At 42.1% G+C, this 288358-nt stretch overlaps 2 protein-coding genes, 1 long non-coding RNA gene and 2 pseudogenes across 11 annotated transcripts; 2 read left to right on the plus strand and 3 right to left on the minus strand.

The window, feature by feature from the left end:
- The first annotated feature begins 108509 nt into the window (after window positions 1–108509).
- LOC100432104 (large ribosomal subunit protein eL24-like) lies at window positions 108510–109002 on the plus strand (annotated as a pseudogene).
- Window positions 109003–120952: 11950 nt separating this feature from the next.
- KIZ (kizuna centrosomal protein) lies at window positions 120953–241199 on the plus strand. 7 transcript variants are annotated; one of them, XM_002830009.4, is made up of 13 exons: window positions 120953–121435; window positions 127364–127426; window positions 131650–131812; window positions 140835–140924; window positions 157260–157902; window positions 158251–158563; window positions 200140–200233; window positions 209185–209350; window positions 210224–210289; window positions 223666–223770; window positions 227432–227528; window positions 238835–238878; window positions 241056–241199. In XM_002830009.4, exons 1-13 carry the CDS (start codon window positions 121347–121349, stop codon window positions 241151–241153), a joined length of 2031 nt encoding a protein of 676 aa, XP_002830055.3. In that variant the 5' UTR covers window positions 120953–121346; the 3' UTR covers window positions 241154–241199. The 7 variants fall into 7 exon arrangements, with proteins under 7 accessions (XP_002830055.3, XP_009231637.3, XP_024094735.2 ...); XM_009233362.3 differs by having other exon boundaries at window positions 121052–121435; window positions 200140–200179; XM_054541636.1 differs by lacking the exon at window positions 120953–121435 and adding an exon at window positions 121526–121759.
- LOC112130378 (5S ribosomal RNA) lies at window positions 134224–134342 on the minus strand (annotated as a pseudogene).
- Window positions 197289–212929, minus strand: LOC103888755 (putative uncharacterized protein CCDC28A-AS1). 3 transcript variants are annotated; one of them, XM_054541641.1, is made up of 6 exons: window positions 212800–212929; window positions 208565–208781; window positions 204865–204986; window positions 203803–203925; window positions 202168–202235; window positions 197289–197498 (listed from the first exon to the last, which is right to left on the minus strand). In XM_054541641.1, the coding sequence occupies exons 2-6, from the start codon at window positions 208700–208702 to the stop codon at window positions 197488–197490; spliced, it is 462 nt and encodes a 153-aa protein (XP_054397616.1). In that variant the 5' UTR covers window positions 208703–208781; window positions 212800–212929; the 3' UTR covers window positions 197289–197487. The 3 variants fall into 3 exon arrangements, 2 of the variants coding, with proteins under 2 accessions (XP_054397616.1, XP_063576749.1); XM_063720679.1 differs by lacking the exon at window positions 212800–212929 and having other exon boundaries at window positions 208565–208790; XR_008516828.1 differs by lacking the exons at window positions 203803–203925; window positions 204865–204986.
- Window positions 241200–264782: 23583 nt separating the features above from the next.
- On the minus strand, window positions 264783–278531 carry LOC129052084 (uncharacterized). The gene is made up of 3 exons (XR_008516831.2): window positions 278365–278531; window positions 269868–270069; window positions 264783–264985 (listed from the first exon to the last, which is right to left on the minus strand). It is a non-coding gene; the product is annotated as an uncharacterized LOC129052084 (long non-coding RNA).
- Between the last annotated feature and the right edge of the window lie 9827 nt (window positions 278532–288358).

Here is a 288358-nt window from a genome sequence, read left to right on the forward strand (position 1 = left end):
AAAGGTGAAGGAGTAGCTAATGCCCCCAGGTTGATAGAAGACAGCTCTTCTTTCCTCCCCCACCCAGAAGCTTCCCTCTTGCTGTGAAGTCAGAGGCAGAAGCTATTCCAGGGACAAGCTGCACATCCAAAGCATTCCGAGTTTTCTTCCTTACGCACCCAGATTCCAATTCCTGCCCCTGCATGTTGTCTGCTTCCCATCACCTTTTCTTCAATGCATAAAACCTTAGTAAAGTATTACCAGTTATTATCCATGGGCAATTCACTTGTCTATATTGCCTGTAGAATGTCACATCAACCTTGATCTTTGATTTCATTATCAAGTTCTGACAGATTGGTTTTAAAGAACCAATTCCATGGGCTGGAGTCAGGGCACTGCCAATTTCTGAATGGCTAAATTTCCTGTGACCCGTCAGTTCAAACATCACCTGGGGATGCCCTTTTACAACAGAGGAGTTTGAGGTAGCCACAATTCAATGAATTAACAATGCTAGAGTTTGCACGCTTTCTGTGGTTTGTATTAGCTTTAAATATCTGGCAATGTCCAGTTCAATGGACATTGACCACATGACAGTGATGTCCTTTATGCACACACTTGGAGCATCCTTTCTTCAAACTGTACTCATGTGAACAAATTACAAAGAATCTTGGTGGGAGTCCAAGACAGCGTGAATTATGCTATCTTGAGGCCCTTGCTTAAGCAAGGATATTGCTTTGTTTGCCTAATGTGATCTTAAAACATGCCTGCAAATTTTTTGACACTCATCCGTTCAAAAAATGTGGAGTTTAATTCTCCCCCTGTAAAATATGACCTGGCCTTTTGGACTCACTTCTAATGAATAAAATGCAGCAGAAGTGTCTCTGAGTGACTTCTGAGCTAGGTCACAATAGGTTCAGCTTCCACCTGACAGGCCCCACCCTCAGAACTCAGCCACCATGTTTTAAGGAAGCCCAGGCAAGTGGAGGGGTCACAGGCAGGTGTTCCAGCCAACAGCCCCAGCTGAGGTCCAGCCCACAGCCAGCATTAACCATCAGAGGCATGAGTAAGCAGTCTTTTCATGAATTTAGCCCCCAGCCTCTGAGCTGCTGCAGTTAACACCGCGTACAGCAAGGATGAGCTACCTCTGCAGTACTAGTCAGCTAGGGATGCCATAACAAAGAACCACAGATTGGGTAGCTTAAACAACAGAAATTTATTTTCTCACAGTTCGGGAGGCCAGAAATTGAAGATCAAAGTATCTGCTGGAATTGGTCCTCTCTGGGACCAGAAGGGAAGGATTGGCTCCAGGTGTCTCTCCTTGGCTTGAGATGGCTGTCTTCTCTCAGTGTGTCTTTACGTCACCCTCCGTCATTGCCTATGTCTGAATTTTCTCTTCTTATAAGGATGCCAGTAATATTGGACTAGGGCTCACCCTAATTAATGACCTTGTTTTCACTAACTCACCTCTGTCTCTAAACACAGATTCTGACACACTGCAGGTTAAGACTTCAGCATGAATTTATTCAAGGGACACAAGTCAGCCTGTAACACCTGCCAAGCCTCCACCCACATTGCAGACTCATGTGCAAAATAAATGTGCTGGTGTTTTGAGCCACTAAAATTTGAAGTGGTTTATTTACGCAGCAAAAAAAAACAACAATATGCCTAAGGTACTTGACTTAGAGACTCAGATTCTGGTGACTACTTCAGAATTTATTCAGCAAACACCCTTTGACATCAGGACTACACCATTTGGGGTGGTTCCCAAAGAACCCAGGCCAGGCCACATGCAAAACACTTGGGAAGGAGCTGCAGGGACTGCATATTCAATGCTATCTGTGTTCTGTTTTAATATTGTTCCTTGATTGCAAGAAATGGGACCCACTGAGGCTGTCTCCAGGAACTTTCTTCTAGGAAAAGTTATTCCTTAAAATAACTTTTTAAGGAAAAAGTTACCATAGGGATATTCTGGAACAGAAGAGGGATGCAGTCAAGAGCAAATCTAAGGCCAGAAATGGAAATATGTCTATAGGAAATAGAGTTGCACCTCTTGGCAGTTGACTTTGGGACCTGTTCTGGATGCAGGGAGTTCTGTGGCTTTTAATATAGGGGAAACATAGTATTAAGAGCACCCTTTTGGAGCCAGACAGCCTGTCAAAGCCTGGCTCCACCAGGTACTAACAGTGTTGTTCTGGAAAAGTTATTTAATGTCTCAATGCTTCTGCTTCCTTATCTGTTAAAATGGACAATCCAGTACCTATTACATGACGTTGTAATCTAGGATCATTTATATGATGGGTTAACTATTTATATATTTATTATATAACTTACCATGAATGAGTTTCACTGCTGACTCTTCTCTCTCCACCTGGCTTCCTTTAGTGACCCAGAGTTACTGCTCCCCCATTACTTTGGCTTGTACAGCAAATTCATTCATTGATTCAACAAGTGTTTACTTGGCACCTAATGTGTGTTAGGTGCTATTTTAAGCCCTGGGGTTGCAGCATTGGGTCAATGAGATAAATCAATCAATTGGGCATTGTGTCAATCATTCAAATATCCTTGACCTCATCAACCTTGATTCTATCATGCTCTTTTCAGCTAAAGTTCTACTTTACTTTTTGAATTTCTAGCAGATGCTCCCGCCATTCGGGGGCACGTTTTCCCTGCTTCTTAGCTCAGATCCTTGGAAGAGGCCCTCTGGCCCAGCTTATCTTTTCAAATCAAGTCACAAAATATTTCTGACCCACTTTCTGATTGGTTTCCTAGGATCAGGTGGTCACTCATCCAACCAACTGTATTCTAGGATGGGAGATGGGTCCAGGACCCAACCCACATGGACAGCAGGGCTCTGGGGCAATCACATGATGGGCAGCCTTGCTGGGAGTCCTTAGCACAGTACTTTAAGGATGTGGGAGCCCACCATGGACTCCTGTGGGAACTTGGAGCACTCCAAAGAATCCTTTAGTCAGTTTCATACCACACAGGCCCAAGGAGGGTACATGGCTTCTGGAAGCCACACACAGCCTGTTAGTGACACGCTGGGTATGGAGCCAGGTGTGAGCACCTTGTATGTGTGAGTTCAGCCTGTCTGGTATGGCCAAGGCAGTTGGTGCCCTTTCCGTTTCCTCTGGACATTCACTGTTCTTGTGTGAGCCAGCAACTTCAGAGAGAGCTTTCTCTGGCTGAAGAGGTATACGTGGCCTCTCAACTAAAGACAAACAAAATCTAGGGGTACATACCCCAGCTTACCCCAGCTTCCACACCCCTTGGGTAGGACAAGTCTGAGACGTGTCCCACATTACCTCCCAGAGGTCCCCAGCAGGACTGAGCCTCAGTTGCCCACACCTGTAAACTGCTCCTTATGCAAACATGTTGATTCCTTCCCTTCCCTATCTCACTTTCACTCTCCTCCACCTGTACTTTCTGCAGTCACCTCTCAAATAAACCACTCAACACCTTGCACTCAACCCCTTTCTGAGGGTCTGCTTCTGGAGAAACACAGACAGAGATGCCTTCCAAGAAAAGCAAGGGTGAGGCCATATTAATAAGAGAGAAAAAACGAGGCATGGGGGAAATGCCTGGATAGAGAGACACACAGATGCAGATACCTGCAACGTTGGTGTTACGGAAACCATCAGATGCAACGGGAGGCTACTTGCCATAGTCTGGAGCTACAGAGAAAAGCAGGCTGCAGATGGCAAGGTGGAGCCATCGTGGGAGGAGTTGCTTGTAGACAGGACGCCTAACCAGCCATTCTTAAAATGTTGCATTCTTCCATTTTAATCTCACTCATTATTGAATCATTAATAATGATTTATATGACATTGACTTTTTTCAGAAATCTTGACTAACTCTTTGACAAGAGATTAATAAAGAGTGGGACTTCAGATGTCAAGTTTTTATGAGCAAAAGTGTCCAAGGCCGTCTCTAGATGGGTATTCTTGGCTGTATTCACCACGCTCTCCAGAGACTGAAAAGCAATTGTTTAGCTGGGTAGAGGAGCTGAGCTGAATTAAATTGACCTGCATGATACAGAAAGTAGCACTGAGCACATTTAACTAAGGAGTCTTTGAAAGAAATCTATTTTATTGTAGCTGACTGCTGAAATTATTTTAAGGAAGTGATTATCAATCTAATAATTTAAAATGCATGAATGATGTCAGCATCCAAAATTAAGGCAGACTGGGAGAACAACGTGCCTGCTCTTGAGTAAAAAGCTAAATGCATCTTTATTTCTTTCTGCTTTTTTTTCTCTTTTCAGAAACATGAATTTGACTGCTTTCAAAAGCCAATTGTTATGCCTACATCCTGAAAAGGGAGACGAAATTTCCATTTATAGTAGAATACCAGCAGCCTCACTTAATCCAGATACACATATACCTAAAAGCACTTTTGTTCCAAATATAATTATTACTCTGCGGGAAAATCTGGTATGAATCTCTTGGTTTGGTGGAGTTTTAAGCCTGTCTTTAATTTAAAATAACTTTATTAGAACCCCTAGAGATGAGAGTGGACACAGTGGGGAAAGGTAGTTATCATGATGAGAAAAACCAGGGATGCTGGAATTCCTTCATTGCAGGCTTCTGGCTGGAGTTATTAACTCAGCTATGGAGTCTGAGCGCTCTCACCACTTGGGCAATGAATGAATAAATGAGTGTTTAAAAGCTCTCTGAGCCTGCTAGGCCTGCCCCAGTGTGCATATATGACTCTCAGAGCATTGTGGCCATGGTCCGAGCAAAGCTAAATCCTTTCGTGAAAAGGTTCCCTCTCATGGGCTTCTGCCAAAGCCGTGTTCGCTAGGAAAGGCAGCAATTTTTTTTCTCCTCTTCAAAGGGACCTTTATGTACTAACTCACTCCCACCTACTGTGCATGTAAATTATTCTTCAGTGATATGGCCTCTATTTATGACTTTGATCCTTTCCTTCCCCCGGATGCCCAAGGAGCATGATAAGACGGGTGAGTTATCGGAGTGGCTTTGATCTCCTGCTCGCAAATGGTATTTTGTGGTGGAACATCTGAGCCCCCTCTGTAGCTGCAGGTGGGTTGAAGCTGAGCAGAGTTTGGGGTTTGTAAGATGTCCATCTCCTAGCATTAAACCATCTTCAGGACAAAATGGGATGGGACAGAAACGAGCCTATTTCTCCCCCAAAGGAGCAACTATTCACACACAATGATTCACAGGCACCCACAACTGCTCTCGCAGCAGGCAGGACAGTGCCATGATAACTCAAAGGTGCAATTCTCATCCAGAACGCCTTTCAAAAGAATCACACCACCGAGGCCTCATGCAATGGTGTTCCAGGATAAATAAGTCACTTGGGGAGAAAACAATAGAATCATGAGGGATGGGACCCTCAAAATTGTTTGCTCCGTCTCACATAGTAAAAATAAGCTTTTCCTTGTAAAAGGGGGTAAAAATGTAGGGCATAGAGAATGCTGGAAGGAGGAGGGAACCTCCACACTTCTCAGAGCCCTGAGATGATCGTTCCCCGCAGTTTGTCATCAAACTATTAGTGACTGCCGATTGTGTCTGGCATTGAATCTTCGGCGCACTCACAGTATAGAGACCAAGGACGGTGGACTCTCTTTCATAATGGCAGTGTAAACCACTTTGCATTAAGTAGGAATAATAACCTTTTTTTAAAGGATGTGTCAAAATAATTACATTTCTTGTTGCTTTCCTTTCTTCCACATCACATGAGCAAGCACATCAGCCTCACTTGAACAGATGAAAGAAGGACGTTTTTTCAGTGAGGGCTGTTCTAAGAGGAACACAGGACCAACAGTGAGAGAGCCTCCGTTCCGTCACAGCTGGCTGGGATTTTAGGCACTGCATGAGCTAATTCTAGCCAACATTGCGGATTTGGTTATACCTCTTCTTTCTCAGGTGACTAAGAAGCCATACTGTCACGAATATTTGCCCTGCGAATGTCTCGTATGATGTCTGCAATGTTGTAGATACTCCTGCCACTAGCAAATTCCCTCTACTGTGTTATTTTTCCTTTACTAAAGGTGATATCCTCCGAAACATTCATTCTTTAACTCAGAAGCCAAACTTTAAAAGGGGACTTAGTAGTAGCTCAGATGTAGGTTTCATTATTTTGTGAAGAATTTTGTTCAAATGCATTTGCAAATCATTTTTAGAATTTCAGAATAAGGTCCATTCATGTTTTTCAACGGTGCATTCACAATACAGCAGATTTGAGCTTGGTGTGGCCTGTTTTGATGCAGGTTACCTGGTTGGCTTAGTTTAAAATTGATATCGCAAGTGCCTTGAAGTGCATTTCATCAAATGTTTATATCTAATGAGATATTTAGGGGACAGATCATTTTTTATATCTTGAATGGCCTGGTGTACAAAAATCACCTCATCTTCATAAGGCAGGAGAATCATTCTAATTTGCTAAAGGGGGAACAAATTATTGATATCTTCTCATGTTTTCTAATAGTATGTTAGCAATAAATAGCCTTGATGTTCCAGAAAGCAAAAATCTCTGAGCTGAGGGAAAACGATTCTACCCTGCCACGCACACACACACACTCATACTCACACACTCACACTCACACACACTCACACACACTCACACACACTCACACACACTCACACACTCACACTCACACACGCTCACACACACTCACACACTCACGCTCACTCACACACACTCACACTCACACACACTCACACTCACACACTCACACACACACTCACACTCACACACACACTCTCTCTCTCACACACACTCTCTCTCTCACACACATGCACCTGCAGTTTTTCCCTTGCTGTCCCCCCATGTGTGAGGAAGAGAAGATGTCTCCAGAAGTGTGAGCAGAGTAAACACGGAAAGTTTGTGATGCTTTGGTGACAATTATCTCTCCTTTCTGCTTCTGGCTGCTGTGGTTCCAGATGGAGGAAACGTTCCGTCCGATTCTTCCCTCATATTGTGAGTGCTCAAGCCACAATACCTAGAATCCTGAGCATTGTAAGTGTTTAGTAAACACCTGCTTCCAAACAGTGGGTAGATGTCTCCAACATGTGCCCACAGCCCCTGTCCAACCCCCTTTCTCTGCCCTCCTGGGGAGCCTGATTCTATGGGCAGCGCCTGGCGTTTAAGTTTGCTTGAAAGCCCTGACTGATGGGGTTAGACAATTATGACCTTGGTTCCTAAAGAGCAAAGTGCTTGCTTGGAATGTTGAATTCCGTGCTGGGGCAGGGGGCCTTAGATAATGAGTGAAATACCTCGGTCCCTTCATCCCCACCACCACTACCCACCTCTTCCCAATCTCAGAAAAATGCCTCCCACAGCCAGCTTCCACAGGGCGACTGCATCAAGTTTTCATCCTGTCCGCCTTGTTAGACTACACTCGCGGTGGGGGCATCGGATGATGCAGCGTGGCTGCAGCGTGGCTGCTGTCTTTTTGGCAAGGCTGTTGCGGGGGGGGGGGGGGCAGGCCCCTGGCCCCCCGCTTGGATTCGCAGACCCCACGGGGCCGCCTTGGATGTGCAGACACACCAGCGCGTGCGCGCTCAGCGGGCAAAGCTTTGTGCCCCGGGCCTCCTGGGACGAGGCTGCAAACCTTCAGATCCCAGCACAGACCCCCCGGCTTCCCTCTGCCCGCAAACTTCTCCTAATTAAGCCAGTCCATCTAATTACGGGGTGTTCCATCAAATATTTCTCCAGATGCTTCCGATGCAGCCTGCGGGCGCTGGTCAAAGCTGGCGAGGCTTGTGATCAGGGCTGCCGGCCCTGCGAGGGCCGCGCGGGTTCCCCTCTCTCCTGGACGTGCCTGTCTCTAATACTGCACAATCCGCCCTTACTCATTTGCTCCGTTGCCTGTCGAAAGCGCAGAGCGTAATTACTAACGTTAAGAAAACATCCCTGTAATTAGCCAGGCAACTCTAAGCACAAGAAATGGAAATTAGTCACAGTACCATAAATTAGTTTGTGCATACATTACGTTCAAGGATCGCCCTTGGGGCCCTGTGTTTGCAGTCTTTGGCGAGCAACCCCCTGTATCTCAATAAAGCATTCCTTCCCGGGTGAGTATGTCGCAGGAAGGGGAGTTTCGCTTGGATTACAAATTTTTTAATTCTTTCGTAGACTGCAGCCAGAATAAAGTCTAATATTCCGGCTGGGGAAACAGACACAAGAAAACAGTGATTTTTTTTCCTGTTGATTTTATTTTCCTTTGCAGGCATCTGTTAACCTAGGGCTATCAAGGTGTCTCCAAACAGTGGGCTCATCAATTGTATTGTTTCACTCATTAGGAGCAGTAGTTATAAACTCTTTAAATAACCCTGATTTTCAACTATTTTCACAGTCACTCCTCTTGCTAGCAAAAGCCAGGAAATTGGACTCAGCCACACACAACATAGCATTTGCATCAAAATAATACAGCAGGCAACAGCAAGCCACAATCACATCACTCAGAAGGAAGGAATAGAATACAAATTAAAGGAAGAATGTAAATTTTTTGCCATTAAGCTTCAATGACCATTTGAAATGGTGGAAGGCACAAAGGTTCTTGATGAGCGTCATCTAGTTTGATTATTCATACTTGTGTTTCTGCTTGAATTAAAGCAGGAGTGCTAGAGCCCGTTAAGGGAAAATATTTGAATTGATAGTGAACTCTCACCTTGCCGTGCATCCATTTACTTTTCAAATGAATACCAGATAAGTTAGTGCATTTTCTAATCGGCCTGTTTTCCAGTGAGTGCTGTCATTACATACCAATTTCTTTTAGAAGTGCTTGCTAAGAAACATTAACTACTCACAAATAAGGAGCTGTCTGTCAAAGACTGAGGTCTTGAGCTCACTGGTTCATTTCTGCCAGGATAGTTGAGGGCTGTAGAGTCCACAGTTGCCTGGCCTGTCTAAGCTTCAGTCTTGTCCCTACTTCCCAAGCCAGTCCTTAAAGGTAGGCAGGGATTTTGCTACCTGCCGTGTTTCCAGAACCAGGTGGCATTTGCTCTAGTAATAGCCCAAACCAGCTTACCACTGAGTAACTATGTCATTGTGTGCAGGTGACCTGGGTCTACCCCCTGCTCTGATCCTAACTGCTGACCCAGACTTCAGATTCAAAGCTGACTGAGGACAGTCAGTGTATCATTCATTCCTGAACACCAGCTCCACAACTGGTAGGTACATTGACTCAACGTAGAGAAAATGGGAAATGTAAAGTCTGAGGGTTGTGTGTTTGGGAGAGGTGGGGTGGGGGTGTCTCTTTTTAAAATACATGCTCAAGTTTTGGACAAGGGCATATAAGCAGAAACTGCTCCTCCTGAGTGGGGAAAGCACCAGAACATTGCTACTCCTCAAGAAGAGACTTAAAAAAAAAAAAATATATATATATATATATATATATTTGTGCTTAATCAGGGAGAAAGAAAAAGAAGGCCCTTACTACCTGGGTCTACTTTTGGCATCATAAAGAGTTTCTTTGGGTTACCCCTCCTGTTGAATGTTACTGGTTACACATTTGTTAAAATGTGTCCATTTTTTTTATCAAAAAATTTACTTTCAGGAGTAATCATGGGTAAAATATAGGGCATACCTAAGGGAGTGAAGCATCACTCACCAACCCTGAGTGATCTTGCTTCCACATGATTTTGTTTTGCAAATTCTGGTCTGTTCATTGACAGAACAACAACCACATTGATGTGAGCTCCTCACACATCTTCAGCCAAGGCACACAGAAAAAGGAAATGCCTGACAAACAACCCTTCTGAGTGAAGAATGATGGGATCTAATGCCAGGTGAGAAAAGAGTCCTTATCTGGTTGGGATCCAAAGGCTACTCTTATTTTTTTTATTTTTTTAATTAAAAAAATACATTTTGGTAGGCCAAGGCAGGAGGATCACTTGAGCCCAGGAGTTCAAGACCAGCCTGGGCAATATAGCGAGACCCTCTCTCTACAAAAAATTTAAAAAATTAGTTGGGCATTGGTGGTGCACACCTGTAGTCCCAGTCACTTGTGGGGCTTAAGTGGGAGGATCACTTGAGTCCAGGAGGTTGAAGCTACAGTGAGCTCTGATTGCAACACTACACTCCAGCCTGGGTACCAGAACGAGGTTTTTATCTCAAAAAAATTAATGAATAAAATATTATAATCTCAAAATTGGTTAATCCCATAACTAAATTAAAAGTCAAATGAAAATATAGGGAAAGCTGACCATTAAAGGAACTGTTGAATATGTGCCTGGCCACCTATGATAAGGAAGTAACCCAAGTCCACCCCCGGCAGTGCCCTCTAGACCTGACTCTGAGATTGTCCATGAGACTTTGTTGATTGGCCAGTGGATATCAACACATATGACACAAGCAGAGACTTGAAAAGCATTTAGCGTTGCCCTCTTGCTGCACTTGGAGATCACCATGTGAACAAGTCTGAGCTATCCTGCTGGAAGATGAGAGACACATGGATAAGAACTAACAACCTGCCCAACCATCAGACTTGCGAATGAGGCCATCTTTGGTCATCCAGTCACAAGACACCCCACAGATGTACGTTGGCAAGAGTCCAACAGGAGTCTGCCAGGCTAACCCAGCCCAGAAGAGCTGCCCAGACAATCTACAGAATCATGAGCTAAATATAACACTCAAGGTGTAGGCAAATATGCACAGAGTCTAAGACTTAGGCCCATTTTCCTAAAAATTCCCTTTTATTATTGAACCACTGAAATAATTTTTAATATTCTTAAACAACCAAAACTGTGGTAAGCATGTTATAGGTGCAATGGAGTCTGGATGGTGTATTTAGGACTCTCCTGGTGTGCCTCATTACCTACCAATTACACCAGACCATCTGACAAAGCCTGCTCTTAACCATACAGGTAACTGTATTTGAAATGACACTTTTGAATATTTTGAGGACTAAATGAGTGTGTGTGTGTGTGTGTATGTGTATGTTTGTGTATAGTAAATACTGTCTGTGCTCTGTCCCCATTCCCTACACATCCTTGTCATGTTTATGTGTGTGCATTCACTCCAGCAGCCAGGACCTCCTTTCTTTGGGAGAAACTATTCCTCACCCAACCCAACCACAAGGCTCTCATGGACTGACAGTCTTAGCTCACCCCTAACCCAGCCACAGGTGACTGACCCATCAACAGGCAAGTGACCCAAATCACACCAACCAGAATCCTGGCCTGGAATTTTCAAACTAAAGCCTAGGAGAGACAGACGGTTAGACTTATCAACAAGGACCTCTCAGCAGCTGTGTTCCCTTCCAGTCTGATATTCAGAGAGACAGAGAAAAAAAGAGACCAATAGAGTATATGTCATGGGCCTTCCCCATGAGATGAGATACCAATGTGCCTTTTTGTCCCAAGTCAGTTGGAGGTATGTTTCTGTCACTTGGCAACCAACAGATCTCGGGTTGACTGACACCTCTGGATTCCTGGTTTCCTAGCACTCTTGGTCTTATTTGAAATCCACTTGCTGAAGTCACCTATTAGACCTAGACTGACTGCTCCTTCTCGGTCATATCTTGGATATGGTGTTTCCCCTCAGGGTTCCTGAAGTCTGTTCTTTGTCCACTCACGCAGTGTGCTCCCTAGAAGAATAAAAACATGAAGTTCACTGCACTGCGGAGAACAGCATCAGCCTTTTCCTAACTAAAGCTCTTTACTTTGTTAGACATTAGCTCCCTCTTCTTTGCTTACCCTCCTCAGCCACTAGTGACCAGCATTAACCTTGAGGTTGTCTAAAGATGAAAGAAGAGACCTAGATAATTCATGACCAAAACAAAATCGTAGCGACTCTGTTTGACATAGAGAGGAATTGGACAACATTGGATCATTCATATGAATATGTGCATGTTTAATTAAGTTGGCAGAGACAACACTCTTGCCATGTGACACAGCGGCTCTCAAACTTTACTTGTTTCAGAAACATCTGTGATGCTTTTTCTATCTACAGATACCAGAGTCCCTCCCCAGACCTCTTGGATACCGGCTTTGAAAGTGGGTTAAAAATGAGAGCAAAGGATAAAAATCACCAGATAAAAAATGGGCAAAGGACTTGAATAGTCATTTCTCCAAAGATGATGAACAAATGGCCAAAAAGCACATGGAAGATGCTCATCATCATTAATCATTAGGGAAATGCAAATCAAAACACAAAGAAATACCACCTCTGGTTGAATCCACAGATATGGAACCTGCAGATATGGAGGGCCAACTGTACTTGTCCTTTTGCAATTGGCTTATTTCACTATTTTTATTTGTATTATTTTTTATTGTTTTTTCCTGAATATTTTCAATAATACCAATAAAAACAGTTTAACAACTATTTACATAGCATTTACATTGTATTCGGTATTATAAGTTATCTAGAGATGATTTAAAGTATTAAGGAGGATGTATGTAGGGTATGTGCAAATACAACACCATTTTATACAAGAGACTTTAGAATATCCATGGATTTTGGTATCTGTATTGTACAATTCCACTTATATGAGATACTTACAGTCAAAATCATAGAGACAGAAGGTAGAATGGTGGTTGCCAGGGGCTGGGGGGCGGAGGGAATAGGAGTCATTGTTTAATGGGTATACGGTTTCAGTCTTACAAGAGGAAAAGGGTTCTGGAGGTGGATAGTGCTGATGGTTGCACAACAATAGGAAAGCACTTAATACCACTGAACTGCACACTTAAAAACAGGGAAGATGGTAAATTTTATATCATGTGTATTTTACCACAATAAAATAAAAATGAAAAAAAGGTTAGTTGCCTGGCATTCGCTATGTGCTGTGAGTTGGCTTTAGCGGTGTAATGGAAAGAGTTCAGGCTTTGAAATAAGGGAGGCCTGGGCTCAATGCTCCGGCACCTGCACTGAACCTGCCACGTGGTGTTGAGTGAGTTACTTCATCTTTTGGTATTTAATTTGTACATCAATAAAATGGCAGCAATAATATCTACCTTGTACTTTTTACTCTTCTACCCTACCTTGTAGATATTATTTAGGATAAAATGACATAAGGTATGTAAAGATACTGGGTACATTGTAGTTCTGCCCCACATGCCCCCAGCTGTTAATTCTCACTGTAGTTAATTATCTCTTCCTTTTCTATCTTTATCTTCAAATATTCACCCATAGGAAGCCTTATTCACCCTTTCCCCAAATATACTCTCAACACCGCCATCTGGGGAACCTTCCACTTACCTTTTCTTCCATGTAGATATTATCTTGAATAATACTTGTTTTAGTTACAGAAACTCATCTTTTGATATGATGAGATCACTGGTAATGTCAGTCTGAATGTGGATAGGACATGTCGGACAGCAAGGCTGCCTGGCCTCACTCCCTAGCGCTAGGACAGTGACCTCAGAAACAGAGCGCCAGCGCCTGGCTGAGCGTTCACTCACGCAAGTGTCTACCATCAGTTGTCTTGCTTTGCCAGACCCTGGTCCCCACTTGATGAAATCCGTCTTACCTTTCCCAGCCCCCACTAAACTGCCACCTCCTCCCTGAAGCCTGCCCTTTCCTTACCCAAATGTGACTGACCTCCCACTTCTCAACCACCCTGATTTCTACCTCTCCAGCAGCTCCTACCACATCTTGCCTAGTGATCTGTGGACTTGTGTCTGCAGATCCAGGCTCTGCAGTTGCTAACGCTGTACTTCTCTCAGCCTCATTTTCCACATTTCTAAAATAAAATGGGAATATGAAGAGTGCCTACTTCAGGGGCTTTCTGTGGCAATCAATTGAGTTGAAATACGTAAAGCCTCATATGTGAATGCTTGCTAATTTTTATGAAGGAGGAGGATGATGAGGATGAATTTTTCTGTCCTTACTATGAGTCCCAACAATCAGGGGCTATGTGGGCCTTTTTAAAATTTGTTTAAATTGGGCCAGGCACAGTGGCTCATGCCTGTAATCCCAGCACTTTGGGAGGCCGAGGCGGGCAGATCACGAGGTCAGGAGATCGAGACCATCCTGGCTAACATGGTGAAACCCCGTCTCTACTAAAAATACAAAAAATTAGCCAGGCGTGGTAGCGGGCACCTGTAGTCCCAGCTACTCGGGAGGCTGAGGCAGGAGAATGGCGTGAACCTGGGAGGCGGAGCTTGCAGTGAGCAGAGATCGCGCCACTGCTCTCCAACCTGCGCAACAGAGCGAGTCTCCGTCTCAAAAAAAAAAATTTGTTTAAATTAAAAAAAAAAATGACAGGGTCTTGTTGTCACCCAGGCTGGAGTGTAGTGGCCTGATCATGATTCACAGTAGCCTCAAACTCCTGGGCTCAAGCGATCCTCCCTTTTCAGCCTCCCAAAGCACTGGAATTACAAGCATGAGCCACTGCACCTGGTGAGAGGCCATGTTTTTGATTTTGGAATTTCACTGTACCTAAGGCCACATAGTACACCCTCAGGAAAGCAAACAAGTTAATGACAAATTAAAAGTAACCTGTATTTATTGCTGTCGCCTTTCCAATCATGGTGACGTGTCATAGGGTGGGTACGTTCTTCCTCAGAGACAGACCCCGAGCTGTACCCCAACCTAGTCTTCTCCCAATTAAATCTCCCTCCCTGGTCACCTCATTCTAGTTCATGAAGTGATTGGCACGTTTGCTTAGCTCTACGGCTGCTTCATCACGATTCTTTTAGTCAGTATTTTCACACTAGTATATGAGCTTTCTTATGGCTCACAACTATTTAATAAGGATCCCAAGCCACTAATCTGACATTCTGGACACAGAAGAACTCACATTCATCATGTACTCGGAGGAGATGTTTTTGAAGCGCCACGGCTATCCCTCTTCCCCCTTTCATTGGGCAAGTTTTAGTTTTGGCCAAGACGTCTTTTCTCAATGTCACTCGCTTCTCTGGAATTCAGTGTTGCAGTGTCAGCCTTTGAATACTTTTCCCTTTACCAGTTACAGGCAGAGCTCGGGAAAGTGCTGTACCAGCGTGTGCCAGCAGGGACCTGGGAGCCTGAAGGCTGCACTCGCTTCTGCCACAGCATTTGCTTCCTGGGGTTGCTCCACCCTGGCCCAGGAAAAAAGGGCTTGGGAAGAAACTATTTTGAAACAGTTGGGAAATTTATAGCAATGTAGTCCATACTATGCAATGTATTCTAATGCGCTTGGTGGACAGTCAAGCAGAAAATCGAACAGCCTTTTCAAAAGTGACTGAGATCCTGGCCAGGAGTGGTGGCTCATGCCCGTAATCCCAACACTTTGGGAGGCTGAGGCAGGTGGATCACTTGAGGTCAGGAGTTTGAGACCAGCATGGCCAACATGACGAAACCCCGTCTCTACTAAAAAAAATATACAAAATAAGCCAGGCGTGGTGGCGGGTGTCTGTAATCCCAGCTACTTGGGAGGCTGAGGCAGGAGAATCGCTTGAACAAGAGAGGCAGAGGTTGCAGTGAGCCGAGATCTTGCCACTGCACTCCAGCATGGGCAACAGAATGAGACTCTATCTCAAAAAGAAAGTGACTGAGATGCTGCCACTCCAGAGCCATCTCTCGTGATGGTGGAGCCTTGGGTGGCAGAGTCATCAGTCCCTGTTCATTCCCTCGCTGGCTACTCTGCAAATCAAGTCTCTAATTTAGCAAAGGCGAATCTTTCCCAAAATGGAAGGATGTTGGTTATAATTAAGTAGAAATCCTAGGTTTTCTACCTGCTTAACAAGTAGCTCAAACCTTGTCTTCTTGTGTCTTCAGGAAAGGCACAGCAAACCGTGCATCTGTTTACACTCAGATGCCTCTGGCCGGGGCCCTGGGCCACCCACACATCCCGAAGCCCCCACCCTCCCACCACTGCCATTTGCTAGCACGTGCATGGCACCAGTCGGGACATTTCACAGAGCTCAGTCTTTATGGGGGTGGCAGTGGGGGGGACAGCAACTGGTTTTTGGCCAGTTCACCTTTGTCTGTTAAATCAAGCAGGGAGGAAAGTGCTTTTTTTTTTGTTTGGAATGTAGAACTTCCACTCTGTGGAGAATGAACTTGAAAATGTATCAGTGAACTTTAGGAGAGTGATTTCATAATTAAAATAACAAGATCTGAAAACCCCCACTCAATTATTTATTCTCTTCATGTCCTGATTATATTTTCAATTTGCAAAGGCAGATTTTGTTTATTTATTTTTTGGCCAGCCAAGTGTGCCAGCTAGCTGCTCCGGGGCTGCGTTGTGAACACTAGGAACGGTGTTCAATTATGTTAAGTTGGATTCAAATTTCACTTTTGAAACAACAACCAAAAAAATGCAACTGGGAGTGGGGTGTGGGTCTAACCTGGGTTCAGAAAGGTTAATGAGAAAACCACAAAATCCCACATCACAGTCTAAAGTTCCATAAAGAAACTGTCCTCTCTCACTCCACCCCCTCTTTCTTGTTTAATCTTGGGGCAAGGGAGGGTGATGTTAAAATTAACCCATTATGCTCTCAAGAACACTACATGCAAATTAAATGTGTTTGTTTTCCAAAATCTGCTTTGTTTTCTGCCTTCCCCGCTACCATCTCTTAATAACTAAATATCCCCTGCCACTGAGAATTATAATTTGGGAGGGGAGTTAAGCCATGGCATTAGCCAGGCTCTATACGCTTCTTCACCCTGTGACCCAAATGTTGGATTAACGAGGACATATGGCCTTATCCTGCTGATAAAGCCTTGGGGTCAGCCTTGGAGGCCACGCTGGCGCCCCTCCCTGGTGGTCCCCATTGTTCAGCCTCAGAGCCCAGGAGATTACCAAACCCGGCCTCTCAGACAGTTGTATACCTGACCTTCTGCAGCAGCTTCTGGGGTAGGGTGGGTGGATGGGAGAGAAGTCAGAACCTCACAGAAAGAAGGGCTTGCCTCTCCTGCAGGTCCCCAAAGCCACCCAGCCTGAGCCCTGGGGACCAGCAGCCCCGGCATCCAGACACAGGCCAAGCAGACCTCGGAAAGCCTCTCAAGGCAATCGCAGGCCTCAGGGCTGCCTGCTTATTTCCTGAGCCAATAACCACCACTACACACACACCCAAGGGGACACATGTGATTTCACTATGGCCTGAGGGACAAACGGACCAATGAGGCCCGAAGGGGGCTGATGGGAGAGGAAATTTCTCCCTTATTCTCTCTCCCGGTTGCTTCTTTCCACAATCTGAGATTTCTCCAAAGGGATCCTGGGGCCCTGGGCAAATCACACCCTACATACTGAACCTGGATTCTTGAGAGAAAAAACTCTTCATGTTTATGAGGCTTCCTGGTTTACAAGATGCATTCACACCCATGAGCTCACTGATGTTGTATGGTACTATGACCATTTCTCTTACTTCACAGATGAGAAAATGAAAGTCAAGACAGTCTAAATGGCTGGTCCAGTATCCCACGGCGTATAACTGATGGGACTGGGTATGGTCCTCAGATCTCCTGGTCTGGACCTTCTACTCCTCCTAGCTCTTTCCTACTCTCCTATTTTAAAAAAGGAAAATAAAAAGGCTGCCTGCATCCTGCCAAGTGTAGGGGCTTGAGCAAGAAACTCCGGCCAACGGGGCATAACCCCTTGATATATACACTCATTGCCCCTCTGAAGTCCTGATCCCATCCACAGCATAGAGGGCATCTCCCTCAAGACCCCCATTGAAGTACCCTCCAGCCTGCTTGCAAACGGATATTGAGTAGGTATGAAGAGGGTAGAAGAGGCAATTGACTCTTTCCAAATCCAAGAACATCAGATCGATGGGAAGATAATTTCTGCTTCCTGCCATGACAGCATGCCAAGTTCCAGACTAGCTCTTCCACTGTAGGCCACTAGCAAAACTATTTTTAGACATTGGAAGGGAACACAAGACTGTGGCCCTGAGGGAAGAGAAACACACAAGGTGAGACCCATGATGGCCCAGCTGTCTACCTGGAGACACTGTCCAGACCACAGTACAGAGAGATGGAGACCAAACAGACCACGGTGACTGCATTCAGAGGTGGAGTCAAACATCAGAGTTTGGATCTGCTGACATGGCTGGAGTATGAGGTCAGGAGACTGAAAAGGATGGAGTTTTGCACAAAAAGAGCTCCAGAATCTGCATAAGGATCCTCTTAAACCTTTGGCTCAAGACCAAATTGCACCTGTGCAAAGAAAAGATTCATGAGAACAATCCCTGGGGAGCTATGTGCTGGATGGGGATTCTGGAGTTTACAGAGGATGGAGACACGCTGGAGTTCTAACAGCCAGAGTGGAGAGACATCAATGAATATCCCAGGCATTGAGTCAAGACTCCCAAAAAGCCACACCTTGGGAGTAGGACTCAACTAGAGGTCTAAAGTGAAGACTATTCTAGACCCATCCTAACAAAGTTTAAAAAACAAGCTTCCAAGGGATCAAACTCATTGGCAAGGAAATTAACTGCCTGCCAGAACTACACTCAATGCTCAACAAAATCTAGAACTCAAGGGCATACAATCCAAAAATTGTAGACAAGCAAAGTAGGGAAATGTGACCCATAACCAGAAGAAAAATGAATCAATAGAAACAGACCCAGAGATGACAGCATTGTTAGAATTAGCAGGTGAGGGCTTAAAGCAGCTATTACAAATATGTTCAAAGGATTTTTTTAATACCATAATCAAAAACAAACAGGGAATCTCAATAAAGAATGGAAATCATTTAGCAAAAAAAAAAAGAGATATCCCAGCCTCATGGTCCACCAAGTGTCACACTGAACTGCAGCTCACCCCAGCATGTACCTTCTTTTCAGCTTTCTTGACCACGATTCACCTCAGTCCCCTTTGTGCACCCCACTTCCCTTTCCAAATTCCCAGTGCCATCCTCTCCCTTTCCTGCATCTGCTCATGTGTACAATTGACCATCTTTTTAAAGACCAAAATAATGGGATGAGGCCATTTCTTACAAGTGCCAAGAATGGGAATAAGAAGATTTAAGAAAGACATCTACTTCCTTTTTTGTATTGTCACTGTCTATGTGTAGTATGCCATGGTAGTTCAGCTCACAGACTGCCTGTGTGAATCCTGGTTCCACTGTTTGCAAACTACGCAAATAGGTAGGGTGTATAATACCAGCTGCTATTACAAACAAAGCTTCACATCTCAGTGGCCTAGTACAATCGAAGTTTATTTCTTAACCCTTCTGGACATTGTCCTAGGCAAAGAATTCATGACTAAGCCCCCAAAAGCAAATGCAACAAAAACAAAAAGAAATAAATGGGACCTAATTAAACTTAATAGCTTCTGCTCAGTAAAAGTAATAATCAGCAGAGTAAACAGACAACCAACAGACAGGGAGAAAATATTTGCAAAGTATGCATCTGACAAAGGGCTAGTATTCGGAATCTACAAGGAACTCAAACAAATCAGAAAAAAAAAAATAATAATTCCATCAAAAAGTGGGCAAAGGTCATGAATAGACAATTCTCAGAAGAAGATGTCCAAACAGCCAACAAACATATGAAAAAATGCTGAACGTCACTAATCATCAGGGAAATGCAGATTAAAACCACAGTGAGCCTCTCCCTCTCCCTCTCCCTCTCCCTCTCCCTCTCCCTCCCCCTCCCCCTCCCCCTCCCCCTCTCCCTCTCCCTCTCCCTCTCCCTCCCCTTTCTTCGGTCTCCCTCTCCTTCTTTTTTCGGTCTCCCGCTGTTATCGAAGCTGGACTGTACTGCCATGATCTCGGCTCGCTGCAACCTCCCTGCCTCGGGCTCCTGTGACTCTCCTGCCTCGGCCTGCCGAGTGCCTCGGATTGCAGGCGCGCGCCGCCACGCCTGAATGGTTTTTGTATTTTTGGTGGAGACGGGGTTTCACCGTGTTCACCGGGCTGGTCTCCAGCTCCTGGCCTTCAGTGATCTGCCTGCCTCGGCCTCCCGAGGTGCTGGGATTGCAGACGGAGTCTCGCTAACTCAGTGCTCAATAGTGCTCAGGCTGGAGCGCAGTGCTGTGATCTCGGCTCGCTGCAACCTCCACCTACCAGCCTCCTGCCTTGGCCTCTTAAAGTGCTAAGATTACAGCCTCTGCCCCGCCGCCACCCCGTCTAGGAAGTGAGGAGCATCTCTGCCTGGCCGCCCATCATCTGGGATGTGAGGAGCCCCTCTGCCCGGCCGCCCTATCTGGGAAGTGAGGAGCGCCTCTGCCCGGCCGCCCATCGTCTGGGATGTGAGGAGCGCCTCTGCCCGGCTGCCACCCCGTCTGGGAGGAAGTGAGGAGCGCCTCTGCCCGGTTGCCCCATCTGGGAAGTGAGGAGCACCTCTGCCTGGCCGCCACCCCGTCTGGGAAGTGAGGAGCGCCTCTGCCTGGCTGCCACCCCATATGGGAAGTGAGGAGCGCCTCTGCCCAGCCGCCCTTTCTGGGGGGTGAGGAGCGCCTCTGCCCAGCCGCCCCGTCTGGGAGGTGAGGAGTGCCTCTGCCCGGCCGCCCCGTCTGGGAGGTGAGGAGCGCCTCTGCCTGGCCGCCACCCCGTCTGGGAGGAAGTGAGGAGCACCTCTGCCCAGCTGCCCCATCTGGGAAGTGAGGAGCGCCTCTACCCGGCTGCCACCCCCTATGGGAAGTGAGGAGCGCCTCTGCCTGGCCGCCCACTCTGGGAGGTGAGGAGCGCCTCTGCCTGGCCACTCCGTCTGGGAAGGGAGGAGCGCCTCTGCCCGGCCGCCACCCCGTCTGGGAGGAAGTGAGGAGCACCTCTGCCCGGCCGCCCCGTCTGGGAAGTGAGGAGCGCCTCTGCCCGGCCGCCACCCAGTCTGGGAGGAAGTGAGGAGCGCCTGTGCCCGGCCGCCACCCCGTCTGGGAGGAAGTGAGGAGCACCTCTGCCCGGCCGCCCCATCTGGGAAGTGAGGAGCGCCTCTGCCCGGCTGCCACCCCATATGGGAAGTGAGGAGCGCCTCTGCCCGGCCGCCCCGTCTGGGAGGTGAGGAGTGCCTCTGCCTGGCCACCCCGTCTGGGAAGTGAGGAGCGCCTCTGCCCGGCCACCCCGTCTGGGAAGTGAGGAGCGCCTCTGCCTGGCCGCCACCCCGTCTGGGAGGAAGTGAGGAGCGCCTCTGCCCGGCTGCCCCGTCTGGGAAGTGAGGAGTGCCTCTGCCCGGCCGCCCGGTCTGGGAGGTGAGGAGTGCCTCTGCCCAGCTGCCACCCCGTCTGGGAGGAAGTGAGGAGCACCTATGCCCGGCTGCCCCGTATGGCAGATGAGGAGCACCTCTGCCCGGCCGCCCCGTCTGGGAGATGAGGAGCGCCTCTGCCCGGCCGCCCCGTCTGGGAGATGAGGAGCACCTCTGCCTGGCCGCCACCCCGTCTGGGAGGAAGTGAGGAGCGCCTCTGCCCGGCTGCCCCATCTGGGAAGTGAGGAGAGCCTCTGCCCGGCCGCCACCCCATATGGGAAGTGAGGAGCGCCTCTGCCTGGCCGCCCCGTCTGGGAGGTGAGGAGTGCCTCTGCCCGGCCGTCACCCCGTCTGGGAGGAAGTGAGGAGCACCTCTGCCCGGCTGCCCCGTCTGGGAGATGAGGAGCACCTCTGCCCGGCCGCCCCGTCTGGGAAGTGAGGAGCGCCTCTGCCTGGCCGCCCCGTCTGGGAGGTGAGGAGTGCCTCTGCCCGGCCGCCACCCCGTCTGGGAGGAACTGAGGAGCACCTCTGCCCGGCCGCCCCCTCTGGGAAGTGAGGAGCGCCTCTGCCTTGCCGCCACCCCGTCTGGGAGGAAGTGAGGAGCGCCTCTGCCTGGCTGCCCCATCTGGGAAGGGAGGAGCGCCTCTGCCCAGCCGCCACACCGTCTGGGAAGTGAGGAGCGCCTCTGCCTGGCCACCCCGTCTAGGAGGTGAGGAGCGCCTCTGCCCAGCCGCCCAGTCTGGGAAGTGAGGAGCGCCTCTGCTCGGCCGCCCAGTCTGGGAAGTGAGGAGCGCCTCTGCCCGGCCGCCCTGTCTGGGAGGTGAGGAGCGCCTCTGCCTGGCCGCCACCCCGTCTGGGAGGAAGTGAGGAGCGTCTCTGCCCGGCCGCCCCGTCTGGGAAGTGAGGAGTGCCTCTGCCCGGCCGCCCGGTCTGGGAAGTGAGGAGCGCCTCTGCCCGGCCGCCCCGTCTGGGAAGTGAGGAGCGCCTCCGCTCGGCCGCCCCGTCTGGGAAGTGAGGAGCGCCTCTGCCCGGCCGCCCCATCTGGGAGGTGAGGAGCGCCTCTGCCCGGCTGCCACCCGGTCTGGGAGGAAGTGAGGAGCGCCTCTGCCCTGGCGGCCCCGTCTGGGAAGCGAGGAGCGCCTCTGCCCGGGCGGCCCTGTCTGGGAAGTGAGGAGCGCCTCTGCCCGGGCGGCCCCGTCTGGGAAGCGAGGAGCGCCTCTGCCCGGCCGCCCTGTCTGGGAGGTTTTGGTATCAGGATGATGCTGGCCTCATAGAATGGGTTCATCACAGCACTATTCACAATAGCAAAGACATGAAATCAACCTAAATGTCCATCAATAGTGGACTGGATAAAGAAACTGTGGTACATATACACCATGGAATACTATGCAGCCGTAAAAAAGAATGAGATAATGTCCTTGGCAGCAACATGGATGAAGCTGGATGCCATTATCCTAAGTTAACTAATACAGGAACAGAAAACCAAACACTGCATGTTCTCACTTATAAATGGGAGCTAAACATTGAGTACCCATGGACACAAGAAGGAAACAATAGACACAGGGGCCTGCTTGAGGGTAGAGAGTGGGAGGAGGAGGAGGATCAAAAAACTATCTATTGAGTACTATGCTTATTACCTGGGGGACAAAATAACATGTATACCAAACCCCACGACATGCAATTTATCTATGGAACCAACCTTTATATGTATCCCTGAAAGTAAAATAAATGTTAAATAAAAAAAAATAAAAATAAAAATAAAACCACAATGAGATACCACCTTCCTCATACAAGAATGTCTATAATTAAGAAGTCAAAAACCAATAGATGTTGGTGTGGATGTGGTGAAAAGGGAACACTTTTACACTGCTGATGGGAATGTAAATTGGTACAAACTCTATGGAAAACAGTATGGAGATTTCTTAAATAACTAAAAGTAGATCTACCATATGATCCAGCAATCCCACTACTGGGTGTCTACCCAGAGGAAAAGAAGTCATATGAAAAAGACACACGCACATGCATGTTTAAAGCAGCACAAGTCACGTTTGGAAAGATGTGGAACCAACCTAAGTCCCCATCGACCAACAAGTGCATAAAGAAAATGTGGTGTGTATATATACTATGAAATACTACTCAGCCATAAAAAGGAACAAAATAGTGTCCTTTGCAGCAACTTGGATGGAGCTGGAAGCTGTTATTCTAAGTGAAGTAACCCAGGAATGGAAAACCAAATACGTATGTTTTCACTTATAAGTGGGAGCTAAGCTATGAGGACACAAAGACACACAGAGTGACATAGTGGACTTTGGAGACTCAGAGGTGGGGAGGCTGGAGCAGGGGAGGAATAAAAGGTTGCATATTAGGAACAGTGTACACTGCTCAGGTGCACAAAAATCTCAGAAATCACCACTATAGAATTATTCATGTATCCATAAGCCATTTGTACCCCAAAAGCTAATGAAATAAAAATGAATTAATTAATTAATTAAATTTTTAAAACAGTTTATTTCTTGCTCACACAAAATCCAAAGTGGATGTTTCTGGTTGGGAGGTGCTTTCCATGTGATCATTCGGGACTCCAGTTTCCCGGTTGGGAGGTGCTTTCCATGTGATCATTCAGGACTCCAGTTTCCTGGTTGGGAGGTGCTTTCCATGTGATCATTCAGGACTCCAGTTTCCTTGCATCTTATGGCTGCACCATTCCCTGGGCCTCAGACTCCTTGCTGAGCCCTCTGCACTCAGCTGCCAGATCAGGGCAGAGCGTGGGAAGGATCGTGGAGGAGGCTTCCACAGCCACTTCTGCACATAGTGCATTGGTCAGAATTGTCACGTGGCCACATCTAACTGCAAAGACAATGAGGAAATATATTCTAGCTAGATACTTAAGAGGAAGAAAAAAATGGGCCTTAGCCATCACGTAGCTGTCTCTGCCTCACTGTGAAAACCTGGGGAAGTTACTTATCTTTGAGCCTCAATTTCCTTGTCTGTAAATAGGCATAGAAATGCCTATTTCTTTTCTGCTTCAGGCATTATTCAGGGGGCTATTGTGATGGTTAAATGAGACAGTCCATATGAAGCAATTAGCAGGAGACTGGAACATAGTAAACATTTAAGAAACGTTGCCTATTACAATCATTACAACATTTGCATTTAATTAATTTCTCCCCACCCATAAAGTGTTTCTAACTTGTGGGCCTAAACCAGGGGTGCTTTAACTTTTGGACATTATGTTGTTTCTTAGTCAAGAAGTAGTAAAACATGAATTATTATATATGCATTGGCCCTCTATATAATAGGATTTTCATACCCAACAAGATCGTTTTACTTAAAAAGGTTTGAGAACTACATCCCTACAGGACCTGGAATGCTCTTTTGCACACAGTGGGTGATTAATATGCTGAATAAATGGGGTTTCTTGCCACCTCTCTTTTTTTTCTTCCATTACTTCTGCTTCCTGGTCTCACTTTTGCCTATTCATCCCGTATTCCATACCTCCACCACCATCAGCACCGCCACACACACACACAACACACACGCACGCACACACACACATGTTGACAAGCGCTCAATCTCCTGATCTTCGCTTAGGGTGTAGACAGCCCTCCACCCACCCAGCCCAGTCCTGCTGTGTCCTGCAGCCTCAACACACAATCTCCAGGCCCTGCAGCCACTTCAGGGTCTAACAAAACCCCAGCCCCCTTGCTAGGTTCCTGAGAAGCTCTAGGAAAACAAGCCAGCTACGCTCACTCATACTTGATAGAGAACGGCCTTGCTGAAGCCTTTATCTGTTCTCAGATGGATATCTGTTCACTAAAATCAATTTTTAATTAGTTGTATTTTAAGCCATGCAAGGAAGAAATGTGTGAACACTGGTGAAAGTCTCTCCATAAGCCACAATACCAGGCTTTCTTTGAAATTTAAAATTGGTGTGAATAGGAAGGGACCATCACACACATCCCCATGACCTCCTTGACAAACTCTTTCTCCCTTCAAGTGGACAAGTTGGTCCCTCATTAGCTTTCGGTCTCAACTGCCCTGTCTGCTCCTCATTCCTCGGTGAGCAGGGTCATCTTTCAGCACAAATGGTTGTCACTGACCATCCAGTCTGAAGCTCGATATCCACTCTATGGATTCAGCATTCTCCATACCTAGAGGTGGTGAACTTTTGAGCCTGAGCTCCAGAAACACCTGGTCACTGGTGCTCCTGGAAGAACGAATGAAGCTGAGGCCCCCTCAGATTATGATCCAAGCACCCTGAGACACAAGAGGCTGATGCATCACTCACTTCTCTCTACTCCTTTTTTTGATCCATACATAACCACCTCTAAAGTCACTCAGAAAGAAAACAGAATGTCACTTCCCTGACTTATCCAGGGGTTTAATTTACCCCCAGCCCCAAGATGATGATCCCTTTCATCAAATGTGTCGGGTTAACTTTCCTGTGCATTACACTTGATCAAGACATGAGCATTCCAATCTTCGGGCTGCTCTTCATTTTTCCAGGGCAAGATCAGCTGCCATTGATGCTGCTAAAATCTGGGGCCAGTGCAGGTGATTTCTGCCATCTTGGCTCCATGAGGATGTTTGAGGACAAAATGGAGCTGTGCATAAGAAAGTCCACAGTGTCGTTAATTAGACACAAGACTTGAGCTCCCATTTTCTTAAACAGAATTTACACCAGCTTCTAAGACCAAGAGGTAATCACCACACCTTATGTTAGCTGTGAAGTCTCCTCTTCTTCCTTAACCATTTCTTCAGCAGTGCTTACATAGGAAAATTATCTGATTCATGTTTCCCTCTGCTTTTTCTTTCTTTTTTGAGACAGGGTCTTGCTCTGTCACCCAGGCTGGTGTGCAGCGGCATGATCACAGCTCACTGCAGCCCCAATCTCCCAGGCTTAAGCGATCCTCCCACTTCAGCCTCCTGAGTAGCTGAGACTATAGGCACACGCCACTACCTCTGGCTAAATTTTTACTTTTTTTTTTTTTTTTTTTTTTTTTTGTAGAAATGGGGTTTTGCCATGTTGCCCAGGCTGGTCTCAAACTCCTGAGCTCAAGGAATCCTCCTGCCTTGACCTCCCAAAGTGCTGGGATTACAGGCCTGAGCCACCGCACCCAGCTTCCCGCTGCTTTTCTTCTCTGGCCCCTTTCAGTAGCACAGTGATGCTGGGCACTATCTAGCACTATGTGCCAAGCCCTGTGCTGTGATCTTCATTGACCCTCGTGGGATAAGGATTGCCACATCCAGGCTGCAGACAAAGCTCAGATGCCCACAGCTCATACAAGGTTTCAAACCAACATCTGTTTCTCCAAAGGCTTTGGGCTTAAACACTACTCAGTGCTATTGAGGAGCAAAAAGAGGAAGGACCATGACTAAGACAAAAAAACTGGAGTTTGGGCTGTCTGGGTATGCCCTAATTCCTGCCTCACTGCACCTCTGTTCCTGTCTACACAGCCCTGGCTGGAAGAATATACAAGATGTCAGCTTGCTAAGGTTGCAGCCTCTCTGCATTATTTCTCTGGTGAAGCTGTGCTCTTATCAATGTATTACCAAGAGCAACAGCTGGGTCCTCATGAAATTACGGATAAAGGGCCAGGCACTGTGGCTCACGCCTGTAATCCCAGCACTTTGGGAGGCCAAGGCAGGTAGATCACCTGAGGTCAGGAGTTCAAGGCCAGCCTGGCCAACATGGTGAAACCCCATCTCTACTAAAAATACAAAAATTAGCCGGGCATGGTGGCAGGCACCTATAATCCAAGCTACTCAGGAGGCTGAGGCAGGAGAATCACTTGAACCTGGGGAGCAGAAGTGGCGGTGCACCGAGATCACACCACTTCACTCCAACCTGGGCGAAAGAGCAAATCTCCATCTCAAAAAAAAAAGAAAAGAAAAGAAAAAAATTATGGATATTAGTTAGAAATACTCTCAAGTTTCCTTCGAAAATGTTCTTTATAATGACGTGGAATGGGAGAGAGAATATTTTAGGAATCACTGGAAAACCAAACAATAGAAGGAGCAGCTTATGCCGGAGATGACCAAGGTTTGCCTGAAAAGGACAGAAATCACATTGCTATCTCAACTAGCGCATGGCCCTGCATAACTCAAAACAGGAGAGGAACTTTTGGGCCCTGTCCATGAAGACAGAATCATTTCCTCCTACATTTGCATTTTTTCCTTCGAAAATGCAGACAGTTTCCTGCATTGGCACACCGGCACGACCACAAAATAAAATAGGGAGACATTTGATTTAGGCAGAAAGTTCAAGTTTACTCACACCATCCCAAGGCAGTTTTGAAGTAGGAAGGAAAATGGCCTGTGCCAGGCACTGCACCAGGAGCTTCCTCTGGGAGCTATAATTACATTCTCACAACGACTCTGTAAGGCAAGTGTAATTCTCCCCATCTTCTACATGATGAAACTGAGCCTTGGAAAACTTAGATGATAGTTTACCCAGAACTGAATTAGAACCCACAACTCTGTGAGTCCAAGACCAGTATTTCTCCTACTACAGCGCCCTATGTTTAAACAGCCACATTATCCAGCCAGAGGATATCATCACGCACCATCAACAACTATCTCAGGAAATCTGGTGTATCCACCGTTTGCTAATGCACACAAGTGAGCTCATGGCTGTGAGTCACTATCAGGCAGATAACTTTTTGTAAAAGCCTATTAAAAACATTTTTAAATAACCTAAACTTTTGCAGCTCAAGATGGTAAATTGAGCACACACTTTGTGCGGTCCAGTTAAAATTTTGAGGTCCAGTTAAAATTGTGATAATGGGTTTTTAAAAATAAAACCCAGTAACAGCAAAGCAAATGGAGTGGAGGAAGCCTTAGCAGTTAGTGAGAGTTCAACACATTTTGGGAAGACAGTAAAAGGTAGAAGGGGGGTTAGGGGAACTGCAGGCAAAAACCTTGCAGGTGGTGCTGAGGTGGAGGAGGCCCACTTGCCTGGCAGAACCCTGCAGGCCCAGGAGGGGCAGGGACCAAGAAGTAAGCTGAGCACTGGAGGAATAAAGCTGTAGTTCTCAACCCTGATTGTACAGGGGAACGTGTGGAGAGCTTTGAATGGCAACAGTGCCTGCATGCTACCTTACAGATTCTGATTTAATTGGTCTCAGGTGCAATCTGGGTGTTGGGAGTTTTAAAAGCTCCGCAGGTGATTCTAGTGTGCAGCCAGGGTGAGAACCACTGGCTTAAGGTCTGTATGGAAACCAGTGTTTCCCCCACCCCCACCAGCTCACAGCTTTACCTTGAAGCAAAGAAAAGTCTACTTTGAGAAGCACTGGCAATGTAGAAAAAGAAATAGACTATCCTATATTTAACACTTTGGTGAATGCTGAATACTCACATAATCACAATAGTATAAATGTCAGTTATTGGTTTCTAACTTTCAGCCTTCCCAAATAGATGCGTAAAAATAGTTTTAGGCCGGGCGCAGTGGTTCACGCCTATAATCCCAGGACTTTCGGAGGCTGAGGCGGGCAGATCATGAGGTCAGGAGATCGAGACCATCCTGGCTAACACGGTGAAACCCCGTCTCTACTAAAAATACAAAAAATTAGCTGGGCATGGTGGTGGGCGCCTGTAGTCCCAGCTACTCAGGAGGCTGAGGCAGGAGAATGGTGTGAACCCAGGAGGTGAAACTTGCAGTGAGCCGAGATCGTGCCACTGCACTCCAGCCTGGGTGACAGGGCGAGACTCCATCTCAAAAAAAAAAAAAAATGGTTTTAGAGACTTGGAACCAACCCAAATATCCATCAATAATAGACTGGATAAAGAAAATGTGGCACATATACACCATGGAATACTATGCAGCCATAAAAAAGGATGAGTTCATGTTCTTTGCAGGGACATGGATGAAGCTGGAAACCATCATTCTCAGCAAACTATCACAGGACAGAAAACCAAACACTGCATGTTCTCACTCATAAGTGGGAGCTGAACAATGAGAACACATGGACACAGGGAGGGGAACATCACACACCGGGGCCTGTTGAGGGGTGGGGGGCTGGGGAAGGTATAGTGTTAGGAGAAATACCTAATGTAAGTGATGAGTTGATGGGTGCAGCCAACCAATATGGTACATGTATACCTATGTAACAAACCTGCACATTGTGCACATGTACCCTAGAACTTAAAGTATAATCTAAAAAATGGTTTTAGAACATAGTACAGTCGTAGCTTGCTTAATGATGGGCATATACTCTGAGAAACGTGTCACTGTGCAATTTTGCCATTGTGCAAACATCATAGAGTGTACTTACACAAACCTGGATGGCATAGCCTACTACTCACCTGGGATATGTGGTATAACCTATTGCTCTGAGGGTACATACCTATACAACATGTTATTGTACTGAATACTGTAGGCGACTATAACACAATGATAAGTATTTATGTATCTAATATATATCTAAACATAGAAAAGGTACAGTAAAAAAGTATGGTATAAAAGATGAAAAGATGGTACACCTGTATAGGGCAGCTCCATTATAATTTTATGAGACCACTGTTGTATATTCAATCTGTCATTCACCTAAACATTGCTATGAAGTGCATGACTACATATAAATAATTGTAACCTGACTATGTAAAATTAAAGAACTCTCCCTGCACTGCTGAATCAGAAGCCTTATAGGCAGGACACAGCCAGGTATACATATATTTTAACAATCTGATACACAGCCATGGTGGAAAGAAACTGACTTATTGTTATCATTTTCCTTCTCCATAAACTATTTTCCAAACTAGGTTTTATGGGGTGTCCCTCTCAATCTGCCCCCCTCACTCAGGCACACACCCCAAGCACAGGCATGTGTGCACACACACATATACAATGACATCTCAAATTTCCCATGTCATTAGGTGAGTTCAGCCTTTCCCCTGACTTGATGTTCATCCATTCTTCCATCCACCACCACCATGTCCTGCCAGGCTCCCTCCTGACCCCCCGAGACCACTATCACCAGCAGGCCCATGGCTTTGACACCAACTATCTCCACCTCCCAAACCAGCCACTTGCTGATGCTCCACCTCTTCTGGTAGAAGCTTCAGCCTGAGCCTTGAAGGCCCTCTGAGAAATAACACCAGTAGCACAGGTGTGAAAGGCTCCACAGATGGCCCTGACTCTTCATCTTTCCCTTTGCCACGTGACTTTGCAGCTCCTCCCACTAGAGCAGCACAGGACATTTCCCACCCTGTTCACATCAGGTTTGGTCATGTGACTGGTTTGGCAAATGGACTGTGAGCAGGGGCAACATGACTGACAGCCTGAAAAGTCTTGATGATTGGGCATGAAACTTGGCCATCGTAGGAGCACTCCACCAGGTGGCTGCTTCCCCTTCAGTCTGAGTTCCAGATGGACACAGGGAAAGCAGATCCAAGATGAAGAGGAGCCAAGCCCAACTAGATCCAGATCAGGAAGTAGAGCTATGCTATTGACTGAGTTGCGCACTGCCAGAATTTATACATCGAAGTCCTAACCCCCAGTGTGATGGTATTTGGAGATGGAGCCTTTGGAGGTAATTAGGTTTAAATGATGTCATGATGGCAGGGACCCCACGATGATATTCATGTCCTTATAAAAAGAGAATGAGAGCAGAGCTTTCTCTTTCTCTCCTCTGTGTGAGGACACAGCAAGAAGGGGGCCATCTCCAAGCCAGGAATAGAAAGCCTTCATGGGGAACTAAATCAGCTGACACCTTGATCTTGAACTTCCAGCCTCCAGAACTGTGAGAAATAAATTCCTGTTGTTTAAGCCACCCAGTCTATGGTATTTTGTTATGGTTGCTCAAGCTAACTAATACAAGTTGCCAGCCAAGACAGTTTAAACCAACTCCCAGATAAGTATGTGATCCAACCCAGCCAAGACCAGCAGAGCCACTCAGCCAAGATCAGCTTACCCCCAGCCAACACACAAACAGATGAGCTGAATGAATACTTATTGTTGTGCACCCCAGAAGTTTTGTAGTTGGGAGCTATGTAGCATACATGGCAATTTTTAATTGGTATAGATAAACTCCAAATTCTGTGAAGGCAAAGACTCTGTCTTGTTAACTGTTATATATTCAGCACCAAGCACAGTGTCTGCCAAATAATAATACTAAAGAATAATTGTTGAGTGAATTGATAAATGAACAAATAAATGAATGCATGACAACCAAAGGAAAACACTGGAAGAGCTCAATGCTTATTTTGTGTGCTGGTTTTATTAGTCAGGGTCCTCCACAGAAACAGAACCAATAGGATTTACATTTGTGCATGTGTGTAATGAATATATATGTGTACACACACACACAAGATTTATTACCTGATTTACAAACACAGATGATTATGGATATTGGCAAGTCCCAAGATCTGCAGAGTGGAGATTTGGGTGGAGATTTGGTCTCCAAGCTGGAGACCTAGGAGAGCCCAATGTTTACTTACTATCCAAGTCCACAGGCCTGGGACTGATAGCTGATGGTACAGTTCCAATCCTAAGGCTGGTAGGCTCAAGACCAAGGAAGAACTGATATTTCAGTTTGAGTCCAAAGTCTGGAAAAAAAGCCAACGTTCCCGTTTGAAGGCCATCATACAGGAAACATTCTGTCTTACTGAGGGAAGGACAGCTTTTTATTCTATTCAGGCCTTCAACTGATTGGATGAGGCTCACCCACATTAGGGAAGGGGATCTGTTAAACTCTGTCTCTCATCTTAAATATTAATTGCATCCCAGGCAGATCATTTGAGGTCAGGAGTTCAAGACCAGCCTGGCCATCTCTACTAAAAATATAAAAATTAGCCAGGCATGGTAGTGGGCACCTGTAATCCCAATTACCTGTGAGGCTGAGGCTGGAGAATCACTTGAACCTGGGAGGCAGAGGTTGTAGTGAGCCGACATCACACCACTGCACTCCAGCCTGGGCAATGGAGTGAGACTCTATCTCAAAATAATAATAATAATAATAATAATTACATTCAAAAACACCCTCATAGAAACACTCAGAATAATATTTGACCACATATTTGGGCACCCAGTAGCCCAGTCATGTTGACGCGGCCAACATGCTTAATGCACTCTATGTGGTGAGTCCCCAGAGCAGAGGTGGCTCACCCACCACCTGTCATTTTCTAGAACACCTGTAGCAATGGATGAATTAAAAAGGGTGTGACTCTTTCTGGAGTGTGACATCTTTGCTACGCTACCAATGGTCAGTATGTGTTGTCCTCAGGAAATGAAGAGAGAGGGGAAGGAGGTGGGGGGGGAGGAGAAAGAACAATATCAGCCCTGCACAATATCAGCCCTAAATTCCAGAAGTGCCATGTGGAGGGTTTTGTTCAAGCCTGGCTTCTCCATAATATGTTTTGATGGGTTTGAAATCGGCCTGATGCAGGCCAACAATAAGAGGAGAGTTGAGCTTACATAGCAGAAAATCTATACTCTCTAGACACCTGCTTACTGCAGGAGAATCCAAGGTATTGACCTTCAATTCAGCTCCCACATGAGCTGATGCTGAGATAAGGGGAGCTCATCTGTTCACCCTCCCAGGCACTTCCAGGCTCACAGCCTTAGCCACAGCTTTGTAAGTCACTAAATGGGCCTTTATTGACTATTGGGCCTTTATTGACACCTCCAGGACAGAGAAAGCTTATATCATTGGGTCCTGCTTCCTCCTCCCTATGTCAGTGATGCCTGAAATTCCTTTGAAAGAAGCTTAAAACGCAAGTGATGCTAGGAGAGAGAAATACTGCATTTAAATTCACAATTTACACCTCTAGAGATGTGGTCTCTCATCACACTATCTCTGCACTCTACACCTTCCTCCCTCCCACACTGCACCCCCAGGAAAAGAGGGCACCCATTGTATTATTCCTGGTTCTCCAGAGAAACAGTACCTACAGGAGACTATAGACAGATTAAATAGATAGATGGATGGATAGATAGATGGATAGATAGATAGATAGATAGATAGGCAGGCAGGCAGAAACAGATAGGTAGGCAGAGATAGATAGATGATAGATAGATAGATAGATAGATAGGCAGGCAGAAACAGAAGATAGAGAGAGATGTGAAATTTATTATAAGATATTGGTTCATGCAGTTATGGAGGCTGAGAAGTCCTACAGTCTGCCACTTGCAAGCTGGAGACCCAGAAAGCCAGTGGTGCAGTTCCAAGGCCTGAGAGCTGGAGAGCCAATGGTATAGATTCCAGTCTGAGTCTGAAGGCCTGAGACCCAGGAGCACTGAGGGCAAGAGAAGATTGATATTTCAGCTCAAGCAGTCAGGCAGACTGCTTCTGCTGAACTGTGAACACAATTAGAAATATTCCAGAAGATGCAGTTGCAAATATGGAGAAAAGGTCCAGAGAGTTTGTCAGATAAAACTTTCTTCAAGGAACTAAATGACTTGTCACTACACAGTTTAAGATCTGCAAATGCCAAGCTTTAGAATTTAGACATTTGGTGCCATAGGAATATTCTGAACCAAAATTTCATTCATTGTGATATGGTTTGACTCTGTCCCCACCCAAATCTCATCTTGAATTGTAATCCCTATGTGTTGAGGGAGGGGTCTGGTGGGAGGTGATTGGATCATGGGGGCGAATTTCCCCCTTGCTGTTGTGATAGAGAGTTCTCACAAGATCTGGTTGTTTGATAAGTGTCTGGTGCTTCTTCTTTCTCTCTCTCTCTCTCTCTCCTGCACCTGCTGCCTTGTGAAGACGTGCCCTGCTTCCCCTTCACCTTCCACCATGATTGTAAGTTTCCTGAGGCCTCCCCAGCCATGGGTAACTGTGAGTCAATTAAACCTCTTTTTTTTTTTTTGGACAGAGTCTCACTCTGTCACCCAGGCTGGAGTCCAACGGCACGATCTCAGGTCACTGCAGCCTCCGTCTCCAGGGTTCCAGCTCCACTTTTTAGCACTTAAAAGGGAAAATGAGCTTTATACCACATTATAACTGACTGTGTAGTGTCGAGGGGTGTGTGTGTGTGTGTGTGTGTGTGTGTGTTTGTGTCTTATGCATAATCAAGAAAGACTCAAGAGTTTATAAAGACCAAGAGGGCAGGCATGAAATATGTCATAGACAGATAGAAAGTGTGCTACTACCAAATATATTGCAAGCCAAATTTGTATTGGAACCAAACCTGAATTCTGATTTTTGTTCCTTTTAACTAAAATAGAAAACTTTTCATCATTGAAAGCTTTGATGGAATTCCCACAGAAGGAATTTAGATGAAACCAAAAATAATTTTTACTTTTCATTTTAAAATTTAAATTGGGTGCTGTATTACAAAGATATATTCCACAAAATACAATTTCAATGCCAAATCATCCAAGTATATGGGAAAGGTGATCTTCTAAAGGTTTGAGTTTTTTTTATTTTCTCCTGGAGCACTTTGTCTAGATAAGGTTGATTCCTGCCTTCTGTAACTATGATTTCAAATATGACTTCTCTGAACTTTATAACCTTATTTTGAAGGAAAGCATTTTAAGAGCAAGGGATAAAATTCAATTAATTGAGATGACAGAAAATAATCTACTAAGTGAATATATCAGGCAATTGGAAGCTTTCATACCTTTCAAAAAGGAAATAACCTATTTCTTGCCTTGTTATCTAATGACACAGGAGTTTATTTCTCTTGAAGCTGTTACAAATCTACCTAATGAGGCCTAAACACTGTTGCCAAGCAATTAGAGTTTTTATTGTGTCACTGATTTCCTTCATTTCCGCAGTTGCTGATAATCATTAGCCAATACTGTCTCCATCTAAGAATGCACAGCGTGCATATGTGTGTGTGTGTGCATATGCGCGCGCACACACACACATTCAGCCTGCTGAGAATGCCCGTCGGGGAGACAGCCTCAGACAGTTACAAAATTTGTAAATTTCTGCACATCTTATTTGTCAAGGCTTTTGTGCTGATCCACATTCATTTGCTATTCTGTGGCTGTTATTTATTTCATAGGTATTGAAAGATGGCAGCATTTACGAACACAGACACATGCACAAGTGCACACACACATAGGTGATCGTATTTTCCAAAGGTGACTTCACTAGTATCTTCTAGAACTTCCCTGTCAACAAGTGGAGTCTAATTCCCTTGCCCTTGAATCTGGACTATCTTGTGATTCACCCATAAACAGCAGAGTCCAGCAGAAGTGACTTCCAAGGCCAGGTCATAAAAAGTAATGCAGTTTCCATCTTAGGAGCTGGAACACCTGCTCTTACAAAGTTCAGCTGCCACTGCAGCCCAAGGGCCCAGAGGCCGCCACGTTGTGAGGAAGCCCAAACAAGCCCATGCAGATGACCACATGGAGACAGAAAGAAATTCCTGGCCCTCTCCATCTGCTGTGCCAGCTCCAGCCACCTACTGATGTCAACCACATGACAGAAGACCACAGCAGAGAATTCCCAAATTCCTGACCCACAGAAACCATAAATAGGAATAAAATGGTAGTCGGAGATTAAGCCAGTAAGTTTTGGCATGCTGTTGCACAGCAATGCATAACCAGAACACTACATCGTAGAGCCTGGGTATGATTAGACTATTTCTCTATACACATTCCTTCTCTTAACCTATGCAGCAGATGTTATCAGTGCTGTCTACAGCCCCCTGACATTCATCATTTCCATACCAGCTGTCAACTTTGTACTGAAAGCTACTGTCACTCTTTGCCTGGGGGCTTTCCTGGCTCAGCCCATGTGGCCAGTGAGGGGCAGGCATGAAGTACCAGAGAGTTATTGCCTCCAGAGAAGCCCTTAATTAATGGAAATGGAAATTTTTAGATAAGTAGCCCAACTCTTACCACTCAGATGGAAAACTCCGATGCATGTTCACACCATCTACAGAGGTTCCACACCTTCTCCCCAGCTGCTCACAGCAGCCTGACTTGCTAACACCTATCATGGGCTGCTCTGCCTGCTCTCCTCCCTACTGGTGCTTCCCGGCAATGTTTGTCTGCAAATTCTCACCTCAGGGGCAGCTCCAGAGGGAATGAAGACTAAGACAATGGGGAACCAGGCTGAAGGGCGGTTGGATCACCCAGCTCCTCAACTGCTGCTTCAGATCCCATGAAGAGTGGAAGGGATGCTCAGAGTGGAGCCTGCACTGTGCCCCATCTGAAACTAGATGCAGAAGGGGAATAAACACCCTCACTCATTCAGATTTATTAGCACCAGGAAGATGTACAAGCGAACATCAACACAATTGACAGATCATGCACATGTCCTGAGTGGGTAATTTTGCCACATACAGCCATTCCCCTTTCTTGCTCCAAATTTTGAAAAATGTTGGAGTTGGTAAGGATGTATTACATATTGACTGTATGCCTAGAGCTCTGTGAGACAAGAGTAACAATCGTGAGAGAAAAGGCACACCCCAATGTCACAGCACTAAGAATGCAGTCAGGGAAGCAGCGAGCTGTATTCACAGCAAAGCCACAGAAATGGCTCACAGCGACTCGGGTGAGAGGGTTGCAGAGAAGCAATCTCCACGCTGAGTGGTAATATCAGGGTAGGGATATCAATCATCTTCCCATTCCTAGGGAGCCGCTATGCTTGGTGGAAGAGGACTTAACCAGCCAAGCTTGTGGGAACCCAAGCTATTTGCTTGGTACCTGACTGCAGAGGACACCTCCATGGTAATTGCCATTCGTGGAGTGCCTCCTCTGTGGCAGGCAGTGTTCAAGGGCCTTTATATGCAAGGTGGTGGCACTTTATGCAAAGGATATTGTTCCTGAAGAAATCACATGATACAAAGCTGCATGATTCAACATAAATCCCAAGGAAGGAGGTATTTCTGATCACCAGCCATGTGGCAACATCAAAAACCAGTATATAGTTCACTCGACCTATCAGCTTTGAAATGACCCAATTCTAGATTAGTTTTTATTTCATGGAGACTTGCATTATTTCAAATTTGCAGCAAAAATATAAAATAACTAATATTGTATATAATACTAAATTCTCATAAAATATATAGTTATGACATAATCGTCATCTTCATGATTCTCCTAATAATTAAAAGCTAATATGTATTAGTTAATGTTGCCATTCACTTATCACATAATAATTCATAAAGAGCATCATGTTTTTAAATACCATGAGCCAAACAGAGATGTTAACTCAATCTGCTATAAAGTAAATGTTGCCATTATTTCATTTCGTAATTGGGGAAAACTGAGGCACAGCGAGGTTAAGTAACTTGCCTACAGTTACACAACTGATAGGTGGTGGAAAACTGGGACTCCAGGCCAGGCGGTCCGGCTCTGGAACCTATTACGCTCTCCACCACCAGGCTCTATTTCCTCATTCAAACCTTACAATGGCCCTAGATGGACATATTGCATGAAATAACTGAGACTCGAGTGGTTTAGCCAGAATTCCAACCTGGTTCTATCCAGCTCTAAAACCCACATGCCTGCATTCAGCTTGGCTGCATCCTGCCTGCATCTTATTTCCTGGCTGTATCAGGACCAAGATAGACTTATTCCAGCACACATCAAAGCTGACCTTGTCAACTCAGATACTTTTAATTCAATATAAAATCGGAAAATGCAGGGAAAATCCGTTTTTACCATGAAACTTGATAAGAAGCAGGAAGACATAGTGGTTGGTGACCTTATACCAATAATAGCACACATTTATTAAGTCCCTACTACAGACCAGGCACTGCCCTGGGAACCTTCTGGATGTTAGCTCCATGAAGCCATATCACACCCTAACGAGGTCAGCCCTGCTGTTCCTCCGGCCGTGCAGTTATCTCAGAGAGGCAAAGAGGAATGGAACTGGGAGGGTCTGCAGTTGTTTCTCTTAATAGACTGCTCTCATCGGGTCTCTCCTCAACTCATAAAGGTGCAAACCAGCTCGGATCATGATGGGGAGGAGAAACAGGCAGGAGAGGTAGATTGCTCAGAGGACAGCAACAGCAGTCCTTAGAATGCCCAGAGGTGAAAGCAGAGAAAATGTTTCCTTCACTAGTCCCCAGAGGCCCCAGAAGAGCTCAGAGTTCCAGGTTAGGGATACCCTGTAAGCTTCCCGGAGGGCCGGCCCATCTGAGCCCATCAGAGCGCCCACTAGAGGGCAGAAGTGAGCAGAGGGGAATGAGGCGGGCACAAAAGGCACTGGGAGGGTGAAGGGAGAATGGATGCTGGTGCAGTGGCCAGAGAGGACTGGGAAATGAGGCAAATTGCCATGGTCCAGGTGAGATACGAGAGTCCTCAGGGACCTTTCTGGAACTTTGAGAGACTGTGGCTCATTAAGGACTATTAGTTACTCTGCTATGCCTAATGGTGCATGCCATCTTCAGGGCTGATTTTGCTGTCACTTAATTGAAATTTATCCTAATACATCTTCATCAGAACATTTGGAAATGGAACGGGCAAGGCAGCCCCACTGAGTATATAGCAAAAGTGTGGGCTGAAAACTGGTAATCCACACATAGTGCAAAGAGAACGTGTTATGTAATTCTCACTAAGGTACTGCCCTGCGCGGCAGCTGTAGAGCCCCGCCCAGAGCCCCTTACCAGCTGCTGGGAGTGTTGGCTGCTAGGGATCTCAGCTGCCTCCCGCACTGCAGAATTCTCCTCAGGCCAAAAGGGAAGCTACTCACCCAGGAGGTTATGAGCCCATCCCATGCACTGCCAGAGCCCAAAGACCACACCTTACAGGGCTCATAGATGCCTCAAGGGACATGAACTCCACAGTGCAAGTCACACTCCAGAGCTCCCCAGGGGGCTGGAGCTAAATCCCAGGCACAGATCACAGCTTTGCATAGCATTAACTGATGAAGTAGAAATGACGTTTCCAGTTACCTAGCAGGGAGGGGTTTTTGAGGCCTACTCTCCATAGGCCGGTTAGTTTCAACTAGACAATACTTTAGAAATTAGCCAACCCATTTTCATCAAGGGTGGAATCCTATGTGAGACACTAAAAACCTAGAAACCACCCAATAAGTTAGGTAAAGCATGGCACATACAACAATAAAGTACTACACAGATGGTGGAAATCTGGATATAGATGTAGATATCTCCTGGCATAGAAAGTGCAAATTCAGGCTGTAGAGACATGTGAATAGCATGGCCCCTTTATTTTACATTGATTGATTTATACACACACACACACACACACACACACACACATACACAATGTCTTAGTGATTGCGGTTCCTCCCAGATCAGGCTGAGACAAGGGCTTACATGAACATGGTCAGTGTATTTTGGAAAGAGACCACAGAAATGGGAGAGGGAGGCTAGAGAAGAAAGAGACAGAGAAAGAGGGATCATCACTACTGCGAACATCTGGGCCTAGGCCTGTTTGGGACTCTCTGGAGCACTATGTAGACAGCCTTAGAATCCTTCGCTTGAGGAACAGGACAGGAGCATTTTTATCCACTAGATATAGGCCCCATTGGTCGAGAGTTGCCCTATGAGGTGTTCATTCCTTTTCCCTTCCAGTGATCACCTGCACTGGAATGGTGGTCAGTGCTCCATCCTGCAGTGGCAGGGGTGCCCTGAGGCATACAGCAAGAGATAGGCAGGGGAGCTGGAGTTATACCTGCACAGCTGGTGGCCATGGCAACAACTGGAGTTAAAAGGTGGGTCAAGGGGCTATGAAGAGGGCACAGGCGGTATACAATCCACATAGAGAAGTGTCAGGAAGGATACTTACCAAACTGTTGATGACAGTCATCCCTGAGAAGCAGGATTCTTTATTCTCTTCATTATGCTTTCCTGAACAGTTTAACTTTTTTCATAAAAATATACAACTTCTTGCAAAAAAAAAAAAAAGCCATATCAAAAGAAGAAATCATCGCATTTGACTCCCTCATTTTACAGATGAGTGATTCACATTTGGAGAAGGGCTCATGGACTCGTGGCTGGGAGCTGTCTGCAGTGTGAGAATAGTACTGTGGCCCCACCAGCCCTGGGAATGTAAAGGCTGTTGCCTACACAGCTGCAGCTCAGAGTGGACCATGAACAGACCAGGTGGTGCAGCCCCATGAGGAGCAAAGATGATGGGGCAGGATGTCCAGATCCAGACAATAGCCACACACCCCTGCCCCCAACCCTGAGGAAATTGCTATTCTGAATACCATCGCCAAGTAGTTTTGCTTGAGCTTGAACTTCATTATTACAGGTCAATTTCCCCAGGAGGCAGAAGCTGAGTTTTTTTAGGCAGTGCTCTTGGTATCAACACCTGTGAGGTGTGAATGAAGTGGATTGAGGCTGGACTCTGGACTGGAATGAGGTCTCAAGGTATCAGGTGATCCCATCAGGACCTCCAAGCTGTTGGAACAAGGGAGCTGACTTTACGCCCTGCACTGATGAATCATTGCGGTGTTTGTGCTTTTGGTGTTATATCTAAAAATATATTGCAAAATCTGAGGTCACAAAAATTTACCTTTACATTTTCTTCTGATAGTTTTATCATTTTAGCTCTTACATTTGGGTTTTTGGTCTATTTTGAGTTATATTTTTGTATACGGTATGAGGTAAGGTCCAACTTCAGTCTTATTGGTATGGCTATCCAGTTGTCCCTGCACCATTTGCTGAAAAGACTATTCTCCACTGAATGGTCTTGGCGCCCTTGTTGAAAATCAGTTGGCCATAGGCACGTGATTTTATATCTGGACTCTCAATTCTATTCCATTGTTTACATGTCTATCCTTTTGCCAATACTGCACTGTTTTGATTACTGTTGCTTTCTAGTAAGTTTTGGAATGTTGAAATGAGTGTTAACATGTTTTAACATGTCTTTTTGTAGACACATTCAATCATTTCTCTTGAATCTATGCCTGGGAGTGAAATTGCTGGTATGCATATATTTAGTTTCAGTAGAAATTGGGTAATAGTTTATACACATGATTTATTTTTAGTAACATGTGGATATAAGTTTATACAAATCAGTTTAATCAAAACCAATTACACACCTGAATGTCATCAGTTGTCCTGAATTGCAACTGTTCTTATGTTTTCATGGTGAGTGGTGGTGGCCTTGCTCTCACAAAGTTTTTCTATGACTTTCTGGTCAACAAGTTCCGTGGAGGTGGTGATCTCTGGGAGGCAGAGTCCTCTGGGAAAAGGGCCTCGGGTTGACTTGGGAGGTCACCCAGGGCAGGATCTAACACCTTCCTCAAGAAGACAGAAAGCAGAGAAGAGGTCACAAGCAGCAACTCAATTGGAGAGCCTCCATTGGCCAAGGCCACTGCATTGAAAGCACCTGTGGTCAAATCACAAAAGTCACCACTCTGGGGAGATGACCGGTGCCCCCTGTGATGGACCAATTCACAAAGAGCTCCCCTCTGCTGACTGAGCCCCATGCCTGGCTCAGGGTGTGGTAGACAGGCCTGGCAAGGCCGGGCATCAGCCTCCGCTGGTCACTCTCATGAGTGGGCTCTGCATGTGTGTTCTCAGGAGCCTGCCAGAGCTTGTCCTGCTGTGACTGTGCTGACGGCCAACAAGAGACAAGAACCACATCAAAATTAGGAGGAAAGCTATAGCCCACCCCAGCATTGGGCTGGGTGCTTCAGGCAGGCCTAACTGGCCTGCCCAGTTGCATCTCCCAGGGGTGCCTGACTTAGCATGGGTTCCCCCAAAGCAGGGCCTGAGATGAAGATTTGCATTCTGGTGGTTTGTTTGGGGGCTGACCCCCAGGAAGCCATGTGAGGAAGTGGGGAGAGTCAGGCAGGAGGGAACCCGGTGTGGGTAAGTGAGTGGGTGACTGCAGTGGGTGCCCAGGACGAAATCCCTGGGATGCTGTAGGCTTTAGGGATGCCTCTGGGAGGCTGTAGGGAATTGTCCCTCTGAGAAGTGAGGATGCTGCATGTTTTTCCATTAATTCCCACCCGTCACTGATGGAGGGTCACTCCCGGGGTGTTAACTCCCTGGTGCTTCTGGTTTGCCCCATGGATGAACACAGTCCACAGACAACACCCTCAGACAGAGAGACGCAGGAAACTGACCTGGGAGGGAGTGTCAGCAGGACACCTCCTCAGTGGGTTAAGTGAGTGGTGGCAGGCTACCAACAGCACCTGCTACATTCCCTAGGCCCAAAGTTAAGCAACCTACTCATCTGACAAAGGGCTAATATCCAGAATCTACAATGAACTCAAACAAATTTACAAGAAAAAAACAAACAACCCCATCAAAAAGTGGGTGAAGGATATGAACAGACACTTCTCAAAAGAAGATTTTTATGCAGCCAAAAGACACATGAAAAAATGCTCATCATCACTGGCCATCAGAGAAATGCAAATCAAAACCACAATGAGATACCATCTCACACCAGTTAGAATGGCAATCATTAAAAAGTCAGGAAACAACAGGTGCTAGAGAGGATGTGGAGAAATAGGAACACTTTTACACTGTTGGTGGGACTGTAAACTAGTTCAACCATTGTGGAAGTCAGTGTGGCGATTCCTCAGGGATCTAGAACTAGAAATTCCATTTGACCCAGCCATCCCACTACTGGGTATATACCCAAAGGACTATAAATCATGCTGCTATAAAGACACATGCACACGTATGTTTATTGCGGCACTATCCACAATAGCAAAGACTTGGAACCAACCCAAATGTCCAACAATGATAGACTGGATTAAGAAAATGTGGCACATATACACCATGGAATACTATGCAGCCATAAAAAATGATGGGTTCATGTCCTTTGTAGGGACATGGATGAAATTGGAAATCATCATTCTCAGTAAACTATCGCAAGGACAAAAAACCAAACACCGCATGTTCTCACTCATAGGTGGGAATTGAACAATGAGATCACATGGACACAGGAAGGGGAACATCACACTCTGGGGACTGTTGTGGGGTGGGGGGAGGGGGGAGGGATAGCATTAGGAGATATACCTAATGCTAAATGGCGAGTTAATGGGTGCAGCACACCAGCATGGCACATGTATACATATGTAACTAACCTGCACATTGTGCACATGTACCCTAAAACTTAAAGTATAATAATAATTTTTTAAAAAAAAAAGAGTTTCCCCTGCCCCCAGTAGGCCCACTGACTAAACCATACAGATTAGAATAGAGCAGCCAGTGAGACCCTGACCATTATTTATGTTCCCTCCTCTGTCACCCCAGATGTTGGGGGAGGGGTAGAGAGAGTGGGAAAATGTTGATGCAAAAATGCAAAAACCCACGGCCTGGAGCAGATAAACTGTGCTTGAATGAATGGCTTGTTCTCTAGCAGAGAAGGAACTTTATTTGAATAGTTAATCCTCGCGTGTTGCAACAGCCCAAGATCACCCCTCAAAGGCTATTATTGCCCAGAGCGTTACAGGCTGGGGAAATCTTCCTTTTAAACACCAGATCCTATAGCCAGGCTGAGATATTGGAAAGCAAATTGTGAGCCCTGTCTGCCAGCTGGGGGCATGCTGAGACAAAGGAAAGATTCTTGCTGGCAGAGCTCCCTGGCCAGGGGACCCTCATCTAGTAGGAAGGATTTTAACACATTCATTCCCATGTTACATGGCATTCCTCCATTCTTGAAGATGCTACGCCAAAAGTATATCTTTCTGCTTGTTATCAGTTTATTCATAGTTTTAGATTCAGCTATAGCTCATATGTCGTAAAAACCTAGGCCAGCTGAGGGGAAAACACTCTCCCCAGGGATCCATCTGATTTATAAATAAACAAGAGCTACAGCTGTGGGGGTCATGAAATGGAGCCCTCTGTGATTCTACAGGGAGGCTTCACACAGGATCTCTTCCGAAGACAAGGAGAACTTAAGGAACAAGAGTGTGTGTATGCCACAAAGTGATACTTCTAGTCTCAGCTCACTTTGAAAGGAACCCCTTAAGAACTTTACCCATAAAACTTCTTGAGTGAATTTGAGTCAGTTAAGCTAACTCAATTTGGTAGAAAATCATGCAACATTGCTGAAATTAACAGCCTCTCCAGCTAACAGGTAGAGAAACTCTAGAAACGACCCAATGGCATTGCATTTATAGTGAAGAAAGAAAAATAAGCTGAGCCTCAGTTCAGAAAAGATTGGGGGCATTTTTGCAAAGCCTCTCATAAACACAAGCGACAAGTCCATTTAAAATCCTAAATGAATGCTCAGAAAAATATCCAGGTTTCCCAATGTTAACCAACTGTTTGCTCACATCTATATGATTAATACATATCCTAAAGCTGAGATTTAATTTTTCCAGGATGCAAAGCCTGGTGCTTCAGCTGGTATTGTAATCCCCTATTTGGAAATTGCGAAGTTATGAAGAGAAGCCTCCCTCAAGACAACATCAAATAAAATTAGTCAAATACAGAGAAGGATACTATCATTTTCAAGATCACATGAAGGTATTTTTTAATTGAGAAGACATTTTAAAGGATGCTTATAAAAGAGATATAGTGAAAAACAAAAGTTATCCCATATTTTAGATAGGCTTTTATGTTTACTGTCTTTCAGAAGTAAAACTTTCAAGTCACATATTTGTTCAGTAAAGATTTGCATGATTAGTTTGCTAGACACTCTTCTAGACACTAATGATATAACTGTGCTAAAGACAGCTAGCTGGGCTCCTGCCTCTTTGAGGTTACCAATCTTGGCCACAGGGGGTAGGGGAGAGACTTCATATTGTGCATGGATGACTACTATTTTTTAAAAGGTATTAGTTGACTGACACAATCGTTCATGCCTGTAATCCCAACACTTTGAGAGGCCAAGGCAGGAGGATCACTTGAAACCAGGAGTTTGAGACTGACCTACAAAGCTAGACCCTGTCTCTACAAAAAACAAACAACAACAAAAAAATTTTAGTTAAAAACTGAAAGGATTTTAATAGTTAAAAATCAGAAGGATCAAAAGCGAAGATGTTGAAGGATTCTGAGGAGTGAGCAAGGTTGTGTGTTTCCAGGTATTGAAAGACATCCCTTCCCCATACCAGGTCTCCAAATGAACCAAGGAAATACCTGGCCTCTCTCACCTGAACAATAGCTAAGTAATGATACCTAACTCATAGGGTTGCCACAGAGTATGTGTGCAAAGGCTGGTGGCACCCATGATAATCTGGTGTGACCTGCTGTTATATTATTAAGGAACTCACATAATACAGTACTTGGCACTAGAAGATAGTCTGTAAATATTAATTAACTTTTCTTACTAGACAGCTACACACACAGACAAACACATACCACCTTAAGCCAGGTTCTCCACATGGGCGGTGCATGACAATCCATTGGGTAAAAAAGAAAATATCAGGACATCTATTTGTAAGTTTTACTTAAAAATGGCAAAGTGATTAAGTTTTACTGAAATACATTATACTGATTGACAATAGTGCCCTTCCTGGGTCTGTGTGTCACAGTCTTGCAGAATTGGTACCAGAGGTTCCCCTAAGGGAATATGGGAATTCCTCCACTCCAGCTGAGAGTGGCACGCCCACTTGGTGGCTTCTGTGAGCCTCATTCAATGAATGCACAGATTATATGAATCCAGCTTTAGCTAAATAACTTTCTCAACTTGGGGAAGTGGCTTAAAAATATTCTAGACAAGAAACATGGATTGAAGATAATCCTAATATCACAAGCAGAAAGGATGAAAATAAATGGTAGAACTGACCCTTCTATTCCCACTACTTCCCATTAGCCTCATTACAAGGTAAAAATTATAATAATCTAATTAGTATGAGAAGAATTCAGCCCAAAATATTGAACTTATATTGAAGACTACTGATAATGAGCATATCCAACCACTGTTATAGAGAATGAATTCCATGTATGTGTGGTGGTTTGAAGATTTGAGGTGAAGGTGATGGAAAGTCACGCTGATAACCAAGACCTACATATAGTAAGCATCTGGTGTGCAGAAGCAAATATCTATGAGACTTCTAAGCAATGTTTACAATTGTGAGATACTCAGTTCAGTATTTTATCAAAGTTTCACACAGATTACTGAAAAATATTGAAGTTTTTAAATAAAGAAAGACAAAAAAGCTACCTACCATTGAGTAAACCCTTCTCTTTATGCCCCAGTAAAAATAGCTGCAATAATACAGAAACGACAACACGGCGGCAAGTTAAAATGCCTGCCTTTATTAGCAACACGGTTGGAAATGCATAGCGAACAATGCTGAAGATTTAAAGATACACACATTAGAACAAATTATGCTTTACCAAGGTTTGCCAGAGAATTGAATGAAAGTACAGCTATTTCCAACATGTCTCGCTTTGTGGTGTTTGCTAGATTCCATTTCAATAGTGAAATACACCAAAGGCCATTTTTTTTATGAGCCACTAAACCATTACAGTCTCAATAGTAAATGACCGAAAAAGTGTTTAGGGTGGAAATCTGTTAAGTGTAATCACTAGTGGTGGAATGGCTGAATTATTGTTTGTTTTTGAAGAAAAAAATTACAGTAAAGTTAACAAAGAAAGCACAACCATCAAATCCATTTACTGTGTCGTTCTTAGCAAATAGTGAAGCAAGATGAAGAAAACAACAGATGTCACCTATGAGGTTAAATTTATAAAAACGAGACTTGCCAAATATGATTGAATCTTTAACACATTTTATAATGAGAGTAGAAATGACCCCAAGAAATCTTCGGACCACACAGACTGTCCTTTGGACAATGTACCTAAAAGAACAGGGAAACTAAAAGAGTTCCAGATTTCTGGACTTCTCTGTGATGACAAGTAGCTGTCAATACTATGTGACCTCACACACATTTTTCAAGTAAGCAAGCACACAATCTATTACTATAGTGTAAAAGAGAAAGGAAGTTCTCTTTGTTTACCAAGGAGTGAAAAGTAGCTGCTTTTAAAAGAAAATATATCCCATAATGAGGCATTTTGAACAGTGTGTGTTTGGAAACATTTCCACTGTCACACAAATATACTTATTACCCAAAACTCCCATATTTGCACCCTCACAAACAGAATTTTTAACTTGTTATAAGGTCTTCTAAACAAAGAATTTTTCTTCATTCTGAGCAGATTTTTGAAAATATAAAAATGCAATACTTTTCAATCATTTTGTAAGACTGATATCAAGAAAGCTATAGTTTACTTAGCCAAATTCGAATAAAAATTTTTGAAAATTGAAAGATGTGATTACAAATGTGTTTTGTCACTTAGCCCAGCCATTGATGCACTTCTTCCATTTGGATATATAAAACTTTGTGAGGTTTATTTTTTTGAGACATTAAAAGCAAGAACTGAAATAAATTGAACTTAGAATCTGACCTTCAAATTTACTGTCTTACTCACAGAGATCAATTATCCCTTAATATCATCAAATAACCATTGATGTTCAAGTTTCCAATTGTTTCATAAATGTCATAATTTTTTAGTTTGTTTCTTTAAAGTATGTTTATTTAAATAAAGCCATGCGATGCATTTGATTGTTCTGTCAGATCTATTTTATTTTGTAGGACTTCCACTCACATCTCTCCTTTCTTTGTAATCTATTTGTTGAGGAAAGTAGGTTGATTGGCCCATATTACTTCATATAAGCTGAATTTTGCTGGATTCATCTCCATTGTATAGTCTATAAAATTCCTCAGTCCTCTGTATTTCCTGGGGAAAAAAATTATGGTTGCATATACAAGCTGCTCTTTTTTTTTTCTTGGTAAAACTACTTTATAGTAGAGTGGGTATTTCCACCAGTAGGCACATAATGTCTGGTTCTCATCCTTTTGGTCATAACAGGCATTGACAGATCTCTTTTTAAAATAATACTTTATTATAAAATGTGTGATATAAACAGAAAGTGTAAAACATACAGTTCAAAGAAAAATAAACATCCACATACCTACTACCCAGATTAAGAAATTGAATAAACTGTGTACAGTTCATATCTTCTTAGCTTCCCTTTCTCATCTCTCCCCAGAGACAAACAACAGAACTTCTGTATTAGTTATTTTTTGATTTTTCACTTCAATACATCTAACACCTGAGTCTGTATTCCTAAACAATATATTGCCACATTTTTTAACTAGGTAGGAAGTACACGTTTCTCTGTGTGAAGGAAGGACACTATTATCACTGTGAAATGAAGGCTTCTAGAGGAAATAAACTCAAGAGATCTTCTGGGATATAGTTTGTCATCAGCTATCCATGCAGTTTATAAGAGTCCCTTTTGAAAAAAATCAGAGGGCAAGACTTTGAATAAAAACCTAGAAAACTTGAAGCTTTGTACAATGAGGGTGTCTGGAAGGAATTCAATGGGACCAGTATTGAATGCCTTCCCAGAATATGGTCAATGAGCATGGGTCACTTTATATTTTCTATTTCTAAATTCACCATGCCCTTCCTTGGTCTTTCAGGCATAGGTCCAGGCAGAAGACTCTGTGAGCTGAAATGAGTGCTCTCAGTCCAGGCTGCAAGGCTGCAGGGCAGGAACTTCTTCAGTAGATGATCAGCGTGAACCAAAGGCTTATCAAAATTTGGGCTAGGCTAGCCTAGATGTTCTGTCTTCACATTAAAATACAAATTATACAATGGCAGTGACTATCTGGACGTTCTGTTACAAGTTGACTCTTGAGTCATTCTGAGCTATCTGTACTAGTTACTCTCTGTGTTTGGCACACAGCCATCACCCTGGGATCCTTGTTCTCCATCCTTCTGGAGACTTCCTCTTATGATGGTCCTCTTATAATATAGTGGGATGCAGCAATAAAAGTATTTATGAAATTAAAAATAAAATTCAATAAGATACAGCAATAAAATGAAGAAACTATTTCTACATGCAAAAACATAGGTAAATCTCACCAACTAATGTTGAAAGAAGCCAGCATGCATGTTTTGGGCATCCATGTCTTCTTTCTTTGTTTACTCCCTAATTTTGGTGGAGCACACCCTCTAGTAGCTTTTCTGAGAAAAGTTATTTGGAATGTAAATTTCCTTTCTTAATATGTCTTTATTCTACCTTCATGCTTATTTGATAGTTTCACTGTTAAAGAGTTTTAGGTTGAAAAGCTCTTCGTTTTAATGTCAAAAGCATTACTCCATTGACATTTTTATTCCCGTTCATTTGTATAACACCTAGTTTTTATTTTCTAGTAGCTTCTCATCATCCCTGGTATTTCACAATGATGAAATTCCACTGCACTAATAATTGTTGGGAACATTCAATCTGGTAACTTCTTCCCTTTGTTATTTTTTTTCTTAAATTGTTTCAATTTTTCTCCTTCCCTTGATTTCTAGAATAGTATTATTTGGATGTTGAATCTCTGAACTGGTCCTCTAATTTTCTTTTTCTACTGTTCTCCATTTCCTTGCTCTGGGATCAAGGATATTTCCTCAACTTTATTTTCCAAGCCTTCTATTTTTATTTCTGCTATCATATATTTAATGTTTGAAATTTTCCAAAGATTCTTTTCTAAGAAAGCTTTTTATTGAAAAAGAACATCATATAAAAATTTGCAGAAACTGTATATATAGTTTAAATTTTTTTTTTTTTTTTTTTTGAGACAAGGTCTGGCTTTATCACCCAGGCGGGAGTACAGTGGCACCATCTCTGCTCACAGCAACCTCCACCTCCTGGGCTCAAGCCATCTTCCCACCTCAGCCTCCCAAGTAGCTGGGACTGCAGGCATGTGCCACCATGCCTGAGCTAATTTTTGTATTTTTTGTAGAGATGGGATTTCGTCATGTTGCCCAACCTGGTCTCCAACTAATGAGCTCAAGCAGTCTCCCCATTCAGCCTCCCAAAGTGCTGGGATTACAGGCATGAGCCACCATACCTGGCCAATAAATTTTTAAAAATTAAATACACTTGCCTAACTACCACACAAGTGAGGAAATAGTAACGTATCAAAACCAAGAAATTTTCCTCCTCCCCATATTTGACCCTCAACAAAGATAATCACTATTGTACCCTTTATCACCATTGATAAGTTTTGCCTGTTTATGAACTTTATAGAAATAGAAACATACAATATACAATACATCCCTTTAGGTCTGGCTTCTTTTGTTCAACATTAGTTGGTGAGATTTATCTATGTTTTTGCATATAGAAATAGTTTCTTCATTTTATTGCTGTATCTTATTGAATTTTATTTTTAATTTGATAACTATTTTTATTGCTGCATCCCAATATATTATTATGCCAAAATTTACTTACTCCTTCTATTCTTAATAGACTGTTGAGTTATTTCTAGTTTGAAGTATTTGAATAATGCAGCTATCAGCAATCTTGTACAAGCCTTTTGAGCACATGGGCACATATTTTTGTTGTCTATATAGGAGTGGAACTCTTAGGTCATGATGGCAGGGCAGGCAAGACCCAAACTGGGGCTTAGCCCAGGAAGGTTCTTGTCTTTGCTCAGGAAAGAATTCAAGAGCGAGCCAGTGGTAGAAGAAAACAGCTGTATTGAGATGGCAATGTTCAGCTCCGTGACTCTTCCTGTGGAGCAGGGCCACCCCATAGGCATTGTGTGCTAAGAGTAGCAGCTCAAAGGCAGTTTTGCAGTCATATTTATACCCATTTTGAAAATGGGTATAAATTTATCCTACTTATTTATCTGTAGATTGCTGTAACTTGTTTATGTACATGTGGATTATGCAGAAAATTTCCAGAAAAGGGTGGTAACTTCCAGGTCATCAGTTCATTGCCATGGAAAGGGGCAGTAACTTTCTGGTGTCGCCATGGCAATGGTAAACCAGCATGGCACACTGGTAGGCATGTTTTATAGTGCTCCAGCCACACTGTTTTAGCTAGTCCTCAATTTGGTCCAGCGTCCAAGCCTTGCCTCTGGAGTTGAGTACCACCTCCTAACTCAATAAGGTGTGTGTATATTCCTCTATAGTAGATGTTCACATGGATTTCAAAACTGGTGGTAAAAATTTACACTCCCATAATCAGTATATAAGAGTTCCAATTGTAGGCCGAGCACAGTGGCTGATGCTTATAATCCCAGCACTTTGGGAGGCCGAGGCAGGCGGCTCACCTGAGGTCAGGAGTTCGAGACCAGCCTGGCCAACATAGTGAAACCCCATCTCCAGTAAAAATACAAAATTAGCTGGGTGTGGTGGTGCATGCCTGTAATCCCAGCTACTCAGGAGGCTGAGGCAGGAGAATCACTTGAACCTGGGAGGTGGAGGTTGCAGTGAGCCAAGATCACGCCATTGCACTCCAGCCTGGGCAAAAAAGAGTAAAACTCCACTCAAAAAAAAAAAAAGAAAAGAAAAGAAGAGAAAGAGTTCCAATTGCTCTACATCCTCAACAACCCTTGGTATTGTCCTTTTTCTTTTTTAACTTGTGGGCATCTGGTAGGTATGTAATGGTAATTCACTGAGATTTTAATTTGCATTTCCCTGGTGTTTAGTGAAGTCGAGAAGCTCTTCACGTGTTTAAAAGCCTTTTATCCATTTTTTCAAATTGTGTGGTCTTTTCTAACTGACTTGTAGAATATTTTTCATATTCAATGTATCATTATCCGGTAATACATATTACTACAAATATCTTCTGCCACTCTGTGGCTTGACTTTTCACTTTATTCTTTTATGGTTAGTGATTATTGCATCCATTTAAGAAATATTAGGCCGGGTGTGGTGACTTCACACCTGTAATCCCAGCACTTTGGGAGGCCGAGGTGGGCAGATCACTTTGAGCTCAAGAGTTCGAGACCAGCCTGGGCAACATGGTGAAACTCTGTCACCACTAAAAATACAAAAATTAGCCAGGCGTGGTGGCGCATGCTTGTAATCCCAGCTACTCGGGAGGCTGAGGTGGGAGAATTGCTTGAACCCAGGAAGTGGAGGTTGCAGTGAGCTGAGATTGTGCCACTGCACTCCAGCCTGGGTGGCTGAGCGACACTTCATTTCAAAAAAAAAAAAAAAAAGAAAAAAGAAACATTAGCTTTCCAAAGGCCATGAAGATATTTTTTGCTGTTACCTTCTAAATGTGTTTACCTTTAATATCTAGATGCACAACCCCCTTGGAAATCGTTTTTGTATATGATGTAAGCAGAATCATTTATTGAAAAAACCACCCTTCCCCTACTGTGCTCTCGTGGCACTTTTGCAATACAATTAAGAGACTGAATGTTTAGGAATCTGCTTCTAGACCCTTGATTTCACTGGCCTATTTGTCTCTCTTGCATCTGTTCCATACCGTCTTCTTATAAAGCACCAGTAATTAAATGAATCCATCATCTTGGTTCTTCTTCACAAGTGCCTTGGCTATTTCTGGTCCTTTGCATTTTCATATGCATTTTAGAATCAACTTAAAGATTTGCACACACACAAGAAAACCCTGCTGGTTTTTATTATGATTGCGTTGACTCTATTGATTAATTTTTAAAAAATTAGCAGCTGCATAGTGTTAAGCCTTTCAATTCATTAATGTATTTCGGTAACATTGTGTAGCTCTCTGTGTCAATCTCTTGCACATCCATATTCCTAAATATTTCATTTTTAATGCTATCAGAAATCATTGTTTTATAAAATTTGATATTCTAATTATTGCTAATATATAGAAATTAGACTGATTTTGCTATTTTGTTATTATATTCTGCAGCCTTGCTAAGTCCATTTATTTATCCTACTTATTTATCTGTAGATAACTTTAACTTTTTTATGTACATGTCATGTGTTTTTATTTCTTCCTTTTTTTCTTCCTCTCTTCCTTCTCAGCATTCATAAGTTTTCTTTCTTTTTCTTCCCAATTTTCACTGACCAGAACCACCAGTATTATGTTGCATAAATGGGATGCTAGCAGCATCCTTTTTTTCCCTCAATCACCAGGGGAAAGCTTTTAATAATTCACCATTAACTGTGATGTTTTCTGTGGGGCTTATACAAATACATAATATTAGATTAGAAGTTCTCTGTAAAGGTTCTCTACCAATTTCATGAATCCAGACAAAACACTCACAGGACAAGCCAGGCAGAACAGTGTTATTACTCAGATAGACAGCAAGAGCAAACAGATTTTTAGGCTCCATGGCCAGCCAGTTCTCTAAGGCTCAGGAAAGCTGCCCAGGATGGATGGAGTCTCGTCCGCACATAACCCACATTGCACTGCAACTGAAGGAAATCGAAAGCGCTCCGCCCTGAGTTTCCACACCCTGCGCACCACTTGGCTCACTGAGCACAAGCATTGCAGGACATCCTATTCTAGGAGGAATCATGACATAGCCTGGACTGTTGTGGACACCTCCTTATCTCAAGATGTTGCATTTTCAGTTCATTCTGCCTAAGAATTGCAGGCAAGAGGGGGATAAGCTCAGTTGGCGAAGGTCGTCCAGGGACCTGTCCTTCTGCATTCTCATATATTCCTAGTATGGTGTGAGTTATTTAATGATGAATTTAAATTAATGCTTTTTTTTGCTTTTATTGAGATAATCTTTTGATATTTTTCTCATTTATCTCTGTTAACATAGTAAATGACATCAGTTGATTTTCAAATATTCAACCAACCTTGAATTTCTCACATCAACCCAATGTAATCATGATTATCTTTTTTTATATATATATACGTATATATATACGTATATATATATGGCTGAATTTGAATTGCTAATAATTTGGGATCTTTCATCAATATTTATGATAGATATTGCCCTATTTTCCCTTCCTCTTTTTATATTTTTATATCAAGGTTATTCTGGCTTTATAAAACAAGTTAGGAAGTGTCTCACCTTTTTCTCTTCTCTGAGAGAGTTTATATAAGTTTAGTGTTATATCATCCTTACACATTTGAAATATTTCAACAGTGAAGCCATCCGTCTTGGCATTTTATTGGAAAGTTTTCAAATAACAAATTCAATTTCTTTAATAAATCTAAGAGAAGTATTCAGATTTCTATTTCATCATGTGTACTTCATGTTTGGTAATTTGTATTTTTCAAGGAAATTGAAAAATTAGATGAATTGTATAATTCATCTGAATTCCGAACTTATTGGCATGAGTTGTTCAAAATGCTCTTTTATGATCTTTCTAATATATGAAAGATCTGTAGTGATGGTCTCTTTCTCATTGTTTAAAAGTAGTAATTTGTGGCTTTTCTCTTCTTATTAAATCTTACTATAAATTTAATTATTTTCTTAAGTTTTTTCATTGAGCTTTTTCCTGGGTTGATTTTCTCTGTTATGCCTGTTTTCTATTTAATTAATTCTGATGTTATCTTTCTTCTTTCTTTCCATCCATTTTCTTTAGGTGTAATTCAATGTTTTTCTTAACTTCAGGAGAGAGAGAATTAGAACATAAATTGTCTTTTATAAATTATGCATTAGGAGCTACAAATTTCCCTCCAAGAACAGCTTTAGCCACCTTTCACGAGTTTCATGTGCCACATTTCACTGTTATTTGGTTCATAGTATTTTCCAATGCCCATTGTGATTTCTTCTTTAAACTATGGGTTATTTAGAAGAACAAGAAGAACACTGCTTAATTTCCAATAGAGATTTTCCTAATTATCTTTTGTTATTGATTTTTAGCTTAGTTCCACTGAAGTCAGAGAATATGCTCCCTATGTTTTTAATATTGTGAAATAAAGCTTGATTTATGACCCTAATTTATCATCATTGTTGTTAAATGTTACATATAATATACCTGAAAAGTATGTCTATCTCCAATTTTTGCTTGAAATATTCTACATATGTTATTAAGTCCATGTTGGTTGTCCAAATCTAGAATTTTACTGATTTTTCTTTCTCTTTGTTCTATCATTACTGAGAGAGTTTTAAAAATTTTGTAGCTATGACTATGATGTCTTTTTTTTGTTCTATCACTTCACACAGTTTGTAACTGGATTATTAACTGCATACAAACTTAGGATTGTTAGGTCTTCCTGTTGGATTAAACATTTTATCATTGTGGAAGTTTCCCCTTTATCTCGAATAATTCCTCCTCCTTGAAGTCTTGTGACTTTGTTTTTTGTCTAGTATTAACACAGCTGGATCAAATGGTATTTCCAGTTCTAACTCTTTGAGGAATCATCACACTGTCTTCCACAAGGGTTGAACTAATTTACCCTCCCACCAACAGAGTGTAAAAGCATTCCCTTTTCTCTGCAACCTCACCAGCATCTGTTGTTTCTTGACTTTTTAATAATCACCATTCTGATTGGCATAAGATGCCATCGCATCCTGTACATGTACCCTGGAACTTAAAATAAATAAAATTTAAGTTAATTTAAGTTAATTTAAAAATATAGCTATACCAGCTCTCTTTTTGTTAGTGTTTGCATGATATATTTTTCAGACTTCTATTTTCAGACTTTCTGTGTCCTAATATTACAGCTATGTCTTATTTAAGCAGCACAGCACTGAATTTTTGATGCACTATGACAATATTGATTTTTAATTAAAACATTTAGTCTGTTTGTATTTGATGTATACACTAATATATTTGGGTTTAAGGCCAGCATATTACAATTTGTTTTCTATCCGTCCTACCTATTGTTTATTTCTTTTGTCTTTTTTGTTGTCTTCTTTTGGATTAACCAAGTTAATGGAAAATTATTCCATTAAATGGAATTCCCAAAAATTAAAATTATTCCATTTTTACCCTCTATTAATAAGTTATACCTTCTTTCATTATTTGTTGTTTGACCTACAGATTACAACATGCACCTTGATAGATCCTGATAAATCTACAGGATCAAAATGCTATAAATTAGTATCGTACAGTTTTCAGAGAATTAACACTCATGAAGGCAGGAGGAAAATTACTTCAGAGAAAAGCACAGAAATGAAGAAAGAAATGAAAGGTAGAAGAAACAAAGGATAAGAAATGGTAAATATGTGTGGAAAGTCTAAAGTAGTGGTTCTCATCTGAAGTCAGTTTTGCTTACTGGGGGACACTGGCACTGACTGGAGGCACTTTTGAGGCCCATAACCTAGGGTGGGGAGGATGCTACTGGTATATAGGGGGTGGAGACTGGGGATGCTGATAAACATCTTACAATGCCTAAGGCAGCTCCTACACAAAGAAGTATCTAACCTAAAATGTCAACAGTGCCAGGTTTGAGAAACCCTGATCTAAATGAATATTGAATGTACAAAATACCAAAAATAATATTGTCTTGTGAGGTTAAAATACTTAACTAAAAGCCAACAATAGCACAAGAGGTCAGAGAGAGTAAATGGAGTTAGTGATCTAAAATTCTTTAATTGTCTGAAAATTGTACGATACTAATTTATAGCATTTTGATCCTGTAGATTTATCAGGATGACGAGTTGGTGGGTGCAGCGCACCAGCATGGCACATGTATACATATGTAACTTACCTGCACATTGCGCACATGTACCATAAAACCTAAAGTATAATAATAATAATAATAATAATAAAAGAAAAAAATATAAAAAATTAAAAAATAAAAATAAATAAAGTCAGTTCAATCTTAGGAGAAATACAAGCAACCTTTATGCTAATATTGAGTAGCATATGAGAGTAAGGAATTTGTTTAATCTAACCCGCCCATCCTTAAAGCTGAAAAGTTTGTCTGCCTTGTCGTGTTATGTGTTTCAGCCGTGTGGGTAATTATTCTGTGCCAGCAAGTGTAGTGCCTGGAAATGAACAAAAGCTTCACCCGAAAGGATTTTTCTATCTTCCACTGGTAGAATTTGTACCAAAGCCTTAGTGTCACGAATATCCCATTGTACATTTTCTATTTTTTTTACCTAATAGACTTAATACTGAAAAATAGGAGGAAAGGAAAAATGTTTCTATAACTCCCATATTTACACATATGCATCACACCATTTCTGACACATTCTGTAGACTTACAGACATTTTAAATGTAGCTTTTTTAATAACATTGAATGCTTTCAAATATTGATTATTCAGCAGTATTTCTTCCTTCCCTCTGTGGTTTTAGCCTATCCTGTGGTGTGTGTTGACGAAAAGTCTTGTAATAGATTGAGCCTTCACTGAAATTTATTGTCCTTTTTAGATGATATATATAAATATCCTAAATGAAATGTTGGCACCACAACCGAAGTACTAAAATATGTCATCATTTCTCTCCAGCAACTTCATATTTTACCTGTGTTTGATGTTAATGTGAATGTTACATTTGGGCTTAATAAATATATACGTTAAGAAGAAAAGTAAAAAAAAAAAAAAAAAAAGAATATTTCAAGCAAAAATTGGAGATAGCCATACTTTTCAGGTATATTATATGTAACATTTAACAACAATGATGATAAATTAGGGTCATAAATCAAGCTTTATTTCACAATATTAAAAACATAGGGAGCATATTCTCTGACTTCAGTGGAACTAAGCTAAAAATCAATAACAAAAGATAATTAGGAAAATCTCTATTGGAAATTAAGCAGTGTTCTTCTTGTTCTTCTAAATAACCCATAGTTTAAAGAAGAAATCACAATGGGCATTGGAAAATACTATGAACCGAATAACAGTGAAATGTGCCTTAAAACATTGTCTTTTCATGTTCATTCTTAAGGATATTTTCATTAGGTATAGAATTCTGATTTGCAGTTATTTCCTTTCAGTGCTTTACCTTCAAAAAAGCAACAATTAGACTTATAGTTAATTTTTCAACAGAAATTTTGAAACTGTTAATCCACCACCACCAGCATCCTCCTCAGCTATTTTTAAGATTTTCTCTTGGTCTTCAGTTTTCATCAGTTTCAGCATGCTATCCTTAGGTACGGTTTCTTTGTATTCATCCTGTCTGAGGTTTATAGTGCTTTTTAAATCTGTGGCTCAATATCATTGATCAGCTTTGGACTATTCTTAGTCACAATCTCTTCAAATATTGGCTCTGCTCCATTCTTTTCTCCTCCTCTCTCTGGGACTCCAAATTCATATGCTCAGAATTGTTCACTGTGTCCTGTATATCCTTGGTGTTTTGATATGGAGCTTGCTGACTTTCAGCCTCACTCCTAAGTGATCGGAGTAGGTTCTCTGTTGACAAACCCATATATGCATCTTTGGGTTTTTCTTTTTGTGCTGCTCAGATTTCCAGGAAAGGCTTCTTCCAGTCTTCTACCTGGAGGGTGAAGATTTGACTTCTAGCTTTCTGAGAGCCTTCAAAAGAATGAGAATCTCAGCATGTAGCATTCATCTAAGCATTTGATAGCTTAATCCTGGTGTGTTCATTATGGTATTATTGTATTAATTGTAGCTGGCATCTTCCTGTCTAATAACCCCCTGTTTTACTTATTCCACAATATCTTTATATTAAAGGTACTGAGTTTAAAATATCTCTGCTAAATATAATGATTGCTGCAACTTTGGGTATAAAACTTGTATCAGCCAATAGATGTTCTCTTCTGTTCTTAACTTCCTAAAGTGATCATAAATGGGTATTGAGACTTAACAAGTGCTTTTTCTGCATCAACAAATCACATGATTTTCTCTATTTTATTATTATGGCAAATCTACCATCCTTACTTTCCTGGAATAAACCCTACTTGATTCTGAAATATTTTATATACTGTTGGATTCAGTTGACTGGTTTTGTTTTTGTTTTTGTTTTTGGATTTCTGCACCTACGTTCATAAGTGAAACGGGCCTGTGATCTTTCTTTGTATTGTCCTCAGTCAAGTCGTGTAGCCAAAATGATGATATAAAATGGATCAGGCAGCTTTTTTTCTTTCCACTATTTTCTGGAACACATTATATAAAAGAGGAATTAGCTGCTCCTTGGAATTTTATTTTTAGAATTCACGTTAACCATCTAGGCATGTGAGGTTATTAGTCCGTTCTCACACTGCTAATAAAGACATATACAAGACTGAGTAATTTACAAAGGAAAAAGAGGCTTAATTGGCCGAGTGCTGTGGCTCACGCCTGTAATCCTAGCACTTTGGGAGGCCGAGGTGGGCGGATCACGAGGTCAGGAGTTCGAGACCGGCCTGGCCAACATGGTGAAACCCCCTCTCTACTAAAAAGTACAACAATTAGCCTGGCGTGGTGTAAAGACTTGATAAAGACTCAAGACCCATCAGTGTGCTGTATTCAGGAAACCCATCTCACGTGCAGAGACACACATAGGCTCAAAATAAAAGGATGGAGGAAGATCTACCAAGCAAATGGAAAACAAAAAAAGGCAGGGGTTGCAATTCTAGTCTCTGATAAAACAGACTTTAAACCAACAAAGATCAAAAGAGACAAAGAAGGCCATTACATAATGGTAAAGGGATTAATTCAATGAGAAGAGCTAACTATCCTAAATATATATGCACCCAATACAGGAGCACCCAGATTCATAAAGCAAGTCCTGAGTGACCTACAAAGAGACTTAGACTCCCACACATTAATAATGGGAGACTTTAACACCCCACTGTCAACATTAGACAGATCAACGAGACAGAAAGTCAACAAGGATACCCAGGAATTGAACTCAGCTCTGCACCAAGCGGACCTAATAGACATCTACAGAACTCTCCACCCCAAATCAACAGAATATACGTTTTTTTCAGCACCACACCACACCTATTCCAAAATTGACCACATACTTGGAAGTAAAGCTCTCCTCAATAAATGTAAAAGAACAGAAATTATAGCAAACTATCTCTCAGATCACAGTGCAATCAAGCTAGAACTCAGGATTAAGAATCTCACTCAAAACCGCTCAACTACGTGGAAACTGAACAACCTGCTCCTGAATGACTACTGGGTACATAACGAAATGAAGGCAGAAATAAAGATGTTCTTTGAAACCAACGAGAACCAAGACACAACATACCAGAATCTCTGGGATGCATTCAAAGCAGTGTGTAGAGGGAAATTTATAGCACTAAATGCCCACAAGAGAAAGCAGGAAAGATCCAAAATTGACACCCTAACATCACAATTAAAAGAACTAGAAAAGCAAGAGCAAACACATTCAAAAGCTAGCAGAAGGCAAGAAATAACTAAAATCAGAGCAGAACTGAAGGAAATAGAGACACAAAAAACCCTTCAAAAAATAAATGAATCCAGGAGCTGGTTTTTTGAAACGATCAACAAAATTGATAAACCGCTAGCAAGATTAATAAAGAAAAAAAGAGAGAAGAATCAAATAGATGCAATAAAAAATGATAAAGGGGATATCACCACCGATCCCGCAGAAATACAAACTACCATCAAAGAATATTACAAACACCTCTACGCAAATAAACTAGAAAATCTAGAAGAAATGGATAAATTCCTGGACACATACACCCTCCCAAGACGAAACCAGGAAGAAGTTGAATCTCTGAATAGACCAATAACAGGAGCTGAAATTGTGGCAATAATCAATAGCTTACCAACCAAAAAAAGTCCAGGACCAGATGGGTTCACAGCCGAATTCTACCAGAGGTACAAGGAGGAGCTGGTACCATTCCTTCTGAAACTATTCCAATCAATAGAAAAAGAGGGAATCCTCCCTAACTCATTTTATGAGGCCAGCATCATCCTGATACCAAAGCCTGGCAGAGACACAACCAAAAAAGAGAATTTTAGACCAATATCCTTGATGAACATTGATGCAAAAATCCACAATAAAATACTGGCAAACAGAATCCAGCAGCACATCAAAAAGCTTATCCACCATGATCAAGTGGGCTTCATCCATGGGATGCAAGGCTGGTTCAATATATGCAAATCAATAAATGTAATCCAGCATATAAACAGAACCAAAGACAAAAACCACATGATTATCTCAATAGATGCAAAAAAGGCCTTTGACAAAATTCAACAACCCTTCATGCTAAAAACTCTCAATAAATTAGGTATTGATGGGACATATCTCAAAATAATAAGAGCTATCTATGACAAACCCACAGCCAATATCATACTGAATGGGCAAAAACTGGAAGCATTCCCTTTGAAAACAGGCACAAGACAGGGATGCCCTCTCTCACCACTTCTATTCAACATAGTGTTGGAAGTTCTGGCCAGGGCAATTAGGCAGGAGAAGGAAATAAAGGGTATTCAATTAGGAAAAGAGGAAGTCAAATTGTCCCTGTTTGCAGATGACATGATTGTATACCTAGAAAACCCCATTGTCTCAGCCCAAAATCTCCTTAAGCTGATAAGCAACTTCAGCAAAGTCTCAGGATACAAAATCAATGTACAAAAATCACAAGCATTCTTATACATCAATAACAGACAAACAGAGAGCCAAATCATGAGTGAACTCCCATTCACAATTGCTTCAAAGAGAATAAAATACCTAGGAATCCAACTTACAAGGGATGTGAAGGACCTCTTCAAGGAGAACTACAAACCACTGCTCAACGAAATAAAAGAGGATACAAGCAAATGGAAGAACATTCCATGCTCATGGGTAGGAAGAATCAATATCGTGAAAATGGCCATCCTTCCCAAGGTAATTTATAGATTCAATGCCATCCCCATCAAGCTACCAATGACTTTCTTCACAGAATTGGAAAAAACTACTTTAAAGTTCATATGGAGCCAAAAAAGAGCCCGCATCGCCAAGTCAATCGTAAGCCAAAAGAACAAAGCTGGAGGCATCACACTACCTGACTTCAAACTATACTACAAGGCTACAGTAACCAAAACAGCATGGTACTGGTACCAAAACAGAGATATAGATCAATGGAACAGAACAGAGCTGTCAGAAATAATGCCACATATCTACAACTATCTGATCTTTGACAAACCTGACAAAAACAAGAAATGGGGAAAGGATTCCCTATTTAATAAATGGTGCTGGGAAAACTGGCTAGCCATATGTAGAAAGCTGAAACTGGATCCCTTCCTTACACCTTATACAAAAATCAATTCAAGATGGATTAAAGACTTAAACGTTAGACCTAAAACCATAAAAACCCTAGAAGAAAACCTAGGCATTACCATTCAGGACATAGGCATGGGCAAGGACTTCATGTCTAAAACACCAAAAGCAATGGCAAGAAAAGCCAAAATTGACAAATGGGATCTAATTAAACTAAAGAGCTTCTGCACAGCAAAGGAAACTACCATCAGAGTGAACAGGCAACCTACAAAATGGGAGAAAATTTTCGCAACCTACTCATCTGACAAAGGGCTAATATCCAGAATCTACAATGAACTCCAACAAATTTACAAGAAAAAAACAAACAACCCCATCAAAAAGTGGGCAAAGGATATGAACAGACACTTCTCAAAAGAAGACATTTATGTAGCCAAAAAACACATGAAAAAATGCTCACCATCACTGGCCATCAGAGAAATGCAAATCAAAACCACAATGAGATACCATCTCACACCAGTTAGAATGGCAATCATTAAAAAGTCAGGAAACAACAGGTGCTGGAGAGGATGTGGAGAAATAGGAACACTTTTACACTGTTGGTGGGACTGTAAACTAGTTCAACCCTTGTGGAAGTCAGTGTGGCAATTCCTCAGGGATCTAGAACTAGAAATTCCATTCGACCCAGCCATCCCATTACTGGGTATATACCCAAAGGACTATAAATCATGCTGCTATAAAGACACATGCACACGTATGTTTATGCAGCATTATTCACAATAGCAAAGACTTGGAACCAACCCAAATGTCCAACAATGATAGACTGGATTAAGAAAATGTGGCCCATATACATCATGGAATATTATGCAGCCATAAAAAATGATGAGTTCATGTCCTTTGTAGGGACATGGATGAAATTGGAAATCATCATTCTCAGTAAACTATCGCAAGAACAAAAAACCAAACACCACATATTCTCACTCATAGGTGGGAATTGAACAATGAGAACACATGGACACAGGAAGGGGAACATCACACTTCAGGGACTGTTGTGGGGTGGGGGGAGGGGGGAGGGATAGCATTGGGAGATATACCTAATGCTAGATGACGAGTTAGTGGGTGCAGCGCACCAGCATAGCACATGTATACGTATGTAACTTACCTGCACATTGCGCACATGTACCATAAAACGTAAAGTATAATAATAATAATAATAATAATAATAAACAATTAGCCTGGCGTGGTGGCACGTGCCTGTAATCCCAGCTACTCGGGGGAGCTGAGGCAGGAGAATCCCTTGAACCCGGGAGGCGGAGGTTGCGGTGAGCCGAGATCGCGCCACTCACTCCATCCTGGGCAACAGAGTGAGACTCTGTTTCAAAAAAAAAAAAAAATGGTTTAATTGACTCACAGTTCAGCATGGCTCGGGAGGCCTCAGAAAACTCACAATCATGGCGGAAGGGGAAGCAAACGTATCCTTCCTCAGATGGCAGCAGCAAGGAGAATTGGAACCCAGAGAAGGGGGAAGCCCCTTATAAAGCCACCAGCTCTCATGAGAACTTAGCCGCTATCACCAGAATAGCATGGGGGAAACTGCCCCCATGATTCAATTCCTCCCACCGGGTCCCTCCTATGACACGTGGGGATTATGGGAACTACAATTCAAGATGAGATTTGGGTGGGGACAAAACCAAACCACATCATGAGGTTTGGGAAAAAATAAGTCTTTGGCCAGTTTTAATTTATTTGATATCTATTGGTCTTTCGAGTTATCTCTTTGTCCTTACACTAATTTGGGGATATTATATATTTTTCTAGGAACTTAATTACTTCTGTAAGAGTTTTCATCCACTGGCATACATATATATTATTATTTTACTTTATTTAGATTCCTAGAGTGTCTGTGGTTATTTGCTCTTTCTCATTCTTCATTTGCAGAGATCAGATGTCAGCCTATCTTACTAATTTTTTTCAAAGAACTAGTTTTTTGTTTGAAAACTCATATTTAATTTTTTCTCTATATCATGAACGTCTGCCCTTTATTCATTTTTTTTGGACTTGCCCTATTGTGCCTTTTCAAAAGTTGTGAGTTGAACATTCACTATATTTATTATTAACCTTTCTGGTTTCCTTATTATTGTATTTAAAAGCTACAGAAAATCCTTGTAAGTGCTATGTTTAGTAATGAATCACTACTTTCAACTTTTGAAAAGTAGGATTTCATTATCATTCAGTCCTAAATATTCTTTCACTTATTGATTGATTTCTTTTTGAACTTGGTTCAACTAGTAATATATTTTTAATTTACAAATACATTGACTCTTTTGCTTTCATTTGTTATTAATTTCTACTGATTGCATTACGGCAGAGAAAGTAGCCATATAGAGAAAATACAGCTATTGGTTATTTGGAATGTATTGACACTGCCTTTATGGCTAATATATTGTTGATTTTCTTTTATTTTCCTTTATTTTTTTGAGACAAGATGTCACTCTGTTCCCCAGGCTGGAGTGCAGTGGGGCAATCGCAGCTCACTTCAGCCTCAATCTCCCAGGCTCAGGTGATCCTCCCACCTCAGCCTCCCAGGTAGCTGGGGCTACAGGAACACACCACCACACCCAGCTAATTTTTTGTACTTTTTTTTTTGTTGTTGTTTTTATATTGACAGAGTTTTGCCATGTTGCCCAGGCTGGTCTCAAATGGCTGGCCTCAAGCAATCCTCCCGCCTCAGCCCTGCAAAGTGCTGGGATTACAGGCATGAGCTACCACACCTGGCCTATTGTTGATTTTCATAAATGTTGTGTATGTGTGATTAAGAAGACTGTCTCTGTCTCTGTCTCTTTCTCTGTTTCTCTCTCTCTCTTTCTCTCTTTCAGTTCTATGACCTCGAGCAGGTATTATACTGTTCAAATTTTTGTATCTCTGCTTATTTTTAATCTACTTGATCTAATAGTTTCTGAAAGGGCTGTGTTAAAATCCTCAAAAACAACTGAAGGTTTATGTAATTCTCTTGCAGTGCTATCCGTTGTTGCTTGATATATAAAGGCCATATATAGTTATGGTGGATATATATCTTTGTTCTATTGTTCTTTTTGCAGTTATGTAGCATTTTGTTTTGTTGTAAATGAACTTTTTGCCTGTTATTTTTTTTTGAAAATTAAGATTAAAAAAAAAAGAAAATTAAGATTGCTACACCAACTTTCTTTGGGTTCATATTTGCCCATTACAGCTTTTTTCATCTTATTTCCAAACTTCCTTTACCTTTCCATTTTACGAGTGTCTCTTGTGTACAATATATTATAGAATTTTTAAATCCAATACATTTACTATAATTACTAATATATTAGAAATTAGTCTACCTTCTTATGTTTCCTTTTTTTGTCTTCCAATCAAATAGATTGAGTTTACTTCTGCTGACTTAGAATACAGTTTCCCCACTCCTTTTTATGACTGTATATTATTCCATTGTGTGAATTTTCCATAATTTATTTAATGAATCCACTACTGATGGACATTCAAGTTGTTTCCAACTGTATTCCAATCATACAATCATATTCTAGTTCAAACAGTGAAGAACATTGTTCATAGTTTCTTTTTTTTTTTTTTTGAGATGGAGTTTCACTCTGTTGCCCAGGCTGGAGCGTAGTGGCGTGATCTTGGCTCACTGCAACCGCCACCTCCCGGGTTCAAGCGATTCTCTTGTCTCAGCCTCCCTAGTAGCTGGGACTACAGGCACCTGCCACCATGCCCGGCTAATTTTTGTATTTTTAGTAGAGACGGGGTTTCACCATGTTAGCCAGGATGGTCTCGATCTCCTGACCTTGTGATCCGCCCACCTTGGCCTCCCAAAGTGCTGGGATTACAAGCGTGAGCCACTGTGCCCGGCCCCTTGTTCATAGTTTCTAATCCCAGCTCATCTTGCAGGTTTGTCTTTCTGGATGCCTCTGACCCCAAGCACTGGTGGCCCTCTCACAGGCTTTGTCTTAGGTTGAGTTCTCCAGAAGCAGGCCCTGAGATAAGGTTCATGCGAATGTGACTTACTAGAACCCAACCCCAGGAAAACCTGGTGGGAGAGTGGGGAGCAGAACCAGGAAGGAGGCCAAGTCAGGTGCAGTTTCAAGCTCATCATCAGGGAAAGTGACTTTTCTTCAGTCCACCCAACATGGGTCTTTCCTCACTGTGCCCAGACCAGGGCAAGCACACTACAGTGTTTATAGCCCTGCTCCATCTGGCATTGTTAAGGGGGACCCCTAAGGAGACATAAATTCCAGGCACTTCTGGTGAGCATCAATGGTGAAGAACCTTAAAGGCAGCCTGTGGACAGAGAGATGCAGGCAATGGCTTTGGGGAGCTAATATGCATGGGAATGCCCTGGCTGACATAACCTTGTCTGTTGCAGTGTCCTGGCTCCTAACTCAGTCTGAGCCAGTGAAGGAGAGTCAGGAATTTGAAGGAAGCTCTCTGATGTCTTCCATTTTCAGCCTTAGAACAATGATGGGCTTTAAAGCAAGGCACCTCTATGCAGACGCTTGTCTACCATGTATAGATCATGACATCATAGGCAGGACATCACTTACCTGTTTTGTTTTGTCTTGTTTTGTTTTTTCAGACTGAGTCTCGCTTCGTCGCCCAGGCTGGAGTGCAGTGGCACAATCTTGGCTCACTGCAACCTCTGCCTCCCGGGTTCAAGCAATTCTCCTGCCTCAGCCTCCCAAGTAGCTGGGATTACAAGCGCCCACCACCACGCCCGGCTAATTTTTGTATTTTTAGCAGAGGCGGGATTTCACCATGTTGGCCATGCTGGTCTCGAACTCCTCACCTCAAGTGATCCGCCTGCCATTTTAAGCCACATTTTCTTCATCTATAACTGGAGATGACACTAGTTCTTATAGCAGAAAGCTTGGCTTAGTGCCTGGCATAGAGTAAGTGGCCACACAAGTTCCTGTCGTTATTACTATTGTGGTGTTGTTGTTGTTATTGTTGTTGTTGTTGTTTAGAGACAGGGTCTCACTCTGTCGCCAGGCTGGAGTGAAGTAGTGAAATCACAGCTCACTGCATTCTCAAATTCCTGGGCTCAAGCCATCCTCATGCCTCAGCCTCCCAAAATAGCTAGGACTACAGGCGCACACCACCATACCCAGCTAATTTTTATTTTTACTTTTTGTAGAAACAGGGTCTCACTACGTTGCCCAGGCTGCTCTTGAACTGCTTGCCTCAAGCAATTCTCCTACCTCTGCCTCCCAAAGTGCTGGGATTACCAATGTGAGCCACCTCGGTTGGCCCCTATTATTTAGCAGAACCTTCCTCAGTGTCTGGCAAACAAGACCTAAAGGACTTTGAGCTGCTTAAGCAACCACTAGAAAGCACCTTACGAAACAAAGATGCCAATGTATTTACTATTTATATAAAATACATAAACAGGAGGAAATCACATAAATCACAAGCTGCTATTTTCCTTAGAATCTGCAACAACCATATTATTTTATGGAAAACTGGACCATATTAAATTACTCAGGCCTCGGAAATCTGTAAACCTGTACAATTCCGCATTGGAAACAGCCATTTATATGTACTGTCACTTAAAACACAAATTATGGTTGGTGTAAAAGATTTTAATTCACATAAATTTACGGGTAAAAACTACATATCTAGAAGAGAACTACTCAGGGCTTGCCACACATATAAAGAGGCTGCCGGAAGTCCTGGCAGCTGGTTACCTTCTCTTAGGATGACAGGGGCTGGGTAGGGTGGAGGATAAGAAGGGAAGGTGCCAGGTGCAGCGGATCACACCTGTAATCCCAGCACTTCGAGAGGCCAAGGCAGGAAGATCACTTGAACCCAGGAGTTCAAGACCTACTGGGCAACATAGTGGGACCCCATTTCTACAAAACAAACAAACAAATAATTAGCTGAGGTGGTGGCATGCACCTGTCGTCACTGTAGTCCCGGCTACTCGGGAGGCTGAGATGGGAGAACTACTTGAGCCCAGGAGGGCAAGGCTGCAGTGAGGCATGATTGCACCACTGTACTCCAACCTAGGCGACAGAGCCAGACCTTGTCGCAAAGATATATATATATTTGTAGTATCTGCTACAAATGTTTTTAAAATGTACTGTGACTCAGAACATGGTGAAATGTACAATTATGTGAATCCATTTTAGAACCCAACTTTTATTACAGGAAGCAGAATACCTTGTAATGTTATTACTTCTAAAACTTTTTTCCATGAAATGAACCTTGAAAACTGTGCTCCATCTAATAGGTCTCTGGACAATTATATATAATCATCTTTCCCCTTAGAAAGAACTACTTTTTAATCCAGTTCTCCTTATCCACATGGCAAGTCCGTCATAACTTTGACACATCATATACCCTGAGCCAGTAGTCTAATGTATCATAAATTAATGCCAGCACCAATACAACATTTTGATCACCATATCTGTTACAGAAAAATCTAAATGTGTTAAAACCATCTGATAACTCTGCCCTCAAGTTTTCCAGGCCATTTAATTATTAAATTTCCCTTGTGAAAGGGATCTGTATTGTATGCAATTCAGACTTTGGTGGATGTCAGGGGTTTTTTTCCTGAGATCACCAGTGCTTTTAACCACTGCCTAAAGAGCATCCTGTGCTGATTAACATGCCTCGGATTAACTAGATTTTGCATGTGGCAATCATACTCCATTCAGCAGGGCCCATCTCTGGTGAATCGTGGACATTAATGACAGTTGCAAGAGCTCAAATATTATATAATCACTAATTACATTCTGTGCAATTAGTGGAGGCTCATCAGTGTGAATCACTAATGGCTGATCACCCTGTTCTCTCTGGGAAGAAATAGACGGTCTGCATAATTTTCTGATTGTATTAGCATAGACACAAACGTTATTAACGAACTTTGGCGACCATGAAGAGGCTCGATGCCTGTGATGGACAAAGGCAAGAGGCTCTGCTTGATGGGCACAGACACTTCATTTTGAACATGAGCACTGTGTTTGTGGTTTTCTGGTATGACTCACTCACTCCTCACCTTCTGAATGGAAACTGCCTGCAACATCTTGGCCACCCAGCCAATAAATAACTTGCACACAAGGCCAGTTTAAAAAAAAAAAACTGCGGATTTGTATTTTCCTTAATTGGTTTTCAGAGAGCCAAGCTTTAAGAATCTGTGGGACATTTAAATACATAGATGGTGACTAAATAGGAGAAACACCTCTGAAATGGTAGAGAGATTATCTGAATTTTATTTAACCCTCTGTATGTTGGGCCGCTGTATTAGTTTGCCAGTGCTGCCGTAATAAAATATCACAGGTTGGATGGCCTAAACAATAGAAGTTTATTTCTCACAATCCACAGGCTGAAAGTCAGAGGCAAGTTTGGCTTCTCCTGAGGCCTCCCCTCTCCTTGGCTTGCAGGTGGCCATCTTCTTGCTGTGTCTCCACATGGCTTTTTCTCTGTGTGAAGGCATCCCTGATGTCTCTCTGTGTGTCCGGGTTTCCTTTTCTTATAAGGATATAGTCAGATTGAATTAGGGCTCACCCATATGACTCACTGTATCTTAATTACCTATTTATTTATTTATTTATTTATTTATTTCTGAAACAGGATTTCACTCTGTCACCCAGGCTGGAGTGCAATGGTGCAATCTCGGCTCACTGCAACCTCTGCCTCCCAGGTTCAAGCTGTTCTCCTGCCTCAGCCTCCCGAGTAGCTGGGATTACAGGCACACGCCACCACACCCAGCTGATTTTTATATTTTTAGTAGAGACAGGGTTTTGCCTTGTTGGCCTGGCAGGTCTCGAACTCCTGGCTTCAAGCGATCTGCCCTCCTTGGTCTCACAAAGTGCTGGGACTACAGGTCTGAGCCACTGCACCTGGCCTTAATTACCTCTTTAAAGGGCCTATTTCCAAATACAGTCACACTCCGAGGTACTGGGACTTGGGCTTTGACCTATGAATTTTGGGAGAACACAAATCAGCCTACAACAGCAGAATGTTTACAAACTACAAATATTCTAACCCAAGATGTTCTTGCTGGAAGACTGACAACGGGCTTGACTACATGAACATCTTAAGGGTGTCCTTTGGTGGGGAGCTACACTGTCCAAAATGGTAGCCAACAGCTACGTGTGGCTACCATGTTCAATAGCCAATGTGACTGTTGAACACTGACATGTGGTGAGAAACCAAATTTTTTAATTTTTTATTTTAACTAATTTAAATTTAAAAACTAAAGAAGGGTAAAACTATTTTTCTGCTGAAGACAGCTTTATTGGGTTGGTAGAAATACATTTAATTTCAATCATTTCAAATTTAGTGTCTGGATAGAGATGTGATAAAAATGTAAAATACACACTGGAATTCAAAGACTTAGAATGAAAAAAGTGAAATATTTCTTTAATAATTTGTATATTGATTATATGTTGAAATAAAAATATTTTTAATATCTTGAGCTAAATTAAATATATTAATAAACTCAATTTCACCAGTTTATTTTCTTTTTTTAATAATGTGGCTACTAGATAATTTTAAATGACAGGTCTGGTTTGTACTATATTCCTATTGAACAACATTGGGTTAGAGCTTTAGCTCATTGCTCACCAAAAGTGAATCAGTAAATACCCTAAAATATGAATTCCTTTTGCCAAAAAGATTAAAGTTCCAGGTTCTTTTGTGTCCTCTGTACAAAGATTAAGATAACTGAAACCAATCGTTTATTCTTGGATACTAATATATTATTAAATCTCCCATTACTTGCCATATTTGTAAGTTTTCTCAATAATATTTTCAACATTAAAATCTTGTTAAACATACCTACATTTAAGAATCAGAAATAATTTTCCACGTAATGAAATGATTCTTTCTTATAAATTAATCCTTCTATGCTGGTGCCCTGGTTTCTTTTTTTTTTTTTTTTTCCCAAAATGCCCCGGCTTAATTTGTCTTCCCATCCTACTTGCCATTTTTTTTCTGTCCTCCTGCCTCAGTTGCTAGAAAATTCCTAAGCAAAGCATCTGACATCTGATGAGGCCCAGCGGCTCACACCTGTAATCCTAGCACTTTGGGAGGCCAAGTAGGGAGGATCACTTGAAGCCAGGAATTCAAGACCAGCCTGGGCAACAAAGCAAGACCCTGTTTCTAAGAAAAATAAAAAAAAAATTAATAATTAGCCAAGCATGGTGTCTACTCAAGAGGCTGAGGCAGGAGGATAACTTGAGCCCATGAGTTAGAGGCTGCAGTAAGCTGTGATTGTACCACCGCGCTCCAGCCTGGGCAATAGGACCAGACCCTGTTTCCAAATAAATAAATAAAGGCATCTAATATCTTTCTTTCTTCTATTTAACACATGCTGAAAATTCACTCTAATTTCTTCATTTGCAGCATAGAAGAGCAAAGAAGGCCCATGGGGTCTCTAGTTATGGTACAACTTTTAGATGGGCCTGACACGGTCAGTGGTGGGACAGTGGGGGTTTTGAGGGGGTGTAGGAATTGAATTCTAAGGTTTTGTAAAAGACTTTGAGGGTGATTTTTGTAAATCACTCTACTTAACATTACAGCATTAAAAAGTAAAGAATTAAAAGTTAAACATTCAAACAGGGTAAAAGATTCAAGGTCAGAATAATTGGTTGGTTTTCTCTAACCCTTTCTTAAGCAGCTTAATCCCCAAATGTCATAAAGAACAACTAACAAACAGCAGACGGAACTTCTGGACACCTGACCCCATGACACAGTTCATTATTCCCCACTGCCAGTCCCCCTTAGCCCCTGATAGGGAATATCTAAAATTCCCTAAATGACCAGAGAATCAGTCTAGTGTCATGTCATCACTCTAAAATATAGGACAAGGGGAACAATCAAAGAGACAGTTTTTGTCTTATCACTTTGTTCTTTCTGGCATCAGTCAGCCTTTAGAATAACAAAATCAATGCAAACATTTGTTGGAAGATGCCTACTTTGAAGATCATTTGCTACCTAACTATCTTGGTCATTTACATGGAATCCAGGGAGGATTTCAAAGAGTCTCTCTCCCTTGTTACTCGGATAAAAGGAAGACTCAGGTGTTGAGTTTGGTTTTGTGTGTGTGTGTGTGTGTTTTAATATTTGATAAGGCTTCTATTTCACACACACAAAGATTCCCATGTGGGTTTTATTTCTTTTTGTCCTTTAATTGAAGTTATGCAGATTGAATCAAACATGAAAAATGCATTCAGACCCAAAAAAGGAAAAAATATTTACAGACAGAAAAGTAACATGTAAGTGTGTGGTTTCATATGATAAAGCAAATGTTTTTCAGTGTGTGCAGTAGCAGTAATACATTGCAGAGTGGCTTACATTAGAAAACACAAGAGAAAAAAAGATTGGTAAACATAGCCAGCAGACAGATATGAAAGATTTACTTACCAAAACTTGGGAGGGGAAGATGAGGAAAGGGTGTACATAAATAAAGTCCTCATCTGATATAACAAGTTCAGTAGAAAATGTGGAAAGAAACAAAATCAAGAACTAGTGGGAGGCCATGTTAATTAGAGTTATGGAGGCAACTACTGGAAAACAGAGAATCAAAGAAAGTTTAAAGTTGTTGAAAGGATTTTGCTTTTCATTGGATGACCTTTGGCACTCTTTGGTTTTCTTTAATACATACACAAGTATTATTTTCATAATATCTTTCCATTTGAGAAATAACAATCTAAACTCTGCATTTACATCTCTCATTTACTTCTCACCCACTGTCATCTGCCTCACATTCCCCAACCCTTTACCCTACCCTTGCCTAAAATACCCATCCTCTTTCTTTTCCTCTTTCCATCCCACCATGCTTCCCTTGCAACCACCAGACTTTCATAACGTCACTCAATCTGCTCTCTCAAATGACCTCCTAATTAGCAAATCCAAGGGACACTATTCAAGTGTGTTCCTCAAGGCCCTATCTTCTTTTCTCTTTTCGTTCTATTCACTCTCCATGAGCAATATCATGATAGATATCATGCACATCTATGTTGATGGCTACTAAACCAGTCTATCTTCTCCAAAGTATTAGTTATCTACCAACAGCCTGGTGAACATTACAGATGATAGGATTGGCCCTTCAAATTCAATCTGTCCAAATCTCGAGTCTCCGTCTTTTCTTCTTCAATCTGCTCTCACTCTACATTTGCTATTTTGGTAAATAGGTCCTACCCTGTTACCTAAGCCAAACACTAGAGAGTTATCCTAGATTTATGTATCTCACTCATGAAACACTGGAGACAAACTACATTAAAACATATAGGACTCACAGATAGGAAACCTGTAAAACAGAAGACATTCAAGAAGTACCATGCATTTAAGAAAAAAAAATACCATAAAATAGAAGAGGCAAATTCAAGAAGCAAAAGAATAAACATCTGAAAAAAAGAAATGTTTGTCTTCATTCACAAATGATATGATTGTATATGGTAAAAATCAAAAAAGTCTACAAAAATTTACTAGAACTAATGAATAAATAGAATAAAGCAGTTGGATACAAGGTCAATATGTAAAATTAATTTTATTCTGTATATCAGCAACAAACAGGTGGAAAATAATTTTTAAATGCCATTTACAATAGTATCAAAAACATCAAATGCCTAGAAATGAATGTAACAAAATATGTGCAAGACATTTACACTACTATAAAGTATTACTGAAAAAAACTAAAGATCTAAATAAATGGAGAGATATACAATTTTCATGGAGTGGCAAACTCAGCATTGTAGATAGCAATTCACCCCCAAACTGAGCTGTTAAATCACCATGATTCTAATCAAAACCCTAGCAAGCCTTATTTTAGAAATCAACAAGTTGATGTGGAAATGCAAAGGCACTAGATTGGCAAAGACAATCCTGGGAAAAAAAACAAAGCAGGAGGACTTATACTACTAGCAGATTTTAAGACTTATTACAAAGCTGCATGAATTAAAACAGCACATCTATGCCAAGAAAAAACAAAACAAAGCAGTGTATCTGTGCAAAGACATATAGATAGATCAAAGTAATAGACTAGAGGTAAAAAATAGACCCATAAAGTCAATTAATTTTTTTTTTGAGACAGAGTTTTGCTCTTGTTGCCCAGGCTGGAATATAATGGTGCAATCTCAGCTCACTGCAACCTCCGCCTCCTGGGTTCAAGTGATTCTCATGCCTCAGCCTCCTGAGTAGCTGGGATTACAGGCATGTGCCACCATGCCCAGCTAATTTTTGCATTTTGGTTTTTTTTTTTTTTTGGAGAGACATGTTGGTCAGGCTGGTCTCAAACTCCTGACCTCAGGTGATCCACCTGCCTCGGTCTCCCAAAGTGCTGGGATTACAGGTGTGAGCCACCACTCCCAGTCTTCAATTGATTTTCAATGAAGATGCTCAACAACTCAAAGGGGAAAGAAAAATATTTTCAATAAATAGTATGGAGAAATTTGAAATTTGTATCTTAAAAATGAACCCTGACCTCCTACCTCACACCATTCACACAAAAAAAATTAAGATAAATCATAAACCTAAATGTGAAAGTTAACATATAAAGTTCCTAAAAATATATAGGAGACTGTCTTCATGATCTTAGAGAAATATTTTTTAAGGCACAAAACTATAAAGACCATTAGAGAAAAAATCTAATAAATTAGACTTCATGAAAATGTAAAATTTTACTCATTAAAAAAAGAACACCATTAGCCAGGTGCAGTGGTGCACACCAGTAGTTTCAGCTACTCAGGAGACTGAGGTGGGAGGATCTCTAGAGCCCAGGAGTTTGAGGCCAGACTGGAAAACGGTGAGATTCTGCCTGGAGAGAAAAAAAAAACAAAACACTATTAATATAGTGAAAAGGCAAGCCACATACTGGGAAAAAATACTCTCAACCTGTGTATCTAACAAAAGATTCACACACATAATTTACAAAAACTCCTGTAAATCAAGAAGAGAAAGTCAAACAACCCAATTCTTAAAATGGACAAAAGACTTGAAGAGGTACTTGCAAAATAATATATCCAAATGGATAATAAATATATGAATAGGTGTTCAATACAATTACTCATCAGGGAAATGTAACTAAAGACCACAATAACATAACTTGAGACATTGAAAATTCTGATAAATACTACAATATGAATGAATCTTGAGGACATTATGCTAAGTGAAATAAACCAGTCACACAAAAGACAAATACTGTATGATTACTCTTATATGAGGTACCCACAGTAGTCAAATTCATAGAGACAAGAAGTACAATGGTGGTTGCCAGGACCCGGGGGGAGAGGGAAATGGGCAGTTATTTTTTGTGGATGCAGGGTTTCAATTTGCAAGATAAAATGAGTGCTGGAGAGGGATGGTGGTGATGGTTGTAACTGTATTGAGAGATGATGGAACCTAAAGGTATTTGGGTCATGAGGAATCCACCTTCATGAAGGGATAAATGTAGCATCTCAGAAGTGAATGAGTTTTCACTCTCATGGAACTGGATTGGTGGCAGCAAGAGCAAGTTGTTAAAAGTGAGGTTGTCAGGCATGGTGGCTCATGCCTGTAATCCCAGCAGTTTGGGAGACCAAGGCAGGAGAATCACTTGAGTCCAGGAGTTCCAGACCAGCCTGGGCAACATTGTGAGAGCCAGTTCCTGCAAAATAAAATAAAATTAGCCAGGCATGGTGGTGCATGCCCTTGGTCCCAGCTACTCCGGACGGGGAAGCAGGAGGATCACTTGAGCCCAGGAGTTTGAGGCTGCAGTGAGCCATGATCACATCACTGAACTACAGCCTGGGTGACAGAGCAAAACTCTGCTCAAAAAACAATAAGAAGAAAATAAAAATAAGTGTGGTTGCCTCTCGTGTTTTGTCCTCTTTGCATGTACACATTTCTGTTTCCACTTCTCCACCATGTTATGATGCGGCACATGGCTCTCAGCAGACACTGACCAGATGTGGCCACCCAATAGTTGACTTCCCAACCCCAGAATCATGAGCTAAATAAATATTTTTCCTTTATAAATTACCCAGTCTTAGATTTTCTGTTATAGCAACACAAAAATGGACTAAGACAGCCCACTTTACAGCAAAAGTGATGCAGCGGTAGTTTCGTGTCCATGGGGTCTACAAGGCCTGCTGCATTCAACACCAAGAGGAAGCTGCCAGCCTGGTCGACGAGTTATATCACCTGCTCAAAGCAAATCCAGTGTGCTGGCTGAGAGATAAACATCTTACCAGGATGAGGCTGTTTTCCAGAATATGGCACACACCCTAAGTCAATGACCCTTATATGGTACTGTGTCCCCACTAGATGAAACAAATAGATTTTGGGACCAAAGGCTGAATATAGAAGTAGTCTCACATATCATCACTTCCAGTGATTTATTTAGAAACATGTGCTTCTCATCTCTTCAAACCTAGTTTCCATGGGTGTAGACATCCTGCTACCCAGAAGGGGAACACTTTCACCAGAGGATGTAAGTATATCATTAAACTTCAAGCTGTGAATGCCAGCTTTGGGCTCCGCATGTCAAGAGACCAGCAAGCAAGGACTGGAGTCACCATTTTGGAAAGCATCAATTAACCCTGATCATCGCGAACAGACAGGGCGGCTGGTAAGCAGTGAGGGCAGGGAGGAATGTGTGCAGCAACCACTGAGTGCCTCTAGGTGTTCCCTTGCCCAGTTGTAATGGTAAATGGACAAGTATAGCAGCCACAGTCACAGAAGGGCATGGAGACCAGAGGCTCAGACTCCTCAGGGACAAAGATCTGGGTCACCCCAATAAGGAAGTTTCCTAGACCAGGACAGGTACTGGCTGAGTCTGAGGGAAATCTAGAATGAAGAATGCGGGAAGGAAAAGATGAGTATCAGCTTCAGTCCTAAGTTAGCTACATTACTAGGAGCTATATAGTTCATCCCACTAACTTTCCTCTTGTAAATTTCCTCAGGAAAAAACATTGAGAAACATGGAAGGCTGAATTTACATGCAGCAAGCAGACCTGAGAGGCACAAAGCCCATTCTATAGAGGATGCTACGACACTACCCAGATTCCTGCTTCAGGACGGGTGCATGCACTGCATGGGTGGACTGCATTTTGCCTCCTTAGGACTTACTTTTGGGTCCCTCTCCAGAAACAGCTCTTAGCTGATGGCAGCTGCTTGGCCCAAGCTTCAGCCCCTCTTTGAGGACAATATACATGCAATGATCACTCACTGCAAGGGTACAACTTGAAAGGCTGCTGGACTACAAATCTAAACATATTCCTTTGAGACAGTATCAATGCACTGAGATATACAGAAGCTCATTCATTTAGCAAATATTAAGCATAGACTATGGGTCTAAACTATTTCAGGAGCTTGATATATATCAGTGAACTAAACACAAGAATTCCTGCCCTTGTGGAGTTTACATTCTAGTGGGAGGAGATGTAGTAAACAATATACATAATAAAGTAAATTATGGCCGGCGCAGTGGTTCACGCCTGTAATCCCAGCACTTTGGGAGGCCAAGGCAGGTGGATTACTTGAGGTCAGAAGTTCGAGACCAGCTTGGCCAACATGGTGAAACCCTGTCTCTACCAAAAATACAAAAATTAGCCGGCCGTGGTGGGCAGGCACCTGTAATTCCAGCTACTCAGGAGGCTGAGGGATGAGAGTCACTCAAACCTAGGAGGAGGCAGAGGTTGCAGTGAGCCAAGACCACACCCACTTGTACTCCAGCCTGGGTGACAGAGTGAGACTCCATCTCAAAAAAAAAAAAAAGAAAAGAAAGAAAGTAAATTATATGGTATGCTATGAAAAGAAAAATAGCACAGATAAGAAAGATGAGGGGCACTGAGGAACGGTGGATGGCTGCAACTTTAAAATGGGTTGTCCAGGTAGATCTCTTTGAGAAGATGACTTGAAGGAGGAAGCATGCAATTATGTGGGAGGAAAGAATACCAGCAGAGGGAACAGCTAATGCAGGGGTAGTAAAACGGGCTCAGACCTGGCGTGTTTGAGGGACAGCAAGGAGACCAGTGTAGCTGGAGGGAGGGAGTGACAGGAAGTACAGAAGGAGAGAAGGTCGAGAGGGTAAGTGTGGTGGGGCAGAGGGGAGGGGCAGACTACACGTGGCCTTGAAGGCCATTGTATAAGGATCTTGACTTTTACTCTGAAGAATATGGGAAGCTATTGAAAGATTTTGATCAGACTAATATGATCACTTCTATGTTGAGAGGACTCTTCTCCCTGCCAGGAGGCTCTGGCAATAATTCAAGTAAGAGATGATGTGGCTCAAGTCAGGGGGTGGCAGTGGGGGTGATGAGAAGATCCTAGATACATTTTAAAGGTGAAGCCAACCTGATTCCCTAATGTATTGACAAGGGTGTGATAAAAAGAGAGGACTCATGGATAACTCCAAGGTATAACCATTTATGTTGTATCTAGCGAGTGTAAATGGATGGGTTTGGGAGAGCAGTGGGAGTGAGGGAAAGAGTCCAGAAGTTTAGGACATGTTAAGTTTGCAATGTCTAATAGACTCTGTAGCAGACTGCTGGTGCTCTGCTGCCAAGCTAGAGATGCCTAGGAGTTTATGTTTTCCCAGAGCAGTGCCTAAAGAATGACTGATAAATGCAGGAATATAATAGCCCGGCTCCCATTTTTTTGCTTTGGGGCAAACTACCAGCCTGGTGGTGTGAACAGCCCTGTGGGATAAGGTTAAAGCTACCCTCCATGGAATTTTGCCTGAGATCACACTTTGTTTGGTTTCCTCACCTTCTCTGTCCTGTCCTGCTTCACCCACCCCGGTGCTAGTCTCCTCAGAGTAGCTCCTAATGGATCACATGTACACAAACCCTCGTCTAAGGTCAGCTGCTGAGGAACCAGATCCAAAATGATATCCAAGCAGACATGTCAAGCTCATGAGAGCTGTTTCAGCTAGAAAAATAAACTTGGATGTCAACCAGATGTAGATGGAATTTAAAGCTAGGAGACAGGGTAAGGTCACCAAGAGACTGAGTTGGTGTTATTCTTTCATTATATAGATTTGAAGATAGAGGAGAGAGTGAAAAACTTTCACCTTAAAAGTAATTCAGGGGAAGTAAAGTTGGCCTATTCTTTTTTAAATATTATGAAACTGTAATTACAATTTCATCATACAAAACGTCAGAAGTTAGTACTTGAAGCTGGGCCATGGTTGTCCAGGGAATCATTATACCATTCTTATTATTTATGTTCATGATTGAAAATTCCATAATAAAAATTATATAAGTAAAATGTAAATACACTCACCTTTAAAAAATAAATAATTGCATTGTAAAGAACTAGAAACAATGCAAATGTCCATCAATAAATTTATCGACATGACGGAATACTATACAGCAATGATTATGACAAACCATAACTACATGAGATAATACAAGTGAATCTTATATTGTTGCACCAAAAAACTCAGACACAAAAGAGTACATGTTCTATGATTTAGTATATGCGAAGTTCAAAAACAGGAAAAATTAACCCACGCTGCTAGATAGGAGTGTGGTTATCTTTAGGAGGCTATTGACTGAAGGGGACATTTGGGGGGCTTCTGTGATGCTGCTAATGTTTTTTTTCTTGATCTGGTGCTGGTTACATGAGTGAGTTCACTTTGTAGGATTCATCAATTGTACACTTATTGTATGTGTACTTTGCAATATTTACCATTATGAAAACTCTGAAGAGTCTGTGATTTTAGCCTGCCACAATCTCATGGATACTGGTAGAAGACACAAGATCCTAGGTCAGAGACAAAGGACTTCATTATTCACAGGAATTGTAAGCTTCTGTTTGTATCAGTTCCCTTTAACCCTCAAGACCCACATGGGTGACGTGGAGATTAGCCCCGGTGGAAGCTGCACACGCAGTGCATTTGCATCAGACAATCTTAGCCTAGGAAACCTCAGTCTCGTAAAGGGACTGTAAGCAAACGCTGCTTAAACTTTGTCTCAGATGGAGACATTATTTTTATTATACTGCACAGCAAACAAATCTGCCCCTCCTCAGAGGGAGACCCATCTCTATCTTCCAAGGCTATTCACTATATGAACATATTTGAAAAGATAGTCTAGAACAAAACCTGTTAGTGCCTTTGCTCACAAGACTTGCAGAAACATGAGAGATCTATAGAGAACTGCCTCTCAACAATATTGCAATCAAAATATACATTTACAAAGTCATTTAGGTAAATCATTACAGACAAGGCCAAAAGGAACTTCATTTGATATTCCACTTCTCCAAGTCCCAGAGGTGATCATGACTTGTTTGGTGCATACCTTTCCAGACTATTAGCTATACAATCACAAGTATCTATATCTATATACGTACAGATATGTATCTGTATATATAGAGAGAGATACATATCTATATAGATACTTATCTATATATGGATTCCTATATATGTACCATATATATAGTACATATATAGTATATATAGTACATATATAGTATATATAGTATATATAGTACATATATAGTATATATAGCACATATATACTATATATGGTACTATATATACTATATACGTAGTACATATATAGTGTGTATATATACACACATATATATACACATATATACATGTATATATACGTATATGTATATATACGTATATATGTATACATGTATACATATATACGTATATGTATATATGTATATATGTATACATATATACACATATACACACATGTATACATATACACATATACACACATATATACATATATGTATACATATATACACATATATACATATATACACATATATACACATATACATATATGTATACATATATACACATATATACATATATACATATATACATATACACATAATATATACATATATACATATATACGTATATACATATACGTATATATACATATATGTATGTATACATATATACGTATATACATATGTATGTATACATACATGTATGTATACAGGTATACATATATACATATATGTATATATACATATATGTATATATGTATATATACATATATGTATATATGTATATATGTATATATGTATATATACATATATGTATATATGTATATATACATATATGTATATATGTATATATGTATATATACATACATGTATATATGTATATATGTATATATACATACATGTATATATGTATATATGTATATATACATACATGTATATATACATATATACATGTATATATACATACATGTATATATGTATATGTGTATATATACATACATGTATATATACATATATACATGTATATATACATACATGTATATATACATATATACATATATGTATATATACATACATACACACACACACACCCCCCCTCACACTGTATATATATAGAGAGAGACAGAAACAGAGATAGAGACAGAGGGAAGTTATTTGGGGGCAGTATGGAGTATGAATTAAAAATTTGACATCATTCTCTTCATGTCATTTTGCAACTTGTTTTCACTTAACAGGATCTTGGCATTTTTATTTTCCTTCTTTCCTTGCCACTATATGCCAACAGATCTCCCGTCTTCTAAGCTGCTGCCTAGAGAGCCATGGCATGGATGTGCCATGGTTTAATTAAACATTCCCCTTTTGAATGGGTTCAGTTTTTTCTTTCTCTTATTGCAAACAGTGCTTCAGGACTATTGTCAGACAGGTCTCTATAAATTTGTGCAAATATCTACTTAGAGTGGGTTGAGGAAGGACAAAGAAGAAGGACTGCTGCCAAATTTACCCTTCAAAAACATCATCCCAGTTACATCTCAATGGTAGCTTATGAAAGTGCCATTTCCCCATGACCTTGCCAAAATGAAACATTATTGTTCACTTTAATTTTTGTCATTTGGAAAGGAAACAAAAATTACATCTTGTTGGCATTTTAGCTTGCATTCTCCCAGTCTCTAGTAAAGCTGAACATATTTTCATGCCTTAATTCTTAAATTACCATTTCTTAACATTTATGTGCCCAGAACTGTAATGGGCACTTTACGTGAACTATTTCATTTTATCTTCACAATTCATCCCTGATGTAATAGTGAGGAATGAGCCAACATTTTTTCCCAGGTGACAGGTGAGTAAACTGAGGCTTAGAAGCTAGAGAACTAGGGTGGACTCACACATCTAGTGTTTATGGCAGCAAACTCCTCCTGCCACTTAATTACACAGTAGCTGTTCTCTTCTTCTTTAGTAAAATAATCCAAACTTTAATGGGAGCAGCAACGTGTCCAGCTTCAAATTCATCCCTCCCAGCCTTCCCTGTAGGTAGAAATAGCCATGTGATTACATTGTTACCAATGCATTACAGCTGCAAGTTGAGGGTGGAGCTGTTTCCCAAAAGGCTCCTTGAAAGGAGGAGTAGTTCTAGTTCTTTTGCCTTTCCCTTCCTCCTCCTTCCTCCTTCAGATGTGATGACTGAAACTGCAGCAGCCATGAGAGGACCATGAATAAAGGTGGCGTAGAAAGATAAAAAGAACCCAGGACATTGACAGCATCGTGGGGCCTGTTCTCCTCCACCCTAGACTACCTACGTCTAGAATTCTGGTTACGTGAGCAAACCCACTCTGCTTTTCTGTTATTACTGACACAATGATGGAGCCAGGATTTGAACCAAAGCTATGCTGAGTCATTCCTTCCCGTCCAGGTAACACTCGCCACACAAACGCTATGCTATTACTACAGAAGTCACCATCTGTGGCCTATAAAAACTGGAGAAATCTTGCTCCAGCTATTCTTTCTCAGGATGATTGGAGTTGCAAGTCTTGGAAGTAGGAATAATTTCAACCTCATAACAGCAATAGAAAAGGTAGTGCTTGTGAAAGATAAAAGTAGAAATAGCCTAACACGGCATAACTTTCTTTATTGATAGTATCTACACAGGGAAGTGTGGATTTATAGAAAAGAACAATGTGACAAATGATTACAAACAAAGTTCTGATTCTGGCCTCACTGTTGTATTTGCTGTTGAACTTAGAAAAATGACAGTTTCTGTCTGTTTCCCTTTTCTTACAATGTTAATAAAATAGATCTTTGCGCCATGGGCTTGTGATGAGAGTCCAATGATGAAATATACATAAAAGCTTTTCAAAAAAAAATCAACATGTTCGGTGCTCTGAACCTGGAAGGAATCACTATACGAATACTGCATTCCTAGGGTACGTGTAACCCATGCACAGAGAACCCTATGGTTATTATTATCAGATTGTAGAGACCCCAATTTTCTCCCTCTTTTTTAGCCATTAAGTCATAAGAGACCCCATGAGACACAGGAATAAGGTCAGAATGGAGCGACATTGTCACAGTGAGGAGTAGGTGTGCCTGTATGTGTGCGTGCGTGTGCGTGTGTATAAGATTTAACCTTTTTCTCATTGAGTTTCATATATTTCATGCAAAGGATTGCTGAATATTCATTGATGTATCTAGTATCCACAAGTATGCTATTAGAAATGTATTACTTATCTATATTTTTGAAATGTTGAAATAATTCAGTGTTGATCCTTTGCAAGATAGGTTTGCTACCTTTAAACTGAAGTGACAATAACACCCAAGCCGTCTTCGGTTTCTCTCAAGTTGTGCTGATATCCTTGATGTCTCTAACAAACCAGAGACTGCCTGTGAGAATCCTCTATGTCACCATTAAATTGAAAAAGGCTTGAAATATCAAAACCTCACTTCTTGTAGGGAAGGGAAGCGAGAAAAAAGCAAACCGATGGTTATTCATGAATCACCCCCGGCCTGCCATGATAAATAACAGTGGCCTCTTTCTCCTCTTCGCTGGGCTCGTAATTTTCTCCCTGAAGGTGTTTTACCTGCACAGGAAGAATTGGACTGGAGGGATGTCTAGTAAAAATGATTTTTAAAAGCCTCTTAAAACGCAAAAGCCTGTGTTTGGGTTATGAGTCATTCTTTTTGCATACAGCAAACAATGTCCAATTAATCTCAGCCGACTGGGGAGATGGGACTAAGACAATTTGCCATGTTTAGTCTGTGGTTTTGTGACAACCTAGTGATGTTAAGAGAAAATTAAATACTCGATAAAAGAGCTTATTTTAAAAGATTACAAGCGAAGGGGTCTAGATTTGGGCTTCTCCTGCGACATTAAACATGAGGATTCACTGTCCAAATATGGCTTCTGCATATAAGGTAGGAAATATTTATGCCATTTCCACATTAAAAGGGTAGCTTATTATTTGTAATGAAATACAGCAATACAAAAATAATCAGTCAAAGTGTGGCTTCAGTGTGTTTTTATGTAGACGTCTGAATGTCCTTCCATTGTTTCAACGGAGAGCTGCTGTTTTCTCCTGCGCTGACAGGCAATGCTATGTGATATGTTGGCAAACAATTTTACTGTTTTCCTCTCTCTTCTTATGAACGATATTTATAGACTCCGAATTGCATTTGGTTCCGCTTTCCGACACAGTTATCTTCTTGGGCGTGGATTAAATGAAGATCTGGGTGTTGAAAGACATTTACATAAGTGCTATTTGTGAACAGGAAGGCCAGTTCTTCTATTATCGCCAGAACATTTAAATCTTAATGACTGGCATTGTTGTCTAAAAGACGGTGTTTTTCCTGCTGAGAAACTGCATTAGATTCAAGAAACGAAGCTCATTTCCATTCTCTCAGCAGTCTCTCTAGAAATGACATGCAGTGCTTGAAACTGTTTATTTCCAAATTCAGGCCTCCCTCGCATCAGTCATCAGCTTCAATTACCAGTTTTCCGGAGCCGAGCCATCAGGCAGTCTGACACCGGGGTCCGGCCTAATTCCCACCTTCTCCAGAGTCAAGAGCATAATGTGCGGATGAAAAGGTGCAAAATAGCCTGGACTTCATTAGCATGCAGGGCCTGGCTGTTCATTTGCCGGCTGCGAATGGAAGTTCTGACACTCGGAGCTTGCTGCAAAATGAGAAAAGTCCTCTTCAGGGGAGATGAGGTCCTTGGTGGTGAGGAAAGGTCATCAAAAAGACAGCCGCTGCCCTTGCTCCCTGCTCTCCATGACTGCTTATTGATTCCAGGAACACCTCATTACACGCCGGATCAACATATTATTGCCATGTTCTGGGACTGAATTGTTTACAAGTGTCTTTATCGCCAGCAAAGGCCTGCCCGGAGATGCATGACTACACTCATTTGGCTGTGACCCGCCAATTATGTGTTATCCGATATGTTGCTGGGTATCTTGATCTTTGCCCGGGTCTTCTCCTGGCATCAACACAGTCCCATTTACTACTTCTTTCTAACCACTCTTTGGGAAAGTAGCCATTAGCCTGTCAGTGTAAATGTGCGTGTGTGTGTGTGCGTGCGTGTGTGTGTTACCTCTGCTACAGGAAATCTGAGCATCGATGCTCCATTGCTTGCTATTCATGAGGTGCATAATCATTTGGGGGAAGGAAATTCTCACTCACACTCACACACACACACCTTCTTTTTATGGCATCCAGGGTAACCCACACAATTTGCAATCAGTATGCACAACAGAGAGCATAATGCAGCTTGTTATCGGCTCCCTCTGCTTACATATAGGCCCTATACGAGAGAGCTGTCATATTTTATTTGGGCATAGCTACTGCAAACCACTGCACAGGACCATTTTAATCTTTCATTACAGACACTTCTATGTCTCCATAAAAGAAAGAGTGGACTAGCAACTTGATTAAAAACTTAGTAAAGAGATTGTGCAAACCCTCCCACCCCCGAAAAGTGGAGCTACAGCCCTAGTTTCTTACTGAAGCCACTCTGCAATGCAAATGTGACTTCCATTTTCCTCCAGTGGTGACTAATGACATAAATTTAATGATGCTGAGAATTGACAACTTCTGTTAATTTTTGTGAGTATTGCTTGGAGAAGGTTTAATGACTCCACCAAACATTAGGACCGTCTCAACCAAATACTAAAAAGGGGGCCATTTCATTTACATTTCCTGTTGCCATCAAGAATGGCTCTTTAATCAGTTTTCCACAGCAGGACGTAGCGACACAGATGCCAAGAAACTTGCCTTTATTTTTCTTGGAAGCATATATCCTTGGCAATGGGCACATATTAATATGATGAGTGAACTGAAACTCAAGAATCTAACTGCCTTCAGAAAAGTGACATCTGTATGCACATTCATTTCCAGCAATTTCCCAGATTTCTTTGGTATTTGTCTTTCTTTAATTTTTTCCAGGTATTTTTTTTCTCTTTCCAGTTTTGAGAGAGGAGTTTTGTAAAGATACTGAGTTCTTTAAGTTCTTTCCAAAATCCCTTAGTTTTGGCTTTCTGACAAATCACTATTAATAACTGGAAAAAGCTGATTAAGACCCCCTCGTCAGGGTGCTTCAACTCAATTAAAGAGTCCATCAAGAGATGTTTACTCCACCCAGTGTTTAAGGACACTGCTAATTCTGTACTATTCTGTACTATTATCAACCAATAAATACCCTTTGGAAGAGAAAGAGATGATTGGAAGGATTACTCTTGGTTTATTTCGGGGGTACTATTGCACGAGAAGCTTGATCAAGGGATAAAGATGGAACAAAAAGAAGTGTTTACCAACATTCGTATCTGAGGATCAAGTCTCAGTGTGGTTGGAACTCAGAGAAGGCCAAAAAGGGTAATTTTCAATAACTAGGAGTCATCCAAAAGGAAAGGGGCTTCTTTACAAATTTACAAGAGATTGTAATGGTGTAGCAGTGGGAATGCCCAGGCGGTAGGCACTTTGAGGTTGAATGCCCTAGGTAGAAGGGAGAGCCCCATCCAGGAGCTTCTGCCAATTGTTATAACCAGATCATCTGTTATTTCAATGATTAAAGAGAATTCCTCTCTGTTATGGCTTAAATGGCTCATCTTCTTTATGAATCCCTCAAATTGGCACCAAAAGATTCTTTTCAATTAACAGAATGGCCAGTCATCCTAGATCCTCTGGATTGCTTCCTGACCTTTAGGAGTCGCAGGCTCCTACGTATATTTTCTGATGCTGAATAGAAAATGCGTACACACAGTCTACAAGCATAGTGGTGTGATTAGATGATCAGATGGCAAGTAACCCCCAAAAAAGAGCTTGTTTTAAAAATCATTTATTAAATATAACTTTGTGCCAGGAAACTTTCTAGAAAGTTAGCATACATTAACTTATGTATTACTCACAACAACCGGGTGACTTAAGTATTGCTATTCCCCCTTTACAGATGAGGAAGCCTTCTTGCACATCTAATAGGGTTTTCCAGTGTGCTCAAGGTCATGTGGCAGAGGTAGAAGAATTAAAACCTGGATGTGACCCACGGCAGAGCCCACACTCTATTCTGCCTCCCCTAGAGCCAGCATCCACTACACATTTCCAAGAATCCTGTAAAGCACCCTTTTCTGCATACCAGCCAACGTGAATGCCAAAAGAGTCGCTAGTAGTGATAATAAATATGTCAAAACAATTATCTTTTACATGTCTGATATCCTTCGCCATGAGGTGGGCTATAGAAGCCTTCTTTGATTGATAGACTAAAATAAGTTTTGATACAAAAAGGCAGTTCTGGCCATTTAATTAAAAAGTGGTGGGGGTTGCAGGGAGAACATATTCCGGGAGCTGTAGAAGTGCCCCCACTGGTCAGTAGGAGCATCTGAGGAAGTCTTGTCAATCTTTGGCTATTATACTCATCCAAGTTGCCTGCAGATCTTCCTTTAGTGGTTCTACTAAAAACACAACAATACTTAATTTACTTCCTGTGGCCATCATAGCCAGTTCTCCCACTGCGTTACTCTGCCATTGGAAACCTAATAACGAACGGTCCAATCACAACACAGGAGACTGCATTCAAAGGCTTGAGGGATATCCGTGTACTGACTGGAAACCTGCATAAACATGTTCACAGGTGCTGGAATCTTCCCCTGTCTCATGTATTCATTTTTCCCTGCTGTCCATGAGAATGTTAGCTACTTTCTGGTGCCTAGGATAATGCATCATTCGGAATGTCTCCCGGACTACTGGCCTGGCTTAAATGAAGGGAGATGACTTGTCCACAGGGATCTTCCTCCTCATTTCTCCTTCCTTCAGTGTCAGCAGCCTCTAATCTTCCAGCACATTCATGCTGCCCCAGTTTCTTCTGTAAGAGAAAGAGAGACACTGCTCTTATCAGTTCATTTACACTAAGACACCAGAGATTCAAATGTATACCCTATCTTTCCCTTTCCATCTCCAACAGGCAGTACTTGTATCATAAAAGAGGTCAATGCTTGACCCAAAGGAATGGTGTGTCATGATGGGGATGGAGGAGAGGTGTGGTATTTGGGAAGGGGAAGCCTTCCAGGTGATACATTCCAGTGGGAACAAATTTGGCCATTCCTGAAGTAGATGTTTACATCACCTAAGCCTCACTTATGCTGGGAGGATTTCAGAATTATTTAATTTTCAGAATGAGCAGTTGAAGACTCTAGAGAAATCTACTAGAAATGAGCTCTACTGATCTAATCTTAACCCAAGGGCAGATATATGCTGGTCACTCTCTCCACCCAGCCCTTCTGGGTATTTCTTTCAGCTTTGCACAGACACTCATGTTGAGACTCCACTATGTACTCAAACTGTACAGAGTGTTCTTGGAGCTCTAACTTGCATTTTCTGCCCTTGAAGAGCCAACAATAAGAGGCAACAAAAAGTGTCACAAAACAGTAAATGATTAAAGACAAAATAACAAGTGTGTATAATAACAGGTGCCCTAGGAGTTGAGGGGTGAGTGTGGAAGACCCCCGTGGACTAGCATGATGGGAAAGACTTTCTACATGACATAGGATCAGAGTGTGTCTTGGAGATTTGAATAAGTGGAAAGAGGGGTGGGTAAGCATGATAGTATCCAAATATAACCACCCTCAGTTTTTCCCATTCCATGTAGCTCTTCCCATCAATAGGAAGAGGGGCGGCTCACACCGTAGTCCTAATTGGAGGCTGCAGTAAGCTATGATCTCACTACTGCATGCCAGCCTGGACCACATGGACAGATCCTGTCTGTTAAAAAAATAAATAAATAATCTGGGCACAGTGGCTTACACCTGTATTCCCAGCACTTTGGGAGGCCAAGGTGGGCCGATCACTTGATGTCAGGAGTTCAAGACCAGCCTGGCCAATGAGGCAAAACCCCATCTCTACTAAAAATACAAAAAATTAGCTGGGCATGGTGGTGCGTGCCTGTAATTCCAGTTACTCAGGAGGCTGAGGCAGGAGCATCGCTTGAACACAGGAGGTGAGGTTGCAGTGAGCAGAGATCATGCCACTGCACTCCAGCCTGGGTGATGGAGTGAGACTCTGTCTCAAAAATAAATAAATAAATAAGTAAATAAAAAGAGGAGGAGCCTTTTTCCCTTCCCCTTGAATCTGGCTGCAAACTGTGGCTTGCTTTGTGACCAGTAGAATGAGATGAGAGTAACATTCTGGGACTTCTGGTTGCATAGGCCTTAAAAGGACTAGCAGCTTCCACTCCCTCCCGCTTGGATCGCAGCTGTCATGCAGAAGAGAAACCCATGCTAGCGTACAGAATGATTAGAGGTCATGCGGACATAGGCCCTGGGAGGTGAGAGAGTGTCTTGGACTTTCCACATAAATAAGCCCAGCTGACCTTTCTTAGAGAAGTGCCCAACAAGTCCTGCTAGAAATTCTGACCAATGGAATTGTGAAAAAAAATAAACTGTTGTTGTTTTCAGTCACTAAGTTTTGGGGTGATTCGTTAAGCAGCAACAGATAAGTGAAACAGTAGGATAAAGAGGAGTACATGCATGATGAGCTGCTTTCCACATGAGAAGTTGGCATAAATAAAACGAGAATGAGCACATACGGTATTAGGGAACCCTAAATTGGATAAACCAACCCGGCTAGAGCAAGCATTTCAGGTTAGCAACTAGAAGAATATAGATCAATAAATCAGGCCCAAATAGCTTTATTGTGGGAAGGAGCTCTTTAAGGCAGTCCATGTGATGCCCTCCATAGGAGATGCTGTCAGTGTTGATAGCTCCTTACCGGTCTACATCAGCGTGTACCAGCTCAATGACCAACCACCAGTTGTTTCATTGCCTGGGAACTTTTTCTTGGCCCCTGAAGCTCACTCTGCTTATGCAACAGGCCAGAAGTGCTGGGGAAATAATGCCAGCAGAGTAGCCCTCAGCCAGTGACTGATGGAATTGGTCTATAAATATTCCAGCTCAAGTGTGTGCTACATCATTTCCCAGAGCTCACAGTAGAATTAAATTCCAGGTGCCCACAATGGTAACCTGCTTTATAATATACCTTAATGGTTGCCTTCCCTTCTCTGTCTCTCAACTTCATTCCCTTACTGATGTTTCCAGAGATCACAGTAATCCATTGCTTGCTTTTGGAGAAACCCAAACTAAGATGCTTTCATTTTGCAGTTAAGAAAAATAAAGCCAGGATGGGGATTACTTTGAGCGGGTGCTATAAGAAAATGAACCAAAATTTGCAGTTCTTCAAACAAAACAGAAATTTATTATTGCCGTATAAGCAGTCCAGGATGAGAGGGCAGATTCTGCTCCTGGAAGTCATCTCGGGACCCAGGCCATTGGGGAACCGTTGCCTTCCTCAGTACACGGCTCTCATTAGCGTAATTCCCAGCCAGCAAGAAGGAACAGGGAGGTGCAAGTATGAGATGACAATTACGCACATCACTTCTACTTGCATCTTGCATGCCACTGGTGAATGCTTAGTCACATGGTCCTCGTGTCGCTGCAAGGGAGGCTGGGAAACGTAGTTCAGCTGGTCAGCCGGGTGCCCAGCGAAAATAGAATAATGATGATGAGTGGCAGACAGGAGTCTCTGACCCTGGAAGATTAGTTTGTTGCCAAAGTGCCTATAGCTAGTTAGTGGACAAGTGGAACTATAAGCCTTTCTGCACACTATTTTTTCCTTACTCCCCTCACTTGGATTCCAACCAGACTGCAACAGGGCTCAAATGTCATGTTGAAGAGTCTGGTATTCTGCAAGGTTCATCTCCCCTCATCACAGAAGCAGCAAAGCAGAATAAGCCTTTGGAGGCCCTCTCAGGCTCAGCCTACATGAGGTTGCTAGATTGGATTTTGTGGCCAAAGCAAATAGCATAAGGCCCCATGCTTTCAAACAGAGCCAGCCAGCCTCACTGCTAGCCCATGTAGCCCCGTGGTACAGATTTTTAGATGCACCTGTTACTTTACTGACAAACACCAAAACAATGTCTTAGAAACCATACAAACCACACAAATCAACAATGATGGGAAGGGCACCCCTATGTGACACTCAACCTGTCGGATTGGAATCCTGGCCAGGAGAGGGAGAGGAAAGAACCATGGGGCTAGCTGAAATCTATGGATAACAGAGATATTTTGCAGTCATCTCTGAAGAACCTGAACTTGTTTCTGTAGCTTCCAATTATCCACAGGCCGACAAAGCTGTTTCTTTTGGAACTCTGTATCACAGATGGAAATGCTAGAAGGTTAAGCCCACCCAGCACAGCTCATTTATACATTAAAATAGAAGAAAATGAGAGGAGACAGGTTTATCTAAGCGGATCCTATTCATAACTTTTACATGCTAACCTGCATTTTTCAAATTCACTTTTTGACTGGATTTGGGGTTAAGTTGGCTAATGTACAAATGGTCATTTTAAAAAAGGGGCAATGAAAGCAAATGAATTGTTTATTGGAAAAATTTGTTTAATGGCTCTGCACTGTTCTTTTATGTCAATTTTAAAAAAAATCCTTTATGCTCAATAGAGATTGCACTAAATTTTAAAATTGTTATTCTGCCTTAACCATTCTTTAACTTTTCCCAAGATACAAGGTGTATATTTTTTTACATGTAGCTTGAAAATTACCAAGGTTTGTTTCATTTAAGTTATTGGACACAACTCATTATTATATTTCTAATATTTTTGTGCAAGTGAACAGGAGTAGCAGTTACCTCTGATATGAACCCTATACAGTAAGGTGGTACTTTGGATTTTTCCCCCCAACAATTTCCTGTTATGCTCAACAAACCTCTCTCCAAATGGAAACCTCAGTCTCAGTTAGTAGACTGTGTTGAAAATATGTGTCTAATCACCAAAAAAGCCAAGCATTTATCAGGATAAGCCTTCCAAACTCATCAACTTTAATGGTATCCAGACGGCTTTTCTGGAGAGGACTCATTAGTTTAAAAAAAAATTCTCAACATTTCCATGTTCTGTAGCTTTACTGACATAGTCAAAAATATAATCCAAGCTCCCTGCCTTCTTGTTTAGTAGCCATTTTCTGCCCATATACTGCCTTGAAAAATAGTCAAACAAATGTAAAGAAGATAAATATCAAGCATAAATGAACTAGCACCAAAGGGGATAGGTTCTGTATATAAAAATGAGCAACACCAGTGGCTGCAGATTAAGAAACTGAATATGTTGGTGTTTAAAATTAGAATGGTTCCCCAAAGGATTGAAAATGTTCCATTTAAGAAAAGAAATGTTTTCAAATCACTCTGCTAACTAGAGGAGTCTGAATCAAAGTCAGAAATTAATAATAGGATGCAGACAGAGACCCCCAATCATAAATAGCAGAGATGATTTTTATATGTATAAAAGCCTGCATGGCCCAGCAATGCCTATAGTTCTATGGGGAAAAAAAACTAATGAAGTGCAAGAAGAAAATGTTAAAAATAGAAATGAATGTGCCCGGTAGAAATGCTATTGTCATACTCTTGTGACACAATGACTTCTTTTCTGGAAAAGTAATTTTTCAATTGAGCCCAGGCAAGCATTCTATTCATTGTAAAGTTGTATATTTAAACCTGTAGTCTGAAGGGTTTGCCTGTATTTAAAGCTCAATGCTACCTGGGCTCATTAGAGTACCAGGGCAAAGCTCTAGCATGTTACTGCTTTGATACTCCTCAGAACTTCTAGGTAGTTTTCAGTAGCTTCAAGTACTTAGATTGTCGGCAGTATAGGAAATAGAAAGTAGAATATTGAATGGGTGAGGTGTATACATCAAACATGTGGGAATGTATAGACAGAGAGATAAAGATCCTCCTCGAACATCCTATTATATTGCAGAGGGTGCAGAACAATTCCAGGATAAACACAGGCTTGGAGTAAACAGAGCTGCAATGTGCGGGTTGCACGAATTACAGCATCCTGAGTCTCATTCAAGATCAAATGGTTCCTTTCTAGACTTTTTATCAGGAACAGGCTCTGCTCTGGGTAACAGAAAGATAAAAGAACATAATCGCAGCCATGAAATCTTTAGTGTAGAGACAAGAAGAGCAAGGAGTGTTTAAATTCAGGCCTGTTTTAACAACACAGCGGCCTCATTCTACAAGTGCCTCTTTTCCAGTTTGGGCCAACTCAGCGCTTTGGCTGAATCTGTGACAGGATGTGTGCCCTCTCCACGGTTTTGGATAAACCTGTGCTTTCTGGGAAGTTGCTTTCAGGATGCGCGTGCACTGGCTGAGGGTGAAGATAGGAAGGAAGGACACTGGTCAGGAGGAGGATAGCCCCGAGCCAGGCAGGACAATATCCAGCCAAAACAATTTACCCTGCTTTCTGGTAAACGCAATTTATTTTTATGTATTTATATTTGAAATAAACAATACCTGCACGTGGGGAGAAAAGTGAAAGATTCAAGAAACGGCACAGTGGAAAGTTGGTCTCCCTGTAGCCCACCTACCTTGGTTCCTTTCCAGCGACAACTGTGAGCCTTCCTTGCAGATATTTCCATGCACAAATTGTCACTCAATTTCAATCCATGATCTTTAAAAACACAGCTCCCCATCCCTATCCAGCCCCTCCCAGCACCCAGGTCTTCTCTTCCCCTTCAGGTCATTCTTCACCCAGCCCCACTCCCCAACATATTTCTTCATCTTGGGGTACCTGACAGACGACCTGCTGACACCCTGATGACCCAGGCGCCCTTCTTTTTATATATATATAAGGGTTAGAGTTATTACTTAATGATAATTACTTATTTTACACATTGTCGTCTGCTGATGTTTAAAAGATAAGAAGACATTTGTCAGGGCGGGTGCCTGAGTCTCTCAGAGGACTCCGGGAGACCCTGCCAAAACGTTTCCAAACTGAATAGTCATTGGGCTGCCAGATAATTCAGAAACTATTTGTATGAGCTGTTTATCAAATTATTAACCGCACAGATGTTGTTTGGCTGAAGAGCAGCTGAATCCCCTCTCTGGCAGCCGTGGAGACAAAGGTCTCCAGGAATAATTGGAGATGTGCATGGAATATTAAATTAATTTACTGCTCTTAATTCTTATGCAAATTCTGACCTCCGATGGCGCCTATCAATTACCCCGCGCGCAGTGAAAGCGAAAGCTACAGTTTCTTTTCTTCTCTTTGCTTTTTTTTTTTTTAAGAACTCGAAAAAGGAAATATTTGCAATAAGCAGGCGGTAGTAGCACTTCGTAACTGGAATTATTTAATTGAATCTTCAAGTTTTTAGGGATGTCCGTAGAGGATAAAACCCCAGCGCTCAGGGGAGAGGGTGGGAGGGGTACAGGGGGCGGAGGAATTTGTTGGTTTGACTGTACACCTGCGGGCGGCGGCAAAATACAGCCACGAGCAGGGACCAGTGATGTCAAATAAACCATTGGCTTGTAGGCCGACGCGGGCCTTGGGAATCGCGCGAGCTCAGCGTTAGCTCGGGGTTTCACCCAAGCCGGCGATTCGAAGGGAGTCGCGTTTCCTCAATCTGCATCGCTAGGGGCCTGGCGTGCAAGCGCCTCTGCGCAACTTTCCTCCACCGCTGCCTACAAGGGAGGCTCTGGCTTCCATTTACTTACTTTTTAGGAGTTTTAACCTTAGAAGGTTCCTGCTTTTACAACCGCTAACCCAAAAAACCTTTTTTTTTTTTCTTTTTGTTCTTTGTAAAACCAAACCACTATGCTGCGCGTTCATGTTCAACTCTGTTGAAATCCCGGGTGGGCCGAAATAAGATTTAATTGTCTCCTGCGTGGAGAAGTGACACCCACTTTTTCCCCTGAATTGAGCAAACACCAGGGCTTTGTCTGAGCTTGTGGCTTAAACGCCGTGCGGTTTCTGCACCCAGTTGGTGGGTTGTAAGACCGAAGGTTTCCAAGTCTTTCATCATGTTTCTAATAAGGAAAACCAAATCGGGCCCATAATGTCATCAGCCCTGGCCCGACCTCGGCAGCCCGATGATGTCGCCAGCGGCCCCGGCGCAGCCACGACGCGCCGCCTTTCAGCTCCTCGCAGTCCCCACAAAAGCCAGACCACAATATCAATTAATCATGCAGCGGGCAAACAAGGAGATTTATCCCGCGACAAACAGCCCCACCGAGAGCCGCTGAATGGGCGTGATTAGCATGTGAAAAGGCGAGCAAAACTCCGCGGTTCAACAGCTAAAGAGCAATTTGATGGGGCTGGGATGGGGAAATTACTTGATTAGCGTCCGTCGGAGGAGAACACGGTTACAGTCCCTCGGCCGGGAATCCGACAGGGGAACAAAACGCGCTGGTAAACGCGGCGACGTACAGGGAGCGCGGGCGAGGGAGGGAGCGCGGGGGCCGACATCGAGAAGCAATCAGGGTGGGGGCAGAAATAGGGGCTGACCCGCTAGCCCCCGCCAAACCCCGACCACCCTCACCTAGGGCTCCCGGGCGGACCCAAGACTTCACCCAGCGCTGGAGGTCGACCTTAATTTAAAGCGCTGCCCCGGCTCTGGCCCCGAAAGAGAGTGACAGAGGCGCGTGCGGGGGGGAAAGGCCCACCCACTCTGTCCCTGGAGTCCCCTCCAGTGTCCCCAGGGTCGCAGTCAGCGGCTGCCCTCTCCAGGGGCTCGGGCCCCAGGTTGTAGTAGCCACGCTAGCGGCTAGGCCGTTCCACCGGGTACCTCAGCGCTTCCTTTTGCCCAGGCAGCTAACTTTGGAGCCGGGCAAGACGTGTTTTCCCGCTCCTTCGAATTTAACCGCCCAGTGCCTGCCTCCTGGAAAAGCTGCCACGATTGGGCTTGGGCTTGGCCTTGGTCAAGAAAGGTTTCCTCGGCTGCGCCACCGTGGGGATGGAGGTGGGAGTTGGAACACAGACCCCTAGCTGAGTGCAGGGGCCAGAGGCTCGCGGGGGCACGCGGGGGTGGTTGGGGGCGGAGTGCGGCGGGGGGTAAGGGCGCGACCGCCTTGGGGCAGGGGCGGTGATGGAGTAGCTCCGGGCTCTCCCCGGACTCGATTGGACAGCGGCAGGCCGGCCTTTGATCCTTGGAGGCGGATACGCAAGGCCAGACCTGGCGGCGTGGCCAGTTGGGCATCGCGGTATCTTCCCCAGGCCTGGAGGGCAGTGCTGAAGGCCCGCGGCAGAGGTTTTGCTTTAGGTATACTTGGGCCTCGCAACTGAGCTGTTTGCGAACAGAGACCTGGCGAATCGCCAAGGAGCGGCGCGGCTCAGCGTCCCCACTTCAAGGCCAAGTGGAGAGTGAGGACACGCTGAGGCCCCCTGCTACCTATCATGCCATCTTAAGCGGGCACCGACTCCTTACCCGGAAAAGACCCTGGAACTAAAGCCTGCGCCTACACCAGAGAGGGGAATTTAAGTTTCCCACTCTCGACGTGTCTGGAACCTTCCCTCTAGCCGCATACCCACAACCCCCTGCTCCCTGGCTCCTCCCAGTGTCAAGGAAGGGGAAAGACTCCCACCCTGCCCCCAAAGTCTCAGACTAACTCGCTCCAGGTCACAGGACCCACAAAGAGGGCCTTTCCAGCTCGTGCCCGGAACAGGGGTGCAGCGGCGACCCTCCGGGATCTGGAGAGAGAGAATTTAACACGGCCTTCCTGAAGTACATTCACACAAATGTAAGAAAGACTTCAACGCACAGAATCGCCAAAGCCCTTGCCGTCTTAAATAAATCCTGCCCCTTGGCACAGAAGAACGGAGAACCAAGGAGTCAATTCCTATTTTATAAGAAAAAAAAAAGGAGGGGGAGGGAGGAAGGGAGTGGATGGCCCCCACTGAGCGGAACAATTGTCACTCAGTTGAACAGTGTCAATTAACAAACCGCAGCTCTGGCAGACTTCGAAAGACTTGATTCTTTTTGAAATGTCTGTGGTGATGGGTGTGCAGCGAACCCCTGCTCGCCGGTCGCCGCTCACCCCGCTCGCCTCTCTCCCCCTCTGGACTCGGTGCTGAAGCCCCAGTGTAGCTCCCTTCTCCTTTTGTCCGCAGCTGGACCCGGAAGCCCTGACTCCCGGCTTGTCGCCTGTGCTGAGAGCTGAGAAGGACGTCGCGACCGGCAGGCCTGGAGGGCGCATTGGTGTGCAGAGTGTAGCGGCTGGTCTGCCCCTGGGAACCCCAGACCCGCGAAGCTGGAGGGTGCACTCCCCGGCCTCAGAGCCCCAAACCCGAGGCCCTGTCCAAACGCGCCAACGCTGCATGCAATGTGGCAGGGCACACCGAAATGCCCGCCTCGCACACCTGCCCATCTTTCTCTGCTCAACACGAAAGCGCCTTGTGGCTCGAAGCGCTTCCTTGGGGTGGCTAGGGCTGTGCATTTTAATTCCAAAGTCAAGAGGTTGAACCATCTCAAAGTTGGCGGGTGGAGGGGGCGGTGGCAGGGAACTAGGTGGCTGGATGCCTTTGCCTGCGGGGTGGCAGGGCTGTTCCTACCAATAGCCACGGCTCGGGGCTGGCTTTGTAGTTATTTTTCCAAGTTCTGCCCGGTGCCCATCATATTGCCCTGAAAAGCAAAAGAGGCCGCTGCAATTTATTCCAATGGGCGGTTTTTAAGAAGCTGGCAATTTGAACCGGCTGGGTGTTATTTAGTGCAATGTGAAATCAAATGATCCTATTTCTCAAATAACAGTGTCTGTGAGGAGAAGTGAATCCTCTGAAAGGGTAATTGTCTGCTGATGGTGTTTCCCATTATACCCGATCTTGGCCTAAATGGTGTTCGGCAGCGGGGCGGAGAGCGAGGGGTGAAATCAATGCGCTCCAGCTCGCGCTCAGGAGACAGGAAAAGGTAGCACAGCTGGCGTCCTGGCACGTCGAACGAACAATGCCACCCCACGCGTCACTGATCGACTTATCTTGCAGGTGTCCGAAATCATTAGACTTGAGTGATCTTGTGGACGGGGGTATAAGACTAACTCTTTTTCCTTTCGCAACTTTGGGAATTGTTAGTCTCCTGGCATCAGTCACACAGCAGACTGACGATAATCTGGGAAATAAAACCCAGTTTGAAGTCCCTTATCCCACCCCCTCCCCACCTCCATGTCATTACTGAGACGCTCAGTCCTTTCTTCCAAGGACTCACTTCTGTCTAGAACCTTCCCAGTCCAGCTTCTGGAAAACAAATGTAATTCCTGGGAAATATAATGCGTCCACCAGGCGCACATTATTAATGCTATAATTAGGTGTGGTACCTTTGGGAGAAACAGGTTGGTCCTGGGCTTTTAAATTGTTCTCCGTGGGCCCAGCCACTATTTTTGGTGGAACCAGATATAAGGGGGTCAATTTGTGTCTGAGAGAAGCACAGATGAGGAGCAAATTTAAGGAATGATTTTCATAACAAGGACAAAAGCGGCATGCGGGAACCAGCGCGTTGGCCTTTGGTCAGGTCAGTACCCCGAGGTGGAGCGTCAGCGGTAATATCAGAGGCTGCTTCTCCTTAAAATGACTCCGGCTGCAGAGGCGGCCGCAAGCAACAGCCTTGTCCGTAAACCCTCTTTAGTTACCACTAACTCACCTTGAAGGGAGTGGCCTCCTCTCAGGGCCTGTGGGCCAGGACAGAGAGGTGCGGCCCCTGGAGAAAGATGCAGCCAGGTCTGCAGCCGCTGGGGGCCCAGGACGCGGGGCAGCTTCGGAGCACTTCTCCTCTGGCTCCCACCCCCCAACCCCTGACTTGTTTTTTTCCTAAGAAGGGTTTTGTGTGTTCCAAATATCCTGGAATTGCAGTCACAACCTACATCCTCTGCTAATTTGGGGAATTTCAGGCTGAGCCTCCTAGAACCAATTTGTGGCTTGTTTCTGCTCTAGCTAGGCAGGTTTTGTTTACATATTCTCTCTGGGTGTTTTGAGAGAACACACACAGACAGACAGACACACAGGCGCACACACACACACTCATATGTTTTTTCTATACTGTGACCTCTGTTTACAAGCCCATTTGGTTGTTCATGATTTTCCCCTTCCTTGGTGTTACCTCCAAATATCTGGAGAAGCTGGGAGAGAAATGGTCATGGCTGCATATCCAAGAAGCCCAACCTAGGAAGCTTCCATCTTTGTCTAGGAGGAAGGTTCGGCCACTGCACCTGGAGCCCGAGGCACCGGACACCAGGCGCGCCGTTCCGGGGCTCTGTAGGGCCTCTCTGGTTGAAGGAAAGCGGGCAGCCTGGCTTCAGCCCGCCGGGTCCCCTTTCGAATGCCATTTCCCAGCTGAAAATCCAGCCAGCATAGCCTGGACGCCAAGCCCTCTGGAGCCCTGGTCAAGACGCTTTAATTTTCACCCTCCCGCTCTGGGTCTGAACAACCCCCCCGCCCCCCTCCCGAGGGTGTTTTTTCCTAGGGTCTTCTGGGGACATCCCTACCTCTCGAGGGCCTGCCCTCCTCGGGCTAAAAGTTCAGCCCTTCGACGCAGCCATGGAATAAGAGGCGACTCTCCCCGTGTCCCGCAAGTGGTTTCTCGAGGTACCCCTCTGAGGCTGCCGCCCCCAGAGCAGACCTGACTCTGCACAGCAGCAAAAGCAACCGCCTACCTGGCCGGGGGCAGGACTGTGCCGCGGCGGCAGGGACAGTGTGAGCGCCGCCGGCCCCCTCACCCGGCGAGGGCCCTGCGCTCACACCTCTTCCAGGGGAAGGAGTGGCCACGCCTGAGCACCCCTACCCCACCTCTTCAGGAGAAAACAGTGCCGACTAGGAGTCCCTCCAGTAACCTCAGTTTAGATCGGGTTTTCGCGCCTCCCCTAGGAATCAGGCTGGAAACCCCGGAGACTTTGCGCCTAGAGTTTTGTGGGCGTCTCTCTGCCTCCCCGCAGCTTCGGGCTCTCGCAGGCTTCATCCACCCCCTCTTCCCCCGGACCTGCCTGAACCCCGCCGAGCACTAGGCAAGGCCGGGGTCTGCGGGCTGGGGAAAAGAAGGGGCTTGGGGTGGCCCAACCCGACCGCTACCTCGGCCGGGCCTGCGGGGAAACCCCACAAAGCCAAGGCGCGGGGTGGGGGCGGAGGGCGGGATCCAGAGAGAGACCCAGAGGGGCGCCCCTTCCCCCCAGAGGTCTCCGAATCCTAGGGACTCTGTAACCCCCGTGGCAGAGAAAAGAGGAATTTTTAAAAACAAATCTTCCCTTGCCTGAGGCCATTTTCCAGCCTTCCACGCGCCTTTGTCGGGGAAAGAGTCGATGACTCGCCCTGCTCATCGGCTCAGACCAGAGCTACCCTGAGCCCACACCTCTCCTCCTCTCTGCAAGACACCCCTTCCGCCACCCCCAGTCCCACCGTCCTCCCCTCTCCAGACCCACTGACCTTGGGAAGGCGCAGACCCACCGCTCACCAAGCCTCGCCCCGCACTGTGCACGGGAAGAGCGGGCTCCGAGCGCAGCCCAGTCCGGTTAGCTGGTCGGCGTCGGCGGGGCTGCCGAGGCGGCGCAGAGCTCCCCTCCCCCATGCCTTATAATTTAATCACGCGCGATATTAAATTATCAAGCTGCTCATTAATCATCTCTCGAGTTATTGGGACTGAACACGCCGCCGCGTGTTTTGACAGCCCAGAACCATTCGCGGGGGTCGGGGTGTGTCTGGGTTTGGGGACTGTGGGATGTCTAGCCACTCTTGAGAAACACTGCGAGCCCCACGCGGGCTGGTGGAGCCTCTTGCCTGGAAAAAGATGTGGAAACGCGCAGGTTGGGCGTCAGAGTTTGGTTGAGGGTCTGTCAAAAGCTCAAACGTAACCCTCCCAGGCCACTTTCCTTAATATTTGGATTTTGATCACGATGATTAAGACAGCCGGTGATGTGTAATCAACAGCATCTAATTAAGATGCAGTTTTTCAGGAGGGTGAATTTGACCTTACTCTGTGCATCTTCATTGCCCAGTGTGGACGGTGTGAAGTTAATGCGGTTGAAATACAGATGGAGTCAGATCACCGAAGTCATCTCAAAGAATAACTTTTCCCTGATTCAAAGGGTCTCTCTTGCCTTTCACATACTACAAATGTGGAGAGAGAGACAAAGAATTTTAAAAATTAAATTCTTAATTTGGGGTATTCATTTTTAAAATGATTTACGCGTTTCGCCCTAAAGTGGTTAGAACCTGGTTTTATTTTCTAGGGTTTTATTTTTCCTTTTCTCTATTTCAATTAAAGGAATCTCTTTAAATGAATAAACCAATTAAATGAAACTTCTTATGATTTCATTCCATACAATAGAAGAAACAAATGCTCATTAAAATTTGTCTTAGTGGCACAAAGGAGAGTAATTAATTCTCAGCATTCACACCAGCAAAACGATAAACAAGAGGGAAAACATCCCCCAACTCTGGAAGAGGAGGTGTAGATGTGAATCTGCAAACCAACTTAAAAAAATATATACCTAGTTTGAAATTAGTCTTTGGAAGAAGTGTAATTCCCAAATTAAGTCTTTTCCCACCTTAACATAAACCAAGGCTAGTTTAGCAGAAGACCAGTTCCTCTGGGCAAGAGCTGTGAATTTCAATAAGTTGGCAAGCCAAGTTTTCTACACAAATCAGAGATTAAATCAAGTTGTTTTCTCTTTTTAAAATATAAAGTATAAACAAATACCAAACTGGGGCATGTTCCAAATCCTCAGCAGCTAAATTGCATTTGACTTTTCTACCAGAAAATATGATCAATTTAGTAAGCCAGTAAGTACATAAATACTACCCCCGCTTATGTTTTATCACAGAATATCATTGATAATATTAAATGTGTCCAAGACCGCTCATGAATTATTTTCTCTTCTATTAATCTGTTGTCTGCATTTTTCTACCCTGTCCACAAACACACAAAGAGATGGGTATCAAAACTCAACACACACACATACTGCTAGGTGAAATTCATACATCCTAAAGAAGCTAGTGCAGGGGGGAAATGCCATAATATAGATGTGATATTTTTTCATAAGCCAATGGTGAAAAATATATTGACTATCTTTATCCAGGCAGTTCATGCCTACGTATGCTCTGCAATGACAAGGACATTTGTTGTCAGGGACTGAGAGATGGCTTTCAATGCCACGAGCTTTTTCTTGTAAAAGTGGGCCATTGGCTAAAAAATTGTATCTGAAGACTTTGTTTTAAAACTGGAGATTTTGAACATAACCTGAATTATCCAGACAACATGGTTTGGTGAACTTGGCAATCGTGTACTTCAAGACTACATGAGAAGCTTTTGAAAAAAATTAAAACATAAGGTTTTATTGAGTAGAGTCACTAAAAATGGGAAAAAATAATTCCTTTCATTCATTTGCCTATTTTCTTCATTGTACTGTTTTTGCACGATCACCCATTTGATGCTCACTGGAATGCTAAAAGTGTGAATTCGAGGTGAGAATTTATCTCCACTCCTGAGGCTCAAGTTATGGAACTTGTTCACCACTAGAGCAAAAGCAAGAACCCACATTTCCTGACTCCTAGTCCAGTGCTCTCTCCAAATAATAGCTAACATAAACATTTAATTTGTTCTTTTTCATGGGCCCTCCCTATCACTAAATAAGATTGAACACTTTAATTCTCTGAAGCTTTGTCAGAATGTAGCAAATTTGGAAAGCACTCTTGACTAGGGGTCAGTTCAGCCCTTAGTTATAGCCCTGTGACCTTGAACAAGTCACTCTCTTATTTTAGTTGGGTTCCCCTACAAGTCAGCCCTGAGCCAAAGATGAGTACAAACAGATTTTTCAGGGGGTGATCTCAGGAAGCAACACAGTAGGGGAAGTAGGGAAAAGAAGTAGGGAAGGGGAGGGAGCAATACAGGGTGAATTACCAAGCAAGTTACCATTTTATCACAACTGGAACTTAATACTACTAGAGAAATCTTGGGAGGCGGTGTAGACGCCTGCTTGAGGGACAAGGGAATTGTAGCATCCAATTATTGGTTGAGGACTTCTGGGGTGGGCATTATTTGCCCACACTGTAGAGTTGCCTTACAGGAGGTGAAGAAGACATTGGCCAAACAAAGACCCTAGGTAAAGGGTCATAGATGCTGGCAGTTGGATGGTGGGCTGATGTGCACGGAAATGGTGAGTCCCACTGTGTTTTCCAAAAACAGCTGTGTCTATATCTCCCAGCCCACGTGTTCTTTTGCAATTGACTTTGCCAGTTTTGCCAACTTCTTTGTGGAAAAGAAGTGGGACTTACTTTTCCACCCTTTGAATCTGGATGGGCCCTGTGACTGTTTTGACCAATAGAACACAGTGAAATTGACATTGTACTAATTCCAGTGCGGGTGTTAACTGGCCAAGCAGCTTCCATTTCTTGTTTCTTGGAATGCTGGCTCTTGGGACACTCCCTCTTAGAACCCAGCCACCATGCTGGAGACAGATCGGGTGAGCGTGCAGTTCAAAAGCCCTAGCTAAGCTCTCAGCTGACTGCCAACATTAGCCACCAATGTGGAGTGAGCAATGACCATGAGAATGAGTCATCTTGGATGCCCAGCCCAGTGGAGGCTTCAGAAGACTGCAGCTCTCACATCTGACTTAAAAACACATAGGAGATCCTGCGATGGTTAGTTTATGTATCAACTTGGCTAGGCTATGGTACCCAGTAACTTGCTGTGAAGGTATTTTATATTTGTAGTTAACATCTAAAACCAGTTGACTTTAAGTATTAGAGATTATCCTCAATAATGTGAATGGGCCTCATCTGATCAGTTGAAGGCCTTAAGAGCAAAAACGGAAGTTTCCTGGAGAAGAAATTCTGCCTCAAGACTGCTGCATCAACTCCTGTCTGCATCTCCAGCCTGCCAGCCTGTGCTACAGATTTCAGATTTGCCAACCCCTGCAATTACATGATCCAATTCCTTTAAGTATATATATATGGTATATCTATATACAGGGTATATGTATGCACACATACATATATATATACACACACACACACACACACAAATATATATATATATATATATATATATATACCTATGTCTACAATTGGTTCTTTTTCTCTGGAGAACTCTGGCTGAAAAGGATCCAAGCCAAGAACCACCCAGGTGAGCCCAGTAAACCCACAGAACCGTAAAAGTAATAAAAAGCCATTGTTTATCACACAGCAATAGATAATGAGAATAATCAGAACAGGAAGTGACATTGTCCACTCTGCTTCTTTGTACCTCAGTTTCATCATCTCTATAGTGAATATCTTGTCCTAGATTGACATTTTAGCTCTTTTGAACTTTCTTGCTCTCAAATTCCCAAGACTCATCAATGAGATGGACTATTCTGCTGTCACTAAGTTGATAATACATATTTTGTTAATACCAAACTGAAAAAAAATGAATAAAGAATTAAATACGATAAGATGGACAGATTACTAAATTGTAAAAATTGTGGCACTGAAGAGGTTATAAAGTTAATTAAATAGTTGGTAGGTTAAGGAAAAAGTGGTTTTATTCTTCTTTATTAAGTTGCTTAAATAAACCTGAAATATTTCTGTGGTTTTATGATGAGAGAGTTTTTATTGGTGCTTTTGTGAAGTAATGGCAATGACCTTGTCTATGGGCTTTCTACAGAACAAGAGGTAACACTTCTCATCAATGATGTCACCAAAATATTCTAGAAATCAGGTTGAACATCGTAATAGAGAAAAAAACATGAGGTCCAATTATTTTCCTACTCTTAGAATGCCCAGGTGCATTTCCTGAGATTCGAGGGGTCATGGGAAGCTTTGTATTTCTTTTCCTTGCCCATAGCAGATAACTCTTTTCTTTCTGTTTTTTTTTTATTGCCCAAAGATAATGATGTCACAATTTCAACGTGTTTATTAGAAATTTATTCCTATAGAGAAATTCAGCTCTGAAATATTCAAGGAAACTTAAGAAAGGGAAAAGAATGTTGGAGAAGAAATCCCATGGAGTGTTAGAGTGCAAAGTGGTAGAAAATTTCAACTTATTGCTATCTTCGTTGCTCTACACACCTTGCAATATGCAGTTGGCCTGAGGCTCTCGTTTCATTTCATATTGTCACTTCTAGACCACAATTTCATTCCCTCTATTTTTTTTTTGTTTGTTCTGTTTTTAAGAGATAGGGTCTCGCTACGTTGGCCAGGCTGAAGTGCAGGGGCTGTTCACAGGCACGATCATAACACACTGCAGCACTGAACTCCTGGGCTCCGCAATACTCCCAAGTAGTTGAGACTATAGGCACAGGCCACTGCGCCTGGCCCGTCTACATTCTATTTAAAATTCATCCCACTGACTTCAGGTTCTGCTTGGGGATAAAAGAGAGCTGGAAAGAGCATTGCTCTCATCTTACAGCAACAAAGGCCAGAAAGCCAGTAAGTATGTCTGTTGTTGAAGGCACCAGAGTACTAATATCACAAGGCAACCAACTGGCCCAAGACTTAGGCTCAGGGTGAGACTTCCTGTGCGTGCCTGGAGCCCTCCATCTGACAGCTTCTGAGTGTATCCACTGAGTTCTTCAGTGCAAATTTGGAGCATGGAGAGGAAGTTGAACAGTTTCCCTTTAAGCAAGGTAGTATATTCTAATGGTCCTATAATAGGTCTTGAAATCAGTCTTACTCCTCCAATATTCTTTCCACAATTCTTCTTTATAGAGTTGTTTTGGCTGTTAGAAACAGCTTGTCAATTTCTTAAAAAAAAAAAAAAAAACCTGCTGGGATTTTGATAGGGAATTTGTAGAATTTATCAATCAATTTGGAGAGAATTGACGTCATAACAATATTGAGTGTCCTGACTTATATTTCTCTCCGTTGATTTAGATCTTCTTTCATTTCTCTTAGCAATATTTGCAGTTTTCAGTGTGCAGTTCTAGCACATCTTTTGTCAGATTTGCCCCTAAATATTTCATGGTTTTTGATGCTATTGTAAATGGTATTTTAAATTTTTCAATTTCCTATTGTTTGTTGCTGGTATATAGAAATACAATTGAGTTTTATATATTGATCTTTTATCCTACAATCTTGCTAAACTCACTTATTAGTTCTCTGCAAGGCAGTAGAAACCAGAATGACACAGCCTGGTTTCCCTCCTCCCCATTATCCTAGGAGGACATTTGTCATGCAGATGACCATCGGTTGCCCTCTACTTCTCTGTCTTCTGCCAGGCTTCGAACAGGAGAAGCAACCTCTCCAAGCCTCGGGATAATAATGCTCACCTTGCCATGCTATAGTTAGGAGTAATAAGAACCTATATGTTGAAAGCCCAGCCAAGGTCTGAATCATAGCCCTCAGTATATGTCAGTGTCCTTTGATTAATATTCTAAGTTCTCCATGGAAACTCCCAAGCGCTAAATACCCTTTAGGTCCAAGTGTTCAAAGCATCTTCACTTGTTGGCCTATCATGATATGCTCCATTAAGGAACTAAAAAGTGTGTTTTTAGTTAATGCGCATGCTGTTTCTAAATAGCTGATGCTGTCAGAGTTCATTTCTCCTTTCTTACCCTGCAGGTTACCTTCATAGTGTCTGTACAGTCCAGGACATCCTCCACCTCTCTGTTTGAGGGTGTTCTATGGTGCTGGGACTCCTTGGGAGATTGCAAGCAAGATTGGAAATACTAGAGTTGTCTTAGTTCAAGTTGCTGTAACAAAATATGTTATACTGGGTAACTTATAAACAACAGGAAAGTAGAGTGCTCACAGTTCTGAAAGCTGGGAAGTTCAAGATTGAGGCACCAGCAGACTGGGTGTCTGGCAAGGACTCACTACTTCACTGATGGCATCTTCTTGCTACATCCTCAAATGGTGGAAGGGCAAAAGGGGCAAATAGGCTCCCTCAGGCCTCTTTTACAAGAGCACTAATCCCATTCATGAGGGCTCTGCCTCCCAAAAGCACCACTTCTTAATATCAAAACACGGGGGACCGGGCATGGTAGCTCACACCTGTAATCCCAGCACTTTGGGAGGCTGAGGTGGGCGGATCACTTGAGATCAGGAGTTCAAGACTAGCCTGGCCAACATGGTGAAACTCTGTCTCTACTAAAAATAGAAAAATTAGCTGGGTGTGTAGTGCATGCCTGTAATCCCAGCTATTCGAGAGGCTGAGGCAGGAGATTCACTTGAACCCGGGAGGCAGAGGTTGCAGTGAGCTGAGATCACATCACTGCACTCCAGCCTGGGCAACAGAGCAAGACTCCGTCTCAAAAAAAAAAAAAAAAAAAAAAAACCACTGGGTATTCAATTTCTACATATGAATTTTGGAGTATTGCAAACATTCAGACCATAGCAGGAGTTAACCTAAGGAGCAACCCTCCATCAATGAGTGGTGGGAGTGGATAGATTCAAAAGCCTACTTTCTCATCCCTCAGTCAAGATTATTCTGTTCTATCCTTCCATAGTCCCTTAGAGGTCCCCAGCTGAATTGAGTCACAGCTGTCCTCAGTGGTAACCTGCTCATTAAGGCCTCTTAAATCTGCTTCCTTTCCTTCTCTGTCTAATGGTCCCTGTCTCTCAACCACTTTCTGGGATAACCTCCAAAATAAACTAGTTGTGCCCCCCAACCTTGTCTTGGGATCTGCTTTGGGGAATCAAAAGTAAGATAGGTCATTTGACAAATGCTCAAGGTAGTTAGTAGCAGAACTAGAATTAGAACCCAGGTCTTCTGGTTCTAGACTATGTTCTTTAGTCTTACCAGATGTGGGAGTAATGCACTTGAAACAATGATAACACAGCATCCAGCAGTATGTAATTGGACACTAATAGCCCAGCACTGGCTCTGCATGCCATGCTTGTATCCTAAGGCTGGTATTAGGAATTACTCTTCTGAGTGGGTTCAAGTAGCAACATAATCAGCAAATGAAGTGGCGACTGAGGTGCGGGTCACTGAAGCCAAGAAGGGATAATTTTTTAAAGATAATGAAATAGTAGTGATATGGGATATTTTAAAATCTCATGGGGGGAAGGGAGCCTACAGTAGTGGTGCACAGCTGTAAGTATGACTTAATGAGGCAAGTTTTAAAAAGCCCAGAGGTACTGGTCAGCAGCATTTACTAGACCACGTGTTTCCATAAGCAAGGCATATGTACACATTTGACAAATGACTTATTAGTAGTGCAATAGCGTGGCGGTGCTGTGATATACTAGAAAGATGCCTACCCCATGACATTTTAAGTCAATTTTAAAAGTTAAATACAAGGTACTATATTAAATGCCATCACTGTCAATATCATAGTATATGAAATGAAAACAGTCTTCTCAAAACAGGACTAGATAAATTGCATCATGTAAGATCCACAAAACAAAACTCTACATAACTGTTTAAAAGGATGAGGCAGATCTGTAGCTTTCCATATCCTGATACAGAAGGATCGCCAAGATATGTTAAGCAAAAACACAAGATGCAAAACAGTGTGTAAAGAGTGCTGCTATTTACATATTTTAAATGCTATAGTAGCTGGGTTCGGAAATGTAGAGGTGCTCAGATAGACAAAGATGTGCTTAGAATAACTCAGGAAGGCCAAGTAAGATACTGGTAACTCATTGCCTCCGGAAAAGGAAACTGGAAGGGTTGTGGCAGGAATGAGAGGGACATTTTTTGCTCTCTTTTTCACAATTGAATTTCCTATGATGTATTGTTTCAAAAATATTATAATAACGAAAAAATATTTGAGAGCTGTCCTGGAAGCCAGCCACCAGAGAAAGAAACAAGACCACTGACTGACATGGGATAATGTGGAAAGAAAGGCCCAGCCAACATCTATACCAAGGCCGCAGTATAAGAGTGAAGCCATCCTGGACATTGCAACCTCAGCAAAGTTCCGGTTGAATGTGCTTAATATGTGAACCATTCTCTTTACCATCTTTTTTCTCCTCCCGTGGAGCCGCTACCATGAAAGTCGAGCTGTGCAGTTTCAGCAGATACAAGATCTACTCCGGACACAGGAGGCGCTACGCCAGGACTGAAGGGAAGGTTTTCCAGTTTCTTAATTCAAAATGCGAGTAGGCATTCCTTTCCAAGATTAATCTTCAGCAGATGAACTGGACTGTCCTCTACAGAAAGAAGCACAAAAAGGGACAGTCAGAAGAAATTCAGAAGAAAAGAACCCATCGAGCAGTCAAATTCCAGAGGGCCATTACTGGTGCATCTCTTGCTGATATAATGGCCAAGAGGGATCAGAAACCTGAAGTTAGAAAGGCTCAATGAGAACAAGCTATCAGGGCTGCTAAGGAAGCAAAAAAAGGCTAAGCAAGCATCTAAAAAGACTGCAATGGCTGCTGCTAAGGCACCTGCAAAGGCAGCACCTAAGCAAAAGATTGTGAAGGCTGTGAAAGTTTCAGCTCCCCAAGTTGGTGGAAAACGCTAAGCTGGCAGATTTGATTTTTAAATAGATTGGATTTTAAAAAAAATGTGAACCAGGCCATCCAAATGAGCTCAGTCGGCCCACAGATTCATGTGATATAATAAGTCATTTTGGTTTAAAGACACTAAAACCTACATGCACATATGAAGAAAGAAAGGAAAGAAAAATAGGAGAGAAAGACAGAAGAAAAAGTTGAATAGAAAATGGTGACTTTTCCAAAGTAGAATTCTAACGTAAGTATGAGACACATTTTCGGTGACTCTTGTTGCTGCTAAATGGTAGCAAGTAGTTAACTGTGTACACATCACCATCCCTGAGTGGTGGTCTCCTATGATAGGGACCCAATGATACAGTAGAAAACCCACAGATCTTGGAGAAAGGCTGGACTAGATTTAAATAGTCAGCAAGTTCCTTAACCCCCTGAGCCTCAATGAAACAGGGATAATAACACACATTTTGCAGAGCTCTTGTGAGGCTTAAAGAAGTAGACTCCCACACCTGATTCTATGGCTGAAAGAGAGTGGGTATATAATAATCATTGACTTTTTGAACCACCACCATCCCACCCCAACTGTATCAGTTATCTAATGATGCCTACCAAATCATCCCCAAGCTTATTGACTTAAAAGAATATGATAATTTGTGATCTCATAGTTTCTAGGGTCAGAATTCAAGATCAGCTTGGCTGTTCAGTTCTCTCTTGAGATCCCTTGTGACGATGCAGTCAGATTTTGCCTAGAGCTGTAGTCATCTGAAAACTAGACAGAGCTGGAGGGTCTAACTCCAGCTAAGCCTAATTGCCGACTTACCAGCACTCACGTGGCTGGTACAACATCACACAGGTTGGCCCTGATACAGTGCGGGAGGGGACTACACAAGGGCATGAATTCCAGGGGAAGGAATATTGGAGGACTATTATGGGCTGAGTTGTATCCCCTCAAAATTCATGTTGAAGTCCTAACTCCCAGTACCTCGGAATGTGACTATGTTTGGAGATAGGCTCTCTACAGTGGTAATTAAGATTGTATTAGCCATTCTTACATTGCTACAAAGGAATATCTATGGCTGGATAATTTATAAGGAAAAGAGGTTTAACTGGCTTATGGTTCTGTAGGCTGTACAGGAAGCATGAGCATCTGCTCAACTTCTCAGGAGGCCCCAGGAAACTTACAATCACATGGGAGGCAAAGAGGGAGCAGGATGTCATGTGGCCAGAACGGGAACAAGAGAGAGGGTAGGGAGGTGCCACATACTTTTAAACAACCACATCTTGTGAGAACTCATTCACTATTGTGAAGACAGCACCCAGCCCCAAGCCATAAGGGATCTGCCCCCATGATCCAATCATCTCCCACCAGACTCCATCTCCAATATTGTGGATTACATCTTAACATGAGATTTGGGGGGTGAGGGCATAGATCCAAATCATGTCAAAGGCTAAATGAGGTCATCGGGGTGAGCCCTAACCCAATATGACCTGTGTTCTTATAAGAGGAGATTAGGACACAGACACAGAGGAACATCATGTAGACACAGGGAAAAGACGACCATCTATAAGCCAAAGAGAGAGGCCTCAGAAGAAATCAACCCTGCTGACACCTTGATTGCAGACTTCTACCTTCCAGAACTGTGAGAAAATTTATTTCTGTGGTTTACGGCTTTCAATTTGTGGTACTTTATTATGGTAGCCCTACAACCTAATACAGGGGCCATGATGGAAGCTGGCTTCTATATTGACCACCTTATTGCATTAAAAATAATGGCTTCTTCAGATACAAGGCCACTTATTGTACAATTCTATTTATATGAAATTTCCTGGGTAGATGAATCCATAAAGATAGAAAGTAGGTTAGCGGTAGCCAGGGACTGAGGGTACAGAGGAATGGGGAATGACTGCTAAGAGGTATAGGGTTTCTTTTTGGGGCGATGAAATGTTCTAGAATTAATAGTGTTGATGGTTGTACAACTTTGTGAATATGCTAAAAATCACTAAATTTTACTCTTTCAAAGGATGAGTTTCATCAAATGTGAACTATATCTCAATTTTTAAAAACATCTTGTTGGCTTCTTGTTGCTACACTCGACCATTATCCAGTATCTTTGGGGTGGTCTTCTGGCCTGGGTTCTGGTCCCAGAACTCAGCTGAGGAATGCTGAAGAAATATATGGCAGCCTTTATTCCTGAAGATGGCCTATAATCAAGTTGCAGTCATAGAACATGGCGTTAAAATACTCGCAAAGAGATTCCAGTTTAAATTCACTCCCAAAAAGTCCACCACTGGGAAGAAGCAATGCCCCCATAACACCTCCACAGGTCCACCCCAGCTTCCACTCCTGCAGCAGTGGCCCACCTTGGATATGACACAGCCTCTTGTGCCTCAGTTTGGCTGCTCCAACAAACACCTGCCATTGTGAGAAGAAGCAGAATATAGTGGTTGAGAATTAGGGCTCTGGTGCTACATTGCAGGGGTTATAACTCCACCCCTCCTTTGACGAGCCATGTGGCCTTGGTGGAGTGGCTTAACCTCGACATGCTCCAAATTCCTCATCTGGAAAATGAGGCCAATACATGTAAAGAGCCACGCACAAAGTGAAGCTCCATCATGTTAGCTATCGGATGGTATTTACTGACAAACATGCATGTGACCGCACACGTACAACCTGTAGCAAAATGAACCCATCGCCATTCCTCTTTGGTTACATTTAGAAGTCCCAGGAAATTCAGAATGCTTCCTTGTCCTCAGGGAGAGGTTGGAACCATTTGTTTATTGAGTGTTTTCTACGGGCCAGGCCTGTGCTAACGACGTCTTAAATATTTCATTTACTCCTTGCAATTACTTGATAAATAAAAATGTTGTTGCCCTCATTTTAGAAATGAGCAAAATGAGACATTCAAAATGTTGAGATATGCTCAGAGCCACACAGTCGCTAAGAGGCAGAGCTGGGACTGGAACTCAAGTCTACTGATTCTGAAGCACATGATCTTTAGACAACATGGTGCTGCCTGCGTGTCATTGACTTCTACCCCTGAGGCTGATGGGCTGAGATCTCCTCAACTGCCAGGGTTGACACAAAAGTAGTAAAACTGAATCCCAGCTTGAGGTTCCCAACTGAATGTCACCTACTGAGTCATCAGTGATGAATTCAGGTGACCAGAACCTGACCCTGCGTGGGCAGGTGACTGCAGAACCAGTAGAATTGATGAAAAGGACAGAGAGGAAGCTCAGGAAATGCCTCTGAGAGACAGAGATAAGTCATAAAATGCAGAATTTGGGCCATTACCTCTGATGACTTGCTTTACCTCCCAAAGGGATATTTTTCTTGTCTCCCTAAGAAGCAATGCTAGCTTGTGTTGGTTGAGGGATAATTCTACCAGGCATGATTCCAAGTGCATCACACAGATCACCACATTTAAGGCTCTCAATGACCGTGAGAGGAAGGCACTCTTATGATCACCATTTCACAGATGAGGAATTTGAGGCACAGCAAGGGTAAGTAATCTGCCCAGGGTCACACAGGTTGTAAGAGAAGTGACAGTATACCATGGAGAGGGGGCACCTGAGCCCAAATTCCCAACTCTTGTATTTGACTGCTTCTTGAGGACACAATGGCAAATGTTTGATGATTAAGTGTAGGGAGGTTGCTTTGTGTAGCAGTCATCATTGAGGTGTGCCCCAGCAATGAATGAAGCCAACGTTTCTACAAAGACTGTGAATAATTGCAGACAATGAGAAGTGGAACGTTCTACATGCGGTGCCCTGTCACCTTGTAAACATAAATACATAGTCATCAAATAAATGGTATTTATTATGCAAACCCTTTGGTTTTAACCTGCCTGTGAATTGTAAGAACAGGCCTAGAGCGTCCCTTTGTTTCCAACCCTTGTAGTTAGGAGTACTTGTTGAACCCTGATGAGAAGTGCATCCAAGTGGCAAACAATTAAGAAATTCACCAAATGATTTTTGAGGAGAATCTTGGCATTCAAAGATTGTTCACATGTGACATCAGCACCTACAGCCTGTCACTCATGCACCCAGGGCTGCAGGGCTGCAGAGCTGCTCCTGCCTGGTACACCACGCCACGGGCCAGTCCTGCAGGGAGAAAAGAGTGCAAAGATTTGGTGTTTCAAGTCTATCTCCTCTGAGGATTCCTCTTTGTCTACAAAGGGATAATCCTGGAGACCTCATGGAAGCCCAATTCAAGGACTTCAGGGGAAATCATAGGCATATAAGAGCTGTGAGACAGAGTGAGCCCATCTCGTTTAAGTAGTGAGTCTCCAGCTAGAGGCAGTTAACTGCTCTATTATTCCATTTTTTGGCTGTTATTTAGCTTTTCTAGAACTCAAATATTTTAGAGACTCACTTTTTTTTTTTTTTTTTTTTTTTTTTAGACAGGGTCTCACTCTCTCACTCAGGCTGGAGTGCAGTGGCGTCATCTCAGCTTGAACCTTCGCCTCCTGGGTTCAAGCGATTCTCTTGCCTCAGCCTCCTGAGTAGCTGGGCTTACAGGCGTGTGCCACCACGTCCAGTTCATTTTTTGTATTTTTAGTACAGACAGGGTTTCACCATGTTGTCCAGGCTGGTCTTAAATCCTGAGCTCAGGTAATCCTCCAGCCTCCACCTCCCAAAGTGCTAGGATTACAGGGGTGAGCCACCACGCCCAGCCAGGACCCACATATTAATTGTTGGTTTATATGATATGAAATAAAATGAGGAAATCTATGTTTTTATTTTATTTATTGGAATCTGCACCCAATTCTTATTATTTTAAATTAGCTATTACAAATGTCTTTGTTAGCCAGGCATGGTGGCACGTGCCTGTTGTCCCAGCTACTTGGGAGACGGAGGCAGGAGGATCACTTGAGCCCAGGAATTCAAGGCTGCAGTGAGCTATGATCATGCCACTGCACTCCAGCCTGGTGACAGACTGAGACCTTGTCTTAAAATCAAATTAATTTAATTAAAAAAACAAATGCCTTTGAGCAAAGTGCTGTTAGTAACCTCATGTCTTCCTGTATTCATCAGGGTTCTTCAGAGAAACAGAACCAGTAGGAAACACACACGCACACGCACACACACACACACGTGTGTGTATATACATGTGTGTCTATATTATATATGGAGAGAGAGAGAGATTTATTTTTAGGAATTGGTTCATGAGATTGTGAGGGACTTCATTCTTTTCTCCTAAGGCCTTCAACTGACTGGATGAGGCCCATCCACATTTTGGAGAGTAATCTACTTTCCTCAAAGCCTACTGCTTCAAATATTAACAACATCTAAAAAAAAATCTTCACAATCATGTCTAGACTGGTGTTTGATAAAGCAACTGACCATCATGACCTAGCCAAGTTGACACATAAAATAAATTCACAATCACACCTCTTCTCTTGATGACCATCACCTCTTTATTAGTCCATTTCACACTGTTATAAAGATACTACCTGAGACTGAGTAATTTATAAACAAAAGATGTTTAATTGCCGCATGGCTGGGGAAGCCTCAGGAAACTTGCAATCATAGCGGAAGGGGAAGCAAGGCACGTCTTACATGGCAGCAGGCGAGAGAGAGACAGAGAGAGAGAGAGAGACAGAGAGAGAGAGAGAGACAGAGAGAGAGAGAGAGACAGAGAGAGAGAGTGAGACAGAGAGAGAGAGAGCAAGCTCGCAGTGGAAACTGCCAGACACTTACCAAACAACCAGGTCTCATAAGAACTCTCTCTCTACCGCAAGAACAGCAATTACCTCCCGCAAGGTCCTTTCCTCGACACAGGGGTATTACAATTCAAGATTTGGATGGGGACACAGAACAAAACCATATCAACCTCCCAGCAAGGATGGCATCTTACCTTCTATTCTTATCTTTCCACTTCCCAGTGATTTATGTCCTCCCTCTCCCTGTTCCATGTTTATCCATCTTTCCACTTCATCTCTAGATCTGCATGGTTCAACAAAGTGGCTACTAGCTACATGTAGCCTCTTAAATTTTAATTTTAATTATTAAAATAAAATTAAATTTGGCTGGGCCCAGTGGCTCACACCTGTAATCCCAGCACTTTGGGAGGCTGAGGAGGGTGGATCACCTAAGGTCAGGAGTTCGAGACCAGCCTGGGCAACATGGCAAAACCCTGTCTCTACTAAAAATACAAAAATTAGCCAGGTGTGGTGGCGCGTGCCTGTAATCCCAGTTGTTAGAGGGCGCTGAGGCAGGAGAATTGCTTGAACCCAGAAGGCAGAGGTTGCAGTGAGCTGAGATTGCACACCGGCACTCCAGCCTTGGCAACACAGTGAGACTCCATCTCAAAATAAATAAATAAATAAAAATTAAATTAAAAATTCAATTTCTCAGTTGCACTAGCCACATTCAATTGCCCAATAGCCATGCATGGCTAATGGCTACCAGATTGGATAGCACAAAATGGAATATTTCCATCACTGCAGAAAGTCCTATTGGACAGAGTCTCTCTGACTGGTTCTTTATTACAGCCTTGGCTTCATTATCTGGGACTCTGTCCTTGAGTGTTGGCTCTTAATATTACTGTTACAGGTTTTTATTACCATCTACATAGTCACATAAATCCTCACTGAGAATTTTATGGAAAGATATTTTGATGCATTTGTGCAATTTCTGCATGGAATGCTTGTGTATTAGTCAGGATAAGCAATGCCAGCTGCTGAGACAAATGACCTTAAAATATCAGTTTTTAATTGATTTATTTATTGATTTATTGCTCAATTAAGATTGATTTATTGCTCAAGTCACAGTCCCGTGCTTATCGCAGTCACTCACTTTTCTTCCAGGGCCTCAGAGTTCTCCAATGGATTCTTTGCACCTAGCCACGCAACTAATGGAAACAGGAAGATTGTGCAGGATGTTTTGGGGTCAGGCCTGGAAATGGCTGCATCACTTTTGCCCACATTTCACTAGTCAGACTTGGTCATGTAGATCCACCTAACGGCTAGCAAGGATGATAAATGTAGTCTTTCTGAGTTCTAAGAAGGAAATTAACCAGAATGGTGAACACATCATGCTGTATCACAGCATGTAGCAAAATGTATTCTATGCATGCTACTCCCAATACATGAACCGTGTATCTGTAAAAACCCTTCTGGGTCACATAGTATATATTTTACACATCTCATACAAGGAAAATAAAAAATATAGGTAGCTTCAAATGATGAGGATCAAGGCAAAGGATTTATATAATATATATAATATATATAAGAGAGGATGGACTCTGGAATTGGAACAGGCCGGTGGCCAAATCCTACCACTCTTAATCCTACCACTACCATTGGTTTGACAAGAACACACTGATAGTGTGATCTTGGGCTAGTAGCTTCAACTTGTGGTGCCCTCAAAGGACTGTTGTAGATCCAAATGAGGCTACAAATGCTTGCACCAGTATACATGTCAGTGACAGAAGGAGTACATTTCAATGGCATACTCATACATGGGACATCACAGCTTTCCCCCTACTTCCTACATTTGATTTATCTCTACTTTTTTATTTTGGTAGAGTCTTGCCCAGGCTGGCTGTTGCCCAGGCTAGAGTACAATGGCTCATAGCTCACTATAGTCTTGAATTCCTGGGCTCAAGAGATCATTCCACCTCAGCCTCCTGAGTAGCTGGGACTACAGGTGGGTGCCATCATGGCTGGCTAATTTAAAAAAAAAATTTTTGTAGGGGGGCGGATCTCACTATGTTGCCCAGGTTGGTCTTGAACTCCTGGGATTAAGTGATCTTCCTGCCTTGGCCTCCTGAAGTGCTGGGATTATAGGTGTGAGCCACTTTGCCCAGCCTCATCTCTACTTCTAGATCAACTTTTCTAATGGGGTAGGAAGCAATGTCTTATATTTCTGCATAATGACTGCAAAATGAAATCTTTTCCTACTTTCATATCTATCATGGATTGAAATGTGTCCCCTGCACAATACATATGTTGACATTCTAACTCTCAGTACCTCAAAAGGCAGTCTTCTTTGGAAACAGGGTCAATGCAGATGTAATTAGTTAAGATGAGATCATACTGGGGAAGGGTGGGCGTCTAATCCAATATGATTGGTGCCTTCATAAAAAGGCAGAATTTGGAGACATATACACAGGTAGAACACCATGTGAACATGAAAGCAGAGGTCAAGATGATGTGTCTACAAGCCAAGGAACACCAAAGATTGCCTGCAAACCACCAGCAGTCAGGAGAGAGGCATGCAGCAGATTCTTCCCCACAGCCCTCAGAAGGAACGAACCATGTGGATATCTTGATCTTCAACTTCTAGCCTCCAGACCTGAAACACAATAAATCCTGTTGTTTAAGACACCCAGTTTGTGGTGCTTTCTTACAGCAGCCCTAGCAAATTAATACAATATCCAAGCAGTTATTGACTCAAATATACATGATTTAATTAAAAGCAACATAGTGCATACATTTTAAAATATAAAATGTTGCTGCAGGCCAGATGCGGTGGCTCTCGCCTGTAATCCCAGCACTTTGGGAGGCCAAAGCGGGTGGATCACCTGAGGTTGGGAGTTCAAGACCAGCCTGACCAACGTGGAGAAATCCTGTCTCTACTAAAAATACAAAATTAGCCAGGCGTAGTGGCACATACCTGTAATCCCAGCTACTCAGGAGGCCAAGGCAGGAGAATTGCTTGAACCAGGGAGGCAGTGGTCGTGGTGAGCTGAGATCATGCCATTGCACTCCAGCCTGGGCAACAAGAGTGAAATTCCGTCTCAAAAAAAAAAAAAAAAAAAAAAAAATTGCTGCTGCATTGAGAGGCCAATCGGAACAGGACTTGTTGGGTTTCCCACTCAATTAGTATTAGATCATGTCCCCTTTGTCCAATCACATTTCTACACAACTGTCGATCATGCCTATCCAATAAAGTCCCCATAAAAGACCCAAGGGGACAGGGTTCAGGAAGCTTCTGAGCTGGCTGAACATGTGGAGGAGGTTCCTGGAGGGTGGTGTGCCCGTGGAGGGCATGGAACCTCTACACCCCTTCCCCCAGACCTCACCCTATAGATCTTTTCATCTGTATCTTTTGTGATATTCTTATAATAAACTGGTAAATGTAATGTATATATACATATATATGGAAATATGCTGAAATTAGAATTTCCCAATACTAGAATATATGTACAATTCTAATTTCAATATATTTTCCAGAATCAGTTTTGTTTTTGAGCTACAAAAACAACAATTTCATTGGTTCACCCTAAGATTCATGTGACTTCTGGGCCGAGACACTGGCTTCCCTTGCTGTTTGCTTAATGGGACCACTAGGGATCCATATTTTGAACCAGACTCGTTAATATTACATAGATTTCCAGCTATGTGACTTTGGCCAAGCCCCTTATCTGCCCGGAACCCTTTTTCCCCTGTAAAACAAGGGGGTGGGGCTAGACTCCCTCTAAGTTCTAGCTAAGACATTCTAGGACTTAGAGGAAGCCTTGATCTAGGCAGACTTGATGACCCTTGGTCCAGTGAGCTAAAAGCAAGGCTGCTTACAGAAATCAGCTCAGCTAAATAAAGAGTTTGAAGAAAAATATTAAAATAGAGGGCTCCAGCAAATTAAATATTCAAAGTGAAGAATTCAGAATTTATTGAAAGCCTGTCACCATTTAAAGTGCATAATTTTAGCATAAATACTCTAGAAATATTCCTTTTGTTTGCTATGTGTTATTGTTAATAAAGGAGATCCTACATCTAGATTTGTCATATGTCATTAATGAATCAACCATAGGATGCAAATTATAATTATTTTGAGTTATCTATTTACTGTTTAATTACATTTAATTTTAGATTCTCCTAAAATGGCCTAATAAAAATTTGGGGTGCTAAATGACTGCCTCATCTGCTTACTCTGTGCTACTTGCTGAAAATAGTTATATTAATTGTTTGGGGATTCTTTTTCTTAAAAAAAAAACAAAACTAACCTGGGGGCATGGTCCTAAATAAAATATCCTAAAAATTTAATGCTTTTCTTTTTTCTCCAGGGTTGTAGTAAAATGTAAGTTACACTAAACTCATTAAAATAAACCTTTGCACGTTACCACTGAATCAATTGGATATAATCTGAATAAAAACTAAATAAAAGTCACATGAGTGCTACCCTTAGACCAGGGCAAGAAGGCCTCTGCCCTGGCTTCTGTGTATTAGAGGGTCTGTTCTAGCCCTTCTCTGCCCATGCTGCTCCACGCAAGGCAAGGAGGTCCCATGGCCAGATGACAGGCCCACCTGGGGTGCTCACACACATACACACATATGCTCTTCTAGAACACATTCTAAGTACCCAACACCCTTACCTTCCCTGCTCAAAGGGGCCCAAGCTGCTTTCTAAGGCTTTAAAAGGCCTCTTGGCTGGGTCTTTCCTGCAAGGGTGACCATCACTGGCATGCTCACTGCCCGGCCAAGAGGAGGCTGAGGTGGGGATGTGGGCAGAGTTGGGACTTGCTGGCTGGAGAAGAGGAGGAGAAGAGGCAGGGCACACACATCCCTGCCGGTGTGTGAGACCCCTCACAATGCAAGACTGGGCCTGGGGTGGGAAATGGGGTTGGGAGGAGCTGGAGAAGCAGGCAAACTAAATTCCACCCTGGTTTTCCAGGTTCTTAAGAAAGCATATTGATCAAAGTGGAGAGGAGAACACAAATTTTACCTACAGTTTGTTATCTTGAATTATAATTCAATATTTAGGCAGATGGTATGAGGGCCTCCATTCACACTCTTGCCCTGGACCTGGCAAATGTGAATGGAAGGCTGAGTAAAATCATAGTTTTGTGTTGTTGGCCTTTGAGTGTTCCATCTCTCCTACAATTTTAGTTTGTCACACCTTGCACCTTGTAAGTAAAATTAATGGCATAGAAAAGAAACCAAAAGAAGTGAACAATAAGAGACTAAAGAAACTCTACAGGCCGGGCAAGGTGGCTTATGCAAGTAATCCTAACACTTTGGGAGGCCAAGGTGGGTGGATCACCTGAGGCTGGGAGTTTGAGACCAGCTTGGCCAACATGGTGAAACCCCGTCTCTCCTTAAAATATAAAAAATACCAAAAAAAAAAAAAGATTATCTGGGTGCTGTAGCGCACACCTATAATTCCAGTTATTCAGGAGGCTGAGGCACGATAATCTTTTGAACCCGGGAGGCAGAGCTTGCAGTGAGCCGAGATCACGCCACTGCACTCCAGCCTGGGCAACAGAGTGAGACTCCGTCTCAAAAAAAAAAAAAAAAAAAAGGAAAGGAAGGCAGGCAGAGAAGCGGGCTAAGGCTTAATTTTTCTGCCCAGTGGGTTTTGGAATATGTTGGCTTCCTTCAGGAAGCTTTTTCCCCACGTTGATGATGATAATAAAACCTGATGCTTTCTATGTGCTGGGCCCACTTACAAACACTAACACATATTAACAATCGAATCCTAAACTAATCCTGTGTTAACAGCCTCCCACCTTACATATGAGGAAACCTGGGGTGACTTGCACACGGCCTGGCAGCTGGGACGTGGATAGGGAATGTACACCCAGGCAGTCTGGCTCCCGGGCTCCTGCTAGAGGATCCTACAGGACATTAGGATCATTGTCCATTAGAGCTGTCTGCACAAACGTCTGCTTCCCAAGCAACTAGTTATCAACTTTTCCCTCTCGCCAACGATACTGGCACCTGGAACAATCCTTAGATTCAGCACGGATTTTCGAGTAAGGGGTTGGTCCACTGTCGGGGCTGAGCACAGCTGTTTAGCAGCTGAGGGTTTGTCTTTTTTTATGTGGTGTTTTGTGTCGCTTTTGAGTGCTGATATAATAGAACAAGCTTAGTACAGTGCCTGGCACTCAACAAATCCTGGCAAGAAAGGAGGTCGAGGAAAAGAAGCAAGCGAGGAGAGACGAAAGAAAGGGAGGGAATGCGCCTTGTAACATTAACGTAGCTTGTGCGAATTCTGGAAGGTGAGGAGAAAGGAGACATTGCGTCAAAGGGTAGAGGAGAGGGCACCGAGCGCCAGCCCCTCCGACGTGGTCCGCCCCGGCCTCACGACGCCCCGCCTCTGCCTCACGACGCCCGGCCTCTGCCTCACGACGCCCCGCCTCTGCCAAGCCTCTTCCCCGCCCCTGCCAAGCCTCTTCCCCGCCCCTGCCAAGCCTCTTCCCCGCCCCTGCCAAGCCTCTTCCCCGCCCCATGCAGGTATTCGTCCCGCCCCCCACAAAGCCGACCTCCGCCCCGTCCCTCAGCGGCGCCCCGCCCCCACGGCGTCTTGCCCCGCCTCCTGCAGGCGGCCCGGCGCGGTGTTTACCCGCGGTGCATGGTGGGGCGGTCTCCTTCGGCAACCGCGGCCGAACGGCCGCCCAGAGGCTGTGCTGAGCTGGCGCAGCTGCAGCAGCATGAGCCGGACCCTCGCATCGGCCGTGCCCCTGTCGAGTCCCGACTACTATGAGAGGCTGGGCCAACTCCAGCACGGGCTGCGGGACAGGTAAGGGCACTGGGGCGGGGGTAGGGAGTCGGCCCGCGCCGAGGGTCTTCCGCGTGCCCTGCCCCATTTTCCTTCCCGCTCCCCCGCCCGAGGTTCCCCCGGGCCCAGGCCCACGCGCAACGCCCCCCAGGCTCCCAATGGGGCCTGGAGGACAACGTTTACTAGAGCCACCCCCTGTATTGGGGGTGCGAGCGGAGAGAGGTGAGAAACCGCCCCCCGCCCCCTCAATAGCAGCTAAAGCCTGGTCTCCGGTTTGAGGATGCCCAGAATTTGCCCAGAAGTGAAAGTGGGAGTTCTTCTGCCTGTCACTCTCCATCAAGCCTTGTGAGTTCTTCTTGTCCCCTTTTACACGCCCCCTCCTCACTCTCTCTTCAAATTGCCATCCCGCCGTGACAGCTACACTGCATCAATGATGACAGGTCCTGGAACGCAGACGGTTGTGTGTGTGTGTGTCAAACATGTGCCCCCGTTTAAACTCAGGAGACTTTTAGGGGGAGCGAGGGCTAGCTAGATTTCCAGCGAAAGGATGAAATTTCCAGCTAGAGAAGTCCAGCTTCCAGAGGGTTCATGATGCCTTTGATTAAGATGTGAAAGATGGGAACCACTGAAAACAGCTAGATCTAAGAGTGCATGTAGAGAGAAAATTATACCGCAATGTACTATGAATAACCACGTAAAAGATAAATTGCTGGACCTCTTATTTAGCTGCTAAGTTAATTGGAGTTGTAAATCTCATTAGTTGACAAGAAAGGAAATAGATTTTTGGATCTCTTGATAAACAAAACATTTAATGAGTGTTAAAAGTTACAAAATCATTCTAGTGAACAGGAGAGCTGTGTGTGTGAGACAATGCTAAAATGATAACAATAATTACATGGAAAATAAAGGCAGAAGTAAGTGATTTTGAAAAGGAATTACATTTATCTTATGCTAGATTTAATTCTTGTCAGATATTTATGGAGCATCTACAACAGGCTTCCTTAATTGTCGTTAGCATTTTTTTTTTTACCTTGTACTCCTTTTCTACATCCTATTTTCTTTCTGACATATCACCACTCACCCATATCAGTGACCTCTTAATTTCTAACTTTAAAAAGAAATGTCTTCCTGCAGAGCCTTCCCTGTTTCAACCCATTCCCTAACTTTTGTGACTCTTGGCATTCTTACAGCACTCATAAATGGCATTCTTTTGAACATTAATTGTAAGTTATTTTTGTTTTCTGTGCTAGGGACACCTGGCTGTTTATAGTCCTTATGGCACAATAACTGTATAATGATTATGTACTTTATGATTAACACTTATTCCTTTAATTATTAAACAAGGTGAGGCTGTTGAAAATATATAAGGAATTTGAATCAAATTTTATAGCCTGTTCACGGTTCTGCATTTCGAGGTTTGTTTTATTTTTAAGTCAGTACAAATCTGTTGCTGTGTGTGTTCATTTTTCATTTTAAGAATTTATAACTAACTCAAATTAATGCACATTGGACACAGTTATAGAGGCAAGTAATTCTAGATACAGAAAAGGCTGCAGTAGAAACATCAAAACCTGGATTCTAGTCCACGAACAATTGTGTGGCCTTGAGCAGGTTGTTCCACCTCTCTGAACCTTGGTTCTTTACCAGGAATGAGGGGGCTTGACTAACATGCAAAGTAAGGCCACAGATTTTTTTCTTTTTCTCTTTGCTGGAATAATGGGCCTTAAAGTAAAAAAAGAAAAAAAAAGCTGAAAGCTGTAGTTTTGCAAAGCAATGTGTAAAGAATATTATTGTCTGTATCCATTTTGAGTGTTTGGATGTACCTTTTTGTTTGTTTGTTTGTTTATTTGTTTGAAACATAGTCTCACTCTGTCACCCAGGCTGGAGTGCAATGGCATGATCTCAGCTCACTGCAACCCCCGCCTCCCAGGTTCAAGCGATTGTCCTGCCTCAGCCTCCCTAGTAGCTGGGATTACAGGCGCCCACCACCAACCCCAGCTAATTTTTGTATTTTTAGTGGAGATGGGGTTTCACCATGTTGGCCAGGCTGATCTCGAACCCCTGATCTCAGGTGATCTGCCTGCTTCTGCCTTCCAAAGTGTTGGGATTACAGATGTGAGCCACCGCACCCGGCCTTGGTTGTACCTTTTTAAACAAACAAACACAAACCATCCCACTGATCACAGATACCACTGTCTCCTAAAATTCCTGAGTCATTTCATAGGGTGCAACCCTGGGTAGTCACAGCTGCTTTATCAATCCAGAAACTTCTGGGAAGCGGGAGACAAAAAAAAACTCCCTCTTTCTCAGACCTTTTAGAGGTGGTCATTGCAATGTTAGCTGGTCAAATAGCCAACATATTTCTAGCCCAAGTCATCTTAGCTGTAGTTACACGTAGATGTAATTTTATCATCTGAATGTTTTCCTATGTGTGTACAGTGTTTTTTCTGCATTGTGGTGAAAGTCAATAATTGAATCTAAAAGAGTCTAATGGAGTGACTTGTTACAGTGTGTATAGCACCCACAAGCATGGTAGAAACTTATAAGTGGAATTGGCTCTTACGGTTATATAAAAACATCCTTTTAAAAGGGCCCATTAGCCAGCCGTGGTTTTTTCAGTGCCTATATTGATTCAGAGTAAGATATCATAATAGTCTAGAAACTGACACTGAGATATTAGTAGAGTAAACTGAAGATGGTATAGAATTGTGGTATCAAGACAAAAACAGAATAACAAGTGGCTTAAAAGTAGAAAACTCAGCAAGATAAGGACCACTTAGCTGTGTAAAACTGAAAGGTCCAAGTGAGGGGTGACTGAAAACATGAACTATGGGTAAGCATCCCAGGGATGGGTATTTCAAAGATTCTGAAATAAGAGATTTAATATGTAAGAATTGCAAGCCATGGAAAGGCTTTTCATTGAGGCAAATATCTGGTTTTTAGTATTAAATTTTAAAAAGACATGGAGGACTCAGCATTCTGAGGTGCTGCAGTGTGGATGAGGGGCTAGAAAATAGGCCTGTGAAGAAGAGTTAACAAGATTAGCACTGTTTTGCCTGGGAGAGAAAGCCAAGAGGAGTTTGATTATCAGGGTATGAAGTGTTATGATAGAGAAGTGTGAGCAGCAGATGTCTGCATCTGCTGAAGATGTTTTACAAATAAATTTTACATTCATTACTAAGAAGAACTTGCTGCTTGGGAGGTGGTGGATTTCCAAAGTGACTGTGGTCCTTTTTCACTAGAAGTCATAGGTGAATTTTAGAAATTATTTTAAAGTGGCTGGGCATGGTGGCTCACACCTGTAATCCCAGCACTTTGAGAGGCAGAGGCGGGCAGATCACCTGAGGTCAGGAGTTTGAGACCAGCCTGGCCAACATGGCAAAACCCTGTCTCTACTAAAAATACAAAAATTAGCTGGGTGTCGTGGTGCATGCCTGTAATCCTAGCTACTTGGGAGACTGAAGCAGAATCCCTTAAACCCGGGAGGGAGAGGTTGCAGTGAGCCGAGATTGTGCCACTGTACCCCAGCTTGGGCAACAGAGCGAGACTCCGTCTCAAAAAAAAAAATGTGTGTATATGTGTGTGTGTGTATATATATATATATATTTTTTTTTTTTTTTTTTTTAAAGTAAGTTCTAGCTTACAAAAAAGTTGCAAATGTAGGACAAAGACCTCCAGTGTTCCTGTCACCCAGATCCCTCAACTATTAACATTTTATTAGATTTTTGACACTGAGATATCAGTTGAGTTTCTATTTAAATCTGTCTATCTAAAACCATTAGCCTTTTCTGATCTGTTTGAGAAGCGCGTATATGATGCCTCATCACTTCTAAAATCTTCAGTGTGTGTTTCCAAAAACCAAGGGTGTTCTTGTACATGATCACACCATACAGCCCTCCTAGTGGTGAAACCAGTCTGCAGACCGCATCAGATTTCACCAGCTATCTTAACGATGCTCCCTTTTTTTTCCCCTGGTCCAGTGGCTCACCTGCGAACCGGGGTTGCATTTGGCTGCTGTGTCTCTTCAGTCTCCCTACATCTGGAATGATTCCTCAGTCTTTCCCTGTCTTTCATGTTCCTGACAAGTTCATAGAGTACAGCTTTCATTCTAGAGGGTGTCCCTCAAGCTGAGTCTATCTGATGGTGTCTCATTACCAGACTGCAGTCATGCTTTCTTAGGAATACAACAGAAATGAAGCACTACCTCAGGGCATGGGGTCATAGATGTATTTAGAGGTCTTCCTGTCCTTGTAATTTAATGACAAGTTGCTCACACTATCCAGTCATTCATTCTGCATGAACCCAGTACCCAATTGATCATGAAACTCTGGGGGGGGATTGGTAACTAATAAAAATTTCTAATGTGGAAGCAATTATGCTATATTTCCTTCACTTCTATTCTAAGTTCATTCTTACTAGTGAGAAGGTAAAGATTTGTGATGCTATTAGTTAAAAATGTGTGTTTTTGTAATTTTTTTCCTTTTAATCTTTCTTTTTCCTTTTTAACATAGGTATACTGCAACCCATGGGTTGTGTTCCCCAAGTGAAGATTCTGTGTCTGGATTTTGGACCCCATATTCCCATTAAATGAATTTTGGTTAAATAGTAGTTTCCATTTAACATTATGCAAAGAAAAGAAAGTTATGTAACCTGTAATGTAGCTAACAGTGACTTTTGGGATGATCTTTTTTTTTAAAGGAAAAGAATTATTCTGAAGATATGTAGAAACTGATAATTAAGAGCTCACAAATGGAGCATGGGGCCAGCCCCTTTCCCTCAGGAAGCCAACCTGAGATCACCTCTGTTGGAGTCCTTATCTTTATTTCACAGCCTTTTGTTTAGGATTCTTCGCCTGGATAGAATATTATGTGGTTTCTTTTTTGGCCTTTACTTAATGTTAACTTAGATGAGCAATTTAGCTTCGGTTAGGTGGGATTGAAACAAATAGTGGTGCTCGGATGGAACCCTCTGTGGCTAATCCTCCCAGGCACTCTTCTTGGGACTGAATGGCTTCATCAGTTTTACCCCCCAGCCCCCTGGTTTTAGCTGCCTCTGCTTCCTCTGCTGCCCAGTTCCCCCTCATCCTTGCCCAGGCTGGTTGTGGGGTAAGACAGGTTTTCTCCTTAGCTTACTGCTAGCACTCACCTGAACAGCACAGGTTCAGTCTTTACTGGTAGTAGCTCCAGGAAAACAGCAACCTGTGACAAATAATGGTACCATTACAGAGTTATAAAAAGAAATCCCTCCAAATTTGAAATGATGGTCTTAGAAGGCCTGGTCTTCATCAGATGTAAGTGAGGCCAGGTTTACTTTTCAGAGGTCTTTTTCTAGCTCATCCACTTGGCTGTGCCCAGGCTTGTCTGGTTGAAAACAGAGCAAGCCACCAGTCTTCAATCTGTACACAAAATCTGGTGGGACCCCATCACCGAAATGCCAGCGACTCAGAGACGTCTGGCCACGTTACGTTGTATATACTTATCTTGTTTATTATTGTCTGTCCTTCTCCCTAGAATGTCAACTCTTTGAGGGCAGGAGTCTTGGCTGGCTAGTTCATATTAGTCTCCAGGCATAGAACAGTGCCTGAGTCATCATAGGCACTCAGGAAATACTTGCTAAATGAAGGCACCTGCTTCCCAGACTTTTCCTATTGCATTTCCCCGTTTACTTTGTGGATTTTATTCTTTTGTCTCCTATTGGTGTTCGTTTTGTTTTTTAGATTTCCCTGGTGACTGCTGCATACTTTTGTGCCTTTTGTTTTAGATGCATCTGGCATTTTCTGCTTCTTAGACCAGAGAAGCATTCTCACAAAGGTGTGATTTGGTATTTGGAGTTTTTTTGACCTCTAATCAACACCTTGCGACAAAGCCATGATTTTGAAGAAGAGCATGGTCTAAATCCAACTCCCTATTACTTATCATGTAATTACTTATAAAATATTTTTTATTATAGTGAAAAGAAGAGATTGGACCTGGAAAAGAAACTTTATGAATATAATCAGTCTGATACATGCAGGTAAGAGATGACAGTGGGAACAGTTTTCAAGCCAGGTTCCATATATTAATCAAAAATTTAACCCTAATGTTATGTCATAAGTATTGTAGTTAGAGTACTGGGTTTTTTGTTTTGTTTTGTTTTGTTTTTTTGAGATGGAGTCTTGCTCTTTTGCTCAGGCTGGAGTGCAGTGGTGTGATCTCGGCTCATTGTAACCTCTGCCTCCCAGGTTCAAGCAATTCTCCTGCCTTAGCCTCACAAGTAGCTGGAATACCTGGGATTACAGGTGGGTGCCACCATGCTGGCTAATTTTTCTATTTTTAGTAGAGACTGGGTTTCACCATGCTGGCTAGGCTGGTCTCGAACTCCTGACCTCAAGTGATCCCCACGCTTCTGTCTCCCAAAATGCTGAGATTACAGCAGTGAGCCACCGTGCCCAGCCTAGTTGGAGTACTCTTACCATTCTCTTATTTTTAGTGTGTAATAATTTGAAATAAACAGTGCAGTTTAATATAATTACTACCAAATAAATTTGGTTAAAATCGATATGAGATCAAAATGTGTTATTTTCATTATTTCGTATTTGTTTTAAGAATCTGTTTTGCTTAAAAATCCTAAAATAAGACATAGCCTTATCTTTTTTATTGCAATTTAAACACATTGAGCTTGTGTGATGATTAAGACATAATACTGTAGTTGATCTTTCAATGTACTACTGTAGGCAGGGTTACCTGGTATCTCATTTGTTCATGGATATATGAGAATGACTATTAAAATTATAAGCAGTGAATAATATATTGTACGTATTATTCTTTTTAGGTTTCTTCCTCCACTATTAAGAGCAGATTTTAAATATTTTAGTTTGTATTTTATAAAAACTGAACTTTATCCTTAAGCCAAAAGTATGGCATTACCTCTTATATTATTCATATGAAGAACTTCTGGCTTTGATAGCATTAAGTTTGTAATTTATCCATGTCACACTATGAGTGAGAAATGAAAAGATCTCATCCAGAAGAGAGACAGGCCAGGAATCCTTTAAAGTCAAATTACCTATTAGGTCAGTTCTTTCCCTTGTCTTCAAAATTATTCTTTGTTTTTAAGATTTAGTGTACTTCAAAAGCTTCCAGTTGAGGTAGACAGCCATATGACTCTAGTAACTCTGAAAGAGACAAGAAATCAGTTGTTTTGTGTGTGGAAGAAATAGCCAGCATTGTGGATGCTGTGGCCTCAAGAGTGGGCGCGAGTCAGAGGGGATCCTTGGCAGCTGCCATTTTTCTAGCCCATGGCTAAAGGGCAGAAGATTGTGTGTAGACGTTTCGTGCAGTCTGTTCTTGGGAAGCCTCCTGGCCTTTTGGTGGTGGGAGGGGGCAAGTGTGAGAAAAGGATGGGCACTTTTACCAAGCTGTCAGTTCACTGAGCTGCTGCTTCTCTCCCAGCCTCTTACTGTTTCCTGGAAGACAGAGGATATGATTTGCTAAAAATAGGCTTGCTTAGATTGCCTTTAGAAGAAAATCCAAACAAGGCTGCCTCCACCTAGTACCAGCCAGAAGGCAGAATCTGAGATGAGGGTCTGTGTATAGGTGGTAATTTATTTGACAAGGTGGTCACCTAAAATTGGAGAGCAGGGCTGGGCAGACCAAAATAAGAGCTGTTCACTGCAGTGAGCACCTGGGGTTCAGTCCCTCCAGACCTTCAGAGGAGCCTTCAGAGGAGCAGTGTAGACTACCCTTCCGCTCTGCACGGTGTCTACTCCTGCGAAAGGAGAGGGGGCTGTATTCCTACCGGTTCCTGACCCCGGCTGGTAAGGGCAGCCCCAGGTGGAGTTAACTCCTTTACACATCTAGGTTTTTCCCTGCTGCAAACTCAGAATGGCAGTCCTGAAATGCCAAGTGCAGCTAAGGCAGAGGCAGATGCTCTCAGGTTATACCACATGCAGGAGGCTGTGGCGGCTGTGGCAACTGTGGCAACTGTGGATGGTAGAAAAAAGGTTGGGCCAGGAGGTGTGAGATGGGCACAAGAGGTGTCTCATCCAGCAGCCTACCAGACACACCATTATCTGCACCCTTTTTAATTTACATTATCACCGTCTCTCTCCAGCCTCTCCCTAAGATTCGACACTGACTGAAACGTCAGGCTCTTAAGCATGACGGGATCTTTTGTAATGTGGTATAAACTTCTAGGCTCTGTGGTTAGGTGCTTCAGTTCCATCTGAGCCTCACCAGCTCTGAGCCGGTGACCTTGGGGCAATTACTCCAACATTCGGTGCCTCCATTTCTTCTTCTGTCAAATGGGAACAATGATAGCTGTGAGAACTCAATAAGATTCATACAAAGCCTTAAAGCAGTGTCTGACCTAGAGCCAATTATTATTTATTACAATTTTATCAACATTCTTTTTCCTATTTTTTGCCTTTGAGCTTTCTGACATGCTGTTTCCCCCACCTGGAATGTTTTCCCCTCATCTTTTCATTTTTGACTTCATCAATTTTGATTAACTCTCATTCATCTTTCAGGTCTTTTTTTTTTTTTTTTTCCTGAGACGGTCTTGCTCTGTCGCCCAGGCTGGAGTGCAGTGGTGTGATCTCAGCTCACTGCAGCCTCTGCCTCATGGGTTCAAGCAATTCTCCTGCCTCAGCCTCCTGAATAGCTGGGATTACGGACACACACCACCACACCCGGCTAATTTTTGTATTTTTAGTAGAGGTGGTGTTTCACCATTCTGGCCAGGCTGGTCTCGAACTCCAGACCTCAGATGATCCACCCACCTCGGCCTCCCAAAATGCTGGGATTACAGGTGTGAACCCCCATGCCCAACCCATCTTTCAGGTCTTAGCTGAAAATTATTTCCACTGGGAAGGCCTCCTGGCCCTTTCAGCTAGGTCAGGTTGCCCGGTGTGTAGAAGTCCTTTTTAGTTTCCCTCATAGCATTCATCACGTATTTACTTATGTCATTGTTTTCTTTGTTGACCTTAGCGGAAAGACTTTGATCTTTAGAGTGCTGAATATGTGGATGATTGCATGGGTAGATGAGTTACTCACTCATGTGGTCAGCTTTGAAGGTCAATGTGGTAGCTGGAATGGAACTAGAATTTGGATGGAGAAGGCATGGTACAATTGTACCCACTCCAGGTAGACACCACCAGCAGCAGCTTTACTGAGTCCCTGAGTGTGAACGACAGTATGTTAGGTTCTACTTCTGTTACAGTTACTTGCGTCAAAAATGCAGAGACATGGGCAGCAATAAGACCAGCCTTCAGTTTTTATTCAGAAAGAAAAATGAGGACAGCCAACCCTGGTCAAAGCGCAGAATTATTAACATGATAAAGACTTTCTTGAAAATTGTTGGCCTAGGATTGGAAGTTTAAGATCTGTTGTTAAACAACTTTGGACATCTCCAGCATCTTTGCAAATCTTTGTTTTGAGGGTGAATATTTTTGTCATTTTAAAATTTATTTTTGTTTGATGAAAGAATGTTGAATAATTTATTGAGCCAACAATTGAAATGGTGTATAACAGAGAAGAAGAGTTAGGATTAACAGCGTTGGTGCCATGAGAAAAGTCGACTGCACAACTTGAACTATCCAGTATGTTTTTTTATGTACAGAAAAATTGGAATGCAGAGTATGTTTTTGCTATTATGCTTTGGATAAGAGTCTTAAAAGTTTTTTTCACAGTTGGAGTAGTTACAGTCCATATATTATTATAAAATATTTTAATGGTGAATTATATTGTAGCAATTTCTAACAAGTATATTTATATTATCTAAATTAGAGCTTTTGGTATTTTACATTTTTAAATTTCTTTTTAATTTCTTAATTTTATGGGTTGTGATTTGTAGTTTGATTTAATTCCATATGAGCAGTTATTTTTGAAATTGTCATATGTAAGAATGTTAGTGAGCCATTCGTCGAACATGTCCACATAGACACTACTCTTGAAATCACATTTAATTGTGAGAAATAAATCCATAGAAATCTTTACTGTGTGAATGTTAGAATGTGGTCTTATATATATTTCTCAGGGGAGTTATGCTTAGAGGAAACCGATATGATACCTCAGTGGTACTGCATTAACTTTCTGTCTCCAAAAATGTGTATATACATTTTGTCCTTTGGGTTTCAGTGGTTTGGGTAAAATACCTTAGAATACATTGTCTCATTAACAATTTTGATAAAAAAAGTTCTCTTTCTTAGATTCATCCAAGTCTAGTCCATTGTTTTAAAACTGCTTTTAATTTTCTAGAGTTAAGCTGAAATATGTAAAACTAAACAATTATCTGAAGGAAATATGTGAATCTGAAAAGAAGGCTCATACTCGAAACCAAGAATATTTAAAGCGATTTGAGCGTGTCCAAGCTCATGTTGTACACTTCACCACAAATACAGAGAAGCTTCAAAAACTGAAGGTGACTTCCTATTTTTTACTATGTTTCATTTTGTTTGTTGTTGTGATGGTTTTTTTTTTTTTTTTCAAGATGAGACCTCACTGTGTTACCCAGGCTAGACTTGAACACCCGGGCTCAAGCAGTCCTCCTTTCTCAGCCTCCTGAGTAGCTGGGATTACAGGTGCACACCGTGTGTAGCTGTGTACCTCCCGAGTAGCTGGGATTACAGATGCACACCCCAGGTTTATGTTTTGTTTTTAATCTTTTTTTTTGCTAAAATGAGAAATAATGAGTACTAAGTTTCAGATCAGTGGTAGTCACTAATGTTTCGTTGTTCATACTTAGGATTAAGTATCAGCTTTTTCTGTGAATTCCCATGTGGCTAAATTTTATCAGAGAACTTGAAACTGCATTTTCCAAGATTCTTCTTTAGTTGAGGAATCAATGGGATATCTCTAACACAGGCAAGATCACTAGCCAGTACCTGGCACAGTGTAACACATGGTATTTGTTGGCTGAATGACTGAATTTGAGCAGCATTGGGGTTCCCTCTAGAAACTGATTCTGTCTTGAAAGGGTTCTTTTTCTGTGGTCTGGGCCCCTCTTCTCTGGCAAACAGTGCATTGGGAGAGTAGTAAGGGTAGAACTGTCCCCGAGGAGTTTGCCTTCATGCTCCTGGTCTGTGTGACCCAGAGTGACTGCCCTTGTAGCCCTCTCTGGTTCTGGCACCTTTTTCCCCTTGAAGTGCAGGTGCTTGGCTGCCTGCTGCTGCTTGGCTGCCTGCTGCTCCACAAATTATGCCAAGTGTGGAGGGCCAGGAGCTAGGCCTTTATCCTCACCGTTTGCACTGGTCAGGTGTTGTCCAATTTAACCCATCTCAACACTGGTCACGGGAGGAGTTGGATTCAGTATTCTGCCTGCTAGCCTGCTACTGAGCCCCCCTACCTTTTTTTTTTTTTTTTTGCCCTGCAGTTTTTCTTCAGCCTTTTATTGCAAAATTTTCAAATACACAGAAGAGTTAGCATAATTATTATGATGAACACTCATAATTCTCCACTTAGATGCAATAGTTGTAAATACCTTGTTATATTTGCTTTGTATGTGTATTTTTTTTTTCTCTGAGCCATTGAAAGTCTGCTGCAGGCATCATGACACTTCTTTCCTAAGCACTTGAGCATGGATCTCCTAAATGCAGGGACAGTCTCCTACATAATCATACCATTATCACATCTAAGAAGATTAAAAATGATTCCACAATTTGCTTTTTGAGACAGGGCCTTACCCTGTCATCCAGGCTGAAGTGCAGTGGTGTGATCATGGCTTATGGTAGCCTCAACCTTCTGGACTCAAGCGAGCCTCCCTCCTCAGCCTCGAGCTGGGACTATAGGCATGCACCACCATGCCTGGCTAATTTTTTATTTTTTTGTAGAGATGAGGTCTCACTATGTTGCCCAGGCTGGTCTCGAACTCCCAGTCTCAAGAAATTCTCCTAACTTGGCCTCCCAGAGTGCTCAAACAGGGTGTGCAGTTTGAGTCACTGCACCCAGACGTAATATCATTTAATTTTCAGCTCCTATTCAGATTTCCCCGCTTCTCCCAAAAAGTAACTTATTTTTCCAGACCAGGAGCCAACTAGGGCTCATGTATTGTTTTTTGTGTTATTGATTATTGTGCCTTTTTTGTCTCTTTTAATCTAATTTAGTCTCCTACCATTCCTCCCTTTTTTTCCCCCATGTCATTGGCTATTTTGAAAAAGGCAGTCCATCTGCTTGTAGAATGATCCACATTCTGAATCTAAGGCATCATTTAACTTGTACAGCATCCCCTGTATTTCCTGTGAACTGGAAATGTGGTCTAAACAAGCACTGTCCAGTAGAATTTTCTGCAGTGATGGCAATGTTCTGTATCTATGCTGATGCTATCTAATACAGCTACTGCTCATATATGGCTATTGAGCACTTAAAATGTGGCTTGTGACACTGAAGACTGTATTTTTAATTTTGTCAATTTTAATTAATTTTAATTTAAATAGTTACACCTGAGGTCATACTTCCAACTGCATCCCATCAGGAGGCCCATGATGTCAGGTGGCCCCTGGGTGAGGCTGACTTTGACCCCTTGGTTAAGATGATGATCTCTAGATGTCTCTATTGTAAGGTACATTTTTTTTCCTGTTTGCATGTTAGTAACTAATCTATAGAGTGATGGGTTGGCATCATGGGAATATTGTGTTCCTCAGTATCCTTTTACCTAATGGTTTTAGGACCTATAGATGAGCCTTGCCTGAACCAGTTATTTCTAGTGGAGGTTATGAAAAGTGATTTTCTGTTTTATTGTATCTTCTGTTAGCTGGCTTTCCTCTATAACGAAGAGTGTTTTCCCCCTTTTCTTTTCTTTCAACATCTTCTTTTTTTTTTTTTTTTTTTTAAATCGTACAACAGCACCTGGTATTCCCAGGAAGTCTCCCATCCAAGTATGAAACAGGCCCAACCCTACTTAGCCTTCAAGATCAAATGAGAGCAAGCGTGTTCAGGGTGGTATGGCCATAGATCCTTTTTTTTTTTTTTTTAATGTTATGATGGACTTGTGAATTTCTGTTTACTAGTATGTTATCAATTACAGTAATTATTCTTTTTGTTGTTTTATTGTCTTATATTTGGCCAATTGGAGTCTCTCCAGATTGGCTCCTGTGTCCTTTTGACATAACCCCGTTAATTCTGAGCCTTCTTTGATCTGGGGCATAACAAGACATTCCAGGTTTACCTCACATTTTTTCTCCCTCAGATATGGAATTAGCCTCCTATCCAAGGAGCTGTGGTTCTTTTTAATGGAGAGGGGTATTTAGAAACCAAGATATATGGTTAAATGTGCTCAAGCAATAGCAAGTTTTAGCTCCCCAATTTTTTCTTTTAGTATTCATGAAAAATGTTTAAAGTTCAAAAAGAGTTGTCATTATCAGTGTTGCAAACCACTTTTCAAAGATTTCATGGAGAAAATGAAAGTGATGGGCAAAGGAGGGAATTTTGTCTTCCCAATAAAATAAAGGAAATAATAGAACATTTCTGCTTATTTTCATATTGAGGCTTCATTTAATTGTTGATTTCTTATTATGACCAAATTTGAGAGGAAGGAATTTGAAGGGAAGAATCATCTTTTTAAATTTTTTTTATATTGAGAGCATTCATTATATAAAATAGGATATGTTATTAAAAAACTTGTATGAGCTGCTTAAGACTATCAACATGGGAGACCATTTTAACATGACAAACTAGATAGGAATATGAAAAGCTTTATTAATAAACATGGTTCAAAATTATGTAGGTGTTCCTTTTTTGAATTTTGGATAAGGAATGCCTTTAAAAAAAATTCTTCTAGTAGCGTAAAAGACCAAATCATGGCACTATACTCAGGAAGGATGTGAGTTCCATGGAGAACTGGACTTTGGCCGTCACCCTAGGTCCAAAGCCAATGAATGTTTGTTGTGTGCCTACGAACCCAGACAGCAATGTCAGCGACCCCTCCAGTGATCCCATCTTCTTCAGCAGGCTGTGCAGTGAGCTGAGGTTCAACATAGGGGATGTTTGTCTCTGGTGTTTTCCCATTTCTTTCTGCTTCTTCCTTTTGGGCCAGAGCCCAGTGGTGGCCCAGGTATGCCAGAAACACTTGTCTCCTCTTAATGCTGCCCATCCAGGTATCAGATCTTTACCTCCTTTCTTGACTGACCTCACATAAGTCTTGGGAGAAAGATGTTCACGGTGCATTGTCCATACACCCCAAAATGCCACAGGTATTGCACCTTGAACAGACTGCAGTTAATACAAATGAACTTCAAATTGGTAGAATTCCAGAAAGTGCAACCAAGTGAAGCAGTGTGAGAGAAGTGGGGGTTTTGCCCAAACTGGTACCAAGTGACTTTCTCCCACTTTGTAGAGGTGGGCTGGGCCCAGTTCATTATATAATGCTAAAATCTCCTAAAATGAGCTAAATACTGAAAACACTGTCAACTGATTTTATGACTCATAATACTTTATTTGGAGGCCTATAATAATTTTCAGGGCTTTTAAAGGATATTGACGTGTTATGTAGTTTTGAAAATACAGTGTTATATCTGTGCTGCTACTTGTCAGTTGGATAAAGGGGCTGAATAAACACAGTTCAAAAATATAAATATTAGGTCTGGGCATGGTGGCTCATGCCTGTAATCCCAGTGCTTTAGGAGGCTGAGGTGGGAGGATCACTTGAGGTCAGGAATTCGAGACTAGCCTGGACAACATAGTGAGACCCCATCTGTACAAAAAATTTAAAAATTAAATTTAAAAATTAGCCAGCTCTAGGGGTGTGCACCAGTAGTCTCAGCTGCTCAGGAATCTGAGATGGGGGGAGGATCATTTGAGCCCAGGAGGTTGAGGCCATAGTAAGCTATGACAGTGACACTGCAGTCTAGCCCTGGTGACAGAGCAAGACCCTGGCTCTCCAAAAAAATTAATAATAATAAAAAATTTTAAAAACCCAAGAATGTGAATATTAGTATTAATGCTGTGAGGAGTGTACCCTCCTCTCCCTCATTCACCCCCTCCCCCCCCCTCGCTCCCTGTATTAGCTGCTTTCATAGAAGGGGCCCCAGTTGGTCCTAACTTAAAGCAATTTCACTCAGGTGCCCATTATCCTTGTCTCAGGTTGGGTTCTCCCTGAAGCAGACCTGGAGAACAGGGATTTGAGGGTAAGTGGTTGATTTGGGAGATAAGGAATATCAGTAGTAAACGGGCGAAGGGAGGCAGGGAGGGCACTGGGTGTATTATTAAGCCAGCTACCATAGTCAGCCCGGCGCCGAATCCTACAGAGAACTTCTGGCAAGGGGTTTGCACATTTGGGATATGTGTCCAGCAGCTCCTAAGCAGCATTGATTGAGGACTGATGGGCAAGGTTGTAGGTGGTAGGGAATTAACCAAACGCTCTCCAGAGCAGCCTTCCCAGGTTCTGAGAAGCCTTAGGTACGGAGTCCCAGATTCCAGAACTTAGGAGTGCCCAGAAAGGTCCCAGGGACATGTGTAGAACATTGCCAGCATCTGCCTTAGCCTCCCTTATGGCAGTATGGCCAGGATGGGGCCTACATGTCAGGGCATTCAGGGAGGATCCCCATGGCAGGCACAAGAGTCTTCATCTGGTTAGGTCTCTCCTTGGCCTGAAATGCTGGCCCAGGCTTTTGAGGACAAAGCCCAGATGCTGGTCTCTGCCTGCACAGAGCAGCCTCACCCTTATTACTCCTCCCAACACACACACACACACACACACTCTCTCTCTCTCTGTCTCTCTCTCTCTGTGTCTGTCTCTCTCTCACACAAATACACAGACGTGCACATTTTTCTCCTCATCTCTCCCTAATTTCCCCCCTCCACCTTCTCCTGCCATCCCTATTTCTCCCTCTTATCTCTGCCCCCTCTCCTATTCCTGTCTCCTTGCCTCTTCTTACCCCCAAATCTGTCTCCTCCAGATCCTCTAACTCTTCCACCCCCATATCTTCCCACTGTCTCTCTACATCTTTATCTCCTGCACACGTACACAAACACACTCTCTCTCACACACACACACACTCTTACATGCACCCACAGTACTTTAAGCATGCTGAACAATTTGTATTTCCTTGAAAGCACCACATTATCTCGTACCTCCTTCAATTAGAAGGCCTTTTTCCCCCTGCCCTGCCTTAGGTCTGTGTCATAATTATCTCAGTAAGCACTTCCTTCATGGTATTATAATTGTTTACATGTCTGTTTTCCCACTTCACTGTGAGCTTCTTGTCTTATTATTTCAATGCTCTCAGTATCTGACCCAGAATATGGCACATAATAAGCACTCAGTAAGCATCGAGACTTCCCCCTTGACTGAAATTAATTCTTCCATATTTTTTGTCTCATTCTGTTATGGACTGTGAACTACTATGTGAGAACTAATGTGGTATTGATGATACTCTTTATTATACCTTCCCAGTTAGCATTTCTGTTTAATAGCAGAGATATTCTGAATATATAATGTCATTATTTAAAGATGTGATTCTCCAGGCCTGGACAACATGATGAGAACCCGTCTCTACAAAAAAATAGAAAAAATTAGCTGGATGTGGTGGCGTGTGCTCTAGTCCCAGCTATTCGCGAGGCTGAGGTAGGAGGATTGATTAAGCCCAGGAGGCTGAAGGGCAGTGAGCTGTGATCATGCCACTGCACTCCAGCCTGGGTGACTGAGCAAGACCTTGTCTCAAAAAAAAAAAAAAAAAAAAAAGTAAAGTAAAATAGATGTGTTTCTCCTTGAAAATTCGGTCATTAGGTTACGTATGCCTATAAGGGGCTAATATTTGAGAACAAGTCTTTCAAACTCTGATTTGATTTCTGCTAAGGATTGTGACAGACATTGTGAGCAGGGCACAACCTTCATACCCCTGGAGGACAAAGTGTGTAGCAAATACCATTTTTTATCAACCAAAGTGTCTTGCCTGTTAATATGCATTAGTTGAACAAATAAACGTTCCCCCATATCTTTGGTAAAAGTTCACAATCTAAGAGGAAGCACAGATATTGGAAAAAAATAGGAGAAGAGAAAACAAAAGACTGTGAATCTTAGTCGCATCTCTCATACTGACTTGAGGATCAAATCAACCCATTATGTAACTCTGTACCCATTTCCTCAACTCTAATATGAGGAGACAGGGCCAGCAGATTTTAAATGTCGATTCAGTTCAATTATTCACTTATTCTGTAACTTAAGAATTAGCTGTGCAACCCTGAAAAACAATGAAAAAGGAAATCTGTAGCAAAAAAAAGGTAGTGGTGGCACTTTCAGGCAAACAGTAAAGTGATGGAGGGGAAATTGACTGAAGTGAGAATACAGAAAGTAACATAATGGAAAACGTTTGTGAGCATGGAGAGAAATCCCAGAGACCTGAAACTTCTGCCAGAACCTCCATCAACCCCCAGTCATTGTTAACAGATTTCATTAATTCAGCTGAAATAAATTACTTGTGCATACTGAGGAAGTAAATGGGAAGGTCCTGCTAAGTTTAGGTGGGCAGCATCAAGCCAATGCTGTGAAGCAATACAGTAACAGACAGAACAAGTTACCTGATGGATTAACTGAGTGCTCTTGGGTTTATTAAAACAGATTTCTTGGGTTGGGGCGGGGGAGATAAGGGAATTATTTATCCCTAGAGGGGCTCCAGACCAGGAGATGTTACTGGGGCATGAGTAGGCTCTGGAGAGCGCTGTGGAAAACTCCTGCTCTCCAGTGTTCAGGACGTGGATAATCACCAGGTGTTGTATGCAAAAAGAAAAAGAAAAAGAGAACAAAGCATTTTTTGATGGAAATCCATGGTCCCAGGGGATATAGACTTACAGTCTGTATCAATCATTAATTTATCATCATATCTCTCCGACTTCATTGTGCCATTTCTATTTGCATTATTAATTTAGATAAAGAGTATCTACAGTTCAGTGACTTTTTCAGTTGCATTGAGAGCAATCTAAATTGGGCTCTTAAAGATACTTCTTTCTGTTCTTTAGGAAGACTTTATGCAGTTATCACTTCCTTTTTCCTTTAGCAAAATGAATTGAATAAAACTCTCATATTTCTATGAGAAAATGCTCTGTCTTTGGAAGGTATGGCTCTGAAATGATCCTATAATGAGGAAATCAGGTACAATGCTCATTGATCTCAAAGAGCATAAGAAAACATTTGTAGTCACAGGAAAAAAGAATTTTTATTTAACCTGTAATTGTATGTTTATATTGTAATTCATCTCCCATTTCTTTTTTGAGATACTATCCCTTGGAATCTGTAAAGGATGCCTGTTTAAAGCTCTTGGGGCTAAAATGTAAACATCTCTAAGTTCAGAGGAATAGATGTGGAACAGAGAGATATAAATTGTATCTTTGTTATTGCTTTATCTATTTCTAGTTTATTATTTTATCATTTATACTGGCCTGATAAAATTTTCATTTAATTGGCTATCTATTTAGAGAATTACTGCCATCTATCATATAGTACTCTGCTGGAGAAAAAACATCCATACCTAACTGTTACTAAAAATGAGACAGCGTATATTAATAATACCTTTCAAAATATTTTGAGGGAAACAAATCAGTTTGGTTATTATTGCCCATTTGTTTTTTGTGTGTCAAAACAAAGCTCAGGCCTATTTTATGTTCAGAGAACTAAGGAAACAGCTTTCTAATTTCATCATCTCATAGGTGTGTTTCTAATTACAGTGCATACCTGCCTAATTTAGAAAATGTTCTGATACTTATCTTTGATGGACCACGATCCATGACTTTTTTAAGGCTTTAATTACTAGCGTACTGAATCAAAGTGCTTTTTTATGCCTTGCTTTTAAGAAAAAGTCATTTTAAGATTGAATCACTTTCACCAATTACAGTGTGGTGATGATGCAGACATCTTTATGTAGTTATTGGCGCCGGAGCAAACTGGATTCTGAACAGTGATGTCTGCAGTATATTTTTATTCATGGAAAATGGAATTTGTTTTAAGTTGATGATCTAGCAAGTATACTCAATTGCTGTGACGATCAGAATCATGATATTTTGTAGATATCATATAGATAAGAAATCAGTAGGATTGATTTTTTTTTTGTTTGGGGCAAAACTTCTAAAAGGAAACACTGTCTAATGTGCTACTTTCATAATAAAGGAATTGTATTTTTGTGATAAAGTATCAAACTGTATACATATATATACACACACACATATATATACACATATACATGTGTATATATATACAGATTTTATTCCCTAAGTTGATGAAAGTAAAAATCCATCAAATCTTATTTTATTTAAAAATTGTAGCATTTTGTAAAATTCAACTTTTGATATGTGTCATTTGCAAAATTGTTCATTTTCTAAGATAAGGTGAATTTCTTGGCAACATCAGCTTTTACTTTCTACTTCAATGCTCCCTGTATGTTGTAAAGACCGCAGCATACAGACAGGTGCTAGTTGTAAAAATATTTATCACAAAATCAAACTTTGTTTATATTCAGCTCGAATATGAGACTCAAATTAAGAAGATGCTGCTCTCAAAAGATAGCCTGGGACTAAAAGAGGAACTGACAGATGAAGACAGAGAAAAGGTAATAAACTAAATTAATAACCTTTCTGTTAACAGAGGAGTTCTGGAGTGTTTATATTTTAAGATATTGTTTTAAATAAAATCATCTTATTAGAAAGATCCCTTTGATTAAACCTTAAGTGATTATTTAAAGATTTTTGCTTACAGAATATTGCTTTAATATCTAATTTAATTAAGTTTGCTGAAAGGGAGTTACTTTGGGAAGAAAGGATAGACTCTAAAGAAAACCTCAGTGATGTCAGTAGGTAAAATTGTTTTTCTAAATCATGCCTTGTAGCTGCTCTTTTCTTAGTTTGAGAAGTGTTTTAAATGAAAAGTAAACAAAATACGGCATTTTGATTCTTTTATTTGTGTGAATATATATAATTTTGTACATTTTAACCTTTGCACAGAAAAAGTGGAAAGAAAAGATTGCATATCTAAGCAATAGACAAAAAGATCGGCAAGGAATACTTAAATAAATTCTGCTATGTATCTGCTGTAATGCAGGCTTCTAATCCTCCCACCTATCTCCATATAAATGATTCTGTTCAAGACCATAGATGTTTTCTTCACTAAAAGCAGTAAAGCTCTTTTAGATGAAATGTCTAAAAACATCTTGTAATAACTTGGAGCATGCTGGCAAGAGTAGTCACTTGTGACTATGTGTGAAACCCCCTCAGCCAGTCGATATTGTAATAAGCAAAAATGGTAGCATCACTCTGTTATTCAGAAAAGCCAACAGCTTGCTTGTTCCTTAGGCTGCAGCATTCATTAAGAAAAGCTTACTGGGCTGAAAGCTGGAAACAGATGATAACGGGATATGATTTTCATATTTAATGCTTTCCTTGGAAGAGTGTGTGTGCTACAGATTGATAGAAGAATCAACTGCTACTTTACTAAAAGACTTTCAGGTTTGCCCTATAGCTACCGATGGAATCATTCAGCCAAGAAATTAACTTTTTCTCCTTTTACCTGCTTTATATATCTGCTAAGCAGGCTGCCTGGCTGCCAGTAAATGTTATTATGCAGTTAACTGTTTGGTATTTAAGACTCTTATCAGAAAAGAAACAGAGGCCACACTATTTTGTTTTTATAGTAGGAGGAAGGTTTTAGTTTTTCTTTCTTCCGTGCATTAGCAGGCATTAATCTGAGTTTATAGGAAGTTTTCGTTTTCCTTCCTCGTAGATTAAAAAGTTTTAAAAAAACCCTAGAATTTAGAGCATTCTTTAAACTGTAAGATACAAAACACCAAGCCCCAGCAACCTTGACCTATATAAAAAGGCCTTTAATGATAAATGATGTATATGCCATTCGATGTAGGCCAAATGTGGTATGATGTGATAGACTTTTAAAGCATTCAGACAGTTTTTCTGTTTGACATTCGGTCATGAAATAATTGATGTGTTTTAATCTAGAAGCCAGTTAGTTCTTTCTATGCCATTCTTGATAGACATATTCTTAGCACGGCATTGTCAATGGTACTTCAGGAAAACGGAAGCTTTTTTTTTCTTTATTTACCCACTGATTCTTTACCTTGCATGTAGTTGTGGAGTCTCCTTTTAGGACATATTTAAAATTAGGGCAAGAGACATACAGTTGACAACCCCTTAAAATGTTACGTATAATAATTAGAAGTCTTTTCATTTATACAGAAAGGTGTCATTTCCTTAAAAGCTTTGACTATTGGCTGTATAAGAATCGATTAGGTAACACTTTGAGAAATTTATATTTTGCCTTTTCTAATTTTCCATTGGTGTTCAACCAATTAAAAGGTAAATACATTTCAGCAAAATCATGTTTTAGTTAATCCTTATACTAATTCCTGAACCATTCCTTATCATATGAGTTATGTCTTATTGTTTAGTGGAAATCCAAGCTTCTCTTCTTTGGGCAGTCATATGAATTAGTCTTGGTCATTGACCTCCAGGGCCTTTCCTGAAGCATAGTACAGTCACTGGTTGAATCAATAAATAGTTGTTAAGCATCTGTTCTGTTTGAGAAGCCACAGTAGGCCCCTCTATGAAGGCCACAATTTTCTTACCTTCAAAGTGCTTCTCACAAAGCAATGTTCTTTCTAAGGCACAGAATAGTGTGTGATAAAGTGTCAGTCACATGGGACAAGCATGAGGAATGAGAAGAAAGAAGGTTCTACTTCCTGTGAATTGAGTAACCCCAGCCCTGGTGGAAGAGGTGGTGTGTGAGCTGGCATAGAAGGATGGGCAGGATGCCAGTCAGTGGTAGAAAATGAGCTTGGAAATCTACCTTCTGGGATTTGGTACCTGGAACTATGGTACCAGGCTAAGAACTGAGATTTCCTCCTTGAATTTGTGTGTGTGTGTATGTGTGTGTGTGTGTGTGTGTGTGTGTGTTGGGGCAGGTGAAGGAAAGACTTGTGAGCAGAGCAGTCACATCCCATGTGTGCAGCTGTGGGAAGATGAGGCTGGCAGTGCTGTGCAGGATGAGCCTGGGGAGGAGTACGTGGAACTGAGGAAATCAGGCTCCATTCAGACAGGAGGAATTAACAGAATGGAGGGCCTGTATTGGGGATGGCCATTGAGGTGGGAAACACTAATAAAGGGGAGAGGATCTATCAAATTGGTGATCATTCTGAATTATAAAAAGATATTTTTTTAAGTGGCTGTACAGCTTTCAACCATAGGCAGTAACTTGGATGCCAAGAAAAGTCATCAAGTGGTGTATGTCCATTTTTTAAATATAAAACTCTGGCTCAGTTTTGGTGTAGGACCTCTATTTGCTTGCATCCAGTGGTTGCTCTTTAGAATCATACATTTGCTTAGAAGGATTAATAGTTAGTCTGTTCATCTGCCATGCTTGTTTCCACTATTAATTTACTTAGTCAGCTTACAAAAAATGTGTCTTACCAAAAAGGCATGTTTCAAGCCCCACTCAAATCCTCACGAATTTTACTATAGTAATTCTTCACCTCTATTATATATATTGTTATTTTTTATTTTGGGGGCAAACTCTATTTCCAGACATGTTTTTCTGGTTGAAGAACAGTGACTAGAGAATATACATAAAAACACATAAAAATGTATGTCCTCAAGAAAGATTGAGATGGCGTTTTTGAATGAGAGTATACATTTGGGGATAGGGGTTGTAAGGTTTCTTAGAACTATTATGCTGTGAAGTATATTCTACTAGAAGTAGACGCAAACTGATTATACTCTGTCAGGGATGGATAGGTGTGGAGGACCAGGGAATTTCATCACAGAGCTGAAGGCTTGTTGAGGAGCGTCACTTCCACTGTGGTAACCCTCCCTACAAGGATCAGGTGGGAGAATGGTTATAAAGGTGTTATTCCCACTTTTAATACTGGTAGTAACAATGGGTAATAATCACTGCACTTTTACTTTGCCAGGTGCTGTATTAACACTTTATGTGTATCAACTCATTTAATCTTCTCAACAACCCTGGAAGTAGAGGATATTGTTGCCCCCATTTTATAGTAAGGCTCAGAAAATTTAGTTAACTTGCCAAAAACTACACAGCCAGGCAGAGCCAATATTCAAACCCAGACTATTGGACTTCGGCATCTATGTTGTTAACCACTTTGCAACAATGCCCTCTAAGGTAGTATGGGTAAAAGATAGTATGGGTAGCTCTTCAAAAGTTGGAGAAATTCCTGGTGAAATAAAAACAACTTTAAATACTACATTTTTACCTAGACTTGAGGGAGGAAATGGTCTTCCTTGGTACTGTAGTATTTGAGCTGAATCAGGTGAACCATGGCAAGCTGAGGACCCGCCCCCTAAACTGCCCATGTTTGTAATAAAAGAAGCATCCGTTTCTGTTGCCTTTGTTCGGCAGAAGAAATGCCTTACAGCTCGACTGAAGAAGAACTTGAAGGGAGAAAGCCTGCACGGCCACAGGAGGTGGCTGTGTGTCTGGTATGCAGGGATGAGCTCTGCAGTGGCTTTAGCCATGGATCTGAGCATGTGTCCGAGGTGCTCCCAGGAGCAGTGCCACTGCAGGAGAGACACACGACAGAGAAGACAGCACCCCAGTATGAGATGATGGAAAGGGTTCTTCCATTCCAGATGTGTTCCCAGGATCTGAGCACCATTCATAAGACCAAGGCAGCCACTGTAGGACCTGGCTCATCTCCAAGGAGTAAAGGGACCAGATACCTTGTGTGGGGGAAACTTGATTGAAATAAATATTGCAGCAAGGGGGAAAGGAATCCTAAAACTATACTGAAGTGTCTCTATTGAAAGAGCAAGTGACTTAGGTTGGAATCCCCTGGGAAGGACCCTAACACAATGATTTGAGTGTTAAGTAGTTTATTTGGGAGGTGGTCCCAGGAAGCACAGATAGAAAAGGGAGGAAGATGGCATGGGGAAGGGAAAGCGGGCTGTAAGAGTGTGTGGTTGAGTGGGTTATCACTCATAGCACCTGGTGCTCTGTCCCATTGGGGAACCTTGTATGACTGTGTAGGGCATGCCTCAGGGATATCCCATTCAAGGAGTAGGAAAGGGAGGTGTTTCCCCTCCAGGTCTGTCACTGCCAGAGTGCCACGCCTGGCTCCTCTTCTGGTGCTGCACAGCAGCTGAGAGAAATGCTCGGGCCAAGAGGCACAGGTGCTTACAGGAGGACACTGGGCAGGTACTGGAATGATGAGGGCACAGGGATATGGGCCCGCCCTCTCACACCTGCTAAGGGAAATAACAGTGGGTGGAGGAGGTAGAGGTTATTCCTTAGAGTTCTCTGTATAAGCCCGATTTCTTATCCTTATTAGCCCACAGTGCCGCCTTCACCAGTAGCCTCCTTGAATCACTGCTCAACTATAAACAACACAAAAGTCTCCCTAGACGGGGGCTCTGAGCAGTTGCCTTCACGGGGAACGTGGCCCTCAGTTCTGCCATTCTCAAAGTTATGGCTGTACTTGATTTAAACAGAGCCATGACGAGTCAAAAAGTAGCCTCTCTGTGTTCAGCTGGACCTTTTTATATTAATTGATTTCTTATTTATATGTGTTTGTATTCAGAAAACAATTAGAAATTAACCCGAATTACACAAATTGTATTTCAAGTCCTGGCCCTAAAACTACATCTGCAGATCTGCAGACCTTTTTTTCAGGAGAGGGTAGAACATGCTCTTCTCTCCCAGCTCACTTGACAGTAAGCTTCCACATGGCAGGGCCCGGCCCCTTCTTGCCCGCCGTACCACCCCACAGCACCCTGCACCTGGTGAGTGATGATAACCTGCTGACCTGAAAGGAGGAAGCGGGGTGGGCTGCTCTCTGAGTGAAGGGTACTTTCCATTTAATGTGGTGTTCGAGGGCAGATGACATTTGGACTCTTCACTCCTGCTTTTGGGGGTGCCTTCCAAGGAGCTGGTGGGGAGTGTGGCTCTGATGGACAGCTCCCCCATGGGTCTTTCAGGCACTATTCTAAGGACTTTCTATAATATACGTGTATAGAAATACACGTTGGTTCCAGCAACCTTACAAAATAAGAACTATTTTAATACCCATTTTACAGATGAGGAAATGGGAGCTCAAATAAGTAACTTAATTTCTTAGTCACACAGCTAGTAAGTGGCATACTGGTCTGGAGTCTTAATAAATACATTAGTCTGCTTTTCAGTTACTGGAAGAAAGGATTTACTTAGGAAAATGGTGGGAGAGGGCCTTTTTTTAAGGGATTAGGCTACTCTCTCATAGTCAAGAAGGAAAGAAAAACAGTATTTTTAAAACTTACCTTTTGTGGGGACATTTGGCTAGCCAGCTGTCTTCCTTTGCTCTTCTCTGTGGCAGGATTCTGTGGCAGGTGTATTATGTGACAGAGGCTCTAACAAGTGAGAAAATTGTATTCATAGATAAAGGTGCCTATCGTGTAGTGGAATGAGGGAGAAGAGAAAAAAAGTGGATGACAAGGGGAAAAGAAATGTAAGTCAATTTAACAAGAAAAAGATAAATTTTGTGGGGAAACACTATTTCTTTTCTCCCTTTGATAGTAGAAAAGGGTTTATAGAAGCTCCATAGGAGAACGAGTATTGGGTTCTTGTTCTTTAGAAGACTTTCCAAATTCATATACTTACAGTCCATGAAATACTGTATTATTAGAAAAAGATACACTTCATGTAGTCTTAAAAAAAAAGTTAGTGCCTAGAACTTTCTTGGAAAAGAATCTGGTAGTAACAGTCACGATGAATACACACATATGCTTTGTGCCAGCCGTCCCACTTTTGCTAATCTGTGCCCTAGAAAGAAAATCTTTTGTTCAAAATGGCAAAAATATAGTCTGTGTGTTGCAACATTATTTGTAGCAGCAAAAACACAGAAGCAGCCTGAATGAGCAGCTGCAGAGGAGAGGCTGAACTAGGGAGAGAGAGCACCCTCATGATCAAGTACTCTGCATATGGCGCCCAGAATCCAGTGCATTCCTCATGATCTGGGCAGTGTCCAAAGAATATTATTAAGAGAGGAAAGCAGGTTGCGGAGAGTTGCTTACAACACGCTCTCACTTTGTACAAGTGGCCAAACCTTACCAGCAAGGAATTAATTGTCCTGGGTTTGAAGGAAAGTGTGAATAGGCATCCTAACTGGTTTGCTTCAGTTACCTCGTGGAGGGGAGAGAGAGGCAATGAGCTGGGGAAAATAAGTAACTTGATCTTTACATCCCTTTGCTTTGTATCTCGTTTCTATAATTTAATAATTTTTATACAATTTTAAAAATTAAACCTATGAAGAAGGGATGAGCAGGTGGTTAGTTCATTTTAGGAAGAAGGAACCTGCTTGTGGTTGAGACTGTTCTTTTAATTGTGGGGGAGTGTGAGTTGCTTACGTCCTTACTCAAATCCCTCAGAATTATAGAAACTGGAGGTGCCTTTCTATCCCTCTGATGTAGTTCTGCATATTTCTTTTGTGAATGGGGATCTCTAAGAGAGTTTTATCCTGAGTTACCCTACTTGGGGATGGTGGAGCATAGACAGGGGATATTGAATTGTATTATAAAAAGAAAGGGCTGTTACCTTGACATTTTTAGGTATTTGTTAAGCCTCTTAGGAAGTGTTACTTGAAAACTGTAACTTAACTTTGTATTACTTTGAGCAAGACAATTGCTTAGGCCTATGGATGTGAAACAGTGGCATTTTGGAATGCCGAATTTCTCTTGAGGCTCATACGTGCTTTTCTCTTACTCTTCCATTTACCCCACATAGACTAGGTTTTATTTATCATATACAAGTTCTATTCAGGGTCTATTTTAGTGAGATCAGATTTTGAGTTATTTGAAGTTAGAAATTAGGCACAGGCTTCAGATTCATTATTAGGGATTTTTATGTTTGTTTTTTAAAAGCTGTGTTCAGTAATGCAATTTGAGTTTGACTGACTCAGTTTTGAATATTGTAGCATAAGAGGTTTGCATTGGAGTCCTGGTATCTGGGTTTGAATCCTGGCTCTGTGAACATGGACAAGTTGCTCAACCTGGCTGAGTCTCATAAGAGTAGGGCTAATAATAATGGTTGTTTTCATAATATAAATCTCTTAGCTCCTGCGTGTCACTTCGTACATGCTTGATAAATGTTCCCTGCTCTTGCTGCTACCGTCACCACCATCATTACCATTGTTGTTCTCCACTAGGGTAGCCTTACTTTGATCCTGGATTCTTGCCACTTATTTAAGATAGAGAAGAGGTTGGTGTGGCGGTAGGGAGACTACCTATGAATTGAAGAAATAGGAGGTAATACCACTTGATGGTGACAACTCATAAAGATTGATTTTGTGCAAGATAATTTACAGAATACACCGTTAAAGCCTAATTTAACAGATACATCTTAAAATTTAGATAGTTCCAGTAACTGTTGAATTTCATGGCCAGAGATATCTCTTGGTGGCCTAAGTTGTGAGATTTTGGTGATGACTCCATTTATCATGGTGGCAACATGTAAGAAGAAGACTTAAAAATCACAATGGCATACTGTATTAGTTTGCTAGGGCTGCCATAACAAAATACCACAAACTGGGTGGCTTAAACAACAGAAATGTATTTTTTGAAGTTCTGGAGGCTGGAAGTCCAAGATCAAGGTGCCAACAGGGTTGCTTTCTGATGAGGCCTTTCTCCTTGAGTCATAGAAGGGGCCTTCTCACTGTGTCCTCATGTGCCCTTTTCTCTGTGTGCATGAACTGAGAGATCATTGGTATCGCTTCCTCTTATAAGGACACCAATTCTATTGGATTAAGGTCCCACCATTATGATATAATTTAACCTTTATTACCTCCTTTAAGGCCCTATCCTTTAAGCCACATTGGAGATTGGGACTTCAACATGTGAATTGGACACAATTCAGTGTGTGATATGTATATTGTGTAAAATATGTATAATAATTTTATAATAAACATATAACTTCAGGATTGTTGCATATAAATTATTGTTAATGTATTTTTAAAAATCTTCTCAATGTGACTTAAGAACTTGCTTACATAGAAATTAAAAACAATAATTGTACCATGTGAAAAGCTGAAAATTTGGTCTAACAGCTTCATTTCCATTCTGCATTTAACTTGCTGCTTCTCATTCCCTTGTCTGTGAAGATAATAAGAAGAAGAAAAAATAAAGATTTACTTAGCATTTTGCAAAACATGAAGTATAACTTTTTTTTCAAAGTATATTAGTGGTTAAGGTCTGCCTTTAAATACTGTAGTTCATAATGATTAAGACATCATTACAATTCTAAACTTGTTGATCTCTTCTTATGTTCACTCCTCTTCTTTCCCCCAGTAAAGATGAATTCCTGATTTTTAAAAGTTATCTTCTGTTCACTAATAAATATTTTCAGTCATGTTCATGTGCTTTGCTGTTGCTTCCCACAACTCCCAACATTTTTTAAGACTGCAGATGGATAACTGTGACAAGAAGAGAAAAAGAACTGAACTAAAATCTTGGATTATAGATTTATCTCTAGCACTCAACTACAGAAAGTAATAGGAAGGTGTGGAAAAGTTGGTCACTATGTCAGATCCTTAAATACTGATACATGCTGCTGCTTTTGGCAATAACATCTGTCTCTCAAAAACTTTTGAATTCCTAATACTATTCCTGTGTCAACAATAATGTGAAACATGGTATTCTCTTTTCAGCTTCCCTGGCTCAGAAACTGCTTTGAGAAGACACCTAATAATGTTCAGAATTTAAGATTAAAGAGTATTCTGTTTCCTGTTGCTAAGCTAATAAAATGACAGACTTTTAAAAAAGAAAAGAGACACCTGTCTTAGAGTCTGATCTCAGCAGATGGGAAACCTGCCAGCCTACAGAAACTCAGCTTACATTTCACTGGAGCCAGTATTTTACTTTGCAAGTGTGGAGCTAGTTCAAATGCAGCATTGCCTTATAGTGAGCAGCAGTTAATTTTTGCAAGTTTCTCATTTTTTGTTATAAAAGTTTATATAATTGCTGGTGGGAATGTAAAATGGTGCAAACACTTTGGAAAACAGTTTGGCAGTTCCTGAAAAAGTTAAACATATAGTTACCATACGAGGCAACAGTTTCATTCATAGCATAGCATTCAAGCATAGCAGCTTGCTGTGTACAAGATTGGACACAAAAAGTGGACAAAAGTTTATAGCAGCATTATTCATAGTAGCCAAAAAGTAGACACAATTTACATGTTCTCATCTGATGAATGGATAAACAAACTACAGTATATCCTTAAAACAATATTATTCAGCCATGAAAAGGAGTAAAATACTGATAAATGCCACAAAATGGATAAACCTTGAAAACATTGTGCCAAGTGAAAGAAACCAATCAAAAAAGACAACATATTATATGATTCCACTTATACATTCATAAATGTGCAGAATAAGCAGATTTTTACAAACAGAAAGTAGATTAGTGGCTGCCTAGGGCTGGGGACTGACTGGGGAGGATGGGGAGTCAGGCTAAAAGGTATGGGGTTTCTTGTTGGAGCGATGAAAAAATGTTCCAAAATTGATTGTGGTGATGGTCGCACAACTCTGCGAATATACTAAAAACCCACTGAATTGTATGCTTTTAAAAGGATAAGTTTTATGGTATGTGAATTATATCTCAGTAAAATGGTTTTCAAAAGTTTAAATCAAATTGAATTTATTAAACCAGAAAAAAGAAAAGCGAATAGCAATGTTAATATTCTTGACATAATTCTATATAAACACATTTTGGTAAATATCTTTTTCCTGTGTTTAGATTTATTTTATATAGGTATAAGCATACTGAGTATGTAATTTTTAAAATTTGCCATATCTAAGTATTTTTGTTATGACATAGTCTTTATTTGCGTCATTTTTATGACTTCGTGACCTTTCCCTATTTTATAGTCATATAAGTTGCTTCCAACTTTTTATGATTTGAAATAATGCTCTACGTGAACTTGTTTGTCCACATAGCTGTTTTTTTCTATTAGCTTTATTTCCTTATTATGATGGATTTCCATATAGAATTACTGAATCAAAGCAACAAGTATGGTTAGGACTTTTGATGCCAGATTCTTTCCTACGAGGATTCTGCCCATGTATTCAGCCACCAATGGTGTGACAGCTTCTATTTCACCTAACCTTCCTCAGTACTGGGGGGTTATAATTTTTAAAAATCATCTTTATTTTACAATAATTTTGGATTTGCAGAAAAGTTGCAGAGATAGTACAAAGTGTTCCCTTGGATCTCTCACCTAGTTTCCACCATTGTTACCATCTTACATTACCATGCCACACTTGGCAAATCTAGGAAACTAACACAGATACATTACTGTTAACTGAACTGATTCAGATATTGCCAGTTTTTCCATTAATGTCTTCTTTTTTTGTTGTTCCAGGACCCAATTCAGGATTGTTATAATTTTAATTTTTAAAAATTCAATATAATGTTTATAGAATGATATTACATTGTTATCAGTCTTAGACATAGGGTTATAATGGAGCTGAAAAAATTCCTGTTGCCTAATGACTTAACATTGTAGTGTAATGCATTTCTGACATGTTTGTGGTGATGCTGGTTCAACAAACCTACTGTGCTGCCAGTTGTATGAAAGTATAGCAGAAACAATTATGTATAGTATATAATACTTGGTGATAATAATAATAAATGACTTTGTTACTGGCTTATTATTGGCCCAATTGACAAAATTGGATTATGGGTTGTGGAATAGAAAACAAGATTATATCAATGTTAAATTTTCTGATTCTGATCATGAACTTTGCTCAAGAACGAGCGTGTCCCTGTGCTTTTGGAAATGCTCACTGAAGTGCTTAGTGGTAGATAGGCAGGGTGTCCCAACTTACCCTCAAATGGTTCAGAAAAAAATCATATGCTTATATTTAAGTATACACACATACAGAGACAAATACATATATGTAGAGGGAGAGAAAATGATAAATGGGATAAAATGTAAACATTTGGTAAATCTCGCTAAACACTGTTAGGGGAATGTTTTGTATTATTTTTGCAATGTTTCTGTAAATGTAAAATTATATCAAAATAAAGCCACGCATGCTTATGCACACCTGTAGTCCCAGCTACTTGGGAGGCTGAGGCAGGAGGGTCACTTGAGTCCAGGAGTTCGAGTTCACCGTGAGCAACATAGACCACATCTCTATAAATAAAAAAAAATTGTTTAAATTATGTCAAAATAAAAAGTTACTGCTCCCTATAAATAATTCTGGCAACAACTAGAAATAGTGCGGGAAGACAACCTTCCTATTGAGTTGAAGCAAATCCTCAAGTACATGTTGCCTTTTTTGGGCCCTTGGATGAATGATGCGTCGTCCACAGACTTATTTTTACACATAATTAAGGGCCACTTTTTTATAACTGCTAATTTGTTACAGGCCACTAACATGCCATGTACTTATTAATTAGTATATTACTAGAGTTTGTTGAGGACCCAGAGTTCAGTATTCCAGGAAGTCTGGCAATGCTTGGCAAAATTGCAAAATAGTTAATAACTACTTGCTGTCACAGAGAGTGGTAAATGCTCCTCTTTTTGGGAAATAAACCTCTGCTAACAGTGTTGTCTCTTGAATTGGGTCCTTATTTTCACTTTCTGTAGTTCTGAAGCATTTACTATAAGTACATCATGGTTCCCTGCTACTTTTCCTGACTGTGCAGATAAGCAATCTGATTGTTGTTTCCAGTTCTTCGCTCTGGATTTGTTGTTCAGTTTTGCCTCTCTTAGGGGGTTGGAGACATTTGAGAATTACTAGTTGAGAGCAGTAACTCAGGGGCACTTCCTTTGGCCCTCCTCAGGTGTCTTTCTCGTATCTGAAATGTGCCTTCTTTTGTGCTTTGGCTTGGCCTTTAGCGGGTCAAAAGAGGAAGGTGCTTAGGCCTTCCGTGTCCTCCCTGTACTGGGTTAGTCATTGCTCTGGTGTTGGTGCATTAACACTTCATAAACTGGTCTTGAAAATGAAAAATTAAAGGCTTCTCAGACTTCTGAGTCTGATCACTGATTTGCTTCATGTCTCCACCAAGTAACTGCTATTGCACAGCCACTCTGAGGCCTCAGCCCTTTTAGCCCTGCTAAAGTCTCCATAGTAGCCCATCCCTCAGAGCCATCTATTTACACAACTAGTTTTTTTATAACAGGAAAAATGAAAGTAGTTGTTAGATTACAGTAGTGGTAATAGGTAATTTTTCCTGTTTTAAAATTTGTCTTTGTTATTGTATCAGTATAATATATATCAGCTTTTTTATTACAAAAGGAATAGAAGACACAGTATATTATGAATACTATTCATATTGGTGAGTCAGAATGTTGATTAATATCATTTTTGCTATTTAAACCATATGGTATAATGGAAAATTCTTTAAAATGACATAATGGCCTCTTTGGATGGTGAAATGACAGTATTCTATAAGGCAGGCTTGACCCAGCAATTTCAGTTCTAGAAAAGTATCCTACTGATATACTCGCCTGTGTGCAGAGAGACATACACTCAGGAATAATCACTGCAGCATGATTTGGAGTGGAAGATGGTGGGAAACAAACCAATGTCCTTCAATAGCAGACTGTTTACATAAATTATGGTACATCTATAGAATAGGATAATATGCAGCTGTTAAAATTGAATATAATAAAAACTATAATTATATAATGCAAAGTATGTCACCCTTTACGCACATACCTACTAGTGTATCCAGGTCCTTTCTGCAAGAAACTTAGAGTTGCTTTCTCTGGGGAGAACAGCTAGAGGACTAAAGGATCATGGAGGTAGAACTTCCTTTTTCCTCTATACTTTTCTATCCTGCTGGCTCTTCCTGCTTCTCCTCCCTCTATGGGGAGAGATGGGAGAGATGTACTTTTCCTAATTTTTTTTTGAGACAGGGCCTCACTCTATAGCCCAGGCTGGAGTGCAGTGGTGTGATCATAGCTCACTGCAGCTTTGACTTCCTGGGCCCAAGCAGTTCTCCTGCCTCAGTCTCCAAGTAGCTGGGACCACAGGTGTGTGCCACCATGCCCAGCTAATAAAATACATATATGTATAAAATAATAATTATTTTTTTTTTTATATGGAGTTTTGCTCTTGTCACCCAGGCTGGAGTGCAGTGGCAAGATCTCGGCTCACTGCAACCTCTGCCTCCCGGGTTCAAGCGATTCTCCTGCCTCAGCCCCCTGAGTAGCTGGGATTACAGGTGCCCAAATATTTTTTAATTAAAAAAATTTTTTTAAATTTTTTATTTTGTAGAGTTGGAGTGTCACTATGTTGCCAAGGCTGGTCTCAAGTTCCTGGGCTCAAGCAATCCTCCCACCTCAGCCTCAGGGCCGGGAACTCTTCCTAATCTCAGATTAGCTGCACAACTTAATTTCTTTTCTAAGGATTTTTTATTCATTTGTTCATTTTCTTTTTTTGTGACAGCTTTATAGTTTTTATTATATTCAGAGTTGCACAGCCATAATCACAATCAATGTGAGCATACTTTCATTCCTGAAAAAGAAACCCCATACCTGTTAGGAACCACTCTTTACCTCCCCCGATTCTTTCTACTCCCCACCACCCATCCCAGCCCTTCAGTCCCCAGCCTGGGGCAGACAGTTAACTACTTCCTGTCTCTAAAAATGTGCCTATTCTGAACATTTTCTATAAATGAAATCTTACACTATATGGTCTTTTGTGACTGGCTTCTCATTTAGCATGATATTTTCGAAGTTCATCCATGATGTAACAGGTATCAGTAATTCATTTCTTTTCATGGCTGAAAATTATTCTCTTGTATGAATGTATTACATTTTATCTAGCCATCTAATGTTGGCCGTTGGCGTTATCTCCACTTTTGACTATCATAAATAATGTTGCTGTGCACATCCTTTTACAAGATTTTGTGTAGTCATATGTTTACACTCTCCATACCTCTGCCTGGATATGGAATTGCTGGTCAGATGGTAACTCTGTTTAACTTTTTCAGGAGCTGCCAAACTCTTCTAAAGTGGGTGCACCGTTTTATATTCCCATCAGCAGTGTATGATTCTAATTTCTCCACATCCTGGACAACACCTGTTATTGCCTGTTGCAGTGAATTCTTATAATTTTACGTTGCCTCAGCATCCATTTTAAATCTAAGTTGAACCTTCTCATACCAGAAGCAGGACTCAGTCACCCCTGACACAGCTGGCAGTTCCACCCTCCTCCACAGTTCCTCAGTGTGGTTGGTCCAGATAACCTGCCTTACACAGCTGCTCTCTGGTGACCACTTCCCTATGGGACAGCTGGATGCAGCCTGCTTGACAGGTCCTTCTGACCTTCGCATCCCCCATGGACCATATGCCACCGTGACCACCTCTCAGTCACTGGGTAACCTCCCAGAACTCATGCCTGCTTGCTTTAAACTCACCAGTTAAAACTCCCCGGGCTGCCTGTGGGAAACCTGTTTGGATAACATCTGGGACTCAGTAAAGACGTTGGCTCATGTGTCCTTCCCCTCAACCCCTGCTTCTACCATGTGAGGACACGGGTCCCTTTTCTCTTTCTCTCTGCCTGCACTCCCTGACATTTGTGTGTGTGGCCTCGAGGTGTGCCATGTACTCCCCAGAACCTGTAAGTGATAATGTCTTTATTTCCATCTCATCTTTCTCCTAATTATTGGAGGGGTACTCTCCATCTTAAAGATCCTAAATTAAAACACCTATCATTCTTAGTATAGCCATTGATAATGGGCTGAATATTTGTGTCCCCCCCAAAATTCATATATTGAAATTCTAATCCCCAAGGTGATGGTTTTTGAAGGTGAAGACTTTGGGAAGTGATTAAATCAAGGGGGCAGAGCCTTCATGGGCGGGATTAGTTTCTTTATAAAAGAGGCCCGTGGAAATTTGCCTGCCCCTTCCACCCTGTGAGCACACAGCAGAAAGATGCTGTCTGAGAGAAAGCAGTTCCTTACCAGACCCAGAGTCTGCTGGCGCCTGCCTGGATCTTGGACTTCCCAGCCTCCAGAACTATCAGAAACAAATTTCTGTTATTTATGCACTGTTTAGTTTATGGTATTGTTATAGCAGCCTGAACAGACCAAGACAGCCATAATAGTGGGCAAAGTGATATCTTATTGTGCTTTTGAATTATGTTTCCCTAATGAATAATGATATTAAGCATCATTTTATGTGTTTATTGGCCATTCATATATCTTCTTTGGAGAAATGTCTATCCAAATCCTTTTCCCACTTTTAAGGTCTGTTTGTCTTTTTATTATGTAGTTATATGACTTCTTTATGTATTTTGGATACTAGACCCTTATCAGATACGTAATTTATAATATTTTCTCCCACTGTGTGGGTTATATTTTCACTTTCCTGATGATGTCTTTTCAAAGCATGTATTTCTTTTTTCAAAAACATGTATTCTATACTTTGTTTTTTTTGAGATGGAGTCTCCAGGCTGGAGTGCAGTGGCATGATCTCGGCTCACTGCAACTTCTGCTGCCTGGGTTCAAGTGATTCTCCTGCCTCAGCTTCCTGAATAGCTAGGATCACAGGCACCTGCCACCGTGCCCGGCTAATTTTTGTATTTTTAGCAGAGACGGGGTTTCACCGTGTCAGCCAGGCTGGTCTCGAACTCCTGACCTCAGGTGATCTGCCCACCTTGGCCTCCCAAAGTGCTGGGATTACAGGCGTGAGCCACCACACCCGGCTTACTTTCTTTACTATATTTGTTTTGTGAACTATCATTGTTATTAAAATTAAATCCTATGGACTTTACTGCTTTTTCCTCATTCATTATGTAGGAAGCCATGAGTTTAATAAAACATGGTAGGTGCTGATTTCAATAATCATGCTTTGTTTGACCTCCTTTCATTTCTGAAAAAAAAAACCCCACCTAGTTGTTTATACACAGTATGTTTAACTCACATCTCTTTTGGTGTTGCAGGTTGCAGTGCAGGAGGGAATTAACTCAGGAACAGCCATGTCAAGAGGATTGTATCAACCAGCAACAATCTTTATGGGCCGCCAAATGTCAACCGTCTCAAGCATGGGAGATTTCAGTACAGAGCACAAATCTCCCCAACCCACAAAGAACTTTTCAATTCCTGACCCACATTCACACCGACAGACAGCCCAGAGCAGTAATGTGACAGACAGCTGTGTAGTACAAACTAGTAATGACACAGAGTGCTTAAATAAGTCTGACAACATAGATGGAAAGGCATCTCTTCAGATTGGTGAGAAAACGCCAGTCACAGCCAGTGTATTGTCTGAGGAGGAACAAACTCATTGCTTGGAGATAGGAAGTAACACACGTCATGGCAAGAGTAATTTATCTGAAGGCAAAAAGTCTGAACTCAATTCCCCGTTACAGGAAAGATTAAGTCCAGAGAACAGAACCACTGATTTAAAGTGTGACAGTTCCAGCAGATCCGAGGGATCAGAGGGAGAAATACTGACACGGGAACATATTGAAGTTGAGGAAAAAAGAGCCAGCCCGCCAGTCTCTCCGATATCAGTTTCAGAATACTGTGAATCTGAAAATAAGTGGTCTCAAGAGAAGCATTCTCCTTGGGAAGGTGTTTCAGGTGGGATGAGAGGCTGAGTTTGGTTGCTGATTTTTCTGGGTGGTAGTGATCTTATGTAAGGACAAAATATACTCTCCAATTGTCTCTCTTTGTCATGAAATAGTATCTTTGCCAACAAATTCCCTTCTAATGAACTCTTAAATATGTACGTGCAAGTGAATTTGCTGATTTTTAAACCCACTGTGATTTTTTTAAACATTTGAAAACATGTTTAAGCTTTTAAGTTCCGTAATGAATTGTGTGTGGGTTGCTTCTCCATGTTTTTAACTGATGAGTAATTCTGCTGTGTGTTACCTTGCTTCCCCCTGAAGTCAGTGATTGGTAATCAGTTCATGTCCCCACTTGCAGATCATCTTGCTCACGGGGACCTAAAGTCACAAAAGCCCTTCAGAAAAATGCAGGAAGAGAAGGAGGAGGAAAGTTGGAGCACCAGCAGTGACCTCACCATTTCAATAAGTGAAGATGATCTGATTTTAGAGAGCCCAGAACCACAGCCAAATCCAGGTGGCAAGATGGAGGGAGAAGATGGAATAGAGGCCTTAAAATTAATCCATGCTGAGCAAGAAAGAGTTGCCCTATCCACTGAAAAAAATTGTATTTTGCGAACCCTAAGCTCTCCTGATTCAGAAAAGGAATCCTCCACTAACGCACCGACAAGAGAGTAAGCCATTCAATTTTTTTTTCTACTGTTCTGTTTTTAATTGTAGACATTTCTAGAGACCATTCCACTGGGAATGTATTATTGAGTACTCAGCCATGAAAGTGTAAATTCCTTAAGTCTCATAAGTAATCTTTTAGGCAAGACCTAATTTTCTTTCTGTCCTTCTTTCTTCTTTCTTTCCTTCCTCCCTTCTTTCTTTAACAAAAAAACTTTAAAAGTTTGAATATCATTGAATCATGGTGATTACAGCTTATAATTATATACACATAATCCCTGGTTAACTTATAAGTCATTCCCCAACCCCCTATTCTCCAGCCTTTCAGAAAATAAATCTGTTTTGAAGTTTTGGTACCACAGAAGGTGACAGTTAAACTTACTAGGAATGCAGCATTAGAGTCTGAGAACTTTATGTCTAATTAATTTGCTTAATCCTTTTATTCCTTGCCATAGTATCATTTTTGTCATCTGATTAAACATGAGTTAATAAGTTCTTCTAATTGTATGTATAAGCCAGATTTCCTTTTCTGAATCTAAATAGGAAACATTGGAATCTCTAATGTTAAATGGGAACATCAGCGTTATACATTTTGAGAACTTATATTATCCGACTGATAAAAATTTGTATATGTTTTTGTGCTACTGATTGGAGATGCTGGAAGAAAACTTTGTAGAAAGTTCTTGTGTATCTACTGTGTAGAAAACTTGTTAACTGTTGAAAAGTGATTTTGTGCTGAAAAATGGCATTAATAACATCAAATCTCTTTTGGGGGTAGAAGGAACCTAAGTAAACAACCTAAGGTAGATCTCACCTTTTACAAATGAGGAAACGAAGGGCGGAGCAGAGTGGTGTCACATAGGTCTACTGGATCTGCTGGGGCAGAACACCCCACAGCCTGTCTGCCTGAATGTCACACCACTGCCTCACCCCCAGAATTTTCTGTTACACCGTAATGCTGGTCACCCTTTCATTTCCACAAAGCTGGCAGCAGTGAAAAGCCAAGTGGGCCTTTTTGTACGGCATATGTTCTCTTTAGAACACCATTGTACCTTTTAATATATTGCCTCTTAGCATTCATTGTCTACTTATGGTGAAAAGTTTATTAATAGGCTTTAATTTATAGATTGTATCCAAACTGATGTTCAGGAAATATTTATTAAGAGTATATCCAAGTACAAAGTTCTTGCACTATGGATGGAAGAACCAACATGGTTCCTGTCATTGGGAAATTTGATTTATTAGAGAGGCAAGGCAAATGGATTTTTCTAGTAATAATACTTCTCTCATCAAAGAGGCACAGGTAATACATATTACATCATCAGGAACTTTATTACTGGAGGTAGAATGTTATCTATCTCTAGTTTTGTGTTTGTGGGCTTATTTTTATGGCATGGTGGACAAGTTAGTACTTTGGTAGGCTAACAAGGGGACTAATATACTTACCCAGGACTCAGTCTTTTTCTGAGGTGAAAAAAATTGAGTATGTGTATGGAATTCCTACTAAACATTTCTCTAAGAGTCAAGAATGTTCATTCTGTCTCCATTCGAATGACTTTTTTTTTTTTTTAGTGATCTTGGAGGCATAAAGTCAAGCTCCTTGGAGTTTTGGCGTATAGTTTTCCAGTATTTATTGGAAAATATGGGCATGCGGGGAATTTTGAGTATTTCTCTTAATAAAATGCCCCCAGAATGAAAATGTCAGTCAGCAGTGGTTGTTTCTGTGTCTGTATTATCAAATTTGAGCCTACTGATTTTCTGGGTAAAAATATTTTCCAGGAATAGGTTGAAGGTGGTTTTAAATGATGCTAGTTAACTTGCTGACATCACCACTGCGTTTGAGGCCCCACATTTTCTTAATTTATTGTTTAACTGGAGCTCTTCTTTGCTCTGAGGGTTAATTATTGGTCTGAGACCATAGCATAGCATCATATTTATAGAGCTAGCACTATAACCTCAACAGTTCAATATTTCAGTTGACTTTAGGGTCTGTTGGGGGCCTGGAGAAAAATCACTTGAATGAATTTAATTAGCAAAGATGCATAAATGGGACAAAGGAGGACACATAGGAGCAAATGATCCAGAATGTAGAATCTGCGCAACATCTTGAAGTCTTTCTAGGCTTTGAAGGAGAAAGAGGAGGGAAAGAGCAAATAGGGTCTGGAGGAAAATGCAAGAAGGAATGCGGAGCAGAGAACACAGAGGACATGGGAGGGGCAGAGCAAAGGACCCCATGGGTGAGATGGGCCTTTTAGAGTTAAGGTTCAAAATGTCACCTAGGGTGAGGTTGAGAAAGGCCTGGAATATCAGGTTAATGAATTTAGAGTTCACTCTATGCTTTGTAGAGCTGTTGAAGGTTATTTTAGGAGGACAGTGTGATGAGGCTTGATTTAGGAGGATTAACCTGACAGCATTAGTTCATTAGGATTAATCATCCGTGTGGTAGGCAGAAGTGTAGATGGCCCTGAGATTCCTGCTCCCTGTTGTCTGTGCCCTGTGTAATCCCCTTGCCTTGAGAGTGGGCAGGATTGGGAGTCTGATGGATTTTACTCCTGTGATGAAGCTGTCATGTGACAAAGATGAAAGATTTTGCAGATATAATGAAGGTCCCAAATCAGTTGCCCTTCAGCTAGTCAAATGAAAATTATCCAAGGTGGACCTGACCTAATCAGATGAGACTTTAAAAGAGACTGGCCCTTACTGAAGCCAGTGGCACAACCTCAGCTCACTGCAACCTTTTCCTCCTGGGTTCAAGCTATTCTGCCTCAACCTTACAAATAGCTGGGATTACAGGTGCCCACCATCAGGCCTGGCTAATTTTGTTTTTGTTTTTTTGTTTTGAGATGGAGTCTTGCTCTTGTTGCCCAGGCTGGAGTGCAATGGCACAACCTCGGCTCACTGCAACCTCCGCCTCCTGGGTTCAAGCGATTCTCCTGCCTCAGCCTCATGAGTAGCTGGGATTACAGGTATGTGCTGCCATGCCTGGCTAATTTTTGTATTTTGTATTTTTTTTTTTTTTTGGAGAGACTTGGTGTCTCCATGTTGGTCAGGCTGGTCTTGTACTCCCTACCTCAGGTGATCTGCCTACCTCGGCCTCCCAAAGTGTTGGGATTACAGGCGTGAGCCACTGCACCTGGCCAATTTTTGTATTTTTAGTAGAGACCCAGTTTCACTATGTTGGCCAGGCTGGTCTTGAACTGCTGACCTCAAGTGATTTGCCCACCTTGTCCTCCCAAAGTGCTGGGATTAGAGGCATGAGCCACCGCGCCCAGCCTGAAGCCAGAGAGATTTAAAGCAGCTAAGATACTCTCCTGTTTGCCTGAAGAAGCAAACTGTCATCTTATGGGAAAGACCACATGACAGGAAATGGCATGCAGCCTCTAGGGGCTGAGGGCCTCAGTCCTACAGCCACAAGGAAATTGATTCTGCCAATAACCAGTGAGCGTGGAAGAAGTCCCTGAGCCTTAGATGAGATTGCATCTCCAGCAGACACCTTAATTTCAGCCTGGTGAGACCTTGAGCAGATGACCCCACTAACCCAGATCCAGACTCCTGTCTCATGGGAACTATGAAATAATAAATTTGTGGCAATTTGTGATACAGCAATAAGAAAATTAATACAACTCATTGGAAGCAAGGATTGCATGGATAGAAGTGTCTACCCATAATGACTGGGAACAGGCTGAATTGGACATGTTCAGGGTTCCTTGTGGGAACACATGGTAACAAAGTAGCTGAGTGAGTGATTCAGCAGCCAAGGTAACCTGTGCTTCCCCTCCCCTTGTACCCTCACCATCTGAGCAAGTGCGTTTTCACACTCAGGTAAGCAGTAGTGGAACATTATAGACTGCTAGGGACTCTAAAAGTGGGTGTGCCTATCCACATTAACCAACAAGCAGTTTCTCATGCTAGTAGGTTTTTTGTTTGTTTCGCTTTTTTTTTTTTTTTGAGATGGAGTTTTGCTCTTGTCGCCCAGGCTGGAGTACAATGGCACGATCTCGGCTCACTGCAACCTCCACCTCCCGGGTGCAAACTATTCTCATGCCTCAGTCTCCCAAGTAGCTGGGATTACAGGCATGTGCCAGCACATCCAACTAATTTTGTATTTTTAATAGAGATGGGGTTTCACCATGTTGGCCAGGCTGTTCTCGAACTCCTAACCTCAGGAGATTTGCCTGCCTTCAAAGTGCTGGGATTACAGACGTAAGCCACTGTGCCCGGCCTGCTTTGTTTTATATATCAATGCATAATGATATGTATCCACCTTTAAAGTATCATTAAAAAATAGTTTCTTTTTTTTATTATTATACTTTAAGTTTTAGGGTACATGTGCACAACTTGCAGTTTAGTTACATATGTATACATGTGCCATGTTGGTGTGCTTCACCCAGTAACTAATTAACATTAACATTAGGTATATCTCCAAATGCTATCCCTCCCCCCTCCCCCACCCCACAACAGGCCCCGGTGTGTGATGTTCCCCTTCCTGTGTCCATGTGTTCTCATTGTTCAATTCCCACCTATGAGTGAGAACATGCAGTGTTTTTTGTCCTTGCGATAATTTGCTGAGAATGATGGTTTCCAGCTTCATCCATGTCCCTACAAAGGACATGAACTCATCATTTTTTATGGCTGCATAGTATTCCATGGTGTATATGTGCCACATTTTCTTAATCCAGTCTATCATTGTTGGACATTTGGGTTGGTTCCAAGTTACATTTCGGTTGGTTCCAACTTACAAGGGATGTGAAGGACCTCTTCAAGGAGAACTACAAACCACTGCTCAATGAAATAAAAGAGGACACAAACAAATGGAAGAACATTCCATGCTCATGGGTAGGAAGAATCAATATCGTGAAAATGGCCATACTGCCCAAGGTAATTTATAGATTCAATGCCATCCCAATCAAGCTACCAATGACTTTCTTCACAGAATTGGAAAAAACTACTTTAAAGTTCATATGGAACCAAAAAAGAGCCCGCATCGCCAAGTCAATCGTAAGCCAAAAGAACAAAGCTGGAGGCATCACACTACCTGACTTCAAACTATACTACAAGGCTACAGTAACCAAAACAGCATGGTGCTGGTACCAAAACAAGAGGTATAGACCAATGGAACAGAACAGAGCCCTCAGAAATAATGCCGCATATCTACAACCATCTGATCTTTGACAAACCTGACAAAAACAAGAAATGGGGAAAGGATTCCCTATTTAATAAATGGTGCTGGGAAAACTGGCTAGCCATATGTAGAAAGCTGAAACTGGATCCCTTCCTTACACCTTATACAAAAATTAATTCAAGATGGATTAAGGACTTAAACGTTAGACCTAAAACCATAAAAACCCTAGAAGAAAACCTAGGCATTACCATTCAGGACATAGGCATGGGCAAGGACTTCATATCTAAAACACCAAAAGCAATGGCAACAAAAGCCAAAATTGACAAATGGGATCTGATTAAACTAAAGAGCTTCTGCACAGCAAAAGAAACTACCATCAGAGTGAACAGGCAACCTACAGAATGGGAGAAAATTTTCGCAACCTACTCATCTGACAAAGGGCTAATATCCAGAATCTACAATGAACTCCAACAAATTTACAAGAAAAAAACACAACCCCATCAAAAAGTGGGTGAAGGATATGAACAGACACTTCTCAAAAGAAGACATTTAGGCAGCCAAAAGACACATGAAAAAATGCTCATCATCACTGGCCATCAGAGAAATGCAAATCAAAACCACAATGAGATGCCATCTCACACCAGTTAGAATGGCGATCATTAAAAAGTCAGGAAACAACAGGTGCTGGAGAGGATGTGGAGAAATAGGAACACTTTTACACTGTTGATGGGACTGTAAACTAGTTCAACCATTGTGGAAGTCAGTGTGGCAACTTCCTAGGGATCTAGAACTAGAAATACCATTTGACCCAGCCATCCCATTACTGGGTATATACCCAAAGGATTATAAATCGTGCTGCTATAAAGACACATGCACATGTATGTTTGTTGTGGCACTATTCACAACAGCAAAGACTTGGAACCAACCCAAAAAAATAGTTTCTGTGCTTGAAAATGACCTGTGCTCCATCTACTCACCCCTCTTCCTTTAACCCCACCTGAACCCCTTGCAAGTACTGATCTTTTTAGTGTCTTGTCTTTTCCAGAATGTCAAGTAGTGGGAATTATGTAACAAGTAGTATTATCAGGTTGGCTTTTTTCACTTAGGAATGTATATTTAAGGTTATTCCATGTCTTTTTATGGCTTCATAGCTTATTTATTTTTAGCACTGAATAATACTCCATTGTCTGGATGTACCAGAGTTTATCCATTCACCTACTGAGGAACATCTTGGTGGCTTCCAGGTTTTGCCAATTGTGAATAAAGCTGCCATAAATATCTCTGTGCAGGTTTTTGTGTGGACATAAGTTTTCAACTCATTTGGGTAAATACCAAGGAGTGTCATTGCTGGATCATGTGTAAGTCTGTTTTTGGTATGGGGTTATTTAGTTTTTAAATTTTAAATTTTTGTAGATACATGGTAGGTATATGTATCTATTTATAGGGTACATGAAATATTTTAATACAAGCATGCAATGTATAATAATCACTTCATGGTAAATGGGGTATCCATCCCCTCAAGCATTTATTCTTTGTGTTATAAACAATCCAGTTATACTCTTTTGGTTATTTTTAAATGTACAATTAAATTATTACTTACTATAGTCATCCTTTTGTGCTATCAAATACCAAATACTAGATCTTTTTTTTTTTTGAGACAGAGTCTCTCTCTGTCGCCCAGGCTGGAGTGCAGTGGCGGGATCTCGGCTCACTGCAAGCTCCCCCTCCTGGGTTCACGCCATTTCTCCTGTCTCAGCTTCCCGAGTAGCTGGGACTACAGGCGCCCGCCACCATGCCTGGCTAATTTTTTGTATTTTTAGTAGAGGCAGGGTTTCACCGTGTTAGCCAGGATAATCTCGATCTCCTGACCTCATGATCTGCCCGCCTCGGCCTCCCAAAGTGCTGGGATTACAGGCGTGAGCCAACGCGCCCAGCCGTCAAATACTAGATCTTATTCGTTCTTTCTAACTTATCTTTTTGTATCCATTAACCACCCCCACTTCCCCCTGCCCCCGAACTGCACTACACTTCCCGGCCTCTGGTAACTATCTTTCTACTCTGTCTTCATGAGTTCAATTGTTTTAATTTTTAGCTTCCCCAAATAAATGAGAACATGCAAAGTTTGTCTTTCTGTGCCTGGCTTATATCACTTAACGTAATGACCTCCAGTTCCATCTATGTTGTTGTAAATGACAGGATCTCATTCTTTTCTATGGCTAAATAGGTAAGTCTATGGTTACCTTTGTAAGAAACTGCTGAACCGTCGTCTTCCAAAGTGGCTGTGCCAATTAGCGTTATCAGTAGCAATGAATGAGAGTTCTTGTTCTACATCTTGTCAGCATTTGGTATTGTCATTTTAAAATTTTAGCCATTCTAAAAGGTGTTTAGTGTTATGCAATTGTTTTAATTTGCAGTTCTCTAATGACATATGATGTCGAACATCTTTTCATATGCTTATTTGCCATCTGTGTATCTTTTTTGATGAGATGTCTGTTCAGATCTGTCACCCATTTTTATTTCAGTTGTTAGTTTTCTTATTGTTGAGTTTTAATAGCTCTTTCTATATTTTGGATATCAGTCCTTTATCAGGGGGATAGTGTGTCTTGCAGATATTTTCTCCCAATCTATGGTTTGTCTTTTCCTTTGAACAGTGTCTTTTACAGAGCAGAAGTTTTAAATTTTATTTTTTAAATGTATTTTGTTTGTTTGTTTGTGACAGGGTCACACTCTGTTGCTCAGGCTGGAGTGCAGTGGTGTGATCATGGCCCACTGCAGCCCTGACCCCCCCAAGCTCAGGTGATCCTGCCACCTCACCCTCCTGAGTAGCTGGGATTACAGGCGCGTGCCACCACACCCAACTCATTTTGTATTTTTAGTAGAGATAGGGTTTCCCCATGTTGGCCAGGCCAGTCTCGAAGTCCTGTCCTTAGGTGATCCACCCACCTTGGCCTCCCAAAGTGCTGGGATTACAGGCATGAGCCACCATGCCCGGCCTTTTGCTATATGACTTTCAAGGTTGAGTTATACATAAAAGGCCTTGCAGTGTCTACCCTATTAGCTGGAACTCTCACTATGGGAACCACAAGCCACCATATTGAAAGTCTGATCATTCTAGGCTGCTGTGCTGAAGAAATTATGTGTAGGTGCCCCAGTCCATAGTCCTTGCTGAGCCTTATCCTTCCAGTCGTCCCCACCAAGGTGCTGGACATATAGGTGAAGGCTTCTTGGACTCTCCAGACAAATCCATCCAGAGGCTAAATATCACTAAATGCCCTCTCTTGATAATATGTGAAACAGAAGAATCACCCAGCCACTCCTTGCCTGCTTTCCTAATCCGCAAAAGCATGAGATATAATGACTTGGTTGTTGTTTTAAGCTACTAAGTTTTGAGGTAGTTTGTTATGAGTCTATAGATAACGAGAAAAGGGGTACATTCATTTAACATTAAATATGGAACACCTGCTCTGTGCTGGGCATTGTTCTTGCTCTTGTGGTACTTATGATCATGCATGTGGAGAAGAGGAAGGAAATATAAACCAGTAAACAATTGTGTGAAAAGTATTATGACAAAGGGCCAGGCGCGGTGACTAACGTGTAATCCTAGCACTTTAGGAGGCTGAGGCGAATGGATTGCTTGCGCTCAGGAGTTCGAGACCAGCCTGGGCAACGTGGTGAAATCTCGTCTCTACAAAAGATGCAAAAAAATTAGCCAGGTGTGCTGGCACACGCTTGAGCTATTTGGGGAGGGTGAGGCAGGAGGATCACTTAAACTCAGGAAGTTGAGACTGCAGTGGGTCGAGATTGTACCACTGCACTCCAGCCTGGGTGACAAAGTGAGACCCTGTCTCAAAAAAAAAAAAAAAAGTATTATGATGAAGAATAAACAGGTTAAGTAGATAGAGAAGGCATGGGGGTACAGTTTAATATAAAATATAAGATAGTGGGGAAAGGTCTCTATGGTAAGATGGTAGTTGAGTAGGACCTGAAGTGAGAGAGTTGGTAAGCCACATTCAGTTGTGCCCAGGCCTTCTCTATCCACTTAACCTCATCTGTTCTTTGTCATCTTTTACACTGGTTTATGTGTTTGTCTCTTAGTTTATACTTCTTCTCTCCTCTGGGAGAGAGATGGGATATGTCTTGAGAAAGAGCATACTAGGCAAAGGGAACCGCAGTACAGAGGCCATGCAGTGGGGGCGTACTGAGTGTTTCCTGAACAGCAAAGTGGCTGGTGCACCTGAATCCGAACAGGTGTTGGGGAGAAGGGAGAGGCTGGAGTGAGAGACTATCAGTGTGCCACATCGTGAAGGGTCAGTAGGCTGAAGGAAGGACTTTGGGTTGAACTTCAGTTGAAATGAAGAATCACTCTGGCCACTTATGGAAAATAAACTTGGGGAAAGAGTGGGAGCAGGGAGTGCTGTTTGGATGATAATGCAGAGATCCTGCAGAGAGGTGCTGTTGCTTTGGACTGTGGTGGCAGCAGTAGGGTGGTAAGAAGTGGTCAGATTCTGGATATATTTTTATATAAAAGAACCAGCTGGAGGGCTGGGCGTGGTGGCTCACGCCTGTAATCCCAACACTTTGGGAGGCCGAGATGGGCCGATCACTTGAGGTCAGGAGTTCAAGACCAGCCTGGCCAACATGGTGAAACCCCGTCTCTACTAAAAATGTAAAAATTAGCTGGGTGTGGTGGCAGGTGCCTGTAATCTCAGCTACTTGGGAGGCTGAGCCAGGAGAATTGCTTGAACCCGGGAAGTGGAGGTTGCAGTGAGCCAAGATTGTGCCACTGAACTCCAGCCTGGGCAACAGGGGGAGACTCCGTCTCAAAAAAAAAAAAAAAGAAGAAGAACCAGCTGGATTCTTTATGGCTTGGGTGTGGGTTATAAGAGAAAGGGAGTAGAAGGATGACTCCAGGGTTTGGGGACAGAGTGAGTTATTTATTGAGATAAGGAACATGTAGGAGGCACAGACTTGAGGGAAAGAAAATCAAGACGGGAGTTTTGGGTATGTTAGATTTGAGATGCCTTTTTGACATTCACAGGGAGATGCTGAGTAGGCAGATGGATTTCATGAACTTGGAATTCAGAGAGAGGTCAGGGCTAGATAAATACATCTGTAAATCATCAGGGTATAAATACATTTTAAAGTCATGGGCCTAAGAAGAAGACTGGAGAGTGAATATAAATAGGAAAGTGGCCCAGGGCATGACTCCACATTCAGGGTCGGGAAGATCAGAAGGAACCAGCAAAGGAGTCTCAGAAGACGCTGCAGGGAAGAACGAGGAGAACCAGGAGGGTGTTGTGCTGCAGGTGCCAAGTAGAATGTTTCACATGAGGTTTAGAAAGCTTAAATAACCTGCCCAGGTCACAGAGGTGCAGCTAGGGTCTAAACTAACAGTCTGATGCCAGAATGCATGCTCTTAATTTCTGTTTTCTACCACCCAAATCACAGCCAAAATGGTTGTTAGTTAGTACTGACTCCGTGCCAGGCACTGTTTTAACACCTTTATTTATAATCATTTAATCCTGTTACCATCATCATTTTACAGATGAGAAAACTGAGGCACAGGGAGTTAAGTAACATATTGAAAGTCATAAAACAGCTGTGTGTGCTCCAAACTGGCCCTCTGTGACCAGAGTTAACTGGTACCCTATGCTGTCTCCCAGTGAATCTTTACTACCTAGATAGTTGGAATATCATCAAAGATAATATTTTATAAGATTAAATAGGAAACTCAAAAAGCAAATTAGATTCATTAATTAGAAAAAGAAAAAAGAAAAGAAAACTAAGCAGTGGCAATTTGACCTCTTGCTCCGTCCATATTGATTTTTGTGCTTTCCAACCTCAAATAGGCCAATGAAGTGCTACGTGCCTTTATTCAGGCTTGAACAAAGTACTTGTAAAGTTGCTTTGTTCTCTCTCCTCCTGGAGTGTGACTGAAAACAGAATGTAATGCTGCCTTTTAAACTAACTCAGATGAAAGCCTTGGTTTCTCAAGGTCATAAAAATGTGATCACACAGATTGAATCCCATCCAGTGATTTTAATTTAGCTCCTCTTCAAAGTTAAATGTAGGAAAGAAGTTATTGCATCTGAGAAAAATTTGTTGCCGAAAGTCATGTGCCTGGAATAATAGGTTTGAACTATGTTCATTTAGAATTTACCCTGAATTCACTTTATAAGGAGCTGGAAGCATATTTAGAAATTCAGCATTCCTTCAGATGCGATGATGCCTTCAGATGTCTGTTCTCAGCTGTCTGTTTTCATCAGCACAGTTGCCTGTTTCTCTTGAACATGACCTTTGGCACCTCAACACTGGTGGCCCCTGAGCCTTTTCTTGCCACCACACAGATTCTGTCCTTTGTTCCCAAAGTAAGGCTGTGCATTATACTTCTGGAAAAATAACCCAGTGCCAGTAGATGTGGCCGTCAGGGTATTCCCTTTGTTTTCTACCTGTCACTTCATTCTTATCTTGCCTGTGCTTTTCCTGTTAGCTCACCTAGTTTCTGAAAAATCTAAGACTTTCATTATCCTTATTTTGGTCTAAATTTGTAAAAATCCAAACCTACTAAGAAGGGAATAGTCCTGAGACCTGATCCTCAGCAAAGTAGGCAATAATCATAGTCACAGCCATTGTCACTTGGTGTATAGGAGATGTTAAAAGAAGTCTCCATTGGCCAACAGGAATGAACCCAGGTCTCCATCCTTTGCCAGCCGTCTCACCATATAGGCTTCTAGCCTCAGTCAGACATGGAGCAATGGCAGGGGTTAGATAGGAACTGAGAAGCACTTGTGAAGGTCACAGCCCAGGTCACCGCACAGGTCACTAGAAGACTGAAACCTAATCCAGGGACCATAAAAGGCTTCCCCTCCCCCATACCTTGCCACCACATCAATAGGGATCCTGTATAGTAGCAGGAAACGATTATACAACTGAATGAACCACATGTCTCAGACCTTAGTTAAGTCTCTAGGAGGCCAGGCATGGTGGCTCGCTCATGCCTGTAATCCCCAACACTTTGGGAGGCCGAGGCAGGCGTATCACTTGTGGTCAGGAGTTTGAGACCAGCCTGGCCAATACGGTGAAAGCTGGTCTCTACCAAAAAATACAAAAATTAGTCAGTCGTGGTGGCACATGCCTGTACTCCCAGCTACTCAGGAGGCTGAGGTGGGAGAATCACTTAAACGTAGGAGGTGGAGGTTGCTGTGAGCCGAGATGGCGCCACTGCACTCCAGCCTGGGCAACGGAGTGAGACCCTGTCTGAAAAAAAATGGAGGCTGGGCACGGTGGCTCACGCCTATAATCTCAGCACTTTGGGAGGCCAAGACAAGTGGATCACCTGAGGTCTGGAGTTCAAGACCAGCCTGGCCAACAGCGCAAAACCCTGTCTGTACTAAAAATACAAAAATTAGCTGGGTGTGGTGGTGGGTGCCTGTAATTCCAGCTACTTGAGAGGCTGAGGCACAAGAATTGCTTGAACCCGGGAGGCAGAGGTTGCAGTGAGCCAAGATTGCACCACTGCACCCTATCCTCAGTGACAGAGTGAGACTCTGTCACAAATCAGTCAATCAATCAATCAATCAATCGGGAAAGCTGAAGACAAGGGAAGGAGACAAAAACAAGGACACCCAAGGAAAGTTTAGCCTCTGATACCTACATTTGCAGCTGCAACAGACGATAAACACAGCCTAACTTCTAACCAGATGAACATAAAACCCCAGCTTGAAGGGCTGTGTACCTGTTCACCCTAAAGGACTATTTACCTAGTACATCATGCCTGGCTTTCAACAAAAAACATTACAAGGCACAAAAATTGCAAAAAAAAAAAAAAATACAGTTTGAATAGACAGAGCAAGCATCAGAGCCAGACTCAGATATGGCAGATGTTGGATTTTTCAGACTAGGAATTTAAAATAACTGATTAATATGCTAGGACTCTAGGGCTCTAAAGGAAAAAGAGGACAACGTGCAAGAAAGGATAGGTAATGTAAACAGAAAGATGGAAATTATAATAAAGAATAAAAAAGTAATGCTAGAATTAAAGAAACTCTGTAACAGAAATAAAGAATGCCTTTGATGGGCTTATCAGTAGATTGGACTTGGTAGAGAAATGATGTCTAGCTTATTTCACTTAGCATGTTGTCTTCAGAATTCATCCATGTTATGACGTGTCAAAATTTCCTTCCTTTTTAAGGCAGAATAATATTTCATTGTACGTGTATTTTCTTTGTCCATTCATCTATTGATGAACATTTTGGTGGTTTCTAGATCTTCGCTATTGTGAATAGTGCTGTGATGAACACTGGAGTGCTAATACTTCTTTGAGATCCTTATTTCAATTATTTTGGGTAAATACCCAAAAGTGAGATTGTTGGATCAAATGGTAGTTCTCGTTTTAATTTTTTGAGGAATCTCTGTACTGTTTTCTATTTTACACTCCCAGCAACAGTGTACTAGAGTTCCAGTTTCTCTACATCTTTGCCAGTGCTTGTTATCTTTTGTTCTTTTTGTGAATAGTCGTATGAACTGATATTTTTCTGTGGTTTTGATTTGCGTTTCCCTGATGACTAGTGATGAGCGTCTTTTCATATACCTGTTGGCTATTTATATGTTTTATGGAGACATTGAAGAAATGTTTATTCAGGTCTTTAGCCCATATTTTAGTCAGGTTATTAGTTTTTTTGCTATTGAACTGTTGGAGTTCCTTACGTGTTTGGGAAATTAACCCCTTATATGTGTTTTGCAAATATTTTCTCTCGTTCAGTAGATTGCCTTTTTGCTCTGTTAGTTGTTTCCTTTGCTATGCAGAAACTTTTTAGTTTGATGTAGTCCCACTTGTCTATTTTTGCTTTTGTTGCCTGTGCTTTTGGTGTCGTATCCATGAAATCTTTGCCAAGGCCAATGTTATGAAGCTTTTTCCCTATGTTTTCTTCTAGGAGTTTTAGAGCTTCAGGTCTTATATTTAAATCCTTAATTCATTTTGAGTTGATTTTTCTGTGTAGTATAAGAGTCCAGTTTCATTCTTTTGCATACGGATTTCCAGTTTCTCCCAATACCCTATGTTAAAAGACTGTCCTTTCCTCATCATATATTCTTGATACCCTTGTCAAAGATCAGTTGACTGCATATGCATGGATTGATTTATGGGCTCTCTATTCTGAATGTTCCATTGGTCTATATGTCTGTCTTTATGCCAATACCATACTGTTTTGATTGTGGTAGCTTTGTAATATATTTTGAAATCAGGACGTGTGATGCCTCCAGCTTTTTCTTCTTTCTCAAGATTGTCTTGGCTTTTCAGGTTCTTTTGTGATTCCACATGAATTTTAGTCTTGTTTTTTTATTTCTGAAAAAAAATGCCATTGAAATTTTGATAGCGATTTCATAGAATCTGGAGATTGCTTTGGTAGTATGGACACTTTAACAATATTAAATCTTCTAATCCATGAACATGGAATTCTTTCCATTTGCTTGTATCTTCTTTAATTTCCGTCATCAGTGTTTTGTAGTTTTTAGCATGGAAGTCTTTTACCTCCTTAATTAAGTTTATTTCTAGGTATTTTATTCTTATTGGTGCTATTGTAAATGGGAATATTTTTCTAATTTCATATTCAGACAGTTTGTTGTCAGTGTATAGAAACACAACTGATTTTTGTATGTTGATTTTGTATTCTACAAGTTTACTGAATTCATTTATTAATTCTAACAGTATGCATCTGTGTGTGTATGTGATCTTTAGAGTTTTCTATATATCACGTCATCTGCAACAGGGACAATTTTACTTGGATTTGAATAGCTTTTATTTCTTTTCCTTGCCTAATTATTCTGGCTAGGGCTTTCAGTACTGTATTAAACAGAAGTGGCAAGAGTGGGCATCCTTGTCTTGTTCGTGATCTCAAAGGAAAAGCTTTCAGCTTTCACCATTGAGTATGATATTAGCTGTGAACTTTTTATATGTGACCTTTATTAAGCTGAGGTAATTTCATTCTATGTCTAGTTTATTGAGAGGTTTTTATTGGGAAAGGGTGTTGAATTTTGTCATTTATTCTGTGTCTGTTAGGATGGTCATGTGATTTTTATCTTTCATTCTATTACTGTGGTGTATCACATTGATTTTTATATGTTGATTCATTCTTGCATCCCAGGGATAAACATCTCACTTGGTCATGATTTATGATTCTTTTAATGTACTGTTGAATTTGGTTTGTTAGTATTTTGTTGACAATATTTGTGTCTGTATTCATTAGGCATATTGGTCTGTAGTTTTCTTTTTTGTGGTATCTTTGCCTGGCTTTGGCATCAGGGTAATGCGGGCCTAATAAAATAAGTTTGGAAGTATTCCCTTTTTTTCAGTTTTTTCGGAAGACTTTGAGAAGTATTGGCATTAATTCTTTAAATGTCTGGTAGAATTCACCAGTGAAGCTGAAGCTGTCTGGTCCTGGGGTTTTTTTTTTTTTTTGATGGGAGTTTTTTGATTACTGATTCACTCTCCTTACTAGTTTTAGGTCTGTTCAGACTATTTCTTTATTATTTAGTCTTGGTATGTGTATGTTTTTAGGAATTTATTTATTTCTTCCAGGTTATCCAGTTTGTTGGTTTATAATTGTTTATATAGTTTCTTGTGTTCTTTTTTAATCTCTGTGATATCAATTGCAGTGTTTCCTCTTTCATTTCTGATTTTATGTATTTGGGTTTTCTCTCTTTCTTCTTAAGTAGTCTAGCTAACGGTTTGTCAATTTTGTTTATTTTTTCAAAAACCTCTTAGTTTTATTGATTTTTTTTTCCTATTTTTTGTATTCTCTTTCATTTATCTCTAATCATTATTATTTCCTTCTATCTACTAACTTTGTGCTTGGTTTGTTCTGTTTTTCTACTTAAGGTGTGAAGTTAGGTTGTTGATTTAAGCTTTTCTTCTTTTTAAATGTAAGTTTTTATTGCTATAAACTTCTCTCAGTACTGCTTTTGCTGCATCTTGTAAGTTTCGGTATGTTGTATTTTTGTTTTCATTTGTCTCAGATGTTTTCTAATTTCCCTTTTGATTTATTTTGTGATCCATTGGTTGTTAGTGTGTTGTTTAATTTCCACGTGTTTGTGAATTTTACAATTTTGCTTCTGCTATTGATTTCTAATTTCATTCCATTTCATCAGAGAAAACCCTTGGTATGATTCAGTCTTTTTAAATTTGTAAGACTTGTTTTGTAACCTAACACGTGATCTGTTCTAGCGAATGTTTTGTCAGCACTTGAGAAGAATGCTATAGCTTTTGGGTGGAGTGTTCTGTATATGTTTGTTAGGTCCATTTGGCCAGTACTGTTGTTCAACTTTGTTGTTTCTTTGTTGATTTTGTCTGGTTGTTCTATTTATTATTGAAAATGGAATACTGAAGTCTCCCACCAGTATTATATTGCTATGTATTTCACCTCATTTTCAAACTAAAAAATCTGTGAGTTTTTGGTTTGCTCTTTGCTCTTTTTTTTTTTAATAAGGAAATTCAGGCAGTTTTTTAAAAAGATGATGACGATGACAACTCTTTTCCTAGAATTTTTTTCACCATTTTCTATTTAAGTAAATTACAACATTTTGGGGCAATCTCCCAAGTAAGTGTTAAGGTGCCCTACCCCCACTCTCCTGGAGCCAAATAAGTGGTAGGGGGTGGGGCGAGGAAAGAAGAGACGGGTGCAAGGGGAGGAAAAGTCAGGAAGGCTACTGAGAGCGTAGAGCCGACTTGAGCCTCTGTTGGGAAGGGAACCAACAGTCAAGCCAAATCCTACTATGGGTATAGCAAAACTAAACTTCTTTCAATACAAATTTGAGATCTAAGAGTAGTTTATTCTGGTGGAACAGGCTTACCCATGGTTTCAGAAGTTAGAGAGGAGACTCTGAGAGTCAAGCCCTGGTTGTTCAAGACCCAAATAAGGCAGGAGAAAGCAGAACATAGGCAGGTTTCCAAGAAAATGAGCCCAATAGCATTCAAGCCTCAGTGACAGGCCAGGTATAGGTACTCCAGTCAGTAGTCCCAGCCGAGCCCAGTAATTCCAGCCCAAGCTCCAGATGTGAGTTTAGGAATCATCAAATAATTCCAGTCCCTTTATTCCAAGTCACCCTCAGATGTTCAAGCTGAGGCCCCAGACATCATGGAGCAGAGACAAACCACCTGTACTGTGCCCTACCCATGTCCAGATTACTGAACCACAGAAGCCATGAGCATTATAAAAAGTTGTTGGTTGTTGGTTTATACCACTAAATTTGGGTAGTATTTTATTATACAGCAGTAGATAACCAGAATAGCCATGATGACTGGTTTGGCTAATTGAAGGAGATTCGTCATTCCAGATTTTGAAGGCTGCAGTATGAACAGAGGCCTGGAGATAAGCAAGCATGGCCCGTATCTGGGAACTATTGTTTCTCCAACTGAAGGAGTGGCTCACATGCCAGCAAATAGCACCACTGTAGGCCCAGGGGATGCATTCAGGGTCTGCAAAGTGTCTTTTCCTCATCTTTCCAGTCCCCACACAAGAGCAGCCACCTGGTCTTGCCTCATGCTGGCCCAGCCACACCAAAGGCAAGGGTTCTATGGTTAACTCGGATTTTTTAAAAGGACAAAGAGGAGACATGTTAGGGGCAGGACGCACATTTGTCATTTTAAAATATCTCCTTAAATTCTTTTCAATGAAACACAAATTTGAATTACTGAAAAGCCATTTATCAGAGTTTTTTTTTTTTTTTTTAGACAGGGTCTCACTCTGTCACCCATACCAGGGTGCAGTGGCGTGATCTTGGCTCACTGCAACCTCCACCTCCCAGGTTCAAGCGTTTCTCATGCCTCAGCTTCCCTTGTAGCTGGGATCACAGGCATGCGCCACCATGCCTGGCTAATATTTGTATTTTTAGTAGGGACGTGGTTTTACCATGTTGCCCAGACTGGTCTTGAACTTCTGACCTCAAGTGAGCCACCCTCCTCAGCCTCCCAAAGTGCTGGGATTACAGATGTGAGACACCGCACCTGGCTTCTGTGTTCTTTTTTAAAACTTAGTTTTCTGGCATTGTTGAACATTCAGCTATTATCTTGATATATCAGGATGCTGTTGATTGCCAATAACAGGAACACTGTCTGAAACACAGATGCTTAAACAAGAAATGCATTTGTTCTGACTCATTTCTGGAAGTCCAGAGGTAGAGCAGGCCATGGAGTTGGTTGGTACTGCCCTTCACTTTTGTTGTCAAAGACCCAGATCCTTTCCATTTCCCTACTCTGACATCCTCAGTGTTGACCTCTTCCTACAGCCAGGAGCAAAGTGGCAGCAGCAGTGCTGTTATGGACTGAATGTTTGTGTCCCTCTAAAATTCATATGTTAAAGCCGTAACCCTCAGCGTGATATTTGGAGAAGGGACCTTTGGGAGGTAATTTGGGTTAGATGAGGTCAGGAAGGTAGGGCTGTCATGATAGAATTAAATGTGCTTTTAAGAAGAGACGCAAGAGAGCTCTGTCTCTCCCCCACCATCTGAGGACACAGTGAGGAGTCAGAAGGTGGATAAATACCGAGGACCCAATCTAGACACCACAGCCTTATATAGCTTCCAAAGACAGAAAGAGACTCTCTCTTCTTGGGTCTCTGTTAGAAGCAAGGAAAGTATTCAGTAGACTTCCCCTTGCATCTCGTTGACTAAAATTTGTTCACAGACCCGTTCCTAAGCTAATTACTGGCAAGGGTTATTATAATTGTCCTAGACTAAGGAAGCCTTTTCTGTGGAAGACCAAATAGTAAGGCCAGGCACAGTGGCTCACCCCTGTAATCCTAGCACTTTGGGAAGCCGAGGTGGGCAGATTGCCTGAGCTCAGGAGTTCAAGACCAACCTAGGCAACATGGCGAAACCCTGTCTCTACTAAAAATACCAATAATTAGCTGGGCATGTTGGTGTGCACCTGTAATCTCAGCTACTCGGGAGGCTGAGGCATGAGAATCACTTGAACCCGGGAGGCAGAGGTTGCAGTGAGCCGAGATTGTGCCACTGCACTCCAGCCTGGGCAACGGAACGAGACTGTTCCCCCGCCAAAAAAAAAAAAAAAAAAAAAAAAAAAAAAGACCAAATAGTAAATATCTTAAGCTTCTTTTCTCCTCTCCCCTCCCTCTCTCTGCTCTTTCTCTCTTTAAATATGTGCTCAAGGGCTATACAACAGCAGGCTGTGGCTGGATTTGGTCACCCCTGGCTTAGATTAATCACAGTCTACTCTGGAATGAGGCAAGGGATTATTGCCCCATGAGTTATACAAGGGAGGGGTTGATTACTAAACAAAATTGGGGTCCCACGAAAAGGAAGAAGGGAGATGGACACTGAGTAGGCAACTGCACGATTGCTAAATTTGGTCCAAAGAAAGGTTAGTAGATGCAGAAAACAGCCAAAGGGACTGAATCTGGAGACAGAACTCTACCCCGGCAAGGTGTTTGTCCTGTGACTGGTGGGTTAAAATGGGAATGCCACAGGCAAGTTGAATAGGTATTGCTTTCATAATCAGAAAAAAAATTAAAACCGTCTTTCAGAAATGTTCTAAAATTCGATTGTGTGATGGTTGCACAACTCTGAGTATACTAATAAAAACCATTGAAGGGTACATTTTAAGTTAGTGAATTTTATGATATGTGAGTCATATCTCAGTAGAGCAGTTACAAAAAAAATCTCTTGAATTCCAAAGCTTAAAAACCATGGACCGCAGCTCTGTGGTGCTTCCTGTTTAGAGGCAAGGGCGCCTTTGGCTGTGTGGCTAGCTTCACGGCTTTCACGGATGGCCTTGGAAATCTTCCCATAATGGGAATGCTTTTAATGACCATTTCTTTTTACATATGTGCTAAATGTTTTTCAGTCCATGCAAAATATTTTACATTTTATAATTAAAGAATTAGCATGCTTACAATAAAAATAAAACTGATACAAAAACAGTAAATTACAGGATTTTTTTGTCCTTTTTACCTCTTTTTAAAGTGTATTTTCTGTTTTTATGCAGTAGGACTCATTCACTGCATATGTCAATGCAGCCCAGTAGTAGACAGTCTTCAGGCTGGCTTTGCCCAAGCCTCAGATGGTACCAGTGGGCTCTGACTTCTCTGTTTCCCTCTGATCCACTCCCTCTGGATCAGCTCAGTTCTTAGGCCTTGCAGCTGGAGAATTTTTCCCTGGCATGCTGAATCAGAGGCTGTCATTGGCTCTCACCACATCATATGCCCATCCCCTATACAATCACTGAAGCAAGGGCAGAGTCCATTGGCTTTTACCTGGATCTCATGCTTCACTCAAACTGTATGGGTTAGGATAGGGGAGTAGTGGTTCATCAGAATAAAATTGGGTTCTGTTAATGGTTGCCAGGTGGCAGAGCCAACACTTTCCTTCTCTGCATCCCTGACTTCATTTTTTTTTTTTTTTTTTTTGAGTCAGAGTCTCTCTCCTGTTGCCCAGGCTGGAGTGCAATGGTGCGATCTCAGATCACTACAACCTCTGCCTCCTGGATACAAGCAATTCTCCTGCCTCAGCCTCCCAAGTAGAGCTGGGATTACAGGTGCCCACCACCACACCCAGCTAATATTTTGTATTTTTAGTAGAGACGGGGTTTCACTGTGTTAGCCAGGCTGATCTCGAACTACTGACCTCAGGTGATCCACCTGCTCAACCTCCCAAAGGGCTGGGATTACAGGCGTGAGCCACCACGCCCGGTCCCCTGACTTCATTTCTACCTGTTGTTGCCCATTTCATTCTTCCTTCTTTAGTTCTTTGTGGCATACTTTCCCTTTAATTCTCTTTAACTTATAGTTCTCACCTTTGAAGAATAGCAGTTGAGCTTCTAGTGACAGACTTTTGGAAAAACCAAGTTTGTTTTAAGGTGGGATTTGACAAAGAACCTTCAAGCTTGATAACTGAGTGGGAAAGCTTCCCTTCAGTGAGGGAAAAGTGTCTGCAGATAGGCCAGGTGAATGAGACACCCTAAAACTGGAAAGTTAAGCAGGAAATAAGACTTTAATGTTTCCTGGGGCCTCCTGTTGTGGCATGCCTGTTATCCCAGCACTTTGGGAGGCCGATGTGGGAGGATTGCTTGAGGCCAGGAGATTGAGACCAGCCTGAGCAACATAGCAAGACCTTGGCTCTATAAAAATAAAAATAAAAATAAGTTAGTCAGGCATGATGGTACACACCTGTAATCCTAGCTACTCAGGAAACTGAGGTGGGAGGCTTGCTTGAGCCCAGGAGTTGGGAAATACAGTGAGCTATGATTGCATCACTGCATTCCAGCCTGGGCAACAGAGCAAGACCCTGTCTCGAGGAAAGGAAAAAAATAATTGTGTGTGTGTGTGTGTGTGTCTGTGTGTATGTGTGTGTGTACGCATGTGCATGTGCTTTCTATACTTTTATACTGAATCTATTTTGAATTTGGGTTGGAAGCTTTAGAATATTACCTTAACCTACAAGAGAGATGTGAGGAATAGTTCTGAGTCCCCTATCTTTTATGGCTTTCAACTATTTTTCTCACTTTTTTTCTGACAGTTTTCCTTTGTCAGTGTAAATTCATTTTGATTTGCTTGTCATTTTGATGGACTGGAAATGTGTTTTTAAATCTGAAAACAGTACTAGTTTCAAATTTGTTTTCTTTCCTGTAGTGATTCTCAGATATATTTTAGTAAAATTATTCTACCTTTTCTTTTTGAGACGGATTCTCACTTGGTCACCCAGGCTAGAATGCAGTGGCACGATCTCGGCTCACTGTAACCTCTGCCTCCTGGGTTCAAGCGATTCTCCTGCCTCAGCCTCCCGAGTAGCTGGGATTACAGGCAGCCATCACCACACCCAGCTAATTTTTGTACTTTTAGTAGAGACAGGGTTTTTACCATTGTTGCCCAGCATGGTCTCGAACTCCTGGCCTCAAGTGATCCACCCACCTTAGCCTCCCAAGTGCTGGGATTACAAGCGTGAGCCACCACGCCCAACCCTACTTTTATTTATTTATTTTTTAAACAGAATCTTGCTCTGTTGCCCAGGCTGGAGTGCAGTGGCGCCATCCCGGCTCACCACAGCCTCAACCTCCCAGGTTCAAGCAATTCTCCTGCCTCAGCCTCCCGAGTAACTGGGACTACAGACGTGTGTCACCATGCCCTGCTGGAATTATTCTACATTTGAGTAAAGTGGTCTTTTCTAAGTTCATAGGAAAATTAATCTTTGAATTTTGAGAACCGTCTCAAAATTGGTTTACTAAAACTTGGGCACCTGCTATATAGTTTGCCTACTAGAAGATAATAAAATGAATGAGAGTACCAAATGAAAAATAATGGAAAGTATGGAAGTTGCTGATCTTGACAGATTCTTAAATCATGGACATATGTGTTAATGGTTTGATTTTTATATTGTGTACATATATTTATTGTTTACTAGTAAAAAAAGTTCTAATTTGTGTGATAAATGGAATATATCAATACTTCATGGCAAAAATTTTTGTGAATTTCAGGTGTTCTTCCACCTTGAATGTTGAAAAGCACTACTTTCCAGGATAACCAAATCCCTAAAAGAATTTCTGGTCATGAGACTGATGATCCTTACTGATCAGCTGTGTCACATATGATGTCCATGTGATGGAATGGACTGGGCATGGTTGTTTTAGGAGCATGACTGGCATCTGTAATCATGAGTACACTTGGAATGCGTTTCTTCCATTTTGAAAAGTCCACTTACCCGGAATTGGGACATGCTTGTCTGACATCCCCTAAACTCTGACACTGACAAAAGAGGTCATTGCATCTGGTTCCCAGCTACTTCCATACTTTCCATTATTTTTCATTCGGTACTCTCATTCGTTTTATTATCTTCTAGTAGGCAAACTAGATAGCAGATGCCAAAGCTTTAGTAAACCAATTTTGGGAAGGTTCTCAAAATTATAAAGAGTAATTTCCCTAAGAACTTAGAAAAGACCACTTTACTCAAATGTAGAATAATTCTACTAAAATATATCTGAGAATCACTACAGTAAAGAAAACAAACTCAAATCTAACAGGCTGTCCTAGGAGAGCCAGTTAGCTTTTGTTGTTTTCTTGCTTACATCTCGCCTTCCCTTCTTCCACACTTAATCCATTTATTCATTCATAATACTTGTTCTTGTCCACTTTCATGTTTCTTATTTCTTCTTTTTGTCTTTGGCTTCCTCTTAGTAGCTTCTTAGACAAACAAGCACTTGAATAATAAACTGATTCAGCATCTTCAGTTTAATACAGGGCAGGTTGAGCATCCCAAATCCCCAAATCCAAAGTCCGAAATCCTCCAAAATCTGAAACTTTTTGAGTGCCAACATGATGAATGTTTATTGGAGCATTTCAGATTTGGGATACTCATATTCCAAAATCAAAAAATTAAAATTAAAAAAAAAACACAATTCAAAATCTGAAAAAATTCAAAATCCAAGTTCCCAACCATTTCAGATAAAGGATACTCAACCTATATTGATCCTCTAAGGGTTCAACAGCAAACCAGCCCAATCCTTTCAGCCGTCCTATATTTGATATCTACCATGCTCAGAGAGCAGGAGGCATGATATTCATAAGCCAGGCATTTCACTGTTATCATGGAAGTAGACCCCGAGCAGAGTCAGAACCCAGGATGGGACCTGCCCTACTCATCTGAGTGCCCCCTCAGTGGAGTATAACTCTGTACTAGACCCATTCCCATTCATCAGACTAAATTGGCCTCTGTGGAGACTCACTTATCCTAGAGAAGTGACATGGCAGCTTATTTCAGGGTCTCAACGTTGCCTGAACCAAAATTCAGTAAGCCTATCCACCCTCCCATCATGCCTTCTGGTTTCCCTTCTCCCTGAATCCGCTCACCTAGTGTAACCCTCACCAGCCCAGTCTGAGCCTCCTCGTCTCCTCTCTTAAACACACGTGTATATATGGATAGAAACAGACAGACAGACATGGAACAACACAGCAGAGTCTGATGTTTTGTTTCATGATCCTGCATCAGCCTTTAATCCTCACAAAGATAATTCTACCTTGACAATACCAGATACCTTTTCATCATCATCATTTACCCTCTAGAGTTTAATGATAGAACTGATTATAATGTCTAGTAAATTCTTTTTGATATGTTTGTAGTATTTTAAAACTTTCTGAAAATACAGAGCCTAATTGTATTAAATTTGGGGAAGGCATAAAGTTGTATGATAATAAGACATTTACCCTCGTTGGGCCTCAGAAAATGGCACCCCAAAGGGAAGGCCCCAGAAGTAAGTTTCTCTCTGATCTTCTCCCACTCTCCTGTACCTCAGCCTCATTTTCTCAGAGGTAAGCTATAGAAACTAGAATTCCTTTTCCTCAAAGTGAATCATAAAAACCTGAACCCATTTTCTCCAAAGCCAGCCATAAAACTTAAAAATATTACTCGAATTTCCCTCCTGTATTTCTGTGGCAGAGTTGGCCATAAAGAAATTCTTTAACCTACCCTGTTTGATTGTGAGTCGTAAGACTCCCCATTTCAGAAAGGGTCCTGCCCCATATCAGGGAGGAATGAACACTGCACAGAGACACCAAGAAGAATGAACAGACAGGCCTGGCAGAGTTTCCCTACTCAGTCTGTTAGCATACCTTCTTGGCCAAGCACAGTTCTACATGGTTGTCTGTTCTTCACTGAACTTCAGCATAAAAATGGAAAGTTTTCCCAATATCCTTAGGTCTTCAATCTGAAGGCTGCCATGTCACAGAAAACAATGATCAAATAAAATTTGTTGTGTTTTCTTTTGTTAACCTGTTTGTTATAAGGGTGTTGACTGTGACCCTTATAATGAGGAGGAAAGGGATCACCCCTTCTGACCCTACACCCTCCACATTCTTTTTTTTTTTTTTTAGTAGATATTTAAAGCAGTCACTTTAGGTAGCTGATTCCATAATAAACCCTGGAGATGTGTTTTATATTTTTATTTATTTATTTATTTATTTATTTGTTTATTTATTTTTGAGACGGATCTCGCCCTGTCACCCAGGCTGGAGTGCAGTGGTGCAATCTCGGCTCACTGCAAGCTCTGCCTCCCGGGTTCACGCCATTCTCCTGCCTCAGCCTCCCAAGTAGCTGGGACTACAGGCACCTGCCACCACGCCCAGCTAATTTTTTTTTTTTTGTATTTTTGGTAGAGACGGGGTTTCACCGTGTCAGCCAGGATGGTCTCGATCTCCTGACCTTGTGATCCACCTGCCTTGGCCTCCCAAAGTGCTGGGATTACAGGCGTGAGCCACCACGCCCAGCCTGTTTTGTATTTTATTTTAAGAGACGGAGTTTTGCTATGTTGCCCAGGCTGGTCTCAAACTCCTGGGGTCAAGCAGTCCTCCCACATTGGCTTCCCAAAGTGCTGGGATTAGAGGCATGAGCCACCATCCTGCATGCTGTTTATGCATCTTAGTTGGAGAACTCAGCCAGCACCCTAATGACTACACCCTTCTATGGGTGCTGATTTGGAAGAAACCCAGGGAAGCAAGAGTAAATTTTCCCAATCTTTACCTGCCCAGTCAGGAGGATTTTTTTCAACCTGAAAAAAAACAGAACCCCTGTTCTGTTAAAAGGGTTAAGTTTGGGATCCATAGAATTATCAAAGAGAGAATGCCGTTCATTTCATAAAGGATGTCTGCCAGCATTACAAATGATTCTTGGCTATTAAAAATGGGTGATGGGTTCAGGCGGTTTAAGGGTGGAGGAAAGAATGCGTGATGGGTTCTCTCTTTAAGGGTGGATGGAAATACCTATTAAAAATTCTCCCAAGCCTTCCAGCTCTTCATTAAGAAACTTCTTTAAAAAGTCATATGGGAGAGGGTTCGTTCTGAAAATTAAAATGGAACAGAATGATGAGGTCTGTTCAGAGGCCAAAGTGGGGAAAAGGCAAGGGTTTTGCTTGTGCAGCCTGTGCTACAATGAAGAGGACCTTAGTACAGATGGATGGTGCCCTACTAAATGTAGCCCATAATTCAAGCTGTCAGCTTCATCACACTGCTTCCAGGTAAAGAGAAGGAGCCCTTGTTTCCTGGGTAAAGAGAAGGAGCGTTGTTTGCTGACCCCTGGTCCACAGCCTGCCATGGTTGCCTCGCTGTGCTGGCCTTTGTGTTGCTGTCTCCTCCTTCCCTCCTTTTTGGCATTGTGCTCCCTTCAAGTGGCCCCCTGGAAGGGACCACCCAGGGGGCTGCACAATGGAGATTGAGGTAGCCACCAAAACACAGGTTTTGTAAGACAGCCGTTTAAAAGAAAAATACTGTTTAACTATGTATGTGTTTGTCCTTTCTACAACTGTTTTGTGTGGCAAACAAAACCCCGTATACAAACTTCACTGTGGCCTCACATACAGCTGTTCCAGCCATCGGGTGTCAGGCTTGAGATAGTCGCTTCCAGTTTATTTTCCCAGGACACTAATTCTTGATGTGGTTTCTAGTTACATGCTTAGATTTATGGCCAAGAAATGTGATATCAAAACAAGCAAATTGCACTGGCTTTATTAAACTATTTTATCAGTAGTCCTCAGAGTTGACGGCTGGGCATTGCTCCTGGGTGAAATTTGCCTGTAATGCTGCTTAACAAAAGCTAGCAGCCCGGAATTCAGTTCTCAATAGCCATTTACACCTCTGTAAAAGGATTAGCGCTAGCCAATTGTTACACTGTTTAAATCTTAATTTGCATCGTTATGGGGGTAGAGCTTCTAAAGACCTCTCTGGTTCCCAGTTGAATTTGTGTACCTGTGGATGGGAGAGTCACTAGAGATTTCTCTTATTGATGAGGGTGCTAAATTGCTTCGGGATAACCGGTATGCCACAAATATTGAATTAGCCTCTCAGGTTCCAACTGGCAGACAATAGTCTGCTTTGGTTCATTAGTTATATTTTATAGCAGTTGTGGTCCTTGAGTATTTGGTACTTGGATGCATTCTTCTACATCTGTTTCAAGTAAAAATTTTCATGGGTCTTAGGAGGATTTTAAATGTTGTTTGTAAGCAACAAATTTCCTTGGGAATTATATGCAAAAACAAAAACCAGAACGTGATAGTTTTAAAAGTAATCTTTTTCTATCCAGACCATATATTTTTAAAGATCAAAGCCTTTTTATGTTTAGAATTGCCCTGTCAATAGACAATAGATGAAATTGTCTTTTCATAATGTAAAGCTGGAACTACACATCTGTTTCAGATGCTCAGCCTAGGCATGAGTGAGTTCTAATTGTAAGATGGAGGAGGAGGGAGGTGGACAGGGAGGGAAACTAGCAGGTCAGGAGCATGGCAGGAAGAGAGGGTATTAAACTACATTAAATGGATGAAAATTGAGGGAGTTTGGAATGCTTGGTTGGAATGAAAACAAAGCTTGGGACATTTTAATGACCACCTTATCACCAGTTCCACCATTTTTCCCTCATAAAGCATTTGTTCATTTATTCAACAAATAGTTACTACGTATCCATCTCACGCATGGTGTTAGCCACTGAATTTAGTGATTATTGCACGTGGAGTAAAAAGAATTGTCTTGGTTGCTGAGAGTAGTCAGGATGGTAAATATAATTTAAACAGACTTTGCAGCCTGCAAGTTTTCCATGTAATAGACATGCCAGGCAGAAGGAAAGTAGATACAACTGCTTATAAATAAATATTGCCCTTTTAAGAAACATTACAGAAATTGAATGCACTGGGTGGAAGGGCTTTTGGGGAACTCCCCAGGAAAGGTTGTTTTGAGCCTATGGGGAAAGCCAGGCCAGCCATTCCTGGGGAGGTGAGCCACAGCAAAGGCTTTGGTATTCCAAGAAAGCAACCACAACTAAATTATTTTTTGTTTTTTAACTTTGGAAAATTTTGAGGCAGTGACTGGATGCTCATTGATCCTCACAGAGGCTAAAGAAATCGTCATGGTTTAAAAATTAAAATAACTGAAATAAGGAAGCCTGTTCATTTTGCTTTAATGTGTCTTTGTACACATGCTAAAAGAGAACAGAGGGGGGAAGCATCCAGAAAGGAACTTACACCTTAGTTGATTTGTACCTGAGAAGAATTTTTAGTATATGAGGTTAACTAACAAGTTTGTTTTGTTTTTTGGAGAGGAGGTAGGGGTTGTTTAAAAGAAAGAAAAAAAAAAAATGCAGCCCCAGACTGTTACCAGTATAACAGTAAAAGGAGTTCAGTGACAGAAGGCAGTAAAGCAGCCCGGAGCTCCCTTATCGAGAATGTTTTAGTTTATTCTACTCACAAACCCTCTTTGTTGGGAACTGTCCAACCCCAGCTTCTGCCGGCAGGGAGGGGTACACTGGGATTGGAAGAAGGGAAACCAGGGCTCCAAGGAGCAGGATCAGGACGGAAGGTAGGGCCAACCCCATGAAAAGACAGAAGTTGAGTTTCCTAGCCAGTTTTTCTGCATCACTGGAAGACAATTGGAATTTGAAACAAAGGTTGACTGCCTTGCCTCTTCCCACCTTTCTGAATACAGGGTATTCCTGAATTACATGTTCATCACTTAGGGACCACCTCTCCAAATAATACCATTTCGTTGTTCATTTCGGGATTTTTTTTTTTTTTTTTTTTTTTTTGCAGGGGAGGGTGTTATTTTGTTTGATTATTAGCGACTGGGTTATACTATGTTGCCGAGGCTAGACTCCAACTCCTGGGCTCTAGCGATCCTCCTACCTCACCCTTCTGAGTAGCTGGGACTGCAGGCTGGAGCCACCTTTCCTGGCTTGCTTCTTTTGAAATACAATTTCCTTCCCTAAAATTTTATTCTGGATGTGATCAACTACAGTGCTCTGTGACCTTCAGTCTCACTAAAAATATAGTGACAACATTTTATAAAACTTCTAAAAAGTAATATGTAAATTATGTAAGTGTAAGTTTCCCTGAAAAATGAACTGACAAAAGGCAGATTAATAGGAGAAAAGACTTGCAAAATTTGTTTTGATATGCATAGCACAGGGAAATTGCAGGAGAGTGATTACCCAATAACCCATTGGGGTATGTTTACTTTTTTATCCTTCTTCATAGGGGAGGGGAGATGGGGAAAGCTGGCAATTTGGGGCATAGTAAATGATTTTTAGGGGAAAATGAATGGACTTGAAGAACATACAGTGGCCTGGGACAAAGTCTGTTTGGCCTGCAGAGTAGACAGTGGTTTGTGAGGACATCTGTCCAGGTGTGTTGACAGACTTAGTCCTTCTTTCTGCAGCGTAAGTTGAGTTAATAAAAATTCAGAGAAGGGACTATAGGTGATTGTTTTCTTCTTCCAGCAGGTCCAGACTTTAGGCAGATAAGGGAACTTCAGAGAACAATTGCATCCTGTGCTTTGAGAGACAGGAGGGGGGCGGGGGAGGGAAGGTCAGAGAGACCTTGCATCTCTGCTTCAGCCCAGCATTTCAAAATGCTATATTTTGGGATATCAGCTTCTGAGCCCCAATGTTGGCGAACTTGTTACTATTTATGATCAGAGATCACACCATTTTGAGATTGCTATTCCTTGGAGAAAATAAAATCTGCAAATCAAGCCTATTGTGCCGCAACTGAAACACAAAAATTTAACTCACCAAAAAGATAACACTGGCAGGAATATGTACAAGTTATCTGGTAGGTTTAAGGAAAAGTTTATTTTCTGTAGCCCTCATACAGGGTCATTTTTGCCAAGAAGTAATTCTCAGTTTGCAATTCTGAACACAGCACTTTTTCTCTCTTACTAACTTTAAAAATCCCTGTACCTTGGGATCTAGAACTAGAAATACCATTTGACCCAGCCATCCCATTACTGAGTATATACCCACAGGATTATAAATCATGCTGCTATACAGACACATGCACACGTATGTTTATAGCGACACTATTCACAATAGCAAAGACTTGGAACCAACCTAAATGTCCAACAACGATAGACTAGATAAAGAAAATGTGGCACATATACACCATGGAATACTATGCAGCCATAAAAAATGATGAGTTCATGTCCTTTGTAGGGACATAGATGAAACTGGAAACCATCATTCTCAGCAAACTATCGCAAGGACAAAAAACCAAACACCGCATATTCTCACTCATAGGTGGGAATTGAACAATGAGAACACATGGACACAGGAAGGGGAACATCACACACTGGGGACTATTGTGGGGTGGGGGGAGGGGGGAGGGATAGCATTAGGAGATATACCTAATGCTAAATGACGAGTTAATGGGTGCAGCACACCAACATGGCACATGTATACATATGTAACAAACCTGCACGTTGTGCACATGTACCCTAAAACTTAAAGTATAATAATAATAAAATTAAAGAAACAAAAAAAATCCCTGTACCTTAATTTCAGTGTTCCCAATAGCCTGGAGTGGAGTTGTCTCCTAAATCCTGTGTGACTGAAAATGAAGCTAGAAAGCAATTATTTTTAATTTGGCCAATTTTTTTACATTTATTATATGCTTTAACTGTTGTTGGATAAGATAAGCTATGCATCTTTAAAGTGCCATTTGTGTCCACGAGTTACTTGTCATTCAGCAGGTTCCTCCACCTGCCAGACCTCACAGAGAACAAGGTGATGGTAGGGCTAGCATGTTGGTGCCAGAGACTGGACACAGGTTCCTCAAGCCAGTGCCCTTCCAACTGGAATGATTTTGGCAGGAATGTACATAGAAAAAGGAATTGAGGTCTTGAGTTCTAAAATAGTTACAGTGTTTTTATAACACATAGTCTTTAATATTTAATTCCATACAGTGTTTGAATTCTTTAGTTGAGTTCTTTTCAGCAAAAGAACTGATGAATATTTTGTAAACTAAAGTCTGCTATCTGGGAAGAGCACTGTTAGAGATCCTCAGCATAAACCAGCTCATCTTTTAGTCAGAGAAAGTTCTGAGTTAGAGTAGATCATAAGCTCTGTGCATAGTGCTTGTGGCCAGCTTATTGATCACCCAGTACCGAGGGGGAAACCCTGGACTGGTGTAACAACAACCATTATAAAAATACTGTCAGCCAGGTGCGGTGGCTCATGTCTGTAATCCCAGAACTTTGGGAGGCCGAGGTGGCAGGATTGCTTGAGCTCAGGAGTTTGAGACCAGCCTGGGCAACAAAGCAAGACCCCATCTCATTTTTATGAAAAAAAATACTGTAAAGATAAGTGTGTCATATGAATTTCTTTTATCTGGGTTTAAGTTTCAGCTTATCATTCGACATGTAGTATCATGAAGTTATATGCTCAGCATTGTGCTGAATGCTATGAGAAATAAAAGTAAAAAATTCAGAAGTGCAGTTGCTATTCTCACCAGGCTTTTGCTCTTGTTGAGAAGACTCGGCAGAGGTGACTTAACTATGGAATAGCACAAGGTAAGAAGGTAAGATGGTGTCTCTTTTGTGATAAAGAATTCAGGGATAAGAAAGATCCCTATGAGTAAGGTAGTCGGGGAAGCTTCTAGAGGGTCATGAGATGAGCTAGTCTAAGTAAGCCTGACACTTAGATTGATAAGATCGGCAAAGAACAAAGGTTACCTGGCATTTGTCCTGGCAGGACAATCAAGCATTACTGAGCACTGGCGTGTATGCCATGGTGGTAGTGAGGGGATGTTGGAGGAGTGCAGATGCGGGTAATAAGTAGGTGCATTCTATGGAAGAATTTAAAAACAATAATGAGACCACTAAAAGTCAGTCTGCCTTCTGTTGTCACCATTCCTAAGGATGGCAAAGATAAAATACACCTTCCCATGGAGGGAACCTGCTCCCGCTGCAGCATCCGCCAGCACCATGGAGTGTCAGCCAGTTTCCAGTACTGCACAGTACTAACCTTTTAGAGGATATCCAAAAACATGAAGCCATGGTCCTTGCTCCAGGTTTGCATCCTGGTTTGGGAAGTGGGACTAAAGGGAATCTAAGCTTGGAGATCATAAGCTGGTGGCCTGCAGGCCTACCTTGGGCTGCAGATAGGTTCTCTTTGTCCTGTCAGTGGGTAGGCAACCTTTTGAATTAGTCACCACATTTAAAAAATTGGGAGCTGTTAAATAAAAACAAAACTTGCAATTATAAACTTCCAGCTTCTCTTAAAAACTGAGAAGATCTAGGTTCACTGGGACACACACTCCTCAGGGAGAGCTTTTGATGGAGGCACTGGCCCCAGCTCTCCACAGCCCCACCCCACCAGCAGCCAGCATGGTCTCAGTTACCTTCCCTGTAGTCAGCTGAGTGCTCCCCAGGTGAGCAGTGAAGGACTGTTTCTTCCTCCCTTGCCTCACCTACTTACCTGCTCTTCCTCTGCCACCTACAGCACAAGGTCAGTCTCCTGACTGGTCTCTGGGCCTCAAGTCTCTCTCCTCACCAACTCCATCCTTGCAAGGCTGCCAGGCTAACCCTCTGAAAAACACTGCTTTCGAGAAACCAGCAATGGCTCAGAAATCCACAAGCTTATTGCTGTATTCTTTCCAGAGTTTCATATTGAATTTAATTTTCCATTGCTATCCTACTATGACCAACAGCAACCCCTACCCAGCCAAACTTGTCTCCCTTGCTGGTCCCCATACCACTCTTACCCTGTCATTTCCCATCACCTTTGCCTCTGTCTCTCCTTAGTTTCAAATGTCATCTCCCCTTCTCCCTAAAACCTGCCTGGCTTGAGTTCCTCCTCCTTAGTGAAGCCCCTGAGACTCCAGTGATCTCTCTGTGTCTTTACCGCTTCATAATTCCTGACTGTCTGATAGCCTGCCCTATACCTCTCACCGTTGATGACAGGCTCTCTTTTACTACCGTGAAATTGGCTCACCATTGGTGGGACCTCTTAAGGGCAGGTGTTATTCTGGAAATTGAGTGATGACAAGATAAAGGCTTCCAGGAAGAATTAGGATCCAGATTTTGCCTAGGCAATAAGAGGTATTCATAGGTACTGTAAGTCAGATAGGCCTGAAGTCTGGAAGCTTTGGGACAGCAGAACCCAGGAGTGAAGGACCCAACTCAGGGTCTGACCTATAAGAACTAAGAATCCAGGCTTAGAGTTTAGACAGAAGCCTGGGAATTGGCAAGGAGCTGGAGCACCAACAGTGCGGATAAGAGTCAGGAATAGCACTTGAATCCTGTGTGCCTGTTATTATTCCTTCCCAGCATAAAGGTACACTTCAGAGTAGGGGTAAGCCTGAGTCTGCAGTTGTCACTCACCCTCCAATAGACGGACCACGTCTCCTTCATCCTTATCACATCAGGCACATAGCCATCAACTAGGTCCAGTAACTTCACCAACTGTAGTGCTATTTACAAATTAGTACTTTGCAAATTAACATATTGCTTTATAAGTTGCTTTGTAACTAATCTTCATTTTCTTTTTGGGGTATGTGTTGAATATTCCCAACTACAAATGTGAACAGCTCCTTTAAAATAGAAACACTGTTTTGTCTTTGATATCTTCTCCTATAGCTTTTTAGAATCATGCATCCCTCAAAATAGACATTTTTTTAAAGACGGTAACTAATCTGTTTGAAGGCTACTGTGATACAATGACAGACCTAACCTAAAACAGTGACCAAATTTTTAGACTCTTATCACTTACTCAATAGACTGGATATAGATAATAAAAGATAAATCCCTCTTTCCATGCCTTCCTATTCTGATTAAGAATAAAGAAAATTTGACTGCAATAGGATCTGAATGGAAAACTAATAGCCATTTTTCTACATTCAGAAATAGAGGATGTAACCTATACTTCAGCCAGAAGTTTTCAATTTCTTAGCAGTGACAATTTAAGTAAATTTCATATGAGTTGTGGGGATCTAACTTTGTTATGATTGACAATATAAAATTAGCCTTTTCTGCTGTTAAGATTATCTAGCATACCTATCATTCAGGTGGAATGTGGAACAAGATTGCCCAGCTGTGGATTTGAACATCATTAAAGTCAACAAAGGGTTAAAAGTTACTTCCTCTGATGGGTTTAAAATTGCCACATACACGCAAACAAGTTTTTCAGACTGCCCCATTTTATGTCTTTGTTGAGAGACAGTATAGTTGCTGCATTTTAATGTCCAGATTATATTACAGATATATTTCAGTAAACCATGAAGAACCACCATAGATTCTAGAAGCTGGCGATCTGTGCTTAAATAAGCATCTCCTGCAGCACCTTGTTTATTTTATAGGCTCTGTAATCACAGTGACATTCTGAAAGAAGACCTTGAAGCTCACAGAGCAGCTGTCCTTCACCAGCTCCCAGGACTCCTACCTGGGGGTGGCAGCTATGAAAAGCAAGTCAAGTCTTACTGGCTTGATATTGCTGTCATGGTGGGATGGCCATTCTTGTTCCCAAATGCTCCAAAATCAAAAAGATCACAAAGTTGCAATCCTCTTATTTATTTTTTATTTATTTATTTATTTTTTTGAGACAGAGTCTTGCTCTGTTGCCCAGGCTGGAGTGCAGTGGCCTGATCTCAGTTCACTGCAAGCTCCGCCTCCTGGGTTCAGGCCATTCTCCTGCCTCAGTCTCTTCAGTAGCTGGGACTACAGGCGCCTGCCACCACGCCCGGCTAATTTTTTGTATTTTTAGTAGAGACAGGGTTTCACTGTGTTAGCCAGGATGGTCTCGATCTCCTGACCTCGTGATCCGCCTGCCTTGGCCTCCCAAAGTGCTGGAATTACAGGCGTGAGCCACTGTGCTCGGCCGCAATCCTCTTATTAAAACACATCTGCACTGTTTACTAGCAGAGAATAGATTATTACTCAGGAGTGGTCAGAAGGTGCATGTCTGTGAAAGCCCCTCTGAAGGGACCTTGTTTGGCTGGCTGAGTGAGTGAGTGGCTTTGAGTCTGCTTAGCCTACAACATAGTGCCGTCTTCCTCACCTGTCATGTGCCACTTAGGCTGTTTTATGTTAAAGATATAAATAGGGAGGATATTTAGAGGATTCAGCTTAAATCTAGTACACATTGGACTCTATCAAAGGGTGGATGGAAATCAGGATAATAGTCTTTAAAGGGACCTTGTCACAAGAAAACTTCACCAGATTAAGTGGCTTTGTTTTACATTACCTTGTGTGTCTGTGCTAGTAATCTTGAAGCTATGGGAAATGCTGGAAATGACCTTCCTGGTCAGTAGCTTTTCAACCTAAGGCAGTAAAAGGCAATGCCAGAAAACCCTCTTTCAGTTTTTATCATGCAGAATAAAAACCACGGTCTTAAAATAATCCTTTACAACGTGGTGGAAGAAGCTGGGTTGGGAGAAGTCCTTCTGCGCTCTCTAGATCATTTGGTGATTGTGTGTTAGAAGGCTCTTTAATCTCCCGTTTCTTTCTCACTGCCTTTTATATCTGTTTATATGCTATTTGGCATAAACCACAGTTGTGGTGTGTAGCATGGGAAGGATATATGCATTTATAATTCTCTGTGCAAGCTGAGTTGTTAAACTAAATGATTCATTTTGTGACTCTCTTAACCTAGGCTGCCAAACTGTGATTATGGGTGATAAGCCATGATGTCTGTACCTACTAGACTAACGATTGTTAGAGTTTCTCAGCATTCATAATAGAGCATTGATTTCCATTATGAAAGGTTGTGTTTTACATGGCTATTGATCTACAGTTATGTGTAAATCAGTCTTCCATAAGAAATGATCCTTCTTTATGACCACCACAAATTTTAAAATTAATATCTGGAGTCTTCAAAACTGTTTCTTTACCACAATCATTTTTTAGAGCCAGATAAAGAAGTCAAGAATGTTCTCTGCTGTCAGCATTATGTTCTGCTACAGTTAGAATTGCTGTATACATTGTGACTGGGGATGCTGTTTAACACGCACTGATTATCACTGGTTCACTGTCTAGCCTTGAAAAAAGTGCCAAGTGTTTGTGACCTTTGAGAGACAGCAGTCAGGTCTTTAAACACAGATTCTTCCTAATGGATTTTAGTCACCAGGCTGCCCCACTGCCCTCCTTGCTCTAGCTTCCTCTTGGGCCCCTTAGCACCCAGAAGTCCCTGCTGGGAACTCCAAGTCTCAGTGAAATAGACCTGTCTGCTTTGTGATCATCACCTGGCCAGTTTGATCAACCATTGCAGAAACACTGGTTTGGAGAGAATGATTTATTCTTGTTCTTTAATGGTTAATAACTCTGGTGTCATAGAATTCTTTTTTCTTTTTTTTTAAGACAGAATCTTGCTCTGTCGCCCAGGCTGGAGTGCCGTGGAGTGATCTTGGCTCACTGCAACCTCCGCCTCCTGAGCTCCAGAGATTCTTGTGCCTCAGCCTCCTGAGTAGCTGGGATTACAGGTGTGCACTGCCACACCCTGCTAATTCTTTGTATTTTTGGCAGAAGATGGGGTTTTACCATGTTGGCCAGGCTAGTCTTGAACTCCTGGCCTCAAGTGATCCGCCCACCTCTGCCTCCCAAAGTGCTGGGATTACAGGCATGAGCCATCACACCAGCCTGGTGTCATAGAATTCTAATCCAGGCAGGCAAGGCTTTGACTGGTTACAAAGTCCTTAAAGGAGTGTTTGGTGTAGCAGCAGCTCAACATCTGTCTCTTTAATCTTGATCTGTAAAATGAGACACCTGCCCCCATAGCATACTCTAGAGCAGCAGTCCCCAACCTTTTTGGCACCAGGGACCAGTTTCATTTAAGATAGTTTTTCCACGGACCAGGGTTAGGGAGGTGTGGGCAGGGGCATGGTTTCAGGATGATTCAAGTACATTGCATTTATTGTGCACTTTATTTCTATTATTATTACATTTTAATATATAATAAAATAATTATACAATTCACCATAATGGAAAGTTAGTGGGAGCCTTGAGCTTGTTTTCCTGCAACTAGACAGTCCTGTTTGGGAGTGATGGGAGACAGTGACAGATCATCAGGCATTAGATTCTCATACAGAACACGCAACCTAGCTCCCTTGCATGCACAGTTCACAATAGGGTTCGTGCTCCTGTGAGAATCTAATCTCCCCCTGATCTGACAGGAGGCGGAGCTCAGGTGGAGCTAATGCTCCGCCCTCTGCCACTCACCTCCTGCTTTGTGGCCCAGTTCCTAGCAGACCACATATCAGTACCAGTCCGTGGCCCAGGCATTGAGACCCCTGCTCTAGAAGATAATGTGAAGATTTCTGAATTCCTGCTCACAAAATGAAGCATCTTAAGAGAAAAAAAGAACTACTCTTGCAATCATTATTGATTTATGTTATATCAAGGATTAAGACCTTCATATGGGCCAGGTGGCTAACGCCTGTAATACCAGCACTTCGGGAGGCTGAGGCAGGTGGATTGCTTGAGCTCAGGAGTTCGAGACCAGCCTGGGCAACATGGCGAAACCCCATCTCTACAAAAAATAAAAAAAAATTAGCAAAGTGTGGTGGCGCACACCTGTAGTCTCAGCTACTCAGGAGGCTGAGGCAGGAGGACCGCTTGAGTTCAGAATGTCAAGGCTGCAGTGAGCTGTGATTGTGCCACTGCACTCCAGCCTAGGTGACACAGCAAGACGCTGTCTCAAAAAAAAAAATAACAAAAAGTCATATGCAAAGTTTACTATTATCATGTGGAAGATCAAGCTATTGTTTTTGACAATTATGAATTATAAAAATATGATTCATGTTATTTAGAGAAATTGATTTAAAAATTGCTCATTATTGTCTTCTGGAAAACATTTTAATATAAAAATGATTAATAAGTATTTTATGAGAAACATAATGAGACTATCCATTTATTTTTTTCCAGGTGCAACTAATTCTCTATATTAGTGGCTACTTTCAGATACGTTTCCCAATTGTGTTCTCATGCTCATACTGAAAAATTGAGTCAGCTTTGTATTGTTTGTATTATAGTATATAAAAATCTCTATTTTAGTCTGCCTGTGTTCAGAATTAAATTCAGGGTATTTATTACTCTGCATTTAAAGTTAGGAAATATGGATACATTTGTTTAAATTTCACTTTTCTGATCGGAAGCCCTTTCAAGTACATGAAATTAATTATAGACAATTTAAACTATATTCCTTTATTACATTTTTAATTAAAGAATTACCTGACATTAAACTTTGTTTTTATATGTGTCGTCAATGTTATAAATTTTCCAACGTAAAGTAGACGAAACAGAAAAATCTCCTTTAAATCCTTTGTACCACTTTGCACATTTTCTGATGTGGTATGTTTTTGTAGAGCCATGGGCGAAGCTCCATTTAAGGAAGTCATGGCTCTTGCACTTCTTGCCTGATCTATCCCAAAAGAAATCTGCAAGTCAGCTTTCTTTTGTGCTGTAAGGGTTGCCTTAGTTGTTCAGAAGTCACCAACCCTAGGTGCTGTACCTCCTTCAACAGCTCATTTTCCGTTTGACTTGTGCAAGTCAATTAATCAATTTTGTCCTTTTGTGGGAAATAAGTATAATAATTTTAGGAAACCTTAGCTAGTTTTTCATGCTAGGACCCAAAGGGTAGATGCAATTGGGTGGTGTATTAGTAACAAGAATCTTGCCTTCATTTTGCTTCTGCAGAAAATCATGTGTATTAGCCACCAGAGGGACTGTTCTTTGGTAATTTGACTCACTTAGCTATTTAACTAATTTAATTCATCCAAATTAAACTTGCTTTCAAGCCAGAAGCATAGTTGACTTACTTATTGTAAGAAATATACCCACTGAATGGGCTAGAATTTGCTGATGACTGGTCAGTGCATTTTCCCAGCAGGCGCAGTCTGTTAAGAAACCAAATATAGATGCAAAGGTCAAAACAAAGGAATTGGGTAGTTTAATGACATCATTGTGGTACGGTGGTAACCAAGAAAGGCAAGTTGCTGAAAGGTCTTTCTATCAAACTAGTCAGAAGCCTTAGAATCAAAGGATTCCAATGACTCATCTCACTTTATTCAAGTCCTGGAAAAAAATAGGGTTAGGTCAGGCACAAGTAATAACAATTAAGACTTCTTAAGGAAGGTTCTGAACTGTACCTAGACTTACTTTCTTTTCCAGAGATTTTATTATGGAATTTTTCAAACATACAGAAAAGTAAAAGGAATCATACAGTGGACATCCATATACACACCACCCAGATTGTACTCCTGACATTTTATTGCACTCTCATATTTGTTTATCCATCCTTCCATCAATCCTTTATTTTCATACGTTTCTAAGTAAGTTGCAGACACTAATATACATTTAACTTTTTACCTTGACATTTTTAAACATTCGAAGTCTCATATACCCACTACTCAGATCCACCAACTGCTCACATTTCATCAGTCTTGTTTTATCTCTCTCCCTAACGCTTTTTTTCTTGAGTAGTTTAAAACAGACAACATATCGTTTCGCTCACAAATACTTATACCTCTAACATATAAGGATTTAAAATACTATCATTTAACATAATCAACAAAATTCTTCAGTTTATGTAATACCTAGTCCTTGTCAGTTTGCCTTGCTTATCTGAAAAAATGTTTTTCTGCCTTTGTTTTGTTTGAATCAGAGTTCAAATAAGGTCCACATATTATAATTGGCTATGTCTCTGAAACCTCTTTTAATTTTGTGACATTCCCTCCCTGCTTTTTTTTATACTATTGATTTGTTGGAGGAACTGGGTCACCTATCCTGGAGGATTTACATGCTCTATTTGGTTGGTATGTTTAACCAGTTCCTCTTTACTCTATTATCTGTAAACTGGTGGTTAGATCCAAATATGTGATTAAATTCCAGGCCAGTTATTTTAGCAAGAAAATGTTATGGGTGGTGCTGGTACTTAAAACTGGGCAGCACATGATGTTTCGTTACCCCATGGTTAGTGATACTAAGACCGATTTGTGGGTTCAAATGTCAAAAGGTTGATGACTCCAGGACGGAAGGTTACTATTATGTAATTTTCACAAAATTATTACCATTTCCTAGATACATTCATTAATTTGGACTTACAAAATGGTGACTTTTCTAATTTGATTATTTCTTCTGCATTTATTGGAAGAACTTTTCCTTATCAGCTACTTGGTGACTCTGAAATGTATTTTTTGACCACAAAAGCAGGATAAATGCTTTATTCTGTTTCTTTATTTACCAATTTGCAGAATAATGAATTGTTGCCCTACCAGCCTCCAAAGGTTTTAAAATTTATTTTTATTTTGTCTTTACTGTGGTTTAAAAAAACGTAAAATTAGCCATCTTAACCATTTTGAACTGTACAGTTCAGTAGTGTTAAGTATCTTTACTTTGTTGTACAACAGATCTCCGGAACATTTTCATCTTACAAAATGGAAAGTCTATACCCATTAAACAACTCCCCATTTTCCCTTCCCCCCAGGCCCCAGCACCCACCATTCAACTTCTGTCTTTATGAATTTGACTGTTCTAGGTACCTCATTTAAGTGGGATCATACAGTATTTGTCCTTTTCTGACTGGCTTATTTCACTTAGCACAATGCCCTTAAGATTCATCTATGTTGTAGTATGTGACAGGATTTCCTTCCTTTTAAGGCTGAATCCAAAGGTTTTTATTTTTATTTTTTTAAATTTTATTTATTTATTTTTTTTAGATGAACTCAAGGATTTTCCTGTATTCCTTGTGTTTCAGTCCATTGCAGTCAGTATCCTTTTGGTGCTTAAATTGTCCCATCTTTGACAGTGGGAGCTTCCTCAAGATATCCCCTCCCCACCTTCAGTTCTTTTGATACAACTTTGAGAGCTTCCTTACTTTCTGGTACAACAAGATGTTTCAGGTTCATCTTGTGCATTTCCTGCCCCAGACCTGAATAGGGCATTTCTTTAATGAACTTTGGTTACTTTTAGTATATAAATACCACAGCCTGAGCAGCAATATAGGCTTATTTTTTAACTCTTTCCTAATATCTTAATTTTTAAAAAACTGTAAGTAGACCATGGTAAGAGTGTAACAAAACAACAACAAAACGTCTGCTGTTGAGATGAAAATGCGATCTTCTTCTCTTCACTACATGTGGGAGACTGACCATCTATGCAGTGATTCAAAACCATTGTTGTGCTTTAGAATCACTCTGTGAGCCTTAAAAATCCCACTGACCAGACCAGGCGTGGTGGCTCACCCCTGTAATCTCAGCACTTCAGGAGGCCGACGCAGGTGGATTATTTGAGCCCAGGAGTTTACGACCAGCCTGAGCAACATGATGAAAGCCAGTCTCATGACCCAGTCTCTAAATAAATAAATAGATTAAAATTTTAAAGTAAAATTTTTAAAAAGCCCACTGGCCAAGCCACACCCCAGACCATTTTTCCTGGACTCTGTAGAGGTGGCCCCAGGCACCCAGATTGTGCAGAGCTCCCCAGGTTGTTCTGTATGCAGCAAAAGTTGAGAATACTCATTTAGCAATGAAATAACCAAAGTTTTTAAAAGTTTAAAAAAAAGGATACTTGGACTCAAAACTCCCTCAGACCAGAATATGTTGAGTTCCAGACTTCTGGATAAACCATCTTCTACTAACATAATTGAGACCTTTAAAAATATGGGAATCTTATAATATTACAAATCTATAGTGAGTGTCCTGTTTCTGTTTTATAGACCTGGACAAGCACCAGACTCAGGCGTACCGAGGGCACAGGTGGGTCAGCATGTTGCCACCTTGAAAGAACATGATAATTCTGTCAAAGAAGAGGTAGGTAGCTAAACTGTCTGAAGTTTTCCCAATCACAAATGTGGACCACAGGGCAAGGTTAGTAATTTTTATTTAAAAAAAAAAAAAAAGTTTTGGCCGGGCGCCGTGGCTCACGCCTGTAATCCCAGCACTTTGGGACGCCGAGGCAGGTGGATCACGAGGTCAAGAGATCGAGACCATTCTGGCCAACATGATGAAACCCCGTCTCTACTAAAAGTAAAAAAATTAGCTGGATATGGTGGTGTGCACCTGTAGTCCCAGCTACTTGGGAGGCTGAGGCAGGAGAATTGCTTGAACCCAGGATGCAGAGGTTGCAGTGAGCCGAGATCACGCCACTGCACTCCAGCCTGGCGACAGAGCGAGACACCATCTCAAAAAAAAAAAAGTCTCAAGATGTACAAATTATTCATTTGAGGAAATGTTATGTATTTGAAAAAAATAACGATAAGAAAAGTAGTAAGTGAGGTTTTGTGGTTGGTTGGTTTTTAACTTTCTGACCTCGGGCCTTTTGCATAATGTTTTATGTAGGAATTCATTTTCCAAGAAATTTCGAAGCATCTTATAACACTCTGGTTTTCCGTCTCCACTCCATACTTTAAAAATACTTCATAGTCATTCATGTCAATTCAGCAAATGCCTGTCGATCCATTACTGTACACAGATATCAGCCCGGATCCATTGGAGGGAAAGAGACAAATAAAGTGTGACCCCCTCCTTCTGGGGTGTGACATCATGGGACGCATGTAATAAGAAAATGTCAAAAATGTGGGTTTTCGGGAGAGAGAGCCAAGCCAAGACTCCTGGAGAAGCAAGGAAGGCAGAGGTCATGATGGAGGGAGTACAGGGGCATGAGAGGTGATCTTTAAAAGATAGGCTTTTGATGGTACGAGTTGGGGGTGGGGGCAGAGGCGACAAGAAATGGCTGCTATGAGCCAAAGAGCACACTGGGAAACCCAACACATATTCAGGCAACAGAGCCATCCTGAGGCTGAAGCGTGTGCTCAAGTCTAGGGATGGTGAGAAGGAGCACAAGAAGTGGTTGCTGGCCATGGTGTGCAGCATCCGATGCCAGGCCAGGGAGAATGTGTTTAGTTTTGTAGCTTTTGAGAAGCCACTGGATCTTTTTGAACAGAGCTGTGATAGGCTTTCCTCAGTGCCTTAGGGAATTTCATGTTTGGTTTGGGACTGAGACATTGAAGGAGGGAGCCCTGCAGTGGTTCAGGCAAGAGGAAGGAGGGGCCTGATTTGGGAGCTGGTGCCAAGAGAGAAGTCGAAGATGCTAAACAGAACATGGAAACAGATGGAGCAAGTTCCCAAGGAAATCATGAGGGGAGGAACCGGAAGCCCAAGTTTAGAGCATGTCCATTGGCATATTCCTTCCTCATTCCCTAGAAAAGCCACATTCAGGGAAACAGCCTTTCTTCTCCTAGGTTGAACATCTTGGGAATGTGTCTTGTTTCAAAGCATGTTTTTTCATCTTTATATATAATATAGGATTTTCTGGCTTTGATTCTTTTTAAGGTGTTTTTAAAATTATTATCATGCTCATAGTTCAAGGATTATGTATCTGCACCTTCTGGAGTCAAGCCTTCCCTCTGTCTTGAAGTCACATGCCCAAGTGGCTGTGCCATCTAGAGCCCCTGGCATTGCCCCTCCAGCCTTCCAGAGCACCTTTAGTCCTCCTCAGACCCCTCTTTCCTTGCCAGTCTAATTAAGAGAGTAGCAGGACTTTTTTTTTTTTTTATAGCATTTCAAACATACATATATTCAGTGATAGGACGGACCCACTAATCACATGCCCACAACCCAAATTCACATGTGTTATCATTGCACCATATTTGTTTCAGACCCCCTCCTCCTCATCTTCCTCCTTTCTCCCATCTTCCTACCCCCTTCCCTTCCCCCTCCTTCTTTCCTCCCCCCACTTCACCCACCTTCTCTCTCTTCTGCTCTTTCTCTCTTCTCCCTCTTCTCGTCAAACTTCCTTCCCTCCCTGCTTTCCCTTAGGGGGAAGAAATAAATTATTACAAACATAGATACAGCCCCCTGTATGCCTTTCATAGATTTCATGCCCCTTTTCAAAGATAACCTAGATCAATTCCTTCTTTGCTGATGAACGTAGATCTTTTTTGTTTGTTTGTTTGTTTTTTCGAGACGGAGTCTCATTCTGTTGCCCAGGCTGGAGTGCAGTGGTGCGATCTCGGCTCACTGCAGCCGAGGCTCACTGCCTCCCGGGTTCAAGCGATTCTCCTGCCTCAGCCTCCCAAGTAGCTGGGACTACAGGCATGTGCCACCATGCCCGGCTGATTTTTTTTTGTATTTTTAGTAGAGACAGGGTTTCACCATGTTGGCCAGGCTGGTCTCGAACTCCTGACCTCGGGCGATCCGGCCCCCCACCCCCCATCGGCCTCCCAAAGTGCTGGGATTGCAAATGTGAGCCACCATGCCCAGCCGATGAACATAGATCTTAAGAAAGATACTGTTTGGGTTTCGTTGTCCCTTTGAGTTAGCACTGTCTTGTAACAACATTATTTCCCATGCTTGTTCACTGCAAGTACATCACATCTCAGGCATTTTAAGGGTGAAATATGTGTTGATCGACTGTCCTTTGCTATCTAATATTTTTTTAAATGATATTGTTTATATTAGAAACACATGGTCCACGTCCCAAACAACCAATCTACTCAATTTTTCCAATAATGGGAGGAGGTGCCGTCTAACTAATATCTAATGAATCAAATTATATTCTGCATCCCCTAATAGATCTTTGTTCCTTTTTAAATCATTCTGATCTCATTTTAGTGACAATCATAAAAATTACCAATAGATTAATGACAAAATCTATCCTTAAAAATGGAAGTAGGCCGGATGCGGTGGCTCACGCCTGTAATCCCAGCACTTTGGGAGGCCAAGGTGGGCGGATCACAAGGTCAGGAGATCGAGACCATCTTGGCTAACACGGTGAAACCCCATCTCTACTGAAAATACAAAAAATTAGCCGGGTGTGGTGGTGGGTGCCTGTAGTCCCAGCTACTCGGGAGGCTGAGGCAGGAGAATGGCCTGAACCCGGGAGGCGGAGCTTGCAGTGAGCCGAGATTGCACCACTGCACTCCAGCCTGGGTGACAGAGCGAGACTCTGTCTAAAAAAAAAAAAAAAAAAAAATGGAAGTAAACAGGTAATTTCTCATCCAGTTAGGTTGTGACTGAAGAAATGCACAGCCCCAAAGAACAATATTACCAAAATGATGCAGGCGGGGCAAGCCTTGTGAACTGAAGGACAAAATGCTTTTGTGAGTCCTAGAACTGTTTTGGTTTACATGTCATCCTTTTCCGATTAGTAAAATGAAGTGTCTTTGAGTTGTTTCTGTGTATTGAAACCATCTACACATATAGTAAATACTATGGGTTAAATCTTTCTCTTTAGATAAAATCTTAAAAGTAAGTGATTTTCAAAATTTAAAAAAGCTGTACTAGAAACTACTTGGTTAAGAGTCTAATGAAGCTCAGAAATATTTGCTTTGATCTCGGGTAAATGGCTAATTAAAAAGCCGCATGTAAATGATGTTTACCTGTGGGTCCCTGTGCTGTCAGCCTGAGTCAATCCCTTCTCTTGAGTGAATACATCATCAAAGCCGCAGAAACTCAGATTATGTTCCCTGGAGACCAGATAAGGTCTGCAGTGCCCACATAACCTATTAGGCAATTACATAATTGAGCTGCCTGCTTTTAAATCGGAAAAATTTGTAATTACTTTTTGTGGAAAAAAAAGTGAGTTGGGTGCTTCATTAAAATACAAGATGCCTTAATATTACTTTTCTCCCAAGTGATATCTGTTTCTGCCCTGGAGAACTTTGTCACAGCAGAGCAATTTGCTGGTGACACTCATAGAGTAGATCGGGGTCCTGCCCCCACCATACACACAGACCAGTTTTATTCACCAGGAAGATGCTTTCCCCAAATGCTGGACTGTTTTCTTGTTCTTATCTCCTGAATACTCATTTGCTGGGTCATATGAATATCTTCCCATTTAAAAAAAAATTGCTACACAGGTAAAATCCCTTCATTCCCTTTAACGTAGAACTTAAGTGTTGATGCTTGCATTTCTCTTTAAACACCAAGAAATTACTTCCAGTGTCCAAGAGGAATATTCTTGAACCTTGAGGAAGAGTCAGTTAAATCTGCATGTTAGGGGAAAATATTATCTGCTGTCCACATCCATTATTTTTAATTCTCTTGCTTTTCTGTGTCTGTGTTAGTAGCACTGGTTTGCATATAGAAGGGAATTTAATTTTATCAGATGCATTTACATTCATTTTCTCTTTGTATTGGTACCACTGATAGCAGAAATTGGATTTCTTTAGAGCTAGCATATGTTTTCTTTTAAAAACAAGCATTAAAAATCTTGAAATAGTAAGATAAAAAGAAAACTGGCCATTTTCCTACTATTCTACTATTTATATATAACCCTGTTAACATTATGGTGTATGTTTTTTAAATATTTAATATATTGATATGGGAGGCCGAGGTTGGTGGATCACCTGAGGTCAGTAGTTCAAGACCAGTCTGGCCAATGTGGTAAAACCCTGTCTTTACTAAAAATAGAAAAATTAGCCAGGTGTAATGGCACGCACCTGTAATCCAAGCTACTTGGGAGGCTTAGACACAAGAATTGCTTGAACCTGGGAGGCAGAGGTTGCAGTGAGCCAAGATCGTGCCACTGCGCTCCAGCCTGGGTGACAGAGCGAGACTCCATCTTTAATAATAATAATAATAATTAATATATTGAAAAACATAGGTTGCATTATTTGTATACATAAATACATAACCTAGTTTATTTTTACCCCCATTTGCTGCAAAGTGAACTCTTTCATACCATTACATGTTCTATTTCCATCATTTCAAATGGCTTTACAGATGTCCCCTGTCCACTGTCACTTCAGTCATTTACCTGTTCAACATTTGTTTCTAATTTTTCCTCTAGCAAAAAAGTTTCAAAGAATATCTGTGCAATTCAGATTTTACAAATATCTATAATATTTTCTTAGAATGAATTCCTAGATGTAGAATTACTAGGTCAAAAGGTGGGTATATCTTTCAGGCTTTTGCTATGCATGGCCAGATCTCACTCTGGAAGGGTCATCAGAGTTACCAGTAATGGATGAAAATAACATTTCTCTGAGTTCTTTATGAAACTAGATACTATCAACTTTTTTTTTTAGGGGCACCAATTTGAGAGATGAAAATGACCTCCAATTTTCTTTTGTTCATTTGACCTTTTTATTACAATTGAGGTCAAACTTTTCTCTACCTATTTATTAGCTATTTGTATTTCTTTTTTCATAATCTGCCAGCTCATGTTCTTTGCTCATTTTTGTATTAGGTTAGTAATATTTTTTCTTATTGACTTGCAAAAACTTTTTAAATATAAATTTGGACATTTTGTTGCAATCTTTTTAGCACTTTAATTTTTGTCTATTAATTTTCTTAATGGTGTTTTAGATACAATGTCTTTTCTATTAATATCTTACATCTGTCTGTTTATATATTTGAATATCACAACCGTAAGTTTTTGGATGTAATTTAAGAGTCAGCCTAGATGATTCTTGGGGTTCTAGATAGAGCAAGATTAATATTTAAACTGAACATGGAGGAAAATTCTAGTAGAACTGGGCTAATAAAGGAATAGTACTGTAGGTGTAATTCATAGAACGATTTATCTGCCATAATATCTGAAACATGGAGGTGTCAACATCAGTCATTCCACAGATAGTTTGTGCCCTGGCATTTAATTTCCAAGCCCTTTCTCCTGGCTCCTGGGAAGGCTGAAAAGTGAGGGGGTGGTTTGTTGGTACTGACTTAGCCTTCAGACTGCTGAGACCAATGGAACAATCTCTAGTTTTCTCTTCTGGGCTCCAAAAAGAGAGCCTTTATTAATAACAGGTAAGTTGAAACCCATGCATAGTTCATTCATAAGCACTATCAGAAAGCTTGTGGTAAAATTGTTGTCTAATGACATTTTTTTCAGAGAATTAGCTCCAGTTTGCAGAACCCATTTAGTCCCAGCATGAGATGTAATAAAGCAACCTGTTAACTGTTCTCTGAGCTTCTCTCTGTGTTAGTGTCATCAGTCTCAGACTGCAAACTCCTTCAGATTGGAGGTTTCCTTAGAAATACACTTCTCTGGAACATCTGCAAACAGTACATCTTGAGAATGTATTACAGACATTTTCCTGACTGCAGAAGTTGTTTTTGCCAGGCACGGTGGCTCACGCCTATAATCCCAGCACTTCGGGAGGCCAAGGAACGCAGATCACCTGAGGACAGGAGTTCGAGACCAGCCTGGCCAACATGGTGAAACCCCGTCTCTACTAAAAATACAAAAATAAGCCTGGTGTGGTGACACACGCCTGTAATCCCAGCTGCCTGGGAGGCTGAGGCATGAGAAACACTTGAACCTGGGAGGTGGAGGTTGCAGTGAGCCAAGACCCCGCCACTGCACTCCAGCCTGGGCAAGAGAGAGAGACTCTGTCTCAAAAAGAAGTTGTTTTTGACTAGAAATCTATGACCTATTCTTGTCTATCCTTGTCTGAGACTAACTTTTGTCTTCATCCCTGCTTGTCATCTTTGAGAAATTATCTGTGGAATTATCTTAAAAGATACGTTCTTTTATAAACATTTCTATCAAAAAAGTAACAGAAATCCTGGAGATAAGTATTGAGTAGTGAAGATAAATGGGATAAAATACAGATAGTCCCTGACTTCCAATGGTTCAACTTACAATTTTTTGATTTTACAGTGGTGTGAAAGTGTTAGGCATTCAGTGGAAACCATACTGCAAGTAGTACAGTATCCAGTAAATTATATGTGAAAATCAACATTTTATTATAAAATAGGCTTTGTGTTAAATGATTTTACCCATCTGTAGGCTAATGTAAGTGTTCTGAGCAGTTTAAGGTAGGCAGAGCTAAACTATGATGTTCAGTAGGTTAGGTGTGTTAAATACATTTCTGACTTACAATTTTTTCAACTTGTGGGTTTATTGGATGTAACTCCCTTCATAAACTCAAGGAGCGTCTGTGTACAAAGTAAATTAAACTAGCAGTGCAGTATGCCCGCCACATTATTTACCTCACCATGGAAAAGAGGGCTCAGTGCAGAACTGTTGGCAATGGCAGTATTCTTGTCAAGCATACAAGGACTCATTAGAAAGGTGTTTGTAGTAGATTCCAGAAGCAAGTGCAGTGCAGTGGTCTGTGTAGGCAGTTGGGATGGGGGCAGTGATGGGAACCAGCCTTTGTCTGGCCTTCAAGGGCAGGACCCTACCCCTAGACTGCAGAAATGGGAATACTGAGCAAGTCATCCCAACAGAGTTATTACGTGGAGTGAAATCCAGGGACTAGTTTGTAGAAATAGAGGAAAAGCCCCTGGTCACTAGAACTGCACCACAGAAAGGTCCTGGCTGCAAGGCTAACGTGACACCAAGTTCTTTGGCCAAGGGGACTAGAACTCCTTAAATCTCCCAAATCAGCTACTCCAGCAACTCTGGTAGGCCATGGGTCCAGGAGGTCAGCCAGTACTAGGGAGGGAAGAAGGCAAGAACTCTGCAGGGACGCCAGGACTAAAGGCAGTTGCCTTGATGTGTCTGAAATGCCAAAAATGCAAGACCAGACCTTCCATCCAGACCTTCCGTCCGGGCCTTCCGACCGGACCTTCCATGCTCTGCTTTAGTGACTCTCCCTGTCGGAGTGTCTTCACCTCGTTTCATGTTAATCACAAAGAAGGTTATTTTTTCCACCTTGTTCACTGGATAGTTACATTGTTAACACTTCCCTCTTGGCTAATGATGAACTATGAACATTTGTCCACTTCTGCTCTTTATATTAATTTTAAACTCTCATGTGTATTTCCCACAATTGGTTTGGACACTACCCAGTATTTACTGTCATTGTCAGCTACCTGTGGGTCACCACCACCACCGCGGTTTCCTCTCCAGCTACCTAAGGAAATCGCCACCTGTCAATAGGAAATGAGAGAAACATACACTCTGGCAGGGGGATAATGTGACCAGTGGTTATCTACTAAAAGTTTAACTCTTATTACCAGCATATTTGTATTTCTTAGGGGAAAGTACTGACTTGAAAATCAGGAGACATGGCTACTAACCCAGGTCCTGAGAATTGCCCCTTTTTCTCCACCTCTAAGGTTGGCTCTGATAAAAACCTGTGTCCTCCTCCTTGCTCAGGACACATGAGGCATATAAGTAAGACAATGCCTTTGAAAAAGGATAGGCAGTGTGGTGGGTGAGTTTCCCCAGATCCCCAGATGACTTACAGGCAAAGTGCAGACCATCTTAGTACTTGATTGAAGACTGGGATTTAGAATAAGGGCAGTTATCTTTCTTCTCAGTGCATCCTCTTCAGCCACAAATTTTTCTGCAATCTTCCTGTTTAGGGGAAGTTCGTGGGTCATTTTTAGGAGGATGGGGATATGGGAAGGTCACATCTTTCCAGATCTTTTTCTCAGTTCAAAGTAATTCTGTCTGATATGCCTAGAAAATAGGATTCATGTAATGAAAGAATAAATTTTTCCTTCAGAAAGGAGGTCTGAGGCTCTGCCTTTTGCATATATTGAAGGGAGGATAAACCTGCCCAGATTAACAGAGGTGGTCACATTTCATATACATACTTAACAAGCAGAAGAACATTTCTGCATTACATAAGATTCAGCCCTCAAAAAGTGTATTATTGTGAGGGTAACTTGTAAAGAATTAGATTATAGTAGAAAATAACCAGGTGTTATTTTATCTTGACATTTTAATTTCATTTAAATGTAGGAAACAAATCCTAAGTAAAGCTTAACTTAAAATTGTATTTGAAGGCTATCTTTGAGATCAAGAGGAATGTGGCTACAGTTTATTTTTATTTCTTTGTGCTTTTTTTGAAACACTGTAGGCAACAGCATTATTGAGAAAAGCCCTTACGGAAGAGTGTGGCCATAGGTCAGCTATTCACAGTAGTGAATCATCTTGCAGCTTGCTATCTATTCTGAATGACAATAGTGGAATAAAGGAAGCCAAACCTGCTGTATGGCTCAACAGTGTTCCTACAAGGGAACAAGGTAACTATTGTTAAAGTGTGTGTCCACAGCAAAAAGGCATTCAGGGTCATCATCATCTTTCTCAAGGTATACCTATAAAATGTCACTGACTAGTGAATACCTCTGATTTTAATATGCATAATATAGTATTTGTTTTATACCACCTTCCAATAAATATATGTGTTCTCCTTTAGTCTTAACAGGAATGGGAAATCTAACTGTAAGTCTGTAGTTCTAGTGAATTTATTTCTAATAAAATAAGTATGAAGAAGTTACGAAATCTTAACAAAACTAATCACTTGGCAGTAGATAATTTTGATCCCACAAAGATGAAGATGATTCCATAAAGTACTGTGAAGTTTTTGATACCACCTAATAGAATTACTCATAATTGTAAACATTACTTTTAATTATAATAGAACCTTATCAGTGTCTAAACAGTTGATTAAGAATCAATGAATTTATGCCCCCCAAATTTAATAACCAATTTTGAGCACCCAGAAACTGTGATTATTTTAGCTTTACTGCTAAGACATGCCATTTAACTGCTTTAATGGTTTTCCAAGACAGCTATGAATTCCTCAGGAATTGCTCGAGTTGATGTACATGTGCAGGATGTGAGACTTACTTATTTTATGTCCCACCCAAATTTGGTAGATGTCAGGCCCAGTTATTTTGCATGAAAGCAACGTAGTGGTACCTTAATTCAATTTTATTTTTAAATTTTTATTTATGAGATACCTTAATTTTAGAATAGGTTTCCTTTTAGGAACAGTATTGTTTCAGACAAGAAATACATTAACCAAAAAAAAAAAAAAAGGGAATGACAAACACCCAAAGGATCTATTCCTTAACTTTGAAATACACTTTTTTTATTATGCATTCAATTTTTAGAAGTTTCAAGTGGCTGTGGAGACAAGAGCAAGAAAGAAAACGTGGCTGCAGATATCCCAATCACAGGTAAAGCTATGGTTGCCTAAGAGTTTCAGACACAAGATTTAGCATTATTATATAATCAGAACATTTTGGGTCAGTGGTTTGTGGATTCCACTAAGAGCATGTGTATTCAGCTACTGCATGCTGGAGCAGGAGATTAATCCTAAGAGCAGAACATATATACTTATGTTAACATAAACTAAGGTGGAAAATCACTGTGTCTGTTGAATTCTTCATCACCATGTTATATATTTACACCTGTAACATCCTCCATCATATACCCTCTCAGCACCTGTGTCTCTGTAAAAAGGTCCATCTCCCTGGGGAACACCCAGTCATTATATAGCAAACTATAGATGTTTCTGATTTTACTCTTTTCTTTCCTGTAGTAATTGAATATGTATATTAAAATAAGCAGATAATAAAAAATGCCAGATAGGAAGCTTGCGTTTGCCTCAGTTACAAAGCCTGTCTGATAATTTAAAAACTGTACCAATCAGGCTTCATCAAGACCTATTAAGATTTCTGCACATGTATTAGGCTTGTTTAGGTGGAATCTGAATGATATCATTATTTTTTTCTTTTTAGAATAGGAACAGCAGCAATTAGTATTCTGTACAGAGTTCTATTTGTCATACATCTGAATTTACTAGTACCTTATTTTGTAAAGTGGTGTACTACTTCATTATAAATTCAAAGGTCTGACTTTAAATATTTATACAAGTAAATACACCATTGCACCAAGGTACTGAGGCATGCATCTGCATATGTGGTAGTTTTGTTGTTTATAAGCAGAAAAGAATGGCTTGCTTTTATGGCAACGCAATTCCTGGCATGATTAATTTTTTAAACTCATGTTTCTGTGATGAACTCTGGTTTTGAAAAAGGAGTTCATGGTAGAGCAATTATTGTATATATTATGCATTCAGATAATATTTCACTCTAAAATGCAGAGTTTTTTTATTTTAAACATTTTCCCCAATGATATGTTTATTGTGTTTTTGGTCTGCATTTTCTGCAAACTCTGGTATGGCTCCCTGTTATTTTTATTAATAGAAATATAGATGATCCCAGACTACAGATAACCATGAAGTCATTTGGATACTTTTCTCTTGCATTTACTTTTGGATGCAGAAGTATCTAATGGCCTCTGAATTTATTTCAGTTAAAATTAGAAAGGATTATTGAGGAGAAACCAGGAAATGACCTTGTTCATTCTTTCTTCTCTTTTCAGTATTCTTTACAATCATCCCTTGCTGGGAGTAGTTGACTCTCCCCAAAGTTAATGCAAATATATTTTCTCATATACTTTCTTTATAAGAAATCGGATAATTAAGTACCAGGGTTTCAAATCCCTCCTTATGCAGAAGTGCAATATGGCTAGAAGCAACCTGGGCTATTTGCCATTAAGATTTTAAAAGAAATTGTAATTCCAACAACCTGCCATTGATCCATCAATAGTTGGCAGTTAAAAAAAAAAAAAATGCCTTGTGCCAAAATATTAGACATTAAAAAAAGCACTTTGGAAATTTTTTAAAAACTTAGCAAAGCCATATACATTGTTAAGGTGTTACTGTTCTGTCCTTGCCAGTGTACTTCCCCCACCCAGGGACCTCCCATGAAATTCATGTTTGAAGGCCTCACGTACCTTGGCACTACTGATACTGTTGCTTTGTCCATCATTGCAGCTACTTTGATCTCTAAGTTCTTGACCATCATCCCTTTATTAAATGTTTGTGACTTTGGCATAACTATTTGGAGATTTCACTTTTGGTAGAGTAAAGCAAGTATGTAGTTTAATTTAAGATAGAGTCTGTCTGCCTCTTTATAATAGTTCTGTTGGGGTGTCCTGTTTGTGTGGGTGCATACTGGTTGTGTTTGTATGGGCTGCATTCCTTCTAGAATATTCCAAAGAAAAGAAATATTCCAGAGGCTGTCCCCTGAAGGTTGAGGAAATGTAGCAGTTGGGCTGGGGCTTTGGAAGCAACCATCAGTGTCAGCTCTTTTACTCCTTGCTCTGTTTCTCTACCCTCTCTGAGCCTCTGTATTGGGAAAGCAGACATACTGCCCAATAGGGTTGTCTTAAAGTTTAAATGAAATCGTTTGTGAAAGTGCCAAGCAGATACTAGACACTCAATTTTATCTGTGATGTATAATAATATTCATGTGAACATTATTAGTATTCTTGGTCTTCTGTGCTGGCCCCCACAATCCCCAGCATTTCCAGACCAGCTATGAGGAGTCTCACAAAGCAAACTCAAAGAAGAACAGAAGTAGAGAGAATGGGGATGCAGCATCACAGAAAGTGCCATTGTGAGATGAGCCCCCAGAAGAGTGGACACTTTCAGTCTGTTCTTGTGGACCTGCGTACCTTCCTTGAGTTGTGGTAGCCGCTTGGGACCAAGACCCACACAAGCACAGTACTGCTGCAATACCTGCGAGACAGTGCTTCCCGATAGTACTGCTACGTTAGTTTCTGCAAGAAATTGCCACTTGAGAACACAATTGAGATTCAAATCCAGAAGGATAGTTACCTTATCAAAAAGGAATCTCAAGAAGAGTTTGATGATACTTTTCCAATTTCCACTTAGTCCCATGAGGACATCCACAGAGAAAAATCCGAAACAGCTGGTGAAGTACTCCTGAAGATCTCATTGGTCAAGGCCCAGACATCTCTGTCTCGGGGTGCCTATGTGCCCTTAGTAACCCTTACTTGCTCACAATGGAAGATGTTGCAGGGTACCTGATCGCCAGGCAGCAGACCTCCCCTTATGTGTGTGCTGCCCCACAAGTATTGATGAGCTAATGCAGCATTTTCCAAAATGTGTTATTTGCAATGCTCCACCCAGAAAATACATCAATTAATACATATTTTGTTTCCCAGCCCGGTGTGATTCTTCTCTCTCTCTGCAGTATGCATAATGCATAGAAGCATAGTGAAGACTTGGAGAAGACTTTCAGCAAAGGAATTGTTTAAAAGTGTGAGCCTAGAGTTTCAGATAAGTTATCATTTATTTGAAAATGGAATTCTTCCTGTTAACAGCCAACAGAATTAATGTTCTGTGGAACATGCTTTGTGAAACATACACACATATATGTGGAACACTTTTTAAAGCAGTGAGTCCAATGTGGGCACCAGTTTCCTCAATACGCTAAAATTATCTTCAGCATTTTTCTGTGGTTTCATTTTGTGGGAAGCTCCCTTGTGCGTGAGATTGCTTTATAATGAGATTTTGGGCTACCTTAGTGTAACTACACCCAGATGTTATGACTGACAGCTGCTTGTTACAGCTGTTCCTTGAATTGACAGGAAGGTTACAATAGTAACTTTAGGCGCCCAGAAGTGCTATTCTTCAGTGTGGGATCCTTCTGTGTGTCTTTATTTGCTTTTCAGCCATTTCAGAAGAAGTATAAGAGAAGACGTGGCTGAGGTGAAATCTGGGAAGTCACAGGAGGTTGGGGGTGGGAAGCTGTGAAGTCATACCTTTATCAGAATGAGGGGGTCCTGGGGATGTTTAACCCGAGAAGGGCACAGTAGCTCTTTAAATATTTGAGGAGCTGCCATATACCAGGTAGAATATTTATCGAGCTTAATTATAGAGTGTAGCTCAGTAACAAAACAACTTTCTAGCTCTTCATTTCAGCAAAACCAAGTTCAGTATCTTCCAGGTGTGAGTGTTTGAACCATGTGAACCATGGCAGGATCCATGACTTTTTTTTTTTTTTTTCTTTTGAAACAGGGTCAGGGTCTTGCTCTGTCACCCAGGCTGGAGTGCATTGTTGTGATCACAGCTTATTGCAGCCTCTATCTCCTGGGCTTAAGTGATCTTCCTTCCTCAGCCTCCCAAGTAGCTGGGACTACAGGCATGCACCACCATGCCTGGCTAATTTTTGTATTTGTTATAGAGATGGGGTTTCACCACGTTGCCCAGGCTGGTCTCCAACTCCCGAGCTCAAGCAGTCTGCCCACTTTGGCCTCCCAGAGTTCTGGGATTATAGGCATGAGCCACCTTGCCTGGCCCTGTGGCTCTTTAAAAGAGGCATCGTGGAAGAAATTATTGCTTCTGTGACCCCTGACATTCCTTCTAATGCCAAGGGACTGTGCTTCTTCCTCTATGCTAGTGGAATCCAGTGTGCCAGCATTCTCATCTCTTCATTTCCCTTTCTCATTTGCTTATCACCCCAAAACAGAGGTCTTCTTGGCTGGGGCTCCTCCTTAAAGAGTCTGCTATCACTTTGAAGGCATCTGCTTTGCTAATCATTATTATGGAGCATGCGAGTTTTCTGTGTTTAGATTTACATAGAAACCCTCCTGGGCACACACTGATGCCCCACCCACAAACACAGAGTCAGTATTCCATAGCCTGTGTGATCTGTTGTTGTGAATATAATCTACCCCTTTTATTAGTCTAGTTGTTGTTCACTAAAGAATCCAGGTGGAAATCAAAGATGAATTTTTGTATCTATAAATGTATGGTTTTCTGTATGTAATAAGTAGTATATAATTAGATGTATTGATACAATATATATTAGTTATATATTATATATCATATATAATTATAGATAATTATATATAAAATCCTTAATTATATTAGTTAATAAAATTAATATTTTTATGTGGGCTGAATCCTGGGATACCAGGAACCACAAAAGATGGTATCCCTGCCCTCACTAAGCCTCCCTCATCTCTAACCTTTACAACAGTCCTATAGGGTAAACATTAGTACTCACCCTACAAGTGGTCAAACAGAAACTTAGAAAGGTGTCCTGCTCAAGGCCATGTAGCTGATGTGTTAGATCTTGAATTGAACTCAGACTTTAGGATTTGGGCCCTTGAACTCCTTCCATTTCACTACCCTGCCTCTTTTATTTATTTTGTTTTTTTATTATTTATTTATTTATTTTTGAGACAGAGTCTCACTCCATCACCCAGGCTGGAGTGCGGTGGCACGATCTCGGCTCAGTGCAACCTCTGCCTCCCCGGTTTAAGCGATTCTCGTGCCACAGCCTCCTGAGTAGCTGGGATTACAGGCATGTTCCACCAAGCCTGGCTAATTTTGTATTCTTAATAGAGATGGTTTTGCCCCGTTTGCCAGGCTGTACTCGAATCCTGGCCTAAAGATACCCACCCACCCACCTTGGCCTCCCAAAGTGCTGGGATTACAGGCGTGAGCCGCCACGCCCGGCCTACCCTGCCTTTTTTATTTTACGAAAAAGACAACTGCATCAGGATGTCCGGATCAGTTAAACATCAGTGTACATCATAACAGAAGATGGGCTTTGCAAGGCTGCTTCTGAGAGCAATGATAAACAAAGCTTGCCTTTCCTTTCTCTTGGGTTAGGCCTGGAGAGGTGGGCAGCATGCAAGGATTTTCAAATGCAGCTCATCCCAGGACGTAGGCCTTTTATAAAGTGGGGCAAACCTGAGCCCAGCTGGGCTGCTGGGAGGTCGGTTTCCCTGAAATACTTCCTGACCTAATATATAGGTCAGTTTGCCTGAAACACTCAGGCCATGAGGAAAGTGATGCTTATCTAGATTGGGAGAGAAAGTCTGCCTTTTGAACTACTTATATCCGCAAAGTGAAAATTTCCCACATTGACAATTTTATTTGTATTCACATTAGTTTACCTTTCAGCATTAAGTGAGTTTTAGCTTTAGCAGATGATGCAGCTATGCTAAATGTCGTAAAAATACAGCACCTAGCACAGTATCTGGCACAGAGTGGGCACTTAATTTGTCAAATGAATAAAAATGGGGATATTGAGGAATTTTCTTAAATGCTTGATGATTCAGGACAGAATACTATCTCTTTCAGTCATGCACTCCACCAATACTTTTCCCACCCCACGTGCCCATCCTGGCAAAACTAGTCTCCTTAAGCTCCATGTGAAAGGGGCTCTCAGCTTTTATCTCAAGAGGATTAAGCCTCTAAGAATGTCCATTCAGCCTCTCATTCTTTTGACACCAATTCTCTTGGTCAAGCTGTGTTGAAAGTGGTTGCCTGACTGTGCCATTCCTTGTGGATATTCTTTGGCAAGCTGAAATATGCAGGGTAATACTAAGACATCCATTTAGAGTCTTTCCAGGAGGTCAGTATAGATTTGGAGGGTGCCACTTGGAGTTCTAAGCAGTGCTTCCCAAAACATGATTGCTTGAGTTTTACATCAATTCGGAAAAGGGCTGGAAAGATATAGTGGCTAGGTTGTCACTGGTGACTGGATTTATCCTGGGAGGAAAGACTGTAGTGATGACTTTGGGCTCCCAAAGCACAGTGGCATAACACCGCTAGTACTGAGGCTTTACCGAGAATGTGCTTCACCTGTCCTGTCCCAGAAGCATTTTCCTGATGAGAATCTGTCAAGACATGTTACCTGTTGTGCCTAGAACAGGAAACCCCCAGCTTGTGCAAAACCAGGGGAACCACTGTATGTTGCTGGATTGTCCATTGAAAGTCCACGTGGCCCCGTCTCTGCCAGGGGTCAGCCTGCTGGGGCTTCACCCATGGAGCCTGCTGCCTGCTACTTGCGGTAGCAAACAGTCCTCATGATATTGCAGGGCAGTCCTGTTTATTTAACATGGTCATTAAAGGATAAAAGGTACCTTTCTGAAGGGTCTTCTGGACTGGACGCTTCTACGTTCAAGGAGATGAACTCATAAATGCCAAGAGAAATTCTCCCCAGCGGTTCATGGTAGAATCCCATGTAGAGTTTTAGAACATACCCATGCCCCAGCCACACCCTTGTGCAATTATTTCTGAACCTCTGGGAGTGGCACCCAGGCATAAGTACTTTATAACACATCCAGGTAACTTCTTAGGTTTGAGAACTGTGGAGCAGGGGTCTCAGATCAAAAGAGCCCTTGTAGGTCATGTTTTGAAGCACCCTCATTTTACACAGGAGACTGAGAGAGAGACAAAATCGGGCTTTAAATATTTTAATAAAATGAGGGGTTGGAGTGTATTATTTTCCTAGGGCTGTTGTAACAAAGTATCACAAACTTAAAACAACTGAAATGCATTCTCTCACAGTTCTGAGAGCTAGAAGTCTGAAATCCAGGTGTCAGCAGGGCCCTTGCCTCTGAAGGCACTAGCTGGTGGCTCCTGGCTTGTGGGAGTATAAGCCCCGTCCCTCCCTCTGTCTTCACTTGGCCTTCTCTTCTGTGTCTCTGTGTCTGCTCTTCTTCTTAGAAGAACATCAGAAATTGGATTTAGGGGCCACTGTAAATGCAGAATGGTTTCATCTAGAGAACCTTAACTAATATATCTGTAAATAACCTATTTCCAAATAAGGTCACGTTCTGAAGTTCTGGGAGGACATGAGTTTGTCAGGTTGAGGGGAACAACATTACTCAACCAACTACAGGGAATGAGGAAGGACTTCTTCATATTTTACATTTTTAGCATCCAGTTCATCTTCTACAGCAATTATTCCTGAACCTACTATAAATAATGGTAAAGATAATATTGCCATTTCTAATTTCTCTCATTAAATAAATCATTGAGTACAAATGTCTAAAATACACTTTTTTAAAAAGCTATTTAAATCAATAAAATACAGCTTTCTGATTAAGATTACTCAAGCTTTGAAAAGTTAAAGGTTTCATGAGGTTGAGAGTTGAAAATTCACCTCTCACGACTGAACAGTGTTAAATGGCAAGCAAAAGTGTTTCAGCTCGTTTTGGGAATGTTGGTTAAAGGTCAATTTCAAGCCTGGAATTTGTTTTCAGGTTTAATTGTTGAGTTGCCCCATAGAAATTAAGACTATGATATAAATCTCTATTTTCTGAAGCAGCCCCAGACAACTCGTGTGAATTAGGGTGGGTCTCTTCTCGTGCATCAGCCGTCTTTCTGAGAGTGCAGAGAGCAACCTTGACAGTGGAATTTGCAGGCCCAGGTCTACAGTGGAGTGGAGTTTATTGCAGAAAGTCTGGATGTGAAAAGTGATTCTGGTTACGGACCCAAACTTGTGTATCTTCCTGCCTCTTTTTAAAAAAAAAATTCCTAAATATATTTGATGACTTTTCTGTATTTTCAGAATTGCAAAAGCAGCCATATCCTATTGTCTCTCTCTCTCTCTTTTTTTTTTTTTTTTTTCAGAGACGGACTCTTGCTCTCTCACCCAGGCTGGAGTGCAGTGATGTGATCTCGGCTCACTGCAGTCTCCACTTCCCAGGTTCAAGTGATTCTCGTGCCTCAGCCTCCTGAGTAGCTAGGATTACAGGCGCCTGCCACCATGCCCAGCTAATTTTTGTATTTTTGTATTTATAGTAGAGACGGGGTTTCACCATGTTGGTCAGGCTGGTCTTGAACTCCTGACCTCAAGTGATCCACCCGCCTTAGCCTCCCAGAGTGCTGGGATTACAGGCGTGAGCCACTGCACCTGGCCCTATTTCCTTATTTTTTTTTTTTTTTTTTTTGAGATGGAGTTTTATTCTTGTTGCCCAGGCTGGAGTGCAATGGCATGATCTCAGGTCACCGCAACCTCCGCCTCCCGGGTTCAAGTGATTCTCCTGCCTCAGCCCCCCAAGTAGCTGGGACTACAGGCATGCGCCACCACACAGTGGTGTAGATACCGAGTTTCTCCATTTTGGTCAGGCTGGTCTTGAACTCCCGACCTCAGGTGATCCTCCCGCCTCAGCCTCCCTAAGTGCTGGGATTACAGGCATGAGCCACCCCGCCCGGACCTTATTTTTATTTAAGCAGATTACTAGGCAAATGATTTCTGGATTCTCACTGATAATATTTATCTTTTGAAGTAACTTAAATATATCTCACAATTTTTATTTTATTTTACAAAAAATGACCAAGTTTGCAGTGTCAGCAACACACCTAGTCCAATTTGAAAAAGCACTTAGGTGTAGAAATATGTGAAAAGTAACAATGCTGAGAAACTCAGTGGACAGAGAATATTTTCCAGATTTCATTTTAACTTCATATAGAAATAGCAATTATCCTTGCTTACTTAAACATGCCCAGTTCTCTGTCGGTTCAAGGTCGGTTTTTTAGCCGTAGTGATAGTATTGTTTGCATCTCCCTTTGTTGTTTTTTTCTGAGGCCAACTCTTCTTTTTTTTCATTAAGGATTTCTGCAAAAGCAATGGGCAGATTCCCTGCCTCCAAGACACCCCTTAGAGACTGGTGAACCACGTGTTTGTCTGGCTCTTGTAATGGGGTGTTAAAAGCACTTGTTCATCAGATATTTTCTTTTTATTTGTAGATTTAGAAGTATTTTAGCAGGTGTACATTTGCATATAAAAGAGGAAAAAGATAAGAAGTTGAAGCTTTTTCTTTCTCCTCTCCTCAACATCATCTCTCTCCCACCTCTTTATTCAGCATATTTTCACTTTCTTTCTGTAGCTGTTTCTATTTTCTGTACACAAAACGCATATCAAAAAGAAAAAAAAAACAGTCTCAGCAATCCTTTAGCACTTTGCAGAAAGGTAGATGATTGGGTTCAGGCAGCTTATGTAACAAAATAAGGGAAAATACATTTATCTCATGTCATCAGTCAGGAGTTAATAGACAAGGATAGATTTTTACCTTCTGGAGCTGTAGACTGCATGGGATGGCCCTGCTTGCCTTGCCTTACATTTTAAACTACAATATTTTCTACTTTTTAAACTAAATCTTGACACAGATTTGAGTATATAATCAATGCTTGAACAAAAGATTCAGAACTGAAACCTTGAGCATGCATGTGTGTTTGTTTCTGTGTGTATCAGAACATTCCAACCGAAAATGATCGTATTCTTTAGAAGTGTTTGTTTTATCTAAACATTTTCACTACTCAGTATTTTCTGAGAGTTTAACTTTACTAATGGGAGGAAGTGTTTCCCTGGATTTCTAAGTCAGGCTAGAAAGTGAAACCTTTAAAGCAACCACCCAATCCTCAAATTTTCAGACTTACAGTTTACTTGCAGCTGAGAAAACTAAATTATTTTCCCCTTGGAAATACATCAACTTTATCCCTACCTTGTTTGTAACAGACTAACTTGAACTTCTAGATTCATTACTTTTGCTCCTTTATTTGTTCATTCATTTAATAACTATGAATTTGCAGAGCAGCAACAAAGTGGAGCTTTTAACTGCTTGGTTCATCACTGTCTTTCTTCTTTCTAAAAAAATCCTGGGCCTGAATTGCCACACACCTCATGTCCATAACTTTACACTCTTGCTTCATGAAACTAGCATCCTGGCCAAGTCTTCTGGGCTGTTTCAGGAGGATGTCTGATTTGTTTGAGAACTCCTAGAAAAAGTACACTCTTGCCTCCAGTCTGAAACCTGGTCTGTTTGATGCAGACAGCCCCTTAAAAATCTTCATACAGCTGATGCATCCTCCCTGGATAACATGTTCCAACAACCCTTTCAACAAGAAAGCTTTTCCTAACATCTAGCTTGTATTCTTTGGCTGCAGTTTTTCCCTAAGTGTTCTTGTACCACTTTCAGTGAACACAAAAAGTTGCTCACTAACGTCTAGTTTCGAGGCTACAAATATGTTCTGTTTTGTCTGTGCAGTGTTTCATTTTTAAAAAGAAGAAAGAAGAGGCAGAAGTCTGGCAAGACCAGGCCCACTTTCCCACCAGGCAGCAATTGGCTGGAGCCAAGGAGCAGCTGTGCTCTGTAGACAAGTCATGTGCCTCCTTGCCTGCTACATAGCAGGCCCTTCCTGCTGCTCCTGCCTGGCCATAGTCACTTATTGGAGGTACTTGCTTGGCCCCAGAGGCATCTGCATCCACAATGCCCACCCTGTCCAGTCTGTTTGCAATACCTGAACTTTCCTTCCCTTCTCCAACCTTGTTCTATGCAGACTATGTATTCTTTAATCACTTCTAATTTGTTTTAGCCAACCCTTATTAATTTTGTTTTTCCTATGTGGATCATCTCTCAGTCTTTCATAAATAGTTTTGTGCAACAATTCTGACTAAATAGGGGGGTGATGCATAGGGAGAGCGACTCCATCTCCCATGCATCTGATCCACAGTTGGGCAGCAGCAGTGCTAGGCGCTCTGCCCTCTCCCACTGCTTTGACGTCTGTGGTCCTGCCTCAGTGAGTGTCATTCCTCTAGGTGAATGCACTTCATCTTTGTACCTTTTAAACTTCACTTTGCCTTTAGACCATTGGAGGGAGTGCGCACTGGGATTGGGGGCGAGAGATGTGCCCAGCAGTCCTCAGCCTGATCTTCCCAGCCCTTTATGACTCAGGTCAGGGCAGCTGCATCCCAAATAAAAACTGCCCAGGTGGGCTTCGGTGACCCTACTTGGAGTTGGAGAATGGCCACAGAGGCTTAAGGATGAAACACCAGTGAGGTGATTGGGAAGTGGTGGGCTCTGGTTGAGTGGGGCAGGAGAGTGAGCCATCTCAGGATAGGTGGTTAGCCAAAAGCTCCTGAGCCCACACTCTTCAGGAAGGAAGGGAGGGGGACCAGAATGGAAAGTGTGGAGCATAGAAAGGGCTCATCTTTTCCAGAGTATCAAAATGGTCCCGTGTTGCTAGAAGTGATTTCACTTCACATTGGTAATTTCCTCCCTTGCTAACCTCAAACCAATAATACTATCAGCCCTTCTTCTGTTTGGGCAGAATGCTTAATCCACCCCAAATCTGAAATTACCTCGGGACTACTAGCTTGATATTTCTCACAGAAATCCCCTTCTGATTGCCAGTGACACGTTTTCCTGGTTTCTGAGAAGCAGGAGAGCCGTCTCACTGGAGTCAAGTGATTTACCTTCAGACAATGGAGAAATGAATTTGCAGCACGCAGCTCCAGCTTCCAGTGGCCGGGAGGCTTTGTTTATCAAGAAGCTGCTCCTTTTTTTCAGATTTCCATCTTTGCTATCTTTTCCTTGATGAAATAAGTTTAATTGAATGTAGAAATAACATGTGATCATTAAGATCTGGACTTGTATCTTGAGAGCTGAAAAACTTTTTGGTTGATTTTTATAAAATAAAAACAAAATAGGGCATTTTTACCTCTTTTACACTGACTCCTTACCTTTAGAATTCAGACACTCTGTCTTTGATTTTGTTAATATTGTCCCTCTTTCACAGTTACCTTACAGTATATTTGAAGTAACATGGATGTTAGGATTAGCCAGAGGGCATCACAACACCATCCCATTGGAGCCATCCTAGGACAATGCGACCAGCCTCATCAGGAAACACTTTCGTCCCAGCGCCCCTCCACACACACACACATTACAGAAAACAGTACTTTCCCCTCTGTGTGCACTGTGTCTGATGTTTTCTTTATTAGATTTTTCAAAATACTAGTTTCAGTGACCTAAACTGATTTCACAATCCAGCAATGTTAAAAAAATGTTGCCTTAGAATTTATCTTCAGAGCAAAGAATCCCTGATCTGTATATGTTTTAATTATATACTATTTAATATTCCAAAGTATAATGTTCATTTTAAATACTCATTTTTATCTTGACTGATTTTCACTAGGGCAAGGTAAGTTGTATTTTTATTCTTCAGTGTGATGGTAGTTTTAATCCAGTAATAGGGTCTCATGGTTAAGTTCTTAAATGAAGCCAGCAAAAGCAGGAATCCAACCTGTTGCCAGCCCCTAGCATTGACGGTGGGACTCCTTTTGTGTTACGTTGAAGATGTAGACATGGATGCTGTTTTGTCATGTCTGTGCTGAAACTCTGATTCTTCATCCTGCATTTCATCTGGGTGCCCTTGAAACTTACAGTAATGGGGAAGGTTGTGTCACTCAGGTTCTTTACGTATTTTTGTTTACTGTTTTTCCCAACAGTCTTCCCCAATTTCACTTATAGCAGATGCCATTAGAAGCCTGCATGGCCAAGAGCATCCTATGAACATGAGCCGGTGCAGGCTGCCACTGATCCCTGTGGACGCCTGGCTTTGCTCTCTACAAACCCATTCTCCCTCCTTCCCCATGGCAAGACTTGGTTAGATTTCCTCAGCTGTGGGACTCTGAGCTCATCCAGCTGTCACCACCCTTCCTGACCCTCTCCCCATTCCCGCAGTCCTGTCCCAGAGCCCCTGCACTCGAGTGTGAGAGCCCAAGAGCCAGAGCAAAGAGAGTTTCTGAGTGACCTGACCACCTAGGAAGACTTGCTTTCTCTTCTGGTTCATTCCCGTAGCTGCGGAAGTGAAACTGTTTTGCTGTGATGGGGAAACCTATCCACAGACCCACTCAAAACAATGACTACAATTTGGCTGCCTCAAATAAACTCATACAACTTGTCTTTGAGTCTTGAAACCCGGTTCAACTAAATTGTTTTTTGTTTGTTTTCAGAATGTCAAAAAAGTGACAGTTCAAAAAATAATAATTTGCATGCATTTGAGAAGTGTTAATCTCATAGGAAGAATTTAAAAAGCTTCTTTCTGGGCAGTAAAAAATGTAGTATTTCTGTGTTTTTCTTTAATCAATAGAAACAGAAGCCTACCAGTTGCTGAAGAAGGCCACCCTTCAGGATAATACAAATCAAACTGAAAACAGGTTTCAAAAGGCAGATGCTTCTGTGTCACACTTGTCAGGTAAGTAAGAGCAGATGGCAGTGTCCAGGGGCCCAAAGTGGCAGGCAGGGCTGTGTTCAGGGAAGGGTGGTTATTCTTTATGAAGGTTTCTGGAGTTTGCTCTGTAACGAGCTGTCACCAGGACAGAATGAGCTAGTACTTTTTTATCCTTAGCAAACGGACATGTGGAAAAGCCCTTTTGTTGTGTCCTAGACATGTGCTGGCCAGCATGGCAATGGCCCTCCCAGGCCCTGAATTCTGCCAAGCATGTCATGATAGTGACTTGTCACCAGTGACCCTGAGAAGACACACCCAAATTCCTTCTCTTCCCCACGGCTACTAGTGTCTTAGTTATTCAATGGCCAGTGTTGTACTGGGCTGCTTTCCCTCACCAGAACGTTGGGGGATTTAGAGTTCTTTTACTGAAAGGATTATAAATCCCAGGAATGCTAAATTTTATTATTTTATTTTATGTTATGTTATGTTATTTTATTTTATTTTATGTTATGTTATGTTATTTTATTTTATTTTATTTTATTTTATTTTTGAGACAGGCTCTTGCTCTGTCTCCCAGGCTGGAGTGCAATGGCATGATGGCTTACTGTAGCCTCAACCTACCAATCTCAAGCAATCTTCCCACCTCAGCCTCCCAAGTAGCTAGGACTACAGGTGCACACCACCACACTCGGCTAATTTTTGTATTTTTTTGTAGAGTTAGGGTTTTGCCATGTTGCTCAGGCTGGTCTCGAACTCCTAGACTCAAGCAATCCACCTGCCTTGGTCTCCCAAAGTGTTGGGATTACAGGTGTGAGCCACCATGCCCAGTGAGGAAAGCTAAATTTTAAGCTTAATTATAGTTCCTTCAATCTAAGATTTTGTTTTAATTGTAATTTTGTTTTTTCATACTTTGTTATTGTACATCTATTATTTTCAGTGGTTTTCCTTTCATTACACCAGTTTTTAGAGTATAAGTTACCTCAGTTTCCTTTGTGAGAGTAAATGGATTAATACAGCAGGAAATCCACATTAATGACTTTCTTAGCCACCATGCTATAATTTCATCTAGCAGAATGAACAGTGATTTCTAAATAGCATGTAATTCCCAGTCCATATTCAGATTTCCCAGTTGTCTCAAGGATGTCTTCTTCAGCCAGGCACAGTGGCTCGTGCCTGTAATCCCAGCATTTTGGGAGGCCAAGGTGAGAGAGCTGCTTGAGGCCAGGAGTGCGAGACCAGCCTGGGCAATATAGCAAGACACTGTTTTTACAGAAAATTTAAAAATTAGCCACACGTGTTAGCATCTTCCTATGCTACCAGCTACTTAAGAGGCTAAGGTGGGAGGATCACTTGAGCCCAGAAGTTTGAGGCTGCAGCAAGCTATGATCACACCACTGCACTGGGCAACAGAGCAAGACCGTATCTGAAAAGGAAAACAAAAAATGTCTTTTTCAGACAGATATTTTCAAGGGACATACTTACGGTACATCAGACTTAGCTGTGTTTGGAGAGCTGTTTCCTAAATAATATTAGTGGTTAAAGTCAGTTGCGGCAGAATTCAGTTATTTTGGTGGTATTGAGGATTTGGTGACCAGTGCACATTAAGTGCCCAGCACAGTGCCTGATAGTGAAAAGCCCCCTGGGAGAGCTGGCCATTGTGGTGTTAGTGGTGATTTGAACTTGGCAAACATAAGACATTGCAGTTTATTGAGTTATAAAACAGGGCCTCTGTCCTGATGGAGGTTGTCATCACTTGCAAACTCTTAACTGTTTGCTTTCCATGACCTTCTTCACATTTGAGTCATGGAATTTGAATCCAGAGGGATATTAGAAAGAATGTATTCAACACCCCCATTTTACAAATGAGGCCCCAGGAGAGTAGCACCTTGCTCAGAGCCTTTCAGCTGGATAGCTGACACACATACTTTGGAAAGTGATTCCACACATCTGTTTCTGGTAAGTGTTATTTTCAGTAGTTAATTGGACAAGTGCAAAAGGTGAGTAAATTTGGCCGGGCACTGTGGCTCACACCTGTAATCCCAGCACTTTGGGAGGCCAAGGGAGGCGGATCACCTGAGGTCAGGAGTTTAAGACCAGCCTGGCCAACATGGTGAAACCCTGTCTCTACTAAAAATACAAAAATTAGCCAGACATGGTGACAGGCGCCTCAGCTACTCAGGAGGCTGAGGCAGGAGAATGGCTTGAACCCGGGAGGCAGAGGTTGCAGTGAGCTGAGATCGCACCACTGCACTCCAGCCTGGGTGACAGGGCCAGACCCTGTCTCAAAAAACAAAAGGATGAGTAAATTTGACATATAAGTTGTAGTCCCTTCAATGTGTATCAGAAATTGTGGATTATGGTACTATTAATAACCTTGTACTTAATGCATTTTTATTAATTTATTCATAAGTGAAATGACACTCTAGGTTGTATAGTCAAGCACCCCTAAATTCATTTCCCTTGCCCCATACTCAAAATTACACTACATGTTTTGCAAGATTCCAGATTTTCTGGCAGTAGAATCATGGAAGTGCTCCTGCCTGTGTTTGCTGTCACTGTCATTGTAGTCAGATCCTTTGGCTGTGTTTTGTCTTTTACCCTTACTCTCATTCTGATCCTAAGGACTTATCTGAGCCCCAAAGAAAAGCAGAAAGTGGGCTGGGAGGGTGTAGGGCAGCTCCATAGTGTTGTTAGAAGTAGCAGGGATGGGAGGTGCTGGTGCACTCTGCACTCAAGGAGCCCACCCCACATCTAACTAATGAAGAAGCAGTGCATGTTTCACTTACTTCTGAGTCTTTGGACCTGAAGGAAAGCCACTTAAATAAACCTCGAGCCCTAGTTTTCATGTCTGAAAAGACCTCCTCCTGGTAAGCATTTGGACACCCTCTTTGGCTGAATGTGGACACATTTTTAAAATAATCACTTTGCTGCAGAGTGTACATGCAAGCAGGCAGGTTACAGGTTAGAAACTCAGCAAATGCTTTTTGCAAAGATGCCCATGCATGCTGTATCTGTGATTTTGACTGCCAGTTAAGAAGCAGACCTGTAGCAGAAACATCCAAGGCTGAGAACTCCCAGGAGGCAAAGATCAGGGGTTGCCTTGCAAACTGGGGGCATTGTGGGAATATCCAAGTCTCTGGCTCCAAAGAAAGAGGTGGAGTGTGCATACTCCTCCTCAACCTTTAGAGGCTGGTAAAGAGTGGCCTTGATGATTTTCAGTGGAGATTCTTTCTCCTCTGTGGGATGGAAAATAGAGGATTTTACAGAGGGTCTTAAGAGTGGATAAGGTGGGTAACTGTTATCCACAGGTCTCAATTATTTCTGAGCCCTGGTTTGCTGCCCGTGTGTCATAACAATGGGAATTATCCAGTGCTTTGTGACACAGTAGAGATCCATATGCCTACATGTGCATCTTAGTCATTTAAAATTGAACTCTTTGGATGATTTCAGTTTTCACTTTTTGTGGCTTCTGTTTCGGTATCACAGGAAAGCGCCCCACTCCCTTTCAGTATTCTACCAGCATTTCATTCTCTGCCTCAGAACCTCCTTTGCCTTCTGTGGCTTGAACAGCATCTTCCTCTGTTGGCGTTTGTTTCACCAAACTTACTGTGAGGCCACTTTATTCATTTTGTCCCATGGCTGCATGACAGCTAACGCTCACTCTCCATGTTTACGCTTATCACAGGTTTGAATATTGGCAGCGGTGCATTCGAGACAAAGACAGCTAACAAAATTGCTTCGGAAGCTAGTTTTTCATCTAGTGAAGGAAGTCCTTTGTCAAGGTAAAGTTGTGAAAGCCTTTCTGAATAGCAGCAACAAGATGAGAAATGTCACAACGCAATGAATTAAACTCTGGCTGCATATTATTTTGTTGTATGACTTGGAGGGTTATGGTTTGGGTTTTTGTTTATCTAAAATAACAGTTGAAACTTTAGTCTACCTTTGAAAATATTTGCACCAGAGCCAAGTATTGTTTTGCAGCTGTTGTTTCCTTGGTTTAAGACTCAATTGACACCTCAGTGAACCACAAATTAGCCTCTACAGCTGCTCGCAGTAGGACTGCTTAGAGACCACACAATGGAGGTTGTCAGAAAAAGGGCAGAGAGAAAACATCAGGCCTTAAAAGAAATAAAGTGGCATGTTTCTTCTTTTTGTGATGGCTAATACATAAACTAGTAATTGCTGGATATTCATTTTTATTTTCCTCTTTTTTTTTTAACCAAGTGTTTAGGCTAGATTATTCTTTCCTTTTCTAATACTTTCTTGCTTATTTTCCATAAAGAACAAAATTTATCTTTTCACATTTGTCAAACTGTAGCACTCGCTTCTTGTAAGTTTTTTGAGCAGTGATAAGAGAGTTGTGTGCTGAATTTGTCATTAACATAAAATACTAATCATAGTAGCTTCAGGTCACTTAGAATTTATAGATGGGAATATAAGCCATCATCTGATGAAATACCCTACTCTTTTGCTTTGAGCTAAATATTGTTTAAAATGGCATAGCAACTTTCCTTTTGGAACAGCATTGCTCAGTAAAAAGGTGTCCTTCAGATGATTATATTACATTTGAATTAACTGCTTGTCTCTGATGAAATTTTAGAACAGGAACTTTACATTTTTAGTATAACATGTAATGTTCCATAAGAGAAAATGATTTGAGCCAGAAATGTTGAATTTTTTAAATGAAAAAAACCCTATTTTTATTCATATTTTATAAACAATACAATGTTTTTAGAACCTGGAGTATATTAAAATGAGATTGAATTTCTAAAATTATGGGTTTTAGAAACTTGACAAGTTCAGTTTTAGGGAAATAACTCATTTAATTTTCAGAAGTTATTATTTTTAATGCCTGAGTTTTCATCCATATTTTTGAAGGAAGTGGGAGGTAAACGGGACAGGAAGAGTGTTAAAGTTTTATGTTATTATGATTATATTATAAATTCAAGTACTAGGTCTCCTAAAAGAAATTTTAAAAGACAATAAATTCTACAGATAGTTTTCAGGGCTGAATGTTACCATTTGGCTTAATAATATATAGAGGCACTAAAAAACCCAGTTCTTCCTAAACAGTCTTTACATAGGTTCTTTGGGAAATTTTTAAAGACATTGAGAAAGCAATTGGCTTTTGTAGAACATTTCTGAGTCTAATAATTTCACACTTTGTCTATATTTTACTAAACTAAAATCAAACATTTTCCTCCTTCAAATTGAGGCAGAGGCCTTTTGTTATTAGTATTGTTTCTGTATGAAATTAATTTCCTAATAAATTACAAGTAATCTCATCATCCCCTTTAAGAAAACAAAACAAAAAAAAAACACAAAAAGGCCTTGAAGGAACTCTTGGTTCTAGGCACTTGATAATAATCCAGTGATGAAAAGGTCTGGGCCCAGAGTGCGTGGGTTTGGCGTGCTGTTTGTCACGGTTTGGTTCTTGTGCTGGGCTTGGTGTTGTTCATACGCCACCCTGGGCTTTGGAGAACTCCAGTTTTGCTGTTTGTGCTGGATTCACTGAAATTTCTTAGAGGCTTACATTTAAGGATCCCACTTACTGCAGTCACTCCTTGTGCTTTATTGCTTTTACAAGTGGTCTCGAAACCCGGTACTTGAGAATAAACATAACAGTGCAGTGCTGCTGTAGCACTTTTAAAATTCTTCTTTGCTCTATTTTGTCAGTGAGCTGATGAGCAACCTCAAAAAAAAAAAAAAAAACTCCGCTGGACCTAAAAAAAAAAAAAAAAAAAAAAAAAAAATGGCTTCCTCTGATGTCCTAGAGGCAATAATTATGATGTGCTAGTTAAGCCCAAACTACAGCTGAGGGATTTTACTTTAAAGCAGCGGCTTGGGCGCAAAAATGCATTTATAGCTCTTTGTCTGCACCTCATTATGTGTGGGCCTGATTCATTAAGTAATTGGTTTGCAGTTGTTTACATGAGTATTAAGGCCTTCTTTTCAGCCGCCTTTGAGAGATACATTGTGCAAATGTTGCCTGTGATGAATGCAGAATGAGGGCCAGAGGGTCCGTCCTATTGGCTAAACAGTGCACTCCTGTTGAAAAGCCAGAGAAAGGGATTGGGTGCTGCTTTGCATAGCAATGACTTTCTTAATAAGCGTTACAGATTAATACACACAAGCTATAAAAGATGCAAAGAGATACTCTTAGCACATTTATACATGCTCATTTCATTGTGATGGTGGTGGGGTTCGGGTGCTTTCATATTCCGTTTTTCAGAGCAGCAGCTTCAGTGCATGAGCCGTAATAGAATCCGATGTTTATTGTATTATAAACCACGGGCAAGTAGGCAGATTGGCAACAGTTTATTATTAAAGATTCTTTCAGTGTAAATCTTTTTCTACCATTGTATTTGCTTCAGCAAAATCATTTTGTGGTTGAGTGGGGATGAAAGGCATAATGTACGAAGGAGTGAGTCCTAATAGGAAGCCGTTCTCCAAGTAAAGACCACTTGTTCCCTTTTGTTCAGGGGTGCATGCCAGAGCTTCCTCTCCTCTGCAAACATTGTCTCGCTTTACCTTCCCCAGCAAGCGGTTTTCACTCTCCCGGATCCATTTGTTCAATGGAGAGCATATTTTAAAAGCCTGCCCTTAGCTTACTGGTTCCTGCCTTGTAACTTCAGCTTACTGGTTGGACCAGATAATGTTTTACCAAAAGGAAAGGGTGTGTGCTTGCAACATAATTGCCTGGGGGAAAGGTAGCAGAAGTCACCCAGCCACTGTACTCTGGCAGGGCCACCATGGGTGGCATTCTGTGCCAGCTGCCAGCCTTGCAGCCATCAGAGAGGCCAGTGGAGGGCGCCAGCCTGCAGCTGATGCTCTGATGGGGGTGGTGGCATTTTCTGTCTTTGCCTGGTCACTGTGCCATTTTCCCCAGGATAACATAAAGATTATAAGGAACCAATAGTCCAGTGAAATAAAAATGAGTTTTTCCTGAAAGTCCTTTAGGTTCTTATATAAAAGCACTCTTCTCTGTCTTGGGTTTGGCACATCTCCCTTCTTAAATTCCACTGAATTAGCAGCTTCCTAAATATGTCACGTTTCTTATCACAAGCCTACATACGCTGTTTTTTCTGCACAAAGCAAACAAGAACAATCGCTTGATTATTTGAAGAGAAAAAGTTAACAAGTTGACCTCAGGCAGCTGAAAGTGGCATCTTCTGTAGGACCCCTGATTAACCATCAGGGGGCGCTCAGACTTTGTTAAATTACTGGTAGGCCTTTAAAACCTAAAATTAGTGTTTACAGAGATTTGTTGGCATAGTCATTGGGATTTTTTTCTTTCTGGATTATTTTTTGCCTTCTGTTTTTCAGAAACATATGTCTTGTTTTGAGGAACATTCCAGCTGAAATTGCTCCTTTAGAAATTGTAACACTGATTTCCGCTAGCAGTCAAAAATTATTACAAATTTTAGAATTTGGAGTCTAAAGACCAGGTCTTCTAATAAATTAGCTATTTTCAGCCTTCTAATAAGACTCCAGAACTGGAAGGACACGTCCTGCTGGGAGCCATTCCTCCTTATCCTGGACATCATAGACAGTGCTCCTGGCAGGACCCTCTGAGTCTCATTGCCACACTCAATTGCTGAAGCCTCAAAGTCACAATAACTTGGGTATATTTGTTAATGGACCATGGCTATTTTTTCTTTTTTAAAAAAATGATATGACAGGCCAGGTGCAGTGGCTCATGCCTGTAATCCCAGCACTTTGGGAGGCCGAGGCAGGCAGATCACTTGAGGTCAGGAGTTCGAGACCAGCCTGGCCAACATGGTGAATCCCTATCTTTACTAAAAATTAGCCAGGTGTGGTGGTGTGCACCTGTAATCCCAGCTACTTGGTAGGCTGAGGCAGGAGAATCGCATGAACCTGGGAGGCAGAACTTGCAGTGAGCTGAAATTGCACCACTGCACTCATCCGGGCAATGGAGCAAGACTCTGTTTCAAAAAAAGAAAAAAAAAGAAATGATGGCTGGGTGCAGTGGCTCACACCTGTAATCCCAGCACTTTGGGAGGCCAAGGTGGGTGAACCGCCTGCAGTCAGGAGTTCAAAACCAGCATGGCCAACATGGCAAAACCCCATCTCTATTAAAAATACAAAAATTAGCTAGACATGGTGGCAGGCGCCTATAATCCCAGCCACTCGGGAGGCTGAGGCAGGAGAATCGTTTGAACCCAGGAGGCAGAGGTTGCAGTGCATCGAGATCGTGCCACTACACTCCAGCCTGGGTGACAGAGCAAAACTCCGTCTCAAAAAAAAAAAAGTAGATATTGACCATGAAATTGAGTCAATGTGTTACTAACATTAGGCTTTCCCTCTGTTCTTTTCTCCAAATTCCACCCCCTGCTCCCACCCTGGGCCAGGAATGAGTATCTGACACCCACCTCTGCTGCCACAAATCTCTCAGGAGACCCTTGTTGCCTGCACCCCTGTCAAGCACGGGTAGTCTGCACACTGCACACCCTTCCCAGCCAGCTCGCCTTGTCCCCCTGCTCAAGAACAGTTAACAACTAGACCGCATGTCATGCCCACATACGACCCACTATTTCATGTCCCTGGATTTTATTGGAATGCTCCTGCCCTACTCTTTTACTTGGTTAAGGCCTTCTAGATTTTTCAAGGCTTAACCTTCTGAACGTTTCCTAAGCAGAGACCTGGCTGCACAGCATGCCCCTCCTGTGGTCCCCCTAGCTATTTCTGTTATCATCTGTAGTCAGGGATAGAAGCCATTTCACAGTACCCTCTCTCCTGCAGTGGGGCTGGCTTCATTTCATTTATTTATTTATTTAGAGACAGGGTCTCGCTCTGTCACCCAGGATGGAATACAGTGACACGATCTCCGCTCACTGCAACCTTTGCCTCCCAGGCTCAAGCAACCCTCCCACCTCAGCCTCCCAAGTAGCTGAGACCACAGGCACATGCCACCATGCCTGGCTAATTTTTTGTGTTTTTGGTAGAGACGACGTTTTGCTATGTTGGCCAGGCTGGTCTTGAACTCCTGAGCTCAGGTGATCCACTCTCCTCGGCCTCCCAGAGCGCTGGGATTATAGGCAAGCCACCGTGCCCGGTGGCAGATTTCTTAATCGCCAGCACTGGATAGTCATTGCGCTTCCTGAGTGAGTAAACATGGATATATAGCTCCACCATTCGCTCCAGTTTTTTTTTTTATAAAAGTCAGTTTGTACAAGTTCCCTCACTTCTGTATGGCATCATGTACTTGAGCTGCAGGGAATCATGCATTTCATACAGTTATCTGCATAAGTATGTGTGAGAGAGAGAGTGTGTGTGTGAGAGGGTGTGAGTGTGTGTGTGTGAATGTGTGTGTGTGTGGACACATACATTTTCAAAGGGAGACTGGTGATGACTGAATATGCCCTCTGCTCATGCATCCCCAGTTTCAGGAAGCAGGACCTGGGTGAACACACTTGCAGAGAGCCTCACTGGGGTTCTTTCCTGGCTGCTGTCTTGTCTGCTGATGGAAAGGTGTCTGGCTTCGGGCTCTGACCTTGATGAGAGCTCTTGGCACATGCTGGAAGCCTGGAACGTCATCCCCCAATTCCACTGTCATCAGTTCTCAGCCAACCCCACTGTTGCCCTTTCAGCCAATTTCATGGTGTTTATTCCGGTGTCAGTCTCCTCACCGGAGCACAAGCACCTCAAGGGCATCAAGCGAGTCTGTCTTGTTTGCTGCTGCAGCCCCAGCACAGAGTCTGATGTCTTGCTCTGCCCCTGCTCTTGGAAGGCCTGGTTGAGGCAGTTTCCCTGTCTCTTCCCATTTCAAGGGCACCCACCCATCAGGTTCCTCGAGGAAGAAACTTCACGCATCTCAGGCCTGCCTTCTCTCCGTCTGTCCCCAAACCTCCCATTCCTTGGCCCCTGTGCCTAAGTACTCATCACCTCCACTTAGAACCCACAGCTGCACATCAGCAAACTGAGCACATGCTTTTGTTGATCCAAGTGTGCTGACAGTGCGGTGACACTGCTTACTGAAGTCTGCTGTCTGCAGGCTCTCACACAGGATTGTCTGTAAATTTATCACAATACTTCCAGGAAGGCATTACTGTCCCCACTCTACAGACAAGAAAACTAGTGCTTGGAGAGGTAGGGAACTTGCCCAGGATCACGCAGTGAGCAGAGTCTGTCTGGCCCCAGAGCTGATTCTGTCTCAGCTTCTGAAAGCAGCTCACATAGCCTGGCACATGCTGTGGCAGGGTTCTCCCTGCCCTACTGTTTTACTGCTTCTCAGGAGGCCCTGTGGGGCGGGTGTCTACAACGTGTGCATTTGAAGGAGTGTCCCAGGAGGAGCATTTTGTTCTACTTCTGCTCTACTGCTAGCTCGCTCTGTGTGTCTTAGGACACATCTCTCAACCTCTCTGGGGTCAACCACTGTACAGTGAAGGCTCTGGATTGATCATCTGTGAATGCTGTGTTCTAATTGAATAGTGGGTTTCTTGGCCTTGGGTATTCTGTGTCTCATTTTTGTCTTTACTTGTTGGCTCCACAAAGCAAAACCTATTGTCAGTAATCCTTACTATCTAACTTTATATTGATGTTGACTGTGTAGAGCAGTTCTAGCTACGTTAGCCTTTTATTCATATAAAATGAACAACTGACACGTAATTGTTACTGTTTTCCATAGCGCACTGTGTCATCCTGACTCCATGTGTAGAGTGTTCACTGTGTGCCGGGGCTGCTCTCAGATAAAACCTGTTCTGTTGGAAGTCCTGGCTGGCCCTAACTTTTTAAGTTTAACAAGGTTGAGAACAAAAGTGACTTTGATTAGCATTGTCCTAATCTGGTTTATCAATAGCAGGGGAATTTATAAGCAGTTACCAAAATGCATCCAAAATAAGATGGCTTAATGGCTAGGCAGAGGGGAGAGATGTGATGAAGTCAGTACAGCAGAATGGTAACAAGTGAGCGTCTCCCTAATGAGAATGGGACATTCCTGGTACAGCTGGGAGAAAAAAATGACCAAAGCTACTGGGAAATTCTGCAGAGATAATTATCCCATTATTTTTTAATTAATTAAAACTAATTAATTAACTTTTTTTTTTTTTTGAGACGGTGTCTCGCTCTGTCACCCAGGCTGGAGTGCAATGGTGCAATCTCAGCTCACTGTAACCTCCGCCTCCCAGGTTCAAGCGATTCTTCTGCCTCAGCCTTCCGAGTAGCTGGGATTACAGGCGCGTACCACCATGCCTGGCTAATTTTTGTATTATTAGTAGAGACAGGGTTTCACCATATTGGCCAGGCTGATCTCGAACTCCTGACCTCAGGTGATCACCCGCCTCAGCCTTCCAAAGTGCTGGGCTTATGCCACCACACCCAGCCGATTGTGCCGTTCAAATGAGACCAGCGGAACATGGTTATATTTTAATTTACTCAGTTAATCGTCTGCAGTGTCTTGCCTGAAAATGGCTTATTTTGAAGTAGGACCTCCAGTCCGGTTGTAAACTTCTAGGAAAAAAATACCAAGTCTGCCCTCTGGGATTCCAAGAGTCGCCCCTGAGCCACGGTGCAGGGGAAAGGCAGGCTCTCTGGCTTGCAGCGTGGGCCTCATGTGAGGCAGTTCTTTACAACAGTAGTGGCCCTTGGGCCAGGCCCAGGCCACTGCCTGGGTCCATACAGCCCGCAAGCTAAGAGTGGTTTTCACATTTTTAAATGGTTGGAAGAAAATTAAAAGAATAATGTTTCATGACACGTGAAAGTTATATGAAATTCAAATTTCAGTGTCTATACATGAAGTTTAATTGGAATACAGCCACATATTTTAGTTTACAAATTGTCCATGGCTGTTTTTGTGCTAGAAACACAGTTGAGTAGTTGCAGCAGACCATATGGCCCACAAAGCCTGAACTATTTACTCTCTGGTTCTTTACAGAAAACCTTTGCCAACGTCTGCCTTACAAGATGGAAACATTACTTCTACACTCTCAGCAAAGATTACACAGTTAGATTCCGAGCACATAAGACCACATGGTGACCATATCCCATGGCCTACAACCTTAACTCTTTAATTTCCTTTACTTTCTGAAATGCAGTTTTGTTTTTCTTTCATCTCCTCTAGTAGCCAAAGTAGTTGGCTCTATCCAGCACACCATAGAAAGTTCTCAGGCTTCTCCATCAGCCTTGCCTTAGCTTTACATATTAGGTATGACCTAGAGAAAAAAATGTTGGCCCTAAGAATTCTGTATAATAAAAAATCAACTATGAATTTTAGGGTCACACTGACTTTCAGAGATTTTCCCAAAAGGAAAAATAATTGCCCCTTAGATATGAGAGTGGAGAACAAAACACTGGAAAGCACGCTCTGCCCTTCTCCGTGGGTAGACCACGCACCACGCACATTTAGCTCTGAAACATGTTTCCAGTGAGAAAACCAATCACACAGACAATTAAGAACCATTACACAATTAATTCACATTTCACTGGGATGTTTACTGGCTCCCTGTGGCTTAAATGTTCTCAAAGCCACACTGTGTAACCACAGGACAAACAGAAAAAGCAAGTTCAAGTGGCCTCATAGAGACATGGCTTCAGGAAATCATTTTTTCCTAGAGTGCCACATGCAGAAGTGAGGTCCCTGAAATGCTCAGTGGGTCACCTCCGTGGTGGGACTCAGCGTTGCTGGTTGATTGCTTTTGATGAGTTAAGTGACGACTAACACACACTCGCATAGATGTTCTCATGTGTCTGTGTTTACAGCCTTGTGCATGACTTTTTCTTTTTTTTTTCCGCTTCAGCTTTTCTGGGTTTTTATTTTTTTCTTTGCCAGCAGGGAAGCCAAAGAAACTTGAACTTGATCTGAAGTGCAATATTGAATAGAAATATGTAAATCAAGTATTGTATAATTGAATATTGATCAAATGCCTTTAAGCAGGGCCCTATGCTTAGTGAGGTTCACTTGTTCATTCCAAGTGAACATACTCATTAAGCACCTGTTAAGTGCTGTGCACCGCGTTACCCAGGTGAGCTGAAACAGGTGTGGTCACTACCCACATGGATCTTGCAGTTCAGAGAGGGAAGAGTGGCACATCAGTTGGCTGCACAAGTGGATGTGAAACAGCAACTTGACAAGGACTCAGTGGTAAAGATATGGAGTCAGAAGTGGGAAGGCTCCAGCAGGACAGCATGACACTCCTGGGGGATCCACCTTGGAGGCACTGCTTGAGATTTAGGTCTTTGTGCAGAAATCAATGGAAAGGCATTGAAGAATTTTAAGCGAGGAAGTGGAATGACCAGATTTGCATTTCAGAAAGCTCACTCTCATTGCCTAGTGGAAAATGGATAGTAGGGGACAAGATGAGTGTGTATCATCAGTTAGGAGGTTGTTGCAGAGATAGAAGCAAGAGCTGATAGTTTTGTTGACCAGTGTGCTGGCAGTGCCCAGGGAACTGGTGAGGACTGCAGGAAGTATTGTGGGTGGGGGGGTGGGGGTGGAATTGGCAGGACCAAGGGCCAGATTGGGTGTGAAGGAAAGAGGAGACTGGAGAGGGGCTTGGGGAGACTAGTGGGTCGGGGGTGCCATTTGCTGAGACGGGAGGAGCTGAGCTCACCACCACTGTGTCCTTTCTCCCATGTCAGGGGCTCCCTGCTGCCCCACCCCACCACACCTTGTTCCTCAGTCCTGGCCTGTGAAGGCCTCTGCCTTTGGAGGTGCCTGGCTTCCTCTGTGGTCCTGCAGCTCCCCCGATCACCTGCCACAGTGCTGTCCATCCTCTCCTGCTCCCGCCGTGGCTCTTCTTGTATGGACCATGGCTGGCAAATTAGCCTCTTTCCACCCATCCTAGCATTTTTGTAATCCACCCTCCCCTGCAGCACCTAGCCCAGTGTCCTCAGGTAGGGGGAGATGGGGAAATAATAGACATCCCTGCAATTGCATTTAGTGTGTGTGTGATGTGTGTGTCACTTTCTGTAAAATGGGTTCCTGCAGGCTCACCTCACTGTCAGGTCCCCACAATCCTGGCAGCTCCAGGACTGTCAGTCAGCTGCTGGCCTTTCCAGATGCTCGTAGGGGTCTTCCATGCTTCATGGAGAAATGGCTGTGAGCACTACTCAGTCATGGCAATTAAAGAAACAGGTACTAAATTTAAAGGGAGCACTGAAAGCCTAGAAAACGATACCTTAGCGGAGCATGTTTTTCTGAAAAAAAAAAGTAAATTATAGCAAAATGTAGATTTTTAAGCCAACAGTCAACCAGACTTGGCCCAAAGGGAAGGAAAAGATATATTTGCAGGGTTTCCTGTGTCCAGCAGAGCAAGGCCCTGGCCATGAGAAGGGTGGTGGCGGTGCATGGGGTAGGGCAAAGTGTGGAGCCATGCACCAAGAATGGTTTCTCTCCCAGTGTCTCCTGTGACCATTCAGGCAATTCTGAAAGAATCTCAGCATCATAAAACATTCGAGTGACGCTCCCTGGGGAGACTTTTAAATTCATTAAAATTGCAAAAGCTCCTGAAAAGGCACACAGAGAAATCGTGTCCCGTGGAGCCAGTTTTCTTGCCATATTGGCCTCAGTCGAGACGGTCCTGGATGCCACAGACAGTAGCATTTATATGACACTTGCAGGGCGCTCTGCCAGGTGTTTGTTTTGAATTCCTTTCTTAAGCTGTTAGTATTGCTGCCACTGGTTTGACTAAGTATTTTAACTTCCTTACCAACATCTTGAATTCCCTACTGCAAGTGTTTGATTTTTAGCTTGCCTGAAAGCACTGAAGTTTGACGCATCACTGTCTTCCAGAAGACTGTTGAGGGAAACCGGTCCTCTGCCTCAGGGGCCCATGCGATCATCGTCCCCCAAGAACACATGGCCCCACACAGGCACAGCTCAGCAGGGAGGGGTGGGCCATGCAGACCTGCCGAGGGGACACACACAGGACGGGAGTGATGCTGTTAGTAGCGACCCTCCCAACAAGGCCACGCTGCATCCCGATATTTTCCCTTTACTTTTAAACTCTGGGAAGTAAGCGTAAAGTTCTGGCCTCCAGTGAATCAAAGTGCTTCTTCTCTAATGCGTTAATTATGAAAATATTAGTCTCATTGTCTTTTTCAGAACTTAGACTGTTTCTTTATTTTGCAGGCCTGAAAACAAAAAGAAACCCGTGATCAATTTAAAATCTAATGGTAAGAGAGTTAATCGGACACTAGATTTTCTTTTTATGTTTTAACCAAAAAACTCTGTGACATGCATTTGTTGTTTACACCCTCATGTGAGTCCTGAAGCGGGCGTGCTCACAGGGACTGCCATTGCAGCTCTCCCTGGGGTGGAACCTGAGGGCTTCTGGAGGCTCAGTTCTTCACAGACAGGACCACACAGGTGCCATGGACCACAGGGGCAGAGCATTGTAATTTCCAAGTATGAATTTGCAGGGGATCCTGGCCTCCATGTCTAATTAATTATCAGCACCATATATTTTACCAATAAAATGTTTCTTGCCTCTCTCCTCATCCTCAGAAGCACCCATTGCTCATGACCGGACAGGCTCTTGAAGTAATTCTAACTGGTTTCCTCATACCCAGTTCCTCCCAGCTCCTGACTCTCTTCCACCTGGCCACCAGCCTCCAAACCCTGGTTTCCCCCGACCTTCCTGTATAAGGACGGCCAATGCCTCCCCGTGCCTGCAGGGTAGAGTCTGAGCTTTCTCCATTCCTGGGAGGCCCCAGCCCTGCTCTCCAGCTTATTCCTCCCAAGGTCACCTCTTTGGGTCAAGCCACAGTCAGCTTTTTTCAGCTGTAGCACACCTATGCCTCTGTACCTTTGCCCATGTTGTTCCTTCTGTAGGGAGTTCCTTTTCCTTCTCCTCAGCCCAGTGAGCGCCTATTCATCCTTCAACACCCAGCTCACAGGAAAAATCTAGCCCTCCTACCATAACACTGTGGCATATCCCCTGCCCCGCTTGGGCTCTATCAGCTTCTGTCTCCTTAAACCCCTTATACCTTGAATTAAAGGTATAATTTGATTAATAGTTTTACTGACAATAACAAAAATATCTGCTATTTATTTAGCCCCAGTATGTCCCACTTTGCTAACCCAGCATGGAAACTAATTCAGAGCTGCTATAGAACCTAGGCTTAGGAATCTGCCTTTTTAGCAAGCACCCCAGTGTGAATCACTCTTCTAGAAGGACAGCTACCTACTGTGGGGGAGACAAGTACCCAGTGGGTTGTGATGGAGAGTATGGGCTTGAGTCAGATGACTTGGGTGGGACTCCCAGCTTGGCCACTCACTGGCATTGTGATTGTGGCCAATTTCTTAACCCCCTTCAGCGTCCATTTGTTTGCTCAGTGAAATGAAAACATTAATACTTACCTTGCCAGGCTGGTGCGAGGATGAGATGGGGTTGCTTATGAGAAGTCAGCACAGAGCTGGCACGTGGTGCCATGCAGGTGTTAGCAGAGTTAAGGGATTGTTGATGTAGTAGACGTGGTCCGCTCCACCACATCTTGCCAGACCACCCGCAGGGCACCTCAGCTCCAATTCACAGACGTGCCTACAGCTTCCTGCACCAAGCAGCTGTGTCGCTCTGCCTGAGGGCTTTCTCTGGCTGCAGGAGCATGCTCAGCCCTCACAAGGCAGCTCAAAGTACCAGGGAGTTGATGCCCTGCGTTGAGAGCAACCCTCAACCAACAGAGGCAAGTTGGTGGATCTGTAACCCCACTCCCTTACTCTTCACTGAGACAATCTGGGGAGAGTTCTGCAGTCTCTCAGGGGGCCCCCGCAGGCTGAGCCTTGCCTGTCCACTCACTGCCAGGCACCCACTCATCATCATACCCTTCATTGGCTTTCTGTCTTCCTTGTGTCACTGTCCCCATGGTTCCTGGGATCACCTCTCAAGTAAACGATGTGGACCAAAGTCCTGTCTCAGGGTAAACATCTCTGCTTATTCCCCTGCCACGTCTTTCCCTTCTCCTCTCTGCTCTCATAAAGAAGAGTGGGAGATGAAAGTGGAGGGGCAGCTGAGGTGGGGTGGCATCAGGCTGATACAACACCCCAGGGAACCCTGCTTCCATGTAACCCTGACCTTAAATCCCTATCCTACAATAAAGAGTTGGGCACAACAGAAGGGAAAAGGAAGTATTCTGCAAATTGTTTTCCATAACAGTGCAGAGGACACACTTTGAAATGTGTAATTTGTGCAGTATGACCTGCATTTGGGTGTGTCTGGTCAGGTACATCATGTGGTGTCCCTGTTAGGCATTTTGCAGACCAACACTCCGCTTAACCAGTCCTTCCGTGCTGTGCTGTTTTGTAAGCTCTTACCAGAGTGCAAAAATGTTAAATGACTGGTTTTATTTTCCAGCCCTCTGGGATGAGTCTGACGACAGTAACTCAGAAATTGAGGCTGCTTTACGCCCTAGAAACCATAACACCGACGATTCTGATGATTTTTATGACTAACATGCTGTGACATCTGTTCCAAATAAAGTCTTTAAACAAACTGAAACCCTGTGTTCATATGTGATGTCCAAAATAAATATGTTCTTTTAAGTTTTCTCATTGTTTTATAGGAAAACTTAGGACTACATTGCTATTCAAGTGAAATTTTATGACATAAATATGAACTTGCATATTCATTTTTAAGTGTCATCATGAAGCAAAGTGATGAATGCAATGCCCATCAAAATTCAAGGTAGTTTCTATGTTAGGAATTAGCCAGCTGATCTTAAATTCATATGGAAATTCAAGAGACCCAGAATAGCCAAAACAATCTTGAAAAAGAAATACAGTTGGGAGGCTGAGGCAGGTGGATCACTTGAGGTCAGGAGTTCAAGACCAGCCTGGCCAACATGGTGAAACCCCATCTCTGTAATTTTTGTAAAACTACAAAAATTAGCTGGGTGTGGTGGCATGCACCTGTAATCCCAGCTGCTCGATCCCGGCTGCTCGGGAGGCTGAGGCAGGAGAATTGCCTGAACCTGGGAGGCAGAGGTTGCAATGAGCCATGATCACGCCATAGCACTCCATCCTGGGTGACAGAGCAAGACTCCTTCTCAAAAAAAAAAAAAAAAAAAAAAAAAAACAGAGTTGGATTTCTCACATTTCCTTATTTCAAAACTTACTGAAAAGCTACAGTAATTGAGATACTGTGGTACTAGATAAACAGAAATCAATGGAATATTGACTCTCTTGATTCATATGTGTCTACAATTGAGAATACAAAAACACTGTCACATTTAGGTCAATTAATTTTTGACAAGGGTGACAATTTCTGCTACTCAATGGGGTAAAGAATAGCCTTTTCAACAAATGATGCTGGGACAAATGGATAGCCACATGGCAAAAGAATGATCTTGGATCCCTACCTCACACTATATACAAAAATTAACCAAAATGGATCAAGAACCTAAATGTAAGAGCTAAAATTATAAAACTGTTAGAAGTAAACATAGGTGGCCAGGCACAGTGGCTCATGCCTGTAATCCCAACACTTTTGGAGGCTGAGGCAGGCAGATTGCCTGAGGTCAGGAGTTTGAGACCAGCCTGGCCAACATGGTGAAACCCTGCCTCTACTAAAAATACAAAAATTAGCCAGGCATGGTGGCAGGCACCTGTAATTCCAGCTACTTGAGAGGCTGAGGCAGGAGAATCGGTTGAACCCGGGAGACGGAGGTTGTAGTGAGCCAAGATCGCACCATTGCACTCCAACCTGGGCAAACCCGGGAGACGGAGGTTGTGGTGAGTCAAGATTGCACCATTGCACTCCAACCTGGGCGACAAGAACAAGACTTGGTCTCAAAAAAAAAAAAAAGTAAACATAGGTGTAAATTTCCCTAACCTTGGATTAGGCAACAGTTTCTTAGATATGACCGCAAAGGCTTAGATGTAGTTGCAAAAGATACCACCAGGAAAGTTAAGGCCAGGTGCAATGGCTCATGCCTGTAATCCCAGCACTTTGGGTGGTCAAGGTGGGTGGATCATTTGAGGTCAGGAGTTCAAGACCAGCTTGACCAACATGGTGAAACCCCATCTGTACTAAAAATACAAAAAGTCAGGCGTGGTGGCACGCACCTGTAGTCCCAGCAACTCAGGAGTCTGAGGCAGGAGAATCACTTGAACCCAGGAGGCAGAGGTTGCAGTGAGCCAAGAGAGCGCCATTGCACTCCAGCCTGGGTGACAGAGTAAGACTCCATTTCAAAAAAAAAAAGAAAATGAAAAGACAATCTATAGAATGAGAAAATATTTGCAAATTATACATCTAAAAATGGACTTGTATCCAGAAATACATAAATAACTTATAACTCAATAATTTAAAAAACCCAATTTTTAAAATGGGCAAAGGATCTGAATAGATACTTCTCCAAAGAAGATATACAAATGGCCAATAAGATGCATAGCATCATTGGTCTTCAAAGAAATGCAAATCAAAACCACAGTGAGGTACCCCTTCATGCCCTCTAGCATGACTGGAATCAAAAAGTCAGGTAACAGAAGTGGTGAGGAGGTGGAGAAATCGCTGGCAGGTATGTGAAATGGTGCAGCAACTTTGATAAACACTCTAGTAGTTCCTGAAAAGGTTAAACATAGAGGGATTATGACCTAATGATTCTACTCCAAGAGAAACGAAAACATATCTACACAAAAACTTGTACAGGAATGTTTATAGAGGAATTATTCATAAGAGCCAAAGAGTGGAAACAACCCAAATGTCCATCACTTATAAATGGATAAGCAGAATATCCATACAGTAGAATATCATTCCTCAGTAAAAAGGCATGGAGTACTAATTCATGCTACAACATGGGTGAACCTTGAAAACATTATTCTAAGTGAAAGAAGTCACTCACAAAAGACCACATAATGTCAGATTCATTTCTACGCAGTGTCTAGGATAGGAAAGTCCATAGACAGATGAGTGGTTGTCTAGGCCTGGAGTCAGGAGAGGAGTGACTGCTGATATGAGGGATTTTGGCAGGGATAATGAAAATGTCCTAAAATTCATTGTGCTGATGATTGTATAATTCTGTGGATACACTGAAAACCATTGAATTGTACACTTTAAATAGGTGAATTATATGCTATGTAAATTGCATGTCAATACAGTTTAGAAAAAGGAAATTGGTAATTCATACGTCTTGGGGTCTAGTGACTCGAGTGACTACAGGCAACTCTTGGTGCAACACTTTCTCACTTTTAAATGGTCACTTTAGTCAATGTCAGAAGTTAATTGTGCAACTCAGGAGCCCAGGGCTCATGGTGGGTCATGTGACTACTCTGGCTTCCTTTGAGCCCTCAGAATCTCTGAAATTGATTAAAGCATTGTGTGTATTTTGTTTTTAAATCACCTCCTGCTTGTCACTTACCCTGCTCAAGAACTTGGGAGTTGTCTTTGATTCACTCCTTTATTCATCTTTTCACTCAAATTACCAAGGCCTTTCCTGTGTCTTCCCTGCCATCCTCACCATCCCCATCTGAGCCTTCACACCTGAGTTTCTGCAGCAGATGTCTTGATATTGCCCTTGGCAACTAAGGAAAATCCTGCCATGGGTTTCCTTTTTCTTCTTAAAAAGGTATAACTTGGGTATTATCAATTTGCTAATAATAAAATAGCTGCTATTTATTGAGCACCCTATCATATCCCAGGCACTTTGCTTGCTTAGCATAGAAACCAACTCAGGGCTGATGTAGAGACTAGGAATCTGCATTTTTAGCAGGCACCCCTGTGGGAATCACTGTTCTAGAAAGACAACTATCTACTATGGGGAAATAAATCCATCTCTGAAATCCATGTTTTTATCCATTTGATGAGAGGCAAGGAATGTTGGCTGTTTGGTTTTTTTGTTGTTGTTGGTTTTTGTTTTGTTTTGTTTTTTGTTTTTCTTCATTATGTTGTTCTGACTTAGTTGTTTGTTCTAATAAGAAAATATTTCATTCTTTGGTTTTTAAAACTTTTAAGCTTTATACTACAGCATTGTTTTTCTATATTCTCTCTTCCCTATCCACAATTATTAAATAATGGGAGTTGACTCTAATGGTAATTCTCCACATAGATAAGGGGATACATTATGGCTCGAAGCACACGATGGAAAGATTTAGAATCATGCTATTTTAGGACTGGAGAAGCTTTTAGAGATCACATGGTCTTTGAATTTTAGAGTCGAAAAGGACATTATTCATCAAAACTCATTTTAGAAAACTTGGTCAAAAATGATAAATATGACAGCAAAGTGAAGAGCAATATAGATACTAACCTGTCAGTAGACACTAAGAAGACAAGGAAAGAGAAGCGTGCCTGGCAAGGATTGAAGTTAAATGGAAAAATGTGACTTGCTTTGGCCAATGCAACGTGAACACAAGTAACCAATGCCACTTCTGGTTAGAAGCTTTAGTGCTATGTGTGATTCTCTGTGTCCTCTTTCCTGGGTCAGCAGCCATGGCAGCATGGGACAAGTGGAGCCTCCATCAGCCTGGCTGCCTCAGTGACTAGGAAGAGCAGACCTCCCCTGCTAATCATGTTTGCACCACTGGAATTGGCAGGTTGTTACCACAGGAAAATTCTGGCCTATCCTGACCAATATACTATTCTTCCATTTACATACCATCTACGTATGCTCTTTTTTTTTTTTTTTTTTTTTTTTTTTTGTGAGACAGAGTCTCACTCAGTGGCCCAGGCTGGAGTGCAGTGGCAAGGTCTCAGCTCACTGCAACCTCCACCTCCCAAGCGATTCTCCTGCCTCAGCCTCCCGAGTAGCTGGGATCACAGGCATGCGCCACCATGCCTGACTAATTTATATATTTTTAGTAGAGAGGGTTTCACCATGTTGGCCAAGCTATTCTCGAACTCCTGACCTCAAGTGTTCTGCCCGCCTCTGCGTCCCAAAATGCTGGGATTACAGGCATGAGCCACACCACGCCCAGCCATTTATGTATATTCTGATTAGGCCACGTGTAATTTAATTTTGGAGTGGTGAGACTTGCAAGGTTTCCTAAATGCTCACTGAATAAACATTACACCTTTGAGGTTTTTTTAAAGAAAATTTGATTCTGAATAAAGAACATCTTTTTTCCTTTTCAGTTGAGAACCCCAAGTATCTGTGGTTAGACTATTTCTAAATGAAGTGGTAACAATTACAGTTGCAGAAGGTGAGGAACAAGTTGCACACCTTGGGGCAGGGATTGGGGGACATTTTTAGAACTGAGCTGTGGTAGTCAATAAATGGGAGCCTGTTGACAGGAAAACCTCCAGAAACCACAGCCTGCGGGGAAGCCCTCTGTGGTCTCTGGAAAGCAGGCACAGCATCTGGAGCATTTCCCTGGGTATTTGTATATATCTCCACTGGAAAATAGCAAATGAACTGGGTTCCTCCAACTATCTGACCCAAGAGGTAGAACTGAATTCTCCCTCCTCCCCCCATTTCTAATGTGGGCTGGACTTAGTGAGTCACTTCCACAGAACAGAGATGGGAAGGGGGAAATAGTAATGGTACAGTGGAGAAACCTGCCTGACACCACCTTACGTGATGAAGGTTAACACCCATGAGTCATGACTCGTGTGGATATCTGGAACCCTGACATGCTGCCAGGAGACGGGCACTTCTCCTCTATAGTGTTCTTTCTGAAAAATCTGAACCACAGCCTAATCATGAAAAATATCAGATAACCTTGGCACATTTGACAAAACACCCAGCCATTACTCCTCAAAACAGACGGTGTCATGAAAAGCAAGGAAAGACTAAGAAACTTTCACAGACCAGAGGAGAAAGAGACATGACAACTAAAATGCATTGTGGGGCCCTGGTGGGATCCTCGAACCAAAAAAAGGACACTCATGGAAAATCTGGTGAAATGTGAGTAAAGTCTGGAGTTTAATATTAATGTACCATGTTGGTTTCTTAGTTTTGACAAATGTGCCACAGCAATGTAAGATGATAATATTAAAGGCAACTGAAACTGGGCTAGGGGTATATAAGAACTCTGCATTGTCTTTGCAACAAATCTAAAATTATTCCACATAAACTAACCTCCATCAATAAGTATTATTGACACTTGGGTGATACCCTTTCACACTTTTTCTATGCACATATGCTTTTTCATTCTCTTAAACGTTTCTATTTTTAATCTAAATCTTACCAGGCTTAAAAGATTGATACCCACTAAGAAAACAAAACAGGCCTTCAACCAGGGCACTAACTTGCTATTTGTCAGCAGTGCTGATGGGGTATACAGAGTCCTACATCTTAACATCTTTTACCTAGAGATCACATGCTGCACTGATGATAGTCCAGAAGAACGCCTAGGTTTGGTGCTAGTCTTTAAAACTTTGCTAACCATTTTCTTACTTTGTAGCAATAGAGTAGGCCTAGGGCCCCACACTAGTAGCAAGCAAAATTTTCCAGCTAAAATGTAACCTTTTTTTTTCTTTTTAGTTACTATTTATCTCAAATGGCTCTGGTTTAAAATGTATAGAAGCGGCCAGGCACAGTGGCTCATGCCTGTAATTCCAGCTACACAGGAGGCTGAGGTGGAAGGATCACTGAGTCCAGGGAGATCGAGGCTGCAGTGAGCCATGATCGTGCCACTGCACTCCAGCCTAAGCAACAGAATGAGGCCCTGACAAAATAAAAATAAATAAAATAAAATGGACAGCAGTGATATAAAGTTCCCTTTTAAAATACATTTTAGGGAAAAAAAAAAACTGACCTTCAAAAATAAGCTTAAAAAAAAAATAGAACAAGTGCTAGGAGGCATGGCCAAGTGGAAGGAGGGGAAAGTTGCTCTGTTACCCTCACCAAATACCTCTCTGATGTATTTTGGGGTTTCCAGAGGATGAAGCTTCATGGGGAGGTCACATATGGGGCCCATGGCTGGTCCTGTTTCCCAGGTGAAAGCACTATCACTATCACAGCATAAGTTAATAACCCGATCTTCCCATTTATAAATCAAACTTTTGTGAGTTTGATTAACATGTGGATGCTGTGAACTGGTGAAATCAAGCACAAGGACTCACAGAGTTAAGGACTCAGCTCTAGATCTGGGGTAGCCACTCCCCACCAACTCCCGACTGAAGTTCAGATACAGCTTTATTATTTGGTCATTCCGCAGTCCTTTCCCCCCTCCCCCCCAAGTAAAGGAGATTTTTGTTTTGTTTTGTTTTTTTTAATTATACTTTAGGTTCTGGGGTACATGTGCAGAACCTGCAGTTTTGTTACATAGATATACACGTGCCATGGTGGTTTGCTGCACCCATCAACCTGTCATCTATATTAGGTATTTCTCCTAATGCTCTCCCTCCCCTAGTCCCCCACCCCCCAACAGGCCCTGTTGTGTGATGTTCCCCTCCCTGTGTCCATGTGTTCCCATTGTTCAACTCCCACTTATGAATGAGAACATGCAGTGTTTGGTTTTCTGTCCTTGCGATAGTTTGCTGAGAATGATGGTTTCCAGCCTCATCCATGTCCCTGCAAAGGACATGAACTCATTTTTTTTTATGGCTGCATAGTATTCCATGGTGTATATGTGCCACATTTTCTTTATCCAGTCTATCATTGATGGACATTTGGGTTGGTTCCAAGTCTTTGCTATTGTGAATCATGTCACAATAAACATACGTGTTCATGTGTCTTTATAGCAGACAGTGTGGCAATTCCTCAAGGATCTAGAACTAGAAATACCATTTGACCCAGCAATCTCATTACTGGGTATATACCCAAAGTATTAGAAATCCTCAGCCCTTTTCTGACACTCCTTGTGTGTGGGGCCTTGTTATGCTAGTCACTTGGAATGCAGAGATGAATGTAGCACAGTCACTGACCTCGGGATACTCAAACTCCAAGAAAGGAGAAAAAAATGCACCTGAAGCATGGTGCGTTATGTACATGATGGTGGGAAAGATAACCCCGACTTACGATGCAATGCATCCTGACAACCTTATCATGAGCCAAAAATAGTGTTAAGTTGAAATGCATTAAGTAAACCCATCATGAGGTCAAAAATTTTAAATCAAACCATTGTAAGTCAGGGACCACATGTCCCCAAAGCTGAGAGGAGTGAATAATAATTTCTCCTAAGGTAGACTTAAGAAAGTTTCACATGAGAAGTGGCATTTATACAAGACGGGGTGAACCTGGAGGCATAAGGGGACATAGGCAGAGAAATGGCACCTGCAAGGCTCAATGGCACAAAAGAATGTGTGTAAATTAAACATGATTAATTGTCGCATGTAGCAGCATAGGGAACATGTGCAGCAAGGTGAGGGCTGAGTCCGTGAGGGTAGGTGGAAGTAACTGAGAAAGGAGTAACTGCAGATTGGAAGGGCGGAGACAGAGTATTCATTATTCACAGACAATATGGTTGTTAACAAAGAAAATCAAGAGACTTTGAGGGCTAAGCCTTAGAACCAGTGAGAGGTCGGCAAGATGGGTAGATATATGGGAGTGTTAGGGTGGTTTTGTAATGGTAGTTGCCTGTAAGTAATCCCAGCTACTCGGGAGGCTGAGGCAGGAGAATCGCTTGAACCCAGGAGGTGGAGCTTGCAGTGAGCCAAGATTGCACCACTGCACTCCAGTCTGGGCGACAGAGCAAGACTCCATCTCAAAAAAAAAAAAAAAAAAAAAAAAAAAAAGAATCATAGTTACCTCCTAATTGATCCAAAAGCCAATGCGATTTCAGTCAAAATCCCAACAGGTCTTCCAGGTACTTAACAAAGCTGGTCATAAAACTCAGAAGGAATTTAAAAGGCCAAAATGTTGAAGGCAATTTTGAAGAATAAAGAGAAGGGGTCTTGCTGTAGCAGACATCAAGATTTATTATAAAGAGCAGTAATTAGGCCATGTGGTATTGGCTCGGGGATAGAAATATGGAGCAGAACACAGGCTCTAGAAATATTTCCAGGCATGAGAACTGAGTGTGGGACCCACGTAGTATTAGAAATCAGTGAGGTGATCCACCTTCCAATCAGGGCTGGACCAACTGGCAAGCCACATGGCAAAACAGAAAATTAAATTTCGACTTCATCCCTAACACGAAAGAAATTTGTGCTGGAATAAAGAACTAAATATGAAAAAGAAAACTTTAAAACTTTTAAAGAAAAAAATAGGTCTCTTTATGACTTTGAAGCAAGGAAGAATTTCTTAGCCAAGACAGAAGAAGCAAAAACTCATAAAAATATTGATAAATATCACAACATGAAAATTTAAAACTTCTGTGGCTGAGCACAGTGGCTTATGCCTATAATCCCAGCACTTTGGGAGGCTGAGGCAGATAGGTGGCTTGAGCCCAGGAGTTTGACACCAGCCTAGGCAACATGGCGAAACCCCGTCTCTACCAAAAATAGAAAAATTAGTCGGTGGTGGTGGTGTGCTCCTGTAGTCTCAGCTACTAGGGAGTCTGAGGCGGGAGGATCAATTGAGCCTGGGAGGTCAAGGCTGCAGTGAGGTGAGATCACTGTCTGCCATCCTGGGTGACAAAAAAGAGAGAGAGAGAGAATGAAGGAAAGAAGGAGGGAAGGAAGGAAGGAAGGGAGGGAGGCAGGGAGGGAGGGAGGGAAAAAAAGAAAAGAAAAAGAAAGAGAGAGAAAGAAAGGAAAGAAAGAAAGGAAAGAGAAAGAAAGAAAGAAGAAAGAGAAAGAAAGAAAAAGAAAGGGAAAGAAAAGAGACAGAAAAAAGAAAGAAAAGGAAGTTTTTAAACGACAAAAATACCAACCAAAAAAGACAAATCATTGGCTGGAAGGTGACATTTCTAGGATATATATCCATCAAAGACCTGTATCTGGAATACATAAAGAAACACATATTGAGGGCCGGGCGGTGGCTCACGCCTGTAATCCCAGCACTTTGGGATGCCCAGGCAGGCAGATCACGAGGTCAGGAGATCGAGACCATCCTGGCTAACATGGTGAAACCCCGTCTGTACTAAAAATACAAAAAATTAGCCAGGTGTGGTGGCAGGCGCCTGTAGTCCCAGCTACTCCGGAGGCTGAGGCAGGAGAATGGCATGAACCCGGGAGGCAGAGCTTGCAGTGAGCCGAGATCGCACCACTGCACTCCAGCCTGGGCGACAGAGCAACACTCTGTCTAAAAAAAAAAAAAAAAGAAATACGTATTGAGAAAAATACAACTCAGTAGAAAAACACAAAGGATCGGAATGAGAAGTTAATAGAAAATGAAATCCGGATGATCAGTAAATGTAAAATGTTCTTGAACTCACTAGCATAAACTGTGAAAGTGACATAGGATAAGATGCCATTCCATACCCAACAGACTGGCAGAGAGTGAGAGGCAGATCACGCTGACAATCGGGAAGGACTTCAGGGAAGAGGGACTTTGACACAGTGTGAAGAGCCCATTTGCAACATCAAGTGAAGTTACAGACGGGCATGTCCTGACTCAGCAACTCCATTTCTAAATGTATACTCTAGAGCCACGCTACCCAGCACAGTCAACACCAGCCACATATAACCTGAGCACTTGAAACATGGCCAGTCCAAATTATGAGACAGACACTGGATTTGAAGACTTGGTCTGCAAGAAATAATGTAAACTATTTTATTAATTTTTATATTGTTCATATCTTGAAATGGATATATTTGATATATTGGGTTAAATGTAGCATCAAAGTTAATTTCAACAGTTTCTTTTTTACCAGTTTCTTTTTGCTTTTTTTTTTTTGAGACGGAGTTTCACTCTTGTTGCCCAGGCTGGAGTGCAATGGTGCCATCTCGGCTCACTGCAACCTACGCCTCCTGGGTTCAAGCGATTCTCCTGTCTCAGCCTCCCGAGTAGCTGGGATTACAGGCATGCGCCACAACACCAGCTAATTTTGTATTTTTAGTAGAGACGGGGTTTCTCCATGTTGGTCAGGCTGGTCTTGAACTCCCGACTTCAGGCGATCCGCCTATCTCGGCCTCCCAAAGTACTGGGATTACAGACGTGAGCCACCACACTTGGCCTCTTTTTGCATTTTCTAATGTAGCTGCTAGAAAATTTAAAATTACATATGTGATTTGCATTTGTGATTTTATTATATTTCTATTGGCCGAAGCTGCTATAGAGAATTCTGGCCATTGTACACAAAGACATGTCCAAAATTTGATTGTGGATTGTTTGAAATAGGAAAAATTTAGAAGCATTTGGGCCCATGGACAGGAAAATGATAAGAAACACATTGCTAGAGGATTTATACAGCTAATGAAACATATGTAAAAGTGAAAAGAGAAAAACAAAAATAATGTGTACAATTAAAAACAAAGTAATTCAATGAGTCACTTAAAGATAGAGAGGAAAGGACTCATATAGAATAAAAGTAGAAAAACATGGAAGGGATTTGTGAGCGCTTCAAGAAAGTGATTAGCTCTGGGGAAGAAAAAAGATTAGGGTGGGTGGTACACAGAGAACTTCAATGCATCAGTAGTGGCTTATTTTTTTAAGCAACTTGGCCGGGCACAGTGGCTCACACCTGTAATCTCAGCACTTTGGGAAGCTGACGCAGGCAGATCCCTTGAGCCCAGGAGTTCAAGAGCAGCCTGGCAAACATGCCAAAACCCAGTCTCTACAAAAAAAAAAAAAAAAAAACAAAAAAATACAAAAACTAGCCAGGCGTGGTGGCACAGGCCTGTAGTCCCAGCTACTCCAGAGACTGAGGTGGGAGGATCGCTTGAGTCTGGGAAGCAGAGGTTGCAGTGAGGCGACATCGCGCCACTACATTCCAACCTGGGCAATAGAATGAGACCCTGTCTCAAAAACAACAACAACAACAACAAAAACCCAAATACTCTCTCAACTTCATGTACTTGTGAGTGTAGAAAGACATAAGACATAGATATTCTTCAGTTATATCATCGATAACCACTAATTTTTAAACAATTTTCCTATGATTGCTTGCTATAAAAATGTAAAATGGTATATATGTTATTCACCCTGTAATTTTGGTTTATTTTCTTTTAGACTTTTTTCCAATGTATATTTTTTGGAACAGTTTTAATGTGTTTACTTATCATTTACCCTGACTTTTTGAAACCTAGTGTTGTAAATGTGACTTATGTTTACATAGCAAAAAAAAAAAAAAAAAATCTATATGGTCTAGGCAAATACGGCAAAGCATCAACATTTATCAAATATTTGTCAAATATGGGTGGTGGCTACATGTTATTTGTTATGTTTTTCTCTGAATTTTTGTGTGCTTAAAACAGTTCATAATTTTAAAAAAGAAACAGGTCATGAAGAGTGCTATATTGATGCTAAGGAATTTGAACTTTATTCTATTGGCCAATATTTGGAAGCCATTGAAGAATTTTAAACAGGGGATGAGATTTCCATGTTGAGAGAGCATTTGTATTCTGACAGTCTCATTTTAGGCTCATCAAGTCCACCAGCTAATAAAAGTCAAGAACAGAAATCACCATATTTGATTGCTTCTGGCACACTTTTTTTCACATTTTAACAATTCTGAAATAGGAATGCGTCTCGTCGGCCGCACAACAGTCGTGGTATTGTTGTCATTGCAGAATGGGTGTCAGCTGCTTCGATAGAAGTCCTGGGGACAATAGTGGAGAACTCGGACATGCCGCATCACCAGTGTGCTTCATGGCACCGTGGATGACATCACGTGGGGAAAGTGACATCTGCCACTCAGAATCAAAAAGTGATTTGGAAGAGGCAAGTTTGATACGTGAAGGAGTTTTGGAAAAGCATTAACTCATTTGGTTGGCCTGTATTTTCTTTTATATACATGCATAAGAGTGAAAAATTTTTTCTTAATTTTTTAAAATTATGGTAAAATACATAGAAACTGTACCATCTTAACCATTACCAAGTGTACAGTTCAGTGGCATTAAGTATAGTAACACTGTTGTGTAACCATCACCACTATCCAGCTCCAGATCTTTCTCATCTTGTAAAACTAAACCTCTGTATCCATTAAACAATAACTGCCCATTCCCCTCTTCCTCCAGTCCCTGGCAACCACATTCTAACTTTCCTTTATTTTTTTTTTCTTTGAGACGGAGTCTCACTCTATTGCCCAGGCTGGAGTGCAATGACACTGTGTCAGCTCACTGCAACCTTCATCTCCTGAGTTCAAGCAATTCTGCCTCAGCCTCCCTAGTAGCTGGGATTACAGGCACCCACCACCATACCTGGCGAATTTTTTTTTTTTCCAATTTGGATAACTTTAATTTTTATTTTATTTTTTATTTTATTATTATTAGACTTGAAGTTTTAGGGTACATGTGCACAATGTGCAGGTTACTTACATACGTATACATGTGCCATGCTGGTGTGCTGCACCCATTAACTCGTCATTTAGCATTAGGTATATCTCCTAAAGCTCTCCCTCCCCCCTCCCCCAACCCCACAACAGTCCTCAGAGTGTGATGTTCCCCTTCCTGTGTCCATGTGTTCTCATTGTTCAGTTCCCACCTATGAGTGAGAATATGCGGTGTTTGGTTTTTTGTCCTTGCGATAGTTTACTGAGAATGATGATTTCCAATTTCATCCATGTCCCTACAAAGGACATGAACTCATCATTTTTTATGGCTGCATAGTATTCCATGGTGTATATGTGCCACATTTTCTTAATCCAGTCTATCATTGTTGGACATTTGGGTTGGTTCCAAGTCTTTGCTATTGTGAATAGTGCCGCAATAAACATACGTGTGCATGTGTCTTTATAGCAGCATGATTTATAGTCCTTTGGGTATATACCCAGTAATGGGATGACTGGGTCAAATGGTATTTCTAGTTCTAGATCCCTGAGGAATCGCCACACTGACTTCCACAATGGTTGAACTAGTTTACAGTCCCACCAACAGTGTCAAAGTGTTCCTATTTCTCCACATCCTCCCCAGCACCTGTTGCTTCCTGACTTTTTAATGATTGTCATTCTAACTGGTGTGAGATGGTATCTCACTGTGGTTTTGATTTGCATTTCTCTGATGGCCAGTGATGGTGAGCATTTTTTCATGTGTTTTTTGGCTGCATAAATGTCTTCTTTTGAGAAGTGTCTGTTCATATCCTTTGCCCACTTTTTGATGGGGTTGTTTGTTTTTTTTCTTGTAAATTTGTTGGAGTTCATTGTAGATTCTGGATATTAGCCCTTTGTCAGATGAGTAGGTTGCAAAAATTTTCTCCCGTTTTGTAGGTTGCCTGTTCACTCTGATGGTAGTTTCTTTAGTTTAATTAGATCCCATTTGTCAATTTTGGCTTTTGTTGACATTGCTGTTGGTGTTTTAGACATGAAGTCCTTGCCCATGCCTGTGTCCTGAATGGTAATGCCTAGGTTTTCTTCTAGGGTTTTTATGGTCTTAGGTCTAACGTTTAAGTCTTTAATCCATCTTGAATTAATTTTTGTATAAGGTGTAAGGAAGGGATCCAGTTTCAGCTTTCTACATATGGCTAGCCAGTTTTCCCAGCACCATTTATTAAATAGGGAATCCTTTCCCCATTTCTTGTTTTTGTCAGGTTTGTTAAAGATCAGATGGTTGTAGATATGCGGCATTATTTCTGAGGGCTCTGTTCTGTTCCATTGATCTATATCTCTGGTTTGGTACCAGTACCATGCTGTTTTGGTTACTGTAGCCTTGTAGTATAGTTTGAAGTCAGGTAGTGTGATGCCTCCAGCTTTGTTCTTTTGGCTTAGGATTGACTTGGCGATGCGGGCTCTTTTTTGGTTCCATATGAACTTTAAAGTAGTTTTTTCCAATTCTGTGAAGAAAGTCATTGGTAGCTTGATGGGGATGGCATTGAATCTATAAATTACCTTGGGAAGTATGGCCATTTTCACAATATTGATTCTTCCTACCCATGAGCATGGAATGTTCTTCCATTTGTTTGTATCCTCTTTTATTTCGTTGAGCAGTGGTTTGTAGTTCTCCTTGAAGAGGTCCTTCACGTCCCTTGTAAGTTGGATTCCTAGGTATTTTATTCTCTTTGAAGCAATTGTGAATGGGAGTTCACTCATGATTTGGCTCTCTGTTTGTCTGTTATTGGTGTAGAAGAATGCTTGTGATTTTTGTACATTGATTTTGTATCCTGAGACTTTGCTGAAGTTGCTTATCAGCTTAAGGAGATTTTGGGCTGAGACAATGGGGTTTTCTAGATATACAATCATGTCATCTGCAAACAGGGACAATTTGACTTCCTCTTTTCCTAATTGAATGCCCTTTATTTCCTTCTCCTGCCTAATTGCCCTGGCCAGAACTTCCAACACTATATTGAATAGGAGTGGTGACAGAGGGCATCCCTGTCTTGTGCCAGTTTTCAAAGGGAATGCTTCCAGTTTTTGCCCATTCAGTATGATATTGGCTGTGGGTTTGTCATAGATAGCTCTTATTATTTTGAGATACGTCCCATCAATACCTAATTTATTGAGAGTTTTTAGCATGAAGGTTGTTGAATTTTGTCAAAGGCCTTTTCTGCATCTATTGAGATAATCATGTGGTTTTTGTCTTTGGTTCTGTTTATATGCTGGATTACATTTATTGATTTGCATATATTGAACCAGCCTTGCATCCCAGGGATGAAGCCCACTTGATTATGGTGGATAAGCTTTTTGATGTGCTGCTGGATTCTGTTTGCCAGTATTTTATTGAGGATTTTTGCATCAATGTTCATCAAGGATATTGGTCTAAAATTCTCTTTTTTGGTTGTGTCTCTGCCCGGCTTTGGTATCAGGATGATGCTGGCCTCATAAAATGAGTTAGGGAGGATTCCCTCTTTTTCTATTGATTGGAATAGTTTCAGAAGGAATGGTACCAGTTCCTCCTTGTACCTCTGGTAGAATTCGGCTGTGAATCCATCTGGTCCTGGACTCTTTTTGGTTGGTAAGCTATTGATTATTGCCACAATTTCAGAGCCTGTTATTGGTCTATTCAGAGAGTCAACTTCTTCCTGGTTTAGTCTTGGGAGGGTGTATGTGTTGAGGAATTTATCCATTTCTTCTAGATTTTCTAGTTTATTTGTGTAGAGGTGTTTGTAGTATTCTCTGATGGTAGTTTGTATTTCTGTGGGATCGGTGATGATATCCCCTTTATCATTTTTTATTGCGTCTATTTGATTCTTCTCTCTTTTCTTCTTTATTAGTCTTGCTAGCGGTCTATCAATTTTGTTGATCCTTTCAAAAAACCAGCTCCCGGATTCATTAATTTTTGAAGGGTTTTTTGTGTCTCTATTTCCTTCAGTTCTGCTCTGATTTTAGTTATTTCTTGCCTTCTGCTAGCTTTTGAATGTGTTTGCTCTTGCTTTTCTAGTTCTTTTCATTGTGATGTTAGGTTGTCAATTTTGGATCTTTCCTGCTTTCTCTTGTGGGCATTTAGTGCTATAAATTTCCCTCTACACACTGCTTTGAATGTGTCCCAGAGATTCTGGTATGTTGTGTCTTTGTTCTCGTTGGTTTCAAAGAACATCTTTATTTCTGCCTTCATTTCGTTATGTACCCAGTAGTCATTCGGGAGCAGGTTGTTCAGTTTCCATGTAGCTGAGCGGTTTTGAGTGAGTTTCTTAATCCTGAGTTCTAGTTTGATTGCACTGCTGGCTAATTTTTTAAAAATATTTTTAGTAGAGATGGGGTTTCACCATGTTGGCCAGGCTGGTCTCGAACTCCTGACCTCAGTGTGATCTGCCCGCCTCGGCCTCCCAAAGTGCTGTTATTACAGGCGTGAGCCACTGCACCCGGCCCCCTAACTTTCTATCTCTATGAATTTGCCTACTCTAGGTACCTCAGTTAGGTGGAATCATACAGTAGCTGTTCCTCTGTGCCTGTCTTATTTCACTTAGCATCGTGTTCTCAAGGTTCATGTACACTGTAGCATGTGTCAGAATTTCTTTCCTTTGTAAGGCTGAAAAATACTTGAATGTATGTACCACATTTTGCTTATCCATTTATCCATGAATAAACACCTGGGTTTGATTCTGCCTTTTGGCTCTTGTGAATAATGCTGCTATGAATATGGGTGTACAAATATCTCTTTGAGACCCTGGTTTCAATTCTTTTGGGTACATACCCAGAAGGGGAATTGCAGGATCATATGAATCATATCTATTTTTAATTTTTGAGAAATTGTCAGACTGTTTTTCATCATGGCTGTGCCATTTTACATTCCCCCCAACAATGCACAGATCCCAATTTCTCCATATCCTCACCAACACTTTTTTCTTTTTTTAAAAAAAAATAGTATCCATCTGTATTAGTCTGTTCTCACTTTGCTAATAAAGACATACCAGAGAGTGGGTAATTGATAAAGGAAAGAGGTTTAATGGACTCACAGTTCCACATGGCTGAGGAGGCCTCACAATCATGGCAGAAGGAGAGCAAAGTCACGTCTCACATGGCAGCAGGCAAGAGAGCTTGTGCAGGGCAACTCCCATTTATAAAACCATGGAATATCGTGAGACTTATTCACTACCACCAGAACAGTATGGAAGAAACCTCCCCCATGATTCTATTATCTCCACCTGGCCCCACCCTTGACACCTGGGGATTATTACAATTCCAGGTGAGATTTGGGTGGGGACACAGCCAAACCATATTATTATCTTAATGGGCATGAGGTGATATTTCACTGTGGTTTTGATTTACATTTCCTTAATGGTTAATGATGTTGAATATTTTTTCATGTGCTTATTAGTCATTTGTATATCCTCTTTGGAGAAATGTTTATTCAAGTCTTTTGCCCATTTTTAAAATCAAGATGTTTGGTTTTTTGTGGAATGATTTTTTAAATCTATGTTTAAGCCTAAAAGAGTGTTTTCAACAAATATAAAACAAATATTCTAAGAGAAAAGGAAACATTATATCACAGGTTAAGTGGAAGGTTTTTTTTTCCTTCTTAGTGGTACATAAAATAACATTAAACCTTACAATTAATAGCATTTTATTTTATTTTATTTTATTTTTTGAGATGGAGTCTCGCTCTGTCGCCCAGGCTGGAGTGCAGTGGCGTGATCTCAGCTCGCTGCAACCTCCACCTCCCAGATTCAAGCAAGTCTCCTGCCTCAGCCTCCCTAGTAGCTGGCACTACAGGCACATGCTACCACACCTGGCTAATTTTTGTGTTTTTAGTAGAGATGGGGTTTCACCATGTTGGCCAGGCCAGTCTTGAACTCCTGACCTCAAGTGATCTGTCTACCTCAGCCTCCCAAAGTGCTGGGATTACAGGCGTGAGCCACCATGCCTGGTCATTAATAGCATTTTAGATTCAATTAAATAATGGTTATAATGAGAGGATGATTTAATGAACTATTGTCAAATGGACTGAAATAATTTTTAAATATTTATATAAATGAAAGAATGTCAAACATATAAGAATGTAAGACTTAAAATATATTTAAATAAGAAATTATTTTGAATCTAAATATGGTATCAAATGAATTAAAATAGTTGAAATTTAGGTAGGAATAAACAGTTATAATTTCACTTCAGCAAGTAGAAGTTTGGGATGTCAAAAACTGAAGCAAAAAGGAGACAGTGCATCAGTATGCATTTGCTCTAAAGATTTTTTAAAATTCTATCATCCTTCCTAGGAAAAAAAGGAGGGGGTTCACTACCTCTTTAGTGAAAGAAGACCACATACAGTCCCAATTGATTCTTCACTTTTCACCCCAAATAGTCAAATTATATCTAGTAGACTTAGCCTATTTTGTTGTTGTTGTTTTTTGTTTGTCTTTCTTTCTTTCTTTCTTTTTTTTTTTTTTTTTTTTTGAGACAGAGTCTTACTCTGTTACCCAGGCTGGAGTGCAGTGGCACCATCTCAGCTCACTACAACCTCTGCCTCCCGGGTTCAAGTGATTCTCCTGGCTCAGCCTCCCAAGTTGTAGCTGGGATTACAGGTGTATGCCACCACACCCAGCTAATTTTTGTATTTTTAGTAGAGACGAGTTTTCACCATGTTGGCCAGGCTGGTCTTCTGACCTCAAGTGATCTACCTGCCTCAGCCTCCCAAAGTGCTGGGATTACAGGCATAAGTCACCATGCCCAGCCCTAGCCTATTGTTATTGCAGAAAATTGTTAGACTGACCCCATGTATTTTTCTACTCCTTTGTCACAGATGCCTGAAATTTCTTTCACTGAATAAAAAGGTTCTTGGTTCATGATAAGAGATAACACTTAAAATACAATTGCCTGGTCACCGTCATCACTTATAATGGTCAGAGTCCTTAGCTGCAGACAACAGTGTCCACTCTAGCTTAGATTAGGCAGAAAGGGATTTATTGAAAAATATTTGACAACACCAGAATCTCCAGGAGAACTAGCCAACTAGGCTGTGTGTTCATATAGTCACTACAATGAAACCAGAAAAAAATGCCTAGTTCCCGTTCTAGTGAAAATGCTGCTGTCTCCACTGCCTGCCAACTGTGATGTCACAAACTCGGCCTTGACTGCTTGGGAAGACCTGACTCCTCTGCTGCTGTGCTTGCTGGAAGGCCCAGTTCTTCTACAGAGGAATCGTCCTGTAGTTTGCTTCTACATCCAGGTCTTACAGGGGTGCATATGATTGGGAGGTTCGAGGTCACATGTTTGCATCATAGCTGCATAGGAGTCTAGAAGAGATCCTATTACATACTCTCACCCCTATGACATAGGCAGGCAAACCCTATAGGGATTGAAATAGGAATGTGAGCTGAGTTGGCAAACTTAACAATAGCTGCCAAACTCCTGGACTGAAACACAAGCTAAAATATAAACAATGAATCAAGAAGTATAAATAGGCTGGGCACGATGGCTCACGCCTGTAATCCCAACACTTTGGGAGGCTGAGGTGGGAGGTTCACTTGAGCCCCGGAGTTTGAGACTAGCCTGGGCAAAATAGTGAGACCCTGTCTCTACAAAAATAAATTAGCTGGGTGTGGTGGTCCCGGCTACTAGGGAGGCCGAGGTAGGAGGATCACTTGGACCCGGGAGGTTAAGGCTGCAACCATGGCACTCCAGTCTTCACAATAGAGCAAGACTCCGTCTCAAATAAAAATAAAAAAGAAGAAGAGGAAGAAGAAAAGGAAGAGGAAGAAGAAGAAGGAGGAGGAGGAGAGGGGGGAGGGGGGAGGGGGAGGGGGAGGAAGAGGAGGGGGGGAAGGAGGAGAAGGAGGAAAAGAGAAGGAGGAGAAGGAGGAGGAGAAGGAGAAGAAGAAGGAGAAGAGGAAGGCAAAAATAATAATAGTGAACTTTGTATCTTTCTCAACTTCAATAAGACAGGGTCCCAAGAAGAGACTAGGGTTTCTTGGATATCTGAAGTGAAGGAAGCATCAACCTTAGAGGAAGAAAAGGAACCATACAAAGCAGGGGACTAAGGCTGGAATAGACAAAACCTCCCCATTCATCATTTGTTACAGGAGAGCCTGTTACCTTTAGCAAGATAGGACAAATAGGAGTTGTCATCCATTCTAAATCCAAGCTGGGCCGGGTCTGCATTATGAAGTTTTCCCCCAGTTTTTAAGGGAGAAAGTTTACTTATACATTGACTTCATTCCCAAAGGATTCATTGAATGAATCACACAAGGAGTACAGTATATAATCTTGTTATTAGGTTAGTGTAAAAGTAATTGTGGTTTTTGGCAATAAAAATGGCAAAAACCACAATTACTTTTGCTCCAACCTAATACATTAGACACTTGTAGCTCAAGAGATGTTTTTTCCCTAAAGATCTCTGATAATTTACAATATTCGGGCTCCACGAATCCAGGTATCAAAGACATTTGTAGATGTCACCACACACCCCACCACCTTCAAGACCTGTGGCATGACGTGGCCTCCAGAGAGATAGCTGACAACTTTAAGGCAAATTCAAAGCGGCACAATTTACATGTAATAAAATGCTCCATGTTAAGTGTACAGTTTTGATAAATGCATACACCCATGTGATCACCACCACACATAAGAACAGTCAGCATAGGCTCTTAAAAAGAGGAGCCTAGGGCAACCCGCTTGGGTCCCCCTTCCATGCTGTGGAAGCTTTGTTCTTCGCCTTTCACAATAAATCTTGCTGCTGCTCACTCTTTGGATCCGCGCCGCCTTTAAGGCTGAAAGAAAAAAACATGAGCCTAACAAGCAAGTATTTGTAATGTGTCTTCTCCATGTTCCCAGCCAGCGTATAAAATAGATTCATTTGGCATGGATATTAGGTTTAGTGGGGAGGAATGCACAAGGCCATCACAAAAATGCCACCCACTCATTCCCGTTGCTCCATTCTTGCTTGGCAAGTTATCTCCTGACTGCGGTTGGCTTCCCTTATGGCCATCTTGGACTTCCTCAAAGCATGGTGGCTTCAAGGCAGCAAGACTTTCCGTGTGGTAGCTCAGTCTTCCCAGAGCGAGAATTCCAAGAGGCCCAACCAGAGCTGCCATGCTTCTTATGACCAAGCCTTGAAAGTCACTTCCGCTGTATTCTGCAGGTCAAGAAAGTCACTGGGACCAGCAAGGGGAGGGGTATGAGACCTCACCTCTTAATGGGTAGAGTTGCATGTGTATGCAACAGAAACTATCACGGAGCTGTATTTGGAGATTCTCTACAACAATAGGCCATAAAATGGCTTAAAGACTTTTTGGACAGAGCAGTGAACAGACGCTAAGGATATAGGGTTCAGGCTCTGCCAGGCTTGCTCAGGTGACACTCGCTGATCCCATAGAACATATCGGGGTTTCCTCTCTCCAGTCGCTTGGGGTCAGATGTGAATGAGGTGCATACAAATGGGGAGAGCCCTGTGAGCCTGAAGGAGGAGCCCCGGGCCTCACCACTGTTCTTAATTGTGGTGGTGATCACATGGGTGTATGCATTTATCAAAACTGTACACTTAACACAGAGCATTTTCTGACATGTAAACTGTGCCTCTATGAAGTTGACTTAAAGGGGTCAGCTCCCCCACCAAAGCAGTGTGGGCATTTCCCACAGGAACTTGGTGTGCCACAGCAGAAAGTCTCAGAACTGGTCTGGCGACAGCAGCATGAGCTCTGGATGAGAAGTCCACCATGACAGCAGGGCCTGGGCTTCCTCTGACTTCAGCCCTCTGAGGCCACCTGCTGCCTGGGACCCATCTGTTCCCTGCCCTGAGGGCTACTGTTGGGACGTTCTGCTAAGGCTGAGTAGAGAGGCTTCAGCCAGGCTGGATATTGAGACTAAAGTTGAAAAGGAAGATTTGATTCTGGAATAAACAAATCGGAAAGAAGAATTCTCTGGAAGACTCCAGGGTGAGATTCCAGAGGCCTGTGTATTTGGGGAAGCCCGAGAAGCAGGGAACAGAGGAGCAGAGCTGTTGGAACAGCCTGAAGGTGAGCAAATGGGGAGAAATGAAAAGACCCCAGGCAGACCCCAGTAAAAGAAAAGAAATGTCTCCCAGAAGAGAGGCCAGAACCATCTGGAGCTTGGGGAAGTAGTCTGCCACAGCCCCAGCCTGGCCGCCACAGCAGGAATCTCTATGCACGTGCCGAAAGTGGCACCAGGGGCTGCACATGGGGAAGGAGCCCTTCATCTGCAGCACGTGCGGCAAGGCCTTCAGTCAGGGCTCCAGCCTCACTGTGCACCAGGTGTGCACACAGTGTGAAGCCATCCATGCGCCCTGAGTGCAGCAAGACCTCAGCCACAGACAGCTCTTGCCTCCTGATGCACCAGAGGAGCCACACAGGCAAGAGGCCCTATGAGTGCTCTGAATGCGGCAAGGCTTTCACCTGCAACTCTGAGCTCCTGGTGCCCCAGGGGACGGATGGTGGGGAGAAACCCCATCGCTGCACCCAGTGCTCAGTGTGGGAAGGCCTTTGGCCAGAGCTCTCACTCATCTTTCACCAGACCACTCATGCCCGGAGGAAACACCGGCTGGTTTTCCTGATCAGATCCCAGTGTTGATGCCCCAGGGCTTCAGGTCCAACACTGAATCCAAGTAAGAGCAAGCTGAGCCTTTGTCAGCAAACTAGCTCCGTGCCAGGAGCTGCGGAACAAGGCTGGGGCAGGCTCCCCCAGGGTCTTTGGAGAGACAAGATACACACACGTGTAAACATATACAAGTGACCAAATGCACCAGGTGACAAGACAGGATAAAGTGCTGAAGCATGTGAGAGATGGCAAGATTGGCCTGGAGGGGGTGCTGAGGTGAGGCAACCTGGGGAGGGGACCAAGCTAAGCACAAGGATGACTCCATGTGGGCCCCAGTGAAAGGAGAGACTGAATAAGGGAGTCTCAAATCAGGCTTGAGATGCACATAGGGAAGTGGAGGTTTCAGGTCCGAAGCCCTGGTGTGTGAGGGCTACAACCAAATCCACAGTCCCGCCCACACTACTGGGCTTCCTGTGCCAGGGTGACCCGAGGTGAGCCATTGAGCATCACTGTCACAGCTGTCCAGGGCAAAACGGATGTTGTGTGCTCTGATTCAATGCCCTGGGTCCTCCACTGACACTGCCACAAGCAAGCTTGAAGCCCCAGGAGCAGCGGCACGGCTCTGCCTGCTTCCCACTCTCCAAATCTCTTAGAAGCACATCTGATTAGTAGGACCTACTTAGAGCACACCAGAACCCTAGCTGCAAGGGAGTCTAGGAAATGTAGTGATTTGCTTTCCATGCTCTGCAGTATAGCTAGACATACCAGAAGGGGCTGGAATGGATGTGGAGTACCATTCTACCATATCCACCACAGAAATCTACAGTACTAGTCCTGGAATACACTTGAGGAGGGTTGTTCTCGACAGAGAATGAGGGGTAAATTCTGTGACTTTGAAGCACTAAAATCGACCTCACTGAATCCTGTCCTTAGGGACCCATCCCTTCAACTCCCCAGCAGAGGCCAATCCAGGGTCTTCCATTAACATGGGAAAGCACACTTTCTGCAGGCATAAACACACCAAGGCAAATCTCAGTGGGTTTACTTTACCTTACAAAGATAAGGCCCATAAAATCTCCTGCATTTGCTACCACTGGGACTTGGCTATCCTTGAACTTTTCATTTCAATGAATTGCTTTTCTAAACGTGCTATATGTGCTGCTCAAGTGAGCACAAGGAATTTTTTTCCTAATTTTGCCTCCTTTTTAAAGGGTCACCATGCCCCTCTGTCCTCCTGACTTTCTCCATTACCATGTGGTTTAATAGCTCAGCATGTACGTGCGTTACCAACACAAGATTTATTCAGGCCCCAGTTCTTTATTTGTAACAGCTTGTAAACCTCCTTCTCCTTTTCCTCAGCAAAAAAAAACAAGGAAACCAAACAGCTACCAATCCTTACAGCTTTTATCCAATACTCAAGCTTTCATCCACTCTCGATATTCCTGTCACTAACGGCTGTGTCATCGGCAGACTTCTTCGGCGACAATCAGATCTTGATGGATCACACTGGCAAAAACACATTAAAGAAGATTGCATTAATTCCAGCCCCAAATCCAAGCAGATAAGGATGATATGACTCAAGAACTTACCCTAAGTGACAGAAACTGAACTCCTCCTGAGGAAAGACTCTTTAGCATTCAGCAGCCGAGATTTCAAGTCTAACTGCTTTTGGTGGTGGTTTCATATGTGTATTTCAAAAATCACCTGGAAATCTCCAGCTCCTTAAGGCGGCTCCCTTTAAATCTTTTTGAATGACATGGTGTTGTCAATTGCCTCCTTCCACTGACATCTTCCGTGTCCTCAGGCCAGTCCAGCCACTGACACAGACTAATATTTGGTGACAGATGGTTCCATGAGCTTCTGGGAAGGCCATATCTCACTTTTGGAGTGCGAGTGATAGCCGAGTTCCTCCAGAGCCTTATTTATTATACTATTACTGCACAAACTCATTAGATGTAAAACCCTCTGCCAGTCAACCTGATCCTGCTCTTCCCCAGCTGTCCCACTGGCAGCCCAAAGATGATGACAGATGATGACACTGACAGACAGCCCGACTGCCATCTTCTGCCTTCCCAAATTTAAAGCCGGGCATTATTCAAGTGAGGGGATGTGCCAGGGAAAAAAGCTAGAAAGCCTCTCTGGAGCACCCTGCAGTTTAATCACCACAGTAGTTCATGAAATGGTGTTCACAGGGTGCCACTGGCCAAGCCTTCCTGGCATTTGTGAGCACACTCATTGCCACTGTATGAAATCAACTGAAATCGGATGCATCTCTCCCTCCAGTCCCCTGGGAATGCTGTCAGTCTTGCCTCCTGGTCCCAATTCTCACCGAGGACCAGTCTTTCTCTCTGTTCAGATATACCTGCATCTAGTCGCAATACACACACATTTCTCATTGGCATTTTTGCAGCAATATAAGAAGTAGCACTTTATTTATTCACACATTCAACAGGAGCATCACTGGGGAATACTTGCTGTGCCCCAGGCACCATGTCAGGCTGGATACATGGAGAAATGAGTTTGGCATGATCCCTGACTTCAAGGACTTCATTGTCTTGTAGGGAAAGACCAGATCATCTCAAGGTGAATTGTTTAGGGCAATGTCTCAGCTGCTGTGACAAACAGGCCCCGAAATACAGTGGCTCAGAGAACAGGGATGTTCATTTTGCTCTCATTCATTAACAGCCTCCAGTTTGGCAGGTGGCTTTGCTCTGCACGTTCTGAAGCCCTTCCATTTCGTTCCATTTCATCCCTCCACCATCCTGGTCTGCATGGCCAAGTGAGTTCCAGGCACTGGAGAAGGGAGAGGGAGTGGGAGTCCTAGGAAAGAGATGTCCTTTTAAGGAGGACCATGGGAATTTCTCCAGTTCCACTGGTGAATGCTTGGCTACTTGGCCACATCTAGCCATGTGGGTCAGGAAACATTCACCACCTGGGCAGCCATATTCTCAGGAAGAAGAGCAATGTGAATTTTGGTGGAAAACTGGCAGTCTTTGTCACACAATGCTATGTGCTAAATACTGACAGGGGAACAGCTCAGGAGAGGCCAGACCTTGCAATGGTTAAACAGTCTGGTTCAGGAGTTGGACAAATCTACATTCAAATCCCAGTACTCAACACAGTGTCATATACATAGTAAGTACCCAACAATTATTAGCTGACAGCATTGTTATTTACTATTCCATGGAAATGCACTTGGATCGGATAGACTGCCTGCGAGTGGCTCCTGTTAGGCTTAGATAAGGAAGCAAGCTTTGGGCTGAGTCTCGAAGGTCCAGTAAGAGTTCAGCTCGTGCACAATTGGGGGTTCAGTCATTCTGGGCATGAGTGTGCCAAGGGAAGTGTGTGAGCAGTGAGAATTTTCTCATACCAAGGGAGCTCATATTAGGCTCCTGAGGTTCACATTCTCACCCTGTAATAACATTGAACCTCAGCAAATCCCCTTGGGAGGATGAAAGAGAAGAGAGACTATCAACATACATCATGAGAATCAGTGAACAGGAACGTGCTGAAACTGAGGACAGACAGTAGAAAACCCAGGACTATGATCTAATGAGAAACTCACCCTCCATGTCTTGGAGGATAAGAATCCTAACTGGAGTCTTTATAATCTTAAAGTCTCAAATGATAGTCTTTTTTAAAAAGTGTGCACTGCGGTCAGATAGATTTGGCAAATGCTTTATTTTTTTAACTTTTATTTTAGAATTAAGATATTTTATTTTAGAATTTAGAATTAAAATATTTTATTTTAGAATTAAAATACATGGGTAAATTGCATGTCCTGGGGGTTTGGTGTACGGATTATTTTGTCACCGAGGTAACAAGCATAGTACCCAATAGGTAGTTTTTCAATCCTCTCCCTCCTCCCACCCTCCACCATCAAGTAGGCCCTAGTATCTGTTGTTCCCTTCTTTGTTACCATGTGTACTCAACATTTAGCTCCCACTTATAAGTGAGAACGTGCAGTATTTGGTTTTCTGTTCCTGCATTTGTTTTTTTGGGATAATGGCTTCCAGCTCCATCCATGTTGCTTCAAAGGACATGATCTTGTTCTTTGCTATTGTGAATAGTGCTGCGATGAACATACGTGTTCATGTGTCTTTATGGTAGAATGATTTATATTCCTTTGGGTATATATCCAATAATGGAATTGCTGGGTCGAATGGCAGTTCTAAGTTCTTTGAGAAATTGCCACACTGCTTTCCACATGGCTGAACTAATTTACATTTCCACCAGCAGTGTCTAAGTATTCCCTTTTCTCCACAACCTCTCCATTTTTTGACTTTCTAATAATCGTCATTTTGACTGGTGTGAGATGGTATCACGTTGTGGTTTTGATTTGAATTTCTCTAATGATTAGTGGTGTAGAGCATTTTTTCATATGCTCGTTGTCTGCATGTACATCTTCTTTTGAAAAGTATTCATGTCCTTTGCCCAGTTTTTGATGGAGTTCTTTGTTTTCTGATTGTTAATAAGTTCCCTATAGATGCTGGATAATAGGCTTTTGTTGGATGCATAGTTTGCAAATACTGTCTCCCATTCTGTAGGTTGTCTGTTTACTCTGTTGATAGTTCTTTTGGCTGCGCAGATGCTCTTTAGTTTAATTAAGTCCCAGTTGTCAATTTTTGTTTTTGTTGCAATTGCTTTTGGCATTTTCATCAGGAAATTTTTGCCGGGGCCTATGTTCACAATGATATTTTCTGGGATATCTTCCAGAGTGTTTATAGATTTAGGTTTTACATTTAACTCTTTAATCCATCTTGAGTTGATTTTTGTTTATGGTGTAAGGAAGGAATCCAGTTTCAATCTTCTGCATGTGACCAGCCAGTTATCCCAGCATTATTTATTGAATAGGGAGTCCTTTCTTTATTATATCCCCCATGTGTGTGAGCTTCTTAAATTCTTGGAGTAGTCCTGTAATAAGGAAACTCTTGTTTTCCCCATTTTTCATTGAACGGTTTGATCACTGCATTCAACTGAGGTGCCTTGATATGGCCAATGAGCAAATAATTTTGAGACACGGTCTTATCAAGTACCCTGTTCCTGTGGATGTTGGCCTATGGTAAATTTCCACTAACCATAGCTCCTTATCCCTATGTGTGGTAAACTGTCTGTTTAGTGAGCCCCAACCCCCATAAGGCTCTCCTTGTATCTAATTCCTTTGAAGCTGGCTCGGCTCTGTGACTGTGGCAGAAGTGACATAGTGCTGGTTCTAGGCCTAAGCCCTGTGAAGTTCTGGCAGCTTCTATTTTTGCACTTTAGGGGAAGCCAGCTGTCACGTAAGAAGTCCAACTACTCCGAGACCACCATGCTGTGAGGAAGCCCAAGCTCACCACATGGAGAGGACATGTGGAGAGAACCCAGGAACCCAGGCAACAGCAAGTGACTCCTTTCAGCCCCCAGCACTGGAGCACCAGAGGTGATGCCACAGGACCAGAGAGGAGCACCTGCCCGAAGTGCAGACTTGGAGCAAAGAAGCAATTGTTGTTTTTTATGCCATGTTCTGGGCTGGTCTATTACACAGCAATAGATATTCAGAACTGCATTTTCCATCTGGCTGAGTAGACTCCTGAGCAGACCAGCTAGGTCCCCTGATGCCTTCACTCTCCTTTCCTCTGTGGTCACTTCTTTCCTTATGGCCTACGTCCCCAAGCCAGCATCTCCAAAGAACAAGGATGGCCCTTCCCTAGTCACAACACTATCATCGCATGAAGACCATTGACACTAATTCAAGAATGCCATCCAATATATAGTCCATTCACATTTCCCAGTTTGTACAAACATCTATTCTAGCATATTTTTTTTTAACTCGAGGAGCTACTTAAGGCTTCCTCATTGCATTTGGCTTTCATGAATGTGAAGAATTCCTGAAAGGCATTTATTTCACTAAAGAAAAAAGATCCTCACTAGAAGTCAGCTGGGAGTAGTGACTCATACCTGTAATTTCAGCACTTTAGGAGGCAGAAGTGGGAGGACTGCTTGAGCCCAGGAGTTTCAGACCAGCTTGGCCAACATGGTGAAACCCCATCTCTACTAAAAATACAAAAATTAGCCAGGCATGGTGTCATGTGCCTGTAATCCCAGCTACTCAGGAGGCTGAAGTGGGAGGATTGCTTGGGCCCAGGAGGTTGAGGCTGCAGTGGCTGTGATAGTGCCACTGCACTCCAGCCGGGGTGACAGAGCCAGACCTTGTCTCATGGTGTGATTATTACCTGGGCAACTCTTTGCTCCTTTCTGAACTAGGAACAACACCTGTTCTACCTATTCCTCAGGTTATAAGTTTCAGTAAAAGTCACTTACTTGTGGCGAACACTATTCTAACTGTTCTTGTCTATTTTAAAATGTGCTTTCACAGAAACTGTTTTCATTTCTGGTGACACATACAAACCTGGTGTGCTCACTGTTTGGCATATTGGCTTCTTCATGGGCCTCATCCACGTTCTCACTTTATTTTTTGACGGCTCAAGTATTTCTCTGTATAGTAATTCCATGCTGTGCCTTTCTCCTATGGAAACGTCTGGTTCCTTCAGTGGACCTTTTCTGGGTAGAGATGTATCACTCTGCAGGGTGTTGCTTAGAAGGAGTGAGACCTGGAGTGGGAGAAGGGAAGAGGAAGGTAAAACAGTTTTTGCAGCCCAGTATCAGGAGAGAGGGATAGTAACTCAACACAGGGCTTTCCTGCCCCTGTTGGTGGAAGAGGCAGTAGGACATTTCCAGAAACCCAGAGGAGTCCAGGATACGTGAGTCTAGAAACGCTAGTCATGGCATTGAAATCAATTTTTTGTTTGCATGAAGAACCCGGCATACACACACTAATTCTCCTTGGTTTGTGCATTATCTGCTCCCAAGCTGAGTAAATTCACAAGCTTCTTATTGACATCGCAGGGGAGGATGCTGAAGGTTACTGGTGAGTTTATACTGCCTTTACATGGTGTGGAAGTCATTATTTTACTGTAATAAATGTTAAACTGTTCACAAAGATATGCAAAGGTTGACTGGTGATCTCAATCCTTTTATGTTGTGAGTCCCCATTCTGCCAGTCCTCTAAGGAGGGAGAGGAACTATGACCCTTGCTTTAGATGGCTCCCCTCCTCCATGCTCTCCCCCAGGAGACCATAAGAAAACAGAAGGCTGTGGGACCCCACTGGCTATAACTAGGACCTTGGGAGTCTGATGTAAATGTTTACCTATTTTTTCCCAAGGAAACAGCATTGTCAGAACTGGGAAAGGACTTAGAAAAAAGAAGGCGAAAGGACAGATTGCAGTCTCCATCTTCTGTGTGGCCTCAGGGGACGAACCATTGATTAAAAACGGAAGGTCAATATCATCTCTGCTGGGTAAACTTGAGATCCTTGAAGAGCCTCTCAGCCCAGTAGGACTCTCAAGCCCTGCTCTGGAGTGAGCAGAAAGGAGACGCAGTGGTTTCCCCTTGAAGGCTGATCTTGGCCTGAGCTCATCATTAAATAAGAAGCACGTAGATCTTTACGCTGCCTGTGCTGCCCTGGTCAGAAAGGCATTCGTCACAGCTCCAGGCTTTAATTTCCTAAAGAGGCTAAGGTGAAAGTCACTCCAAGGCTCTCTTTTCAGAAAATGGGAAATGATGTTGGCCCTGAGTCCAGAATAGCACATGGGTGCCTATTTGCATAGCTTGATCACAAGGCTTGTCTGTGACCACTCCTGACCCCTCCATGCTAACTCAGCCTCCGTCTGCTGAACACAGCCAGTCCCTTTTCTAGGGCAGCCAAAGCTTTGTTCTGAGATTTCAAAATAGATGTCAAATATTATTATAGCTGCAGTTTGGGATCATGGCCATCTTAGTGGTTATAAACAGAGGTTCTGAGGTGGCCACATTCCCACTGTGGGGTGGGGGTCCAGGAGAAGCTCCTCCCTCTTTGCCCCCACCCACCATCCCTGAGCCCCTGACCCTCTCCCCATAAGGATGTTCTGCGGGGCTTTGCATAGTTGTTTGCTTGGAATTCCCTGCCTCCTCACCTGTCAGATGAGACATAATCAGGTGAAGAACCAATATCCCAAGAAGATGGCTCTGAAAACAGAATCAGGTGTAGCATGGGGAACCACTGGAGACAGCAGATAGCCATGAATCTTGGCTCGCCCCATCTAGCGTGAATTTTCTGTGAACATAACCTCTTCTTGGTGATTTCTCCTGCAGGTCCTGGGTCACCTGAACACTTGGCTCTGGGCAAACCTGGGAGTGGCCAAGACCTGAAGCAGGAACAGTCCCCATCCCCATGGTAGAAGATGCTTCCCTTTCCAAATCCCTGGCTGGCTGCTTGGTGGGACGCCGGCCGGCTTGTTAGAGGGTGCAGCCCCGACTCTGCCACAATTTTTTGAGCAGCAGTTCCCAAACTTGAGTGACATTGGGATCTCCTGGAGAGCGTATTAAAACCTGGATCCCTGGGATCCACCCCAGAGATTCACATCCAGAAGTCTGGTTTGGGGCCTGAGAATATGAATATTTCCTAAAAGTTCCCAGGAAATACTAATGCTGGACCAGGGACCACACTTTGACAACCACTGCCTTAGATCTCTGTGGTATCTAGTAATTACCCTCTGTCTCCTTGTTTTCTGAGCACATCCTCACACTGTGAGCAAACTATGATCCCAAACCATGGGACTCTTTTCTCTCCAGAGTTCATTTCACAGGTATTTTCTGAATTGACTCCTGGTGGAATGTGGAAAGGAATACAAGTGCTGAGTTGTGTGCTATAATAACACTTGCCACCAACCGCAGGAGTTGAGCTTTGAATTGGTTTCTGGTCAAAGGTAATCATAGATGAACGGAAGCAAAAGAATTTTATAGGCCGGGTGCGGTGGCTCATGCCTGTAATCCCAGCACTTTGGGAGGCCAAGGCGGGCAGATCATGAGGTCAGGAGATTGAGACCATCCTGGCTAACACGGTGAAACCCCGTCTCTACTAAAAATACAAACAATTACCCGGGTGTGGTGGCAGGCGCCTGTAGTCCCAGCTACTTGGGAGACTGAGGCAGGAGAATGGCGTAAGTAAACCTGGGAGGTGGAACTTGCAGTGAGCCAAGATGGTGCCACTGCACACTCTAGCCTGGATGACAGAGCGAGACTCCGTCTCAAAAAAAAAAAAAAAAAAGGAATTTTATGGCCGGGCGTGGTGGCTCACACCTACAATCCCAGCACTTTGAGAAGCCAAGGCAGGCAGATCACTTGAGGTCAGGACCAGCCTGGCCAACATGGTGAAAACCCATCTCTACTAAAAATACAAAAACTAGCTGAGAGTGGTGGTGCATGCCTGTAATTCCAGCTGCTTGGGAAGGTGAGGCAGGAGAATCACTTGAACCTGGCAGGCAGAGGTTGCAGTGAGCCAATATCACACCACTGCAAAACAGAGCAAGACTATGTTTCCAAAAAAAAAAAAAAAGAATTTTAGGAATGAAGGAGAATTTAAACTTCAGTGTCTAGTTTAACTACCTGTGAACTCATCTTATAAATATCCCATCTCCCAAAGTCCATTTATAAATTGGTTGTTTCATTCTCAGAACTCATCTCATGCAATCAGCGTTCTACATGATGGCTAATGGAATGTTTAGATCAGTTCACAAAAGCTTAGTCACCCCATAACATGGCTGCAATTACTAATTTTGCGCAAAAACAAAAAGTAGGAAACTAAATTTTATTCTAACTTTCATAAGATGTTTAAACATATAGAGTAAATCAAAAGTTTATCTTCTAGGCCGGGCATGGTGGCTCACACCTGTAATCCTAGCACTTTGGGAGGCCGAGGCAGGTGGATCACCTGAGGTCAGGAGTTCGTGACCAGCCTGACCAATATGGTAAAACACCTTCTCTACTAAAAGTACAAAAAACAAAAAATTAGCTGGACATGGTGGTAGATGCGTGTAATCCCAGCTATTCGTGAGGCTGAGGCAGGAGAATCGCTTGAACACAGGAGACGTAGTTTGCAGTGAGCCAAGATTGCGCCATTGCACTCTAGCCTGGGTGACAGAGCGAGACTCCACCTCAAAAAAAGAAAGAGAAAAAGAAAAAAGTTTCTCTTTTAATAAACAATCATTTTACAATGTGTTGTATTACAAATAATTAAGATAAAATAAAATTAAATGAGATAAAATGTAATTTGATATGGCATGTTAGTGGGGAGCTTAGTGGATATCTCACCAGAGCAGCCAGAACACTTTTGAGAGCTTTAGACAGGGACTAATTTCATTTCTGAACATGTAGACTTCTAGGGCAACTTGGAGAAATGGCTGATTCCAGAGCTGGCACAGGGAAAGTTCAAGATGAGCCTGGAACATCTTACTGTGCCATAAGAAAAGGACAAACTCTAAAAAGGTTGGAAACATCAAAAGGATGCAGGAGCTAATTTGAAGGGGCTTCCAGTGACCACATTGAGACAATATGAACATTAACATAAGCCAAAATAAGGCCAGGCTCAGTGGGTCATGCCTATAATCCCAGTACTTTGAGAGGCTGAGGTGGGAGGATCCCTTAAGGCCAGGAGTTTGAGACCAGCCTGGGCAACACAGACTCCATCTCTACAAAAGAAAAATTTTTTTAATTAGCTGGGCATGGTGGTGCATGCCTATAGTCCCAGCTACTCAGGAAGCTGAGGTGGGAAGATCTCTTGAGCTTAGGAGTTGGAGGCTGCAGTGAGCTATGACTGCGCCACTGCACTCCAGCCTGGATGGCAGAGCGAGACCCTGTCTCTGTTAAAAAATAAATAAATTAAAAAAAATAAAAATAATGACAGCAAAGGATTATAACCCATAAATAAAAGAAGAATCCATCTGTCCCTGGTTATTATACACACATACACTCTTCGTGTGTGTGTGTGTGTGTGTGTATATATGGCAACTAATAACAAATATATATAAAGTATACATACATATACATTATTAGTATATTGTGTATATTATTTATGTGTGTATAGTAGTATACATTAACATACTGCATTATACTACATAGTATAATGTATTCTATAATAAATGGTAAATATAAATATACATTTTTAGTATGTTATATATGTGTGTATAGTATTATACTACATAGTATAATGTATTTAGTATATTATGAATATACTAAATTCGTATTTTAATATATTATGAATGTATATTATGAATATGTATACATGTGTTATTTTAGTATATTATGAATATGTATATATGTGTATTTGTATATAGCAGTTATACATTATTAGTTGGCATTCTCCTATGAAGAGCTTTCCCTTCTGGCCAGGTGCAGTGCCTCAAGCCTGTAATTCCAGCTCTTTAGGAGGCCAAGGCAGGTGGATCACTTGAGGTCAGGAGTTCGAGACCAGCCTGGCCAATATGGTGAAGCCCTGTCTCTACTAAAAATACAAAAATTAGTCAGGCTTGGTGGCACACACCTGTAATCCCAGCTACATGGGAGGCTGAGGCAGGAGAATCACTTGAACTCGGGAGGCAGAGGTTGTGGTGAGCCAAGATAGGACCACTGCAGTCCAGCCTGGGCGACAGAGCAAGATTCCATCTCAGAAAAACAAAACAAAACAAAACAAAGCTTTCCTTTCTCTCCTATTTAAGTAAAAAATGTAGAAGGAATGATGAAGTTAGAAACATCACCATTTGGGGCTGGGTGCAGTGGCTCACGCCTATAATCCCAGCACTTTGGAAGGCTAAGTCAGGCAGATCACTTCAGGCCAGGAGTTCGAGACCAGTCTGGCCAACATAGCAAAATCCCGTCTCTACTGAAAAATACAAAAATTAGCCAGGCATGGTGGTGCACACCTGTAATCCCAGCTACCTGGGAGACGGAGGCAGGAGACTCACTTGAACCCGGGAGGTGGAGGTCGCAGTGAGCTGAGATCTCACCACTGCACTCCAGCCTGGGTGACAGAGCAAGACTCTGTCTCAAAAAAAAAAGAAAGAAAAAGAAAAAAGAAAAAAAAAGAAAGAGAAAGAAAAAGAAAAAAGAAAAAATAGAAAGGGAAAGAAAAGGAAAGAAAGAAAGAGAGAGAAAGGAAGGAAGGAGGGGAGAGAGAGAGAAAGAAAGAAAGAAGAAAGAAAGAGAAAAGAAACATCACCATTTTGCAACCATAATGATATTGGGTCACACAGGAATCATCAATGGATGTTAGAAGTAGTACATGAACATATGATTAAGAAGAGGGCATTTACATATTCTCAAAATATTCACTCTCAAATTACTTATTAGTTACAAAGAGAAAAATAATGACTTTCCGGTGGAGAAACCTGGTGGTCACCACCTTACCCAAGAGATCAAGGTCAGTGCTGCCAGCAATGGGACATATCGACCTTCAACGCACTATACAGAGAAAAGTGTACTGCTGTCCTGTTCCTCCCCAAAATGCACGATCTAAAACTAATCATGAGGAAATATCAGACAAGCTCACATTGAGGAACAGCCTACAAAAGAACTGTTCTGCACTTTTAAAAAACATTAAGGTCAAGAAAGGCAAAGAAGGAAGAAAGAACAGCCCCAGATGGAGGCCGGGTAAAGAGTCCCAACAGCTCAGTGTAAATGTGTGACCCTGAGGTCCCAGACTGGAAACATTGCTGTAGAGGACATTATTAGGGTACAAAGGACAAAAAATGAACAATGGACTGTTTAGTAATAACAACGTATCAATAGTTTTCCTGATTTTGATAACTGAGCAGAGGTTTTGTAAGTGAATTTATTTGTTCTTAGAAAATGCTGTCAGATATTCAGGGATAAAGGCGAACATGATCTGTCTGTCTTGGTCTGTTTAGAGTTGCTATAAAGGAATATTTGAGGCCAGGTAATTTTTTTTTGAGATGAGGTCTCACTCTGTCACCCAGGATGGTGCAATTTCGGCTCACTGCAACCTCTGCCTCCTGGGCTCAAGTGATCCTCCCACCTCAGTCTCCTGAGTAGCTGGGACTACAGGTGTGTGCCACCACACCGGGTTTTTTTGTTGTTTTTTTTTGTTATTTATAGTAGCGACAGTCTTACCATGTTGCCCAGGCTGGTCTCAAACTCCTGAGCTCAAGCAATCACCCACCTCAGCCTACCAAAGTGCTAGGATTACAGCTGTGAGCTACTGCACCTGAGCAAGGCTGGGTCATTTATAAAGAAAAAAGGTTTATTTGAATCTGTTCTGCCGGCTGTAGAAGAAGCATGGCACCAGCATCTGCTCAGCTTCTGGGAGGATCTCAAGCTGCTTCCGCTCATGGCAGAAGGCAAAGGGGAGCTGGCTGTGTAGAGATCACCTGGCGGGAGAGGAAGCAAGAGAGAGTGAGAAGGGGAGAGACCAGCTCTTTTTAGCAACCAGTGCTTGTGGAAACTAACAGTGAGAACTCACTCACCCCGCTCCCAGGACGTTAATCTATTCATGAGGGAGTCTCCCTCTTGCATGACCCAAACACCTCCTGTTTAGTCCCACCTCCAACACTGGGGATCAAATTTTAACATGAAGTCTGGAGGGAAAACATCCAAACTATAGCACTAACTTCACTCAAATGGTTCAGAAAACATGTGCGTGTGTGTGTGAGAGAGAATGACAAAACAAATGTGGCAAAGTGTTTACACGTTCAGTTTATTCAGACTGAATAAAGAGTGTATGGGCATTCTGTGCACCATTCTTGCAATTTTTCTGAGAGTGAAATTATTTCAAAATAAACAAGTTTTTCAAAGCACAGGTTTTCTTTTTTCCTGATGTGGGACACCGCTAACCCTCTTTTGTGCTCAGAGGTCACTGTCAGTATCTTCTCACTCCCAAATAAAATCAATGTGCAAACTATTTTATTCAGACGGCAAAGCAATTTCTTTGCCTCCCCCAGGGCACTGTTTGTGCTCCTTCCACCCTGAATCTTTCTAGCTTTGAGTGCAAGCTCTCTTTTAATTCAGGATTTCTTTCTTTCGGTCCCATCCAGGATCTTTGGCTTGGATTGGAAACCAGGTCTTAACAAATGGGTGTTAATGCTCAGATCTCACTTTCTGTTTACACTGTCCAGACACACCCCATAGTCTTGCACTGTCACCTTTGAGCGCTACCAGGGTCCAAGGCCATTGGTTAATTAATGTGTAACCAGGACCATTAGAATCCAGAGGATGAGGAAACTAGAGATGGGAATGTGGAGGCCTGGACCTCAAACTAGTGCTAGTGAAAAAGTGGGCAGCCCTCACTCAAGGGAGGACATGGCCTTACTTCTCCTGATCTCAGAAGATCAGCATTACAAGAAGGGAACAGAGAGGGACAGAGCATGTCATCCCTGTGCAAGGGCAGGCAGTTCGCTGGCTTGCATAGCAACTCTGCCTGCTGAGCAGACAGGCAGGAGTAGAAGCAGAGGGAGAAGGAAGGGAAACCTTAGCAGCCTGGCAGTGGGCGGAGGTGCAACTCCATCCACCCACAATGAGGTGGTGTTGATCAGTCCTCCCTGTGGCCAACAGCTTTGCACTGAAGCAAGGCTGGTCCTAGCTACACAGTTTGTTGTCTGTGGAATCTGTTTTCTCTCTGGATCAAGACAACTGGTCCCACAGAGATGTTCCTACCACCTGGCCGTAATGGGCTACTGTTCCAATTCTGGGTCCACAAAGAACAATGATTTCAGAGGCCCCCTAGACCCTTTTCCACCCCTGCTGCCATATACAAACTCTCTGGGAAAGATTTATACTTAACGAGGAGAAGAGTCTAAAACATGCTCAGGAACTCTCACTGCGCAATGAGCACTGCGCAATGAGCTCTCTCCTTTAATGAGCACATCTCTCTTTTTTTTTTTTTTTTTTTTTTTGGTGGTTTTGTTTCTTGACTCATTGTTTTTTCACCGCTGTCTTTTTTCCCATATAGATAATCATTCTGAAAATGTACTCAGTGAAAAAATAAAAACACAGGGGACAATGAACACAAAAGTCTTACCTTTCCAAGCAGGTGCTATAAATATTTGGCTTCATTTTCTTCTAGTTTCTCTACCAAATTTTGTTTTAAATGCTCACATATTAGATGAATAGATTCTTGTTCTATAATATTGAAATGATAAATAGCTAAGTATCCTTAGGATGTTTTGGTGTGCATTTACAAACATATGCTTACATTTAGGAATTTAAAGTTTCATGGTTTGTTACAAAAGTGCTACAAATTACAAAATATTACTATCTATAGATCTACCTTGGTCTTTAAAAATTGCTAAAGTATTTCCATATTAACATGCCATGTTGACCTAACCATTCCTCCTTTTTTTTTTTTTGAGATGGAGTTTTATTCTGTTGCCCAGGCTGGAGTGCAGTGGTGCAATCAAAGCTCACTGCAGCCTTGAACTCCTGGGCTCAAGCGATCCTCCCACCTCAGCCTCCCTGAGTAGCTGGGATTACAGGTACACACCACCAAGCCTGGCTAATTTTTTTTTAAATTATACTTTAAGTTCTAGGGTACATGTGCACAATGTGCAGGTTTGTTACATATGTATCCATGTGCCACGTTGGTGTGCTGCATCCATTAACTCATCATTTACATTAGGTATATCTCCTAATGCTATCCCTCCCCCCTCCCCCCACCCCACAACAGGCCCCGGTGTGTGATGTTCCCCTTCCTGTGTCCAGATGTTCTCATTGTTCAATTCCCACTTATGAGTGAGAACATGTGGTGTTTGGTTTTCTGTCCTTGTGATAGTTTGCTGAGAATGATGGTTTCCAGCTTCATCCATGTCCCTACAAAGGACATGAACTCATCCTTTTTTATGGCTGCATAGTATTCCATGGTGTACATGTGCCACATTTTCTTAATCCAGTCTATCACTGATGGAAATTTGGATTGGTTCCAAGTCTTTGCTATTGTGAATAGTGCCACAATAAACATATGTGTGCATGTGTCTTTATAGCAGCATGATTTATAATCCTTTGGGTATATACCCAGTAATGGGATTGCTGGGTCAAATGGTATTTCTAGTTCTAGATCCTTGAGAAATCGCCACACTCTCTTCCACAGTGGTTGAACTGGTTTACAGTCCCAACAACAGTGTAAAAGTGTTCCTATTTCTCCACATCCTCTCCAGCACCTGTTGTTTCCTGACTTTTTAATGATTGTCATTCTAACTGGTGTGAGATGGTATCTCATTGTGGTTTTGATTTGCATTTCTCTGATGGCCAGTGATGAAGAGCATTTTCTCATGTGTCTGTTGGCTGCATAAATGTCTTCTTTTGAGAAGTGTCTGTTCATATCCTTCACCCACTTTTTGATAGGGTTGTTTGATTTTTCCTTGTAAATGTGTTTAAGTTCTTTGTAGATTCTGCATATCAGCCCTTTGTCAGATGGGTAGATTGCAAAAATTTTCTCCCATTCTGTAGGTTGCCTTTTTACTCTGATGGTAATTTCTTTTGCTGTGCAGAAGCTCTTTAGTTTAATTGGATCCCATTTGTCAATTTTGGCTTTTGTTGCCATTACTTTTGGTATTTTAGACATGAAATCCTTGCCCAAGCCTATGTCCTGAATGGTAATGCCTAGGTTTTCTTCTAGGATTTTTATGGTTTTAGGTCTAACATTTAAGTCTTTAATCCATCTTGAATTAATTTTTGTATAAGGTGTAAGGAAGGGATCCAGTTTCAGCTTTCTACATATGGCTAGCCAGTTTTCCCATCACCATTAAATAGGGAATCCTTTCTCCATTTGTTGTTTTTGTCAGGTTTGTCAAAGATCAGATGGTTGTAGATGTGTGGTATTATTTCTGAGGCCTCTATTCTGTTCCATTGGTCTATATCTCTGTTTTGGTACCAGTACCATGATGTTTTGGTTACTGTAGCCTTGTAGTATAGTTTGAAGTCAGGCAGCGTGATGCCTCCAGCTTTGCTCTTTTGGCCTAGGATTGTCTTGGCAATGTGAGCTCTTTTTTGGTTCCATATGAAGTTTAAAGTAGTTTTTTCCAATTCTGTGAAGAAAGTCATTGGTAGCTTGATGGGGATGGCATTGAATCTATAAATTACCTTGGGCAGTATAGCCATTTTCACAATATTGATTCTTCCTATCCATGAGCATGGAATGTTCTTCCATTTGTTTGTGTCCTCTTTTATTTTGTTGAGCAGTGGTTTGTAGTTCTCCTTGAAGAAGTCCTTCACATCCCTTGTAAGTTGGATTCCTAGGTATTTCTCTTTGAAGCAATTGTGAATGGGAGTTCACTCATGATTTGGCTCTCTGTTTGTCTGTTATTGGTGAATAGGAATGCCTGTGATTTTTGCACATTGATTTTGTATCCTGAGACTGTGCTGAAGTTGCTTATCAGCTTAAGGAGATTTGGGGCTGAGATGATGGGGTTTTCTAAATATACAATCATGTCATCTGCAAACAGGGACAATTTGACTTCCTCTTTTCCTAACTGAATACCCTTTATTTATTTCTCCTGCCTGATTGCCCTGGCCAGAACTTCCAACATTATGTTGAATAGGAATGGTGAGAGAGGGCATCCCTGTTTTGTGAAGCCTGGCTAATTTTAATTTTTTAATATTTATTTATTTATTTATTTAGATAGAGTCTTGTTCTGTTGCCCCTAGGCTGGAAAGCAGTGGCACAATCTCCGCTCACCACAACCTGTTTCCTGATTTCAAGCGATTCTCCTGCCTCAGCCTCCCAAGTAGTTGGGATTACAGGCACGTGCCACAGCGCCCAGCTAATTTTTTTTTTTTTTTTGTATTTTTATTAGAGACCGGGTTTCACCACGTTGGCCAGGCTGGTCTTGAACTCCTGACCTCAGGTGATCTGCCTGCCTTGGTCTCCCAAAGTTTTGGGATTACAGGCGTGAGCCACTGTGCCCGGCCTATTTTTAAATTTTTTAAATAGAAACTGGGTCTCCCTATATTGGCCAGGCTGGTGTTGAATTCCTGACCTCAGGTGATCCTCCTGCCTCGACCTCCAAAAGTCCTGGGATTATAGACATGAGCTATCACACCCAGCCTACTCTCTTCTTGAAACATGTTCTTCTCTTGGCCTCCAGGACATGCTCTTGATTTCCCTCCCATCTCACAGGCTATCCTTCTTCATCTCCTCTGAGATTTCTCCTTATCCTTTTTTTTTTTTTTTTTTTGACATAGAGTTTCACTCTTGTTGCCCAGGCTGGAGTGCAATGGCGCAATCTCGGCTCACTGCAATCTCTGCCTCCCAGGTTCAAGCAATTCTCCTGCCTCAGCCTCCTGAGCAGCTGGGATTATAGGCATGGGCCACCATGCCCGGCTCATTTTGTATTTTTAGTAGAGACAGGGTTTCTCCATGTTGGTCAGGCTAGTCTCGAACTCCCGATCTAAGACTCCAGACTCAAAGAGTGAGCCACGTACTGATCAAAATGAATCTGAATTTAAAATAACGTCTATACCTAGATACCTAATAATGAAACTTTACACTATCAAGAAAAAGATCTTTTTAAAATCTAGGAAGGAAAACTGATCACAGAAGAATGAAAGCATACGAGCATAAAAATTAAGTCCTTCTGGTTTCCACACTAGCTCTGACATTTATCAGCTGAGTGACCTTGGGTATGATACTCCATCCTGCTGTGTTTCCATTTTCTCATCTGTAATAATAATAAACATAACAATAATCATTATTTTTCTGAGACAGAGTCTCGTTCTGTCACCAGGCTGGAGTGCAGTGGTGCGATCTCAGCTCACTGCAACGTCCGCCTCCCGGGTTCAAGTGATTCTCCTGCCTCAGCCTCCCAAGTAGCTGGGACTACAGGCGCACCACCACGTGCAGCTAATTTTTGTATTTTTAGTAGAGATGGGGTTTCACCATGTTAGCCAGGATGGTCTGGATCTCTTGACCTCGTGATCCACCCACCTCAGCCTCCCAAAGTGCTGGGATGACAGGCATGAGCCACCGCACCCCGCCTCTCCTTATCCTTTAGAGTTCACAATACTGGAATACCTTGGGGCTCAGTCTCCAGAACTCTTCTCTTCCTTTTTAACGTGAAACCAAAGTAATTGCATCCGTATTTGTAGCTTTAAATCCACCTATATGCTGCTGACTTCCAAATTTAAGTGTCCAGCCCAGATTCCTCCCATGGATTTCAGATTCACCGATCCACATGCCTACTCAGCATCTCCACTTGGAAGTTTAATTTAAATATCAGATTTAACAAGTCCCATTTTGAATCCCTGATTTCTCCCCCAAGCCTGTCCCTCTGTCATTCTTCATGTCTTAGTAAATGACAACTTCATTCCTCCAAGTATCAAGGCCTAAATTGTTGGTTTCATCCCTTTTTCTTTTTTTTCGTACTCCACAGTTACAAATCCTGTCATCTTTTTCCTCACTGCCTCCACCCCTACTAACCTAGTCCAAGCCACCATTATCTCCCACCCAGACTAACAAGTCTCCTCACAGGTTGTTTCAGTTCGCTATTTCTGTGTAACAACTTGAAATTTAGTGGCTCAAAGCAACAGCACTTCATTTATTATTTCCCGTGATTCTGTGGGTTGATCAGGTAGTTACACAGCTTGATGTGATGTCGTTTGGGGTACTAGGATGGCTGGAAGGATGAGTGTGGCCTCACTCTCATGGCTGGGATTTGAGGATGACTATCCAGTAGAAGCTCAGCTATAGCTGTTGGCCAGGGACCTTCTCCACCTGGGTGTCAACTTTCCACATAACTGCTTGGGCTTCCTCACAGCATGGTGGCTAGGTTCTAAGTGGGCACATTCCAGGCACTGAAAGGGAAACTGCATGTTTCTTAAATCACAGACTAGGGAACCACTTCTGCACACTCCTTTAGTCAAAGCAGTCACAGAATCTGTCCAAAGTTAAGTAGTGAGAAATAGTATCCAGCTTTCAATGGAAAGAGGCAAAGAATTTGTGGTCATCATTAGTCCACCACACAGGTCTCTCTGCTTCTACCATTACCCCACATAACTTCTAGACACTTCCTTTTAAAATCATAAATCCCTGGCCAGGTGTGGTGGCTCATGCCTGTAATCTAATCCCAGCACTTGGGGAGGCCAAGGCGGGATGACTGTTTGAGCCTGGAAGTTTGAGACCAGCCTAGGCAACATAGTGAGACCCCATTTCTACAGTTTTTTTTTTTTTTTAATTAGCCAGGCATGGTGGTGTACACCTATTATGCCAGCTACTCTGGAGACTGAGGCAGGAGGATCACTTGAGCCCAGGAGTTTGAGACTGCAGTGAACTCTGATCACACTACTCCACTGCAGCCTGGGTGACAGAGTAAGACCCTGTCTCAAGAAAAAAAAAAACAAAAACCTACAAAAATAAAACATAAATCTTAGAGCTCATCAACAGCTTCTCCTCTCCTGGCTAATTAGACAACTTAATCTGACCCTTGCCCCTTCTCCTGGCCCCTCTCTCCTGCTTCCTCCATGCAGTCCACATTAGTCTCCAGTGTTTCCCAACCTCACCATTCACAGTCCTGTCTGGAGGCCCTGGCAGTGGCTGTTTCCTCTGCCTGAATCCCATGGACCTTGGCACGCATAATCACTTCCTTATTTCCCACAGGCGTCTAATCAAAGAGCATTTCATCCAAAGGGCCTTCCCTCTCTAGAATAAGCAAAACTAATTAATGCCAGTAGGAGAAGAATGCGGTGTCTCTGGGTGGAGGAGAAATTGCCTGGAAGTGGCCTGAGGGAACTTTCTGGGGTAACGAAAATGTTCTACATTTTATTTTGGGTGGCAATTACACGGATTTTTTTCTGTTGTCTATTGCTGTGTAACAAATTGCTCCCAAACTTAGTTGAAGAAAACCATTGTTTTTTACCTCTCGGGATTTCTGCAGTATAGACACCTGGACAGGGCACAGTGGGGACAGAGTGTTCTGTGATGTCTGGGGCCTCAGCTAGAAAACTTGAAGGCTACGAGCTGCGATTATCCAAAGGCTCATGTATTCCCATATTTGGTGGTTGGTGTCGGTTGTTGGTTGACCTCAGCTGTGGCCAGAACACCTACTTACCCATGGCCTGTCTGGGGCCACTTGGCTTCCTCACAGTGCAGTTGGGTGGGTTCTGAGGACAAGCATGAGGTTGGTGGTGGTGCAGGCTGGGGGTGGGGTGGGTGGATGGAGAGAGAGAGAGAGGAAGCACAGGCAAGCATGTGCCAGGTGGAAGCTGTCTTGCTTGTCTAACCTAGTCTTAGAAATCATATCATGTACATTGTATGCATTGACGTCAAGTCGCCAAGGCCAGTCTAAAATCAAGGGATGGGGCCAGGTATAGTGGCTCATGCCTTAATCCCAGCACTATGGGAGACCGAGGCGGGCAGATCACCTGAGGTCAGGAGTTCAAGACCAGCCTGACCAATATGGTGAAACACCATCTCTACTAAAAATACAAAAAAATTAGCCAGGCGTGGTGGTGTGCACCTGTAATCCCAGCTACTCGGGAGACTGAGGCAGGAGAATTGCTTGAACCCGGGAGACAGAGGTTGCAGTGAGCCAAGATTGTGCCACTGCACTCCAGCCTGGGTGACACAGCAAGACCACGTCTCAAAAATAAATAAATAAATAAAAATAAATAAAATCAAGGAATGGGATGAGAATAGTGAGAAAGATGGGAACAGTGTCATAGAATTTTCAGACATGTTTTAAAACCACCACAGGTCTGTACAATTGTCACAGCTTGTCAACTGAACACTTAACTGTGCATCATATGGTAGGTCAGTTACACTCCAATTTAAAAAACAGAAAATGGGGCTGGGTGTGGTGGGTCATGCCTGTAATCCCAGCAATTTGGGAGGCTGAAACAGGTGAATCACTTGAGGTCAGGAGTTTGAGACCAGCTTGGCCAACATGTTGAAACCCCATCTCTACTAAAAATACAAAAATTCGCCGGGCAGGGTAGTGGGCACCTGTAGTCCCAGCTACTCAAGAGGCTGAGGCAGGAGAATCACTTGACCCTGGGATGTGGAGGTTGCAGTGAGCTGAGATTGTGCTACTGCACTCTAGCCTGGGTGATAGCATGAGACTCCATCTCTAAATAAATAAATAAATAAAAATAGAAAAATGGGCCAGGTACAGTGGCTTATACCTGAAATCCCAGCACTTTGGGAGGCTGAGGCAGGAAGATTGCTTGAGCCCAGGAGTTCGAGACCAGCCTGGCAACAAAGCAAGATGTCATCTCTACAAAAAAAAATTTTTTTAATGTAGTCGAGCGTGGTGGTACAAGCCTGTAGTCCCAGCTACACTACAGGATGGCCTGAGCCCAGGAGGTCGAGGCTGCTGTGAGCCGTGATTGCACCACTGCACTTGAGTCCCCAGTTATGGTCACTCCCCATCCCTTTGCCCCGTTTTATTTTAGTTCGTAGCACCTAACAAAACCTGTCACAGCATGATATATTGTCTTTTCCACCTGTTTGCTGTCTCCCTCTCCCCCAACCTGCCACCCCAAGAAGACTGTAAAATCTAGATGAGCAGGCACTTTGTGCTGTCCACCCAGCACCTACAACCACATCTGGTGCACATCAGCTGCTTAGTCAGGAGTTGTTGAAGGTAATTAAATGAATGGAGTAACTCCAGGAAGGGAGGTGGAGCCTACATAGCTGAAAACAAGTGGCAATCAGACCATTGATAAATAACAGTTATCAGTGTGTTAAATGCAGATCACCAATGTCACAGGCATTCAGACAAGGGAGAGAGCATCTCATCCTGACTTATGAGAGCTGGAAGGCTCCTTAGAGGTGACTTGGTTTAGCTCCTCATTTTCTGGGTGAGGGTAGTGGGATCTAAAGGAGATGAGAGGCTCGTTCAAGGACATACAGCAGCAGGCTTAGAAGGCAGGCCACATGACGCGGGTCACTAGCAAGAGCTCCAGGCTCTCGGTCTTCTGCAGCAGGGCTGCCTCCTCCGCCAAGTGCAGCATCTTTTAGGAAAGGAGTGTTCCTAGCCTGGCAGTGCAGTTAGGTAGAAATGAATGAGATGTCAGAAACGGTATTGACTCTGAATTGGATGTTAAAAGTCAGACTCACACTTTGAGGGTTCTCTTTGTACTAGACAGAAGGAAAATGCATTTTCTTTGGAGTTTTAGGTCATTTGTTTTACCTTTTGTGGTGAGATCAGCCACATAAAAATATTCCTCATCTATGGGTGTCATAATATCCCCCTTTTTTTTTTCTAACCATAGGCTAACGTGCTGTCTGTAAAAGGTAGTGATTTCTAAGCTGGTTCTCTTTAAGCAAGTGATTCCATGATAAACAGATAGAAACGTGTTCCTGCCATTCACTGGAAGAAAAGCTTTTTGATCCTTACCTTTGTTACATTTCTGAGAGCACTAATTAATTTAAGGCATTCTTCTATTGTGCTGGACTAAATTCTACACTATAAGCAGCTCCCACATTGTCAACCATAGCCAGATAATGACTCATTTTTGCATAACACAAGTGTCCAATTCCCTATTTTAGTTATTATTCAAGTTTATTGACTGATTCTATTTAAGTAACATGTGTTAGGACAAAGAAACACACTAGTCCAGGTGGAAGATTCATTTCAGAAAAGAGTATGGGGATTCACAGAACAGTGCAAATCAGGTTTTTAAAAAATAGAAGAAATGAGAAATGGTGCTTAAACACGTTGTATACTAAATTCCTAATGTATTTTCTCCTTAAAATTGATATCATTGTCTTACTAAGCAAAATTGGCCATTGGTGATTTAAAAAATGCATTAATTCTTCTCCCCTCACCCCCCCTCCTATCTTGTTTTAATCTTCATGACTAGCATTACCTTGAAGAAACCACAGCTGAGCCCAGGAGACATTATGGAACCAAATCTTGCCCATGACGATACTACTAACAGGCACAGACTTCATTCAAATTCAGCATCACCCAAATAGATGAATTAAGTTGTTTGCTTAAGCAATGAATGAATAATGAGACAGGGTGGGTTGCATTTTTCTTTTTCTTTCTCTTTGTAATTGTCATGAACCATACATTCCAATTTTCCAGTTTGTGCTTCAGTTAAAATCACATCAGTCCACTTAGTTTCTTCAGGCTCTCTAAGAGCCTCTGCTGGTTTCCTCCCTTTTCAAAGGCAGTGACTCTCAGCCATCCTGCAGAGACAGTACATGTTTGTAGCTCCCACAAAGCTTTGCTTACAGTAGATACTCACCAAATGTTTGTTGAATGAATCTTTGAAGAGAGAATGCCCTCTGTACTCCCTTCCTTTCAAAATACAAGATTTCTGGCTGGGTGAGGTGGCTCACACCTGTAATCCTAGCACTTTGGGAGGCCAATGTGGGTGGATCACCTGAGGTCAGGAGTTCAAGACCAGCCTGGCCAACATGGTGAAACCCTGTCTCTACTAAAAACACAAAAATTAGCTGGGCGTAGTAGTGCGCACCTGTAATCCCAGCTACTTGGGAGGCTGAGACAGGAGAATCACTTGAACCCGGGAGGCGGAGGTTGCAGTGAGCTGAGATCACACCACTGTACGCCAGCCTGGGTGACAGAGCGAGACTCCGTCTCAAAAAAAAAAAAAAAAGTAAAAATAAAAATAAATAAAAAGAAAAGGGGTATTTCTAAAATCCTAGAAACATGTTTGGTATGGCTTTCCTTAGAGACAAATAAAATTTCAAGATGGATAATGTCTGTGAAATTTGTCTTAAGAAGGTAGTGAGTCACATATCCATGCTGATGCCTAACCTAGATCTTGTTGATCCTAACCCTGACCTTTTGGTTGGTCATTGTGTGTCATTGGCCACACGGAAAGCCAGGCAAAAAGCAGCACCAGGCCAGCCTAAGTCCATCTGCAGCCCTGGAAGCACTGTCATGTATGGCTCAGTTGTGGATAAGCAAGTGATTCAATGGTGAGTGAGCAAGTGAAGCAAGTATTTACCAGGTCAGTGGAAGGCCAAGTCTGGAAAGTGAAATAAGGGCAGACAGTGGAGAGCCAAGGATGCTAGACTCGGGAGTGTGAATTCCACCCTACAGATAACCAGA

The sequence above is a fragment of the Pongo abelii genome, chromosome 21 (assembly GCF_028885655.2).
Source record: "Pongo abelii isolate AG06213 chromosome 21, NHGRI_mPonAbe1-v2.0_pri, whole genome shotgun sequence".
NCBI lineage: Eukaryota > Metazoa > Chordata > Mammalia > Primates > Hominidae > Pongo > Pongo abelii.

What these genes read in the sequence shown, in the direction of transcription:
- KIZ (XM_002830009.4), top strand. Translation starts at nt 121,347, where the DNA reads ATGAGCCGGACCCTCGCATCGGCCGTGCCCCTGTCGAGTCCCGACTAC. An exon ending in CAGATGAAGACAGAGAAAAG is followed by an intron (nt 140,925 to 157,259) that starts GTAATAAACTAA and finishes TTGGTGTTGCAG; the next exon opens with GTTGCAGTGCAGGAGGGAAT. An exon ending in TGCAGATATCCCAATCACAG is followed by an intron (nt 210,290 to 223,665) that starts GTAAAGCTATGG and finishes TTTAATCAATAG; the next exon opens with AAACAGAAGCCTACCAGTTG.
- LOC103888755 (XM_054541641.1), bottom strand. Translation starts at nt 208,702, where the DNA reads ATGACCCACGAACTTCCCCTAAACAGGAAGATTGCAGAAAAATTTGTG. An exon ending in CCAAGTAGCTTGGATTACAG is followed by an intron (nt 203,926 to 204,864) that starts GTGCGTGCCATT and finishes ATTGCCTAATAG; the next exon opens with GTTATGTGGGCACTGCAGAC. An exon ending in GACAGCACAGGGACCCACAG is followed by an intron (nt 202,236 to 203,802) that starts GTAAACATCATT and finishes CTTCCCCCTAAG; the next exon opens with GGAAAGCAGGGAGGGAAGGA.